This window comes from Macrosteles quadrilineatus, unplaced genomic scaffold (genome assembly GCF_028750875.1).
Source record: "Macrosteles quadrilineatus isolate MER2022 unplaced genomic scaffold, UCM_ALF_1.0 Scaffold_7__1_contigs__length_78375512, whole genome shotgun sequence".
Lineage (NCBI taxonomy): Eukaryota > Metazoa > Arthropoda > Insecta > Hemiptera > Cicadellidae > Macrosteles > Macrosteles quadrilineatus.
Window position 1 is genome coordinate 75,413,991 of NW_026542600.1, and position 236,913 is coordinate 75,650,903.

Below are 236,913 nucleotides of genomic sequence, written 5' to 3' on the forward strand. Positions count from 1 at the left end.
GTTTATTTTAACAAATTCTTCAAAATGAGGGGTCACTCAATAAGGGTTGTTATTTGAAAAAAATATGTCACCCCCTACCCACTACCCTGTTAGGGGGGTTAAAAAATATTGTTGATGTAAAAAATTGTGGAACCTTTGATAACAATTATTGCCACAAACAGAATATTTCTATCTATTTCGGTTTTAAAAATACAGATTTGTTTCAATACTTAATCTACACACTGTATTTTAAAGTTTTGAGCTGCCCCCGAAGTGCCCCACTATGGGGACCCGTGCAAAATTGATATACAGACCGAAATAGTATATTTCATCAGTCTAAAGTGAGTCTTTTTTAACACTTTTTGCCCGTGTGATAAACTATATCTTTCGTCTTTGCACCATTATTTAAACAATATTATAAAACTGACAATAGTTTGCATTTAAAGATAGTCTCTAAAAACTACTTCTAACTTGTTTTCAATTTAATCTGCTAATGGAAACAAGCAGCTGTTACGTAGACCTACAGTAAGTGATTCGATCGTTTCGGATATTACGATTGTTTAGTGTACATACTAGCGATATGTCGAGCCATTTACAATAATTAAAGGCAACTAGGGAAAAACTTTCTACAATCGATTAAACAATCGATACATTTACTTTCAATACATGAAATTGTTTACAATCGATATTTACAACAGTGTTGACAACAGCTGATTTTTACTCCCTAGGGGCTAAAACGCCTTTTACTCCCTAGAGAGTAAAAATGCTACTTTAGACCCCGCAACGCATGCATTAAAAATGCTGCGGCTGTTTTTGCTGCAGTATGATGAAAAGTAGTTTTCAGTTTCTTGTTACGGTTATACTGAGTTTAGTATTCCTGGTACATACCAACTCTGTTTACGGTATACAGGGTGATCAACTCAAGGAGGCCACCTATGGGATATCGGAAACGGTAAGAATTAGAGAAAACTTTAAATGGGGGACATTCCTTTATTTTTTGTGGCAATTAAAAATATCATTTTTTTCTAAATTCAGCCGCCATGGCCAATTTTGAATTTTTTTATGGAACACCCTATATTTTATCATGTTTTCGGATGGAACATGCAATTTAAAAACTCTTTTATTCTAGACATTTTTTCGATAAACCCACTCGTTTAGGAGTTACAGCCTATGGAAAAATGACTTCCGGTGTACATTTTACATCATGTAGCTCATAAACAAGTAGGTTTATAGCGACTTGTTTAGTTTTAGTGACTTTTTCCCTGTACATTTATGTATTATTATGGCAATAAAACATTCTGATTCTGATTCTGAAAATGCGAAGAGTAAATAAGTCAAATAAGTCTTAATATTGCATCCACATTCCATAAAGACCATAAAATACACAGTTTTCAACTTTTCAAGCTGGCCACCATTTTGGAAAATGACCGCCTTTTTTAAATAGGCTAATAGAATTAATATTTTTAACGAATTTTATGGTCTTTATAGAATGTGGATGCAATATTAAGACTTATTTTACTTATTTACTCTTCGGATTTTCGCTATAAACCTACTTGAAAAGACAGTAATACCCAAAAATAAATAATACCCAATACTTACATATACATACAATAATACTTACAAGATGGTAAATATATAAAAAAAGTTTAAGTGGTGATCGAATTCCTAATTAAACATTAAACAGTAGTTTTATTTTATGATGAGTCCAGAGTTACATCCAAACTTCGGCAAATAATTCTATGGATTTAAAAAAAAAGCGAAAAAAATCAAGAATTAATTTCTTAACACCATTTGTTATATCCTCCATTTTGTATTTGTTAATGAACATTTTTATCTTTGAATAAAAAAAACCGTAGAAAAGACCTGCGTTAGAGAAACTATGAACTTTGACTCATTTGAAATTTTGTAATTGCGGCCATTTTAATTTTTATAACGTAAATTTCTAAAAATGGCCGATTTATCTAAAAATGGAATTTATTACGTATATGAGATATATCATATATTTATAGTGTTTGTTTCCGTTTATATACGTACATTACTTTCAAGAAAAACATTTATGTTCATATATACAGTAATGAAACAAATGGAATTATGTAAAACTAAGTAAATTGTTTATGTAAATTGTTTATGTTTGGTTGTGTATTGTTTATGTTGTAAAGTGTTTGTTTAGCTATACAATGCTTTTAATTATAGAAAATATATAAAACTCAATGACTATAGTTAACAATAGATTTCGTTGCAGGAAGGAGCTTTTTAGCGAATTTCCCATATAGGGAATATTAGCGAATTTCCCATATAGGGAATATTAGCGAATTTCCCATATAGGAAATATTAGTGAATTTCCCATAGAGGGAATAAGCTATTACCGTAGGTCTCATGGTAAGACCTAGACCTGGGACCGATTTACTTTTTCGTTTTGAGGTCCCCAGAGGCCAAAAACACCATCCGTTCAAATTCATATGTATATATATATGTGTGTCCGTTAGCGCGATAACTCTAGTAAAATTGATCCGATTTTGATGAAATTTGGTACAAACGTGTAAACCTACATTTATTCGAACGAGTTCCCGAACCAGCATAATCGGACCATGGGATCAGGGGTTTATCGGGGGTTTTATGGGGTAAAAATGGGTTTTTCTCATTTTTGACCCTAAAAACTTTAAATTTCTAAATTTCTCTCTAGACCATTTTGAAGAGCTTAAAAAAAAAATAATTTAGTATATTGAAGTGTTTTTGAATGTTCATTGACTACGGAGAAAATTTAAAAAATTTTAAATTTAAAATTCCAATGTTATTCTTATGGAGAATAAAATAAAGTGTTCTAGTTTGCTTGTTTATGGATATATTTTAACTAATCAAATTTGGCAATTTGGTTTATTTCATACTAAGCTATCAATATTTCAATTGAAAAAACACACCTCAACATCTTCCCCGTAGCAGCAAACCTAACTACTCACTAAAATTAATGTTATTTAAATAGGAAATAAATCTGAAAATTTATAGGGAATATTTTAGTAGAAATCAAGCCGGGTAAATGGAAATTCCCTTAGTATGCAGGTTTGCTGCGACGGGGGTATTTTATATTATCTGCCTTATACATCTTGCGAAGCAAACCGATCATAATTAGTTTTAACAGATAATCTATCTGAAATTTTGAAAAACATTATTTTCCTTCTCTTAACGCGATAATAATTGTAGGAAAGAATACACCCTTTTTAGCAAGTAGCATCTTGTTTACACTCTTTGAAGACTTCCTTACGATATCCAGGCTGTTATCCTCCGAGCGACCATGTTCCACGGCAGGTGCAAGTTCAGCCCGCATCTAGGAGTCAGTCACCCCTGGAGCACAGAATATAACAGGGAGCTGCCCCCTTGGCAATCAGTTGAGTCCAGGCTTTCCTCCAGGTAAGCTTAGCCCTTCAGAGTCTGTTTCTCAGCTGTTTAATTATTTTTTATTTATTTTTAAGAGGTTTGTGGCTTCTTCTAAAGTTATAGAAACTTTTTATGCTGATTAAACTGTTTTTCGTTTTGCTAAAAGTATGTACACATGGTCGAATAGTTATTGTTGTACTGTAACTGCAAAGAGATTATTATTATATCATGCATTTTTTATTAATTACATCATATGACAGTTTAACTAGGGTCTTTTTAATTTTCAATAGTTGAGGAGTGAAACAAATAATCAAAGCTCATCCTGTAACTAATAAATTAAATAAATAATTAATATGATAAAATTGTTGATTAATTTGATGATTAAATAAATATGAATATGGTATATAATTAAAAAGTTTTAAAATAACATTCATATACATTCACTATTTAATTTTTAAACAAAAAATGTATTTAATCTAAGTTAATGTATTAAACATAAAATAATATCAAAAGTGTAGGTATTTTAATTATTCTGTAGTTGCAAATATGCATTTTGTATGATATAGTTTCATATCATAAGAAAACTTAAACATTAATTTTGATGAAAGTGGATTCAAATCTGGATTTTATATTCATGAAGTATAAACTTTCCCTCTCCAAATGTGTTATGTTATTTATTTCATAAACCACCAGGTTTTATAAAAAAAACTAAAATTTGAATTTACAACTCGTAATTTTAAATGTGTTTTTGAAAAAAGCCACTTCATGTCTTGTAAAATTTGAAACCCCCAAAAATAATATGTGCCTTGATAACAAGGAATATTTTCCTAGTAAATTGCTAAACTTTCTTTGTTTAAAGTTAATTTTTACTATGGTATACTATGATGCTTATTTTATAACTGTTTAGATCTGAGTGTCTGCCCTGATTTGATGAGACGTAGGAGATTTAGAAGTTCAGCATACATAGTGTACAATTTCTTTTAGGGACAAAAGTTACTAATTTTCAGACCAAGTTATAGGATTTTCATGCCACTATCAAAGACTACTTATTGATCCTTTTGAATACAGATAGATACAAAATATGTTGGGATGTCAAAGGATTAAATAAAAGGGGGTTCCAACCTGATAAAGCTTTTTGGTACTTTCCAATGCAAACTATGTACTTTGTTTCCATTAAATACAATTTAATACATTTCAAATTAAGATATTGTAAAGTGACGAGATTTGTATTCAAACGTTTAAAACAAATTACTTACTGTATTGTTTGTAACTTATTTGGGAGGAAAACAGCTTTTAATATTTTTCTCATGAGCCTATTTCCAATATTCTATTGTTTTTTATCAAATAAAATGATTAAAAATAAAAATAATCAATTTTGTAATCATTTATTATTTCAAGATGAACCAAGAAAATATTCGACCACATTTGTTTATTCATTTTTTATTAGCAAAAATAGATATAAAACTGGGTTCTTGGTTTAATCTTGTCTATCAATTCCCAGCTGTATAAAGTATCTACTTAAGTTTCACAGCTTCTAAGTTCTCTTTCATAATTTTACTGAACAGTCAGCCTATTCTAAATGCTACCAAACTGATATTTTGATCATCAGTTTGAGATATTGTACATTCTTTCCACCACCACAATTTTATCTTAAGAGATTAGTCTCTTGCAGCAAGGAATAATTTTAAATGACTTCTTATTAACATAATATGTGCCATTAATTTCACGGAAAGTATATAAATAGGTCTAATAACTCTTGAAGCATATATTTATACTTATACTGGTTTAATAACATGGTAAATATATATATCAAAATGGTAGATGGATTCACCTATTGGGTCTGAGGATGATCGGAGTATCCAATAAAAATCTATCGCCACTACCATCTAATATGTATATTTACCGTCTTATTAAAACGGTATAATAAGTGTATATGTTTCAAATGTTATTAGATGTACTTTTATTTACTTTCTGAGAGCATATTATGAGTAACAGAAAGCTTTCAAATCTTAAGTGGAGTTTAAAAAAGGGAAAAAGGTTTTCTTTTCTCCTCAAACATATAATATGTTGTATATTTTAGCAAACATAGATTGAAAATTGTCTTATAATAAATTGATTGCCAAGTAATCGCCGTTACCTTGTAGTAGCTCATTTAACTATGTTAATTTATTATATAATTTGAATTAACTTTTCTGTTGACTTGAACTGCCTGATATAACTATATAAACAAAAGAAAACACGAAATAAAGACTTTGTTTATTTTAATGTTAAAAATTAAATTGTAACTACTTATTTGTTTGAAATCTTTGAATAAAATGCATGTTTATGTTAGTATTTATTGTTGAAAATTAATACGTTAATTTTAACATAAAATTAATCATCATTCAGTTTTCAGTGAACAAAAAATGAGTTAGAAGTTAATAAAACTTGGTTAAACGAAAATAGATAGGGGTGTAACACTTGTATATTGTTGACAGAAAACTAAAAAACGCTGAGGTCCATGGCTTACCACACCCTATTGATAGGTAAGTTGATAAATTTAGTACTTTTATAACATTTAATTCACATACAGAATTATGTGATTATACAATTATATTATAATATATATATATTGCGGCACAGATTGGCAAAAACCAAACATTCACATAAATTAAATTGTATAAAGTCTTTTATTAAGCTGCCAAAAGAAGCAAAATTTGTTTCTTAAAGTATTTTTTTAAATAAACTGTATGACTGGATGGTTAAAAATCCTTTATACAAAATTGATGATAATATAAGTTGTAACATAAATATTAGATTTTGAAGAGAAAGCTAAAATAATGCTTTCGTCTTCATGTAAGTAGTTATTTAAATTTGAGATATATTGTACTGTAAACACAGATTCATCTTGTAACTATACGTATAACAAATGACGTGTCCTATTTCTTTTATAAAGATCAATGGAAATAAATATTTCTTATTCTTATTCATGTGGTTTTCCTAAAGAATAATAATGATATTTTTTATTTTACCCTTCAAGTTAGTACGGCTAAATTTAACAAGCCTTTAAGTGTTGACCTTTTGGAAATACACTAAAACTAGTTAATAAATTTTGAAAATAATTTTGTTCTAGAATGTGTGGTGGTGAGCAGCCTACTGACTCTCAGTGGCTCCAGTCCGTCATCTCAGTTTGACGACCAGTTCGATCCCTTTGATGACAGTTTTTATGAGCCTGGACCCCCTTACCTCGGTGACATAGTCAAGAATGTCCCCCGAGTTGGACGTAGAAATGACTTCTTTCTCAAGGCAGCCAAATCTGTTCCGAGGATTGGCCGCAGGGACGCTACTGAAGAGGGAAACCCGCCTCAGATTACCAAGAACTTACCAAGAATCGGGAGAAGGAACGATTTCTTTTTGAAGGCTGCCAAATCCGTTCCCAGGATTGGAAGGAGGAACGATTTCTTCCTCAAAGCTGCTAAGTCTGTACCACGAATTGGCCGAAGGGAAGATAGATTGGACAAACGAGGAGCTCTCACAAACGCTGTAAGTTAACTTCATCAAAAATGAAACTTATACCGTATCTACAGTAAAACTCCAATCAGGATCGCCAACTATTGTTCACCTCAAGGAGAAACAAAGTAATTTTGCAAAAAAATAGGTTCATTGCAGTTTGTGGTAATCCCTTACATATTGCAATGAGTGCTAATTGTGTCTATTATGCGGCAAGTCTATTGAAGAGTAGTATTAAGTCATCTGCCTGGTGCTTGTCTAGTATACTTTTTTCTTGAAAAATCAAACCATTCGGATTATTGGTTATCTAGATGGGGTCCGGCCCCAATCGATCCTGATGGCTGGAGTCCTATCATATGTCTAGCCTTACAGTATTTGCAATAGTTGTTCCTGAGGGGGGAAATGAATTAAATAAGGAGATAGGTAAAATTAAACCCCTTATCATGCAAGTTGCAAAGTTACTTAACATTGTAAGAGCACATTGCAACCTATTATAAAGGTTTGATAAAAATATTGAAGGTATGTGAATCCATCAAGCTTTATTATATTACTCCCTTACTAACTTGGTCTTGTAACTGTATATCTTAAGGTCAAAACCTAAAAATTAGCTTGCAATCTTTTACCATCCCAAAACCCAAACGTAAATTGGCTACTTAAAATATCTCATATTATTTTTGTACCAGAAGTTCAGTTTTTTTTTGTGAAACAGTCTATTGTATCTTTCTCAACCAATGTTTATAGATGGAGGGAGGAGAGATGTCGGCATGGCCTTGGTTCCGAAACCCTGAACTAATGCCACGAGCATTCAAGAGGAGTGAAGCTTTCCATGGTAACAAGTAACATTTTATATTGAATGAAGCTTGAGTATTAGCAAAACATAAAGTTTGCTAATGGCTAGAGGTGTGAAAAAAATAAATTATATGATTAGTTAAAAATTTATTTATGTTTAGAAAAACAATGGCAAAGTGTATTTAAAATATGCGATTGTAACCAGTATATCCTTTGGTTCCATGGTTTAAATTTAAATCCCCTCCCAAGTATCAACTCTTATTCACCCTAACTTTTTCCTACAAAATTGATTTTTTTAGGTATCACTTCATAACACTTAATTGCCTCAAACAAAAGTACTTCAAAATTACATCACCGATCTCTTATGGTAATAATTAATTGCTGTTAATCGAAATGTGATTGGGATGGTGTGATTATGATTTCAGGGCCAGAGCAAGAGAGGGACCATGGTTTAGTGTTTTACAAAATCGATTTGCACAGAGAAGTAGAAGAACCAAGATTCCAAGCAGAGGTGTGATACATATCTTCAGTAGTAAACCACATTATTTATTGCAACTGTCCGTTATATATTTGTTATTTTTGTCACTTAATGAGGCCATTAGTTAAGTAAAATATCTAAAACAATCAAAAAATATGTTGTCAAATTATTATTTTCCTCAACTGTTCGAGATCCAGGGTTAATTCGTTGATTTAATTATGTTTTTTATTACATTTTTCTCATCTGATGAACCAAAAAAATCCACATTCTCATAAAAAAGTTTTTTGTTGTCATATACAGTACATGTAAGGATAGGTAAAAAGTAGCAAAAAGGCTGATTTGAGGTGCAACTCATAAAGAATATATCCATCTGGATTGAGACATGATTCGAACCCACCCCCTATAGTGATGTAATAGATAATAGATAACTCCTGACCAGGGAGTCTATGCTTAACCTACTCGACATTTGATTAAACAGTTAGAGGTAAGCACTTTGCTCAAGCATATTTCTTTTGCACCACCTACCAACACATCCTGGGACATATATCCTGGAACAGTTTCTTATACATTACTTCAGGCCAGACCAAGAGGGTTGCGGCATCATCACCTCGATAAAATCTATTGGTAAATGACAGGATTTTAACCCAGGACCTAGGGGAGTAAAGTCCCACATTCTACCATTACACCAGCTCGCTCCCAGGCTAAGGCATAGTAGTTAATTCTAGGCACTCACAAGTTACAGAAATTGTCAAGTACAATTTTAAGCTGTTTTTGTTACATTATCACAAAGTTATTAGTATATAAAGTTTATTTCTTTTTCTTTGATCATAACCCAGTTAGGTCAAGCTATTTTATGTTAACTCTTAAGGAAATTTAGAGGTACATAAAATAAATTCTAAAATCATGATATAATAATGCGTGATGCTATGAGGATGACGAAGTAAAGCTCCAGTTGGTTTTAACAAGAATTTAACTTTATTTTCTATGCTAAGTTTAACAACATAAATAACCAACAATGCAGCCATACAAAACCTTTCCCATTTAGTTCCTTCCCACTACATAGAAGTTTTAAACTACTTCAAATTATGAAAGGTAGTCATAACCTGGATTAATACCCATAAACAATACTGGAAGGAATTACATTCAAACCACAATTAACTTTCCTACTTGTACACACACGTTTTTTTACAATAAACATTCTAAAAAAATAAAGCAGTCTTTTACAATGTTAAATAGTAGTCTTACGCTAAATTTTGATTAAGAGTTTCTACAAAACTAAACTTGTAAGATCAGTCCTGGAGGGATGTACTGAATTATATCTTTGAATACCTATAGTGAATCAAGTCATGGTTAGCTAAATCTCTAAAATTAATTAGATTTTAAATCATAAGTATTTTTGATAACTTAAACATAATATTAAAATACAAACACAACTAACATTTTGACAAAAACTGTTTCTGAAAACTTACACAAAATCGCAACCAATTTTTCCATATATGAAAATCCAGCCATATATCAACTTAAAAATGTATTAAAAAATAAAATAATAGAAAAGTTAAATTTTCACAAATTAATGAAACTAGCTTAATGTAAGCTCCATATAAAAAGCTTAAAAGGTAACATAGCACAATCAATATATTATAATAACTAATTTTTTAACACCAAGTGGTAATCTATGGTTACCAAACCCGATATGCTCGCAAGAAATAATACCTTGAATTAAATTCAAAAGGGTAACTGGAAAGCCCTTACATATTTTATACAACTAAAATACTTTTCATTTGTGAGGATAAAAAAACAACAAACACTAAATGCATAATGTCTACTTTTGCATTTAAAAAGGCAGAAAATGTTTTCGACTAAATTGCTTACATATGCAGTTTTTTAACCTGGCTAGAAATTGTGTAGTAATAACTATAATGTTTTTAAAGAGTTCTTAAAATACAGGTGCGTTTGATATCTAGGAACCGTAGACTGGAATGATTTCCAAGAAAGGGGCAAGAAATATTAGTAAAAAAAAGTTATTACGATTAAGAAATGACATTTACATCTTTAGGAAAGGTAATACAATAACTTTGTTAATCTTCAAAACAGTTGTCTAAGCAAATTGCAGAAACTTTTTATTTTTTAGATGTTGAAGAGTAATTTTTGACTTATTTCAAATATAGAATGAAATAGCTTAGAAGTCTCAATTTTGGAAAATTACTAAACTTTTTAAGCCGTATAGAGTACAAAATGGCAGATTGTTTCTTAGAATATTGACAAATCACATTTTACTTTCCAAAACTAATCATTTAGAACTGACTATTTCACTTATTAGAAAATACAATTTGATTATTTCCAGCCCTATATTTGACACCCTTGTTGCAGTAGTGGTATAGTCTCCAGCGAGTGTTGGACAGTTTAAAAGGAGATGACAGTAAACAGTTTTGTAATTTTCCATAACTAATACTTCCAAGCTATTACTGAACTTTATATTTGTTGACATTACGAAATATTCACTTAACTCTACAAATATAAAAGTATTATAACAAACTAAAGTAGAGCAGAATAAATATATTTGGAACACATTTTGTGATTTTATACAACTCATACTTTTAAGAGAAATATTGTTTTTGGCATTTGTCACAGACTTGCACTTCTTTGATTAAATGAACATGGTTCACAACTGTTTAGTTTTATTAATAGTGATTATTTATTGATGTCCCTTTAAAAATTTAGAAAAGTCCATTCTTGGGTTAAGGGAGTAATCTATGGATAAAATAAAGCTGCCGGATATTGTCAAGACTAATTTTTTCTTTTTTAATGAATTTGATTGCTTGAAGAGAGTTTTATTTAGTTGATATGTTTAAACCTATATAAAAACATAGCTGACATCTTAATATACTTTAATAAAGTTTAGTGGGATTTATACTGCTTTAAATAAGTCTCAGATAGCTTAGTTTTGAACAAAAGATTATTTTTGTCAAAAACTTGAATAAATAAATACCTGAGTAAGAACTCAAAAACATACAGCCTTTAGAGCTGACATATTATGTAATAGTTCTTGTAACTCAAAACATTATGAAACAACAAATAAATGATTGAAAAAACTAATGGTACAATGACAAGAGGTTGACAACTTCAAAATGTAAACTATTTTTTAACTAAATTATGGTGGTTTGATTATTTCACTAATACTTGGTTGGTAGTTCATGTCATTAACCCTCGGTAAGAATTGTACTTCTTCAATAAAGAATCTATTTCTTTATCGGCATTCTTCTCCTGTAAAAAATAAAATCATCAGTAAACTACTCATACATTACATAAAATAACAGTAATTAATAAACAAAATTATTTTAATATCGCAAAAATAAATGTTGCAAGTCGACAAGGTGATAAATAATGCTAATGCCATAAATATGCATAAATAAACAAATAAAAACAAGCCTAATAAGCACACTAGTGATGGGCGGATCTAAGAAAATGTCATTTACGGATGCGGATCTAGATACATACTGCTAGATACATAAGGATGGGGTTTAAAAAAAAAACCTAATTGATATTTACAGAAGTCCAATTTAAATCATACTGTTTAGACTTTATCGTCGTCTTTCGTGATCGTGGTATAATAATGGTAATTTCCCGATCGCGAAATCGTAGAAGAGTTGGGAATCGGTATCGGAATAGTGGTATTATATTTCAGATCACACGATCATCGCAGAAGAGTTGGGAATCGGTATCGGAATAGCATAATAGTTATAATTTTATATTGGCAAGTTCAGAGACAAGAAAAAGATGATAGCCCATGAAGTCAACACGTCCTTCCCCAAAGACAGTATTTACGTGAATGAGTACCTATCTCCTGACAATAAGGCATTCTTAAAAATTTTTTGAAAAAATGTTAAGAAATAGGTTATGAATATGCGTGATGTAGGGACCGCATGTTTTTTGCATGAAAGTGTCAGGATGCGAAATGCAAGAAGATTGACACTTATGATGAACTATTCAAGCTCCAATAAACCTTGTTAATTACTTCAAAAAATATCCATGGTATAATATACAGCAGATAAATTTTTTTTGGTTCATTTTGTAGTTCAGCAGGATTTCCTTAACTCATAATGTCAAGTGGTGTAAATTTAGATATGAGTAGATATATATTCCTCGGCTTTGAAAACGCGATATATGGGGACTTTTTTTTCCCCTAAGGACGCTAGGCACGAGCCTGGGATTGTTTCTCACATTACTTCAGGCTAGACCTAGGGGTTGCGGCATTATCACTTAGATAAAATCCATTGGTGACTTGGCGGGGATCGAGCCCGGGACCTCAGGGACTGAAGTCCCGCGCTCTAACCATTACGCCAGCTCGCTCCCCGATATATGGGGACTAGTACATATCGCTGTTGAGAGGTGTTTGGGCGCTGCCCAAATCAACCATGTCTGGGTCGATTGAGTTGTTACCACCGACATGCAGACCATGGAGAGGTGTAAGAGGAAGAAGATTGTTATTAAGAACTGTATCACACAAGGTTGTTCAGATAGTGAGTTATAGCAGTGAACATGATTTGAAAAGGGAAATAGTCAGGCTTACAAAAAACGTTCGCAAAAAATATCGGAAATTACAGCGTAACGCGGAAAACGTTGAGAGGTATTTGGAAGCTTCTACCAAACCATTAGTCAGACCATTGCAAAAAACTGTATTGGAGGGTATAAAACGATCTATGCTGCCGCCGCTATGGGTGGAAATCAAACAAGAAATATATACTTCCGTGAACGCGATAACTTGAGTAACTTTGTCAGATTTTTATGAAATTTGGTTTAAAGGTGTAAGGTGGCATAAAGCTATTATGCTGCGGCAGGGGGGCATGATGCTTAACTAAAAATATGTTATAATTTATTGTTATTTATTTGTTTTAACTGGCCGCACTACTTGAAAAGCAGCCAGTCAATTTCCAAACACTGTCAATGTGTGTAATAAGTTTGTACTCAATGGAAATAAATTCATTTATTCAATAAGAATCATGATTTAATTGATAAGTGTTGTTATTATTATTATAGAGAGATAACTGATGTCTGACACCCTGTATCTTTAACTAGCAGAATTAAAACTAGCGTTATCAATTTGTTACCAACAGTTGTAAAGTAAAAGGCTCTTGCTTAACACAGCACTTTGCCGGATTACATTTACTGCACACAGCAGGGAATACTCGCCATATGTTAGTAGCTACCAAAAAGGATTATTCAGGAGTTTAAGAATCAGTTATAATAAAGTATGATTACAAAAAGTTACCTCGGCGCTTGCAGCAGGGATTTCCTTGGCTTTATCAAGCCATTCCAGTGCTTCTTGATAATTCTTCTCTCCAACGTAGCATTTAGCTAGAAGGAGCCGATTTTCCTTCCAGGCCGTAGAGTTGAGTTTCTCCGCTTCTAACAAAGAGTCAATCGCTTGTTTATAAGTTCCTGGAGGAACTTCTCCAAACAGCGTGTTGGCCACTTTCTTCTCTAGCCAGGATAGACCAGCAACCTGCAAGATGTTTACTTAGACAAATTTCACAGTTACAATTTAATATGTTTCTCTATAGGGGATACCAGATTTAATACCACCATGGTCAGATCTAAATTATGAGTACTTTCACATAAAATTACCCAAAAAATTGAGGTGCAAAAAAGCCCATCATTAGTGAAATCATCTATTAGACCATAAGATCTAAAATAACCTTGAACTAGGCATTTCAGATCACAGGGCACTTTTTATTGCAATTTCAAGAAATATTACACTTTGCAAAAAAGTAGGGTAGGTACAAAAAAATATTATTTTCAAATCAAAATAAAGCGCTTGATTATCAACAGATATCAGGAGTTAATTGGAACCTATTGCCTCAAAAAAATGCTCAAACAAATTTTCACCATTTTTTAAATTGATTGTTGGTAAATTTTGACCCAATAACCCAAAAACAAATATAGGAAATGCTGGGTGACTAAAGGTATTAAAATATCAAGTCAAGAAAAAGAGAGCTAAGCACTATTGCCCATCTGCCAAAACAGTTCAAAATGTTAATTTTCAAAAGTATTACAAAAACGATAGAGAATAGTTAGCCTATTTGTGTAACTAGTGGGAGAAGTGGCACTTTGTTGCACACGAGAGAAATGTTTACGCACAAGCCGTAGGCAAGTGTGGAAAGTTTCTCCTGCCCAGCAAAGGTAGTTTGCACTTGCGTTACACATCATATATTTTTCCTACAGTTACTAAAAAGCATATAAATAATTAGTCTTTCAAATACTGTACAACATGTTTTTAGGTTAGGTTAAATCCAAACATGGAACGAAATGGGAAAGACTGCACCAGCTGATCGTAGTCGTAATATCTTTAAATGTTGCCAACTTATTTTCAAGCGTACACATATTACGTGCATGATAAAAAAGCACACTGTTTTGTGTTGTTTGGTTGGAATACTGGTGTGCGGCAAAAGTAAGGAAATGCAGTAATTAGCAACTTTCTGTACTATAATCAGTACAGCCCACTTTGAAAGGTGACTGTAGGAAAATGTAAAGTGTATGCCTTGCTGACAGTGTGTCTCAATTAGTCAATGTTTGGATGAAGGAATTTGTCCCTATCAATTAAACAATGATGAGCTAAAAGCACCTTTGAAAAAAGGCTCAGAAATGGATCCCGATAACTATCGTCCTATTTCAATACTCCAATCTTTGTCTAAAATCTTTGAAAAAATTGCTTACAAACAAATTTAATGAATGAAATGAAATATTACTTTATTATCACAAAACATTTCACAGATCCAGCGTTAGCTGGTGAAACAGGTGATATTGCCAGAGATCTTTATTAATATTTAGATATTGAGATCTTTATTATATATTTTTGTCTTTATTGATATTTAGAAAATAATAATTTATTTACCAATAAACAATTTGGTTTTAGATCTGGGAAAAACACTAAATCTGCTGTCTCAGATTTCATAAATCAGGTGTCTGATGGTTTGGATGGGTGATCCAAAGCAGAGCACAGCAGCGGTGTTCTGTGATCTATCCACGGCATTTGATTGTGTAAATTATGATATATTAATATGCAAACTTAAATATTAAAATTTTATGATATGGCACTCTCTTGGATGCATTCATATTTAACTAACAGACAACAAAGAACAATAATCGTAAAAAATGTATTTCACAAAGGCTTAAATGCGGGGTTCCGCAAGGGTCAATATTAGGCCCCTTGCTATTTTTAATATTCATTAATGATTTACCTCTAAACGTATCGTCAAACCTTATCTTATATGCTGATGACACAAAGGCAATAGTTAAATCAAATAATTTGAAAAATCTTAAACAAGAACTCAGTCTTTCTATTCTTAATTTATTTATCTAATTGGTTTACAGCTAACGGGTTAAAACTTCCAAGATATCGTCTATGTTTATATGAAAAATCTCCTTATTACATGAGTTTAAGGCTTTACAACAGTCTACCCACTAATTTCAAAGATATTAACAGTGTTTCCAAATTTAAAAATTATTTTAAGCAATACCTTTAAAAGAAAAATTATTATTCACTCTCCGAACGTTTAAATGATAAGTAAATGTATTTTAGTTTAAGTTAAGTCGTTTTTTTAATTTTATTTTGTAGTGTTTAAGATCTGAGAATGTCACCTGTTTCACCAGCTACGCTGGATTTGTGAAATGTTTTGTGATAATAAAGTAATATTTAATTTAATTTCATCTCATGAGTCTGAAACTTTAGTACCAAAAATAAAATATTTGAATTGATAGTATTAATGGGTTAAGCATTGTTTTTGTAAATTTGTAGATACTGTATTGTTCATATTATTTGTGTTATGCAGTTGTTGACAAATTTAATTTTTGACAAACTAGACATATGTAAAATATATTAAATATTAATAATATATAATTATGATGTGTCGATACAAAATGTATAAACTATCAATACCGATACCATTTTTTTATAGTTTTGCCAAATGTTCCGAATGGATTGGTTGAACTAAAACACCACCTGTCTTTATGTCCTTCCAAAAAGTATTTTAAGGTAATGGTGTGTTTTTCAAGTAAAGAAAAAATTAGCAGCAATGAAAAATTCTAACTATCTAATTTAAGTTTAAACCCTACTAAACACACATTAAATAGCTACCATACCAAAGGTAAAAGAAGATCTAACAACAACAAATAAAAATATTGTCGATCAAAGAGTAACAGTATGGCTTAAGTAAGAAATTGTACTAATCTGTTGTGGACACCCTGTATAAGCATGTACCTCGTAGTTGAATCGGCCACATAGATGATGTAGTGTCGCATCCTGAGGATTGATCTTGATGGCCTTGTCTACATGTTCCTTGAACACATGTCCGTCACGTAACTTTTCCTTTACACTCTGGAGCTGGCCCCTGGCTCCCACGCAGATGGCAAACCACTTATGTGCTTTCCAGTTCTCAGCGTCAATCTCTATGGCTTTTTGTCCGTAATCCACACCTACCATATATTTTAGTTAGTAAGTGCTTGCTACTAAATATATAAACCAAACAAGAGCTATGAAATAATTTAAAAAGTATTTTCCCATGAATTTTCAAAGTATGTCTTAATCAAACATTTTTGGACCTTTGTTCATTTCTATCTGTAAATATTAATTTTCCCTCCTTTTATTTAGACTAGGTAACACATTAAAAATAATAACTTTTAGAACTTTAGCATTCAAAAATATATTTTATTGTACTAAATATTGGTTCAATTAAATAGGTACCTTTGTAAACAAACTCTTTCATTTTGTCCTTATCTCCTTCAGCTCCGTTCAAGGATCCCATCATGTGACAAGCCTTGGTCATCCTCCAAAGGATCTCAGGGTTTTCTAGGTCCTGAAGAAAAATATTCTAAAATTAGCAACATAATACCTAAATACTTTTTAAATTTATTTCCACAATCTTGGAAAATAATATGACTTTAAAATCCAAGCTTTCACTTAAATTTAAAAAAAACAATAAACATAATCATCAATCTGATACATACTATCTACCATTAGCTTGTCAACAACTCTTATCAACAACCTTAAGCGGTAGGAGTAAATCTATGATATTCTATGGGAAAATCATGTAAGTTGCAATTACATTTGAACCATAATTTTACAGCAATGGGGTTTTTATCATTTTGTTGCAAGTTAGAAGGGCTAAAACATACAAAACTATAATCAAAATTGTTCAAGACGTTTTTTAAATCCATATTTTCTGTCATTTTACAAGGCTTTAGGAACAGGTTTGATTTTCTTTCATGTTGCATACATTAATTTTACTTTCAAACATTTTGATTAAATTAGGTACTTTTAGAAATATTTTGAACATTCTACTATAAACTGTTTATTTCAATTTAGAATATAAATTAAGTTCTATTTCTTATCCGGATTGTGATAATTTGTTCAGACTAAGGTAAAGTCAGTTATTAAAGACCGGTTTTAGTGATTGTGGTTAGTTGGTCAAAACTGTGGTGCGGCAACGTGGTCGGTTGTGGTGTGCCGGTGTAAACAAGTACATCTCTTGTCGGTGAACTATATTTGACTTTTTGGCTTTTGTAAACATTTTCCGTGAAGTGCGTTTTGATGGTTTTGATTCATAAATAGGTGATTTTTTTACTCCGAGTGGCTCAAGAAATAAACGTTCACGTGTCATCATCTCATCTGATAGCCCAGACAACATTGAGGTTAGCTACGTGGGAGATGCAAAAGTAGGCGACATGACCCTAGCCCAGCTTATAGTAGGTTTAAGCAGCTTACTTGAGAGTAAATTAGACGAAAAGCTGTCAAAAGTAGCAACCAAGGACGATTTAATAACCATAAACACCAAAGTAGAGGAATTAACTGCTCAACATTGCTCTTAAAGAAGAAATTATTTTGTTAAAAAGACAAGAAAGGTTTACCCATGAAAAGCTCATTGATCTGGAATCGAGATCCAGGAGTAATAACCTAGTATTTAAAGGTTTGCACTGGACCGGGAAGCGACCGGACTTCAGAAAAATAGTGAGGACTTTTTGTCGAGAGGTTTTAGGATGTCAAGAACGAGTGTGGATAAACAGAGCTCACCCTATAGGTCGAGATGGCAAGTCCATCATAGCTCATTTACCTGATGACACTGATATAGAATACATACTCAGTCATATGTAGTCGTGGTCTCTGAAACTGGATTCAGTTACGACATTTCAAGAAACATCATTAGACAACTGCAAACAATTTCTAGATGATTGTAAGAAAAAAATATATACTATTTTTTCCCCAGAGTGATAAGGGAAGGGGTTGAATTTATCCCCATTAGGTTGATATTGGATTCCAGAGTAGGACAAACATACGGTTTAGTTCTACGTGTGGGGTTGGAGGACACCTCCCAGTTTTACTCCCATAAGAGCCCATATTGGCTACGGCAGTAGGACGAACATATATATACTACTAGTGAAAGTGGTGGTGGGTCTTCATCACCTCCCAATTTTTACTCTCATAAGAGTCTATATTGGATCCCGGATTAGGAATAACATATATACTCTACTTTGAGTGGGGGGGGGGGAGTAACGTAATTCTATTCCAAGCGTAATTCTATCTGCCACCCATCGGTCTTCGGCACACCTATGATCCCCATATCACGTGCCATGTTTCTTGCACGCCTCGTCTAAGGGGTTCACTACCACAAGCCAGTCGAGCTTGAAAATGGGCAAATCTCTAGTCTGTTGGGGGCCGGTCCAGGACCGGCTTTTCCCTACTACTTCCATAAACAGTACAAATTCGTCAATATATTCCCATATGATTCCTGCTTTTTACGATTTCCCGTTTGCCGGACACTCTGTATATTTGTCAGCATAGTGCTTTTATTCCGGACTAGTTTATTCTATTTTATTCTTTTAATTCTTAATACATAATTTTATTTAAACCAATTTATGCACATTTATGAAGATATGTAAAATCACACAGCAGAATTTTTCTTATTCATCCAACCAACAAAATGTTTTTTTTTAATAGAGGGCCAGGCTTACAAGTAACCATGGGATTGCAGCACAGCTGGAACAGCTTATTGTGCATCCTCATTCACAGGTCCTCATTCTCCGTCAAATCCCAGGTCCTTTGTGAACCATGAGATCCTTTCTTTCCTTTGATCTCCAGTCGATAGGCCAAGGGATCTCATGCGCAGACCTTGTAGGGCTGGGCACATAAATATCACGTGGAATGCTGTCTCCTCCTCCTCTCCAAATTTCCAACATAAAAGGCTTTTAACATAATTCCCATCTTGTGTAGATGTCCACGGAATACCCAATGGCCGCTAATAAAGCCAACCACCTTCCGCAGGTCTTCCTACTCAGCCTAAGGGCATCTGCCGCTATTGCACAAGTAGGTTGTTCTTTCCCAAGGCTTTCATGGCCTGATGACAGCCCCATATAGCCTTGGAGGTAAAGTCAAAACTGTCAAGTGCCATTAGTGCTGCTTTGCTGTCCGAGTTCATGTTTGCTTTAATCTTTCTATTTACCAAAACGTTATATAAATTTAATAACAAACACAAGCCTACACAACCAAATAACTTGCATGCTGATTTGTTACACACAACATTTACAAGTTTTTTTAGCAATTGCAATGAAAAATCTACAACAATGTTTACCTTATCAAGAAGTTCTAGCAGCAGACCGTAACCCTTTGTTTTGTCTTCTCGTGAACTCCCTTCCAGGAGAGTGTCGATCTCATCAAATGTGGAGTCTTTGTTTTCTTCTGCCATGCTAAAAGCAATAAAAAATTAATATAATCCAATAAAAATATTTCATCTCACTGTAAAAGGTCCATAGAAAGTGGAAAACAAAAAGTCTCCTTTCTATTGAAATGCAGTTTCATTGCAATGAAAATCTCATCATAAATAAAACATAAACATAAATACATAACATACATAAATAATAAAAATAGGCCTACATGCTGCTGCAGACAAAGTGAATTTCAATTTTCCTGATTGGTTTTTTGTTAAAATATTTCCCTAAACTTAAAACTGCAGGTTTATTCTATATTTAAATAAAACTAGGTTCAACGATTACTTAGGTTTGGTGGTACAGCAAAGGTACCGAGATGTGCTTTTGGTAAAATGTTAATAGCTTAACATGAAATTAAATAAATTTGCCATATTTCATTAAATATAAACAAGCAAACTACAACAGTTGACTTATACTCTATAAAAAAATATAAAAAATTGACCTTTTTGAAAATTTTAAATTTACTATTTTCAGGGTGTCTACTACATTCTGGATAAAAAATTCATGGACAATTCCCGTACATTTAAGGACCTTTGTCGGTGTGATTACAGAATAATATTCCTGATTTGTCAAACTGTATTAATCTTGTTCTTCATTGTAGTTGTTCCAGAGAAAAGTAAATAATAATAGACAAGAATTAAATTTCAAAATAGAAACTTATTGAAAGTAAACAAACATTATACTTTAGGTACAGCTTTTATAGTGTAACAGAAAAACGCAATCATTGTCTCCTGCAATAGCGACAAAATCCTAAATATCTCCATCGCACACGGAAACATCATAACATAGCTTATCCGATCCAGGCAGATTAATTTGGCATTATTCGCCCTGGCACAACGTTAGGTTCTCGACTACTTTTGAAAAAAAATCTTTAATGCATAATGAATATATTGTAACTCGGTTCTAGGTACAAATCGTTATGGTAAGCGGCTACCAGTAAGCACAGAGTAAGATTCTTTTCATCTGCAAAGTTAATATCAACACATAGCAATCATTAGTTTGGTGGGGCACACGGGAGGGACTAAGGCTAACATATAGTGTCAGCGTCGCCGCTAGAACTGCTAAGTTGAAAAAATTTAAATTATTTTTTTTTAATTTTTAGTTATAAAATTAATTTTTTAACTATAAAATATTGTTTTAAAATTATAAAACTAATTTTTATAATTAAACTGTCATAACATAACCTAACCAACCAGACTTGCTGATAATATATAAAAACTATATAAGATAAAAATCTAATTAATGATAACTTAATTAATTATAAAACTAATTTTAAAATTTAGTATTATAAAATTAAACTGTCATAACCTAACCTAACCAACCAAACTTGCTGATATGAAAAATTTGTTGACAAAAAAATAGAGCTGCCAGCGGGTTACGAACCCGGGACCTCCTGAACATCAATCCGCAACGCTACCAACTATGCCACGAACGCCGCTGAAATCACACCGTTTCGTTACGGTAATCGTGTTGCCTCAAGAGAAGAATTAGCCACTAGAGATATGACGTCACTACACCTTTAGCCTTAGTCCCTCCCGTGTGCCCATTCCATCATTAGTTTAACTTAGGCTCAATTACATTTTCTTAGTATATTTTACAGCACTTTCAAAGAATCAAAATACCCAGGCCTAGGCCTAATTATTTAGGAGGGCCTATATAAACTGAGTAACAAACAATGAGGTTATAATATCAGCAAAGTCACTACAATATCATCATTCTAGTTCATAAGATTTAGATTGCTTAAAGCATACAACGCAATAAATATGGGAAATAAAAAAAAATTGAAATCTGACCGCCAACAATGTACAAAGATACAGAAAATGCAATGACATAATTTGAAACCAATTAGGCCTACGTAGTGATAAAAAATTGTATGCAAACAACAATGCTTTTGGTATTGTCAATTGAAAGATAAACTACAGTATCCATAAAAAAAGGGTTTAACTTAGTTATGTTTATGATTAGTTACATGTTTTATATGAAACCATAAACAGTTTTATGGCACTAGGCAATGGCCAGCGGCAAATTGAAGTACAAGTAAGAAGTGAAATTTAACAGCCATTATAAAACTATTATTTCCGTGATAAAATATGTTTGGGATCTAATAATGATTACCCTAGTAATAAATAAATAGTTGTAAAGGAATAAAAGTGATACAACTTTTATGAGCTAAACTACTACTGAGTCAACAGTTCTTGGAAGTACTTGACTTGACACTTGATTGTCGTGATAAAATATTAATGGGTTTGAGACTGCTAATGGGGTTTTTATTGCATAATTACTCTAGTAATAAACTATGAAAATGTAAACAGACATCTGATAAACCTTTTATGTGCTCCTAACCAACTAGCGATCGATAAAATTATGGCCCATTAAAAATTTAAGGACATAGTCTGGCATTTAAGGACAATTCCCGTACATTTCATGGCCAATAAAAAATTAAGTTACAATTCCCGGTTTTCCCAGATTTCCCGGTTGGTAGACACCCTGTATTTTAGTTGAAATTTTTTCATAACTAATAATTGTACAACAACACCTCAACATAGTAAATTACTTATTTTTAAGCTCTACAAAACGTTTTAGACATTTTATTTTGAGGGTAAAAAATGGGAAGACACAATTTTTACAAAACCCCCCATAAAACCCCATTCCCCAAGTCTGATGATGGTGGTTCCCAAACTTGTCGCCGTCTGAACCAACCAAATTAGTAAGAACAAAAAAGATCGGAATAAAAGAAGTCTACTTCATAGTTTGTTTGGAAGACACTTACCACTTTGAAATGTTAAGGGTTTATTTTATGAATCATTACTATACTGTTCATAAGTTTATATCCAGTTTAGGGAGCAAGTGAATCCTAAATAATTATGATTAAAGGATTTTTCTACATAGATCAGTCAGTTATGTGACAGACTATAAAACAAACGCCATGGTGTAATTTTACTAGTTTAAGTCATCATTGGTATAGTTCATTCTTTAACTATATCGACTAACCGCTTTCTTTGTTTGTTACGTTCCATGGACAGGTTTTTGAGGACAGGCAAATGCAAGGTTAAAAGAGGCAACCAACCTATTTCTTTGAGTGAAAAATACATAGATTAGGGAACATAATTTAAATGTCAATGAGTTAAATTGAATTTTGTGTTATAAAAATTGTTTTGAAGCAGTATTTAGTTAGTTTGCAAAAAAGTATTCTGGTCATTCATAATACGAATGAAATATTAGCTGTACCGGTATGTTATATTAAGTAAGTTAATTTATGATTTTTCTTAATAATAGAATTTGTATTCTTTAAACCAAAACAAATTAGATTCCTGCATTGAGCTTTTACTTTCCTAACTTAGGTTAATATTTTTTTAAGAATCTAAATTTCAAAATAACTAATCACAAAATGTATTTTAACATATTTTTACTGCCTTGAGAGTAGGCTACAAACCTTGGTGTTTTAAAATTATACAATAAGAAATATTCAGTACAAAAATGCTACCAACACATTCACCGAGACTTACTGTAGATGGTTAAAAAGAGCACACGTTTCAACAATTATGTATACATTAAGTCATTAAACACTTGTTTTAGAGTGGAAAATGTTTAAATTGAAAATGGTTACTCTTGGAAAAACTGATGTATACCAGAACACTGAGTGTGCAATGCTATTTCTCTGACAATCCACACTTGACTATAGATAAGATAAAACATGAAACATGATCATTTTAGATTAAATTAAATAAATATATTAGTTTGAGTTTTGAAAAATGAAAGAAAGTAAAATTACATTGATTTTGGGAAATATAATGGACAGAAGTTTATCGAATTATTCACATAAAAAAAAACATGTTTTACATCCAGGCTGTATTTATAAAAAAACATTGGTCTTTTTGCCAACAGGATGTCCTAAGTTATATAAGCCACATGTAATATATATATTTTTGTTCATATATGATACACTTGTCTACCGTATATGAACATTTACCAGACAATATTTAAGAAATCATCATTTATTTGATTTGTACATAAGCAATACAATTTTATATAGTCAAGAACACATAAATAAGTACAAACATTGGCTACAAGATCAATTTTAAAATTATAGACAATGTGTTTCCCTACATCAACAAGACAAAAGTAATCCTAACAAAGAATATCCCCGCTGCAGCAAACCTGTAGACTGAGAAAATTTCCATTTGCCTGATTGGATTTTCAATTAAATCTATTTAAATAAAGTCCTAATAAGGTTTATCATAGGTACATAGGTTTACTGCTACAGGAGGGTATTTAAGTGTGTGTTTTTTAAAATATAAATAGCTTAGTATAAAATAAATAAATTTGCCAATTTTGATCAAAATATAATATATATCCATAAACAGGAAAACTACAATACATATCATGCATGAGAATAGACTAAAAACTACTTTTACAATTCTACGCTTATCAAGTCCACGGCATCAATGCGTACTATATAAAATATGAATAGTCACTATGAGCAACGCTTGCACTTCAAGGTAAAAACACATCGTCGCTGGCAGCGACGCTGTAGCACTAAAAGGGTTAAGAAAACCCAAACTTTTGGATATGTAATCCTATTTAAAAAAACTCTTTTTTGACATTTCTTTTTCCCTTTTTATACGCTTGGAACGCTCTATTGTTTATTTTTAACTTGCCTAATAATTCAGCCACGCGATTTAGAAACTTTGGTTAAGGGGAATGTACTTTTATTCAATTACTTACTTTTCGTTATCTGAGGAAAAATCAAAAAACTCGTCATCAACTTCGTCTCCACCAACAACAGAGAACATCTCAGTTTCAGCCTCAGTCGTGATGCTGGCAGCTCCCAACAGTCTTTTGGAGTTGCGGCTCTTCCTCTGAATTTGCAGAACTCTGAAAATAAACATGGAGGCCTATGAAAAATACAGGAATTTGCAGGACTTTCCATAAAACACACCAACTGCTCAAATGCTAGAGTCAAATCTTTACAAAAACACAATAAAGATGATTATTATAAGTTTTGTGAAAACTAACTTTTTTCTTTCTTTCTTTCTTTTTGCATTTGCCCGTCCACATAGACTAAGCGCCCGTGCGTGGATCGTTTACAGCAAAGCAAGGAGTGAGCCGGTACAGTACAAAGGTGAACTGTACTGATAAAATGTTATCGGCAGTGACCAGGATCCGAACCCACGACATCGCTGCCTTGGGCCCGAAGTCCGCGACGCTACCGACTGAGCCACCGACTCACTACCAAACTATTCATGGTTTTGGTATTTATTTCAATGGTGTGAGTACAGTAGGCGTACTTACTAAAATCAGTGACATTTACGGGATTAGTTAGTGATTTTACCACAATCACAAAAAATTGCATAGCCTAACTAAGCTTAGGATAAAATACCAACTTTGAAATTTTTGCTGTATGTTGCCAACAAACAATAAACCTAGTGAATTTTAGGGAGAGGGCATACGTAATAATATAGTTATTTTCATCACTTACCTTAAAGTGTCAAGCTCTCTACGAATTTCTGCAACAGTTTCACCCAGCTGAGAAATATCCTCTTGGAGCAAAAGACGTCTGCGTTCACCAAATAACTGTTGATATAGGAAGACACTGGCAGCACCTATCATAACACCAGCACCAACTGCCACAGCAACCAGCCCACGGTAACGTATGAAGTCTCCATTCATTTTCAATCTGCAATGAAATAACAGAAATTACAGAAGGCCTAAAAATAAAACAGGCATGCTAGCTAACAATGAATGGTTTTCTTGTTAGAACATTAACAGTAATGATAAAATCGCAGATAAAATAATGTAGTGAGGTTAAAAAACTTAGCTAATATCAGGGAGTGAAACAGAGGAATAAATGATTTAGGAAGGTGTGACTGAGAGCCATACCTGTGTAATACTTTTCTAAATGGTCATAATCAAATCAATGAGCTTCAAAAGGCAGCCTGTCAAAGAACTTCACAGTTTTTACACCAACGTGTTCAAAAGAATTTAGCACTTTTCTTAGTCTAGCGTATGGTTTATCTTATTTTTCTCTGATGAATTAAATTAGATTTTTACAAGTGCATTTGATTAAAGACGGATGGATGAACAGCGAGTGTTGATGAATGAGATGACAGCTTTGTTACTGACTGATCTGCTGGGTTCAGTTTTGAACCATTTAAAAGATTTTGACCTTAAGAGCGCGCTTTACCCTTGACGCGCAACCGAATGCAAGAGTTTGCAAGATTTCTGTTTTCACCTGCTACATTGAAGGTAGAATCAAAGTTAAGGTCTCATATTAAAGAAGAAGAAATGTTCTATAGTTCTTTTTTTCTATATTTCAATTATTAAACACACCTTATACACTTGAGTTGTAGTACAAGAAAAAAGGGTCTTTTCAACTAGTCTAAACTTATAAAAAAAAGTTTTTTGAACATTTGAAAAACACCTAACTATAGATTGGTCTTTGTACTACTATAAGCCTTTTAGAGTGCATAGCTATCATTATTTGTTAATTCTAAAACAGTAATCTTGGAAACGTCTGCAAGCGGTTCACGCAGCGCTTTCCAATGGTGAAACATAACTACTGAAGCCCGAGCTGAGATTTCCGAGCTGAGGTAAAGCGCACCATTAATCAGGACCGAACGGGCAAGCTTCGTAACACTAGGTAAGCATAATATCCACTCAGCTAACGTACCCAGCTATATTAACTAAAGAAAGATTTTTTGTAAAACCTTACAAACAAAATAATTGTGAATTTTAATAGCCCTGGAATTGACTAATGCATTTTTTAAATATCACACTGCTGAACTTTTGATTACCAGACACTCAGCTAACCAGCTACACATATGAAATCAACCTAACTTGCAAAAAAAACAATTCTCCGGCATTTCAGCCTCAATGTAAAGGAGCATCCTAAGGGCGACTTGACTTCCGGACAGATGACGAATCAAATAACATTTTTTAAATAGTGTATTGTTGATTTTGACACAGTCACCCCCAGAAGACCATGATTCTACAATAAGTGGCCACAAAAGTCAGTCCAGGAAAATTACAAAGTTAGGTAGGCCTACTTAGACATTTAGCCTAGGGAGCTTAACTTAGGTACTTACCCTACCTAAGTTCCCTAGGTTAGATGTCTAAGTAGCAGCACAGAAAACATACTACTATAACCCAGAATGCCAACCGCATGGTAAAAATCATTAAGTGTTTTGAGAGAGCTTTGACTGTCAATTTGTAGGCAGCGCCACCAGCGATACCATGCACTCAGCATAGACACGCTGGTGGCGCTGCCTACGAATTGACAGGCAAAGCTCTCTCAAAACACTTAATGCTTTTTACCATGCGGTTGGCATTCTGGGTTGTAGTAGTATGTACATAGGTAGCAGTAGGGATGATAGATGTGTGTTCCAGTGGGGTAAGTGGAACCGAGCAGTAAAAGTATCAAGTTGATTGATAACCAGACTTCTACTACCTAACTAAAACCCAAACTTTGTATAAGCTATCGATGGAATCGGATATCAAAGTTTTGCTGTAAGGGCATACGTCTGAAAGCAATCAACAATTTACAAAGAAGTTGCCTATCTTAAATTAGACACTGAAAACTTCCAAGGGTTCTTATGACAGTGGCTGCAAAAGCCTGTGTACATAAGTTAGGCCTATAACTTACAATAGAAATTTTTAGCAAAAGTACATTAGCTAGGCCTACCTACCCTACGAAAGTTATAAGAATTTTTCTCTAGGCTATAAGCTAACTTAGACTGTAGGTAAAAAACAATAGCCCAACAATCAGGGGAATAGGCCTTTGCACTAGTTAGGCGAACCACATTTAGAGTGTATACAACTAAAAGTAACACAAGCTAACTTAATACACCTCTATCAGTTATGCCTATGACCTTCAGTGTGATCCCTACCTAGGCCTAAGTTACTGCTTTACTAGATTCTACTGATGTTGAAGATTAAGATAAGTAGTGCTACTCACCAAGGCAACATAAATGTTCCATCTCAACTGCAAACTGGAGGACTTTTAGAAATAACTAATTTATAGCTAGGCCAATTTGTACATAGGAAGACTTAGGCTTAGTTATACGCTAAAAGTATAAGGGGAAAAATATTTAAATACAATGTCAAAAACGAAAAGTGTGTCTAAGTGACAAGGCAATATATTTTGCTACAAAATTTACCACAACATATATTTCTTATTCTCGCACCACGACAATAAAAACCAACTACTTAGGCCTCCGGCCTATTTTCTTAAAAGAAAAGTAAATTTTGAAATGCGAAATAGTCTAGTCACCTGTCACCTCAAGTCACAACACGAACACACGAACGAACAGAACAGACACAAACGACCACACCACAACCACAACGCACAACACACAAACAGAACAGACACAAAGACCACAACGACACGACACCGGACTTCGGACGGTATTTACTCAGGGGAGGTATAGAAGAGGCTACGATGACAGCTGTGGGCTTCTTATTAGCTGAGGGAACGCCATTACCGTAACAAAACGGACAATAGCCATCGGCCTCGGTGGTCTAATGGTTAGCGTGCTGGGCTGATATACTGTAGGTCCCGGGTTCGAATACCGCTGGTAGCATTAACTTTTTGTCCAAGATGTTTTTATTATCAGCAAGTTTGGTTGGTTTGGTTCGGTTATTACAGTTTAATTTTATTATTAAGTCATTATAAAATTGTAATTGAGCAATTTCTAGTTTTATTTAATAAACAGAATTATTTTTCCGATTACTAAACTTTTGTTTATTTCTTTATCAGCAAGTTTGGTTAGTTCGGTTAGGTTATGATAGTTTAATTTTATAATTAAAAAATAATAAAATTGAATTTGAGGCATTTATAATTTTATTTTATGAACAGAACTATTTTTGCGATTAGTAAACCTTCATTGCCAAAGTGCTCTCTACTACAGCGCTGTTCACGGAGGAATTTAGAACTAAATGCCTCATTCGTACCTCCCCTAAGTCAGACCCACTTCGGACACAACCACAACCACTAGTGACTAGTAGCATTGAGTATAAACATAACATAAGTTATGTTTATACTCAATGCTAGTGCTCCGGTGATGCGCGATTGCGAGATGCAGATGTTACAATCGAACGTTTTGTTTGAACCTCTCGAGACGTTTCGATTGTATTTTTGCTTAGCGAGAGATTCTTACCGAGAGGCGCGCGCTATTTCGAATTAAAATTGCCGCTAAAACTAAAACACCTGTGTTATTCACCGATGGCATTCTTAAAGTAAATAAAATTTCCTATCGAATGGTGTCAATAATTTCTATAAAAACGATTATTTATTATTGAAGTTCAAAGTTGAAATAATTGTCCCGGACTTTGAACATATGATTACTTTAATTACGTTTTTGAAAGAAACATGTACCAACAACCACCAATATAAAACCTTACAAAGCACAAGATGAACGTACGTATATTCGTTTTAGGATGTGGTAAGTGTCTGTATGTTAGCTGTGTCTTTTGTTAATCTGGGCGTTTGATGAATGATTTGTGTTTTGTGATATTTATCTATACAAATTATCAATTTATTCGTGTTCCTTAAGAGTTTCTCGAAATTAAAAATATAAATTTACCGCCTTTATTTAAAAGTAGTATTTAGAAAAATAATTACAATACAATTCTTTTTAATTTTTCCAGTTTATAAAACAATCTTATTAAATATAGGTAAAAATGAAAAATTTAATTTGGGTGGTGAAATACATTTTAAATGTGCATTTTTCTTCGTTTTCTCGATTTATAAATAACATTTTAATACTAGTTTTAAGGCATTTATGGGCTAGGCAGGTGATTTTAAATAGTCAAAGTTAAGAAAAAATTCAAATCCGCGATCACTTTTTTTACACTAACAGCGTTGTTACAATTTAATTACTAACATAAAAAGTAAAACAATTTCTTGGCAAACAAATTAATGATTTTTGAGCTATATTGATATCATGTTGAGCTATACATTTTGATCTGTTTGCCCAAAGAAACTTTGAGTAAAAAGTGTACACGTTCAGTAATCATCGCGTCTTCTGACGCCAAAATGCGTTTACCATTCTTTTAAAGGATTAAAACTTGTTTTATTTCTCTTTAAGACAAAATTTTCAAATACACTTACAGTACTGATCATGATTTAAATTTAAATTTATGGATATAGTATTAAAAATAATATAAAACATAAGTATCCAATCCAAGTACGGCACCCGACTTCAATGAAACTACAGCGTGTCCTCTCAATAATGTTTAATCCTCCTAGGGGTTGACCCACAATAAGAGGTCTTTTTTTGTGTATTCATTGGTCTTACTTACTTCAAAACAGAGGAAGGTTTATGGATATTATTTACTTTATCTACGAAATAGTGACTTATACCACTCAATAAAAGACTATTCGACTATTGACGAGACAATATGTTTTACTAGCAAAATGTTTGAATTTAAATCGAAATGTTTATTATAACGAGACTAAAAGTTCTCGTAAATATTATTTTAACAGTATTATTTACCATTACTTTAAAATAATTTTCTATTTCTTTTGGCATGACGTAAATGTTTATTCATATGTCAGCAGTTTGTACATAATAGTCTATTATTCTATAAGAATTAATGATCTAGAAAATTACATCTTAGAAAATTACTACCGCGGCCTGGTAGAATTGGCAACGTCACAAGTGGTGTTGTTTAGTGACAGACGTCCCATAAGATAACATGGCAGACAGGTGACATCAGCTCATTAATTAAATAAAACATTCAGAATTGAAAACCAAAACAATATGAATTAAAAATCTATATCTGTACATTTTAAGCGGAGTCAATATTGTCATAGTCCATTAACCAGCAATCTTTCGTAAATTAAATACACAAATATACCATTAGCTGCTTCCAAACAAGATTCCTGTAAGTAAAATACATAGCTTTGTGGGTGATCTCTTTAACATAGACTGGTATGTTCTACTTCAAGGTGGTAATGCTAACCAAAAATTTAACCAGTTTTTAAATACTTTTCTAATGTTGGTTAACGAGTGGTTTCCCAAAAAACCCCTCCGGCCCCGTAAGAATCTAAAAAACTCCATCCAGCCCTATACAGACAATCCCACTTTACTAACCTTAAGAAAGTGGAAACTTTTAACCTATGATATGTACAAGGTATCCAAAACTCCTGAAGCTAAAGCAAGATATCTGCGAGTCAAAAATGAATACCAAGAAAGCCTTAAGCTTGCCAGATTTGAAAGTAATGTCAAATTCATTGAATCTGCACAAAATCCTTGTTCTGCAGCTTGGACGGTTATAAAGAGAGAAGTGGTTCCAACAAAACCTTTACAGCTGACCAACCTAACACCCAGTGAGTTCAACGAATTTTTTGTGAACTCGGTCCAACAGACCCGTGACGCTATTGGAATCCCCCCTACCTCTGGCCTAGAACTACTGGGAAAACATCCTCCACCTACTAGTACCTTTCACATGTCCCCAGTTTCATGTGATAAAGTCATATCTGTAGTGCAAGGGTTAAAGAATTCTTCTAGCAGAGACATATATGATATCTCTACTAGTTTTGTGAAACAGATAATTTTCTCTATAGTTAGCCCATTAACTTACTGTATCAATTGTTGTATTTTAGAAGGTATTTTCCCTGATGTTTTAAAAATTGCCAGGGTTGTGCCTATTCACAAGAAAGGCAATCCCAACCTGCCAGAGAATTTTAGACCAATTTCTATTCTGCCATCTTTCTCTAAGATCCTTGAGTTTATTATTAAAGAACAGCTCTCTCTGTATTTTGAAGCAAATAATCTGTTCTCAGCTGCCCAGTTTGGTTTCAGGCCTCACCGCAGCACTACTGATGCGGTTGACAAGTTAATAAAGGCAGCTTTTCAGTCTTTTGAGGATGGGGGCTTTGCTGGGGCCACTCTTTGTGACCTCAGCAAGGCCTTTGACATGGTGGATCATGACACCCTCCTGGGAAAGTTAAATTTCTATGGGGTTAAGGGGAAACTTTTTGAACTGTTTGAGTCATACCTGACTGGACGTGGGCAGCTGGTTTGTATAAATGGCAGACAATCCAGTGTACAGCAATTGACCCATGGTGTACCTCAGGGCTCAATTCTTGGTCCCTTACTCTTCAATGTCATGCTTAATGATCTCGCTTTGTGTTTGGGGCAAGGTGTCATCTGTTACGCAGATGATACTACACTCTTTGAAACTAGTAATGAACTGGGAGATCTTGAGGAAGCCATGAAACGATCTCTTGAGGGGGCATCGGCCTGGTTCCGAGCAAATCACTTTTTTCTAAATGAGACAAAGACTAAGTCAATAATCTTTAGCCTAAGAAACTTAGAACATAGTGTGAAATCTGTCAAACTTCTAGGCTTACATCTCGATAATAAAGTAGACTGGAATGACCAGATTAGCCATGTTTGTGCTAGACTTTCCAGAGCTCTGTGTCTACTCAGAAGACTGAGATATTTTGTACCAAAGGACTGGCTGAAAACTGCTTATATTGCTTTCTTTCAGAGTATTTTATTGTATGGCCTAAGGCTCTGGGGTGCCGCCTCTGGGGTCAAGAGAGTTCTGCGCTATCAAAAGAAAGCAGTTAGAGTAGTAGCTGGTGCTGATTACTTGGACCATTGCAAACCCATATTTGTAGCTGAGAACTTAATGACAGTTTGTAACCTCTATATTTTTCAGTCCTTGATCAAAATCAAGAAGGAATGGGATTCTCTTGAGCTGAGAGGCGACATCCATCCCTATAATACACGTAGGAAAAATGATATCAATTTACCACATGTTAGATTAAGTAAAGTTCAGATGTCGAATGAGATTCTAAGTTATAAGTTTTTTAATAAACTTCCTTTTGCAGCTCGGAACCTGCCGGACCCAAAATTTAGAAAAGGTGTTGAGGGGCTCCTTTTGGCAAACCCTTTGTACAAAAACAGAGAATTTTTTGATTTGAAAGAAGAACTTGTAAGTAGTTTTTTTTAGTTTTTCAACCGAGTGCTGTGTGCTGTTTTTTTTTTTTCTTCTCTTTGCATGGAGAGTTTCAGGAATGTAATTCTTTATATTGGTAAGAAACCTTGTACCATTGTCTTATTTTAGTTTCTATTCTTTTTTAGCTATAGTTGACTGACGTTTTCCAGCAATGTAACCACATTTTATGGAAATAAAAATTCTTGATTCTTGATTCTTGATTCTTGATTCTTGATTCTTGATTCAAACAAAACAGCTGTTACACCACTTGCGACGTTGCCACTTCGAAGGCCGCGGCCTGGATGGAGTTAAAGGTGGCCGTCAGTACGTCGAGTATTAACTGGTAAGTTAGTTCAGATCAGACGGAAACATAAGTGTAAGCATAGATAAAACATACTCCCTTAGTAGATTTCTCATCCTAATCGAACAGCTGAAGCACGGCCGCCTTAACTCTTAAACTTAAACTCCGTAGTTAAAGGCGGCCGTGGCTGAAGACAACTTTATTGTTAGTTCTGTATGGTTTATGTAGAGGTCATGTTTTGTTTACAATTTGTTTCCCGTTAATGCAGTCATTTAAAACCTCGTTTTACCAAATAATACAATCTAATCATAAACAATAAATTGTCCCCTAGTTATTTAACCAAACAGTAATGCACAAATCAAGAAATTTACCCTAAAATAATAGAAACAACATTTCGTCAACACTAACTTAGCGCCCAGTGTGGCGTACATGAACTAGACATGAAAAACGAGCTTCCAAATTTACAATGGGATGAGAGAGAAGTGTACTTGTGTTGTTTAATCTATGGTATAAGTCAAAACAACCAAAACAAAACTCAATGGAACGTGAGCTGAGCTTGAGCAATGAGTCAAAATCAATAATCATTCAATCATTGATTGGTCATTGATCAGTGGTGAAATATTGATTTGTGTTGAGGTATGTATTGAAATAATATTATGAAATATGAATTGAATTGAAATAATATTTTACCCTGCATGGTAAATTATTTTATTGAAGGCTAGGTCTATTTTCAGTAAAAGATTCATATCCTCTGAAATTGGTTGGATTTAAAAATAATTGTAGACAGGTTACAATACCGATCGGTAGGCCTACATAGGCACAGAAGACATAGGTTACTATACAATACCGGTACAACCCGTCAATCCTAGGCTAGGCTAGTTGCTAGTTGGACCTAGGGATGAGTATCGATAGGTCAACCATCGATGGTTGACGTCGGACTAAAAAATCGATGTTTTTTCATCTGCTTTTTGTACTCTCCCGTAACTTAGTGGAAAACATAATTATCTTTGGCCAAAAACATCAATGTTTAACAAAAACTTCGATGTAACAAAAAGAACCTACCATCGATTTCAAAAGCATAGAACATGTATAGAAAAAATCATTGTTTCGAAAACATCGACTATCGATGCTCATCCCTAGTTAGACCTAGTCTCGAGCGACTAGCGTAGAAACAACAGTTTAATTTTTAAACCTCTTCCTTCTTACAGTCTTTTGTAATACACTATCGTCAATACACAAAACTTAAACATTTAAATCAAGAACACGGATAAGTTTTACATTGTTTTTTACTTGAACAAATGTGCGGCCACACAACGGAGTAACTAACCCTAGTCCTGGTTATATTTAGGCTAGGCCTACTTGTTACTCATGCTACTATTGATATAGCGGCCCTCATCGATAACCGCGAAACTTGGATAGATTTTAAAAATCTTTTTTTATTTAAAAGAGTAAGTTAGGCTACAGTTCCACAGAGAACCTGCGATATATTATTGGATGAATAACAATAAATAAGCCTATCGTTATCCATCCGATTCAATGTTAATATCACAATAACATCTCAACGATTGATTATTGATTATTGATTACAATGAATTTAATTTTACCATATGATACAGGCCTAAATGAAAACAAAATATCAAAAACATTAACAAAGTTTTTTATTTATTTTATTAGGCCTATTAGTTTTTCTTTGCTATTTAAGAATGGAAATGAAAGAAACCATGAATCAGTGGGCCCGCGTTGCGGGGGGGCCTGCGAGCTAGGGGGGCCCTTTAGCCTTGACTGGGATTTTTGGGAAATTTTACCGGGACACGGACCCGCCATTGTGCGATAGGCTCAGCCCTATCATAACAATATTTACCTAACATTTTATGAAGACAATTTGTTAAAACCTGAAAGACCACTAGAACAAGTACCGTAGTTTACAACAGCTAAACTGACACTATTACTTGCCTGATCACTATAAATTCTCTACCAACCTAAGTAAGAATTGTCATCAGTCATGCAGGTTGCATCAACTGTCCTCGTGGACTGTGTGAAGGCGCTATAATAGTGCCGTATTTAAAACCAATGTGGCTCCAGGCCTAGGAGGATAAAACATTACTGTTAATCCTCTTAGCCCCCGGCGGGTCACACCAGAGAGGGCCCTCAATGCTGATTCAACTAAATGAACTTGACATTTTTTTTACAATCATATCGGCGAATTAACCTAGGTGTTAAGTAGGACACTAGCTAATAAATATTTTTTTTCTTTCATTGATGCTAGCCTGAGAGATCAAGCACAAAGTCAGAAAATCAATCTCAAGCTGATTTTCACAGTACTCAATACAATAATGCCCAATTAAAAGTAAAAGCTTTTATGTCCGCGAGAATCATGCTCACGAAATTGAAAGATAAGGCCTAGACGCTTTTGCCGCTATTGCAAATATCTACGACAACATTTCTCCGCGGGTGACAGTGACGATGTCTCAGCGACCGCAGGAGATGTTCAATATTTTGCCATGATTGCGGAAGACGATAAGGACGTTTCTTTTTCCGCGAGATATATCTCTCGTAGGTATTTTGCCGCGGTTGAGCAAAAAATGATTTCCCCGTCACCACGGATCACGGGAGATATTAGGGATTGGGCCGTGTACGCAGAGACAATGATGTGGTTATCTGATGATGTCATAGGTTTGGTTGCAATCGTGGTCGACTATGATAGGCTAATCTTCATGCGTAGGCTTTCGCGGCCGGTGTCATTGGAATCCATGGTGATGGTTTTCGACGTGAGTCTCAGCCTAGCCAATAAGGATGCCACTTCATAGTAAGTGCAAACTGTATAAATGCACAAAAAAGTGTTATTCAGCTTTTTGAATTATTATGGTTGTCATGAACAACTAAAGAATTTCAATTTTTGTAATCAAATTGGGTTTTTGTTTTATTGTAAAGAGTTTTCAAAGTAGCATAGTAGTTTGGCTGCATATTTTTTGGGACTTCATGATGATTGTGATAACAGGCTAGAGATATAAGGAGGACACAAACACTTACTGATGGAAGTGATAAGAGTTTGGACTTGATTTCCCTTTAGTTTAATGAGCTGCAGACAAGCCATATGTCAGGCTTTTGCAGCATGGTGTATAATGATATGTAAAAAATGTGTGTTCAATTTGTTTCAAATAAATAAATAAAGAGCGAAATGTCTGGCAGTGAAATACAATTGACGACGCGGTTGACGCCGAAAAACCATCACCATGGATTTCTATGATAGGCTAATGTTTCTTCCATGACTACGGGAAGTATTCACGATTTTGCCGTGATCATGGAAGATGACGATGACGCCTCGGTGCCTCGGGAGATGCCGTGCCAAGCTAAGGTGCAAGTTAAGGCGGTAATACATGTGATGTTTTTAAAGATTATTGGGAGAGGGGGGCCCGGCAAACAAACTTGCGGGGGGGCCTGCGGGCTCTTATCACGGCCACTGCCATGAATTTGTGATTTCTATGTGGTTACCGTATGAACAGTATCAATATTACAGGCCTACCCTGGTTTGTAGGGTTTTTTTAGTTTATATTTCCTTGTTCCTTTTACATTCAGTTATTTAAGTTCTTGTTTTGTTTATTATTTGTTTTCATAATGTTCATAACATTAAGTTTACGGTATTTTGTTTTTGTCTAAATATTGGTATATTTAGAGGGTCCATTCAATAAGTATCGGAACTGTTTCACTATAGCCTCAAAAGAGCAGTGGAGGGGGGTCCAATCAGTTGGGTTTGATAGAGGGGTCCTTCACCATTCAGGAGCACTTTAGTGAACGCCTACGGACTTTTGTTGAAACAGAAGGTCGATATTTGCTCCAAGTGTTTTTTTCATTAGGTCGTCACGCCAACGTGGAGCGTACTGTCGAGTAACGCTGTAAAGTTTAGCTATAAGCTCAGAAAATCTGTGTCGGAGTACCCTTGCCCTCAACATGGACATTTTGTTCACAATACTGGGACACCCAGGTAATAAGGTTGTCCAGAAAATTTGGATCTTGCTGGACGCAGTCCAAAATTTCTTGCGAAATCTCCACCCTTGACATTTTTTGTTCCTCACTCAGGACTTTCGTCACCAGCTTCTCATCGCCAAATTCTTCGTTATGATAGTGGGGACAGTTCCCACTGAAGGGCCGGTCTTCTCACTGGTGTGGGCAATGGTTAGACACCTGTCAGAATCCAAAACTTCTTTCACTTTGATCTCGTGAGCCTTAGTTCGAGCTGTTGTTGGGCGTCCGGCCTTCCATAATTATTTGAATAAATGAATTAATTTCCCATATCACAAAACATTTAACAATCAAAATAATTGTTGAGAAATTAAAACTGGTCACTTTTTCAAGTAGTGTGACCATGGTTACAAAGTTAAACATATATAATAATTAATAAATTGTTTAGCCTAGCATCAGATGACAAATATTTCATCCGCCTGCTGTAACATCTGGGAAAACTTAGACTAAGAAAGTATTTAAAAAATACACATAAAATAAGTTAACATAATCTTATACTAAAGAGTTGGCGAGATGACCTACATCCTGTTGAAAACTAAGCCAACTAAGCTTCTTTTACAAAAATATTTAAAATTTCTTATATTTTCAATATTGTTGAAAGTTGAAATTTTGGACCCAAGTATTGAAATGAATAACTAAAAAAAGTTTTGTTTACTTTGGGCAATTTGATAGATTTATTTGTAAAACTTCTTGTACTGTGAGGATGATTTGGAATTATATTTTCTCTATTTCCACTCCGGATGCAAGAAAAGATTTTGAGTTGTTCTTACCTTCTCTAACTTATTACTGTTTTGTAAGTACCTCTCCAGCAAGGCAAGGCATATTGTAATCTTGAATTTATCAATGCGAAATAAAGCGTTCGTAAAAGTGAGGTGTTACACAAATTTCATAGAAAATAGAAATTTATAATTTGTGATCTTAATTTTGAGTGTAGTTCTAAAATATTGGGTTCAAAAGTAAGTTTCTCATCAAGCAAAACTCCCAAGTATGTAATCGATTTAACTTTTTCTAAAGGTTGGCAGGTACATAAGTGGATATTGCAGGTAGGGGAATGAAAAATTAAAAAAGAATGGGTGTCAAAACAAAAGAAGCCAAAATTAACATATTTTGTCTTACTATAGTTCGGCCGCTTAGAAAACGACCTGCACGCTAATGCTAAACCAATGCTGGAGGAGGTCGCTTTCTAAGCGGCCGAACTATAACATTTACTTGCATTTTGTTTATGGAGCACCGTTTTCTGAGTAATAAAAGATCATAGTTGATTGAATCTGCAAGGAGAACAGTATCCTTTTTAGTGTATTTGGGCCTCTCAACAACTCTTGTGTGGCTTAAAGCATCATCAAAAAATAACATAACGATAAAAACGTAAGTGAAAGAGTACCTGAATCTTACCTAGCCAAGAGTAAAAACCAAAACAGCACACTCAGCAAACCATGTGTTAAAAGACATATCTACACATTTTCTTATAAGTTTACAAAATTCATCCACACTATCTGTCCACACTGACAGCGATGGAATAAATAAATGAGTCATATAGGCCTATGTTAATACCATAATTATCTCTTGTTGAAGCATGTCTGTCATTGTGAGTAAATCGTTCACTGATTAGTTTCAATCCACGTCTTATGTCAATTCCTGATTTCAATAATTCTAGGGTCTACAGATCCTTTTGTTGCTTAGTGCATCATTATAACAGTTTTTACTTAGGACTTCATGCAATATGGCCTTGTCAAATTGGATGAATCTGTCAGAGATGGTTAATGTGGATGTAAAAATTGAATTTTGTAGTTTAAATATCTAGTCCTTTTAAACATAATCACCTAACCTAGCCCTACTGCTGTAACAAGCTGTTAAAGAGGTGGCCTTATTCTAACAGAAAAGAAGCGTCCAGCAATACCCAGCCTTTAATCAGATCATGTTAATGAAACCAGAAAAAAATACTAATACATAAAAAATAATAAGTATTGACAAATTTAACTAGTTTTAATTACTGGTGAAAGTAAGACAAATGAAAGAATTGAAACATGCATACAGTTGAACTTTAGAGGGTCTCAATAAGTGCCTTATTTGAATTCCAGGAAGTGTAGGTTAGCTGGGTCGCCTATTCCAACGTGTGTATTAGCTTGATAAATAGACTATCGTATCTGTAACTTAGGTTTTCTCTCTGTTATTGTTCTGTATATTTGCAACTATTTTAAATAAAAGTAGTACAATAGGAGTCTAGGCAGGACTGAAATGTTTACACGCAATGTGCAAACGTCAAATTGACACTCACTGTACAGTATACAGTAGGTTTATCAGGCCAGTCTTATTTTCAGCAAGCACCCGAAACTTAAGTGCAACTTAATTTTTAATTTAGTTAAGATAATTAAATTAAAATATAAAGGTTTATTATAATTTTTTTATCAGTAAATAATTTTGCTGGGAGTAAGGTATAAAGGGTATTAATTATTATTTGTTCTATTTACAGGATTTGATCTACATACAGGATGGCAACAAAAGAAGACCTTGAACATGAATTTGAACTCTTTTGGGCTAATTCAGATAGAAGGAGGAAACATGCCCCCAACAACCAAAAAATTAGTAAGATGCACGAGTGGGGTAAAACCAATAAGTTACCCGAGAAATCGCCCACTCTTAACGCCCTTATAAATGTATGTAGATGTAGTGTGTAGATGTGTTAGATGTAAGTAGACTTTTCAGAATGTTTTAGATTTCAGTTGGTTTGCACAGAGTAGGCAGATAATTTTTCAGCAAATTTCTCCCAAAGGGAAGTTAAATTAAGAAAGCTTTTACCGTAGATGGCACAATAAGACCCAGACTTGGAACTCTTTTCTTTTAGCGAATTTCCCATATAGGGAATAAGCTATTACCGTAGTACTCATGGTAAGACCTGGACCCGGGACCGATTTACTTTTTTGTTTTGAGGTCCCTAGAGGCCAAAAACACCATCGGTAACGGGGGTTTACGGGGGGTTTTATGGGGTAAAAATAGGTTTTTCCCATTTTTGACCCAAAAAACATAAAATTTAGCAATTTCTTTCCAAACCATTTTGTAGAGCTTAAAAAAAAAATAATTTAGTATATTGAAGCGCTATTATGCTCCTAATGGTTACGGAGAAAATTCAAAAAAATTGTAAATTTAAAATTTCCATGTTATTCTTATGGAGAATAAGTAAACTGTTGTAGTTTGCTTGTTTATGAACATATTTTGATCAAATTTGGAAAATGTTTTTATTTCTTACTAACTATTAACATTTTACAAAAAAAAAAAAACAGTTTTACCCTCCCTGATGCAGCAAACCTAAGTACTTGTTAAAACTAATTCTATTTAAATCGGGAATAAATGTTATATTTTTAAGTAGGCCTAGACATTTCAGTGTAAATCCAATCAGTCAAATGGAAATTCGCTTAGTCTGCAGGTTTGCTGCGGCGGGGGTATTTTTATTTTAACTTTGTTTCAGAGCAACGATGTAAAACATGAAAACATTCTGCCTGAAGAATGCAACATAAACACATTTGAGAAAATATTGGATGAACTGAGTGTTGCATACAAAACAGTAGAAGTACCTATTGATCCCAAGTTTAAAGGCCTGAATACCAATACTAGTAAGAGATATTTTAAAGATATTTTTACACGTTCATTGCACATATAGGATTTTGAAGTCGAATTTGTACCATTTACATCTATTTAAAATTATAGTTTTCTCTATACATTGCATAGAATCTTGAAGATTTCTGGGTATTTTTATGTTTTGTGCTCTAAGAAAGCTAAAACGAATCCAATATCAATTTCTGTCTGTCTGTCTATTTGTTTGTTTGTTTGTCAGTAATGCCAGAGATGCCAATTTACACTCTTTACTTCCGGAAAACTGCAGAGCTGCATCTAAAATGCACAAATTTAGATTAATTGTTCTCGTAGTTATCTCTTAATTATTCACTTTATTCTGTATATACTGAACTGGTGAGAATGTCTTTGACTGTCTAAACCTGGCCTAAATTATTTGTAAACCAAATAATGAATGACAAAAGCCAGTTTATAGCAATATTTATTTTTTGTAACTTTAACCACATACCTCATGTATCTAATGCTAATTGATTTAAAGAAATATTCTTCCTGCAAACCATCACCATTGACTAATTGATACTCAAGTAGACAGCCCATGTATATAGACCAGCTGTAAGCAATTTTTTATTAAAGAAAACTTAGTTGTGAGCCAGTAACAAAATGAGCGCTAGTGTCTAAAGTTATATTTTCTACCTTATTTTTTATTGCTGACATAGTTGATCGGTCATAACTGTTGCTATAGCTCACAATAAGTTGTTCCAGTTTGTCTTGGTAAAAAAGTTTGTGTATTCAACATAAAATAGTATTTTAGATCAGCACAATATGTCGGTGGCTCATATCAACTACGACAATTTTGATAAAAAACTGACGACAGCTTTAACATGGGGATGGAATGTCTAGTTGTATCAATATTCAAAGCCGTCACTGTATTGCTTAAATTAGAAGTTGTTTCCTTTCCATGTTGATCTTTAAAACTTGTATTAAACTTATTTTATGGTCACATTACCGTTTTATCAAAATTACCTTTTAGAACTTCATTATACATACTATACAGTCTTTTCAACAATATTTTGGATAACTTTAATGAATAAGTGAACATAATGTTATTTCCAACGGAATAATTGCTACACAATGTACAGACATAGAAACATAAAGGCAAATAGATAGAATTAGGTTAAGCCCCCTAATTTGGCTTGTTTTCAATATTATTTACATTAAATTATTATCAGTCAAAAAATCCACAAACCAGTTTTGGTAAGTATAGTGTAATGTCAAAAAATGTTGCTTGCTTGAAATGGGAATAGTAATTGTCTATCATTTAATAATCATTTTAAAATTCCTGTTCATCCAAAACCAAGCAACATTTTGACAGCAGCAAAAGTCACAGCTCATGTAATAGTAAGATAAGCTGGTTTGTTAATTAATATAATAGGATTCCATTCGCCTAGTACATATTCCTGTTACATCTAAAACTACTTAACTATTTTAAACAAAAACTTTGTTTGCCTTTATTACATGGGTTTTACATGAATTTCAAATGCCTAACAAAAAAGTTGTTTGTGTAACTATCACACTTAGTTCTATGATATGTTTGACATGACAGTTCTCAGTTCTCAGTGTGGGGCTTTTGTACATAACATTTACTCTCAAGCTAAAATCACTTTATCAAATTTGTTGAAGTAGAGTTTATTTTGATGTCATTAGTTTGAGTGTGTTACAAAATCCCGTTTATTTATAGGGACGTTCTAAATGATTTTAAGATAAAGTTAATTTAATGCCTTAGCTTAAATTAACCGGGAACCATTTTTAGTTGTCTAGAGGCAGAAAATTTCTAAAGTTAGTTTATTGTAGACAATTTTACTGTCAACCATAAAGCTGAAGAGATTAGCCTTAGTACTAAGATTTTATTACACCACTATTCAAGATTTTTGTGCTTGTATTATTTATCATAGATACCAAAGTTTTTTTTATTATTTTAAGACGCAAGACGCTACAGTTTTCAGTGTTTATTTTTTATTTTAACTGTAATGATTTTATGTAAGTTTGTGTATTTTTTGTTCTAGAAAACGTAATGATAGACATTAGCACCATACCGCCTTTCACATTTGACGGATCAGGATCAAATAAAGTCCAAGCCTTACACTTAGCTGCTAGGAAAGGTATCAAATTCTTGATAGCCATAAGCAGTGATATTGTGATACTGTGAACCATTCCTACATATTTGAACTTAACACTTGTTGGACAGAATGTATGATCACACCAGGTTTCATTGTGAAATGTCAATATTGTCAAGTTTTACAACTGAGCTTTCCAAGTGCTGTAGGTTTTGAATACTACCTTGATCGTAGTGAATTTTGAAAACAGTATTGTTAGTTAACGTGTTATATCCGAATTTTTGTTTGTTTGAACTTGACACGTGTTGGACAGAATGTTTGCTCACACCAGGTTTCATTATGAAATGTTAATATTGCCAAGTTGTATAGCTATATTTTCTAACTGCTGTAGGTAGTGAATAATACCTTGAATAATAATTAATTTTGAAAACATTATTGTAAGTAAATTTTCCAATAGTCACCTGACAGTGGCCTTCCTTGCTCTGATTATAGCACAGAAAGTTGCTATTTGCTGCATTTAATTACTTTTGCCGCACACTGTTTTTTTTTTTTTTTTTTGCCGCACACCAGTATTCCAACCAAACAACACAACACAGCGGACTTTTACTAGGCACGTAATATGTGTACGCTTGAAAATAAGTTGGCAACACTTTTTACGACTACGATCAGCTGGTGCAGCACTTCCCATTTCGTTCAATGTTTAGATTTAACCTAACCTAAAAACGTGTTGTACAGTGTTTGAAAGACTAATTATTTATATGTTAAAGGCGGGTTACACACCGGTATCTCCGACATGATGTCGCAGATATTTTTCGTGCCTGCGACATGCCCCTCGAAAACCAACCTATGTTAACTTATAAAGCTATACACACCAGTGTCGCAGACACGTTGCCTGCGACTCGTGTCGCAGACACGTGTCTCGAGCGAACCAACCGGTCGGTGTATGGACAGACATGTCTCGTGTCTCTTGGTCCCGCGCATGCGCAGAACACATTTCTAGTAGTTTTGGCGCTTTTTTACTTACTTAGTTGCCTTATGGTGTGAAATGTAGTATTGTGATATTATAATACTTCAATTGACACCATAAGGAAATTACGTAAGTACTGTAATACAATTAATTAGAATGTATTTTGGAAAAATTACCATGAAGTTATCTTAAATGTTTTTGTAGAAAGAACAACAGCAACAACACATCATCTTTTTCTGACGATGACATAATTTAAACTGATGAATGTTGTGATTCCTTCACTTTCATGTCGCCAGCACGTGCCTCTTCCCATGGTTGTATTTTATTATATGTCGCAGACATCATGCCCGCGATATCAGAAATATCTGCGACATTATGTCTGCGATACCGGTGTGTAACCCGCCTTATAGTAACTGTAGGAACAATATAATGTGTAACGCGAGTGCAAACTGCCTTTGCTGCACTTCGAGTGTGGAAAGTTTCTCGAGTGCAGCAAAGGCAATTCGCACTCGTTACACATTATATTTTTTCTACAGCTATTATAAAGCATAGAAATAATTAGTCTTTCAAACACTAAACAACATGTAATAGGTTAGGTTAAATTCAAGCATTGAACGAAATTGGAAACACTGCAACAGCTGATTGTAGTTGTAGTATCTTTAAGTGTTGCCAAACTATTTACAAGCATACACAGATTACGTGCATAATAAAAGCACGCTGTTTTGTGTTGTTAACTTCAGTAAAAATCAATTTTAAACAAACAATCAAAAGAATGTGCAATTAGAAGTGTTATACTTCGCAAATCTGCAGAATATATTCCCTTGTTGTATTAAATAGTCAGCTGGCCAGTTGTCAACAAAAGGAGGTGCTTTAAGGAGTCTGGTAACCCAAAAACCTAAAATATTAAATAGTTTTTTTCTTAAATCCCGAGACTTTGCATTGCTTGTAGTGAGAATCATATAAACAAAAAGGTGCACAATCACAGCCTCGCTTCTTTGAAAACAAAATAAAGAACCATCAAAAAACCAATTTTGTTAGATTTTTGACAAATTTTCTCCCAATGTTTACTTTTACATTTGATGAAATAACGATCAGCTGTTTGGATTATTTCTCACTTCTAGCTGTCACTGATTTGTTAACATTAAATATAGTTTACAAATACCGCAACCATTTCCGATCAAGTTTTGTAAGCACATCCAAACCAAGTGAGATTAAAAACTTTGTGCCTTACTTATCCGGTTTAATTAATCGCAAGTGCAACGATTGTTCTTGAGTTTTGATAATCGGGGAAAAGACCGTGAATCAGTGTTGTATAGTGCTGGGAAACTTACATTTTTTTAATCATCATCACCAATAGCTTACAAAAAAGGTTTCCACTAATTGATGGCGCTTCAAGGACAGTTGTGTAAAGTGCAAAGTAAAAAATCACAACTGCAGTGGGTGATAGTAAATGTTGCTGCGATCTTGGAAGATCTTTCTGATTTCGCTGTGATCGTAACAGAGGTTTAACTTACAGATGTAGCTAAACTTGCTTTTCCAATTTGTCACTTTTGGTTTCTACTTGCCTCTTTGTGCTGCAATCGCTGGACCATACCGCAAATCTTGGCCCTTAGCCTATCTCTTGGGTAGACCCTACGTAGGCCTAATTATTCACAACCACATTTCGACAACGATATCGGTACTTTTCCCTAGAATACATAGCCTTCGTACTTAGAAATTAAAACTACAAACGTCCAAAACCACAGATCTGTGCGATTGTTTTAACATTTCCTCTGAATGTTTGCTAGATATACTGATAATCGTTTAGAGATTACATAATCTTTTAAATAAGAAACCTTTGTTTGGAAAAAGGTGGTTTCTTCAAACTGTCATTAATATGTCAACATTAAAAGTTGCTTATAAATAATGCTTTAATTGGAAATAACTTTGATTTTCAAAAACCCAAAACCAAGGGAGATTAATATTAATAACTTTGGTACTGATACCACATCAACTGAAAGATTTTTTGAGCAAACCATCATGAATGTTTAAAGCATTGCAGTACAACAGCTGTGGGAGCTATTAAAACTATGTCATCCGCATACATTAAAATATTTATTTTCTGACCTCCAAATAAACATCCGCCCTCAAAAAATTCTGGCAAATCATTTATAAATATTGAGAATAAAGTAGGGCTAAGATTACAACCCTGTTTTAAACCCATCTTGGACTCAAAACTACTTGTAATGCCGTTTTTACACCATACAGAAACATTGGTTCTATCGTAAAGATTTTCGAGAAGCTTGGCAAATTTGGTTGAAACTCCTATACTAAATAATTTATAAATTAAGGCCTTTCTGTCTATAGTGTCAAAGGCAAAAAAATAAAATCCACACATGTTCCTTGTGTAATTTAAACGAGAATGAATCTGCTTTACACTTTGTGGCTAGTTGCCCTGTGTTCAATGACTTGCGACTCTTGTATTTTGGTAAACAAAAAATACAATATGAGGAGTTTGTGGATTATTTTAATGGGAAGGATTGGCGGGGCCTTGGGAGTTTTTTAAAAATTGCATGGAAACGTAGATGGGAGCTAGTTAGGGAATTTAATTTTTAAAATTTTGTATTACAATATGTTTAGAGTATAAATATATGTGTATATATGCATACATGTGTATGTGTATATATCTATGTATATGTGTGCATAAAGAAGTGTTATTTTATTTTGTTTTAGTGCTCAGTATGTTGATTTATGTGGGACAATTTTATTTCATTAATATTGAATGGACATTAATGCCAACCCAGCAGACGGTCGTATGACCATTGTTGTATGTGCATGTATAAATTATCGCACCCATTTCATGTAGCCTACTGTACATAGTATGTATTCAATAAAGCACTTTTCTATTCTATTCTATTCTATTCTATTTTAAAGCATTGCGTTGTTAACGTATCAATGTTTTGTGGCCTGTGTATTTATTTATTTATATATTTGCCAACCAGGGTGTCCACATTCTGGAAAGTCAGGGATAGTCATGGAAAGTCATGGAAAAAATTCTGGTCATTGAAAGTCATGGAAATAGGCAAAAGGTCATGGAAAGTCATGGAAATTCCCCATGATGGATGATTTGAGGGAACTATTCAATGCTCTAGTCCGCCGTAACTCCGAGTACTGCAGCATTTTTCAGGATTTTTCACAAATTTTCGACAATTCAATTTATTACAGTTGTATTATTTTATGATTTTTGAGTTTGTATTAGTTCATTGTTGTACCATTGTACTCCATTGTTGTCTGTTAATACATATTTCAGTAGTTTCTGCAAAATCTAGGCAGTTTTATTTGTGTGTGTATGTTATATTATAATTTGAGTAAAGTTCGTGAGTCATGGAAATCGATGGTAAATGGTCATGGATAGTCATGGAAAGTCATGGAAATTAATGACAAATTTTCTGTGGACACCCTGCCAACAGATTAACAGCTATAATAGAGTTTGATTACAAGGACAGTTTGAATTGGTCGTAAGTACTATAGTTATTTTTTTAACTGTAAACGTTGGTTTTTGGTACTGGTACTTTTCCTTAGACCCGATGGTTGCAGTAAGAATCATTTTTACGTACAAATACATCACTATTTACAACTTACTGATCATTAGTGCTGCGCCTTATTCCTTATTAAATTTAATTGATGTCTTACTGTATAATTTTTGCGTTTTCTGTCTGGACTTCAAACTGTTGGTTTATGCCATGAAAATGATAAAACATTAATGAAAGATTTTTTTTAGCAAACCATCATGAATTTTTAAAGCTTTTTGTTGTTAACGTATTAATGTTTTGTGGACTGTGTATTTATTTACTTATTTATATATTTGCCAACAGATTTACACCAATTTTACAGTTTGATTAAGCCTAAATACGATTATCATAAAATTTGATGACACTATCAAAACTTTCAAATAATTATTTTGTTTGTAATTTGCTTTGGTTAAAGCGTAGCAAATCCCCTAATTCAATTCTGTATTTGTGTATGTATGTCTGTTGGTAACACATTAAGGACCTTATTTCTTAGTGTTTTGTGGTCAAGAAGTGAGCACCTTTGTTAATGAAAATATCAACCCGAATAAAGTGTGCAGTAGTGAGGTTGAGGTAGTATTTTAACTACTTTTAACCAGTGTGGAAAGTAACTTTCAATTACAGGCCTACCTTAGGGCAATGCCTCATAGATCTATAAAGCAATTCCTTTTATCATTAGATATAAAATATGGACAAACACGGGGTGACATTTAATTCAAAAGCATTCGTTTAGGCTTGAAACTGTCAGATATTGTATTTGCAAAGGTTTATATTTATTCCTATACTGTAGTTTTGCCAGCATATCTGGAAAAATGCACACTAAATTAATGTGCAAACCAACTCCTTTTCTGAATATAAGAAGGTTTCAACTTACTACAAGATTCCCATATGTAGAACGGGCACACAGCTAGTTGTTACATAATATTATCTTTTCATTTAACTGTGTCTAGTTCATTTTTAATACCCTACTGAATTGATGAAAACAAGAGTAATCGGCTTAACCGAATTGAACTATACACATAACTTTGCCCAAGTAGCAAAAATCGTTGGCAAATCGTTGGCCCAACGTTTCGGTCGATCGTTGGCCAACGGTATGTTTTGGCACTCAGTCTTACGGTTGGCCAACCAACCAATTTTTGCGGAAGGGCCAACTATCCCATTGGGCATAAACATAAAAAACACAAAATAATAAAGATTTTGTTTGCAAAGCATAATTATGAGTTGAGTAAATTGATTAAATAGTTCATAAAAACTTATTTTGAAAATAAAACAAAATAAAAATTGTTTGGCCGGGACGGGTCTCGAACCCGGTACCTTCGACATGTGAGCCTCACGCCTTACCTCTGAGCTAACTGTGCTTGTTGGTTAGGAGTGTTTTCAAGTGGTGAAAGAGTAGCCGACAGGTGCAATGGTCACAATTAATATTTTAAATATTTTTGATGCTACAGTATAATATGATTCTGTTAATCTGTTTAGGCCTCAAGTAGTTGAATTGTTTTTCTGGTAGTTGGAGAGGATACTAGTATTTGAATATAGATTATTTAATACCATTAGATTAGTAGGCTACACTGTTATAATTGATTGTTATATAATTAATTAATCTTTTCTCTATAACTATTAAAAACTTGTTTAAATAAGTTAAAGAATATAAAAAAAAAATTAATTATAATAATTATTATATGTTAAGCAGGTGTTCCCCACTGTGTCTATTATCACAACATCATCTGACTACATTAATTATTGATCCAAATTTTTACAATATTTGTCTTATATTCTGCTGCCATAACATTCATGTACTTTTAAATAAATCAATTTGTTAAAACTCGTTTTAGAATGTTTTATACTTAAACCCAACGAAGGCCCAACGATTCTTTCCTTTGTATGGCCAACGAATACCAGTTTCCGTTGAGCCAACGTTGGCAAATCGTTAAAATTTCTGCCAACCATTTTCCAACCATGCCGACCATTTCCCAACGTTGGGCCAACGATGTGTGCTACTTGGGTGGTGATCGTACTTTTTATATAATCTTTTGAATTCAAACAGAGTTCACAATAGATCTTTTCATCAGTAGATTTCAATCTTCATTTTTTGCTATATTCTAACTTTTACAGAATTCACAATTCATATTAATATCATGTTACCAGTTCCAAACGTTTCAGTGAATAACGACAATTAATTGGTTCGAATGTTTCACTGAGATGCCCTGTCATTTTTAAAAAAAGAATTTGATTGCTATCACGAACGATTGAAACGAAAGATTATCGATACGAATTTTGTACATGAGTGGAATTTCAGACCAACAATAGTTTGTTGGTTCACATTTGACCCCTGGAAATTTGAACCCAGCACTGATGAACTATCTTTGGTGATAAGATAATGCAATCGACACACACGCGGAAATTCCCTCACAAATTAGCACATCTTGCCTTTATTTTTATTTATTTATTTATATACGGCAAACACCATTTTACATAGCAATTTTTTTACAGATGGCCAAAGGTACCTAATAAAAGATGACGTAATAATACATTGCGTGTGACCATTACAGCTATCTACTACATACACTTAGAATTAACGAAACAAAGTTGAGAAAAATATGATTCGTATTTTTGTCTTGCGAATCAATGTAATGAGTTTACCGTTGGAAATAAATAAATAAATTATAGGTAAGGTACCGTGGGGAATATTGAATCCCCATCTCAAGCGAATACGAATATGAATATATGACTGTGCTAGCTAAATTTGCATATGGACACGGCCGCCTTGAATGGATCGCATCAGCCGTCCAGGGGCCCATTTCATAATAAAGTACAAACTAATATTATTAGTAAATCAGCTGATGAGCCAATGCAAATCTAATGGAAATTACAAGTTACAAGTTGTAACTTTTAAACTTGTAGTTTATTATGAAATGGGCTCCAGGAGGGGTTTGTGGAAAACAAAAGTAGGAGTGTAGTATAAGAGCTTCGCTCGCTCCGCTCAACTAGAGTATACTAAAATACTGTACTAACAATAGCACGAAGACGAGGTTTTGATAATAGGATTTACCCAGTCTCTAACTGAACTCTAATAAAATCACGTTGCTACTTTAACGACGTGATTCGAAAAAAGGCGGTGAACGTCAGAGTTTGTTTTTATTCTAGAATCTATAATCTAGACTGGATAAAATAGCAAGTGCACGATAGCACGGCTCGTGGCATAATCTCTGTGGTTTTGTTTGGTAGGCGAAGAACGTAGGAGAAGAAGAACATAACACAGAATGAAAATAAAAGAATGGTGATTGCTGATTGGGTAGAGGTAGAGCGGTAGAGGTAGAGTAGAGAGAGAGAGAGAGAAGAATAGCTTAGCTAAGTCGAGTGTAGTGATGGGCGATACGGACGCGTATCGCGATACGATACGTATCGGAAAAAAATATCGTATCGCCGTATCGAATCGGGCGTCTGTATCGCGATACGCGAATCGTATCGTCAAAAATATCGAAAAACGATACGTATCGTATCGTTTTCCCCCTCCCCTACCTAACCTAGAAGCGGCAAATTTATATAAGTATCTGGGGACCAAGCTTTGCTCGGGGAAAATCATTACTTTACTCTGAAAACAGTCTTAGTATTGCAGATACATTCATTAATCCATTTCCACACTCGACACTGCTTACTGCTCGCCTTTACTACTTCCTTCACAACTCCCTACGTCTTGGACCTGTTTCCCTATCCTTCCCATAGAATTTTAGGATTGCAGATACATTAATGTAATTGCCACAGACAGTTCCCACCACCGCCGCCTACACTCTGCACTGCTAGTGCTAGATAGCACGCTAGTGGAAAGGAAATGGACTGGACTGGGATGGGACTGGTACATTATCAAGTAAAAACCAAAACTACAGACGTCAAAAACTCCTATTTCAAACCACTTTCAAACTACACATCCACAGAGTACAGTAGTACAGATTTTGCAGTTTGCTCGGCCTGCGCAAAAAAAGCTTAAAAATATCGTTTTGACATGAATCGTATCGCTCTATGTGCCGATATAAATACAAATATCGTTTTAGGCGATACGATACGTATCGTTTTTCAAATATCGTATCGAAATATCGTATCGTCCCTCGCGTATCGCGATATTCCGATACGATACGATACGTATCGCACATCACTAGTCGAGTGTCGAGTGCTGCAAACGCAAAGTGCAAATCATAATTAATTTTACTTTTGGTTGAGATTTTTTAAGTGCCAATCCATTATTCCTATTGGAACAGTGTTAATTTTGCGTACGTTTTAAGAACACTGACATCTGAAGAACCCTCCAAAATGCGGCTGTCAATTATCTCGGTTGTGATTCTTTATAACGCTTTGCTTGGTAAGTTGTTTGTATTAGGCCCTAGCTTATAAGTTGAGGGGCGTAACCTCACACGATTCAGCAGTGAATTTATTTTGGATCCTTGGTATATAACTTAACCAAGGATATTATAAACCATCGCCTAACTTTTTAAATATCGAAATAGAAAAATGTAGGCCTAGCCTACTCTAAATTTGCCTCAGTGTGTCTAACTAGATTTACCATTATAGGCCTATTTAGTATGCCTAAATGTTGTCAGGTCAGTTTTCTATGGTACAAACCAAACTTGAGCATATGATACTATGCCTTTATATAATCCATGTTTAAGATAGGTATCTTATTTTTGAATAAGTTTCTATTTAAAGTATACTACATACCTAAGTTCAAGGTAGGCCTAGTTAATTATTTTGCTGAACTTGGTAAAGATGAAGGCAGTAATTAGCATACATAGGTCTAAGTTAACTTACTTGAAGTACAGTAAATTATGCAGGATATGGTGACCAAGAAATTCATAGTAATTTATATATCATTAGAAACTAGATTTTTACCTGAAAACAATGGTGCAACAATTTTTCTCCTTTCACAAAAACTTAAGAATCTACGATTGTTTGAATTTTATTACTGTAATGCCTCGTCTGCTTGGCTCTGTCGGTTTGAAAGGATCGTCTAGAGACGAAGAAGAAACCTAAGATGACAAACTTTAAGTTTCTACAAAGAGGTCTAGATGCATTGATAAACTCAACTGAATGTTGATTATGAACTAGGTACTTAAGTTATACTTAGGGCCTAATCAGTTCTTATTTAGACATACTGGTACACTAGTACCATGATATGGCATTTATTGTATATGTTATTTATTTACACTTGAATCATTATGTACATTCTTATTTCTAAATGTAGGCTATGTATTTTCACAATTTTCGCTAAGGCCAGAGCAATGCTATATTATTGTTATAAATGTTTTTTTCCATCTTGTTTTGTTGCATGAATGTAAAAATGGAGTTGTCCGTTGATATGTAAAATAAATAAACATGTGAGGTAGGTAGGTTGGGTGTTATGTGGATTCGTCACTGTATTACCTAGAAGTGTTTTGAAGTTAAGTTAGATAAGGAAGTTAAAGTTTAGGTTACAGTAGACCCCCTCTTAACACGTTGGGTGCTGATGACGGGAATTCCCGCAATTGCTTAACATTGAAATAAATGCAACTTTTATGTTCAAACATGTCGACAGCACGAATAGTGTTAACCGACCCTAATGGGACCGGACCTAGGTTGGATAACTCAAAAGGTCGGATAAAACAAGCAATCCCTAAAATCATAACATAATGAAGTGCTATTCATTTGGAATTATATAATCATTATTTAGAAGTCATACTTGCATTATTTATAAAATAAACTACTCTTATCTCCTGTTTCATATTGATAGAAAAGTCACAAATAAACACAAAACACAGTTAAGTCAAATAGGCCTACTTTCAGTGGAATATATTATTATAATACTAGGCAAGAGTCAATAAAATTCCTATTTTAATAACTTTAATATTGTAATGTATTAATTAATGCTTTCCAAATACATCGTAATACAGTACAGAACCTTTTGTCGACATTAAAGATACAAGCGACCATTTTGTTACAAAACAGGACGTTTATTTATAGCCTCTCACTGGAGGCTCTAGGCACAAAAACTATCTTGACCTTGGAGTTGTTAACCCCCTTTCCCTGCCTTCCTTACAAGTTGCGTTGTTTGTTTACTCCGGCGATAAGATAATCAGTTCTCAAAATCGTAACGCACTTTATGATGTTATAAATTTGCCGCACAGATAACAAATCAGATCAGATGTGCTCGAGCTACGAACGATGATGACAAACTGACAATAAGCTATGCTATATTTTTTGTGCTCAACACAAAATAGCTTATTGTTAGTCATATCCTGTGGAGATAAGCGTATGGTTCAGTTCTCATCGCCCAGCGTGGGAGCGGAAATGCCGAGATTCCTAGAAAGCGGCGGTTAAACCGAGCTCTCAAATCAAGGTCGGTTAAAACAAACTGTATTATTTTACGATCGAAGGCGGATAATCCGATTATCGGTTAATACGAGGTTGGTTAAGAGGGGGTCTACTGTATAATGAATGGAGTTGTTCAAATTCAAATAGTTTATTCAGCCACTAAACCATGGCCCCCACAAGGGTGCAACTCTGGTCCCCCTTTTTTGTTTATTGAAGAATATTTTACAGCGGATCATATATTTAAAATTCAAATAGCCTAGTTATTACAAAATCAAGGTGAAAAATTAATATTAGCCTACTTTAGATTTTAGGTTCAGTTATGAATTGGCGAAATTCACTCGACTTGTCAGATGTTATTAAATATTTTAGTGAAAACAATGTTAAGAAAGCTATGATTAGACCATAGACCATCATACATCAAAGTAAGGTTTTTTTTAATCTATGGTAGTACCATGAAGGCTACATTATCAATGACGAAGGTAAACATGGACAACCTAATGCGGCTGTGAGTAGGAAATATCAGTAGAAAACGCTAAAAACAAGATCAGCTTTTGGAAAAGGAATAGTATTTACAAGAAATGTTGATTATATCGAACTATTATGTACATTGTGAGTATTACCATTAGTTTCATAATTTTTTGAGTTGGCTCTTTAAAAAAACTCTTTGGAAATTATGACTGTTAGGCCATTTTGTTATTAAATAACTCATGTAGGCCTAATACTTTACAATTACACGATTTTGAGTAACATAAAATACAATAGTCAGAGTATTAAACGTGCCAAAAACATTTAAATTGTTTAGCTCCTTAGTTAGTCATAGTCTTACTATTTTTATAACTTGAATTTTATTCCTAGTCAGTACGAGAAATCAAACACAAAATTGAAATTTACTTTCAGAAGCTTAAAATAAAAGTGGATGATTTACTTAAATTTACGCTACTTGCAATAATTTAGCAAATACATTTTTTTATTATTGATTTGATGGCCTTAAATACAGTAATTATTCCTTACTTACATTGCAAAAATTTGTAAATGGTTGAAATATTTCCATGTACTATAGCATACTATGCGAACATAGTGGAAGGGGCCCCGAGCTCGATTCTGGTTATAGGGCCCTCAATCGAATGTGGGGGCCATGCATGAAACATTACAGTGATAGGCTATGTCTAATATATGTACATAATTCAATTAAATAAAAATACAATCATCAGAGATTGGTTAACAATAAAATCAAACCATGCTTCAAAGTTTAAAGACAACCAGCAAACAAAATTAAAGTTAAAAGTTAAATATACAAATCAAAACCATGCACATTTGGAGAAAGAAATCAATAATGCAGTAAAAAAAACAACAAATAAACACACACCATGCGTTACCTAGGCTAAATATAGGTGGATTTCTGTCTTAAAGAACTCACTAGAGTCATAGAAAGGTGTTTCTAAGAGCCAATTAAAGAGAACATTCATAATTATTTTACTAACAATAATTTATTTTCGATATATCGATTTTTTTCAATCCGATATACCGATATTAACGAATTGAAACATCAGCTGCCAACTAAGATAAGTAGACCTAATTATTGTTCAGTATCAACAAACAATTAAAAAAATATATATATTGAAATAAAAACTGTTCTAAACCTAACCTAACTAACCAAACTTGCTGTAATATTTCAAAATACCGTTTGATAAGTTATTTCCCATATGCCTTTTCTGTTAAAAAACTGAATTTCGAAAGTTTGGTTTGTTATATTATGTTAGTTTAGGCCAGTTTTATTTCTTAATCCATTACGGTACCTACCTATTGTGAGTTATACATTATTTTTGCCTTAACAAGATTAGTTCTCAATTTGTAATTTAAATGCCAAAATGCGTTTGAAGATCCAAGTTAATAAAACAGAAGGACTATTGATTGTAAGGGAAAACAAGAATATCGATATATCGAAAATAAATCATCAATAATAATGAATGTTCCCTTTAAGAGGAAAGTACCCCAATTAGGCCTACTTATAAAAGCTATGAATTTTTGTAAAGGCATTTGCCTCACTTCAAGAGGCAAATGATTGAAATACTTGCAACCTGTAGTAACAGGAAAACAATTAATTGATTTACTCCTGTCGGTGCCTTACAGTGAAAATATAAAACCTATTTCTAGTGTTATGGCTATGTACATGCTGATTCCTTAGTAGGTATATTTAATTAGACTTAATTTCTAGGAGACATTGAAAAATATATACATTATATACAGTGATGACTTTATTTTGAAGAAACAGTGGTTTGGAGTGCGCGAGATGCTGGGTTCCACTAGGGACTCTCATCACTTTCTTTTGCAGAACCAGAAACTTGTCGACTTTAGGCGAGTGGCCCCAGTCTCAGTCCGTAAAGACAATAATAGAGTGGAAAGTATACAACACAAATGAAATATTTTGGCAGATAAAAACTCGGCCTTCTCAATACAAACATAACCCTGTTAAGCCAGCACAGGGATTTTTTGCTTGTGTTTTTGAAAGTATTATTTATTGTTTTTATAACACTATTTACAAAGTGCAAAAACAGTCTGGAGATAAGATAAATCAACAACTCCATTAATTATAACCTTAACTTTAACTTCCCTAGTCTAACCTACCTTCAAAGGACTTAATACAGTCACGAACCCGTATAACAACCAACCTACCTACCTCACATGTCTTTTCAACTAATAAAACAAATTTTAGGTTGTTCGAGAAGTTTGGTTGGGTTATGTTAGGTTAGAATAATGCCAATCAATCAATCAACCAAAATAACTTTATTCATAGTGCACATTTTGTACAGAATGGAGTCAGCCAATTTGTTGTTTATTCATTTTATTAAAACTGCCACTACCGGTACACTATTATCATTATGGGACATAACGGTTACATGGTCAAAACCTAAGCTAAGCCACTCGGTGAAGTGAAGAGAAGAACAAAATGAATTCCTTCTTAATTTTTCATACTCCAAACCAGTCCAAATTAAATATGTCTGACTCTGACCTAGTGGTGTATAATAATCTTAATTACATTTTAATCAAATATTTCATTTAGCCTACTTAAATTAACATATTTACTGTCTAATTGTGGGTTGTAAGGGTAATATTTACTGTAGAATGACATATAATCAATCAATAAAATGTAACTTAGGATATTAACTTTGATTTTACAGTGTAAACATTGATGTGCAGATCAACGTGCCTAATACAACATTTAAATAAAATTAAAACGATCGTAGTATATTAAGTTTTTGTGACGGCAGACATTTTTCTGCACCATTGTTTTCTGGTAAAAATATAGTTTCAAATGATACGGTAGGCCTATATAAATTACAATGGTTCTCTTAGTCACCGTCTCCTGCATAATTATCGCAACATTTGTGAAAGTTTTAAGGCCTAACATGTCAACACTGTTTATTCACCTAGCCTATTTTATGATTTTTAACAGTTTTCATGGTGTCCACAGTTTGTAACTTACAGTGTTAATAACAGTGTATTGAATAGGCTTCAATTAGGCAGAGGGTTTGGAAGATTCAACAGATTAGGACTGCAACTTATTGTTTTAAACCCAAAATCGGCTGCAAAGGTTCTCCACTCTGAGCTTGTAAACTGCGAGCCAGAATCAGATTTGACAATTTCAGGGATCCCATAGGCCTATCGAGCAAAACCGGCTTTCATCTTTTTTATCAGCTCATCTTCAGTCATCGTGAGCACAGTTATCATTTCTAAGTATCGTGAATAATAGTCTAGAACAGCCAAGTATTTACCATTCAAAAAGTCCAAGTAATTGACAGTTATCATTAGCAATGGATAACCAGGAGTGAGTGAACAACGGGGACTGGCGTCATAGCTTGATGCATTCACTAGCCCTAAATATGCCACTCTAGTTTCAGGGTCTCCCGGTTCTTCTAAATGTCTAATTTCGTTGACATTACTAACTTGTGTTGCTTGCAATTTTGATTTCTGATAGTCTACTTCTGGGCCATTCTGAAATTAAGTGGAATTTTTTGTCCCTCAATGTTTTCTTGTTTTCTACCCAAAAAAACTAATCTATATAAACATGATATTTTTTATGAAGCAAGAGTGTATTCAAGAGATCCCAATGTTATTTTATTAAAACAATTTTATGTTTAAGAGATAAAATCTGGAAAGTACACCCGGAATGTAACCACCATGGAATGTCCTCCCCCCCACCCATGTTATTCACTACACTGACAAGTGATTTATGAAAAAAATCATTGAATTATGTAACAAAATTCTCAATATCAGTAATAAAAGATATAACCTAGACTTAACACGATATTATAAATTTTACAAAAATATCTAATTAGCTTAATTTAAAGACAAAAGTTGCCCACGGGTTTGGATGTAACCTCCATGGAACATAAAACCTCTACAAATTCTCACTGGAGAGCAGCACTGTCCATTGGTGGAGTTTTGAGAAAGAAGGGGCAGCAATGTTTAGGTTTCTGTTGATTGTTTTCTGCTCATTTTTCTTACTTGCTGTTAATAAACAGGATTTTATTTCTGGCAAGGCGAGTACCTTTTGTACTTGTAACCTCCATGTGTGCAACAAATAATGCATGTCATATGCTAAAATCTTCACTTTAACTTTTTATTTGGGAGACACCTGTTAGGCCCCGGGTACGATACGAGCAGCACATTTATAACGCTCGCTCATCAAATTTCCCTGGTTGTGGGAGTCGGTTTAGTCGAAAATGGCAAACTGTACTTACCCGCAAGACGTAATGCAACTATTGTTGCTATCTGAAAATTGTTCGCTCTTAAAGAAAAACTTGGGTTTTAGAAAAAAAACTTTAGCCCTTACTTAGTCCTATACTTTTCTGGTGTCTGAAGTGTTTTTAAAACTTCCAAGATATTTATTATATATGGCTGGCCATTCCACAAACATTCCCTGGACTGCACCTCACGTATCAACAAGTATGGCACGTTTGATGCTATTTCTCTGTCATTTTAGGCTGAACTGAAGCATGACTCACCTGAGTGGTGAGCTGTGTTTTCGCGGAAATTGGTTTTGACTTGGAACCATAAGCGGCGCTGAGCCACCCGCCGTTCATACATATCGTGGTCACCCTCAACAAATTTACACGCAATTAAGTGAGACCCGATGTCAGAGCAGTGCCGCTCACCGCTCGTATCGTACCCGAGGCCTATTCTTGTAGAAAACATAAGCTCTGGATATATGAATCTATAGGTTAGGATTTATAAGTGACTAAACAGAAAAATGTAACCTCCATGGAGGTAACTTCCATGGATAATTACTATACATAATACAGCATATTATATTATTTTCATTTTTGACCTCTAAAAAGGGTGAATATGTACTTAATTTGTTATTAGACTTTAAAAAACATATTAAATAGGCCTATTAATATTCTTTCATACAAAACCTAAAACAAATCTTGGGCAAAAATTTCACTTAATTTCAGAATGGCCCTTTTGCAACATTTATACCTTATACCTTATACCACATCCATCGCTGACCAGTAATGACTGGATAGATTTCGTCAAAAAAGTTTAAATAGCCTAATGCCAAGGACAGGATAGCAGTCTTTTTGCTTGCTCAACCTGCAGAAAGGAATGTTTAAAATTTCTCCTCCTCTTGTAATTATGAAGTTTTTTTCTGCAGTACCAGACAGTTGTAAATAAATTTACTGTAAACAGTCACGACTCCCAAGTCACGGAACAGTGGTTTGCAATGTTCATGCCTTGCACTGGACGTTATGGCTCTTATAGCAGCCTTTTGAGTTTTTAGAATGGTTCTTGTCTCCGAAGCTTGCCCCCAGACAATGACACCGTAGCTCATTAGGCTGTGGAAGAGGCCATAATAGGCTAGTTTTAAGTAGGTATCAGTGACCAAGTTTTTTAGATTCCTTAGAAGGATAACTGTTCTGGAAAGTCTGGTATCTAACTCACCTATGTGTTTATCCCAAGTCAACTTGCCATCCAGCCAAAAACCAAGTAGTTTCACAGGTTGTTGTTGTGGATTCTGATGTTTTAGACTGCCTATCAGTTCCTGGGTTTAGCAAAGTGTAGGCTACAGTTTTGTCATAGTAATTACTTGTTGAATCTTTTAGCGGGGCATGGTTTGCGAGGGTGCTTTGGACTTCCACAGTCCCAGCATGATTCTTTCTGAGCTGTCTTGAAGTCAGATGCATTATTGTAAAATCTTGTGTTTTGTTTCTGGTCTGAATTAATATTGTAAATTGCTGCATACCTTTGTTGACTAATCATCTCCATATCCGCTGCTTGTTTGCTGATGAATTCCTTTTGCTTGCATTTTTGAATTGCCTTTTCAAGTGTTAGATTAGAATCTTCTTCTAATTGAGCTGATAAACTTTAGTCAATTATACTCACTACAACTCTGTCACGTATTAGTTCATTTTTAGGTTCTTGAATGAACAGTGTTCTGCCATTGAACTTATATCAGCTAGAAAAGTATCGAATAGTTCATCTGGTTGTTGGGATCTTGAATTCAATTTTGCTCTGTTGTAAATAACGTTTCTTTTCCCAATGAATGTTTTCTTAAAAGCTTTTGTTACAGTTTCGTATGAGGCTTCATCATCTTCTGAAAGGTGCGCTGTTAAGATATCTTCTAGAATCAGGTCCCATGCAATATATCAAGCAACTTACCTGCTTTTCTTCAAGTTCATTGTCTAGTCCTGATGCAATTCTGTACCTTTCATACCGCTAGTACCACGTTTCCCACTGCTCAGGATGTTTGAAATCAAAAGGTTGTAGAGGCTGAAACATGACTGCTGAAGTCCTATTTTGTTGAATTCTTGGTTCTAGATTAAGTGATAAATCTGACATATTGGAGAAAATATTTAATTAAAAATTTAATCAGGCAAATGGAAATTCCCTTAGTCTGCTGTTTCGCTGCGATGGAGGTACGGTATTTAAATATACCTGTGTGAAACAAAATTAAAAAGTATATAAACTATTTAAAAATGGTTTATTATTACCTCAACTTCTATAGCTTAAAAATATAATCAAAGTCAATAGTTTCCCTAGCATTTTATGATAGGTTTGGATATATCCACGATTTCTCGATTTCTCATTAAAATTGGGAGTCGGCTGTATCTTCTCTTACTGTAGAGAATTTTGTTGTAGCATAAAATATGATTAATTAGTTTATTTAAATATGTAACATGTTTTAGGTTCAGCTCAACGTACTCCAACTATTTCTTATATCTCACAAGAACAGATCAAGGACATTGGAGGAACCGTAGAGTTGGAATGTTCGGTTCAGTATGCTCAAGAGTATCCGGTGTTATGGATGAAGATTGACCGTAACCGTATCACCCAACCTCTACCCATCTCTACAGGCAGCTCTCTCATTATTCCTGACGGACGTTTCTCACTCAGATATGATACTGCCAGCTCCACTTACACCCTCCAGGTAGGCCCAGGCCAGATAACCTAAAAGGTTGAAAGAATAGTAATGTTAATACTGTAGAAATAAATGTATTGTATAACCTTACCTTACCCCACCTCCTTGGCCATTAAAACCTAAGAAGGTTTTAGCCTCGCCTACGATGCCTCTCCACTCTTAAGTCTTGGCTGCCTCCTAGGTGTAGGGTGTAGTGCCCAGCGCAGCTATATCCTTCAGTACCTGGCTTCTTAATCATAGTCTCGTCCTGCAAAGTGCTATCCTACCTTTTGGGTTACAGTAGACTCCCTCTTATCCGGACACCTTTTAACCGGACATCGGTTTAACCGGACTTCACTGGGCGGAAATGACATCTCTTTAACCGGAAAATTTTTATCAGCACATTGGTTTAACCGGACTAGATCGGCAGGAAGTGGGCAGTCCTGAAACGACTGTTCTCGTGGGAAAGATTTGAGACCAGTGATCACGTGTCTAAATACAATGCTCTCATAAATTTAAGTCGAATATCACAGTAAACAGTCCGTTTTAACGAGTTTTTGGGGACGTCGGTTTAACCGGAAAACCCGTTAACCGGACTGGCCTCGGTCCCGAGGAGTCCGGATAAGAGGGAGTCTACTGTATTCTAGTCCATAGCTTTTATTATCAATAAATTTTCTTTCCTCCACATATGTCCTGCCCTTCTCAGTCTCCTGCTTTTTATCTTTGCTATAACCTCTCTGCTCTATAACATCTGGATGGTGATACATATCTCTCAGATCTCTACTTTTGCTAATTCTCCACCCTTCTTCATCTTGAATTGGTCCATATATTTTTCTCAGAATCTTATTGAAAAAAATCATAAGTTTATTTTTACACTCTTTTGTTAGCGCCCATATTTCCGATCAATATAGTGATAGGCACTGGAAGAATTATTGAGTGGCAGATTTTTATGGTTTTTATTAAATATCTCAGAAGCTATGTATTATAACACAAAACACGTCCATACAAAAATAATTTACATTAAATTTTAAACTAGAATGGTGTTTTTCTTAATAATGTTTTTCAGTTAACGTTACAGAGTTACAAAGGCTTAAAAGTAGCTATAAACCAAATAAAATACTGAGCAACTAACAATTTTTAACTATTAATCATATATTATTACAGATTAAAGACATCCAGGAAACTGATGCGGGCTATTACCAATGTGCAGTAATAATCGCGCTCAACAACAAAATTCAAGCAGAAGTAGATCTGCAGGTTCGTAGACCTCCTGTGATATCAGACAACTCTACTCGATCAGCTATTGTCAGTGAAGGACAGCAGGTGACTTTGGAGTGCTACGCAAGTGGTTACCCTCCTCCGAGAATATCTTGGAGAAGAGAAAACAATGCCATTCTCCCCACTGGTGGATCAATTTACAGGTAATTCATGAGTCAATGGAATAGTAAAGGTGTAATGGTACAGTAAAACCCCTTTTGACCAAACCCCATTACAGTTTTAACAAAGGCTTAGTTTGTTGACTGTGATGGTTATTTTGTAGGCCTAGCGCCTGTACCGGTATTGTGGGTTTAGGTTAAAAGTGCTTTTAGACCACCCAACTCTAGATATAAGCCTATTAAATAATATGTTTTATTTTGCAAATCTGTTGTTTTTGATCAGTTTTAAAATACTTCCAAACTTGGGACAACAAGAAACACAAAATTGTTGTTGTTGCTGCACAAAGTTGTTTCTTGGGATTAACAAGAATTTATGAAAAATTAGTATATAAAACCAACAACTTAAGGTAGGCCTACTTCTACATTCTTGTAATAAACTAAGTTTAATCCAACTTTCACTTATTATTTACACACAAAAAAAGGTTAATTATTCACATCAACATATAAATTTGATTTAAGAAATCAAGGCAAAAACAAAGGTCCATTCTTCAATTTCGAAGAAACTAGACGGACAACGCTAAACTACATTTTAAACTTTCTCATCTCGTTGGAGAAAGAGAAAGACAAAAACAAAATTAAGTACGAACCACCGAACATACAAACAATAACAAATAAAAGCCCTTTTTGGTTTACTGAATGAATTCTTAGCTGTTAGTCAGGTAGCCATGTAGTCTCATCCATAAAAAAATACATAGGCCTACCCGTTAACTTGAAAATTGAAATAGTAGTCTTGCGCAATGTGCAGTGTTGCCATTTGTCACGGTGGTTACAGATCAAATGCAATATGATTCGTCGAAATCATGAGTAACTTACCCCAACATTTAACCATTGGTAATAACAAATATTAATAAATTCATTCAGCCACTTTCTGGACTGGACTGAGTCAAACAGTTAGAGTGAACTTGACTGAGTTTGAGGTTTAAGACGTATATTCAGCGGTGTGCTAGCTGATCTGCTGTTTATGTTGCTTCTGTATTTCCATAGTTCATACAAAACAAAGTCAAATGAAGAACTCTATGAATTAAAAAAATAATCTTGTAACTATTATCCTATTATTAATGTTACTAATAATCCAACATCAGATAAGGAAAGGATGGTTTTAAGGTACGGTACTGTAATAATTTTGTTAAGTCCATCATTTATTTGATCCAGTCTTTATTAAACTTGCCTTCTGTCTTCTGCTTAAAGAATGTGGATTGGTGGAGCAATTGGTGTCGATGATTGCACCTCTCTATCAGCTGACAATAGTGACGACAACTTAACCAACAAATACTGAAATAGTCATCCCATAGCCTACTATTGATAATATTTTATGATAAATATGCCCTTTCAAATAGCCTTCGGTGAAATAATCATCATGGTTGACATTTTGAATTTCGTAAATGAGTAAATAAAAATATAACCTATTAACTTGGTACCGAAGGTATCGGTACATACATTTCACCATTCTTTGTCTCGGTTCCTTTCCCAAGAAGCGGTGGAGCCGACATTTGGCGTTAAGTACGGACCCATCACTACTTTTAAATTATATAGGCATTATCAAAAATTGAAATTGTTTCGTCTTAAACCTTCCAAACATTTGTCGAAACAACCTTGGTAAGTTTGGCTAAAAATATGTTCAGCCGTTATTGAGAGATAGTGTTAGAAAGTTTGCATTGAAGCCAATCCCAAAAAGCTTTGTTTCGCTCCGTTCCAAAAAATAATTAAGAACAGGCAACAACAAAAAAACACATGTTCCTTCTTCTAATAGACGCTAGCGACTGCGTCTCCATCTGCTTCAGGAGCAGTGGTTTGTGAAAGACGCTAGCAGCTAAGTTACAGACGCTGGCGGTTGTAGCGATAGACGCTTCGTACAAAATAGACTAACCTGAAACAATGCAAAGCAGTGGGCGGCGATTGACGCGGAGTTGCACTGGATCGAGCGATTGAGCGTTAGACGTAACAGCCCCTTCTGGCAAAACAGGCCTTAACCTCTTAAAGTCCACTGTCGCGTATATGTGACGTAGACCTAGTCCTGCCGCCGGGCAACAATCGCGTATACACAACCATGACCCGTTCAAAAATAAAAATAAAATAAATAAATAAAAATAAAATCAATTATAAAATACTATAACTAAAATTTTATATATAATATGTTTTTATAATAAACATATAATAATGCTAAAATCTAAAAAAAAACACGGCCCAGGCATTTATATGGCTCAGACTTTGAGAGGTTAAATACCCTACTTTTGGGAGGTAAGGAGACTCCTCACATTTTCAAGTGACCTCCTAAATACATTTATTTATCTTCCTAACCTAACTGGTGTAAAAAAACACCTAGGTTAGATAGGCTAGTTAGGTAAATTTAGATATAAGGTCATTTGAAAACTGTAGAAGTTTTCTTGCCTCCTGGTACGTAGTGTATTTAAATCACTTAACAATAGAAAAAGTGTATCCATTTGTTCTTAAAGATTAAAAACATAGTCCTTCAGTGGTTCCCAGATCCATAGCCAGGCTATACTGTATATAATCCATTGCGTTACAGAGGACACGTTCTGAAGATAAGTGCCATCCGCAAGGAAGACCGAGGTACATACTATTGTGTGGCAGAGAATGGAGTCGGCAAGGGCGCCAGACGTAACATTGCAGTTGAGGTGGAGTTCTCTCCTGTGATCACCGTGCCCCGACCACGCCTAGGTCAGGCACTACAGTATGACATGGACTTAGTCTGCCACGTCGAGGCGTACCCCCCTCCAGCACTCTCATGGATTAAAGATGATGTTCAGCTTTCCAACAACCAACATTACTCGTGAGTAAACAAAAATTACTGGAGGTGTGCTGCAGACGTAAACTGGTGTATGGGGTTTATAACCATTATTTTTCTAGAGACCGTTCTATTTAACCACAAAAGGCTCTGTTGCTAGTGGTTAATAAGGTAATTTTGATCTAACCTAATTTTGTCTAATATCACTTCTTTGAAATTACTCTAAATTTGATATATTTTACTGAAATTTATAGTTATCATCTCATACCTATAGTGTTGCTATTATTTTGTTGTGACCACAGATAAGTCAATTTGCCAAATGGTATCAAAATATTTCTATACAAGAAAACCACAATATTTAATTTATTCTCTATAAGAATAACGTACTAAATTTAATTTAATTTTTTTTTTAATTTTCTCCTTAACCATTAATTGTAAAACCTCACTTAAATATAATAAATTAGGCCAATTTGTTTTTCTTTATTTTTTTCGCTCTACAAAACAATTTGTGAAGGAATAGCAAAATTTTATGTTTCGAGGGGAAAAAATGGAAAATATTATTACTTCACCTTAGGCTATACTTTATTCGAACAAAATCACAAACCAGCATGATTACAGTATATGGGAAAGGTGTTTAATTTTAATATTCTTGTAGTTCTTGTGAGTCAACAGTAACCTAATGTTAGACATATCTCTACTTACCAGTCATGTATTTTATTTGGCAGGATTTCTCACTTCGCTACTGCCGATGAGTTTACTGACACAACTCTCCGTGTGATTACTATTGAGAAGAGACAATATGGCAACTATTCCTGCAAAGCAGCCAATAAACTAGGCACTGCTCAGGCTTGGGTTCACTTGTTTGGTAAGTTACTATGTATATGTGTGTTTTATATTTTTATTTTAGTGTTTATACTGTATTTATATATCTTTTTAAACAAATATTTATTTTATACTTGTCAAATAGTGTTTCTTCTAAAGGACCTAGAACTTTTTATACTGAACTAGATGTTTTAGACTCCATTTTTATGCTGTATTTGTGGGAAAAGATTTCAGTGAAGTTGCTAACCGCTCATCAGTGATGTTTGAGTTCAAGCAAGGGCCATAAAATTGCTCTTCATAGAACTACTTTAAAACAAAACAAAAAATAGCCCTTGGAAAAACTTTCTTTGTACTAATCTCTGAAGCGTGTGTTGTTAAAAATGAGTGTTTCTGATATGTAAAAAATCTTACGCCTTGGACAATGTATGCTTCAAAGCATACATACTTGTTTTTCAAAGAAATTAAAAATGCTTTCTAACACATTCAATTACCCTTTTTTGACCGAACTTGAAAATGTAGATTTACTTTTTTAATTTAATTAACACACTCCAATGGTTTACAATGTATGATATTTTCCCAATTATTGATCATTATATAATCATAAATTGTATTTTTGAAAGTGCACACAAACGTTTTCCTAGAAGTATGAGTATGGCTTTGCTTTAATTTTAAATCAGCATTGATACACCAATGACCTACTTTTTGTGGACACAATGTAGGTTTTGCCGTGGGGAAAACAAGTCAATAAATAGTATTATGTAGTTATTATATCCTTCAAATAACATATTATGTTTTGTATCTAGACTCCCATTAAGTGTTAAATACAAATTGCATGTTTATTGTCATTGCTCTGAATGCTTGCATCGTACACTTTTTCATTTGCTAGAATTTGAGTAGTGATAAAAAATCCTTTATAATCTAGTGAATTTTGTTTATCTTCAGTTAATTGCATAGCATTATGATTCCCTGTTTCGCTTTGTAATTCAATTTTGAGAGAAGTCTAAACCATCATTTTTGTTTTGAAGCTGATCATAAGTATGGATAACTTATTTTCCAGTTAAGCTACTAGCTGTAACCAAAGAAAATACAGTTTATTTAGATAATCTTTCTTCCATTTTTGCCCATCCAATAAATTTAGACAAGTAAATTTGTATGTTGACACCTGTAATTTATTTTACAAAATGCCATCAAGGTGTTGATGAAATCTTACCATTTAGTCCACAGTAATAAGTCTCCAATCAGTAATTTATTGATAATAGGTTATGAATCAACATCAGTTTCAATTAATTAGTAAAGGAAATCGGGAATGTTAAAGGAATGGTGTACAGTGCTCTCTTTAAGGAATCCCTTAAAACCCCTTTTTTCATTTAGTAATAGTCATTAATTGTTTGTTGTGATTTTTCTGTAGATTGTTGATTTTTATAAATATTTTCAGCAAAGTAGTCAATAATTACTTATCTATATCTAGTCATAGTTTGATAATTTGATAAATCAACTGCATACTGCATTTAAATAGACAGGTGTTGATACCTGTACCTGACAAATTGATTCTCTATTCTCAATACCGACAACATTGATCCTTAGGAGTAGTGTCACAATTAGCTCTCGTTCCACATTTTTTAAATACATTAGTTAAATGCATTATGTGACTAAAATAGTAATTTAAAAAAAATCTTCTAATTTTAAATTTTTTATATATAAAATGGCGTGATAAAGCTTAAAAGTTCGGTTCCAATAGTAAGTAGTTTTTAAAATTCAGGAATTTGTTTTGAATTCTCAAGGAAAACTCTTGAATTTTTCAAACCAGATTTAGTAGAAACCCTGCTACAAATTTAACTTTGGCTTGGCGTATGATATTTTAAATTAATATACAGTTAAACCTTACTAACTCGACAATTCGTGGTCCCAGAGGTTGTCGAGTTTGGGGGTTGATAAGTTATCCAGAACATTGAAATTTTTAGTGTGTTTTAATAATTGAATACATAAAAGACCAGTTATTACATAAATTTTTATAACAATAAGTTTTTCATAAATTGACAATCTTCGAAGAAATGTTGAATAATCAACAATTAAAACTTGAAAAGTCAAACAGAATATAAAGACAAAGCCAGCTAGACGTGCACCATCTGTTGAGTGTCGAGTCTCCGGGTGTCAAGTTATTTAGGTTTACTGTACTTTTTAGCAACAAAAAGATAGTACAAAATAAAACACGGATAATTTTTTTTCTTTTTTTTTCGATGATGTGTACAGCTGCTGGATACATGTTGACAAAATTAATGGCTACAAAATTCAATTTTTACAAGTTTTCCTGTCCACTGCGAGGTGAACTGGTATTGGCATCACATTTTTAACAATATATTCTTTATACTGATAACAATGTCCAAGAATTGGTAGGATCGAGAAACGGTTCGAGAATTGACACATGCCTAATTTTAAGGAATGGTCTGTATTAAGTATGTAAGCATGTAGTGATAGTGTAGTGATTGTGCTTGCTTACAGAGACCGTTATCCCCGTTTGCCCTCCTGCCTGTGGACAAGCTCGCTACTCAGCTGCTGTGCCTATTGCGCCTTCCACCGTATTGGTCTTCTTATCTATTTTCTACATATTTTTCAAGTGGTTTGTATTTTTGTTTTGTTTTTAGTTTTAAATTTGAATCACCTTGTTTATTAATTTGTGTTTTATTGTAGTTGAAATATAAGGCATGTTCAAAGTTTATTTCCAAGTAATTATTAGTCAGTGTGTTTAATATGTGAATAGACATTTTTTTGTGTCCGCACCTTGAATAATTTTGTATAATTTTTTACTTATTTCAAATTATTTTTACTGGTAAGTAGACTCTCGCTTATCCGGATCAGCCTTGTCCAGACTCCCGCTAGTACGGATCAGCAATCGGGATTTTTTAGCGGCACAGTACAGTAGAAGTCTGATTATCTGAGCTAAACAGGACCGAGACTACCTCGGATAACAAAAAAATTCAATATAACACAGCGGTAAAAATTATTACCAGTAGAACTGCATTTGCCCAGCTATCAATACTGTGGACCTGGAACAAAATGAAAAAACCGGCTAAATACAGTACTGTATTTGCTCGACTCTTGATAGTCCGGATTTTTCGTAATCCGGACCGGACGTCTGCCACATTAGTCCGGATGAGGGAGAGTCTACTGTACACTAACTGTGATAAAAGAAAATCCTTCAAAAATATTCCTAACCCACACAACTAACTACAGAAGCAAAAACAATGGTGTAAATATATGTGTGTATATACAGTTTACAATTTTTAGTCTATGCAAGTGAAATGTTGGCAAGCCTGACAGACATTTAAAACGGTGCTTGTTAGAGTCGGACTTCATTTAATTTCAAAAATCCCAGAGACATTTTAATTTTTCCTTTTTATTTTCGTCCAAACATACCACAATCCATACATTCAAATTTTCCGTCTGTCCCTATAAAAAAGAAGAAGAAACTATAGCTCAAGATAGCCATCTACTAAGAAGTCCCCAAACAGTATGTGAGATTGTGAGGTACCTTAATTCTACTCATTTACATATTTTGCTACCTTACAACTGCTATTTCCTAGATTACATCCACTGTCAACAGTGCTAGAACTGTAACTGCCAGAAATATCAGTCAAATTGTGTTCCTTTTTTGTGTTCTCCTAACTTCCTTGGGTCTTTTCCTTTAGATTAGTTCAGGAGTTAGTTGTGTATCCTTCCTTTCTCCTTAACAACATTTTTGAAAAGAGGGTGGAGTTCAGCTAGCTTTCCTGAAACAATTGGGAGTCAGGGTCTAATGGACAAACAATTTAGAAAAATATATATATATAGCCTATACTAGTGCTAGTTGAACTCTATCCCTTTGTAAAATTCTAGTTAATGTATAGTAGCCTACTTTTTGTTTGTTTCAACACCATTGTGGTTATTATACTTTTTTTTAGAATAAGGCACAAATCCTGTTTGGTAACTATCTGCCTCTAACTATTATTTATTTCATTCTTTCACAATTCCATGGTAATACTCTTTAAAAAGTACAGTGGAACTCCAGCTACCCGAATTACCGACTATCCGAATAGCTTACAGAAAGAATTTTTTTAAGACTTAAATCCACAGTAATGAGTATTGTTATTAAAGAAGGCAGCGTGATCTCGGTGAAATCCAAAACTTCTCCCACAGTTGTGTAGACATAACCCCCTCATCATCATCCCCTGGTCACGAAAACATCACCATCATTTTGGGTAATAGCCACAAAATGGTAAATATATCTCACGGTCGTGTGGACATCATCATCGTCTCCTGTGGTCACAGAAATATCATTACCGTTTTCCGTGATCGGGGCCTAATCTTGAATATCCGCGGTTGTGTAGACATGATTATCTTCTCCTGCGATCATGGAAACCTCATTATTGTTTTCCGCAATCGCGGCAAAATCATGGACATCTTCCCTGACCATGTAAGACATTATCTTCGTCTCCTGCGGTCATGGGAAATCATAATCGTTCTCCACCATCGCCAAGTTTGATTAGTGGTTTCCCCATGCATACACAGCAACTGTATGATATTATTGTCGAGCCCAGGTACAGACGGACCAATGAGAACATAATACTTAACAATGATACTGAAACCAAACCAACCAACAGTGTGTAGACAATAAAAATAACAAAAAATTCCTTCTGTAAATTGTTAACAGAACTGCTGTAACCATTGGTATTCTTGATAGCACTTTGCAAATTTAGTTGTTTTATTATTATTTATCATTATTTCACTTAGCCTTCTCTGATCTGGGTCTTCTCTTCATTTCTCTCCAGCTTCTTAAAGTCCAGTTGTACCCAATCCCTCCATTGAAGAATGACAGATAGAAACTATGACTACATCCCATATAAATTCAACATAATTAATGAAAATTCATAATCAGAATCTCGTTTTCATAATTCCAAACAGTTCATTAACATTTCATAAAAAATTTGTTTCTGTTCAAGTTTTCTTTAGAGTTTATATATACACATTAGGTAATGGTTGAGATTGATCATTGCATTAAATTTATTTGTTGGCGTGCTTGTTTATTCAAGTGCACTAATAACTAACTATTTTATTATATTAAGTCATGATAAATTGATAAGATTTATCCAGCCACTGTTTTTGTATCAATAAATGATTTCCTTTGATACCCATGAAACAAGAAAAAGTAATAATCATGCAGTTCACAAAATGTTTGAATAAACAAAAAAAACATGTTATTTTGTTTAGTGAATAGTATATTTTATATTGTATACCATAACTATAAGGTTGTAGGTGTAATTTGTATCTTCTTTTCTCAAATAGAAATTCATAAAGAGCGCTAAGTTTTCCAAGGTAAAACCTAGAACACAATTACGTTACTAGGGAGTCGCTGTTAGCGCTGATTGGAAGAGACGGAAAGATCCTGGTACAATAAACTCAAAAACTTCACAATATACTTTTGTGAATTGTGTAAAGAATAGACCCTCCCCATTTAGGATTTCTGCTATCCCAACAAAGGCCTTAAAAAGTAAGTTTTACTTATTAACTACTTGATTTATTATTGCATTTGTTTTTTGCAGAAATCCCATTGCCGAACATCAACTATCCTGGTCTACTCACTGCGGATAACCACATTTCTAGAATCACTTCTTCTCCCTTGATCCTTGCTGTAAGTGCTTTCCTTCTAGCAGCTCTATTTTAAGCAAACTCTGTACAAATTGATTATCAACATTCATTTCTGTTCGGTGTATACAGGTTTTTATTTTATTTAGCAATAAGACTTAGATCTGAGTTTTGTTTACTTTTTTATATACTATGTTATTTTATATTACTTATATTTTAATCATTCCATTTAGCACCTGACGTACTTTTAAAGATTACTTACTTTTAAGTAGGCTAGCCAATTTTGAGTTCCAAAATTATAGATCTGTACCAACATTTTCAGAGTTGGTAGTGTTTTAGTCAAAAGATTTTCATTATTTCCGTCTAACTGTTGCTTGTCTTTTGAGCAGTTTGTTTCTGTATTTGTCATCTTTTTGACAAGTGTGTTTTGTATTCAGTATTATTATTGACAAATTGTATTGGAAAAGAATAAATAAGTGTTTTTATATTGATATTACCTTGATTAGATTATTATACAACTTAAGACATTGCATCTTATTCCACAATGAATTTACATTCCACTAGTATCAATGAATTTATATTCGCGCAATTGTTTTTTGATACATTTGATATTTTTTCAACCCGAGTGTAATGTCACATTTATATATTCAGTACAATACAAAGTTATTAGGGTTAAACACTTTTTTTAAGTATTTTTGTATGCACATTCCAGGTATTTACAACGTCACACATTTTACCTGCAATGTTACTGTAGTATTCCAGAAAGTTACTATTTTTATAAAACCTACTAACAGTGTTTTGGAAAATATTTACAAATCTTTATACAATGTCATACAAATAATTTGCAAGTAGGGAATTACCAATGGCAGCATGTCCACATTTATATGAGATAATAATAAAAGACAGCAGGTTATATAAATTGAATAATGTTGTAATATTTGTACATTCATAATATCTTTTATTTATTTTTTCCTTTTTTGTAATATGCCAATGAAAATTCAAACAGTTATCGTAAAGATAATCCATTTAATCGAGACTGATTTTTTTATTGGAACAAAACTTATGTTTAACCCTTACCAAGTGTAATGCATAGTCTTTGCGTTTTGAGTATTACCAAAACTAATCAGTCACACACTGCAAAAAAAAACTCTCTGAATCAAATCTGTCACAAAACTATTATAATAAGTAAATTTAGTACAAAATTGACTTTGTATACATTACTAATCCGTCCCTATGATTAAAAAAACAGTATTTATTTATTTAAGACTCGTTTTAACTTTTTATTTGATCATTCAATGTGATATTTTTACATCACTTTGTAGAACAAAGCAAAATAATGATCAACTTTTTATATATTCTTATTATATACATTTTATATATTTTATGTTCTGTTTAATACTCGCTGAAAGTCCTAACAGCATATTCAACTCTTACAAACACTTTTGCACTTATTTTGTGACGAATCAGCAAAACATAAACACAGTAATTAATTGGTGGGGTATTAAAGAGCGAAAATGATTTCCAGCACTCTTTAGTTACCATCTTATCACTTAAGTTGTACCGAGTATGACATGATATCATTCTTAGAACCACAACAATATTAGTGTATAAGCCACACTTATTTGAACAAAATTTATAAAGTAAGTGAATCTTGTAATAGTTTGTTAAAGATCGAGAGTAGTAAACTATTTCATACTTATCCACAGTGATTTGTATTTTAGTGAAAAGTCATATTATTAGGCTTGTCACTTTTATAAATAAATACAGTCAAATATTGTACATATCAATGGAGCACATTTTAATGGACAAATGGTTGGCATTCATATCAAAGAATTCTTAATAGTAAAACATGGTAGAAATTTACCTTACTCATCAATATTGAAAGTTTGACCATATTTTGATACCTGATTACCCGGATTAACCACAAAAATGTGTGTTATCTTTACCCCTAAATGGTTTAATATTTAATTTCCCTCAATGATGTCTCTGCAATAGTAGTGTTATTACTAAATGTGAAAACTGTCTTAACAAGTCTTACCTAAAATACCGAAGTTCAATTTAAACAATCCCCAAACAAATCTTCCTTTTGCAAATCAACACTTTTGCTACTGTATTTCTAATGGGTATCAATATCAGTTGATTGTTGTAGCCATATGGGAAAAGGTCTGTAACAGTGCCTATACATTTGCAGAAGGTGCTTTTCAGTGCCTAGCAATATTATCTGCCAAACCATTGCCACAGTGAGTTTCTGAAACAAAACAATTTACGTACTTTGAGTATTGGAAACCTACCCAGTTTTCTTAATGCCTGTAAAATACTTTTTCACTGATAATAAAAAACTTGTAAAACCACATAAATAGTTATGCAATCATATTTTAATCTAATGTATAATTTTAAAATATAACTTATAAATTTGTTATTTTAGTTTAATATCGAGCATGATATTGATTTATTTACACAATAAATAACTTACCCTGGGAAAAATGCACAATCTTGCTCTTTGCTGCCAATACATGTCACATTGTTAATTTTTGCAGCTTGGACCCAAGTCAAACCACCAAAGTGCAGTTTAATGTTTTAATGTAGCTTTATCTACAGTAGAGAGTCAAAAATCCAAGCCAATTGGGACCGTAGGTAGTTCAGATTACCGATTTGTTTGGATTTTCAAACATAGCCTAGAAATGCCTAATAGACACAAAATTAGGCCTACAGTATTAAAAATACAGATTCAGTATTATTATTGACGAATTGTATTGGAAAAGAACAAATAAGTGTTTTTATATTGATGTTAACTTGATTAGATTATTATACAACTTAAGACATTGCATCTTATTCCACAATGAATTTACATTCCACTAGTATCAAGTACTTTTCATTATTTAATGAAATAAAAATAATGGTTTTTGTACTTAGGTATTTTCGTTATATTACTGTAATTCGTTTCTTGAAAAAAATATGAAGAGCTTATACATTGGAAACGAACAAAACACAGACTGGATCTGTTGTCTCTGTGCTAATTCAATATTTCAAAACCCTCAGGAGCGGTTAGGATTTTTGACGTTTCGGATTTTCGACTCCCTACTGTAAATGGATTCTGAAAAGAACTACATTTTTTTATTATTGATTTAACTTTTTGTGAATGATTTGAACATTTGTGTAAAATTTTCTTTTCCATTGTTATGTTGTCTCACTAATTTAGTCAACAGATTTATTTATAAGACAGTGTATTTATATTGTAAATGTGTTTTAATGTATTCAGATAAGCTTTTTGGTATTGTAAATATATCTTAAAAACAAATAAGGATTTATATGTGTCTAAAACCGTATACTTAATGTTCTGAGTTAAGTACTTTGAAGCCAATGAGAATACTCAGCCTATTTACTTAAAAAATTAGCATTTACCCTAGTTAAAAATATACAACATAAAACAAGCACTTGTTATATGTGCCACGATTAAACTCATTCAATTATATTTTTTGTCCTGACTTCTGTAAGTATAACACTTACAAATAAATAGTTTAATACCATTTATTAAATTGGGTCCATTCCATTTTGACCAATGTTTAATCTTGTCAATCTTCAAAGTGAATCAGCTGTGTATTCATGGTTTGTAATTCAGTATTGAAATTTGTGTCGATCTGTAAAACAAAATGGGTTTTATTGTATTGATTTTATTCTCAAATAAATTTTTCACGAAAAATATGTTTTAATAAATATTTGTTAAATCCTTGAACCTTTTTTTTGGGGTTTAGCATTCTTTAATCATCATTTTAATGTTGTTGATGTTATTTTACTTTTTATTCTACACTGCACACTTGTACAATATCTAAAATTTTATACGTAGGGGGCACCACTGTGTTGGAACTAGTTGCTGAGTGCAATGTATGACGAAATTTCGGGTTGAGAGACAAAATTAGATTTTAAAGTACGTAATTGTCGTCTCACCTGAAATTCTGTCACACCTTAAATTTGTCCAGATAGCTTAGCCTACAATGAGATAGTCCAGGGCTCTAACGTGTTTGTTAATTAATTATCGTTTCGAGTTTATTGGCTCAGAATATTAATTACAACAATAATGCTTACAATGTTAAGCTTACCTTCAACAAGTGCTCATCATAGCCACTCGAAAAATATGTAAAGTTAAATTTAGAATTTTGAATAACCTATTGAAATGCGAATAAGCCTAATTAATTAGAAACTGAACTAAAACGTGATTCGGTCGTTATACTTGGTAATCACCAAAGTAAACTTGTCGGGAAAATTAGACTCGGTCGATCACCAGAGTCGATACGGGGTTTTTAAACCAAATTTACGTAGGACGGTCCGGGGTAAGTCGTACATAAACCGTTCCGGCAACTTAACTGATTTCCGAAGCTGGTTTAAGACAAAAGGTAGTGTGCTCGTACGTGAAAAAGCGTGCGGGGTGCGCGCGACTGTGGCACAGTAAAATAAAAATAATAAAACTTCTCTAAAAACGAGATTAAACAAAATAAATTCGGTAGCACACTAACCTGATGACTTATGATTCTACCAGGAACGGGGGAAATCTTTAATTGACCAGAATTTAGGAGGTTATAGACTGTTGGATTGTCTCCAAACAGCAAGCGTACTGACGGTTCGGTAGCGGGTGGACGACTGAAGTCGAGGTCGGCTCCTCTGGCCCTTCTTCCCCATCGCTCCTGGCGGCAGGGTAGCTAACTAATTTCCTCCCCACTATGATGACGTAGGCCTGCTCCTTCGATGCCGTTGTCAACGCGGGCGCGGTTTACCCCGAACAAAAACTAATACTTCTAAATAAAACTTAAAAACGGCTTTTAACCCCTTGACGGCTTTTGGGTCGTTACAAATGTATGTCAGGAAGCCACAAAAGCCTTAGCAGAAGTACAAAAACCTTCAGGAATAAAATCTGTAAATAACATAAATAAGTAGCAAGGAGTACACCACCCCAGTTAGTTCTGTCACATCTGAATATTGAGAAGCCAGGAAGACCAAGCTCAGCTCAGAGTCACTTATATCAGGAGTAAGGTTGGTTTCAGTGAGAGCTAGAATGTCATAAACAATAACCAAGGCATGTGTAGAGAGACCAACCAACTTACTCTTCAACCCATTGTCAAAACATCGCAGTTGGATGGTGAAATCCTTGTCATTGTTTGTTACTGAAAGTACATTCACATACACGGACAGGACAAAGACATTACGAAAACTAATAAAAAGTTTTAATAGGCCTATTACAATAAATAAACGGGCTGGACACATACCGCGGTGAAGGTCAGGATGCAGACTGGACTAAACTTAAAGGCGGGTCCACACGCAAGGATTTCGCGAACGCGAACGTTTTACCTGTGCAGAAATTGATACAAGAAAGCAAAGAAATAAGTCTGAGCGACGACGGCACTCACTATGGTCAAGACGTTGGTTACTAAAAAGACAACCAATTTCATAAGGGGTAGCGGATTTCTACCCCCGGATATTTACCCCCATGAAAAAACGCCTACGTCATTTTGACGTCACGAGGGGCGGGGCCTATTAACGGTCGAGAAACTGCCCGCGACTGGAAATCTACCCCCGGACATCTACCCCCGGACATCTACCCCCAGACATCTACCCCCGGACATCTACCCCCGGTCATCTACCCCCGGAAATCTACCCCCGGACATCTACCCCCGGACATCTACCCCCAGACATCTACCCCCGGACATCTACCCCCGGACATCTACCCCCCGTGGTCAGCTCTGTCACGTATCGGCCAATATCCATTGTTGTAATTGATTTTATTGACTGTTTTATGTAAATCAACGGCTCTTCGGTTAGTAATTGCCATCTAATATCTAGTATTACGCATGTGACATGTCATTGTCTTGTTTAACATTATCTATCTTCCTAATGAAATAGGCTGTAACAGCCCTTTTTCACCCGAACTACTTGACCGACTTTATGATCGAGGTGTAATTTTAAATCTTAAGATCTAGCGCAACGCAAAATGGTAATTAAAACAATATTTTGATAAAGGGCTTCAAAAATTTGACCCTTAAGCATTTGATTTATTCCAGACAATGATTTAAATGTTTGGCCAACTTTCACACACAGTAACACCTAACGGCGCATGCACGAGCGCAGATCGTGAAATTTAATACATATCATTGAAGGAGGTTATTTACTGATTACTAGAGGTAAAAATACAGTGCAGTTAAATGTTGATAAAAACCCTGCCCCTGGTTGACCAATAAATTAATTAATTACTAGGTGAAACCCGTCAAAATCGACGGTTGCTTTAAAGGCTTACGATAATTCTTTTAACTGTGACAGAGTGAAATTATAAAAAACGTGAGTATTTAGCATTGTTTAATGAGTAATAAATAAGTGTAGAAACAATAATGACTATTGCGTTAGTTACAAAATATGGTTTATCATTCAATGAATAACATATTTCTTACACCGTCCGTCATAGGTATTATTGAGTTTGGATGTGTTGGATGTATGTGTCTTGGTAGACAGGATAAAAGCACAATGAACTTCTTCTGTAGATAAATAATTCGTTGGCTAAGAAAAATATAAGCCGGATTAATAAATGTCTCAATCCAAGCGCATTAAAATAGCCCTGGTCTGAACCTTTTTTGTAGTATGTAGTTAGTTTAATAACATTCAAAGGCTCTATTGTGTTTTCACTAAGCTGAATGAATACATCAAAGTAACATCTCTAACAAGTCTGCAATAAATTGCAATTTGGCAGATTAATGACTTAATCGTACACATATTTCTTCATAAAAATTATTACAAATTTAATCCATTTGCTGTAAACCACTATTAATTTAAAAATATATACACGGCTCATATGGGCAACGTGCCCTTCTGCACTTGAATTATTTTGTATTGTATTACACAATCGAAATCTTTTCCAATAATTGAAAACATGTATGAAAATAATCTTACGAACCTATGATGATCTGTCTTAGATATGACAAAATATTAGCAAAAGTGGTCAAAAATGCAGACACCAAGCCGTACAATAGATGTAAGATAATTCAATAAGTAATAATTTTAATAGTTACTGTATGTAATATTTTCCAATGATTTCGTAATGGAACGTTATACTGTATTGCAGAACATGAGATGATGCAGAACAAAATACATTTTTAAATCAGAAAACTACATTGTAAATACTTCTTTTTGACAAACTCAGTAACTCTCTATGTGTTGTTTAAAATACAATTTTAATATTAACAGCTGTTTCATTAAAAGTAGTGAAAAATTATCCATATGACGATAATGTAAACAAATCTGGGAAAGGAACTTTTAAAGGTTTGCTTATGGGTCAAACTTTTGAAGCCCTTTATCAAAATATTGTTTTAATTACCATTTTGCGTTGCGCTAGATCTTAAGATTTAAAATTACACCTCGATCATAAAAATCGGTGAAGTAGTTCGGGTGAAAAAGGGCTGTTACAGCCTATTTCATTAGGAAGATAGATAATGTTAAACAAGACAATGACATATCACATGCGTAATACTAGATATTAGAGGGCAATTACTAACCGAAGAGCCGTTGATTTACACAAAACAGTCAATAAAATCAATTACAACAATGAATATTGGCCGATACGTGACAGAGCTGACCACGGGGGGTAGATGTCCGGGGGTAGATTTCCGGGGGTAGATGTCCGGGGGTAGATGTCTGGGGGTAGATGTCCGGGGGTAGATGTCCGGGGGTAGATTTCCAGTCGCGGGCTGTTTCTCGACCGTGTATAGGCCCCGCCCCTCGTGACGTCAAAATGACGTAGGCGTTTTTTCATGGGGGTAAATATCCGGGGGTAGAAATCCGGCGACCCTTTCATAATATTTTCTCTGTTCACGTTCGAATCTACTGCTTTGTATTTTTCAAAAGTCTCTAAGTCTTTTTATAATCACAGTCACTATGTTCCTTACTCTTGACCCTCCATAAATAAGGAAAACTTCTGTACAGTTCGATGAATTCAACAATAAAATCAACAGAAAATTAATTAAAGTAACAATTATTGACAACAGACAGAAACATAATAATATGTTGGTAAGTTAGTCATCTAAGAAACGTTATCAATAGTTGCATGATGTATAATATTATGTTTGTTATTAGATCATGACCAATTTCTCTTGTACAACATTTAGCAATGAATGCTGTTGTATTCATTGCCTATAGTTTATAACAGTTTATTTTGGTTTTAGCGAATTTCCCATATAGGGAATAAGCTATTACCGTAGGTCTCATGGTAAGACCTAGACCCGGGACCGATTTACTTTTTCGTTTTGAGGTCCCCAGAGGCCAAAAACACCATCCGTTCAAATTCATATACATATCAGGCCTCCAAGTCGTCCTACTTTTCCTACTTTTTAGTAGGAAAGTAGGAAAAGTCCTACTTTTTACACATTTGTCCTACTTTCCTACTTTTTTATAAAAATTATGTCGATTTTGCGATATTTTATTACACTTATTAATGTTTACTTATCAATATTTCCCAATGAGAAGTTTTTTCCTAAAAAATATGACTGACTGAGATAATTTTTTTATAAAACAATTTGTTAAATGATTTTAAATTTTAAATTTATCTACAATTTATTTTAAATGTTCCAGTACCGTAGTATCTGTATGGTTAATCTTATCAACATTGTTATTGGGTGAAAACATCTTTATTTTCAAAGACATGGCAATACTATTGTGATAGAAAATAAAAATTGTGATTATTATCAGTGCTTACTATTCTGACATGTCTTTTATAGTTCGGCCGCTTAGAAAACGACCTGCGTGCTAATGCTAAACCAATGCTGGAGGAGGTCGCTTTCTAAGCGGCCGAACTATAGATTCCCCAATGAAGTGAACTGAGGGGAAATCAATGCTCCTGGGGAGCCCTGGGATACTAGTTCAAAAGTAGTTTACTTTAGCACTTATCGGTCCAGTGTTTCCCTGATTAGCCTAAACATGATTTTTTGACATAACTGTATTCAAAATAAATTAAGGCTTAAGTTTAAGTTTAAATGTCCAAGTTTCACTGGCTCAAATAGTTTTCACTCATTACAATTCAAACATTCCTACTACTTTTAAGATTGCTCTAATCTAACTAATTCAAAATACTTATGGAACATATTTTTAGAATTTTATATTATATCTAGTTCCGTACTTTATAGGCCTACTTAAATAACTATTCATGCTTCTGTTTTCCACCCAAAAAAATTCATTTTACTTTTATATTAATTTTAGTTCTGAAATATTAAATAATATAAAAAAAGAACAAATTTCTTATTTATAACACCATTTTAAACACAAATTAGGGCTGGTTAACGTTAGGGAAACATATTTATTTCTATCCTTTATTTAATGCTGCTTGTCCTAAATATTTTTTTGTGATGACTGTAGATAATGACTCCTTAACATTTTAATTTCTCTTGTGCGTTACTTCTGAATATTTGGTGTACAATCTCAGCTAAAACTATATCCGGCCTTTTAGTTGAAGATTTTTTAAATAAAAATAATTAATTATTGATTTTAATTTTAAAATTTATATATAGAATTATTTTAGTTATGTTTCCAAATTGTCTGGACATATTTTGTGGACTTCTTTCTTGGGCTAAAGCCGGGTTTTCCTAGGCGCGGAAGCGGAGAGCGGACTCCACTTGTCTTAGGTAATTTAATGTTTCTGTTTTCCTAGAAGCGGAGCGGAACACCATGTTAATTTCTTTTCCGCTCTCCGCGTTCCTCTCTCCGCTTCCGCGTCTAGGACCCAGCTTAAGACAAACATAAAATTCCATATAAGTATGGGTCTAAAATGCCTAGATTTTAATTTGTCGGTCTGTTTGTGATTTTTAAGAATTATTTTATATCTTGGGCATTTTTCAAGATAGAACTTTTAAAATGGATATAAATGTGTATTTTAGAAGGTGATAAGAGCTTGCAAAATTTTGATCCAATATCTCAAGCCGTTTCAATATGGCAGCCATTTAAAATATTTAATGCCAAATTTAATTTGAAACCGTAAATATTTAGAATATAGTTTCCTGGATCAAAAAGATAGAGAATTCAAATACAAATCAAATGAGACCTTGTTTTTTTTAAATCTGATGACAAACAACCAAATCAGTTTTTTTATAAATTTGTTTACGCAACTTAATAGGACTACCCATACTGCTCTGAAAAATAACAAATAAAAATACAGTATGGTAGTGCTATTAAATTGCGTAACCGAATGTTGAAAAAAAATTTATGGTTGTTTGTCATCCGATTTTACAAACAAGGTCTCATTTGATTTGGATTTGAATTCTCTATCTTTTTGATCCTGGAAACCATTTTCTAAATATTTACGGTTTTCATGAAATTTGGCATTAAAGATTTTAAATGACTGCCATATTGAAACGGCTTGAGATATTGGATCGAAACTTTGCAAGCTCTTTTCACCTTCTAAAATACACATTTATAACCATTTTAAAAGTTCTATCTTGAAAAATGCCCAAGATATAAAATAATTTTTAAATGTCACAAACAGACCGACCAACAAAAATTTAGGCATTTTAGACCCATGCATACTTATATAGAATTTTATGTTTGTCTTAGCCCCAGAAACAAGTCCACAAAATATGTCCAGACAATTTGGAAACACCCTGTATATTTATATACACTATTATATTTGATAAACTATTGTGTATGCTAGTATTATTTGGTTTTTAATATATATTGTATCAGCAAAAAAGTTCGATTTGTATGTAAAATTAAGTCCTACTTTTCAGTAAAAAGTCCTACTTTTTGCTGAAAAAGTCCTACTTTTCCTACTTTTTTGAGGTCAAAAACCACTTGGGGGCCTGACATATATATATTTATATATGTGTCCGTTAGCGCGATAACTCGAGCAAAATTGATCCGATTTTGATGAAATTAGGTACAAACGTGTAAACCTACATTTATTCTTTCGCGAACCAGCATAATCGGACCATGGGATCAGGGGTTTATGGGGGGTTTTATGGGGTAAAAATGGGTTTTTCTCATTTTTGACCCTAAAAACTTAAAATTTCTCTCTAGACCATTTTGAAGAGCTTAAAAAAACAAATAATTTAGTATATTGAACTGTTTTTTAATCTTCATTGACTACGGAGAAAATTTTAAAAATTGTAAATTTAAAATTCCCATGTTATTCTTATGGAGAATAAATAAACTGTTCTAGTTTGCTTGTTTATGGATATATTTTAATCAAATTTGGCAATTTGGTTTATTTCATACTAAGCTATCAATATTTCAACTGAAAAAACACATCTCAACATCTTCCCCGTAGCAGCAAACCTAACTACTCACTAAAATTAATGTTATTTAAATTCGAAATAAATCTGAAAATTTATAGGGAATATTTTAGTAGAAATCAAGCCGGGTAAATGGAAATTCGCTTAGTATGCAGGTTTGCTGCGATGGGGGTATTTTAAGTATTTAAGAACTTGAAACCAAATCAAATTTTATCACCAATAAAATAATTTGACACAAAAGGTGCTATTTAACTACCTATATTAAACTGGTAGTCTACAATGTTCAAAATAAATTAACTTACGTAAAATTGATACACGTGTACAATTTTAATGCTTGAATAATTCATAAAAGTAAATGACAAAGCAATGCTTCTAAGATAATCTGCATGTTTATGTATATATAAACTAGAAGTAAGTGGTTGATCGTACAGAACCAAACAGAAAAAGTATATGAATAACAAAACTACTAATTGATGTAAGCTCATAATGTGCCATCGAAGACAATAAAAAATAATATTTTTGTTTCAAATTACTGTACAAGAATAGGCGGATTTTTGTCTGCCGTGCATTTTAGGATTTTACAGGAGAAAATACTTGTATATTACTAGTACAGCATATCACAAGACGTAATTTTATAATATATCCCTCGCACTCAACAGCAAAATTTGAAAAATCTCCTGATTATATGACTCGTAGGGTAATTAATAAATTCTTATTATTAGAAAAAGACACAGACTTTAACAACTGTTTTTTGAAGAAGGTCAGGCAATACTTGTATGACAATGCATTTTATACTTTGAATGACTTTTTTAACAGTAGTGCTAAGTTAGTCTAAGCTTTGAGATGACATTGAACTTTCTCATCATTAATTTATGACTATTCTCTATGTACATATTTGTATATTTATGGAGAAATAAAACTCTTTCTTTCTTTCTTTCTTTCATATTTTTTTCTCTAGTCTTGGAGCCGGGGGGGGGGGGCAAATGCCCCCCCAAATGACGCCCCAGTAGACCGGCCTTAAAATGCTGTTGAAAATGTGGTCGTATTTAAAAGTTTTTCATTCAGAATTATGCTCTCATCATTTTTGTTCTCATTAACCTGTGCCTTATAATTTTCAAATTCTTCGATAGTGTTAAGTTTGCTTCCCCTTTTGCAAACATGTAGAATTTCAAGGCCTTTACTAATATCGTTCATGTCATGGTTATTAACGACCAAATGCTTAGCAAACGATGATTTTTGTTTTGTATAACGAGGATCTGGTTTATGCTCCTTGTTTCTTAGTCGTGAAATCTCTACCTGTCTGTCCTGATTATTCGTTTTCTTCGACCGTGTAGGCCTTATGTGTACTTACTTTTAGTAACAAACAATGACAAGGATTTCACCATGCAACTGTGATGTTTTGACAATGGCCGATACAAGCCGAAACATGTAAATGACCATCTATAAAATTGAGCTGTATGTGATTTATAAGGTATGTGAACCTATTTATCATAAGGAAATCAAAACTTAGCCGTTCAAAGTTTTTTAATAAAAACTCTTGAAATTTAAGAATAACAAATCAAAGAAACAGTAAGTTTTCATACATCATTTTAAAGGTTATTAATTTAAGTTTTTAGTAACATTTTACACACTATATATAGTCAAGTTTATAGCAGAAAAACTTATGAAAAAGTTTTGAATTTTTCTCATAAGTGACAAATTTAAACTTCCATTGCAAAATAAGGGCTTATACAGATGGTTTATCTCAATAACTCTGTACTATTATTATTGAACATTTAACAAGGCTTATGAAAATGACAATAAGATCGAAATAAAAACAATGTTTAGTGTTCTTATGGCCATTTTATGTAAGCAAATACAAATATTAAAAAAATCTTAGTTTGTCTGTTATTCCCTACCTGTGAAGATATGGCAACTTAAATTGGTGCCATTTTGTCACCAATACTTAGTAGTTTAGCACATACAATTTGTTAACACTAACTTCGTTCCACCCTGTATATCCATAATCTACGCTCGATATACATTTCACCACAAGTGTGGAAAGTTTATCACATCACTTAAAGCACAAACACTTTTTTTACTATTTACATTTATTTATTATTGGTTTGCGGACGATTTACGGCACGGTCGCAGGAATCCGAGCGCAAGCGCTGGTCGGAGGCACTACATGTATAACATCTGACTGACTGGATATTGTCCCTTACTTGCTCGTCTGCGTCTGCCGACCGATAATGTAAATAAATGCAAATAGTAAAATAGTGTTTGCATTTTAAGTGATTTGATAATCTTTCCTCCTGAAGATTCCACACTTGTGGAAAATGTACATCAAGCATAGAAATGTCTACAATCTTCAAGGACCTGGAAACCATAAGGTAAACCAATTTAATTAATCATTAGTTATTGAAACTGGGAATAACACACAAATGATGGTAAACCCTGTTTTTTTGAAATTGTGACAGCAAAAACATCGCAACCACCAAGAACACTGCACCAACAGATTTATAAGAATCGAAATAATGTGTGTGAAGTTTAGGAATGTAAATCGAAGCTTTTGATTTTTAATCACTCTGGTTGGCTCTCGAAGACAATAAATTATCAAAATAGGTAGAGCAGTGATGGCAGTGACATAAGATTGGTATGCGCGGCTGCGGCTTGATGTCCAAAGTCCACTTTTATGCTCGTCGTTGGTCCATTTCCTATCCTGTGACTGTTACGACCCTAGCCGCGCGTCTAGAGCCGTACGGCTGGAGTCACTTGTCTCAATTCCTATGCCGCGACTCCCACAACTATAGTGACTAGTGAAATTGAAATTGCACTACTGACCGTCATGGAAAAAGCACTGTTGACAGCGAATATATTACTTGGAGAAAAGGAGGAAAATGAATTATTAATGTGCATGGTAAAAAACAATGAACAACCTAATCCATTGTTCATGGTACGGTGAAAATAGGGGTTTCAGAGGTTCAGAGGCTGCTCAAAACGCAGCAATTACCCACTGCATAAGTTTTGAGAGTGAGAACATGCATACAAAAAGCAATCTGGCACAAGTCCCTCAGCATTTCTGCAGATCCCTCATCAAATCCAGCTCAAGACTAAACCCACAAGAAACTTATCACAAGTCCTCTTTTGCCTTCCAAACAACATTAATAGTAGAAAATACACCAAACATTTATCCAATGCCATACCCAACAGTCAACAGAATCCCATCTGGGTGCTTTCGACCTCCGAAAATTGAGCTAGATCTTCCAGTATTCACGTCACCAAAGATCCTCAGAAACACAAAGAGTTGCGGCCATAGAAATCATAAACACAAACCACAAACATTAAAAGATGGGTCTTTGGACTCCACCAAACCAAAATATGGAGCCAGCTATTTCGCAGAACACTCTAAACGCCTTCTTTTTTGTTCCAGAAAATTCATGCTCAAGCACCGAAAACGAGCTTCTTGCCATCAACGCATCAGCAATTACCCACTGCATAAGTTTGGAGAGTGAGAACATATGCATCCTCAGTGATTCAAAAAGCGCACTACAGCTTCTAAAACAATATAAGTCTTCAAATTATTATCATAGAATACAAGAAATATTCCATCTCCTGAATTCAGCTTCAGGCAAAAATATTTCATTACCTAAAAATATATACCACCTAAGCAACCAACTCTCTCCAGTTGCATAGCAACAGTTCATAACACTCTGAGACACAGGTGGGTAAAGAGATGGAATAATGAACCTACTGGCCGCCACCTTTATTGTATCCTGAATGAACCCAACAACATCGAAATTTACAAAACCTTTCCAGATCAGTAGCATCGTTTGCCTAAAGAGCAAGAACAGGACATATAATTACACAATCCTAGTTTACCTTGTGGTTGCCAGATTCTTGAAATGTGTAGATATCTTGCTCGATGTACATTTCGCTACATGTGTAGCATCGTCAGGAGCACAGTTTGTCACATTAGTCTATTTAACACAAACACTATTTACAAATATTTACATTTTCGGTCGGATGACGATTTACGGTAAAGTCATAGGAATCCAGCGCGCGAACGCGTGCGCGGACCACGGCGCGGACCGGAGCCACTACATGTGTCACTATTTGACTGACAACTGGCTTGAGGAGGTATGTTTGGGGAGGTTCGGTCAGGGGATGGGGGTGAGTTTACGATGTTAGAGCTTTCTCTAACTGTACATCGAAATGTACATCGAGCAAGATATCTACACATTTCAACAATCTGGCAACCACAAGGTAAACTAGTTTATTAATAATTCGTTCTTGAAGCTGGAATAATACACAACTTACACAATCCTATCTCTTTCGATTTAACCTCACAGAGTCACCCCTGTGTCTCGTTTGTCAATCGGAATAAGAGACTCTAGAAGAACATATTGTCCACACATTGTCCCAGCAAGTCAGATGGGAGAGATGAACTGAAGAGAAAACTCCAACCTGACTGTTCTCTCAAAATAATTCTGACTGAGCCTAACTGTTGGAGATTGGCAAGCCATGTACTGTATGTGAGAGACACCGTCCGGTCGGCATCACTTGAAGCTAGAAGCACGCATCAAAGAAGTAAGAAGTAAGTTCAATCTACAGTATTACAATGATTTACAAACATTATGCGATTTCATTACTGTTGATGACAGAACGCGACGCGGGGTAAGTTGGCAGCGCTATGCTTGCCGCTCAATGGAAAACGCCGTTGCATTAAGGGGATCCATTTGATATATATATATGAATTTGAACGGATGGTGTTTTTGGCCTCTAGGGACCTCAAAACAAAAAAAATCGGTCCCGGATCCAGGTCTTACCATGAGTACTACGGTAATAGCTTATTCCCTATATGGGAAATTCGCTAAAACAATTCTGGGCTCGTGACTAGCGTCCTAGGACAAAAAAAAAAACTATCGATTATATAAATAATAATCGACGAAGTAGATAAAAGATAAATATTTTCCAAATGTATTGAGAAAGTATACGATCACATATTACATTAAAATTGATATACTGCACTGACCAAATTGAGTACAGCCACGTACAGCCACATAGCCTACTACTACTGTTACTGTTATCGTTATCCTGTTCTCTGGTTCTGGTTCCCGTTCTGATGATTTTCAATTTCTCCAACTCCACCTAGTCCAGTCTAGTCCAGTCCTAAGCCTTAATTCGAACTCGAACTCGATCCCTATTCGGCTGTCGGCCTCGCTGGTTGCCCTGGTTGGTTCGTTTTTATTGGTCAGTTCAGTTCCAGTTGTTGGCTAGTTTGTTGTTTGTACCTTTTTAAGAACACTCACTAAACACCGAACCGAATGCCTATTATCCTAGAAAGAACAACTAGCCTACTATAGCTAACTAACCAACCATATCGGGTTTTGATTGTGGAGCAGGTAAATGCATTTTTTACTTCGAATAACTCATATATTTTAATCATTAGTTGACAAATGTTATTTTTGTTATTAGAGCAGGAAACACAAGTGAAAGATATCTTGAGAATTCCCTGTCTTCTTAACATTTGGTCGAGGCTGTTTTTGGTTATGTTGTCGATTCAGCACCCTAGTTTATATTTGAAATTTATTCCCATTGGCGAAAGTTACGTGCCTGTGTAAGCATTGGGATATTGATATTGTTTTTAGATTTACGAATCCATAAACTTTCTAACTACCCAACTTCTTAGTGTACGCGATATCTATTAATAGGGGGGCATCTGAACAATTATAGGCCTAGGCCTAAGCCCATCTAAAGTTTAGCTTAACATTTCTAATAGGCTAAGGTTTATATCTTACATTAGTCTTAGCCTAACTAAGACTAAGTAAAGGCAAGATTGACTTCTGTCCCACAATTGGTGATAGGTATTATATATCTAATTATTAATTTAGAATCCTAAGTTTAGATTGTTCAAACTTTTAATAGGCCCTAGGCCTAACTTAACTTAATTTGTGTTCAACTGAGAAATAGGCCTACGGTAGGTTCATTTTAACATAGCCTGAGTTAATGCTGATAGGTCTTGCTTCCGAAGTCGAATAGATAACTTAACTTGGGTACAGATTCTTAACTGGGTTACGCTAATATTGATTGAAATTATCGAATTGAAAATATCGATCAATAGGCCTAATCATTATTTTAGAAAATATCTATTAGCCTATAAAATTAAACTATCATAACCTAATTTAACCTAACCAACCAAACTTGCTGATGGTGAAAAAGTCGCATGAAGGTTTACTAATCGAATTGATAGTTTCAATCAATATTAGCGTAGCCCAGTTAAGAAACTGTAGGCCTACCCCTTAACTTAATAAAATATTTGGTACTTTGGTATTATCCGGCTCGAGGCCACCCTTATACAGTGTGCTGCGGCGGTTATGTTAGGTTGCGTTATCGTAAATATGTTTGTAGGACTTTCCTCATTTCGTTATCAATTGAACGATACCAGATGAGTCATACTTTTGCACGAAAAATCCTCCGAGTAGGCCAAGGTCAGGTCGTTGTCTTGAGCGTGCAAATTACCTGTCACCACATGTATCTGGGGTATTTGGCGGGCGGAAGTATGATTCATCTGATATCGTTCGATTCATAGCAAAACGAGGAAAGTCCGACAAACATATATATAATAACCAAACCTAACAATACCTACTTGGCGGAGTAAATGCGGCAGCTAGCGGCGGCGACACATTCAACTCAATCCTCGCAGACATTGCTGCCTTCTGGGAGTAAAAACGGCTAATCACAGTCATGTCAAATTTGGACAGTAAGTCAAATAATGCATGTTATATCCAATTGATGTACCTAGTCATTTTGGTCTCCGGTAAAAAAATGTCTCTTAACACGTTCGCTACTGCAATAAGTTAGTACAAAATTTTTCATTCACATGGACCAGCGACGCACATATGCGATGGCCGTTTTCTACCCATAGACTTCCGTCGCATATATGTCTTCAGTAGACATTCCCTCATTTTTAATTTACCTACCTAACACACTTTTTTATGCATATCATACTGGCTCTGTTCAGCTAAGCTCAGTTCCGGCAGTTTTCCCTCACACTATGTCAGTTGGGTCCGCTCAGTTCAGTCGTTTTTGAGCACCAAAAGCCAGTGGACGACAGAAACTGTTATTGTTCGCAATTAAATGATTTAAGTTGGGGTTTCCGTTAGTGTGATATGAGTTCCAGCAGTAGAAGTGACGAAGAAATTGCTATTACCATTGGCACTAGCTGCAGAAGAGGATTATAAAGTTTTAAGGAATAAGAGAAGATTTTGGGTTCACAGTATCAATGCCGCATGGGATAGTGATGTAGAGTATCATATGCTTTTTCCAAGCACTCGACAAGCACAGTTGACAAACAATAGGCCTATATGGAATCCTGCAATTTTGATTTTAACATTTTTCCACCCTATATTCCAACTTTTTTTTTAGTTTTCTCGTATTCCTACTTTGGAACCTCCAAATTCTTTTTGCCCCCTAGGCCCACAATGTGATATTTAACTTCTAAGCCTATTAAGTTATCTCTGTCATATGCTTTTATTACTAATGCTAATCTTTGAGATACTTAACTTGAGAAGACTTTTCTCAAAATGGAGTGCATTTTTACATAATTCTTGTACTGTTTTTTATACTTCACATGGAGGTTTGATATATAATTTATCCATTAGTTGAAATTTTTTACTTATATATCAAAAGTATTTTGGGACTTCAGAAAAGTAGCCCTAAGCCTAGTATTTGTGGTTGCAGTGCAGCAAAATACCTACCATACATTAAGGTCAACCCAGTGTTTAAGAGTGGTTTTCGCTATTTTATGTATTTCATATTATGAATGGACATTAAAACCAAAGTTTAAAAGAAGCTTAGAACGTGACTTCAATTTTGACTAGTAGCCTATTTAAAATCCAGAAACATAAACAAATTAATAGTTGGACCTAGTATAGATGTTTTCCTTGAAAAACTTTTATTTATTCCACTTGTAACAGTTTATGAGCCTACTGTTATTACCGATCCCTATAAGTTAGCCTAATATAAAAGACTTATCAATTTAGAATCGTTGAACTGAGATCAATTGGGCAATTATGTAGGGCCTAAGGTCACATGTTCCTTCACTCTAATAAATGTTATTTCAGTTATAGCCTAAGACCAAAACTCACATTTTATTTGGTTTAATTACTTAAGGTTATTTCGAAACATATGTTGAAATAAGTTACTTAATTGTTAATTGAACTTATCTATATTTGATCATGTACCTAATAACTTATATCGGAGATATTGGCAATTAAAAATGAATTGTATAACTAAATTTAAATGTTCAAAAAGGCCAATATATATAATAATTTGTTTTATTCACAAGCGCTTTCGGAAACTAGGTTTCCATCGTCAGGCTGCATTTAAACTGGTACAAAAAGTAAATATTTACTTAATAATAAATCAATATTATAATATACTTTTTGTACCAGTTTAAATGCAGCCTGACGATGGAAACCTAGTTTCCGAAAGCGCTTGTGAATAAAACAAATTATTATATATATTGGCCTTTTTGAACATTTAAATTTAGTTATACAATTCATTTTTAATTGCCAATATCTCCGATATAAGTTTAAACACAGCCTGACGATGGAAAACATTTCATCATGTACCTACAGTATCTAATAATAATGAATTAATGAATGAAGTCTCTAAACTGCTTGTAAAAGAAGCTCATAAGGTATTGAAAATTAAGGAATTAAATGAAAGTGGGTCAAAATAGATATGACCTGTGTTTCTGAACAATTTGAATAGAACAATGATAAGGTTTATTGTTGATAGTGATGCGAGTGAGCATACTCTAAACAAATAGTGATTGTTGCCATAAGGAAATACATATTTTGTGTGTTTCTATCTATTATTTGTAAGAATATTATCAAATGCAAAACACAATCTCTAAATATATTTTTAGTAGGCAGCTAGTTTTAAAACCAACTTCTTTGTGACAAGTATTTATTCCTACCATTTATTATAGTATTATCATAGATAAATCATACTCCCTTAGTAGATTTGTCATCCTTATGGAACAGCTGAAGCTAATTTTATTGTTTGTTCTGTACGTCCAACTGTAGAGGTTATGTTTTGTTTACAATTTTTTTCTTGTTATTTCAGTCATTTAAAACATAATTTAACTAAATAAAACGATTTAATCTTAAACAATAACTGGTCTCCTAGTTATATAACCAAATAGTAAAGCACAAATCATGAAAATAACCCTAAAACAATAGAAACAAAATGTTGTCTACCCCAGCGATCAGTGTGGACGTACATGAACTAGACACAAAAACCAGCTTCAAAATTTACAATGGGATGAGGAGTCTACTTGTGTTGCTTAGTCTATGGTATTATAGTTCCTGAGAAAAAGGACAAACTGCTATTATATTAAAAACGTTATTTCTGGCGAAACAGACTTAAAAGTCAATATTACTAGCTTAATTAGGATATTGAGGGTAAACTGATACGTACATAGTTAAAACATCCCAGGGTTGTAGTCATTGTGCTTTCCAGCTTCATCTTGCCTAATTTTAGCTATTCTTTGGAATTTCCTTTCTCTTTTGTGATCCTCTTTTGCTCTCCTTTCTGTTTTGTTGTTTCTTTTCTTATCGTATATTTGTGGCATAGACTAACCAACACAAGTAGACTTCTCATCCCATTGTAAATTTTGAAGCTCGTTGTGTGTCTAGTTCATGTTTAGTCACACTGATTGCTAGTGTCGTCGAAATTTTGTTTATATTATTTTAGGGTTAATTTGATGATTGGTGCTTTGCTGTTTGGTTATATAACTAGGGGACGAGTTATTGTTTATGGTAAATTGTTTTATTTGGTTAAACAAGGTTTTAAATGACTGAAATAACAAGAAACAAATTGTAAACAAAACATGACCTCTACAGTGCACTGGGCAGAACTAACAATAAAATTGGCATCCATTTGTTTCTTCACGTGTCCAATACACTCTTCCTTTTCAATTATTACATCAGGGCCATATGGCTAAGCTTCACACACTCCTTCATAACCCTTTAAATCCCCATGCCCAAGCTCATCCCTCGACTGCTTAATGAGCGACAATAAAGCGTTTTTGCACCAGCCACCTCCATTCCACCATTGCTTCTATACCTCTATAGCCTAATATAAAAGACAATGTGATATTATGGTCGCATATATGTCACCAAATGTCCTGTGTGCATATATGTCCTAAAATTTCTTGTCCTAATTTCTGACTGTTATACTCCCTTTTATGTTTCCCATCTTTTCTCTATCTTTACCTGCAAATTTGCAGCCATGGCTGTTACTGTGACAACTCTATTTAGAAAGTAAAATCCCCTTTTTTGCCGACTGCAAAATACCCTTTTTTGCCGACTGCCGTCCACCACAACGGCTAGGTCAGTGCTCTCGGTTTTTGCTTCAACTTTTTGAACAGCTTCAGCTCAAAAAATCATACAGTTATTAGCAATATTTTTTATGACTGATTCTATTACCCTGTTGTACTTCATAAAATCAGTTGGAGGTCCAGGTATGTAGATCATACCTACATACCTACATAGAATTTTTCTGTCCTCGAGTCCTCTTCCGATCGATTTTAGCGCATAATCAAATCTAAGCTTTATGTCATACTTTATGTCCTTTTACAGTTTTTGAACTGCTCATGAAACTCTTTTTTGCCTCAGACTCATTGCAGTGGATTGTAATTTTTGCTGCACAGCCCATTCTACTTTCTGAGTCTTCCGATTAAACAATTTCACCAGAACCACATGCTTTGCAGACTACAAAGTTTTGAAATTTAACACATTCAAGTATAACCAAATAAGAATATTGCACAGGCTTAGCACTGTTTAGGAATTCATTAGGACTGAATAATTCTATTAATAAAACAGAATGTGAAGAAAAAGGTTCCATAGTTCCATCACTATTGTTTTTTTCGAGGTTAGGTTTGAATGTTGATGGGAAAGCTCTATCACAGATGTAGAAGTGTTTAATTGATATGCTTTATATATTTTTTTAAATGTGGCTATAAAAATTAGATCTTTGGATGTAAAATCCTATGATGTTTTTATAACAAATTTTCCAACAAATTCCTATTTTAAATCTGGAAAGAAGGTACAATAATTATTAGTTGTAATCGTCCTTTGTTATGCTTTAGTAAAGGCTCAGGTTTATTTTGCTGTAAAAAAATGTACCTAGATGCTTTGATGGTTTTCACTGTATGATGGTTTGTTAATATTCATTTGCAGGTGGTGCAGCCAAATGTAAATACCTGAAGAACTTCTCATTTAAGGATTTTCCTCTGGTAAGGTTTAAATATTCATTGACTTTTTATACTAACATTTTCTGGTAGTTTTTACCTTGATAACTTATTTAGTTATGACCTTTAAGCAATACAGTAGATTCCCAAAAACTCGGCACTCGATAACCCAGCAGTCTGGATAACTCGGTCTTCACCTGGTTCAGAAAATTAGTGATTTTTTGAGTCCGAGTAAAACATTGATTTAAACCAGCTCAAGTCAGATCATTTGTAACTCGTACCGTACCAAGGATTTGTTGTGTATATCTGACAACTTAATACTGACCTGTAATATAAATATAAAAAAAAAGACGGTTATAATGCTTAAAAATTTTATTGTTCTTATTTTTATCCCTAGTTTCTGATAACCTGGCATTTCACAAACTCGTCATCTTCCAGTCCACATTACGCCAAGTTTGAGGGACTCTACTGTACATGATTTTTAAATAATTAGGCTACTATTGTCTCTGACTTCTTAATTTTTTTTCTATTAGATGTAATAGAAGATAAGGCTGCTAATTGAACTCAACTAACAACATAAATCAAATAACTTGTAAGTTTTCCTGATTTGTTTATCTGGTTTTTTTGTTTGTGTAGATGATTTTCATTATAACTCAATAGTTGACTTAATTTCTTTGACTGTATTCTGTTTAACATGTTCGCTACTGCAATAGTACGAAATTTTTCATTCACATGGACTCACGGGGTTCTAATGTTATTAAAATGCATATATCTTTGTAACGGTCTATTTGAAGGCACTGAATTCCCTGCAGTGGTCTACAGAGATGTCTGACGAACAACTGCGTCGCTTGGTCTGTGGATATGATGATTGGTGACGTCATATGATAGTTGTAAAAAATGGTCTTTACTTTTCTGAATCAATGTATGTATGTATGCAGTATATATGCTGCATTATCCTATGTAGCTTTTATATTTGTTCAGTTATAAACTGTTCTTGAATAATCTATATTTTTTTTAGTTATTTTTACCTCAAAACACAAAAAAATGAACTGTCGCATATTGGTCTATTTCAAGAAAACTATGATAATTTTCACTAGCCTATTGTCTTCACTGTAGACCGGGCGTCGCAAATATGCGACATTACAAAAGGTTATAAAAAATACAGAAAAACAAGAATAAATTATTTACAAACACGATTTTAGCGTATTACAATGTAAATGATCGCTGTTTTACAGGTTTTCACCCGTGGTGTGTGTACTGTTATCCAAGTGACAGCCGGTCTATGTGTAAGGTTCAAATGTATACCTCGGTCTGTAGCAATGACCGCGGCATCTCATATATGCGACGCTCAGTAGCGAACGTGTTAATAGAATGTAATACGGTATATATTTGCCTGTTATAAATAATTTATATTTAAAAATAATTACTAAATGACGAAAGTTTTGTAAGAGTTGCAGCCTGAGTATAAACAGGTTAATTGCTACCAAGGATATGGTTGGTTTAATGTTACATAAAATAATCGTACATAATTTAAGAAATCTGTTTATTGTGTTAGTTTGGTTTGCACTCCATTGTTCATAAGTAAAAAAATCGGGATTTTAAGTTGTACTCAGAGGTTAGCCCTAATTTCTGAATTCTTCTCCACCAACTCTGACCCAGATGGAAACGGCAACCCCAAATTAAAGCACTAGGCCATTCTTCCTCGACTGCACTATGTATAGCAGACTCAAAATCTATGAACACTTCTTTAGGGGAGCAGGTAAAGTTAAGACAAGCATATTCACTAGCAACACATTTCAGTCCCAAAGAGTATTTTTTCTTTTTTTTGTCAGGCAGCAAGAAAAATCTAGAGGAACTGATATACATCTACATTCCTGTAGGTTTACCTGTTAATACTTGGGCAGCAACTCGTACGTTAGTCAGGCCGCAACTCACCTTTAGCCGATCTCAAGATTTGATAAGAAAAATGTTTATTTCTCAGTGAATTATACTTGAGTACCAGGGGATCAAGCATTGCTCGAGGTGTTTCTTTGTTCAAGAGGTTTAAAAATAAAATATAGGTCTGCAAATGTACAATTTCCATGATAGTATATATAAAACACAGTCTTAAGATACAAAATAAAATAAATTAAAAACATAATAACATTTTATCATGCTCAAGAGGTAATACTGTATAGGCTATAAAGCATTTTGTTAACAATCTTGTCGTTTCAAGTGGCTGAAAACCATTGTAAATAAAGATAATTTTGTGTAGGCCTACAGAAAATTAAATTCCACATTGATGGCCCCTGGATGGATTACTATTATGGTATAATTACCTCGTCAAGTAATCAAAATTTAGATTTTTTACTCTGAAAGTGCCATGTTAACGTTCACCGTCAGTTTTTTTCATTTTTTTCACTTTTTTTAGTTTTCTCATATTCCTACTTTGGAACCTCCATGTTCTTTACGCCCCCTAGGCCCACAATGTGGTATTTAACTTCTAGGCCTATAAGTTTTGATGAATCATATTGATGTCAGATGTTATTAAGTTATCTCTGTCATATGCTTTTATCACTAATGCTAATCTTTGAGATACTTAACTTGAGAAGTCTTTTCTCAAAATGGAGTGCATTTTTACCTAATTCTTGTAGGCCTACTGTGTTTTTTACTTCACATGGAGGTTTTATAGATAATTTATCAATTGGTTGGCATTTTCTACTTATCTACCAAAAGTATTTTGGGTTTCAATAGCATTCATAGAAATGTCCTTTTCTTTTGTACTGTAGTACAATATACTTTGCCAAGATACTAAATTCGGCCCTGATTATTTATCCCATTAGTTAATTAACGTCCACCTTGACTGAACCTTCTCTTTTTATTTACACACTGTACCACACATTAACTGCCTGATACCTAAATAATAATTTGCTTCTTCTCACATCTTAGTCTTAGTGCAAAATTGAAATTTATGACTGAGTTGACGTTTGTTATCTTTATTTTGTGAGTTATAACAATTGAAACTGAAGTAGTTTTGTGGAATCAATGGAATACTAAGTTATAACCTTAAAGAGCTTTAATACATTTAAAACTTTGAATTTTATCTTATTCTATGTTACCAAACCTCTCCGCTAATCTGATCTTGCTGTGGCTGGTCTAAGTCGGATAATCAAAACCCTAATGTACAACAACTATAAAAACATAGTTCTTTTAATTAGGAATGTCCTGTAAAATTTCATGGATTTAGCCTACAGGATTGTTGGTATTCATGCTAAACCCACTTTCCTTAATAATTATTGAACATAATTATAACATTTCAAGACAACTTAGATGGACTCACATAGTTTTAGGTTAACGATTTAACATAGATCACAGTGCTTAGATTTTGGGATAGTGGGCTTAGTTTTGACAACAATTGCACATTTTACTATGTTAGCTATGTTTTATGCAAATATATAAAAAATGCAAACCATTATTGTTTGGAAATATTTGGGTAAAAAATATAATACTAGGAATTTTTATTTTGTATGATTTCTTAATGGTACTATTGTTCAAATCATGTCAGGCTAATTTTTTTAACCTGGTGGTTTTAAAATTTACCTGTAATTTTTTTCCAAAAAGTAATCAAGTTAGATTTAAATACAGTTAAACCCCTGGACGCTTTTAAACCAAAACCATCATGAAAAATGTAAACAATTGAAAATGAGCTAAGGAACAGGTATTGTCTGCCATAGCACGAGCTCAGCCAACAGAATGCTATGTAGCAGACATGGATCTGATACTGTGAAATAGATAAAGTTTGGTCAACAACTGCTGATTATTTTAATAAATAGATTTGGTGTGTTAGATGGTGTATAGATTTTATGATGACAGCAATTAAAATAACTTTAAAAATTACTGTTGTATGTATAGCTCTTTCAATTGACATAGCCTTTAAATTCCTACTGTTAATTAACTGAAAAATAGTTTGTCCGAAGTGGCTTTGTCCCCTTTATTTCGGTTAGTCAGGGGTTTCACTGTAGTATAAACAATAGTACATAACAATAGTAGTATAAACATTATGTGTTTTGGTAAAATCACAAATCTTGAGACAAGTTTTCTCAACATTTCTTTGTTTCAATCCCTGTTATCAACATATTAATGTTTGACTGAAAAGGTGACAGTTTCATCTGTACAATATTTGCTATCTGATATGTTTCAGGAAAGCTGTAGCCATGGGGGGTCCATTTGCAGTAGCCTGTGTATTCTGTTTTTTCTGCTGTGCACATGTTAATTGCTTCTCACACAATGATAATCAGTAAGTATAACCTTCTTCTAAACAGCAATAAATATTATTTGCTATGTCCAAAATCTTTTTTGCCGCTAGCTTTTTACAACATTGGATAGTGGTTTATGTGGATTCAGTCATAAGAATTTTGTTATTTGGTCGAGTTTTTGGTACTTATGTCTGTTGGAATTTGTAGCTGAATGAACAGGGGTTTACAGTGTTCCTGTAGGGGTTCATAAGATAAAATTATTTCGTCCAGCAGTACAATAAAAAGAAGAGGGCTCAAGTTATCTCCTTGCCTAACTCCTTGCTTTGTGATAAAATTCAGTTGACTTTTGATAGCAATCTTCTAAGCTAAGTGAACCTTTGAATTGAAAACAGGACAAGAAACTTTAATCCTGATTTGGCTCACCTTTTTTAAGTGGCAATACAAAATCCTGATGATCAGGGGGATAGGGTTAATCCCCTTTCTTGCAATATACAGGGTTATTACAAATGATGTTCACGATTTCATACATACATAAAATATAGTTTTATTTGTTATACAAAGAAATAAAATGGTTACAACTGTTGAAAAACTCAAAAAGTTTCGACACAGATACACAGAACTGTAAATGCTCGATACGGGAACCCCTTGTGGTACGACAGATGTCAATAATGTAGTCAAGCTCTTGCTAGACTTTGAAAAGTGTGTCTAGGTCTATTTAGCATTGGTAATCCGTTGCTGGATCTCAAGTATCCTATCTGATAATGGTGGTGTGTACGCCTTATCTTTGATGTATCCCCACAAGAAAAAAATACAGGGGGTGATGTCCGGAGATCTTGTAGGCCAGTTCAGGGGTGTGTCATTATTCGGACCACCGAGCTCATTCCATATCTCAGGCATCACATTGTTAAGTTCAGCCCTACTACAAGTAACATTCAAATGCAGCCATTTCTCTTAAATTTCAAGTGTCACTTGCCAATATAGTGGTTACTAGGAGGATCATCGTTAAACCTGGTTCTAAAGTGTCGTTGCACACTAATAACAGATTGGTTAATGTAATATTCCAACTGGTAAAAAGCTTTCCTGCCTTTAAATTCAGCCATTACACAACACTTACAACAATTGACTTGACAAACAGCTGATATGCACCCAAACCAATGTAAATGAAACTCTATGAGTTTTTCTTTCCAATGGTACCAACTAAAATAGTCTTGAAACAAATTAACCCAGTAATATTTATAATCAAAATCAGGAACATCATTTGTAATAACCCTGTATATATGTATTTAAAAATTTAAACATCAGGACCATATTTTTGATATGTTAAATGTTGAAGTAAGCTAAGTTCTTGTAGAGGAGAAGTGTCAAAAAAAGTAGGCAGGGGTATAAATACAAGGGGTGTCAATGGCTGGTACACAATTACTCGCCCGTTGCTGCCAGAATCACTGCTTGACATCCCCTTCAAGTTTTGTTTAAATGATTGAACTAGACTGCACAACCTGATGATTTTACTTGCAATGGACAGGGTGAGGTTAAAATGCTTAACCTAACCCTATTTAATATAAACCCTAATCACTTTCAATATTGACTGATATCACTAATTTATAGGAACAATTGTGAACACTCTTGTAAGTTTTTATTTCTTTAAATCCGTCAATTAATGCCTCTTTGTAACAATGTGTTTATTTGCTTTCAGTAAAGAATAATTGTCTAAAATATGGCTACTTAAATCAAAAAGTATCAGCTTTTCTATTGGTGTCAGGTGTAAATGTATTTATTGCCTCTGGTGGATTTCTTTGGAATTATCAACAATGCTTTCAGACTTGGTGGTGCTAATAAGAAGCCTATTTGGACAGATAATAAAGCAGATTTTATTCATAAAGTATTTGAAAAATACGGAGATGGAGAGATTATTTCACTACAAGGCTTTGAGAAGTTGCTGAGAGAAATTAAACTAGAAAACCTAATCCTTCCTCAGAATCTTAGCCCTTCCAACAGCCATGTAAAAAACTCAAGTAAGTTTTGCCTTCTTTGGTTATGTTTTAAAAACTTCTGCTATAGATAAATTTAGAAATTTCTAAATTTGCTGTGTATTCTTGACATTGCAGTAGAGGTGTGTTATGTGTTATTACAAACTAAAATTCAAGTTTTATTTTATACTTTTGATGTACTTGACCGAAAGTCTTGGTCCAAAACTAAGAGTAGGGCCAACAATAATTAACAGCTTTCGAGGACATCAGCTGTTTTTTTATTTATTGTTTATATAATTGAGGTGCAGCTGCTAAAGAGTTACAGGTTTTATTCAATAAGTATCGGCCTGGGACTGGTTAGAAAAATCAAAATATATTTGATCCAAATTTATAGTTATCATTACAATTACCTAATACTCAAAATACATTCCTCCTGCTTCGATACATTTAGTTCGGCGTGTCTGCCCCTCGTCAAAAGCCCGCTGAAAGTCGGTCCGGAATGCTATTGAGAGCCGCAGTTGTCTCGGCTTGAACCGCCTCGATGGAGTCAAACCGCTGACCTTTCAGTTGCCTTTTTACTTGTGGAAATAAAAGTAGTCAGGTGGAGCCAGATCTGGGCTGTAAATTGGGGGGGGGGGGGGGGTGAGGTAATGTGGCAATGCTGAATTTTGCCAGTAGCTGGCACACAACAATCTCACTTTGGCACAGCGTGTTGTCATGGTGAAGTTGCCAATTCTTCACGATGGCTGGTTGTACACGAGTTATGCGATTTCGCATGCGTGTTGGTACCAGTTCCAGTAGGCACAAATTCCTTGTGAACTATGCCACATCAATGAAAAAAAATTTGGATGGTTTTGATTTTGGATTTGGACATCCAAGCTTTCTCCGGACTCGGAAACTCATCCATGTGCCATTCTGAACTTAAACGTTTTGTTTACGGGTCATACTGGAACACTCGGGTTTCATCGGTGTTAGGGATGTCCAGACAATTTTTATTTTCCTCCAGGCAGTCCAAGATTTCTTGTGAAATTTCCACCCTCGTCAGTTTTTGTCCCTCACTCAGGGCTTTTGGAACCAGTTTCACACAACCTTTTTCATCACCAAATCCTCCGTTACGATAGTGTGGACGGTCCTCTCTGAAATCCTGGTCTTTTCACTGATGTGAGTGATGGTTAAACGCCTGTCAGAGTTCTAAACGTCTTTCACTTTGGCCACCTGAGCCTTAGTTCAAGCGGTCGTCGGGTGTTCGACGGGGTGCTTGTCTTAACTAGTTTCCGGCCTTCCTTAAACTTGTTGTGCCATTCAAAAACTCTTGTGCAGCTTTAGGCATCAACCCCATAAGCCTGTTTAATGAGGGCAAGGGTCTCCAAAGCGGATTTTCCGAGTTTAAAGCAAAACTTCAAAGCGTAGTGTTGCTCAACGGTATGCTCCATATTGGCATGACGAGACAATGAAAAATTAAAACACCCGCCACAAAAATCTCTTGTATTTAACGAATGCCTGCAGGGGACTGAACCAAAGTGCTGGTGGGTAACCCCTCTCTACCAAGCCCGACAGATCAGACCCTCCTCCACCACTCTGTTGAGGCTACAGTGAGCCGGTCCCAATACTTATTGAATGGACCCAGTATATCAATATGTTGTTGCGGTGTTGTTTTGACTATTTAATTACTGCATTCAAATACTACATGAAAGATTAAGGTATTTCTTTTATATTTAAAAACTAGCCAAAACACAAAATCGTCTAAATTTTTATTTAGATTTACTTAAAAAGTTTGATACATCAATCTTAGACCTACCTATTACTTAGAGATTGCTGACTAGAACAAAATAAATAAATGTATACTTCTGTAACAGCTGATTGTTAAAAAAAAAACTATATGATGGGAGCCATGTTAGAAACAAACTTTTTAAGGTAAAAGGTTTAAATTTTAGTTATGTCAATATTCAGTATCACATGTCTAAAAATATATTTTGTCTACAGGCCATATGCTGTACAAAGTGGCATTTTGTTGACTTGAATTTGTTTACATAACTGCTGATTTCTCTACATTTTACTTTGCCCGCTACTCTCTGCTCACACATTTTCTTCATTACGGATTACAACTGAACCAAATTTCAATTTAATTATGATTTACAGGAAATGAACTGGTTATTCAACTTGATCAAAGTCAACAAATTTATTTATTTCATCCTATACTATTAACATTTCATCAAAAACTACTTTTTCCCTTCCCCGTATATGAAAAGCTAACTACTAGGTTAATATAATGTTTTTAAATATGGAATAAATATGACTTGTTTATGGAAATATTGTAGTAAAGATTCAATCAGACAAATTGTAATTCCTTTAGTCTGCAGTTTTGCTGCAGCAGGGGTATTTTATTTTTTTTTTAGATGAAACATTAGCTTTTTACTTCAAATTGTTGTGAGCTTTAAGTAAAAAATGCCTTTATTGGAGCCTTGATTGGTATTGTCAATCAACCAAGATAAGTTGTGCTAGTACTTTATACATAGAACATTAATAGCTTTATTAAAGTAATATATTTTCCACAGCTCACAACATAACCCAAAATGTACCACATATCCATGAAGATGCTAGATTACCTCAGGTAAGTACTTGGTTTAAAGTTAACTTTATTCTTAAATAGAAAAAAGTTGTTTCACCCTATAACTGTCCAAACAATACCACATTCATTGCTTATTAGTAATCAATGTGTCAGACCCATCTACAGAACACATCTTTTTGTAAACATATTCTATCATTCATACACTTTTTGAAAAAAAAAATTGGTTATTACTATTAAGAAGATTAAGAGTTTTGCAAATCATAAAAATATTAGAGCAATTTTAGTTAATTTTTAAAACTATCACTGAAAGCACTTATGAATGTTTGGAGTCATTGCACTGTATTTTGTACACTATACATTTTTAAAACAAAAAATACAGTTGATTTAATCTATTCCAAGTCTAGTAAATGTCCTTTTAGTTGTAGTTATTGTTATGTTGGCTGTAGCAATTTTTAGCAATAGTTATATGATAATACAGTTGTTTTTTTTTAATTTGACTGAACACCTGACAGTTTGACCAAGACCCCACTACACTACAGACTGGAGCTACCCCCTCCACTTTGGGCGCTACGTCACACAAGTCGCCGAACTGAGCCCGTCTTGCCATAAAACACAACGTTGTGTGTCACCATGTCCACGTGCTCTGTGTTGTTTGTTTTGTTGTATGATGAACCTTCTTTATTTATTCGTGTCTGTAGTCAATCATATCGTCATCGTGTTGTCTCATGATGCAAACACAATTATTCTCAGAAGGAATAATTGTGTCAGATTTATCTGACGTATTTATGTCTACGTTTTTTTATGTGGTTTTTTTTTAATTTTATAATAAGAATTTTAATTACCATTTTAAATAGCTAGCGATTATTATATTATTTTTCCACGCCTGAATGCCATTTTTGGTGAAAATCGCATTACCCATCCCCCTGTGAATTGGTATCAAAATATGACAAATTTAATACTCTCTAGCTCCATATCTCCCTTAATAATCAACATAAAAAATATTTCTTATATATTTGTATTTCTAATTTTTATTTGTAATGTAATTTTTATTGTATCTCTAATTAAACAATAACAAAAAATCCTAGATCAAATTTTCAACCAAACACTCTTAAGTTTATTATCTCTGAGAGATACGAAACAGAGTTTTTTAAATGCAGTAATAATAAGTTAGTCTTAAAACACCGAAGAAGGGCTTTTATATAAAAAAACAACATTTTTCTATGTTGTGGAAAAATTTTGCGAATCTCTTGGAATAATGTCTGTAATTTTTTTGTCGTATCTTACTAAACAGTTATTCTAAATCTTGTCATGAAAAATTCAAAGGGCATAAGACAAAAAAGGAAAGGACAATAAAAAATAATAAAAAACCATTGGAAAGGAAAAGGGATAAATTTAATCCTGTTTCCTGTTCACAATTGAATTAAAAAGGCATTTCGAAAGAGAAATATATATATTTAAGTAGACTTTTGGTAGTTATTTATTGATGTGTTATCATCTACTATTGGTATTGCTGTTTGGATTGAAATTTATGAGATCTAATAAAATCTGTTAATATAATAAAACATTGAGCTATACTTAATTTGTAGTTCCTTAAAGATAAATAAAAATTTTAAGATAAACTAAATAGTTAAATGTTATTCCCCTACAGTGATTGCCAATTAGGTAGTATGCTTTAACTTTGAAACAAACCCTATTAAGCTGGTAGTAGATGTGAGAGATAAATCAAATAAGTCAAAATAGGCTAAAATATATATAATTCTTCTAATCTCCAAAATTGATACAAAACTCTCTTTCATAAATAAAATATAATTAGTTCTTATTATTGCCATACTTTATATTAAAATAATAAAGTTGGACAGATCTTACTTTAATCTCAGCTACTGGCATAAGTGGTCTCTAACTTCCAAAAAGTACCAAAAGGTTACAGTGGTTGATTTCTGAAAACACCAAACAAATGCGATAAATACTATTCTCTACAAGTTCTAATAATGAAAAGTGGATTTAAGATCCTTACAACGCTTCGTGAAATGTGCTTCTCAAGAACAAAAATCTACAGGTTAGTCTGAACTTGGCAATTTTTCTACTCTTGTTAAAACACATAACAAATTATTTGAAAATTATACTTTACTTAACAATCCAAAAATGATTACTAAAAGTGCTACATACAATAAATTCTCTGAAATCTTACTATAAAGCAATATTAAATTTACTTACAATATCTACAGCAACCACTTGTTTCCAGACCACAATTTCCAGTAAACTTATCTGACAAAAACTTGAGCTGCTTATCATCAAGAACTACCAACCTACAAACCAAAATACTCTACTCTATTATTTGTTCTGTCTTACCAATGATTAAAAATATAATTTTGTTTTGGTCATTTCAAAAAGAAAATTGAATATTTATTTTACCTCGGTACAATGTTAACTATTCCAACATAAGCTATTTATCATACAAGATAAAAAACTATTTTATATCATAAAATAACATAGAGAATAGAGACATTAAAACTATGATACAATTTATTTTATCAATAAAATATGAAAAGCAAACAGTTATTGTACAAATATCATCCGTACAATGTTCTAAAGTATTTTACTGTCAGATTTTAAAATTTATGTTTATCATTGGAGATCCATAAGTGCAACCAATGCAATTTTAAGGTTATGCAGATTACAATGATATATAATACATATATATTACTAATTTATTTTGACGATCAGGGGCAGTTTTATTGAAGCGTGATACCAAACCCCGCGTTATCCCCGTGTATTGGTAGCGCTGAGGTTCGGCGACTTGTGTGACGTCACCGCGGCTTGACTCCGGCATGTAGTGTAGGACCTAGGGTCTTGGTTTGACACAATCCACACAATATTATTTGACACAATTAGCGAGCCGCCCGCCGAACTCAGACTAACCTTGCACTCATGTGGCACCGCAGGCAGCGATTGCAACTGCCAAATTATTGAAACTGTGTTGCAGTATAAATACCTGGGCATTATATTGGATTCTAAATTGAAATGGGAAAGTCATATACATTTTTTAAAACAAAACTTAGAAAAATGATTTATGTTTTTTACCAATTAGGTCAAATTTTACGACATGAAGAAATTAAAAGAATTTATTACGCCTACGTTCAATCTCATCTGCAGTATGGTTTAATAGCTTGGGGAGGGGCTTATTCATCAGTAATTGAACCTTTGTTCGTAATTCAAAAATCAATAATTAGAGCTGCGTTAAGAAAACCGAGACGTTATTCTACTGATCAATCTGTTCAAAGAATCCCAGTTTTTATCAATAAGGCAGCTATATGTTAAAGATTTATTAGCTTATTCATACATTCATTTAGACCTTATCGCCTCGCCAGTAGTTCATAACTATCATACCAGAAACTCAGTGATGATAGGATTACGGGTCCCAAGAGTTCTCAAATCAATCAATTTAACAAATTCCTTTTACATTGCTAATTGCTTGTTGCGTAATATTCCTCCAGAAATTAGGGACCTGTGAGTGTCACTGAGTGTATATAAGAGGGTTATCGCTAATTGGCTGATGGAGATAGGCCTTGACAATACAGAGTCGCTTATCAGCCCAGAATATCTCGTTTAGACCTAACCATCTGATAACTGGACTATCTATTGTACCTTCCACAGCACTTTTACTTGACGGAATCCACGCCTCAGTAAAAAATTTGGTTTGAAAGAAAAAAGTTATGCTTTAATCGGATGTATTGCAAACAATGTGCACCCCTTGTTATTGATTGCACGTTGCATATGGTTTTTTAGGTTATTTTATAACTGTTATAGTATTAATTGTATAGTGTTATTTTACCAAGTTATTGTTAGTTCTTTTTTTTATGTGTATTAAGTGAAGTGTGAAGAACTTTTATTTTGACAGCAGACAGCTAAGGACTCTATCACGCACAGGTCATTATAATACCCAAAAATACCCATGTGATATTTTTATTTTTTGTATTTATTGCTGCAAAACAGTGTGTAATAAATAAAGAATTTTCTCTCTCTCTCTCTCTCTCTCTCTCTCTCTCTCTCTCTCTCTCTCTCTCTCTCAATCAGTTGTCCAACGTTTTTACTAGGTTAGAAAGGTGAATGAGAAACTTTAAAAAAGGGGCGTATTCAACACCTGCGCTACGTTACCTAACTTAAATATTTATATACAATAAATATTTAAAAAAAAACTTAATTGATGAGTTTTATATTTAAAACTCATCAATTTTAAAAACTTTATACCTCCAACTCATACATAAATGGTCTTCAAATTACAATTTTAATTAGAACTATCTTACACTAAATCTTGGCTATATTTTCTCTAGTTCATTGCATAACACTTTTTTAAAACCATAGGTTTTGTTCGGTGTTGGGAAAAGGGTTTTTATGCACATGCGTATTCTGCTTGCCACTCTAATTTACACAATCTATACCTTGATTTTACTATAGAAATTGTAATTTTGCCGCAGTGCATCTCCAGCACTAGTCTTCTCAGTGGTTCTATCCACCTGACACCCTCCATGTACAGGGATGTTTGCCCTGTATTGTTGTCACAACTGATGCCAATCTCCCTCAACATGTCTCCCCAGGTGTGCCAACATCACTCAACCGGTGACCTTCCTGCCGACGACAGATCAACAGGTTAAAATATCTTCAGTATAGCCCCGTTCACACGGGGCGAGTTTACAAGCTACACGCCCGCTTTTTTACACGCAGCTAGTAAAATAGGCCAGTGTGAACGACGTACTCGCTCAAAAGCTGCTTGTAAAAAAGCTCTGGAAAAATTTGACGCTGCCGCTACTTTACACGCCAACTCGCCAGCTTTTGAGCGAGTAGGCGTGTAAAGTAGCCCAGTGTGAACACAGTTGCTTGTGCTTGTGCGCTTGTTACTCAAAGATGTTGGAGGATTTGGTTCAAGCCAGCGACTGAGCGAGTGGAAAAAGCATCGTGTGAACGAATACAAGCACACTCGCCAACTCGCCGGCTTCTTACACGCTGGCGAGTAGCTTGTAAACTCGCACCGTGTGAACGAGGCTTATAATCTAGTGGTAATTCGCTTAAAACTAAATTTAAATACCTGCTATTAGGCAATCTATACAAATGCAGATGCAACTAGTTTCAATTCCTACGTGGAGCCATCTTCAAAAACATTCCCTTTCAAGTTTAAGAAAGAAAGAAAGAAAAATGTGCTTTATTTTCCACAATTCATTTTTACAGCTCATATAGATGATAACAAAACGCACAAAACAATGTTTTTTCAAACAATCTGTTTCATTGGCAGTGGCTCCTTCCTGTGATAGAACATAAAAAAGGCTATACTGTAACATACAGTTCCTATTTAGTGAACACTTATTCAAGTTCAGCTCGTTTAAAAACCAACAAATAATTTAATAAAAACCATATTAATTGATATTTTAAAACAAATAGAACATTATATATGTATGTGTGTGAGCGTATTAACACAGTAATACACAAAGTAGTGTGGTAAGACACACTAATATGTATGTGGTAGTGTGGTAAGAGTGTGGTAGTGACACAGTAAAATGCAAACAAACAAATAAATGATAAATCGCTCAAGTGTTGTAGACTAGTGATTTAAACTGAGTATCTGACAAACACATTTTGTTTTTGGCTTCCTAAAAGTGGCTGGGTAAACCAAGGCCCAAAAAAGAAATAGTTCTTATTCAATTGTTGTTTTCTTTCAGGATTTTTTAACTAGTATGCAGTTATCGGTGTGGTTTTTTTCTTGTAATTTTCAACCTTAATTTTGTCAGCTTTATGCCAGTAGCATTTTTAAAGAAAGCTCAAAAACTTGTATGGCAAAGTTGTTAAAATCCAACAAAATGTTTGCGGATATGCCAGGAATAGAATCTATCCCCCTTGCACTTACCATTAGAATAGCAAGACACCCACCCCCAGACCTATGAGTTTTAACTTCATTGGAGATCTGACTGGGCTTGTGTACTAATCTAATTTTGGGGTTCCTCACCTAATCATGGGATCAGATTTCAGATCCCAAAATGTTGTGAAAATGTCTGCAATAATCAAATAACATAAGGTATTATGTTCCAGTTTGGTTGTACTCCACCCTAAGCATCATCATTATAAGTTTGTGTGGCCTGCTGGGTGTTGCTGTTATACCGGTGATGCAGCTCGTGTTTTATCATCAGCTGCTTCAGTTCCTAGTGGCTCTTGCGGTGGGAACTCTTTGCGGGGACGCACTGCTCCATCTCTTGCCCCATGTAAGTAGAATATCTAGACGGTTTGTTCTTGTTGGTTTATTTTCTTTGGTTAATAGCGTTTAAGTCTCTATAGGTCCATGAATACTTTACACAGTAATAATACATAATACATCATTTTAAAGCTAATCTGAAGAGAAAGTTTTTGATAATACTTGACTTTATTGGAACTCCAAAACAAAGAAAAAAATATTTGAATATTTATTAAGTTTTTTTCTTTGTTAAAAATGTTGAATTTTACAATGAAACTTACGTAGAATCTCATTCAATACCCCAATGTTTATGTATTATTCTTATTGTAAATTTTGTTGGAATTTAAAAAATGACCTTTATTTAACAATACATGCTTTTCTCACATAGTAATATAGGGGTTTTCATAATTACTACATTATTTTAAAAAATCTGATTTTATCTCTTATTCTCTTACTGTTTGATAACCTCAAATAGGCATCATTCAATCACCATTATGATATAGTTTGACAGATAATTTTATTTAACACTTATGACCGGACACCCTATATATATATATATGTGTTTTTGGCCTCTGAGGACCTCAAAACAAAGAAGTAAATCGGTCCTGGGTCTAGGTCTTACCATGGTACTTATGTTAACAGCTTATTCCCTATATGGGAAATTTGCTAAAAACAAATTATTTAGTATATCAAAGTGTTTTTGTATAGTTATTGGTTACAGTGAAAATTCAAATCTCCCATTCTATTGTTATGGAGAATATAAAAAAATGGTCTTATTTACTCGTCTATATATTTTTTTACTTAGTATTAAAAGCTTGGCTCAAACTTCTAGTTTTTTAAAAATTTCCGGAGCCTAGTCGAATAGTGGAAAGCTCAACCAAAAAGCTTGAAGGTTTGAGTACTCGCACACCCCTAATTGCAACCATGATTACAGGCTATGATGGCGACCCACAGCCATCATACCACTGTACACATGGGCCAGCTGGACGTAGAGTCCCATATGGATGACCATGACGCCAACATATGGCGTGGGTTGGTAGCCATGCTTGGTGTTGTCTTCTTCTATTTTACTGAGAAATGTCTTACTATGGTTGCTGAATGCAGAAAAAAGAAGCAAAGAAAAACTCAGGTGAGATATTTTCCAAGACGTGATGACTGATTTACAGTAAAACTGTTCTTTTTTAGGTACACTAAAACTTCTCACGAATTGTGTTGCTTTCTGTAACCTCCAGGTACCACAGTGACCTTAGTGCCAATCATAATGCACTGTGATTAAAAATAACATTTACTGTCAGCAGTGGCGGTGCTTCCATAAGGGCCAAGTGGGCCGGGCCCAGCCAAAATAAACAGCAAAGTATATTTTTAAATACTTTTTAAGGGTTATTTGGTTGATATTATTCAATAAATTGCATATAAATCAATTTTAAACTTTCAACGGGTCATAACTTTTGTTGAAATACAATACAATTATCACATTGGAGGGCCACGGATTTCTGGCTCTTCTAGCAACCCATAAGAACGTAATGGACAAGACAACGCCAGCCGGCGGCGCTTGACTATCAGGGAACAATGCATTGATATATGGTGCAGGATGGGCCGATTTGAGCTGGCTCACTGGAGTTGATTCTCAATATTCTCGCTGGGAGTGCTGAGCGCTAGTGTATATAGCTTTGTTTTTTTACATCTCTCAGTGTATGTTGTACACCACGAAAGCAAACGCCAAACGGGCTGTAGTTGTAATATTTTATGAAATACAATAATAAGTTAACACTTTTAGTGAGTTTTGTAATATTATTCGTACAGATTTAGTAGCCATATTACGGTTTTAGTGATCATAAATTTAAAGGCATGATGTTGATTATTGTGAAGCGTGTTTGTGTTCGTGGTATTCAAATGGAGTTATGCCTACTTCAACGGTACTGCAATATTCAGAATTGTAAGTTATTATTAAAAAATGCAGTTCTTGCCATGATTTAAATAGTAAAAAATAATTAATAGTGGAAAATAACATATTATTTTTTAACCAACGCAACTTCTAATCAAGTGTCTCAAATAATAAAAACCCATCTAATTAATTTCAAAATTTTCAAAAAATGTTCCCCCCTCCCGCTATAAAACCCCCCGGAATGATCCCACCCCGCAATATCCCACCCTACTGTAAAGGTAAAGCGCCGCCACTGTCAGATTTTGTTGTTGATTTCCTTCTTCTACTCTTGTTGGCATAATAGATTTCATCAGTTGGGGACTGATGATGACATAATGCTGATGACATAATAACTTAGTATACTGAGATTGGGTGATAAGTAACCATGAGTACTTGTTGAATTTGTGGATGAAGAGTAACCTAAAGCCGGGTTTACCTAGGCGCGGAGTCGGCGAGCGGAGAGAGGAACGCGGAGAGCGGACTCCACTTGTCTTAGGCAACTTAATGTTACTGTTTTCCTAGAAGCGGAGCGGAATGCCATGTTAATTTCAATTCCGCTCTCCGCGTTCCTCTCTCCGCTCTCCGCTTCCGCGCCTAGGAAAACCCAGCTCAAGAACAAAGAGAAGGAATAACATAATTTGTTTTCTTTATATTCTTTTTGCTCGTGTTTTTATTATCTTTAAGTATGATTTTACTTTTATTTATGACTTATATAATGTTTTTATTGTTTTAATAATAAATAAATAAATAAAAATGCCTTTATTGATCAAGCATTTCTCAGTACAACTGCTTTTCAGAAGAACTCTCGTCATATTATAAGTAACAATAACTTAACTAACAAACAAATAAATATAAGCAATAACAAAACAGAAACAAGAAAATCTAAATAACAACTAATCATATAATTAATAGTATAATTCCTTAATTTGGGCTCCAAAAGATGGCAGGGCATATTTTTTTAGACCAGAGGGGAGGTCGTTGTACAGTTTTCAAATATGGAAACACCTATGTTAGTTGATTATTATTATCGCCATTCTTCTGTTGTAATACAGAATGTATCGGTAGCCTATCAGCCTACAACGAGCAGTAGCTTGATACAATATTTAGTTCAGTCCCTTAAGATTTGTTATACATGAGGTTAGACTATATATTGATTGTGTGTAGTTGATGTCAAAGGTCATATGATAATATATTAATTGGGTTCAGTTGATGCCGAAGGTGAGAGTGATGAGGGACGTTGACTCCCCAACCGGTGGGACCAAGGTGGGAGAGAAACTGTGTAAACACAAGTACAGCTCCTACCCTTATTGCTATGGAGAGATAGCGGATAACCCAGGTAATCTAGTGTAGTAAAATACTTGAGAACTGAGCTACAATAATTTGTTTAGTAACAAGTTGACAGTTTAAATTGCATCAATCAACTCAATAGAAAATACAATTTTTCTTGGCTACTGAAGTCATGGAAGTTACTGTAAAGTCGCTGATTTTTATCAGAGCCACATAAATGAAATTAGGAAAAACATTTAATTTTACGAGGGCTATTCAGAAAGTAAGGACCCTTTAGGTCTGACGCCGCTAGGTGTGCTGATCTCGTACATTTTAATGCTTGCGCACTCGGCAACTCAGTTGGCATCCAGTCGTGACAACGGGAGCATCCTCGCCCTGCCCGTTTTTTCACAATTTCAACTTAAGATGTGCGCTTCGATTGAAAATCCCGCCAGTTGTGAGTTGCAGTCAGAAACGGTTTTTTCTGACAGAAAACTTAAAACCGATAGACATTTATCGCCAAGTGAGTGGATTTTAAGGAAACAAGGGAATGAATGAAAGACGTGTGCAAAAATGGTGCATTCAATTTAAAAATGGCCGAACTTACGCTTATGAGTCATGACGAAGTGAAGGGTGGTCGCCCGAGCATTGTGACTGATGGAACTGGTCGCTAACGACAAATATAAATTCAGTTAGTCTGCAGGTTTGCTTTGGTTGAGGTATTTTAATTCCTTTCACTACCAAACGTTGTGTTCCATTCCTACCAAAATTGTAAGGAATACAGTAGGTCTACATTTGTTAGGTGACTTAATTTAGGTATTGCCAAGTTTATCAACTGTTGTGTGTACCAATTTGTGTTACCAAGTTCACACAGTATTAGGACTGGGAGGGTGGCGATGTCCTGTAGCCCAGCTACTAGGAGGTCACGAATTGTAGATATTTATATGCATGCACTATAGATACGATATTCCTTGGTATGGATTAATGTCAATATATTAATAATTAATTAATATGGGCAATATATTTACGACACGGTCTTAAAAGCAATTCATAATCCATTAAAATAGAACATTGAGCAGTCTCACCGGTATAACATGCAAAAAAAAATACCGTCATACCCACTCACCATAGATTAGCATTTTATGAAAAAAAACCTTCATTGGAGCAAAATACTTACATAGACTTCCTATTTTGTTAAAAACTGAAAATAACATCAATTTAATTGAAAAGTATTAAAGTTTATTCCATTTTTGTTTTAGATAATCACCAAAAAGTGAGAAACAATGACCAAACAGAAACTAATGCTGTGTGTAAGAGTATGGTGTCAAACCAAAATGGAGATGATTCATTGTTTGAGAAAAAATGTCTGGTAAGTAATAATAATGTTTTTTTAGTTATCTAACTATCGTGCTGTGTAAGTTAATGGGTTTTAAAAATGTAACAGGTACATGTAAGTCTGGGTAATTCGAACTAATTGGGACCGAATGCTGTTCAGATCACCCGATTGTTCGGATTAGCTGAAATACAGTAGAACCTCCATTATCCAGGTTAATTGGGGGGAGGGAGACCACAGTTTACTGATGTATCAGACATTGTACAGCAATAAATCATTATAGAACCAAATAGCTCCTGTAAGTTCCTTCTAGTGATAGACTAGTGGAACTATTTGCTATTTCAGAACAGAGGCATGTCGATAGTAATAATACTCAACTAGCATTGATTTTATTGTGATTGGAAACGTATCATATATTAGATAACTCATAAACACTCTAAACTCATACTTAATGATAAAATCGACACTTGTAAAAGAAGATAGAGATGTAATAGACATAAAACCATGTTATTTTTTCTCTTTATTCTTCTTTTCTTTGGTTGGTTTCTCGTCCTCGACACATTCAACAAGTTACCATGGCTCTTTATTTATCACCCAATCAAAGGCTACAAAAGTCGCCATGGTTACTGGATTTAAAACTCTACTGCCAGAATGTGCCAAAATGCAACTCATGCAGTCCTTGGTCCTCCCAGCCTTTATATATTGCTTTTCTGCATATGGAAACAGCATCTAGGAGGATATGGCAAGAGTTCAAAGAATTTAAAATCCTGCCTTAAGGTTAATTTTTGGCCTTAATTGCTTTGACCTTTTGAGATGCTGCAAAGCTCAACCCAATGGATGACATATGCAGGAAGCTGACCTGCTGCCTGGTCCACAAAGTGCTCAAGCTGTGAGTGCCTTAGTACCTCAGTGAGAGCACAGAAAACATATTACTATTACCCCAGATTGCTCACCGCATGTTAAACAGTGTTAAGTACTCAGAGAGAGCTTTGCCTGTCAATTCGTAGGCAGTGCCACCAGCATAGCAATGGCAGTGCTATGCTGGCAGCAATGGCAGCAGTGTTAAACACTGTTTAACACGCGGTGAGCATTCTGGGTGATAGTAGTATGTTTTCTGTGGCAAGAGGCTCAACTTCAGGGAGGAGATCTGTCTGCATAGTACTTGTTCCGACCGCAGGCTTCACTTTCCTAAACTGAGGCTTGAGATTGGAAGAAAGTCATTTTCTTATTTCGGCCTGAATTTTGTATAACAAATTTTGTATAATGAATTTGTAAATTTGTAAATTTCCTCATTACATAAAGAACTCCAAATCCTATGGTTCATTCAGGGCCACAATAAAGCAAAACAAATGTAAATGTACATGTTTTTCATAGTAATTTTTGTATATTAAAGGTGTAAATATTAGGCTAGGTTGGATTTAGTTTTTGACTTTAGGAGTAAGTTGGAAAATCATGTATACATGAAACTTGCTTGTAAATAAAGGTCATTTAATTAATTGATTTATTTATTTACTGATCATTTAATCACAGGCAACTAAGCATTATGTCGTCATCAGTCCCTGGCTAATGAAATCTATTGTGACATAGCACACTGCAGACAGATGTGTAGATGAAGACTGTGGTCAGGGCAAGCGTTGTCTCATCTTCATTGATTGATATATATTCGTTCTGTTTGCATTTGATTTTCATTTAATCATCTGTGATGTGTCAAATAAAGTATTAAGGAGCTAACTGCATATGAATAATAGGCTAAAACAGTTGAATATACTATGCATTTTATTTAACACACTAGGATTAAGAAATACAATTTTTTAAATATCAGTTTTAATTTTGTAATATCTATTTTTAGATTAGCGTAAATCATTTACAAATAAATTTATGGAACTTGTTCAGACAAAGCGGACGTTCGGATTACCCGTGTTTGGACTAGCGGGACTCAAAAATATTTTCATTTTAGTATACAGTATCTGGTATCCAACATTTATCACACATTATTAGAGTTTATTTAAAATAAAAATCAAGTTTTTTTTACCAATAATTTTTATGAGCTGAAAAAATCTACAAATGTTAGTAATATTGTTACTAGTACATAGTAAATAATACTTTTCTAAATTCCCAACCTTTGGGATTGGTATTTGTTTAGTTGTATTAGTAAGTATTTATTTTATTTGCAGAATATTAACGCTCCCGATCTGACCAAAGAAAATGAGCTTCTGAGCACACAAAAAGCTTTACTTGATGGAAATGATGAGAACCAATCAGACGAACGATACACCGTTATCATAAGGTAAATTTGCGGTTATTAACTCTGCTAATAATCTATTAAATAGTTTTTGCTTGGAAGCCCAAGAAATGTTTCTAAACACAGCTGCTATACTACATCTGCTACTTGTGGCTTGTAGAAGCCGGATTAAGGAAATTAAAAATTATTCAAAAAATTTTAACTGTATGAATCTAATCATCAGGATTGGTTTGCAATTTTCAGTTGTCACTACAACAGAATTGGGAATCCCAAAGAGGCTTTTGTGTAAAAACATTCTGTGAGGAGTAGGAAACAGCGTTCCAGATATTTTTTCAATGCCCAACTCTGTTGTGCTTGCGCAAGAGTCTTGTGATAACTGGGAATGGTCAGGAGAAAACTGTAAGGAAAAACTCCGGGATTTTGGAATCTCTTTGGAAGACTCCAAAAAGATCTTGGATTTGACGAGGGATGATTTGTTGCGATGAGTGTGCATAATAAGTTGAATAGTTGTGTTACAATTCAACAGTAATGAAGCCTGGCCTTCAGTTAACACGTTCGCTGCTACGGACGTTCCAGAACGTCAGCTGGGCCACGGCGCCAGGAGCTAGGAACGTTCCGGAACGTCACCGTTCATTGTTGTTTAAAGTTTCCACGGATCAGCCAGCTCGTCACGAGCGTCCTATATTTCTTTGCAGCTCGTGGGGACGTACTTTTCTGACAATGAAAAATATAGTTTCCCAAAATCATCACCAGGGTCGTTAAGAACAGGGCTTTGTCCCACCTCTTTCCTACTAGATAGCGACATTACTTTACCGACTGCAACCTGGGTAGTGCTGCTGTCTATCAGAATCACTTAGTACTATGTCCAAAGCCAGTTTTTTTTGCAGAAAATTGCCATCCAGTATAACTACTGTTGTTTTTACTGTAATTCAGTGTATCGGCGCAATGTTACGTAGCGGCGAGCGTTAGTTCAGCTCCTGGCGCCGTCCCGGAATCTAGCGGTTGGCAGCAAACGTGTTAAACAAATTTAGATCATAGAAACTTTTTACAAAGTGTACTACAGTTGATAACAGGATTGGTGAGTTGGTAGCTCAGTTGGCAGAATGACAGACTACGCCATGGCAGTGATGTTGTGGGTTCGTGTCTTAGTGTACGCCACTAAATTTTATCACCGCAGATCACTTTTGTTCTGTACCTTCTCACCCCTTGCTTTGATATGATTCCCCCACAGGCCCTATGTCAATAAGCAAATTCAGAGTCAAAATAGGCCACCAACTATGATTTAAAATAAAATATAAATAATTTAAAAAAATAACAGGTTTTACTTGTACATTTTAGAGAACATGAGAATGTACATCATGGCCACTCCCATACCCACGGCCATGTTCACTCGGCCCCGCAGTCCATGTCCTCAGTGGCCTGGATGGTCATCATGGGTGATGGTCTCCACAACTTCACTGATGGAATGGCCATCGGAGCCGCGTTCTCTTCCAACGTCACTGGAGGTTTCAGCACTGCCCTCGCTGTATTCTGTCACGAGCTTCCACATGAACTAGGTAGTGTTTTCATTTGGTAAATACAGTAGAATCTGTATTTTTCAATGTAGTAACAAGCTTTAGACCTTTTTTGTTGTAATGTGAATCTGTTTGTCTGTCTATCATATCAATATGTGCTGTTTGGTTACATTGCATTTTTTTACCTTGTTGCAGGAACAAACAAATTATGTATGTATACAATTTACTCACAGTCTTAATGAGCTTAGTGAGTCGGTGGCTCAGTTGGTAGCGTCACGGACTTCGGGCCCAAGGCAGTGATGTCGTGGGTTTGGATCCTGGTCACTGCCAAAAACATTTTATCAGTACAGATCACCTTTGTACTGTACCGGCTCACTCCTTGCTTTGCTGTATACGATCCACGCATGGGGCGGTTAGTCTATGTGGACGGGCAAATGCAAGGTTAAATGAGGCCGCCGACCTCTTAAAAAAAATACATTTCCCATACATTCATATATTCATGTCGTCTATAGAAATAAAGCATTTAATTTAATTTTTTTAGCCCACTGGGTAGAGTAACCCCTTATTAATCTGGACCCATTAACCGAATTTTGCTCATTCCCTTGATAAGATTACCTCAGTTTGCACAAAGAGTTTTTTATCGGCAATTTCATTCCAGAACACAGAAAATTCAGTTTCAAGCAAGACAAATTTTAAAATTATACGAATTATTTTTTGTTTTCCTACAATTTTTTACCTCCCATTTAAATTAACTTTTTCCTTTGTTATAGAAGGTATTTTTTTTTTTTTACACTTTTGTTCACTTTATTTCTACAGTATATAATTTTTGTTTCGTTATCTAGATAGTAATGTTTGCTGTATTATTTTTAAGTAAAAAAAAACAATGTTCTTATGTATATAATTAATCGGAAATAAAATATTATTTCATTTAATTTCATTTCAAGATAATGTCAGAGAGCTAAAGTATCATAAAAGTTCTTTAGTTGTCTTGATTGAGGATCAGGTTACTCCTGCCGCAGCAGATGGTCATTGTTACCATTGTTGTAGCATTACTGAGAAATATCAATGTTTATTTGGTTGATAAAGGTAATTTTTCATTTAATATGCTCACCTTCACATCCTAAGGCCTAGACTCTAGTCTGAAATTATTTTACACATTTAGGCCTAGAGAGTAGCAGCATTATCACTTAACTTAGATAAAATTCATGGTGGGATTTAAATCCTGGACCTCTGTCCCGTGCTACTCCACTAGACCAGTTCGCTCCTCAGTAGCATCATCAGGTGACACAATACAAAATTATAAAATAATATGTTGTATACATAAAAGTTCCTCTAAAATAGTAACCCTTCCAACCGTTTGCTCAAATGTGCCAGTACCAGAGAATGCTTCGGTCGGGTTGATGAGGATGCAATCTTCAATATCTTTATCACTAAGAAGGTGTAAAATATATGCTAGTGACTTTGCTAATGTAAAACTTAAAAGTATTATAACTGAAATATTAACTTTTGTTGCAGGTGATTTTGCTGTGCTTCTGAAAGCGGGTATGAGTGCCAAACAGGCAGTGTTTTACAACATGTTGTCCTCCATTCTATGCTTTGTGGGAATGTGTTTTGGTATCTTCCTCGGACACGATGAACACATGACACAGTGGGTGTTTGCGGCCGCTGCGGGCATGTTCCTATACATCGCTCTTGTTGATATGGTAATTGATTATGAAATATTAACACAGTTTGATATTATCGAGGAAAACCTTTTTGACAAATATCTCAATGAGGGACTTCAGGGGTTTGCTTGGTACCATTTTGTCCATAGCCCAAATTTTATTCACAGATGGTAAAAGTAGAACTTAAATAAGTCACCCAATACACTAATAAACTCTAGTGAGATGGTCCTGAACTTCATCTATTTCCTTGGCTTCAAACTTTCATATCACATGGGAAGTCTATTCTGTGTACAGGCAATGCTAAAAGGCAAAAATTGATTGTAAAATACCATTAAAAAAAGAAAACATTATTTGTATTAACCTTCCAAAAAAAATTTTCCATGGAATAAAAGGCCTTCTCCATTAGCCACGCTTTTAAATTTGGTTAAAGATCCTATTTGTTTCATGTTTGGTTGCAGTTTATCATAAATTGTAGGCCCCATGTAATGTACAGCTGTAACAAGCTGTGCAGGGTTATTTTTATCAGATTGGTTGTTTTTGCCGCAGATCCCGGAGCTAACAACCAGTCACTCCAATGAGGGAGGTTCACTGTGTCAGTGTGTGCTTCACTTCGCTGGACTCATGACTGGCATCGCCATCATGTTACTGATAGCTGTATACGAGCATGATCTCAAGACTGTCTTTGATAAGTGATATGGTGAGTAGTGGGGTTTATCTTGTTTAGAAAGTCCTTGAAATGAGGTTGTAAGCAGTTTACAGTCTGATACGTTTACATGAACCAAACCTAAATTGAACCGAAATTTGAATTTTTGGATTGATAAATAGGGTGTTGCGTAAGAAAATTATACTTTTCATTACTATTAGATTATTTAAAAAATTCCTTTTATTGTGAGTCTGTTTGGATGGAAATTCAATTAAGCGGCTGAAAATAGTTGTTATAAATGTATGTTATTGAATGTATTGTACCTCGCTTCTCGTTACAAAATCGGTACAGTACACTGCTAGCTGTTTTCTTTTCAGGATTGTATTTAAACCATTATTTTTAATTTTAATACATTGACAATACAATGAAAATGCATTGTGTCAAACATTCATGGTTTTCTAACAACAATTACAGTACTACTTATTATCCAAACCTTTTACTCCTAACAGTATTTTGTCGAGAAAGAAACACAGAGGGCATTTGATTATATTGTATCAGTCAGTGGCCTAAAAATAACTCAAAGTGGGGTGGCCCAAAGTGGTTTGGGGTGGCCCAAAAAATAAGTTTGCAGGGGGGCCCCGAAAAAATCTGTCACACCACTGTACCACAGACCCCTAAAAGTAACAGTTTCTGACAAATTGGGAGAAATGTGAATAGATCCTGATCTTAGCTATGAAAGCATTGTACTCAAGAGTCAATAACTTAATCTTAATAAATTTCCTTGTTTCAGGTTGTCAAGAGGTCCAAGGAATCTGGACATTTGGACTTCGTTTTCAATTGTCGATGTTTGTCAAGCATTTAAAGTTTTTTCAAGATTTGGAGATACCAAGAAGTTTAACATAGTTTTCTGTACAGTATGTTGTTAGTTAGGTATCTACTGTGGACTAACTCGTGTGATTAAAAAAAAATATTTTCTTAATATCATGTAAAATTAGGTATTCATGTTACTATTGTTTGTCAGTCCGTTTTTGGTGCTAAAAATAACCAAACGTGAGATTGTGAAGTTTGTGATGGACATCCAGTTATTGAAATGCTAACCCTTTGAGAAGTACAGTGCGCAGCTACTTTCGATGTATAAATTAATGTGCCATTAGTTATCACTAGTAGCTTTTTAACTGTACTTTGCAACAGAAGTAACAAAGTATTTTTAAAAATGGTTATATAATCAAAATCAATGGTATATCAAGATGATAGATACACATAGTTGTATAACATTCTTAGTTTTTCGAATTAGCTGCTTAAAAGTTAAAAACTGATACCATTTGTGAAACTTAAAAAGACCAAATGTAAATATTTACGTTTAGTAACTACACATTACTGCTAATAGGTACACAATTACCATGAAGGGCTTCTATTATTGTAAATGTTAATTCATGATTGTTTCACTAAGCATTAGTTGGGCTACTAGTAAACTTTTCCACCTTTAAAATAAATCATTTGAGTTAGACTTAGACATATATGATACAAGTTTTATCTAAGATTTCCATATTTTTTTAAGAATTTAATGTAAATTTCTTTTCCTTTACGCCACACTACACAGTAAGTAGCACCAAGTAAGTATTATTTATTGGTTTCTGTACTCTTTTCAGACCAAAGAGTCTTCAAGAAAGGGTTTAGTAAAATCAGATGGAGTACAGTAAATTTACGACACTTTCAAATAGGCGTAATATGAGTTTTAAGTAGGCTCTAAACCTAACAAAGCTATACGATAAATATTAGAAATGTGTGGACAGGCAAATTGCACTTTCATAATAAATATTAAAAGAGTTTTTGAAAATAGTTTTTTTTTATTAAATATTAATTTGAAATTTGTTTGTTTGGTTTAGTTTTTAGTTTGAAAATGCTGTTAAAAAGTGTATCTCAAACAATGTTGTAATTGTATGTATGTGTTTACAAGCCCCGCTTATTGGTAGTAGTGTGGCAAAACATATTGCATGTGGTTCGTACATCCAATACCCAGTCTTGCCCGCGATGGTGTAATATACTATTCCTAACTGCAAATACATTTTTAGCTGCCCACCTAACTAAGGAGTAGGTTCCAGTTCTAGTTGTGTATATTTTAATGAAACTGAGAATAAGTTTCACATGGCACTTAGGAGGATGTGTCTAAAAGTAGCACTTCTTGAAGGGTTAGCAAAACAGTGAGATGTAAACATGTAATTGAGACAGATACTTAATTGTGTGTTATTTTTTGTTTCGCTATTTTAGTTATCTCTAAAGTTCCTTGTTTGTTTAAGAGATTCACTCAAACCATCAACATTGATGAGTCGTAAAAGAAGTTATTTGGCGATCAAAAGTGAATCTTACAACCAGTGTTTCTTTTATTGTTGTGTATGTTTAGTTATTTGAGTTCAAACATTTTGTCTTACTTAGATATAATTTGTACGTTATATTTACCACATTGTATGAGTTACATGTTTCTTTTAATACACTAAGGCATCTCCTAAACATTTCAATATAGTCACTCAGATTTGTTCGTCATGCTTACGATTTCTCATCATAATAACTTTACTGATATTATTTATTGATACTTAATACTTAATGTTTTGGAAAGTCAGCCTTTTTCTGGCTAGCTTATATTGATTTTTCTGTTAATGTATTAAGGACGTAAGTAAATGCTATTTAAAATACTGAAATATTTTTTTAAGTTTGTTAGAACTTTTTATCTGGCATTTGTCAGATAAATAAAGTTGAAATGTTTTATAAAGTTTTTGTTTGATCTTTTATCCCCACGTCTTGCACCTATCTTTTTAATCTTTACCTTCCAAACTGTATTGTATAAAAATTTTAGCAGGCTTATGCCATTGTTAAGCATAGTTAGACTCGTCAAGGGGGGGGCTGGGTACCCCCCAGGAGGTAGATGGAGGATCCTCGTCCAGAAAAATTTTGAAAAATTTATTTCTCTAAACACAATTTTTAAGCATTTGTAAAGTGAAATCTGGTATTCATAATAAGCAATCAAATTGTATTTTTTCAAGCCTTTTGTTTCAGTTGTTGGTGGACTAGTCTTTTTATTACATTTATATACAAACTAAATACGAGGGCTATCCAGAAAGTAGATTACGTTTTGGAATTAAGGATAAACAAAGTCTTTGAAAAATATATTATTATATACAAATGAAAGCCACACTTAAATACTACTTTTCAAAGGTTTGGCAATACCTTAGAGAGTTTATTGTAGTGCCTCTTTCCAGGAAGTCCAAAAGAATTACACCTTTCCTATCCCAAAAAACAATCACCATGTCACCTTCCTTGCTGACATCGTTTGCATGCATTTCATGGGTTGGGGGCAATCTGTGTGCCCCCACTGCATTGACTGCAATTTCGTCTCGCAGTTCATATGTTTGAAATGAAAAATCATTTATTTACACAGGCAAAGTTAGGGCCACATGGCCCTTTCTTACACATAACCTGTACTTTAAAACATAATATCAATATTTTAACATAATCAGCTTATACAATAAAACAAAACAGAAATCATAGATACAGAAACTTTTATCAAACATACAAGTCAGCGACCGCCATGCGCACAGGCCCCTACGACAAACCTACCATGGCCATACGTTCAAAATAGAGATTTTTTAGTGCTGCCACAAACCGGGAACGACTATCGAGGGATTTAATAGCTAAAGGGAGATCGTTCCAAAGACGGCAAGCAGTTACAACATTTTTAACCCATGTTTCGTCACCAGAAACTATGCATACTAGTAATGAGTCACCATCTTTATCGTAAGCATCTAGAAATGTTAGTGCTGCAGCTATTCGCTGATGTGACTCTCTGTCAAGGTTTTTCGGTATCCATCTTGCACAAAACTTTTCGTAACCAAGCTTTTCGGTTTTGATCTCGTGCAAGAAACTTTGCGAAATTTGTGGAAAACCCATTGAGAGTTCCTTTATTGTGAAATTTCGAGTTTTATAGACTTCAGCCTTTACTTTTTCGACAAGTTCAGCAGTCACAATGCTGAGTGTTCCACTACGCTCTTCGTCGTGAAAGTTAGTTCAGCCATTAAATTTTATGACCCACTGACTCCACCACCCAATCACCTTCCACCAGGAAGGTGACTTTGCCACCTTCAGTGATAATTTTTTCCCCATAAACTTCACAAAGATGGCGATAGATTTCTATCGGTTTACAGTTTTTTGCAGTCAAAAACTTAATAACTGCACCCACTCCACAGTTCACGGCATTTTCAATTAACACAGACATTTTAAACTGTCACAGTAACTCAATGGAGTACAGCAGAAACCTCTTACTTAGCACGGCTAGATGCCAACAGCTGCATAACGAACTGACACCAAGATGGCCACGCTAGCCCCGCCTCTTGCGGATACAGTCAAAAACGTTATCTACTTTCTGGATAGCCCTCGTAAATGTAGACTTTTTTGTTATATGATAAAAATTAACTTCTTATTTTTCAATCTTTAACTTATATTTTTAAAATTTGTTTTTAAAGACAAATAATTAAATTAATTGTATTCATAACTGCTGTGATCGAGATGATAGAAACTGTCACAACAAGAACAAAACTCCCCTGGTAATTAGCAAAAGTGAAAGTTAGGGGTTGATGGCAATGAGGGGTGGGTACGACCTTAATCCCTGAAACGTAGGGTTTCTCTATGATCAACAAGCGTCGCTCATATAATAACGTTGGTGTTTCGCTCCTTCTAGTGTTATATATTCAATGCTTCTAGCTTCTAGTCTTCTCCTTTAATAGTGAACATTGGAGAGCGCCTAGGCGCACCCTTTCATCTGCTTTGATGACTGTTAACGTCAGCAGCAATCGTACAAGTTACATGTATAACGTGTGGTAACTTCAATACTGTTCACTGTTCTAACTATTCAACATCACTGTCATCTCACAATTAGTCTCACTGATGATTTTTATTACAGTGCTATTCTGCTATACACTAAGGCATTCTTGTTACCTTATAATCTTGAATAGAAAATATAAATACACCGGTAATTTGCAGTGTAATTTGACACAGGACATTTCACAACTATAGAGAAAACAAGGCTTGGGAGTATTAAAAAAAATCCATACGGTTTTGGAAACATAATTTATTTAATTTTTTAATAAACCAACATAATAAAACCATTATAATTTATCAACCTTAATAGTATCAGGGTTAACAGTTTGAAATCCTTGTAAAACAAAGGCACATTAGGTATAGCTCCACTTCGGTCAACGTATTTTCATGTGGTACTATTTACAATCTTTCTTCAGTCTTATCAAAAGTGAAAATGATACGACGGCGCTGAAGGGCCATAGAGAAAGAAATATTTTTACGCAACTTCGTGTTTAAACACAAAATTTTGACTTTTAAACTCCAAATTTTGACTTATAAATACGATATTTAGACTTTTTTTAACTCAAAATTTTGATATTTCAACACAAAATCTGCAGGGGAAAGGGAAACGCGGGTCTTCCTCAGTTCCTCATTGGCATTGGGAGTTGGACTGGAGTTATGTTCGTTGTAGCATAGATTAACATTAACGAGTATGTTTAATCTATGGTTGTATGATATATCCAGCTTGAATGCATTTAAATGCATCCATTTATAGTCATGGAGCCGTCCAGATGCAGATCCCCTCACTTCGTTTTGAATAAAGGAAGAAACTGCTTGAAGATCTGAATAGTTTCGTCTTCCATTTAGTCAAGTCCCAACCCTGACAGTTTCCGTTTCAACTGTGTCTCACTTATTTAAATATTATTTTTTGAGAGTAAAATAGCTAAAATCTCTGCATTATGAAGCCCTAATCTAAAATAATCTTGGATAAGGTGTTCTTTGTGTCCTTCATCCATTATACGGCAATGCGTAAGCTTCTCCAACTCCAACCCCTAGCACCTCGTGATATGAATAGTACAGCTGTCATCAATCCCCTCCACCAATGACATAAATTTTGTGTTTAAAAGTTGAAATTTCGTGTTTAAAAGTCAAAATTTCAAGTTTAAAATTCAAAATGTTGTGTATAAAACACAAATTTGCTTAAAAATATGGCCCTTTAGCGCCGTTGTAAAATGATAATGTGATTGTGTAAGATTATTTATCGTACAGTTTCATAATAATACTTTAATATGAAATTGTCAGTTTGAAATAAAAATGTCCGACAGGTTAGCTGACACAACACAAAGCACTGTTGGTGGTTACTGTATGTTTTTCTTTTCCTAAATTAGGCCTACCAGCCTCCAAGTTAAATTATCAAGTACTGTAGATGATAATATTAAAATTTTATTGATTCCCCAAAAAGAAAGCAAAGCGTACCAAGCATATAACTTTTTTTAAAGTGCATTTTATCACATCATCGTCCATGTTTTAAATATATTCCTTTAAGTTAATAAGGATACATATTTACATGAATGTTAGTAAGATCAGCACCCTGAAATATATTTGATGTATATTGATTACATTTCCTAGACTCGTTAATTAGTAGTAGAAAATGTATTAAACTCATCAGGATTTAGGCTGTTATGTAAAATATTGATTGAAAACTAAACAATTTTTGTGATTTAATAGTTCTATAAACATTTTATTATATGACAGCACTATTGAGTCTTCCTCCATAATACAGTAAAATAAAACCTTCAATCTCAAACTGCTGGCCATAAATGTACAACGAACTACGTACACGAGTAAAACAGCTGTTATAGTATTCCCAAAACATAACATTTAGAACCATTACATTAGATTGGTATAGTTGCAGTAAACGTAACTAATAGTTATTTGTGCAACTAGTGAGCAAAGTGACCAATTGACTCACTCGAGAGAAATACCTCGAGAGAAATGGTTTCTCGAGTGAGGCAATAGCACTTTGCACTCAAATTGCACATTACATTTTTCCTACAGTTACCACAAAACAAATAAATTGGTAAAGAAACATAACATATTTTTACACCGAAGTGAACTTTTAATATGACATTTCATGATACAACAATAAAACAGCTGACCAGCTGATTTACAGCCAGTGCTGCCAACGTATTTCGCGCGCATACGACCTTGTCTGCATGTTACACGCTCACTATTTCGTGCCTTCACATTGCAAATCTGGAGTGAGACAAAGTAATTAAAGTGAGACAATGTCAACATTGTCTCACTGGTGAGCGAATTGGATACTTTGCTTTCTCAAATCAGTGAGAGAACATGTGTATTGTTAGGTAACTGTAGGAAAACAATTTAATGTCCTGGTTTACAACTGTCACAAAGAATGAACTGACGGTGGTTTCGGAGGGAGAGCTTTGGACGTATTCTCTGGACAGTAGTTAGTGAAGGAGGGGGATTTTGAGACCATTTCCTGTTCTCTTGTCAGTTGAGCTTCGCGCTTCAGCTCCCGATCCAAGGCCTCTTTCTGCTTTATTTGTTGAATTTTCAAACTCCTTGCCTGAATACATCAGTAAAGCTTACAATAAATAATACAAAGAGACAATCTAATAATTATTAAACAATTTACTTTTTTACAAGGCTTGTCTAGGTTAAAAATGGTGCATTTACTGTAATAATTTTACCTATAAAATTATGAGTAGCTAAAATCAAAATATTTAAAACACTACTTTAATTACAAGAGAGAATAGCGACCTCACACATTGGTAGCTCAATGGTAGCGTGTTAGGCTCGCCACCTGCACTATACTATTACAGCAGTCACCATTGAGCTGTCCATGTAACTTGCACTGTTAAGTCTGGTTTTCCTAGCTACTGCGTTTGGCTGCCGAATACGGCTGCAATTTTTTCCCTAACCCAATACACAAGGGCAAGAAACAAACGTTTTTCTAACCACCAAATTCAGCAGCGACTGTATTCCATAGCAAGCAGTGAGACAGACGACTGCTTCTTAACAATTTTTTTCAGTTCAACAACAATTGCAAAAAAAAACCAGCACAGTAAAATTTAGCACATAGAAAGAAAATGGAAAATAAGCAGTGAAGTTACAAAAGTAAAAGACCCTAAATAATACTGACTAATATGCTTAGAATTTTGTTTTGTCATCTAACAATTGTTTGGTAATTACAAGTTTAAAAACAACTTCTTTTTTACACATGGAGAATATACAGTATTGGTTATTTTTTCTGTATATGGAACTTATGGTTAATAATGCATCAGTTTCACCATCTAAGTCATGTAGGAATGACAACACAGCGCACATTATTTTAATTTTAAATTTACTTGTCGTAGGCATTACAACTGGTAGTACGAAAAGACACTTGACAACTAAAACTACTTTGCAATTGAATATCGCAGTTCTAGGAAAAGGCCAAAACACAGACACTAGAAAATCTGAACATTATTTACAATCACGTTGCCGTATTCGGCAGCTAGGAAAACAGCAATTCACTGTCTTTCACCACAAAAATCAGAATTTTATAGTAACAAACAGTTGGGGTTTAAAAATATATTTAAAATAATTTTCAAGGATTATTTTTAATTTTGTTTTTTTTATATTATTATTTATTCCATTTATTATTATCATTGTATTACCACACATTCTTTTTAATTTTTTTTCTATCTGTTAGTACAATAATACAAATAAAGATTCAGAATTAATGTCAAGATCACCTAACATGAACCCATTTGGTAAAAGTATAACTTTTCAAACTGGCCAAAACAGATGGTTACCATGGCAACCACATGGTGTAACGTGTCTACTATTTTGTTTCAAAACTTTAAAAAATACTATTTTCAATTGGTACTTATTGTACAAAAATTGATTGGAAAATTGTTTAGAAGTTTAGGGTCGTGTACTTTTAAATACTAACCTTTAGTTTGGAGGTTTTTATGCTAGCTTTTCGCATTCGTTCCTTGATGTTTTGTAAGCGATGTTTGCAAGTCCTAATTATTGACATCTGGAAACATAAGAGGTTTCATTAAATCCAAATTTAAATCAAGCAACATAAAAGTGATCACAAAATCTCAAAACCTATACTACAAGGCGTGCTTTAGCAAATTACCCTACAGGGAAGTAGCTATTACCGTACGGTAAGACCTAGACCCAGGACCGATTTACTTTTTCATTTTGATATCTCCATAGGACAAAAACACCATTCGTTCAAATTTATAGAGGTAGTTTTCGATGGAAAACTCTAAATCATCCTTGTACGGCCCTGATCTGGCACCCAGTGACTACCATCTATTCCTGCACTCGAAGAAACATCTGGGCGGTCAGCGTCTTTAAGAACGAAGACAAAACAGTTGTGATGCGGTTGTTGACAAGTCAGACAGCAGACTATGGGGAGGCTATTCAAAAACTGGCACAACATCATGACGAGTGCCCCAATATTGATGGAAATTATGTAGATAAATAGATTAAGGTAAGGCTTTAATTTCATTAAGTCCAAAAGTACTGTCTCCGCCAGAAGGCGGTGGTTGCCACAGTCAGATTGCAGGCACCGTCAGCCGGCGCTCAACTACTGATTATACATACATTTTAATCATTCAAGACCACTTAGCTAATGTAAGACTCAACTATTCATTTGTATCTTTTTAATAGCTTTAATTCAAGCATTCATCGTAGTTTCTGACTTGTTCCGTCCCTGAAATAAAAATCCATTACAAAAATCACAACATAATTTTTTTTAATCAATAAAAGGTTATAGAACGTACAAATATGCTTTATGAGTATATGTTAAATAACTTCTTGATCAGCATCGTACCTGTTATTAAATTTACGGAAAGTAAATAAAGAAACGTCTTATAACACTTAAAATATATATTTACGCTTATACTGTTACTCACAAGACGGTAAATATACAAAAAAGGTGGTAAGTAGTGATCGATTTCGATTGGACACTCCAATCATCATCAGACCCAGCATTCAAAATCGATCACTACTTACCACCTTTTTTGTATATTTACCGTCTCAAAAGTAACAGTATAAGCGTAAATATATATTTTAAGTGTTATAAGACGTTTCTTTATTTACTTTCCGAGTATATGTTCTAAAAGCCGTCAACATTTCATGATGATTAGATCAGTAGTTTCTTTGTTATAAAATGTTTAAGTCGCCCATTGTTAGAAAAGTGCAGAAAAACCAATATTTTTTCATTCAACCAGCTGAAAGGCAAATATTACCAAAACCGGGAAATAAGCCTAGCACTTTTGATACCTAGGCTTAAAATATAGCTTAGAGTTGTTTTAAAGGGAACTAAATAATTAAAGGGCCAAGTTAAAAAATCACCTTTAACAAGCTAGACGTCAGTCTGTATAATAACTTTAGGACTTACTGACCCTAAAATATCAAAGCACGGCGCAGAAATACTAAAGCGATAATGAGTGTGTGGGCATCGTTGACCCCCTGTGGTGAGGTGACATTCTGAGCTTTATAAGATAGCAAAATATCCAGATCAAAATTATTGTTGTACAGACCGTGGAACTTCCAGGCTTGACATAAGCAAATCTGACTACTTATTTGTATGTCGGTAAGGAAGAGTGTGGTACAGAATAGCTAACAGTCAATAGGCACAACACCGGTGCACTGCACCACCTTTACAGCTCAGCAAAAATTATGAATAAAAGTTATGTTTAGAATATGGCTGATGAAACCAACACAGGCAGAACATCCTATGTTGAAAAGTAACAGTATGGATGGTTACAGTAATGTATGAAATTTTACTAATCTCTTGTGGACACCCTGTATATCTTAGTAAAATATAAAATCACATCTCCTTATACTCGAGCTAATGTATAAGCTTATACTTGACTTAGAAAAACATCACTTTAAAGATTAATCTATACTTACCATATCATCTAATTGTAGATTGTCCAAAGCACTAAACTTTCCCAGTTCGGAATCAATAGTACTCAACAGCTGGTTTTGTTTAGCTCTAAAAAAATGTATACAATTATTAAAAGATAAATTAAAATTGAACTAGGATGGTCTACAAATCTTTTTAAACAATTTTTAACATTTGTTTTCACCTCATACCATCCTTATTCTAAAAATTTAGCATTTAATTCAATGGTCCATTGGGTGTTAACAGTGACATTAAATTATGATCATGAATATAAAATCATATATCATATAGCAGTCAATGGTTATAAAAGCAGTTAAGTAGAAGAGTGGTCGTCTGAACAACGTGTGTTTGTCATCAAGTCCTTTTTCAAAAGTAATGATTCAGTCATTGCAACTCAGCGCAGTTCCATGCATTCTTCCAATTAGGTCTGGAAAATATCGCATTTGATTTTTTTAAATGTTTCTCTTCATACATAACGAATGGAGAGATTCCGTCACGTAGCACAATCGTGGGGTGGGTTACTTGCTTTAGAAAAACGTCTTCTCGTTGAAAAAGAAGCTGACAGACTGTCCAAAGATCAGACGCCAGACAAATAAACATTCGATAGAGTTAGGCTCCTGTGGAAAACAGTCCCCGAAGACCCGCGTGAAAACAAAACAAACGGCCGCTTTGAACATGTCTGACCGTTCAGATACATGAATTTTGATGTGATCTTAATAATTTTCATCAATACAGATAAATTTGATTCATCAGTTTTAATTTTTTTACTATCCATACGGATAATTGCGACGGAACCTCTCATGTCGACCTAATTGGAAGAATGCATGAAACTGCCTCTGAGTTGCAATCACTGAATCATTACTTCTTAAAAACGACTGAATAACAAACGTAGCCTAGATGATGTTCAGACAACCACTGTTCTATGACTACAGATAATGACAGTGTGTAGGCTTTCCAACGAGCCTACCCCCATTACCCTCAGACGACCTGTCGCTGAACAGTGCGCTGCAGAAAATAGATCGGTTATTTTGCTGCACCCTGTATACTGTACCTTCATTTTATTAGCTATTATTTTATATCCATCCTGTAAGAACAATATTTGTATAGTGAGTAACAGTGACAGTAATTGTATTGACATGTCACATTTTCATTGCTATTCCATTCTTCTGTTTAAAAAAGGAGTTGCAAACATGGTTTTGAACAGTTATAGTCAAGTAACATTTTCCATCACAAAAGTAATGCGATAGGTATTAGGTACAATCATAAAAATGTTTAATTATCTCTTGATGTGTTGAATCTAGAACCCTTATCTGACTTCTAGATAGCTAAGAATATTCTATAATCCACCACAAGGGGTCATTTCAAATCCACCCTTAAAATATTCCCACTGCTGTAATTGATTGAAATATTAATTAGTAGTAAGAAATGTAATTCTGTCAAAACTTAACTATTATAGGGACTTCCCTTGAATGTAAGATATCAATGCACCTCTTCTTTAAGTGCCAAACAACGCAACACCATTCTTATTTCAGTGTTTCCATACATTAAAGAAATATACTGTGTTATAATAACTAAGCTTTCCATAATAATAAACCCAAACTTACAAAAACTCGTTCAAGCAGGCTACCTGCCGTCTGCAATCTGGTTCATATTGACTTAGGATCCCAGCCGAACATTTTTCAACAAACCCACTGAAAACAACAAGTTTTATGAGTACCTAAGACAAAAGCTAACATAGATTGAAATCTAACAATTATAAAAATGTTAAACAAACTAGAGGTAATGAAATACGCCGTATTTACAAATGATAACCTGATGATTAGTTGTGATTAATACCTAGCATAGAAATAATTATGAAAATCTGTTTAAAATTACAACTAATTTGAACTTCAAAAAATAAGTCTAATTCATTCATTTTTTCTCCTCAAAATTATTACGGTTATTAGCATTAAAAAATGTAATGATCTGCAATCCAGTGACTGATATTGACCTGTTCAGTATGTGCCTATAAGATGTCAATCATAGCATACAAATCTTCGGACTCGCATAAATTTAAAAAATATAAATTAACTGGGCCATTAGCATAGGTACAAAAAACAAAATCTAATCAAAATCATAACAAAAAAGAATGCTTGGTCAAGGCTTGTGTTTGGCTATTTATTCTGACCCTAGACAGACTTTAAATCTCCCCCTCCCCCTACGAGACTCAGGATGAAGGATCAATCAGAAATAATCCTAATGATGATTCCTAACAATGTTGCCCTCACTGTTTACACATTATTTTTACAATATAAAACAAATAAATCCTAAAAAGAATATATCCCCGCCGCAGAAAACCTGCCGACTAAGCAAATTTCTATTCGCCTATTACAATCTAAATTAGATTATTTCCTTAAAAATATAAAATGTATTCCCTGTTTAAATAACGTTAGGTTTAATGATTTACTTAAGTTTGCTGCTACAGGGAACCAAATAAAGATTATTTTTAGTAAAATATTAATAGCTTAGTTTGAAAAAAATAAGTATTGCCAAATTTGATCGAAATATAACCAAACACTCCCTGCCGCAGCAAACCTACCGGCTAAGCGAATTTCCATTTGTTTGAATTGATTTTCAATTAGATCTATTTAAAAAACATTAGGTTTAACGAGTACCTAGGTTATTAAGGTTATTACACACAAAAAAATACCTAATTGTGTTTAGAACATTTTACATTTTTCTATAGGGAAATAAATAAGAAAAATTTGTCTATTATGGATTTCACGTACAAAATCACCTGTCACCTTTTAAACTTTACTAGAAGAATTTTTCTTCTTCCTTAGTTTTTCTACTTTATTTTGAAAATAACTTTTCTTAATATTTATAGTTTTACAATTTTCAAATTCTTCTTCATATTACGCACAAATCAAGTATATGGTTCAATAACTTAGGGTTGCTCTATTGATCTAATTTATATTCAAAAATATGTCTGCAAAGTAGCAGAAATTGCCTTGCCATTATTGAGTTTACTATGCACCGGTTAACTATAATTATTAATAGGCTAGACCTTAATTGCTTATAGCCTACATACTTCACATTAGGTCCATAATCTTCCATCTTCTGCAGGTTGCCCATCGACACACAATTCAACTGATAAGATAGATTAGGTTTCAGAGACCAACCAGCTTCACTGAAAACATTAGTTTCAGTTAGTGGTTTTGTTATAAGAAACATCTGTTGATTTATAAGAAAAATGAAAAAATACTTTGATAATTTAGGACTGGGGGACAACTGAGGCCAAAGAGATGGATCATCCTGGACAGTTGGGGGATAGGATACTATTGATGATTGGTTAGATTTAAATCGTCAACCAACAGTATGAATTTAATGAAATGAAACATCCGTTACATCACTGTAGCCAATAAACAAATCTAAAAACATTATAAATTAATATGCATGTAGCCTATTACATTTCCCCCTCCTTAACTTTTGACAATAAAGTAATACAGTAGAGTCCCGCAATCTCGGCGTAATGTGGACTGGAAGGGTGCAGAGTTTGTGAAATGCCGGGTTATCGGGAACTAGGGTTAAAAATAAGAACAATACAGTTGGTAAGCTAATTAACTACCTCTTTTATTTATATTTATATTACAAGTCACTATTAAGTAATCAGATATAGTACAACAAATGATTTGTACAAGCTGAGAATGATATGACTTTGAGCTGACTTGAGTCCATGTTTAACTCGGACTAAAAAAATCACTAATTTTCTGGGCCAGATGGGGTACAGTTTCTTAACTGGGCCTATGCTAATATTGATTGAAAATATTGATTCGATAAGTAAACCTTCATGCGATTTTTTCACTATCAGCAAGTTTGGTTGGTTAGGTTAGGTTATGATAGTTTAATTTAATAATAGATATATTTAAAAATATCAATTATTAATCAATATTTTCAATTCGATAGTTTCAATTGATATTAGCATAGCCCAAAAGGTTTAGAAACTGTACCCACCAGATGATGGCCGAGTTATCCAGACTGCCGGGTTATCGAGTGCCGAGTTTGCGGGACTCTACTGTAATTCTAAAAGTTTATATCATAAACATCTACAGTGTATTAAATACACATTATATCAATTGGACATGACATAAGAAATTAACAGTACGGTAATCAAATCAATAGTACACAAAACAAATACAATACAAACACGTAAAATGTGGAAAAATATTTGTAAACATAACAAAACACAGTAGATAATAATTAATTGATAAAGATTGTAACAAGCCGATAACTTTTAGTAAATGCTTTCTTACACCAAAACCTTTAACTTAGTAGATTATTCATGGTTAAATAAAACACAAGTATGATATGAAACAACAAGCACATTTAAACAAACAACCCAAAGGAGTCTCCTCTAGCCTAGATCCCGAAAGCCATTTCCTAAATTAAAACATGGAGTTGGAGTTGCTCTTTCTGTTATAAGGTAAGAAATTTACAAATTTAACACTTGTCTGCTTGCTTCAAAAAATAGGGTTGGCCATCTATGATCTTTACCTTAATATATTGTCATGGTACCTATCTAATACTTGGATGGAGTTGGTTTAGGACTAGGCCCAGATTTAAATTCCATGTTTTGAGCTGAACCTTTTTATTCAAGAAGCACAATTTGTAAAAGATTAATACACAATTATGTCTAGGGTCTAGGTAATTTTAACTTACTAATCAGTATGTGCGACGCGTCTAGTAAACAAATACGTAGATTAGTATTGTTTACAATGTTTGGTTGACGTTGACGTTGAGGTTAATTTAATACGGGAATGAGTGACTGACTGAGTTAGTGAGTTGCAGCTGAGGCTGAGACAGTGAGACAGCTGACTGCTGAGAGGTGTGTCGCTGTCGCTGCAGCTGGAACCTGGAATTACATCTACATTTATCCACCGTTCCGAGAGTGCAACTCGTTCTACCGTTCCAAGCGGAACCACAATCCAGTTCCAGTTCCACTGGAACTACTTTTTCAGCTGCAGCTCAAAACTGAGTGGAACGATTTGAATGTAGTTCCGTACAAACAGCTGCAGCTTTTTTGTACATTATGAACGATAAGTTCCGTAACAAGAACAAGAGCTCCAGCAACCCAATAAAGGAAATAGCCTATGGAACACCATAAACAAAGAAACAAACTCAAAAACAGATTATATTGATAGGCCACTCACTCTGAATGTTGATCAAAACCTCACTAACGACCCCGAATAGACTATTGATCCATGATAGGGGGTTAACAAGTTAAGAGTTAACAATATCATCAGTCTATGGGTATTGTAAAATTGTTCTAATCACTGCACTTTCTTTTTTGAGCACAAAAATTAAATAAATCTAAGCTCTAAACTAAATAACTGTATTTTCGATAACAAAAATTTGAATTCTAAAATGAGGTGAATTACTTTTTAACATTAAACAAATGTTAGTTTTCATGTTCGTATACGTGTGTGTGTTCAATGTATTTATTTATTATGAATTTACGACCTTCGAATGAAGCGAAAAGGCATCTGTACTGGCCCAACGATGACATGTGGGTCGAAACCGGTAGCAATTTAGCAACACATTTGATCGCATAAATTCAGGCATTTACACCAATTCTTTAGTATTTTGCAATCAGGAGGCTTCAATTCAATTCAATATAATAATAATTTTAAGCTAGATGTTCAATAGTTTGTGTTCCTGCTTTCGGCTGGAATCAGCTCTCACACTTTTGGCTGTTAGCACGGCCACCTTTAACTCCAGTCCGCGGCCTGGTAGAATTGGCAACGTTGCAAGTAGTGTTGTCAACACTCGCACTAGACGTCCCATAAGGTAACATGGCAGGCAGGTGACACCAGCTCAATAATTCGCGTATTTTAATTTAAATTTAAATTTATGAACATGAATGTATTAAAAGGTTTAAAATAAAACATATTGAATTGAAAACCAAAACAATATTCAAATTGAAAATCTCTTTTTGTACATATAAAGTGTAGTCAATATTTTCATATCGCATTAACCAAGCTTCCGTATTCTTAAAATACACAAATACCTCCTGCTTTACCTCTAGGCCGCGGCCTTCGATGTGGCAACATCGCAAGTAGGGTCGTTACAGCTGTTTTGTTTGGAGGTAGCTGGCAGCTAATGGTATTTGTGTATTTTTTAAGATCACAAAAGCTTGGTTATGAAGCTTGGCTATGAAAATATTGACGTCACTGTAAATGGAAAAAAATAGATTTCCAATTTAAATATTTATTTTGGCTTTAAATTATATATGTTTTATTTTCAATCTTTTAGTAAATTTATGTTCATAAATTTAAATCTAAATGAATAATACACTAACTAATGAGCTGGATTTGTGAAAAATTCGGAAAAATGCTACAATAGTCGCGGTTACGGCCGACTAGAGCATTGAAAGGTCCCCTGAAATCCATCCATCATTGGGGATTTCCATGACATTCCATGACTTTTTGCCTATTTCCATGACTTTCAATGACCATAATTTTTTCCCATGACTATCCCTGACTTTCCAGAATGTGGACACCCTGCTACAGTGTTCTGTATTAAATAAGGGAAACTATAGCGATGAAATCTGTATGTGCAAAGAAGTATAGACAGGTAGTGTTTTGTGCTTTATCCATAGCTTTGTTTACAAAGCTATTCAATGTGAGGTGAAGTACCAAACATACCTGAGCGATAGGGAGTATTCTGAAATGTTGGATTGAAAGGATAGGCACACTGAAATTGAAAAAAATTTATTAAATTAAATTATTTTGACACGGCAAGTATAACCAACAGTACAAAAAATGTAAATATATCATATGTAAGTACAAATAAAATACCAACTGTCAACTAAACAATGGTGCAATTTATACATAAATATTAGCTTAAGAACTATATTTTATTGAGAAACTTTTAAGTATTCAGTTATAAAATTATGTTAATAACACAATAACAAAAGGCACTCTTTAAATAAGGTTAAATTATTCTGTAAAACATTTTGAATTTTTCAAATAATATTTAAATACAAAATTACTTAATGTTCCAATGGTGTGACTACTAGTGCAAAGTTGTTTGTTAACTATCAACTTGTGCTAGTAGTTATTAATTACTTTTTAGTAGATTATTGCATTTAACAGGTTAGTCTACAATGACATTGATTTGATTTACGCTTAACTTAAATACTATTGCACTCGTGTGAAGGTAGCCGTTTTTTAGTCGTTCTACGACCACTATAAAGTGTCTCCTCCAAGATTCTAAAAAGTTATTGAAAATTTTAACCAGTCTGAACTTTAAAAAGAATGATGCAAAACTCAAACCATTTAGAAGTTTCATTCTGTTTGACCACTACAGAATAATGCCCAAGGGAAATATACAGAAAGAGTGGCTAAAGGGAGAATAGCTAAAAGTAAAACAGCCTTAAAAGGCTCTACTGTAATTCCACAATCAGATCACTAAACAGACATTAAATTTAACCTTAAACGATATGGTCAAGAGGTTAAAACTATGATGTGACTATAAGTTTAGGGTTGAGATCATAAATCTTAATCATGAATGAACAATATATTTTTTGTTCTAACAGTAATCTGCTGAACTTAAATCAGATCCTCCACAAAATACATTTAATTTATAACCAGTAAAGTGAAAATGCACGACTTTGAGTTTAATGCCCTGCTAATTACTTTGAGTGCATGCACAATAAGCTATGATTAACATGCTTCAACCTGAAATCCGCCCCTTATTCAATAATGATCGATAAGTCATCAGAATATAATGGCTTTGCCGTTACAAATTTTAAAACTTGGGTTACTACTATGCTTGAAAACAGATACCTCCACATCGAAATTGCCTAATAATAAATGTACAGGTGACAGACATTCTACATCTAGGGCAATCTTAAAATTATTTATATTTAAAATAATGTTTCTATATAAATTTGAATGTTAGTTTTATATAACACTTACATGTGTAGATTGTGATTTGTTTGTATTAGTTTCTAAAACATTACAAAATAACAACACTTAATGACGACGAACTAACTACGAGTACCATACATTTTCCGAGACCTTCTGCACAGTCATAACACTATAAGGAACATAAGTTTACAGAGAACTATAAACACAACAGACATGGGAAGAACTGAGATTGAAGGGGAAAATGTGTTCAGATAAAGCTTGGCTGTGCTACTCCAAGTCCAATGAGGGCTCAGTTGTACAAATAAGCTCACTAGCATACTTTCGTTTCTCTGAAGGATACACTCTTCTGGTTTCCCGATAAACAAATTTAAAATTAAAAGAATTAATAGGATGAGGAAATTACATAAGGAGGAAAATTATGAAGCATGTTTTGATGTATTATAATGTATAAGTGTTCTCTTATGACAGAATTAAATGAGAGCACTTGCAATGCAATCCTAGACCCCCTGACACAGGCCATTAAAAAAAATGTATAAAGCGTTGATATGTATAACTTATTGATAAATAGCTTGCCCAAAACTTTTTTTAAATGTTTATTGCATTTTCACAGTCATTAATATTGTTAAAAAAAGTCTATAATACAACAGTTCTCTGGGTTAAAACAAAATTGTGTTTGAAATGAATCAATAAGAAAGGGATTGCTAATGGTATTATATGAGTTTTGGACATTTCATGATGCCATTTAATCAAACCTTGAAGGTATACAAGCTTTGTTAAAAAAGTGTTTTGATATAGTACCTCGTCAATGAGAAATAAATGTGTAGTTTTCCTTTTTTTTTATTAAAAATAACGGCTTCACAAAAGTCTCCAACTTGATGCAGTAAGCTTAATTGGCCAAGTAGCTACCCTCATTGTTTAACAATTATTTGTTCATTTCCATGAAAAAAATCATTTCAGATAACATTTCTATGAACTAAGAAAGTTAGTTTTACATTTATTCACATAACTAAAAAAAATGCATTTTAAATACGAATATCAAGACTTTTCAAAAACTATATGTGGTTTTATGCAAGTCTAAAACAAAAATATAAATATATTTTCAGAGCAATACACAGTTACATTTTAGTTTTCATTTTGAAAGGTTACTTTAGCCATAAGATAAATAATACTTGATAAGATTTCGTTAACACTATTAGGTAATAAATAATTTAATGGGGGTTTTAAATTTGCCTAGTTCCTGTTTAACACTGTATTTGCAATATATTTGTGGATCAGAAATTATTTTAGCGTAGATCCTTTTGTTTGTTAAGTTTGTTTATTCACCATTTAAATATTATCATTACCTTCAATGTGTAAGTATTAATAAATCTGCTGGGTTTTATAGAAAAGTTCTTCACACAAATTTGTATAAAAAAGCTTAAGATAATTGTTAATAATATATTCCTGTATTAGGCTAAGGAGATTTTCGGCCCAAGCTTAGAGATAAAGACCATGGGAAAGTTGTGCATGACATTTACCAAATATTTGAAAAGAGTAGTATTAAGAAAACAAAAACGTGTCATATAAAATATAAAGGGCGATGCAAAAATAATGACCCAATTTTAACTTAAAATATTATGGATCTTAGTGCACAACCGCCAATGAAACTGCATTACTGACAACTGGAGAGGTCTAGAGTTTTGAAAAATCGCCGCTAGATGTCAACAAGAGCGCTGACCTTGAGCGTCTAGGAAGTCTGAAACAATATGGCGTCCACTCAACAGAAGGCTTTTTGCATTCTTCAGTTTAGCAAAACTCAATTGTAACTGTTCAACGAGCGCATCGGATTCGTTTTGGTGCTGAATCACCTCTACCAAAGAACATTCGTCAGTGGTACAAACAGTTTGTTAATACTGGTTGTTTATGCAAGGGGAAAAGTGCCGGTCCACCACGCACATCTGAAGAGGCAGTTCAACAGATTCGGGAGAAGTTCTAATTGAACCAGCGTACGTTGACACAGCGCCGAGAACTTGGAGTTGCTCAGACTTCTGTGTGGCGTGTGTTAAGGTGGTGTTTGGCCTTACGACCATACTGATTGCAACCCGTACAAGCGCTCCGTGCTGGTGACAAAAGGAGACATGTTGACTTTTGTAATGGGAGGAGGATACCTTTTTGCCACGGTTGATATTCAGTGATGAGGCCACATTTCATGTGAGCTGTAAAGTGAATCGACATAATGTTTGTATATGGGGAACCGAAAACCCCCATTAAACAGTGGAGCATGAACGAGATTCGCCTAAAGTGAACGTTTTTTGTGTGGTTTCACAAACGAAGGTGTGTCTTAATGGTGCATCTTACCTAGCAATGCTACGAAATTGGTTATTACCTCAACTAATTCTTGACTCGGACAACTTCATCTTTCAACTAGTTGAAGCACCACCACACTGACACAAGGATGTACGCCATTTCCTCAACACCAACTTGCCTCAACGTTGGATAGGACGCACAGGACCACAAGACTTGGCTATGCATTCCTGGCTTCCACGGTCCCCTGACATAACGATAACACCGTGTGATTTTTTCGTGTGGGGATACGTTAAAGATCGTGTTTTTGTTCCTCCCTTAGCACGTGATATTGAGGAGCTGAAGATCAGGATAACTGATGCAGTAGCTACTATCTGAGAAGACATCTTGCGAACAGTCTGGGATGAATTTGCCTACCATCTAGACGTCGTCCAAGCCTCAAATGGAGGGCACATAGAACACTTATAATACATCATCATAAACTAGATGCTTTTGTGAGTAATTTGATGTAAAATTTGTTTGTGTGTACCGTTTTTTGAAATAAATATAACTGTTTGAAATTGGGTCATTCTTTTTTAATCACCCTCTATAATGAATATCTATCCCTAACAACTGGATGAGTCCAGAAAAAAAATACAAATTATATCAATATAACTTTTTTTTAAATCATTAAAATATCTATACAACTAACAATATATTTTTAAACTCTATAGTTTTTTTTTTATCTAGCCCTAAAACAACATTAAAATACAACCATGGCAGCAAACCTACATAATATGAGATGAATATTAGATATCTCAGATAAAAACAGTATTATTCAAACCTTTTTGAAACTATTTGGTTAAGGAAATTTAAAATGGATTTTCTTAGGAAATATTGTTAAAAATTAAAAAAAGATAAAGGTAAGGTCTAAATTTTTCAGCTTGGAATAAATTTAGAACATATTCAAAATAAACTTGTAAGGGTAAAAGTAAACATCTTCTTTGTATAGTAAAGCCTTCTAAGTAAATGTGTTATAAAATATGGCTTGGGCTTGCAGCCTTTAGATAGTTTGGCTAAGAAATACATTCGGCAAGCAAAAGGTTCTCTAATAGAGTTTTTAACAATATAGAGTTAAATAACTTTACAATAACTATTCTTCTACTTTTATAATATAAACCTTGTGTGCAAGCAGTGTTCAAAAATGTTAACTCTGTCATTACTAAACATTATTAAAAATAAAAACAATGGCTTAACATTATTATAAAAAATATTTCTATATCTTTAAACACAGAACTTTACAAAGCTTTATAATGACAATACTGATAAAAAAAATTTAAACCAATAAATAAACACAACTTTAACAGCAATAATTGGTAAAGCTAAAAATAAACTAACCAGTTTAGCTATCAATTAGTAATAATGTATAGAAGGCCTGAGAGTAGCGAGAGGTCTGGACTATTTAATCGGGGGGCAAAAAGCTAAAGAGACGATACTTGTCCCTGATGTGTGGCCGGACATCTTCATTCTGAAAATGAACAAATTAACTTCAGTGAACAACTCTTTCAGAACAAAAATATTACATTTAGTCTTGATTATCAGACCTAAACCACCAGCGACATGGTAGGATAAGCTGAAAGGTTGTATAGCATGAACAGTGGAAAAAATACATCCAACAATAAAACATGTTCAAAATCATCAAATAAATCAAGCTTCTCTGTCATCAAAGTTATTAAAGGTGTTAAATTTTCCCCCATTCAAACCCCAGAACCTTTTTCTGTTCTTAAGCCATTGTCACAAATACCATGAAAACATCTGACAACGAAAAGAAAATACCGCAGTTGCAAAATATGAAATTTTTAGTCATTATTTCTATTAATGTACACGCTAATAGGTTTGATTGTAGTCATACAATATTTGTGTATTAAGAGCGCAAATTACGTCATTGTCGCTCGAGAACTGTAGATGACCACGCGAAGCTTAAGCTGTATGTGGCCATACATTCGAGAGGGACAATGACTGTTTGTGCTCGTAATATATACAATATTTTTCCTACCACTATAATTAACTTATAATAACACACAGATTAACTATTTAGTTGTATATAGTGTCATTTATATTATATTTGGTATTTTAGGTAGGGATGGTCAAATCTCGAAATTTCGGGAAATTTTAAATCTCGTTACACGAGACGAGATTTCTTTTTGGCCGAGATTTTTATCGAGACGAGAATTTAAAAAAAAAAATTAAAAAAAAACTCCTGCAGAAAGTCAATGCAGTACCCGCAATACAGGAGCGTGTTGTAGTTGCGTTTCCTTTGCGAAGGCGTTCTTATTTAATTAATTCTTCAAATGTAAATATTACTTTAATTATTTTAATAGCATTTGAGAAGTTTTGTTATTTACTTTAATTATTTTAATAACATTTGAGAAGTTTTGTTAAGTGTTAGCAGTGTGAGGAATGTTTTATTACTATAAAAAAAGTCAAAACAAGTTACTATTTTATAAAAATTAATATTTTATTTTATGATTTATTTTATTTTAGGATACGTTGAACTCTATCCTAAATGATATCACTATGTTTCCTAATCGTAGGCATTTTTAATAAGTTAGGCGTGATTAATAAAAAAATGTTATGCTGATGTTTTTTTAATAAAAGATTGTAAATATTCTTGCCTATTATCATTATTTTTGTATTTAAACAGTCATTAAACAATGTTACAAAATCAGGTGAAAATTCCGAAAGTGCATTTCCCGTTGTGTATGAGAAGGGAAATCCCGTCTCGATCTCGTCTCGAAATTTTATGAGAAATAAAAAATCTTGTCTCGTCTCGTCTCGAACTAAAAATCCAATCTCGTCCATCCCTAATTTTAGGTTATGTTATTTACTTATCGGATGTTAGTGTTTTATAGAAACGTCAACAGTGAAATCAGCTGATTTAGCGAGCAGGAATATTCCCACTTGCAAACACAAGCAAGGATGAATAAAGCGGAAATGAGCTATTTTATGTACTGTTTACAGGTATGGAAATGTGATCATTTCCATGCAGTGGTAGGAAAAAAATACTTAAAAGTCTAAACTAGTTGTTGGAACACTTACCAAATAAACCAGATCCTCTAAAAAAGGCAACAGTTTCATGAGTTCTGAATCACTCTGGTCCACAAACCAACTCACAATTGGTATGCCGTTTTCCAACTAGAAAAAATAAGAGTTGTTACAATAATTTACTATGAAAAAGTGTTTTTTAACGAGTTTCCTGATTTTCACTCAAAACTAAAATAGAAATCTAAATAGGGACAGGAGTTTTCATCCAGCAACCAAACAGTAATGAATTGGCAAGCAATAGGGCTACTAATGATAATAATGCCACAGTGGTACTTTAGCCCTGTATCTCAAAGACCTCTTGTACGTAGAGATCAACCTTAACGAAGCAAGTACATAAATCTTTAGAAATTTATCTTAACAAGGTTTCAAGGCCTAACTACCCTAATTTTAAGATTGCAAGTAGTGATGTGACGAGTTGAGTTGGCGAGTCGAGTTGACTCGAGTCAAGACCCGAGTCGAGTCAACTCAATTCCAACTCGAGTTCTTTTACGAACTCGTACGGAGATTGCCGAAGCCACACGAACTCGTAACGTTACGAGTCCGACTCGCAAAAGCCGAGTCAAGAAACCGAACTCATACGGAGAAAGCCGAACCTTAACGAACTCGGGACGTAACGAGTTGACTCGAGTTTACTCGCACTCGCTTTCGGCCAATAGCGTCACAGCTTTACGAGTCAACTCGCATAGATTCAACGCTATTGGCCGGTACCGAGTCAACCGACTCGCAAAACTAACGAACTCGTACGGAGAATTATTATTATTATTATTATTATTATTATTATTATTTGTTGTCATGAGAGCCGAAGCCCCCTGACTGCTTACCCGGTACCTATCCTACAGGACATACCCGGGCCCCATGATGTAGGCCGAAGCTTACGCATCAACCTTTAGCACATCATGGGCGGATGACTTAAGGTCATCAGGCTCGCCGGCTGCCGAAGCAGACCCTTCGGAAAGAGGGTTGCCCCTCAATCCTAACCAGGGATTCCGGCTGCTTGTTTAAGCGTCACTCCACCTGGGTTCCACTAGGTCGGAACCTAGAGGTCCATAGTAGAGCGCCCCGACGCATTTAGTGCAAGCAACACTCGGGACCTATCTCATCCCTGACAGGCAGAACCCGCCATCAATAGCCAGGAGGAAGGGGACCATCAGCACGCTGACGGGGGGAACCCCAACCTCCCATTTACACCGCTGCCCGATCGAGGCCTGACCCATTGCTGGGAACCAGAGATATCCAGAGCGATAGATCCCCAGATACCCCTGGCGGGCTCGGACCCAGCACCCGATCTACTTCGTTTGCCCGTCAGACCCAACATCACTGCCAGGCCATCAGGGTTTCCCAAAAGGAGGCAGGTATAGAAGTGGGACCCACCCGGATGAACCTATCCACCAGAGGTGGCGACACCCTTGACTCAATTGAGGTTCCGGGAAGAACCCCCCACACTCAAGATAACCATACCGTCCGTGCTCAGAGACAGGGATAGGTTTGCATAAGTACCTACAAACCGTTGCCCTCACACTGCGGAAAGTTACGTTGCCCTTGAGTGTCCCCGTGAGCTGCGGGTACTTGCCCGTTTTCACCTCCAGGAAAGGTTACTTCCAAAGTCGAGGATTTGCCCACTGAATGCTGGTCGCACACCACAAGCAGGCCGAAGCCCAAAGTACCACAGACACAGGTAGGTTAGAGATTATGATGTACTTCCATCTCTCCTAGAGCTAAACACCCCTCCATCCTGGATAAAGGAATGTCACTGGGACCCGATGCCCAGTCGACCATGTCTGTGGCCAACTTGAAATGCCGATACCAACACGGAGCATTTACCTCCCCTCTGGGGGCTAGGTATTTCACCTCCCAGGACGAGGCTACTTCCAAAGTCGAGGATATGCCTCACAAAATGTCAGTCGAACACAACAGGTAGGACTCAGTCACAACCACAGTTACAGGTAGTTGAGGAGAGGCGGAATTAACGGCGTCACTGAGAGCTAAACACCCCCCCACCCTGAATGGAGGGAATGTCACTGGAGGCTCCCCCTAAGGGGCTGGCGCTTACCAGTCGTCCATAACTGTGGTCTACCTGAAGTGCCGGGTCTGACACCGGGCAGTTACCTCCCCTCTGGGAGAGCTAGGGTCCGCGTGGTCGCCCAGGCCACGAACCCACGCAAGCGTGAGCCCCCTGCGGTACACGGCATGCTCGTACGGAGAATGCCGAACTCACACGAACTCGGAACGTCTCGAGTCGAGTCGAGTCGACTCGTAAAGCTGACACGCTATTGGCCGGTACCGAGTCGGCCGACTCGCAAAACTAATGAACTCGTACGGAGAATGCCGAACTCACACGAACTCGGAACGTCTCGAGTCGACTCGTAAAGCTGACACGCTATTGGCCGGTACCGAGTCGGCCGACTCGCAAAACTAACGAACTCGTACGGAGAATGCCGAACTCACACGAACTCGGAACGTCTCGAGTTGAGTCTGACTCGACTCGTAACTCGAGTTCACGGCAGTTGGCGAGTCGAGTCACTCGAGTCAGGAAAGTACCCGACTCGTCACATCACTAATTGCAAGGACTGATTCAATAGTTGATTGATCCAACAATCAGAGAGATATTTATTAAACAACCGAAATGCATGATAATATAATAAATGAGCATTTATTGTGCTAGAATATCAGGTCAAAACTTATTTCCAGAAAAGGTTAGAAACCTTTACAACTATTTATAGGAATGTATTGATTGGAGCTCACCTGATATCCAAAAGCTTGTGGAGAATTATCCACAATGATTGTCTTTGAGAGGTCTCGACCCAGGATGGATAAATCCTTGATGTAGTTCCCATTGACACAGACACAATGTTCACGAAACAGCCGATATCTGTAACAATGCACAATAATATTACTGTGTCTGTAATTAACGGATTTCCTTGGTAACACTCAACCCAGGATTGATATATCCTTGATTTAGTTACCATTGACACAGACACAATGTTCACGAAACAGCCGATATCTGTAACAATGCACAATAATATTACTGTGTCTGTAATTAACGGTTTTCCTTGATAACACTCAACCCAGGATTGATATATCCTTGATTTAGTTACCATTGACACAGACACAATGCTCACAAACAACCAATATCTTCATTATATTGAATTTTAGCCTCCTGATCACATTTAAATACAATAATGGTGTAAATATCTGCATTTATGTGATCAATGTGTTGCTAAATTGCAACCGGTTTTTACTCACAAAGGAGTCATCGTCAGGCCAGTACAGATGTCTTCTTGCTTCATTCGAAGGTCGTCAATTCATAATAAATAAATACATTTAACACGCACACGTACACAGAAACGAACATTTAGGGTTAAAAAATGTTTAGGGTTTATCTGTAAATATTTAACGGCTTTGCCTAGTGATAATTTACGAATTTAGCTTATTACACATTTTAAATTAATTATAAAAGGATATGTTTGACATGATTTTAAAATCTTATGAATTTTATGGAACAAAAAACTTGTACAGATTCAAAGTGAGACCTTATTGAGTGGAGCACAGCAAAGCTATTTGGATATTCAACAAAACAACAAACAAACACCAATTCAATGCTTGTTTCATGTGGAAACATTTGAGTGTGCCAATATCGACTTAATATAAAACCTCACGATACGCAACTATTTAACCTTGACAACCTCAATACACACGTAAACAATGGTTTAGGTTGGTGTTTAAAAATAAAATAAAAAATAAATAAAAAACATTATCTTAAGCTTGGTGGCCAAATTTTAAATCACCAATTAAAATTTAAACTTAATTTGTAAACTCTTTCTCTACACTTGACAAAAACCCTCAGGGGACGAAATATTGTGTGCACAGTGTATTTTCTACATGTTCTGTGGCCTACCTACACTTTCAAGGTAAGCTAGCTGCTATCCTACTTTTTCTACATATTGTTAGATTGATATTTATGTAAATTGGCTACTATCAACAAAACACACTATTCCCCACTGAGTTTAAACAACAAGTCCTAGACTTCCCAACCTATTGCAACATTTGAAATCTTTTAGTGAATTTCCCATATAGGGAATAAGCTATTACCGTAGTACTCATGGTAAGACCTGGACCCGGGACCGATTTACTTTTTGGTTTTGAGGTCCATAGAGGCCAAAAACACGATCCGTTCAAATTCATATATTTATATATGTGCCCGTTATAACTCGAGCAAAAATCATCCGATTTTGGTGAAATTTGATACAAACATGTAAACCTACGTTTGTTCGAACGAGTTCGCGAAGCAGCTTGATCGTACTATGGAAACAGGTGTTTATGGGGGGTTTTTTGGGGTAAAAATAAGTTTTTCCCATTTTTCACCCTAAAACATAAAATTTTGGAATTTCTTTCCCAACCATTTTGTAGAGCTTAAAAAAAGAAATAATTTAGTATATTGAAGCATTGTTGTATGCCTAATGGTTGCGGAGAAAATTCAAAAAAGCGTAAATTTAAAATTGGTAGATACTTTTATTCTGCCAAATCTACTAAAGTTTTATCTTTTAATTAACAATATTGTTAACGAAACGCCAACGCTCACTACGATCACCCGACGATGTGTATTGTCAGTGTGGTTGTGTAGCTTCATGCTAGCGCTAGGAGCTGTGTGCCGGGCCTGCCTGCCGGCCTGCCGCCGCGCCGTGGCGACACACACTCGGAGCCAGCCCCTCGGCCCTCCCCCCCTCCACCACTAACCGCTCACGTGTACTCAGCTGACCGTAGATCACCTGATTTTGGAGATCCATTCTATGCGGATTGCGAGTGACTCGTCAGTAGTGCATGTCGCGAGAGTTTCTCAATCAGGTGGCATGTCATTAAATTGGGCTAATTTAGTGAAGCACTAACATTTACAGTTGGGACCACGAAAGTTAGCAGTTGGCGGCAGCCAATCACAAGACTAGTGCGACGTTGCCATATCGCCCTTTGACGACACTAATAAAAATACTAAACAACATTTTTTAAACAGCTGGTATTATTCGATTTGGCAACACCGCACTGCCCTCATTGGCTCATTTGAAGTCAAATGGTAAATATGCTACTCCCTCAACTGCAAACTTTCGTGGTCCCGAGTCCCGACTCAAATTAGTTGGAAGCTTGGTTGAGTTTAGTAATGAATGTGAATGGTGGAGTAATGGAGTAGCCCATATATATTAATCACGGACATAACTCCCAAGTTTATTATCACTGTGACAGTGACAAAATATAAAATATGTTTCAAGGACGACTCTGGTCGTGTGGTTGAAGAATAGGTAAATACTTGATATTGCTAGAGACCATCCTCTGCCAGTCTGATCGTGTAGGCCGTATGCCTGCCGTCACCTACGTCATGTGATAGTTGTGGTGTGGTGATGGTTGTGGTATATAGTGCTGTGGTGGGGAATGGGAGGGGTAGTAGGGGGCCCACAGACATATTTGCGGGGGGGCCCGGGGAAATACTGTTACGCCACTGGCTGCGGCGGGGGTATTTGATGATAGCATCGTGATGGAAACGACTTGGGGTATATAATTGCCCAAGTAAGTAAACCTAAAATAGTTGTTTATGTTTTAGTTTTACGAGAAAAGACCTAATTCGCATAAGAGTGTCATATTTAGGACAATTTCAGAATGCATCTAAAAAACTGCCTGATATTTGTAGAAAATTAAAACGAGCAATAAATGCCCCAAACGCACCAACTACTTTTTGTAATGTTTTGAGTTATTTGAATGTAGAACACTATATTGAAAACAAAGCTTTTCATGTGTTAAATGTACAAAATTTAAGAAAACAGATCTTAAGGCATGGTAAAAACTATTTGTGCTGTTCTCTCAAAGTTACAAAAAAAATAACATCTGTTGATCATATGGATCCACACAGGATTATTTCTGCCCGAATTGCCAAATCTGGTCAAGATTGAGAAAGTGTCGATTGGTCGGGTTCAACCAGAACAGTGAGTTCACCAGATGATATTAGCAAGCAAATATATAAAAAGAACTGTACAAAGGATATGTACGTAATGTTCACATCTTTACTTATGAAACTTGTTATAAGCCTAGATGTTGATAGTTCTGAGACAAACTTATAGATTAAATTGATGTAAAAGTTGTATTATATCTATAAACATTGTTTTAATTGATTGCTTTATCTAAACACCATGAAATGTGAGCGCTTTGCTCAACTGGCTTTCACTGCTATGAAAGCAATCATAGTTAATTTAACTGTCACAAAACTTAGAAACAAATTTTTATCACAACTGTTTAGATCTGTAGGAAGGGAACAATATAAAGAAAAATGGTAATCAGTTTAGTGAGCAAGTTGTATGTGTATGTTTAGTAAAAAGTCGAATGGCATAGTGTTTTATTTATAAGTATTGGCTCGTTAGGCGGCGTCCTAGCTGAGTGGCAAAAATTCGTTCGGCGGTGCGTGCGGCATCGCTCGCAACGCCGACCGACCGAAAGTGTGTCCACACGGAACTTGCGTTGGTCGTCGCGGGGGTGTGGTGCGGCAGGGACTAGGGCCCTGTCTCAGTAGCTTTTAAAACAATTCAACAGTGAGTGGAAGTGTGTGGTCATGCTATCCCAGGGGAAAAGGCGTAAGCTTATTTTGCTTGATAGTTCGTGACTGACATACCGGTATACTTACCTGAAGAGGAAAACTTGAGAATTCTCTGGCAACTAGAGCACCTACTAATGCAATTTTTAAGGAAAGGCATCAGTTTGGTGAATTCCATTATTCCTCGTGTAAACTAATTCTGAATTATTCACAAACTATACAAGGATGTAAATTGTAACCTTTGATCATGTAGTCAGTGAATTGAAAAGAGATTTCTCGTTAAAGACTAAAAATCTTATGAGGCCTCTCTGTTGATTACTCTATCTCGTAATTGCCGCACTGTCAACCAAATTCGCACTGACGACCAAAGACAAACCAGTTTGTGTTTCGCCGCAGGTAGCTGCGTTGATGCACCACCAACCATCGCATCGTTCGGTCAGCTAGGACACTCTCATATGTTAACGTGCGTTTGAAAATTTTGCAGCCGGTCGATTCGTACGCACGCAACGCCGACCGAATTTTTACCGCTCAGCTAGGACAGGCCTTATAGGTGAGCTCATGAGCCGAGTACTGAGGAAATACAGGGTTAGTAAAAAGTGTGGAGACCCCCTGTTATTTTTTAACGGCCCATATTAGAAAAACTAAACTCGGCACACCATTATGGCATGTTATGAAGTACTTTTTGGGCATAACCGCCACTTGTCGTTCATCCCCAAAATGGGGGATTTTGGGGGAAACTCAAAAATTTCAAATACAAAGACCCATCGAAAGACCCCTCATTTTAAAGGTCCTGGTAAAAGAAAACCAGCAACGCAAATTAAAGGTCTCTATCTTAGTTCAGTAAAAAATGGCAGCCAATTGAAATTCTCATAAGTTCCCAATCCCAAAATGGGGGATTTTGGGGGAAACTCTAAAAGTTTAAATGATAAGCCCCATCGAGACCCCTCATTTTGAAGGTCTTAATAAAAGAAAACAACGCAAACTATAGGTCTATATCTTAACACAGTAAAATATGGCAGTCAATTTAATATAAAATTGCAAGTTATTACCGATTTCTACAGATATCAATCAGCTTCCATTTTTTACTGGATTGAGATAGAAACCTCTAGTTTGCGTTGTTAGTTTTCTTTTACCAGGACCTTCAAAATGAGGGGTCACTTGATGGGGCTTATTATTTAAAACTTTTGAGTTTCCCCCAAATCCCCCATTTTGGGTTTGGTAAGCAAGTGGCTATTAGGCGTAAAAAGTACTTCATAACATGCCAAAAAGGTGTGTAGAGTTTAGTTTTCCTAGTGTGAGCCGCTACAAAATTTACAGGGGGTCTTCAGACTTGGAAAGCTGTAAGTTAAATTTAACTTCTGAGAATTTCAATTGGCTGCCATTTTTTACTGGATTGAGATAAAGACCTCTAGTTTGCGTTGTTGGTCTTCTTTTACCAGGACCTTCAAAATGAGGGGTCACTCGATGGGTCTTTGTATTTGAACTTTTTAAGTTTCCCCCAAAATCTCCCATTTTGGGGATGAACACCAAGTGGCGGTTATGCCCAAAAAGTACTTCATAACATGCCATAATGGTGTGCCGAGTTTAGTTTTTCTAGTATGGGCCGTTAAAAAAATAACAGGGGGTCTCCACACTTTTTACTAACCCTGTATATGATTTTACTGTGGATATATTCTTGGTATAGTCACAGTTTGAGTGAAATTAACTTAATATTTAACAACATTGCATTTATTTAATTCATAATTTAGAATAGCCATGCTTTAAGTAGGTATCCAGGTTCCTAATGTTCCCAGTTCATTAGTATACACACATGACTGATAAACATTATGGTGCAAAAATCTCATTTTACCATAACGGACAGTACAATGGTTGTTGGATTTGAAACAAAGAGCGATCTCATCCTCTATAAAGGTCACAAGCCTACTCCTCCATAGATAAACATACCTTGGCCAAGGGCACTTTACAAAAAACCACTAATAAAACGATCAAGTGGTATTTTGATAATTATACTTACTTTATCCATCTACGAGATGGATCCAAGAGATTCAGAAGTTTATCGGCATAAACTCGTTTTGAAGCTGTGAACAAGATGACCTCAAACAGGGCTGAAACTCTTTCAAGAAACTCTCGGAAGAAAGGTCGTGTCCGGACGAAGACAGTGTAGCTGCACTCTTGGAACAAAACTGGGAATGAAAAAGAGGCATCTTGAAGCTCTTGGAGACTGCAATGGACCAATGTTTCATCCTGAAAAATATTAAAGTAATAAACCAATGTGATATTGTGATGTTTTGAATCTTTACTTTTGACTATCTTTTGACACAGGGTGGAGTCATATTCTTGATGTGCCTTTCAACAATATGAAATAGTTGGCCAAATTTACACTCAGATACTATACATTGAACCAAACTGTTGAATTTCTAAGGCCTACAATAGAACAATGAAGTTTACCAGGTTTTATAAAAGTAGAATGATAACATGGGGGCAACGTACTGTGTTTAGCACCTTTGGTATCTAGGTAAGCAAAAAGCGTAGCTTAAAATCTAAAATAAAATATTTTTCTTGTTTCAACTGATTTAAATGCATTAACATAGTGATAAAAAAGTTACAAATCTGATACATACATTGCATAATGTTTATACTTTGCACAAATTTGTATTATTTTTGGAAATATCTTTATTAGGCTTAAATATTTGTTAATAGACTTGTTTGTTGAATTTACAAGCTTAATTCTTTAAGAAAAAATCTCTAAATAACGTGATCCAATATCAAAATCCAGGGTATTTTGAAAACCTAATTACTTAGGTAATTAAAAAATGACAGCAGATAGCCTTAGTCTATTATGGGCACTTACCAAGTCCAATACAAGAGAGAACTCAGGGCTGCTGCGGGTTTTGAGTGGAAGAGCTGGACATCTAGCTCTCATCTCTGAGGTGAGGGGAGGTAGGTGCTTGATAAACAGGTACGGATCAAATGTTTCCCACTCATCATCAGTAGAGCACTGGGACACCATGCTAGTCTGCGGCAAAAGTAATCATCATGGGAGACAAGTTTAAAACCCAATATTGAGTTATAGTAAAGCCCCAACTAACTAAAATGTTGATGTCTTTTCAGATAACCTGTTATTTTTTTTGTAAGTTTTCAGTTGGAATTGTAATACTATTTTGGTTCAAAGATATCAACAGCCGATTTATATATTATTTTAATTAATGTCATCTAAAAATCTAAAACTATCTACACAAAGCCTCTCTTGGTTGGGATGCAATTTATTCATTCAGCCTATAACCTAAGAACAATTGATAAAACACAAAAGCTTAGGTTATCCTACACTCAATTTCTGTTTTATTAGTTAAAAATCTGACAGCACACATTGCAACTATCAGCTAATTACTGTCTACTTTACCTGATTAGATGAGTTATTTTCTTCATCTTCTGGATAGAAAACATAGCAGTCTTCTTCATTGGTGGGCTTCAGTTTCATATCAGAGTCTTCGTAAGCACAATCTAGGCTTTCGAGCTCAACTGTAAATCATGAAAGATTTTAAGTTATTTTTTTATAGCGAGTAAATGTTTCATTAAACATAGAGCCCAAAGGAAGATATTCCTGGTTAAAAAACTTTCCTCCTATAATCTCTTTCATTTTAAAAGTTTGTAAAATTTATTTCTACTACAATATATGAAAGATATTAGTTTTGAGTTAGGCTAATAGCAAATTTGGATTCTTTCAGATTTTGTTGTTTTAAAACATGTAATAAATATAATTAAGAACTGAACATAAATTAAGTTTAGAACCATTTGCTTACAATTAAGATTGGTCTGGTTAAAACATATTTTCCACTGACCATACATGACATAAGATAAAAATGAGTCTTTTAAAGTTGTAATATTAAGATTACTCTACTTGAAAGGCAGTTTAGGTAGTTGAAAATAAAACATAAATTACCATCTTCATCTCTTTTCAGATGCAAAAGGTGGGCTAATTCTGGCACCAGACTCAAGGACAAGTTCTGGTTGTTGTTGTTGCTTGCTGCATACAAGTTTCCAGAATTGCTATTGTGCAAACAGCCTTGCCAATTCTCTTTTGTCTCTTCATTTTCCTAAAACAAACCATAAAATTACGCAAGGAGAAAAAATGAATAGGGTTTATGAAGTAATATTATAACACAATGAGAGCATATTCAACACGTAATAATTGATTTTAAGACATTTGAATGCAAGGGGGAGTGTTAGAATTGCATGATTATCTTGAATGTATGATTACTGTATTTTAAAAAACTATTAAGTAACAATGCCCATTACAAAATGCTATGTTTAATGGCTGCAGTAAATCTTATTGAAAAGTTAACATTTTCTACAATACTGTTTATTGTCCCAGAAGCACACGCACCGATACACGCACTCCGAAACTCTCGATCTTCTTCGTCCCGTGGCCCGTGGTGATCTCCTCGATTTTTTCCTTCAGGTCCTCCAGCTCCAAGACTCCTCACCCCTCCATCTTCTTCATTAGCCCTTCTCATTGGCTGATTACCGATAGGGTGTGTGGCTTATAGGTTAGCGATGTTTCTTGGAAGTCAGCCCTACCGGTCATCGCCTAGCTCACGTCAGCTGGGAAACGAATTTGTAAATCGATGCTCATGCTACTGTTCAACTCTGTTCACACCAACTGGTCGACTAAGTGTAATGTGAACAGAGTGTCTGCTTAGATGAGCACCGTGGGTACGGGGTTAATCCCCTTTCTTACAATACATATATAGGCTATTTATACATCTTAGTATGATTAACCAGTTGGCTTACTAATTTCTACCTTAATAATAAGAAATAAAGAACAGCATAGTTATATAATTTTATGTTTAAATTAACAAAAAAAATATATAAAATTTAGGACTGGCTACGTCACTGGTTATTGTACTGTAGTTTTTATGTTCTGAAGCTATACTTTAATTTTGAACTTTGGTTTGTGTTTGTACCAAGCAAAGGTTAGACTTACGTTTATTCTAAATTACAATCGCTGCTTTAAATGCAAAACGTGTATTCACAGTAAATTGTTTATTCCTTCTACAGTTTACTCTTGATGATTTAAGAGTGGAACTCATTACCTGAATATCTTTCTCAGAAATCTTTGAGCATAGTTTATCTTCAAGTAGAATCTTCTTTGAACGTGAAAACCCTTTCTTGAGACTGTGGTAGGGTGAAACATTTTCTTTGCATGTCTGTAATGTAAATAGTTATTGGTTATATTGGTACGAAAAACAAACAAGTGATGTCACTAAACTCCAGGAAGTGGGTCAAAATATACAATTTAATTGATGAAACTTGTCAGTTAATATAATCATTTAAGCAGGCCTGGACTGGCCAGGTCCGCAATTGCGGAGGGGCCCTTACTCACTTACAAAATATGTTGCTGCGTTGTTAGAAGATATCGAGTGTTCTTGCTAATATTTTATTTAAACTTTTCAAAGTAGAAAAACGTGTTCAACAACTGTTTATATCTTGCTGATTATATGAAAACTTAATACAAGCTACTGTGTTATGAGTTGAGTTACGTTGTTGTGGTGTAATGCATCGTCTGCACAGTGATGTGTGTTTAGCAGACAATTACAATCGATGCTCTATCAAATCAGCTGATTACTCAATAGGGTGGGCAAAAAAGATGGGAAAAGATTAAAAAGAAACAGCTTCTTTATGTGTCGATTCTTGATTCCATAGATTTTTGAACATTGGTATCGGAATCGAGAAACAATCGTCAAGTCGTCCAAATACCGACACCCGGCTCTTTTTATTTATTGTCAAAATTTTACAATTGAATTTTGATTTTTCTGCAAAACATTTCTGTATCTAAAAACAGTAAAATAAATGTCAGTAACATATTTGCTTGCTGTAACATACAAAACATCACTAGCAGGCAAATAGGTGTTCTTTGTCAAAGATAGTCCACCACACCACTTCTAGTTAAAATATGCAACTGTACATAAATGTATTAATACTCTTCTTTAGTGTGAACAAAATGCTGTACTTCAAGGTGTTTTAGGATTGTAAACGTAAAAATAAAATTACCACCATTGTTATACCTAACTAGTTTTTATTAACCAATTTTTACAATCAAAGAGTCATTGGATTTGAATTTGAAAGGGATTTAAATGTGATGAAATGTAAATTAATGACTGAGTCTCTTGTTTTCATGGAATTCGACTTTGAATATTTAAAAGGCTGCAATTAAAAATGTTATATTGGATAAAATTAATTTTTCAATAAATCTATCTCTTTTATTTATTTTAACTAAATGCCGATTTCCAAGAAATAGGTTAAAAAAACAAAGATGAGATTCTTTGTGTAAAAAATAAACAAAATGACGGATATATGGGGAAAAAACGTTTTTGTACACATAAAACACCTTAACAGAGTAAAGCACTTTACTTAACTTGACACGCTGTATAGATCATGTCTACTTCAGTGTCCAAAAGTCAATGGTTTAATGTAAGGCCAACTATTAAGCTAACACACTATGTAACACTGTCTGAATGAGAAACCTCTTTGAGAAGACTGCCACTCCTTCTACGCCACTTTGTAACTCTGCCGCAACGGCTGACACGAGAGCTGTGTGTGGATACACGGGCGGAAGTGTGGTCGATGGCTGCTACCTTCTGTACCCCTCCACCCCGGCCACACCATCTCAGCCTTGGCCGACATCTCTTTTCACTACGTAGCCACATCATCTTTGCAACTCTTTCGGACCTGCAACAAGCCATATTCAAGGTCTAAAGGGGAGCGAGCTTGTCTAGTGGTTGAGGGGGCCTTCCATCTCCAAGGTTGCGGGTTCAAATCTCACAAATCAGCAAAGAAAAGGGGGTCCAGGGGTCCTCTCCCGGAAAAATGTTTCAAAATAAAAGCCTAATATAATATATACAAGGTGGTAATAAAGTCTGAAGACAGTTAAATATTTTAAAAAATAATGTAGATAGAGCTACAGTACTTGGTACAAAGTTACAGAGCATAAAACTTTATTTTAACACATATTCAGTGATCCAATAACTCTTCAGGGGGACGACCCACAAGGAGTCGGAATAAATTCTTAAATGGAAGCATAGGTCAATATGCACATCAAATGGAAGGTCTTTTTTAGTAGAATACAATGCCGCAAACCACACTTCAAAAGACTGATCCTGCACAAAATGGCAGCCATTCAAAGATTTCTTGAATCTGCCATTTTGAATCTTTGAACGACTGCCATTTTTTACTCAGGCGTTCTTTTGAGATTGAATTTACGGCATTGTAATCTATTAGTGAAGACCTTGATTTCATGTGCATATCGACCTATGCTTACGTTAACAATTTTCTTCCGATTCCTAGGGCTGTGCCCCCTGAGGAGTAAGCGTATAATAGCAATGCAAATTAAATGAATCTTTGAACAACTGTAATTCTTGGCTCGGTTGTCCGTTTTAGTTCAAATTTGCGACATTATATTCTGCTAGTAAAGACCTTTATTTTGATGTACATGTCAACCTATGCTTCTATTTAAGATTTCCTTCTGACTCCTTGCTATAGGACGTCCCTATGATATGACAGGAAATTTATATTTCCTAAAAAAGTAGATTTTTAGGTGTGGTGTTGATGTACCAAATCTTATTAATTTATCTGTTGTCGTTTAGAAAATATTGAACTGTCTTCGGACTTTATTACCACCCTGTATATATATATATTATTGAATCAAAAACCTAAAAAACAATAATATAACTCATATTTTTATAAAGTAATTTGTATTTTTTTTAAGGAATGTGAAAACAGTTCCAGGTAGAGCCTAGCTAGTTACATCTTAGGATATAAAGGTGAAACTGGAACAAAAGGGGTTTAAAGAGCGTAAGTATAAGATGCAGAAATTTTCCATCTTTATTAGTTGAAGAAATCCGAATGGGAAAAACTAAGTTTTCACTAAGTCTTTGTTAGAATCTGGAATCCAATCACGCCCCTAGATGAAAAAAGTATTTAAACGTAACAATATTAGTACATAAACCAGAACAAAACTAAAAAATTATAAACAAAAACACAATGAGCAACTTAGAGGTGGTTTACGAGTCACAGATAATCCTAAGTCCGAGCGCAAAATCCAGTTATAACGGTTAGAAATCAGGTTCACGAGTACGAGGTTATCCGCGCTCGGGCGCAGACAGATAAACTTCATCCAATTTATGAGAGGGATAAACCTGAGCGCAAAAAGTCGGCTTCACGAGTCCAATTAGAAAACACCCCGGGCCAAAAAATCAACTTGTCGGGTTCTTGAGTCATGGTCTAGCGCAAATAGGATTATCTCAGGCGAAAATAACAATGGTTTTGGACTTGAACTTAAACCTGCTGAGGGGCCCATGTGGCTGTTGCCAACCTTCCAAAGAAAATTTCCTGTAAATCCCTGCTGTTGAGCGACGGCCAACGTTGGTCTTGGCTAACGCTCTATGTCGTGAACCCATTTTTTGGCCGTCGGTTAAAATTTGCCGAGATCAACGATAACCGCGGGCCACGCAACCAAGAACTCGTGAACCTCCTCTTTGAGTATGGAAGTCAAAAGAAGGAAAAAATATTGTGATGGATGAAAACAATTAATACAAATAGAGGGTAGATTAACACAATTGATGACATGTCTATAAAGATGTGATAAGATGTCACATAAGGGCAAAGGAGGAATTCTGCAAATTGTTTTGAAAATCTTATATTTCTTTGATTTACAACACTGACTCATAAAAAAATGCAAAAGTCAAAATTTAACATCTTTATTTATTTATTTTTTTACTAAGTAATTCCTGTTAGATATTTGCTAATCTATGGAGTCTCTAACATTACAATGAATATATTCTGTTTTACATGCATTGGGAAAAGACTAAATTAATAGGATTCATTTCTTATAATTGCAGTTTTATATAAATAAACAACAAAAAACGAAATAGTGATGTCAAAGGGAAAGATAATGAACTTTATTTATAACTCGGATTTTGGTTCTGGGTAGAAAACGTTTTGTTTGTTGGAAAGGCAGTTATAGAACTTTTTTTGTTTTTTTTTTTTTTGTTCTAATTTCTTACTATTATCAACTTGCTTGTTTAGTTTGGGATGTTTAGTCTATTTGCTATTTAATTAATAAGTCATAAAGTTGATAAAAAATACACACCTCAATATATTATAACTGAGCAGGAATTAAATTTGGCTGAATCATCTTTTTGTTTCAATTTTTGTACCTGTACAGTAACCTAATTTTGGAAAAAGTTAACAACTGTTTTGAAATGCTCAGAGCAAAGGAAGAAAATCAGTAGGCCTACAGTTTCCATTTTATATTTCATTAGGTTTACATTATGTTACATTGCACATAACTAATAAAAAACATTAAGTCATAGAGTAAAAAATTTTAATTGTTGGGCACAATTATATTAAAACCAGGCATGTTAATTATTTTATATAACAAAGGAAATTCACTAAACAAACTTACCTCTTTAATAGCAACAGGAGGACGTTTACGTATCTACTCTACGTATTGCACACATTGCCTGTGAAAAGAAAAGTTATGTTACACCAAGAGCAAAATGTGATGTATATTTTATGATAGATGTAGAAGTTTACTTGAGTGTTATGTGAACATAAAAATGCATTACAAAGTCAAACTATATTCAGAGTTGCAAACAATTGAAACAAACTTAATGAGGACACTTTCCAATTGCAAACAAAGCACTAGTACAAAATATGTTTCTTGTAAAATCAACAATTTTACCATCTCAAAATTATTACTTGCACTTCCTTTCAACCAATGTTACCTGGTTTACCAACAGTGTGAACTTCAAAGTATTTACAATGAGTTTATTACAACAGTAAAATGACTAAAAAATAAAATGGTGTGACAAAGTAAATTTTTTATCAGGTTAGAAAATTATTTAATAAATAAATACCCACGCCGCAGCAAACCTGTCGGCTAAGCGAATTTCCATTTGTCTGAATTGATTTTCAATTAAATATATTTTAATAACATTAGGATTGGCGAGTACCTAGGTTTGCTGCTACAAGGAAACTAATAAAGTGTGTTTTTTAGTAAAATGTTGATAGCGTAGTACAAAATAAATAAATTTGCCAAGTTTGATCAAAATATTTCCATAAACAAGCAAACTACAACATTTGACAGTATTCTCCATAAGAATAACATGGGAATTTTAAATTTACAATTTTTTTAATTTTCTCCGTTACTAACAATCGAACAAAAATACTTTTATATACTAAATTATTTGTTTTTTTAAGCTCTTTAAAAAGGTCTAAAGAGAAATCGGGAAATTTTGTGTTTTGAGGGTCAAAAGTGAGAAAAACCAATTTTTACCCCATAAAACCCCCCGTAAAGCCCCGTTCCCATGGTCCGATCGTGCTGGTTCGCGAACTCATTCAAGTTTATCCCGCTTTACACCTTTAAACCAAATTTCATCAAAATCGGACAAAAATTACTCAAGTTATCGCGTTCACGGACGTATATATATATATATATATATATAAGTCTATATATATATATATACATATATAAAAATTTGAACGAATGGTGTTTTTGGCCTCTGGGGACATCAAAATGAAAAAGTAAATCGGTCCCGGGTCTAGGTCTTACCGTGCCACCTACGGTAATAGCTACTTCCCTATAGGGAAATTCGCTAAAATTTGAACGAATGGTGTTTTTGGCCTCTGGGGACATCAAAATGAAAAAGTAAATTGGTCCCGGGTCTAGGTCTTACCGTGCCACCTACGGTAATAGCTACTTCCCTATAGGGAAATTCGCTAAAAGTGTTTTAAAATTAATTCCCATTCTATCTCCTGAGTTTTTATATTCTATATTATAAATAGGTTTACATACCTTATAAATCCGACAAACAGCTCAAATTTTACAGAATATTGTTAACATGTTTCGGCTTGTATCTGCCAATGTCAAAAAATTGCAGTTGGATGAAGAAATCCTTGTCATTGTTTACTAATATACATAAACACACACACACACAGACGAACGGGACGACGACATTACGAAAGAATAAAACTTGATAGGCTTATTACTAAAATGCACGTACAGGACGCGCAACGCGGTGAAGGTCATGATGCAGAAGGCCTATTAAGTTTTATTCGTTTCGTAAATGTCGTCGTCCCGTTCGTTTGTGTGTGTGTGTTTATGTTTGTTAGTAAACAGACAAGTATTTCTTCATCCCACTACAATGTTTTGACAATGGCAGATACAAGCCGAAACATATAATCAATTTTCTGTACAATTTGAGCTGTTTGTCGGATTTATAAAGTATGTAAACCTATTTGTCATATAAAAAGTTCGTGTAATTCAACCAACCCCAAAAAAATTTTATTTAAGTAAAATTAATTTAAAAAAGTACAAAAAATCCAAGACGGCACAAACGGACAAGATGCGGTGTAAAACGGCTGATTTGTACTGTCCGTGCCGTCAAATAACATCCGACTTGCTGACGCGCACAAACTAACACGCCGGGCCGCGGCACAAAACGGCTTTGTCTTTTTCTGTTACGTCAAATAACATCTATCCTTGCCGCCACGCACAAAAGGACAGGTCGCAGCACAAGATGTTTTTTATTGTACCGTTCCGTCAAATAACATTTATACTTGCTTTGGTTTTATCCTTTCCCATTAAACAAATTCGTCTTTACCGGTGTGTGCGCACAGCGGACGACGCGATGCTATTCAAACTACTTTTATAATACAAAAACTATACTCCATACGAATACAGCTATAAATGTATAAGGTAATAACCGGCAATTTACCCAGTGCAAACGCCAGTACGCCCAACTCCCGCCCAATGTATTGCCAAATCTTTGCAGTAAAGAAGTAGCTATTACCGTAGGTGGCACGGTAAGACCTAGGCCCGGGGAATATATAACTTAGTCTACTTTTTCATTTTGTTGTCCCCAGAAACCAAAAACACCATTCATTCAAATATATATATTTACCGTGTATAGATAATATATGGGTATAAGTGGTAGATATATATTATAAATTATAGGTTTCGCCGAACCTATGTGTGTGTGCCTATGTGTGAACCTATGTGATGTATATATGTGTGTGGCCGTGAACGCGATAAATTGAGTATTTTTAGTCCGATTTTGATGCAATTTGGTTTAAAGGTGTAAGGCAGGATACACTTGAATGAGTTCGCGAACCAGCATGATCGGACCATGGGAACAGGGTTTTACGGGGGGTTTTACCGGGTAAAAATTGGGTTTTCTAATTTAAGACCCTCAAAACACAAAATTTCCCAATTTCTCTCTAGGCCTCTTTAAAGAGCTTAAAACACAAATAATTTATAATTGTAAATTTACTAAGCTAATATTTGAGTAAAAACACACTTTATTAGTTTCCTTGTAGCAGAAAACCTAGGTACTCGTTAAACCTAATGTTATTGAAATATATTTAATTGGAAATCAATTCAGAAATGTAAATTCGCTCAGTCGGCAGGTTTGCTGCGGCGGGGGTATTGTAGTGTTTGTTTGTATAGGCATTGTAGATCACCAAATCAGCCAAACTCTATCAACTAATCATACCCAATACTTGAATTTTCTTTGCCAATTTTATCACTCCTAATCCGACTCGGCGCAAGCGCAGAACACTACGTCACAGAGTTTGCCAAAAGATGAAATTAGGCAAGACAACGTTACACACAGCATAACAAACATCAAAAGACATGTTTTATCACTGCTCTTGCTATATGTCTATCATACTGTCGCCGAGATCTAACTTAATGCTGTATGCCTATACTGACATCTAGGTCTGACGTGATACTGTTTCTGTCTTGTCTCAGTATAGCTTTCATGTCATTAGTAATCATAACTGCAGCTAACAAAATTCTTTTTACCGTAAAAGCCAATTATTTTAAAAACAAATTTATGACAATCTTACAAAAGAACTATGGTCATCACTTTATCGTGGGATTTTAAATTGAATATTATATGTAATTCTATTTTGTACAAAATACCAATGCAATCATAGACCCGAATAACATACACATGCTGTATTTCTAATAAACACAGAAAATTAGTATTTATTTTATTTCAATTTTGCGAGTTAAATAAACAATTATTAACGTGTAAAACTATGCGGTCCCGGGATTATAAACACGTACAACCGCCAAAGAGACAATCATTGCAGCGGCAATTCAAGATTTACAAGATCATACTGGGGATGACAAGCCGCCAAGCTACAAATCAATTTTGCCGCTCAAAACATTCGAACATTCGAACCCGGCAAACACCAACAGACACTAGTTTACAGCTATAAGGGAAAGCAGGCATAAATATTGATCGTCTTACTGGCTGTGTAGAAATAACCACTGTCGGCGACGGGAATATAAAAAATAAATGTCATCTTAACACACGAGATAGCACCGTGCTGATAGATTGACCTGAAACGCCGAACTCGGGCGGGAATTGTCGAAGGTTGCCGAGCGGGAGCAAGCGCTGGTACTGGGTGATCAATAGTCAGAATAGTCTCTCCGACTCCCAACCAACTTACACTGAGACAGATGACGTAATCCGTCACGTGACTGACTTCAGTCGCTTACCGCCACCGCCACCGCTAGAGTTGGTGTATACTGTACTGCACATTCATCTCCACCTACACCTGACAACTAAGCCAACTCCCATTTGCCCGATTACATTTTTTAATTAAATATTTCCCCAATTTCAGTAACATCAGGTTTAACAACTAACAAACAAGAAGACCTACTGTACATAGGTTTGCTGCTACAGGGAAGAAAAACGTGTTTTAATAAAATGTAGATAGTTAAGATAAATAATCAGGCAAAATTCAATAAAACTGTAAATTACAACAGTTTACTATTGTCTATAAGGGTTTTAAATGTTCAGAGATTTTTTAGAATTAGTTGAAACATTCTTTATCATACAAAAAACTACAAAACATAAAATTTATTTGTCTTTTAAGCTCTACACTCGATGGCTACAAAAAAATGGAAATTGATATTTCATGTTTAAATAATTTATTTTTGAAAATTATAAAACCCTATAACTGTTAACATGACCTAATATTGCTGCTTCACGACACCACAGAAAATGGGTTATCCATTGTCTGTGGCAATACTCATTCAAGTTTATCAAGCCCTTCAAATTCAGTTTGCGAACTTCCTGCAAAGAATTATTTCGTATTCAAATATTTTAACTTCTCCATGTATATACTCTCTTTTCAAAAAAAAAAAAAAAACATTACTATGTTTACAAGTTCCAGATTATGCCCATATTCTTTGCGAAACAGTCTTAATCCACAGATACCAAAGCATTCAACCACCCTTTTAATTTTTTTATTTATTATAACGGTATAGTGTTTTTCAATGCATTGCCAAATTACCTAAAAATTGAGCCAACCCCTGTTATTAAAAAAAATACTTCCAAAATTACCAGTGTCTAAATGCTACTAGGTTACCGTGTACGTGAGTTTTTTCCTGTTGTAGTCCCGGGTACATAGTGTGCTTTGTTTAAGAATTGTTAAATATTGTTTAGTTTAAAAGTTGTGCTAGTTTATAAAACAAACTGTATATTTTTGACTTAGCCAATGCACTAATGTAAATGGTCAAATAAATGACATATGACCATGACCCTACACATTCATGCCAAATTTGATCAGAATAAAATTAATAAAATAAAATTAATAGTTAATAAAATTAATTTGAGGACCATAATTGCTCAAGTTATCATGTACACAGACACCATATACAAATTGAAACCAATTGGTAAGGTTTGAGGACATCGAAATGCAAAAAAATCAGTCCCGGGTCTAAGTTTTACCATGAAAAAAATACATAAATTACTCTCTGGATTAGACAATGTAATGTGTTAAGCATTGTTTAATTCAGGCCTATGGTAAGTGGTTGACAATGGGTGTATAATAAAGATGTAAATATTAATTAATTTAATTTTTATGTTTAATTGAACGTAAAAAAATATTTAATATAATATTTGATTAAAACAGTTTAAATACTTTAGTACAAACACCACTCCAAATCCTCTCTTATTATGGTGTGATCCTTGCCACGACCACCATGTTGCACAATCTTGCTGAATCTCGAAAAATAAAAAAGTTACGAGGCATAAAATGTGGGTATGCTAAGTTAACAATTATAGAATTTCCAACAGGCACCGTTTTCTCATTAAAAATGCTTATATCTATATAACAATTGTTAGTTCTTCGTTAGTTCTCGTAAGTTCCCCAATATTTTTGTTAGCTCTCAAAAATTAAAAAAGTTACAAGACATTCAACGTAGGTATGCTAACATTTCTCCTATGGAATTTCCAGCGGGCACCGTTTTCTGACGAAAAATTATTAGCCTATATCTGTTTACCATCCGTTAGTTCTCCAATATTGTTGCTAGTTCTACAAAAATAAAAAAGTTACGAGGCATAACAAGTGGGTATGCTATCTTCACAATTATAGACTTTACCGCGGGCCCCATTTTCTGAAGAAAAATCTGTATAAAAAATTAGTTCCTCATTTTTTTATAGTTCTTCCATATTGATGTTAGTTCTCCAAAAATAAAATAAAAGATATAAGGTGGAAAAAATGAACATACACAAATTCTAGTGTGCACCTTTATCTGACGAAAAATAATTATATCTATAATATACGTATTGTTACTGCTTCGTTTATTCTCAATAGTTTTAACGGATCTTCGTCAGTTCTAAAAATTTAAAACAATGTTATGGCCGGTAATAAATGGTTTCATTAATCTGACAATTACCACATTCGTATGAAGAACAACTTTATACCAAGCTTTGTTTTATTTTTTTAGAACTAATGAAAATCTCGAAGAAGTGTCAAGAGAATCAAAGAAGTAACCGTTGGTATGCTGTAGAGATCTAAGCATTCTTCGTCAGTAAATGGTGTCCGCTGGAAATTCTATAAATGTGTTAGCATAACCACTTTTCATGCCTTGTAACTTTTTTATTTATAGAGAACTAAAAACAATATTGGAGAACTAAAAAGGAACTAATTATTGATATATAGATATCAGGATTTTTCGTTAGAAATTGGTGCCCGCTGGAAATTCTATAGGTGTGAAGTTAGCGTACCCATGTTAAAGATTGAATTTTTTTATTTTTTTGAGAACAAACTAAAATATTGGGGAACTAACGATTGATATATAGATATATAAGCATTTTTCATCAGAAAACAGTGCACACTAGAAACTGGAAGTGTGAAGTTAGCAATTATAGAATTTCCAACAGGCACCGTTTTCTCATGAAAAATGCTTATATCTATATAACAATTGTTAGTACGGGTTGTACCGTACCCACTTATTATCGGCTATAACTTTTTTATTTTTAGAGAACTAACAAAATATTGGGGAACTATCGAGAACTAACGAATAACTAACAATTGGTATGAACAAAAGTGGATACGCTAATATGGGTACGCTAACTTCACGGACCTCTAGTTTGCTTGTTTATGGATATATTTTGTTTAAATTTGGCAAAATTTCTTATTTCATGATATGCTATTGTTTTAAATAAAACCCATACTTTAATACCTGCCTCGTAGCCAGCAAACGAAGGTACTCGTTAAACTTAATGTTATTTAAATAGGGAATAAATCTTACAATTTTAAGGGAATATTTTATTGAAAATCCAATCTGGAAAATGGAAATTAACTTAGTCTGTAGGTTTGCTGTGGGATGCAGGGGGGGGGGGGGTACTATCCTTATACAGTACTATTTTTTGGTTTATATAACTGAGCAGTAAGATTTGCATTTGCATGGTTGTTCCCCAGTGGTCAAAGGATACAGAGCTGTGAAACTTACATTATTTGTTTGGAGTGAACAACAGTAACATTTACACGAGTGTGGTTGCTTGTGTCCTCTTTAGTGTGTATTTCATTCATTCAAGAACGGCTGATCAAAATCTATGCACTGCTCATAAGAAAAACAGTGATAAAAGTCCCATGTGGTACTATGTTTGAATTTAGATGGACAGCAAAAAGTGTGCATTACAAAATGCTTAAGATTATTTTAAAACTTTTGTGGGCTTGAATTTTATAAATATAGGATAAATAGGCCTAAACTTTATAAATATACCCACTTGAAATTTATAAAATGTGAAAATTCTAAAATCAAATGATCCCAGGATAAATTTAGACAAATCCCCAAATCCCAGGATGGGATTCAAGCCTAAAATTTAAACCCGAAAAGAATATATGGAAGGTAAGTAAAAATATGTCTACACTAAACTGCTGACTAATAAGGACGGTAAAAACATAAAAAATGGTTTGTTGTGATCAATTTCGATTAGACACTCCAATCATCGTCATCATGTAATATACCCCCGCCGCAGCAAACCTGCAGACTAAGGGAATTTCCATTTGCCTGATTGGATTTACACTAAAAAGTCTCCTTGAAAATATTAAATTCATTCCTTATTTAAATATAATTACTATAACGAGTACTTAGGTTTCCTGCAACAAGAAGGGTAAAAGTGTGTTTTTTTGTAAAACGCATTTTCCAAATTTATTTTATCAAAATATGTCCATAAACAAGCAAACTACAACAGTTTACTTATTCTCCATAAGAATAACATGGGAATTTTAAATTTAGTTTTTTTTTATTTTCTCCACAAAAGAAAACTAGGCCTATGTTTGTGAGTGACTAATGTTAGTCTGAACAAGAAATTTTAAAGCTGTTCAATAGTGACAAAAAAAAAAATTAAATCCGTTTGTTGGTATTTAAAAATGTCAGCCCAAATTGGTCATGCGTATATAGGGGTCTCAATCCCGATATACACTAGCTCACAGTCAACATTAGCAGGGAAAGCTGAAGCCTGGTTAAATTTGTTTTTAAGATTGAATGATTAGTCTATGAGCTAGTTTACTTTAAAATACAATTTCAGCTCTCAAGCTAATTTTGAATACTAGTATTTACCAATACTAAGGCCTGTGCAGGTATATTCCACAAGAACTTTGGACTGCGGCCATTTTGTAACGGATGAACCTTTTGAGATGCGGTTTCTGGCAATGAACTCTACTTGACTAACCCTCTAAAATGATGTGCATATCAACCTATGCTTACATTAAAGATTATGTACCTACTCCTCAATGGTTGTCCCCTGGTGAAGGTAAAAATTGTAATGCTTAGCAAAAGTAGTTTCCATACATATATGTTGTTTGATTTGTATAATGGTTATGTATATATATATATATATAGAGCTACATCTATATAAATATATATAGCCTATATACAGTACCTATATAGGTATATAATGTATATATGAATTTGAACGGATAGTGTTTTTGGTGTCTAGGGACATCAAAATGAAAAAGAAAATCGGCCCCGGGTCAAAGTCTTACCCTTCAAAGTCTTATACCTTGAAACCTACGATAATAGCTTATTCCCTATATGGGAAATTAGCTAAAATGACTATCATAGTTGAAAATCATAATTAGAACTGTAACTGTAAACCCACTGCTAGTCAAATCACTAGTTTGAGGGGTTTATGGGGTAGAAGATAAGTAGGATTTGAGGTCAGTGTCCCAACAATGAGTTAGCGACTCAAGGTTGCATGATACAAAAATAGATCAGAGCAACAAAATAGCAAGTGTGTACCTGCAAAGGCGCACCCCTTACGATAACATAAACATGGTAAGAGATGGGACCTTTTACACATCAAAATTAATTACTAGGTAGTGTTTATTAACAGCATTTATGGAAACACATTTGCTTTGTGAAGAAAAAGGCTTTATCAGCAGCACGTGCACTCCCATCAGACAAGAACGAATTATCACACAAAGACCAAACAGCCTGCTGCTGTACAAATGAAAATTCTTTCTTAATTGAAATAGACTATAAAAAGCATCTCTGATCAAATTATAAATTTTACATGTTTTTTACAATTTTTTATTACATGTTATTGTATTTTAAGTAGATACTCTTTATTTTTACAAATACTAATTTAATAGGGTGTATATCATAATCCGTGTAACAACGGGACTCACCCAAGAAACCTTTACCAAAGCTTGAAAGGAGTCAAAACTTAAAAATTTCACATGACATAGGCCAAGTGATTGTCTATCATTCATTTCCAGTACTGTAGCTTATGACCGTACATAGATACTAGTTCATCGCAAACTAAGACACTGACATTTTTGGAACATTTTTTGTTTATTAAAATTTTGTATATTCAATCTTAGTGCTGAGTGAATTGTTATTTGGCCATTAACAATAGAAGCAGCACAACCAGTTGGTGCTAATACGAGAACACTGCCGTCCCCGTAGGTTGATTCCGTTGTATTTACATTTACGGTAACAAAATGCTCATTTATAACTAAATGCTGTCTTTTCTTGTCTACAGTCATAACATTCTATAGTTGGCAAGATAAAAGTAATGGAACACTTATACATATACACATAATAATTAGCTTGTTCTGTGGGTAATATATATTTAAACATGTTCAAACTGAAACCAAGAATTAATTACGCACGTAACAAGATGATACACAAATATATAACAGAAACTGTATTGATCATATACAAATGACGCAACTAGCCTGAAAACAAAACGTTTGTATTGTTATTTAAGTAAAACTGTCAAATAGCGTCCAAACCATAATATGTCAATATGCTGTAAAAAAAACTGTAAATTTAAAATTCCCATGTTTTTCTTATGGAGAATAAGTAAACTGTTGTAGATTGCTTGTTTATATATTTTGATAAAATAAATTTGGAAAATGCATTTTACAAAAAAAAAACACTTTTACCCTTCCTGTTGCAGCAAACCTAAGTAGGGTAGAGTGGGGGAATTGGGACCCATGTTCTTTTTTTTCAATTATATGTTTATTGTCAGAAAAAAATCCAAATATGAGCATGCACAAGGTTTCCAACTGTAATTTGTCTTCTTATCACATGTTTATCCGGACTACACTCGGCGGAAAAGACATCTCATTAACCGGACAATTTTTATCAGCACATTGGTTTAACCGGACTAGATCGGCAGGAAGTTGGCAGTACTGAAACGTCTGTTCTCAAGGGAAAGATTTGTGACCAGTGATCACGTGTTATAATACAAGCTCTCCTAAATTTTATTCCAATATCACAGTAAACAGTCCGTTTTAACGAGTTTTTGGGGACGTCGGTTTAACCGGAAAATCCGTTATCCGGACTGGCCTCGGTCCCGAGGAGTCCGGATAAGAGGGAGTCTACTGTATGTATTTTAGTTGGGGGTTTTCCAAAAGTTCTTAAGTTTTCAAAAACCTGTTTGTACCTGTTTATAAGAAAGGTAGGCCTAAACCTAGTTTGGCAGCGAGCTATCGTCCAATATCCTGTATATTCCTATTCTTGCCAAAATCTTAGAGAAAATTATCAAGCATAAACTATGTAGTTATTTTGAGTAAAGTAAGCTGTTTGATGATAATTTGAGTTCAGGGAGGGGTGATCAACAGTTATGGCAATTGATAGGTTAGTCAATCAATTGATATCAGCCATGGAGGGTGGCTGTCAGGCTCTGGTCACATTGTGCGGCCTGAGTAAGGCGTTTGATTGTGTTTCACGCCCAGTTTTGCTAAAAAAGTTGGAATTCTATGGTATCAAAGACTTTGAGCTTAAGTTTTTTGAATCTTATCTTAAAAATAGAACACAGTTAGTAGAGGTCAATGGTGACCGTTCAAGGGTTGTAGATATTAGACAAGGAGTCCCACAGGGTTCAATTGCAGGGGTTTAGTGAGTCGGTGGCTCAGTCGGTAGCGTCGCGGACTTCGGGCCCAAGGCAGCGATGTCGTGGGTTCGGATCCTGGTCACTGCCGATAACATTTTATCAGAACAGTTCACCTTTGTACTGTACCGGCTCACTCCTTGCTTTGCTGCAAACGATCCACGCACGGGCGCTTAGTCTATGTGGACGGGCAAATGCAAGGTTAAAAGAGGCCGCCAACCTCTTTAAAAAAAAAAAAAAATTCTTGGACCATTATTATTTTTAATTATATGTGATGTTAGCCAATATAAATTGTTTTTCTTGGGTTTATGCGGATGACACTTCCTTGGTTTCAGATAATAGTAACTCAGATAATGTTATTCATGATGCTAAGACTAATTTTCAAAAGGTTGTTCATTGGTCCACAGTTAATGGTTTCTTTATTATTGAGGATTAAACAAAGAGAATGTATATGTGTCCTGTTATGTTCTCAAAATTTGTATTGGTTCTTGTTTTGTCCTTAAATTATTTATGATTCATATTTAATAGTCTCTAACCCACTATCGTATGTAGGCCTACCTGACTTTCCATATAATTTATTATTTTATGTAGGCCCCTACGGTACCGTATGTCCTTATTATAAAATTGACAAGACCTATTATATTTTGTATTTACTTAAGGGTCAATAAAATGTCTTATTGTCCTAGCCTACCTATTTAGTGTTTACTGACAAAATGTTGGGTACTTACGTAATATACGGAGGCCACCCATATACAGTGCGCTGTAGCGGTTAGGGTAGGTTGGGTTATCATAATTATTTATGACTCATCTGGTATCATTCGATTCATAACAAAATGAGGAAAGTCATACAAACATTTAAATCCATGGTGATGGTTTTCGGCTTCAACTCTCAGCCTAGCCACTGAGGATGCCACTTCATAGTTAGGGCGAAACGTCTGGCAGTGAAATACAACTGACGACGCAGTTGACGCCGAAAACCATCACCATGGATTTCAATGGCAACGGCCGCTTGCATGAAGGTAGGCGCAAAGCCTACGCATGAAGATAAGTCATATAAACATATTTATGATACTGTAACCAACCTAACCTAAGCGCAGCAGTGCGCTGTAAAATAAGTGGCCTCTGTATAATACAAAATTATCAAATGTACTCAGGACAGGCTAGCAGACATAATTCTTTAAGCTGGGTAGCCTACTGGATCCTAAATAAGTTGTAGGCCTAGCCAACAAATTATGTACTACCGTAGTATTGACTATTGGATCTAGCTAAGTTAAATACATTGTTTAGCTACACATACACGAGCCATTAGCCATTTCCACATTGTTCGTTCAAATGAGTTTCAAGGATGATTATTTTAAGTTAAGCCATCAATATTTTGTAGATCGGTTTTAGCTCCTTAGTGCAACTTGGTAGCCTAAGTTATTTAAACTTTAATCAAAAATTGATCGAAGCATATCTAGTGCTAAATTAACCCCAGTGACAGTTAATTGGTGTTGTATTGATGAAATATCATTTTAAATATTATCAACAACATAAAGAGTGTGAACTGAAACATTCAAGTTCAGTTAGTGAAAGGTATACAATACAAAACAAACAACATTCGACCGCGAAAAATTAGCGTCAAACATTGGACTCAACGGCAGTGCAAATCCGCCATACAAGTGATATTCAATGAGAATTAAATACAAATTGCAATTTCTGAAGGGTTTAAATAATGAAAATTACTTACGGTTTGTAAAAATATCATCAATCTTCAAATATAAAACATATCCGTTTTCTCACTGCAGCGCACTTCTTAAAATTCTAGCTTTGGTGAAAGGGAGCTTGACAACTACAACTAGGTAGGTATACAATAAAATAAACAAAAGAGAAGTAGAAGTAGGTGTTGGGTTGGTTGTTGACGGTGTTGGTTGGTGTATCTTCTGACTTCTCTACTTAAGCATAGAGGCAGGAAAAGCTTAGCATTAACCAAAGAGGAACAGCATTAGAAAGCAAATAGTATCAAATTTATTTATTTATTATTGATTATAATTTTATGACTTTGAATAGCGCTAGTAGATTCCCCATCCCGTTGCTAAATCTGAAGAAATCTGTTTTGATAAGTGGTTTACGTTGGTGAAACATTTGAGTACACTAATGTTGATTAAATGGTTTAAATGATTTTAGGTGGGAGGTGGGAGTCTACGATTTATCATAGATAAAACATAGTCCCTTAGTAGATTTCCCATCCTTATGGAACAGCTGAAGCCAAGTTTGTTGTTAGTTCTATCCGGTATTATTATTATTCACTTTATTCAAGTCCAATCGTCATTGGTGAGAAATCTGCTTCATTATACTCACTTAGGCTATAAAAAGGGTTTTCTAGAAGCCATTTTTTATAATGATTTTGGCAAATTTTTGACTTGGCAGCCGTGTTACCTGAATTGGTATACTATTATAAAATCTGATACCTGCAACAGGAAAATATTTTAGTACTTTGTCAAGCCTGTATCTAGATACACGCAAATTGCCACAATTTATAATGGAATAGTTGTGTAAGAAGTGCTGCACTGTGCAGCACTTCTGAGTTTAGATTATAATTATAAACGTGCTCATTTGATTCAATCGCTACAAGACACTGAAATATACAGTCAGCCTTGTATACAGTCAGAATCAAAAAAGCCTTAAATAGCCTTTAAATATGTAGCCTGAAGGACAATAAACGTATTCTTATTCTTAGAGGCCTGCAGTGTGCAAGATTATGAGATCCACACAGCACCCTCAGCACTCTCTTTTGCAACAGAATAATTTTATACACCCTTGGTGAGTGACCCCACAGCGTAGTGCCGTAGAGTATGTGGGACTGGAAAAAGGCAAAAAAAATGCTAGCCTGACAAAGTCAGAAGGAGTGGTTCACTGGTTCATCGTTAGTTCTCGATAGTTCCCAATTTTTTTCGTTTGTTCTCAAAAAATAAAAAAAGTTATAGCCGATAATATGTGGGTACGCTAACTTCACACTTCCGGGTTCTAGCGCGTGCCGTTTTCTGGTGAGAAATGTTTACATCTAAATATCAATCGTTAGTTCTTCGTTAGTCCTCAATAGTTCCCAAATATTTTCGTTAGTTCTCAAAAAATAAAAAAGTAACGAGGCATACAAAGTGGGTACGCTAACTTCACAATTATAGAATTTCCAGCGGGCACAGTTTTCTGGCTATAAATGCTTATATCTATATACCAATCGTTAGTTCTTCGTTAGTTCTCGATAGTTCTCAAATATTTACGTTGGTTCTCAAAAAATAAAAAAAAGTTACGAGGCATAGGGTACAAAGTGGGTACGCTAACTTCACAATTATACAATTTCCAGCGGGCACCGTTTTCTGACTATAAATGCTTATATCTATATACCAATCGTTAGTTCCTTGTTAGTTCTCTATAGTTCCCAAATTTTTTCGTTAGTTCTAAAAAATAAAAAAGTTACGAGGCATACAAAGTGGGTACGCTAACTTCACAACTATACAATTTCCAGCGGGCACCGTTTTCTGACTATAAATGCTTATATCTATTCACCAATCGTTAGTTCTTCGTTAGTTTTCGATAGTTCTCCAATATTTACGTTAGTTCTCAAAAAATAAAAAAGTTACGAGGTATACAAAGTGGGTACGCCAACTTCACAATTATAGAATTTCAATCGGGCACAGTTTTCTGAATAAAAATGCTTATACAGTATCCATATACCAATCGTTAGTTCTTAGTTAGTTCTCGATAGTTCTCTAATATTGATTTTAGATCTCTAAAAACAAAAAGTTTATAAGGAATACAAAGTGGGCACTCTAACTTCACAACTATAGAATTTCCAGTGAATACCGTTTTCTGCCTATAAATGCCTATAACTAAATACCAAGCGTTAGTTCTCGATAGTTCTAAAAAACGTACACTCAACTATTCTTTCAAACATTCACAGCGTCGTTATTAAACAGTTTAGAAATACGTTCAAAATTAAATGAGTTAGATTATTAATATACACCGAGAATACATATTTTTAACTTATGATAAATAAGTTATCTTACTAATATTATAAATGTGAAAGTTTGTATGTTTGTTTGTTTGTTTGTGCTAGTAATAAATAATTAATTAAAATTTAGTTTAATGATTTGCATAAAGGGGGTTTTATTCAAGATGCCTATAGCCGGCTTCAGACTGTACCTACGCCAAGTACAGAACAGCGACTCGCCGAATCGCGAGTAGTATGACAGCAAATGCTCGTGCTCGTGTTTTCCGTTCATTGCCAGTATTTTTGCACACATCAAAGTGAACGATTTTTTTGCCATTCCCGAAACGAACAGTTGCTGGGAAAACAACACATGTGTGCAGACGTTTTACTCGTTAATCAGCGAATAAGAAGACAACTAGATCGCCGAACGGCAAATATGTCGTGCTTTGGGAGTGGCGCATGTCTGGAGACAGCTTATTTTGTTGACGGAAGAACTTGAAATAGCGTTTGACACGGCTTAGGAAAACTTGAAAATCGCTCTAATGTAGTAATATGGAATTTCAATATATAAATTCATAACAAACTCTCCATATAGTAAACATAACAATAACAGCATAGCAAATAAAAAAATAATAATAAAAAGAACTTTTCGTTAGATGCAGTTGCACGCTAGAATTTCTGTAGGTGTGAAATTAGTGTCCTCATTCTGATTCAACTCATCAGCTGCAACTTTTAAATGTTTTTAGAACTAACAAAATAAAACTTACGATTAATATTAAGATATAGGCACATTTAGTCATACAAAGGTGAACGCTAGAAATGCTTTGGGTGTGAAGTTGGCATAACAACGCTTAAGACCTTATTGCCTTTTTATTTTTCAATAACTAGCAATAATATTGTGGAACCAACAAGAAATAACGAAGAACTAACGATTAGTATATAGATATAAGCGTTTTTAGTCAGAAAACGGTGCCCGCTGGAAATGTTATAATATTTGTGAAGTCAGCACTTTGTATGCCTCGTAACTTTTTTATTTTTTGAGAACTAACTTAAATATCGGAGAACTATCGAGAACTAACGATTGGTATAGAGATATAAGCATTTATTCAAAAAAACTGTGCCCGCTGGAAATGGTATAATTGTGAAGTTAGCCCACTTTGTATGCCTCGTAACTTTTTTTATTTTTTGAGAAATGACGTAAATATTGGGAACTATCGAGAACTAACGATGAACTAACGATTGGTATGATCAAAAGTGGATACGCTAATATGGGTACGCCAACTTCACGGACCTCAGTTCGGATGTTCCGTGTTCCGTTTCGATACCAATAATTCTGCTGTCCCGGGCGCCGTGGTGGGGGGTTGTGGTCCTTCATGAACGGTCTTGTAGCTGCTTTGCTTCTTCTTCTTTGCTTGACAAAATACGAAACGAATGCTTTGCGTTTGCTTGCTTATTGCTTGCTAATGGATGATGTTATTATGATGTAGATGTTGCTTTTTATCGTTTAGCTGAGCCGGCATTATGTTTAAATTGTGCTTGGTTTAGCCGGCAAAAGTTTATGTTTAATTGCTGCTTGTTCGGCTATTGTTATAAATAAGACACTACTAGGCTTTTTGGTAGGTAAGTAATGTATTGATAGGCTATTTGTTTTTGGTTAGGCTATTTTTTACGTACAAGCTTTTAGAGAATGGGCATTGGCAATTAATGTTAGCCAAGCCTAATAGCCTAACTGCTAGGCTAGTAGGCCGAACTTACATTTGTCAATTGTAGCTACCATAATGCTTTTTACATCACACTACTGTTAGGCTAATACTGTTCAATGAAATGGCGACTATACATAGTAGGTATTTTAAGCCAAGTGAATGGAGATGAGTGTAGGATGAGTGGCGCGATCTTGTAGTCTTGTTAGTGACTAAGGCCGACATTCCTTAGACACAGCTGTTAATTAGGCTTAATAGCCCATACAGCTAATGGCAACTAAGGGACCTACAGTTTATAGTGGAATCCGAACCACATTTTTCCTTGGTATGTACGAATTGGTCTAATTATCAGGATAGTACTGCGGATTGTCGTAGTACTCACTCGTGCGGACGTTAATCCACACCAGGGAGTATCGCATCCACAGTGCATGCCTACAAATATCCACAATTCGTGACCTCCTAGTCGCTGGATTACAGGACGACGCCGCCAACCCAGTCTACACAGAAACGGGTACATTTCCATCCATATAATTAGTCTGGAAAGTTTCCCTTTACCGTGCCTAAACACGGAAAAGTTACGTTAAGTTATGTACTTTTTATCACAGTTTAAAATTTGTTTTATAAGTTGAAAAAGACATGAGGTAAGTAGGTTGGTTGTTCTATGGATTTGTGACTGTATTAAGTCCTTTGAAGGTAGGTTAGATTAGGGAAGTTAAAGTTTAGGTTATAATGGAGTTGTTGATTTATGTCATTTCCAGACTGTTTTTGCACTTTGTAAAAAAGTGATAAATAGGCTACACGATAAGTTAAACAATAATTTCATAAATGCGCATCATAACATAATCAAACTCCAGACTGTTTTTGCACTTTGTAAAATGTGCTGAAAATATGATAACTTAAATAACAATTTCCATAATGCTGCGTATTTTTAAAATTATTGTTTATTGTGTTTTTTGCACATTTTACAGAGTGCCAAAACAGTCTGGAGATAACATAAATTAACAACTCAATTCATTATAGGCTAACCTAAACTTTACCTTCCTAATCTAACCTAACTTCAAAACACTCAATACAGTCACGAATCCGCTTAACACCTACCTACCTCACCTGTCTAAATAATTAGGCTACTGAAGTAGCCTAGTTCATAATCAACACTCAGTTGAATTTACAAATGCCTCTACCTCTTTGTCCTCTTTGTATAAACTTGATGTTTGTAATCTTAGGTTTCTTCTTCTTCCCTAGACGATCCTTTCAATCGTTTCATGTTTGTATTAGTCAATTCACAGTAATGGGGACAGAGACCAGCAGACAAGAGGCATTACAGTAATAAAATTAAAACTATTGTAGTTTATTTAGGATTTTGTGACAGCAGAAAAATCTTTGCACCATTGTTTTCAGGTAAAAATCTAGTTTCTAACGATTTATAAATTACTACGGTACTCTTGCTCACCCTAGTCGCAAGATAATTTCAATTGCTTTCACTACACAAACAATACTTTGCCTGACATCAACAAAGTTACAACTGAAGTTACCAATTACGAAATATCAAATAATTTTTTAAGTTTGATGAAGTAGTTTTTTTCATCGTAATGAAAAGTATAATTCAATAGGCCTACTTGTCACGAAAGTCACATTTCGGGGCTCCATAGTGTTTCCCATGCTCACCTTCAACTTGAACGTAAAACACTATCTCCCCCGAAATGGGTCACTTTCTTTACTAGTAATGACATATAGGCTACTATTAACTTACCGTGCAGTCCGTGGAAGACCCTAAATCGAATCAGGGTCGAGGTACCAAAATGTAAGACAAACATTCAGAAATGGGGTCTCTTACCAGACGAAGAAAACATCTTGTGCGCGTGTGGTGCTGTTCAGGATCCTGGCCATCTGCTGATCTGTCCACGCCTAGACCAGTCTTGCACATTAGATGATCTTTTACAAGCAAATGACAAAGCCATATCGGTAGCTAATTTTTCGAAAAGCGAAGTCTGATTTCCGGACACGGAAAGTAAGTAAATAGGCCTACCGTGCAGTGCACGGTAAAACTTCCACTTAGTCAGTTGATGAAATAAACAGCTAACTGCAACAGCCTATTTTATTTTCTGTAGACCTAATATAAAAATATTATAATTTATATTATGTCCTAATTAAATTGTGTTATGCGTTTAAAATGTACTAATTATTTTGTAAATTATCGTATGTTACTCGCCCGGTAAGCTTAAACGTACTCGCACTTAGCTACGCCTAGCGTGGGTAGGCCCTACTGTCGTGCTCGCACGGTAAAACACCACTTACCGGGCTAGTAATGTAATATACTATTCCAATGTTTGTGGTGATGAATTACTTACCAAAACCAAACTGATGTTCTGCTATGTAACTTATTCAAACAATTTTATACATTATTAATTGGTAGCACGAGTTATGCTGGGCACACTGACTACTAAGATATTTAAATAGGTATGGAAAAATTTACCCGAGTGCTGAAAGTAGGCCTACTGTACTTGATTGATATTTTTAAAGATTATATATTAGGAATGTAAAAAATTACTATCAAAATTGGTTTCCATAGCGAACACGTGTTTTTAAGACGTCATAATACAGTACTTTGTGGGAAAGCACAGCTCAGCATTGGGCAAGGGGTAACGAAAATAGTTGCACTATGACTTCGGTAAACACTTACCTTTTGTCATAGAATGTTGGAATGTCCTAGCATGATATTAGTGGGGTGGTGGCACTCAGCAGCCCCAAAACAGTGACGTCACATTGTGCGGGAATTCCCGTGCTCCACCAGAAGTTTTGGCGATAAGTCACTTTGTGTTTTCATTGGTTTAGTTTGATTTATAAAGCAATAACATTAGGGTTTTCACTAAATTGGTAGAAAAAGACATAGATGAATACCTATTTACAATATGTACATCCCGTCCCACTCTACCAGGTACTATCTAGACTTTACTGCAAGTCTACGGTTACTTGTCAAAACAAGCCAATGCGCACAATAAAGGCTCCCCTTCACACTGGGCACGCATAAACACGGTTTCCTTGTATCGTCCTTCTCTTAGGCACTGACGACATCTTTTTCCTAGGAGGCGTCCTTTTTTGTTCAGTTTCGTCATCTTGGACAGAACTTGGAGAGAGCTACGATGAAGGCCAGATGGGCGGCGATGCGCCCTCGCAGGGGCAATAGCACTTCGATAACACTGAGATGAAAGTCGTACAGCTGCAAAGTGTTGTCTTAATTTGCAATATTGTAAAGTTTTGCACGTTGACCATTACCATTTGAATTAGGTGGATAACAATTTTCTTGTACCATCGCAAAGACTTAAGATCACTGGGGTAGTAGGAAAGCATTTGATCACTCCTATCTACCCCCTTTCATATCTGCATTGTAGCCTATTGTACTATAGCTTATATAAATAGCATTAAACATGACATTTATTTAACATTTGTTTATTATAACATCAGTTAAGGATAAGAGGTCAACATATTAAAAAGGATATTTTGATAAAGGGCTTCAAAAGTTTGACCCCTAAGCATTTGATTTATTTCCAGACAGTGATTTAAATGGTTGACCAACTTTCACATACAGTAACAGCTAACGGGGTGCATGCACGAGCGCAGATCGTGGAATTTTGAAACATATCATTCAAGGAGGTTATTATCTAATTACTAGAGAGATTTGACGAGAGAACCATATTGTTGTCTCATGGGTTTTATATTGGTTTTATACGGGCAATTGGAGTTTTTGGTTAATTACTAGAAAACTACTAAAGATAGGCGGTGGGTTTAACTTTAAAAGTTGTTTGTTTTTGCAAGACCTTCAAAATGATACACCATTTGATATGTTGCTATTTAAACATTTTATTTACAAGGCTACCAACATAAAAAAAATAAAATTATGGAAAAAATATTTAGTTTTTTAAAATGCTGACATGTAGGCCTAGTATATAAAATTAAGCTGAAATCACGAGGATTGAGAATTTTCAAACAGAACGAAAATAAGTTTAGTGGTTTCCAAAGAGTATTCTGTAAATATCAATATTTTCCATAAAAATGACTGCCATTTTGAAACAGATAAAGATAAAAGAGTTTTGTTTTCACTAAATTGTTTGTCTAGTCTAGAGCTTTAAAATTATGCAAAACTTGACATATACAATGTACCTTGGAAAACACTGAGATTCGAAACCATGACCCCCAGTTTCTTGAACACCCTGTATTTAAAAAATGGTAAACATATTTTTATGTTGTTCCTTGGATATGAATTAGTGGAGAAAAGTTTTGTTTCACCTCTGAATGTCAAGCTGTTCGTCTGTAATCTGTTGAGGACAGCTTAGAAGACTCACCCTGTATATTTTTTTTTATAAATACAATTTCATAGGCAAATTTTATTTTTTTATCTCCATATTAAGACTTAATCTAGAATAGTACGCGGTCATACAGGCTATTTGGTGTTTGCGCAAAGTATGAATACCCAAATCCCGACGTGGGCAATCACTTTAGTCCACACCACGTTGTTGGTATTTTGTTTTGCTAAATCTCCAAAGAACTTTGGATCTTTGGCACAGGGCCGTATTTCCCTAATGGCGGTTGCCGCAAATCTTTTTTTCTTGATAGATTTATTTCACCGATAATCTATTTCGCTGCGATCCATTTGAGGGAATTTGCGCGGCCGAAAAAGATCTACACTATTTCGCCATTAACGTAGAAGTTAGTTGTCAATACTCATCCACAATCGGAGAAGATGTCCAGGATTTCATTGCGACCATGGGAGTCGAAGATCTTGTCGCCGTAGACTTTGAAGATCTTCACAATTTTGTCATGGTTGAAGGAAACGAAGATGATGTGTCTGCGCTTGCTCAATAACTTATGTTAACCATTTCTCCGCGGCCATAGCAGGCGTTCATGATTTCGCCGGGTTCGCAGAAGACGAAGATGTTGTCTCCATGATCGCGAGACTTGTTTACTATTCCTCCAAGGCCATAAGAGACGTTTATGATTTCACCCTGATCGGAGGAGACAATGATTATGTCTCCTCGATCGCGCATATTTACTATTTTTCTGTGATGTTTACGATCCCTCCACGACCGCTGTAGATGTCCACGATTATACTATGGCTGCAGAAGAGGCTTATATTTGGCCGCGATCACAGATTTTATATAAAACAATTTAAGTATATCATTTTGTAAAATTGCATTTTTTTTTCACCCGTTCTTGATTTGTTAAATATATAGATTTATATTTAGATTAAGAAATCTCATTTTATTTTTATTGATTTATATTTTAAGTTTGTCAGGTTAAGTGAAAGAGAGGGCCACGTGGCCCTAACTTTGCCTGGTAAAATAAAGAATTTTTCATTTCATTTCGTTCAATTACCGGCATTTTAAATAAAATATTTCCAAAACTAGCCAAAGTTGATCCAATGCCTGAAGTTCAACACTTTTTACTCAAACTGAAAGAAGTGAAAAATGTCTGCCCCCAACCTAAGACCCCTAAATATTATTATTTAAAAAAATAATAAACTTATTTCTTAGCTAGTCTCCAAGGACCTTTTACCGATCAGATTGTTGAAAACAAAAGATCAATTCATCGAGTTGAAGCAATACCACGTGTATTTCTAAACCGTTAAGTTCCAACCTACAAAGAATCAGAATACTGTATAGAGGGGCTTCTCTGGTGAGAGCCGCCAGGGGCCTCATAGATTCTAAATACAGCCCTGCTTCGGCATTTGAGTAAATCAGTTTGTAACCAACAATGTGTTCTGGGCGTTTCACTTGGTCAATGTCCGAATAAAATGCCCACTTCGCGAAATGAGTATTTAACAATGTCCACATTGCGAAGTGGGAAAAAATGTTGGACATTATCCAAATTCGGAGTTTAGGCGTAACACAGTGGCCTGTTTATTGGCACTTTTGTAATGACTTTGTCTATATGTTCCAGACCTATGCAAAATGGCAACAAGTAGTAGTCCTGTATCTACTCCAGAATTAGCTGGTAAGTAAACTTTCTTTTCTAGACAATCTAACATCTAAACCCGAAAGTACAGTATATTAAGGGAATATGTCACTCAGGGGTAATTGAGGGGACATATACCACGGATAACTTTAACCACGGTGTATCCAAAATGGTAAAAATATAGTAAAAGCATTGCCTTAGTAAAGTGTATAATTTGCATTTTTCATAAAAAAATTCAAAACTCTGAACGCTTAAACTCACAGCTTACTCAAACTTAAAAAAAAAAATTGCCAAGACTTTTTAGCAATAAATCTTGTAAGGAATAAATTAGCAGAACGTCTTGTAAGCTACTGCTAGTGATAGGCTACCAGTAAATACTGTTTCAAAACCGAGGAATGTCGATAGGAGCATTTCACAGAGTCTGATTTCAGTAGCTCCAAAACTAGCCTATTTATTTCATTTCATTAGCTCTGAAAGTTTTATTTTACAGGGTCCTTAGGTAGGGGGACTGAATCCTCATACTAAAAGGAAGAAAAAGATGTATGTTCGAAAATGCATATCTACCCAGTTATCCACCATTTTGTTTTTTTTTTACAAAAATATTTTTATCTGTGAAGTTTTTCATGCGATGATTATGAAATTTGGTAACCATGTTAACATACACAAGACCTATAATAGAAAAAATAATAAAGTTGTTCCGACTGTAAATTTCAAAATGGCGGCCATTTAAATAGTAAATAAATAAATAAGGTCTTTATTTGCAAGCGTTCAGAGTTTGTACTTTTGATGACCGCTTGCAAATAAAGACCTTATTTATTTATTTATTATTTAAATGGCCGCCATTTTGAAATTTACAGTCGGAACAACTTTATTACTTTTTCTATTATAGGTCTTGTGTATGTTAACATGGTCAGAGGTCGTGCAGAACGAGGTGAAGCCTGAGATTTTAGGCAGGAACGGTCTAAAGCGGGGAAATCCATGGTGGGGGTAAGAGACGAGCCGATCGTCGCCTCGCATTGCGACACTTCCCCTGCCACACCACTATTCCCCTCCAAGCTTCACCTCGTTCCGTACGACCTCTACCAAATTTCATAATCATCGCATGAAAAACTTCACAGATAAAAATATTAAAAATATTGGGGTGAACGGTGAAAAACAGAGTTTGTACTTTTGATGTTTTTCATGACAACTTTTGTCAAATTAAGAAAATAAAACAATTCAATAATCTATTCATAAAATCAAAAATAAAAGTATCTATACAGTAACATTTAGGTAAACATTTCTTCTACACATTTCTTAAACCTATACTCTAAACCTATACTATATATAAACTGTACTCTTTTAAGGTGGGTGGCAAAGCATTGTACTTTTTTGGGGAGTGTTGCACGACGTCCAAGTGCCACGACGTCCAAAACATAATTTTTGAGTTGTTGCACGACGTCCAAGTGCCACGACGTCCAAAAGTACAGTTACTGCCAAAAATATAGCCTTTCTACAAGCTTTGGACGTCGTGGCACTTGGACGTCGTGAAACAGCGCACTGTAGAATTAGAAAGAAGTATCATTTGCACCACGTCCAAAGCCTCTGCCAGTTGCACGACGTCCAAGTGCCACAACGTCCAAAGTGCCTGCACACTGTGAACACTGTTTGCCGACCTCAGTGCATACAGTTTGCAATGCAATTATTGAAGGCAACTAGGCCTAGTCAACTGTTTGAAAGTTGTCAACCGCTTCGTCTTCGATTAATGTTTAAATTATTCAATATTCAATGGGTCTAGTTGAACTAATTATTGCATTAGCTTAAATTTTTTATATGTAAAATAAATACTATGTCACCGTAAAATGTAATGATGCAGTATTTCTGTTGTTATGATTGCATAATTGATTTCTACTAAATAGAGCTATGTCATAAAAACGAAATAAATAAATGACTACACTATTCACTATATTGTATGATTAATACAATAAATTAATCACTAGTCCTAAAGTAAATATGGTAGGTTTAGGCCCGGTTTCCCCAAAATGGTGTAAACTACATTTATAATAAACTAGTTTATTTTTAAACTCCGTTTAAAATGTGTGTTCGGTTTCTCCAACATTTTACTGGCTTCGTTTAAGATAAACGGCAATTCGAGCGGTTGGCAATCCTGAATGTGTATTTGTAAGGAATCTTCGGTGGGCTTTGGGCACAGAAAACGTACATAGTAGTACAATTTCTGTGCTTTGGGCTAGTGTTTCCTACAACTACCACAACGCTACGCTACAAACAAAAACAACTCAGTAGAGCAGACAGCAGTGCGAATGCAGCTAGAATAACATCGCTGTTTAAGGTTATGTTATCAAGTTATTATAAGTTGTTGTCAAATTCAGATTCATTCCATTTATTGAAATGGTCAATTCTGTCCCTTATTTTGGTAGGCCCTCTTGTTCTAGGTACTAAAGTGTTTAATGTTAATCTTCTACTTCTTCGAAAATGTCTATTAACTCATCCGTTGGAGTTAAGGGGCAAATACTGCAATTAATAGTGGCCTAACTTGAAATAAAATAAAATGTACAAAAAAATAACTTAATAAAAGCAATAAATTAAAATATAAATAAAACTTTACTTAAGCTAGCCCTAAACCAAGCCTATTTTCGTCCAAATGAATTTGTAGTTGCTTCAATTATTATTGTTTTAAACCCTACTTTTTGTTTTGATTTGGGGTTATGTTATTGTTGTAATTTACTAATTTGAACTCAGTTTAGTTTATCCCCAGTAATTAAACCAAGTCGAGAGGTGGTTTAGTTTGAATGAATGAATGAATGAATGATATGAATGAATGAATGAATGAATGAATGATATTTATTGGCACAAAACATACAGAATATTACAAGATGTATGTACAGGTGCTTCGTCATAAATAAAATTGTCCTTATAGAAGTCGACTCTTTCCTTCTAGGTTAAATACATTTGAAAATCGTTAACAAAAAATATACTATGTTTATAAATACTAATAAAATTCAACAGTTTAATATACCAAAGGGAAAATTCAACAGTAACTATAACAGAGGATAAAACTAGGCTTACAACTATTTAACATGGTCTTAATTTAAATAATCAATATAAAACATTTGAGTATCAACAAGGTTTTAAAGAAAGTTTTGAACTTAGATTAATACCTAGTTTAAATTTGGGGGAACACAAATCAAAGTTAAACTAAGTTTAAATCGCTGTTTAACTTAAAACTAAGTTTAAATGAGTTGGGGAAACCGGGCCTTAATGTGAGTAGTGGTAGAATTCTAAGTACTGCAGAAGAATAGAATTGTCATACTATATCAATTGGTAGCAAATTTACTCGTAAGATAAAATGTATGCACAGTTTTATAACAGCTGTAAGACTTCCCATTTAAGTACCGGTATCATTGAAATTGTATAACTTCCATTGAACAGAAATGAGATAAGTAGATATTGATACACAGATATATGAATTTTCATACACTTATAATATGACGAATTCAAAAAAGGTTTATCCGTCAAATGTGCTAAATATTATGTTAACTATCACTTGTCAACTTTTTAAGCTATAATGATGTTACTTTACTACAATGGTTAAAAATGATTCCTGTGAAACATGTATTTTTTAAACTAAAAGAAGGTTTTCTTTTAGTACAAACCTTGCTCTATTAGTGCATACGAAAAATAATTTCACTATATAACGAGATCAATGTTTGACAGCAAATGGTTGAAGCAGATATTCGGAGAGTGTCTCCAGCTGATGCAGTAATAAAAACGTATTTTAGCCATAGCACAGACAATATATAATACTTAATCTATCTATCTATCATTACTATTATAAAGAAGAGGTGGTGTCTGTGTGTGTGTGTGTGTGTGTATGTGTCTGTATTCACCGAATAGTGGCATCCTTCACAGGCACACGCCCGTACTGTGGCACCTTCAAAAATTGTGGCACCTTTTTCAGGGTGCCACAGCTAATTCAATCATTTTTGAGGTTTTCCAGCATTATTACGTCGTTTAAACATCACATGCCACAATTGAGTATTTTTGAACTCGTTGATGTGAGTTTAAGTAGCGCAGGTACACGCCGAATTGTGGAACACGAAACCATACAGGTAGCTAGCGCGCCTCGCGCCGTCCGCCGGAACTATAACTTCTTTAATGCTACGTTGCCAATTCTCGCGCCAGTCTACACTCTTAATAGTGGCACCATGCCACAATTCAGTATATATCAACAGTGTGTGGACAGGATGCCACTTAATGAGTTGTAGCGCTTGAGCAGTGTGTAGAACAGTGCAACAAGCAACTAATAAACTAATAATACTGTACTGCCACGTACTATAAAACACTCAGGAAAAGCAAATATGAGTATTAAAGCAGGTATGCCCTAAGTCATAGCATTTGTAGGTTAAGTATAATAATAACAAACATGCTTATCGTAGGTTTGTAGGCGTACTTGTTCAAGAATATGCCGTGGTAGGTTTTGTTCATAAATTTTATTTTTTAATTCTTGTCTAATGATGATATTGATTTGTATTTGGGCGAAAATTTTAATTTATTTGTCAAGGGCATGAGCGGCCCTCTAGTCTATGTATGTTACATGAAGCACAACATGAAAAAGAATAAATTAAAGGAAGGTAAAAACGGATGAGTTGCTGAAGGTCTAAATCTCGGAAGGTCTAATCAGACCTTCGACACACATTTTGCAGTTTGTACTTGATGCTGAGGATCCCATGAATCCTGTACAAAATAAAAAAAAATGTTTCATTCAAACTACAAGTTTATTACTTTTCCGAGAACCAGCTTTTATCAGGACCTCCGCTCCCACGCTAGTTGGCAACATCAACTGTGCTATATGAAAACAATAAATCTTGAGCAAATATACTGTAATGCTGAATTTTGAGGTTGTGGTGTTCCTTCGTAAACACATTCAATTATAATCTAGGAATATGTCAATTTATTGTTATACGTTAACTTTATTGATATTCGATTCCCTACAGTACTATTAAACCTATAACATTTTCAATTCATGTGCGTTGTATTTTAGAGTTGGGGAAATAAAAGAACCCTGTGTACAACTTATTTATATGATATTCTCATTGGTTGCAATTTAATAAGTGGTGTAGCAAAACACAAGCACAAAATTTATTGAAATAAAATTAAGTCAAATGTTAAGTGAATACTATTAGTAAACATATTTGCGACATAAGAACATTTAATTGAAGCCTAAAAAACAGTTCGAAAAAGGCATTCTATTCTTTATACTAGTAAAAATTAAAATGAGGGTATAAAAATTTGTTTTCCATGTAAACCTTATAGTTTTCTAACTGTTGCCTTGTTTATTTTTTCTTTTTATGTTTTTTTTTTTACTTGATGATGTTTTAATTAATGGTTCAAATATTCATAGGATATATATTTCTGAACAAGAACATATACCCATGTATATATAACTAATAAACGTTCCATAAGCATTTATACGAGAGAACACTGTTTGGCAAGTAGCCGGTCATCGTAACCGGTCATCATGAAGGAGCTTGGACGTCGTGCAACAGCGCTGAGCTATATTGGACGACTTTGGATGTCCAATTTTGACTGCTGATTTTAAGACTTATTTGACTTATTTACTCTTCGCATTTTTGCTATAAACCTACTTGGTTAGGAGCTACATGATGTAAAATGTACACCGGAAGTCATTTTTCCATAGGCTGTAACTCCTAAACGAGTGAGTTTATCAAAAAAATGTCAAGAATAAAAAAGTCTTTAAATTGCATGTTCTATTTGAAACCATGATAAAATATAGGGTGTTCCATAAGAAATTTCAAAGTTGGCCGCCATTTTGGAAAATGGCGGCTGAATTTTGAAGAAATAAAATCATATTTTTAACTGCTACAAAAAATAAAGGAATGTCCCCCATTTAAAGTTGTCTCTAATTCTTACCGTTTCCGATATCCCAATGGTGGCCCCCTTGAGTTGATCACCCTGTATATTACATATGCATATATTTATTACAAATGCATAGAGATATTGCACTTGCATATATATATATATATACTGTATATACACACATTTTATTCATGTGTGACAGATTATAGCAAATTTAATACAATAGACATAAAAATGAAAAAAAAATTGGCTTTTGTAAGTTACTTTTTCTTCTATCGCCAACCAATCTACATCCAAACAGACGCTTATATTTGTTTACCAAAATATGTAATATTAAACCACATGACTAAATACTTATATTTCTAATGAGTTTAGATATTACTACAAGATGGATGATTCCCCAGGAATAAATATTCAATAAAGTGGCATGCAAAATCCATCAAAAACTTTGGCCACAATACTAAAATAAACGGTATCAGCATTCTGACACATACTTTCTTCCATAAGCTTGTCAACAACCTTTATCATGGGTAAGCGGTGAGAGTAAATATGATATTTTATAGTTAAAAATCACCAAAGCTGCAATAACTTTTGAACCGTAATTGTTACAGCAATGGGAATTGAACCATTTTGTTCAGAATTTAAAGTACTATAGCATACTAATTTTTTATTATTGTTCCCGCCATTTTCAAGAAAATCAGATTTTTCCCTTATTTTATAGGGTTTTATGGAAAAATCCCCATTAAAAATAAAAATTTCCAAAAAATGAAAAAAACTTTAAGGACCATAACATAGGCCTACTAAGTTAATTCAAAACCGGCTTTTTGTCTAAAATCCTATTATTTTATGGGGTTTTTATGGGAAAATAACATAATTTATAATAACTTTTGAACCGTAATTTTTATAGAAATGGGAGTCGTACAATTTTGTTCAGATTTTAAAGGGCTACAACATACAAAATTTTTATCAAAATCGTTCAGGCCATTTTCTAGAAAATCCAATTTTTCCTTAATTTTATGGGGTTTTATGGGGAAAATAAACATTAAAAATCTAAATTTAAAAAATGAAAAAAATTCTGGAGATACCATGGATTAGAAGCTACACTCCGAATTTCATTGAAATCGGACCACACGTGTAGTCCCTAGCTCTGTACCTACACATCCAGACATATAGACACACACCACACACACAGACATCACTTTGAAAACCACTTTTTTGGTTCCAGGTGGACCCAAATCGGATATTTCCACTCAAAACTCAAACTCAAAAATGTTGACAAAAACAATACTTTCTCCATGATATTTATCTCCATATTCTCTGTGTATATAGGGCGAGAAAGAAAAAAGGAAGCATAATAAAATTTATGGTGATGGTTGAAAGTAAAATATGACACATGAAACACCTATTATGCATCACCTCACTTGCCCAATACTAGTGTTTTGGCAAAAAAAAACTAGTTTTTTACAATTACACACCTTTTACCTCTGACTTGGAAACACAAAATATTGATTTTTCTTCTGTATATTACTGATATAAATATTTACTGATCTACGTAAACACTCCTTTGTTATCAATGACTATTTTATATTTGTCTGTTTTTTTTTTAGAGCCCATGTCAATGAGTGCCAGAAGAAGAGTTGCGGCACTCAAAAGCCTCCGGCACAAAGAAACACAAGGTGAGTATACAAATCAAGTTATTTATTGATCAAACCATATCACTCTAATTAATTTTGTGCCGCAGAACTCCAAAAATAAATTCTAATTTAATCTTGGAGTTGATCCTTAGTATAATGAGATTACAGTTAGTTATTACAATTTGCTCAATGTTATGTTGTGGAATTGAATCATACGAATAATAACATTTTAACCCTTTGTTATATACAAGTAGACTCCAGTGAGTTCCATTTCTACTTTCAAAGTTAGTTGAATTATTTACAGGAATTATTATTGCATTCTTTTCTCTCAAGTTCAAAGGTTCTAGGAGATGGTCAGTCGGAATGATAGGTCCATATCACTCTGATTTTGTACCGCAGAATTCCAAAAATAAATTCTAATTTTCAATTCAATTCAATTCAAACATTCTTTAGTTCATAATTGTACATGTAATTAGTACATAGAATTGCGTCAAAAATATTTTTATAAGACTAGGCTACATTAAAAACTAAGCATACTAAAATTCTTCCAATAAATAGGCTCTAGTAGTCTTGAAATAAAATAATTTTTTCGCAATTTTTTAAACTTAATAATACTAACTTCGTTTTTAATATTATCGGGTAAATTATAAAAAATTTTCCTCCAGCGTAGGTTGTTTTCTTTTTGTAAAACTCTAATTTGCGAATAGGCATTTTTTTTTTTTTGTTTTGCCTATTTCTAGTTTTGTAAGAATGACTTTCCCTTAGTAAACCTAATTCATCAAAGTGAAACTTACAATACATGATCACTTCATAAATGTACAAACTATACCGGTAAATACACAGCAGTCATGATGCCAAAACTTTTGAAATGCTCTTTTAAAGTACCCCTCCATTTTAGATCACGCATTATTCTAAAAGCTCTTTTTTGTAAAATCAAAATACGATCTAAATTACTTTTAGTCGTTGCTCCTTACACGCAGATTCCGAAATTGATGTTTGTATGTATATATGCATAGTAAACCATTTTTAATGTTCTAGATTGCATACTTTTGATAGCTTGTACAGAGCAAATAATCCAGATATAACCTCTTTAGCCACTTGTTCAATGTGGAGATCCCAACTAAAATAACTAAAAATTGTTAAACCAAGAAACTTAGTATTTTAAATTTTGTTAATTTTATAGTTATTTAGACCAACTGATACTGATTCAAAGTCATTCATTTTATTTTATGTTGTTTTGTACTAAACTGAATATGACTGATTTTGGTAGTGTTGAGCAATAATTGATGATAGCAAAAGTAATTATTAAGATTGATTAAGTTTTCCTGAATAGAATTTTCTAGTTCCTTGACCGATCCACCACAAATTTTCAAGTTTGCATCATCTGCATACAGACAGAGCTTGTTTTGTTTGTTCCCAGACATTAATTTTGGCAAACCATTTATATAAAAGTTACATAAAGTTACATAAAAGTTATATAAAATTAAAATATAAACTAGCAATAAAAGTTATATAAAATATAAACTTGCAATAAAAGTTACAATAAAAGGCTATATGTTTTTAGGAATTGTCGACAATATTCAGTTAAAAAATTCCAAAATGCTGAAAGTTATAGAACCTATCTTAAATACTGTAGTCTAAAAACATTTGAAGCGTGTACTATAATTTATAGTAGTGGTACTGGACTCATAAAGATCATTAAGGCCCAATATAATCAGTTTATTGCTGCGTGCGACATTTTGAGTTGAATAATAATAAACTTAAATGAAATAGGTACTGAGCCAAACCAAACCACATCCATACCACAGACATTTTGATGATCTAATATTTCTAATGCATCTGATTAAATATTATAAGGCAAAGAACAAGTAAAACTTCCACTCGTACCTTAAGGGTACAAGTGTGATCAAAAGTAAAATTTACATAGGTACTAAGCTGAAATAGTAAATAGTTCCCTAACGCCTTAATCCCCCCCTTCTTGAAAAAATTTGGAAGATATTTAAAAATTACATACTCTAATGACAACTTATCAATTCGGTGACAATGTCCAGCGTCAAACTGGCACAGGTAGACTCCAGAGCACAACTACTCTCTCTCCGCGCTTCCTACCCCCTCCCTAAGTTCTCTAGCAATCAGCTGATTTACCATCTGATGCGTCGCCGCTGTGACGCAAGCGTGACACATTTTTTAAAGCCCTTAAAATGCATAGGCAAAGTGATTCTAAATTTTTAAAAATGATGTGACCCCTCTCCCTTCAAGATAATTTCCTCGAGTCATAATTGTTTTCTTTTTTTTTTATGGAGGGTCTCTGGGAACCCTATCCATGTCGTGTGGGTGTGACATCGATGTCTTATGTTTTGTAACCCTGACGATGCAGCATTTACGGCGAAGAATGTAGATTGTTAACCTCAATCAACATTTGGATTACTTGACGAGTTACTGTACCATAATATCATAGTCATATAAAGTAATCCAGGGGCCATCAACATGGAGTTTAATAAATAAAAATAGATAAACAAATAAAAGATGTGATTAAGTAAATAAAACTTAAATGGAATTAACCCTCCGGGTGTTATGTGTCATTAAATCGACACATAACACACTTTGTTTAGTGTTTTGTGTCGATTTTTCGACTCACAAACACTGTTTACGGCGAAGGCTCTATGACTGACAAAATCGGATTGAACAGGATCGAGTTAGGTATCGTTTTATTTGGCAGATTCTAAGCTTTCTCCCGAGGTCTGTCTCTAAGCGCTTTTTTTTCTCGAGCCGATCATAATTGTAGCAGACAGCTGACGTGCGCATTTGTAAACAGCTTGGTTAACCTCGCACCGATGACTGATGTGTTTTATTACGTTTATCATTGTTTTAGTGTTAAAAATCAAAAGTAGTGATATACGTGGTGCATTATAAGAAGATTTAAGTGATTTTGAAGGGCTGGTTGATGATCCTGAAGAAGTAGGTAGTGATATTGATGTAAATTATCAGCCAGATTCCTAGCTATGGTTAGGCTATGCATTCTTAGCTAAACGCTATGTACCGAAATCAGTTTTTTGCCCATAACTTATTTATTTGCAAATCTACTTCCTTATATTATTATATTTTTGGAATCCTCATAAAATTCTGAACAAAGTGGCTATTTTAAAATATTTGTAGACCTTGTACGCGGTCATACAGGCTATTTGGCGTTTGCGCAAAGTATAAATACAGTACCCAAATCCTGACGTGGGCAATCATTTTAGTCCACACCACGTTGTGGGTATTTTGTTTTGCTAAATCTCCAAAGAACTTTGGAACTTTGGCACAGGGCCGTATATTTCTAACGGCGGGCCTCAAATCTTTTTTTCTTGATAGATTTATATCACCGATAATCTATTTCGCTGCGATCCATTTGAGGAAATTTGCGAAGCCGAAAAAGATCCACGCTATTTCGCCATTAACGTACAGATTTTATATAAACCGATTACAGTATATCAATTACCGATGTTGATCCAATGCCTGAAGGTCAAAATTTTTTACTCAACCCGAAACAAAGAAGCGTGTACATATATATATATATATATATAAATTTGAACAAATTGTTTTTTTGGCCTTTAGGGACATCAAAATTAAAAAGTATTTCGATCCTGGCTACTGGTCTTACTGTGCCACCTATAGCTGCTTCCCTATAGGGAAATTTGCTAAAAAGGAAGCATAATAAAATTTATGGTGATGGTTGAAAGTAAAATATGACACATGAAACGCCTATTATGCATCACCTCACTTGCCCAATACTAGTGTTTTGGCAAAAAAAAAACAAGTTTTTTACAATTACACAGCAGGAGTATTTACCTCTGACTTGGAAACACAATATATTGATTTTTCTTCTGTATATTACTGATATAAATATTTACTGATCTACGTAAACACTCCTTTGTTATCAATGACTATTTTATATTTGTCTGTTTTTCTTTTTAGAGCCCATGTCAATGAGTGCCAGAAGAAGAGTTGCGGCACTCAAAAGCCTCCGGCACAAAGAAACACAAGGTGAGTATACAAATCAAGTTATTTATTGATCAAACCATATCACTCTAATTAATTTTGTGCCGCAGAACTCCAAAAATAAATTCTAATTTAATCTTGGAGTTGATCCTTAGTATAATGAGATTACAGTTAGTTATTACAATTTGCTCAATGTTATGTTGTGGAATTGAATCATACGAATAATAACATTTTAACCCTTTGTTATATACAAGTAGACTCCAGTGAGTTCCATTTCTACTTTCAAAGTTAGTTGAATTATTTACAGGAATTATTATTGCATTCTTTTCTCTCAAGTTCAAAGGTTCTAGGAGATGGTCGGTATTTATCAATGACTAAATAAATAAATATTATTTTATTGTCACATACACAAGAACACATTCCAAGTTTCTAGCGCAGCTAGAGGAACAAGTGACATTGTCAAATATGCATACCTAATATAAAACAAAGAAAACATTCTTTAAATTAAAATAGTATTAAAGTAAAATTAACTATAAACTGAGTTATTGCCCAAAGTGTGCACGTGTGGGGTAGTGATGAACAAACTGCTTATTTACATATTAGTGAAAATTCCTTTTTAAATTTACTAGGGTTTTGAAAATAAACAGTGAAGGCATTTTCAAGACTTCATATTTTTTAAATAGTAGCTTACATGATGTTCTTTTAGATTTAAAAGATAGAATTTTTTGAAAAAACGTTTTTGGATTTTAAATATTTTAATTGCGTGGGAAGTGGAACCCCACAGCTCAATACCATATTGAAAATGAGAGAAAAACATGGCATGATATGCCATAATTTTAGTTTTGGCATCTATTATATTTCGCAACACATAAATTTAGAAACAAGCAGTGATTAATTTTTTTGTAAGCATATCAATGTGCGGTTTCCATGCAAGTTTTCATCAATATATAAGCCAAGAAATTTTGTACTTTTTACAAAGGATAAAATATCCCCATTAAAAATCAAATCAAATGTATTTAAATATTTTTATTTTGAGCGGGCTGAAATTTTAAAATTTGTATTTTTGAACTATTAAGTTTCAATCCATTCACATTAAACCAGTTGGATAGCTCTAGAAGTGAACGATCTAGCTCTACTTTCAAATTATTAGAATTGTTAGCCTTAACTATTGCTGTAGTGTCATTGAATGAGGTTAGAAGAAACGTTTTTGGGCAAATCATTTACAAATATTAAAAATAATAAAGGTCCTAGAATTGACCTCTGAGGGACACCATATTTAATTTTACCCCATGTCGAGGAACATTTTTTACCATTTTACTTTATAATTGCTCATTGATACCTATCGCTCAAGTAAGATTGTATCCAAGACAATGACTTAGCAGAAAATTTGTAGTACTTAAGTTTTGTCAACAGAATATCGTAATCTACAGAATCAAAGGCCTTGGAAAGGTCACAGAATACAGCCGCTGTACTCTGTGACCCATCCAAACCCTCCGACACCTGATTTATGAAATCAGAGAAAACAGATATTGTGCTCATTCCAGATCTAAAACCAAACTGCTGGTCAGCAAATAGTTTGCTAGCATCAAAAAAAGAATAAATTTGATTGTATGCAATTTTTTGGGTCGCCGGATGACTGCCCCCCGGAAAACTACCCCCCCCAAGCAGGTTCCTACGTCATATTGACGTCAGTGACCGGGGGGGGGGGGGCAGTTTTCCAGTCACGGACACTCAAATTTAGTTGTCAAACAGTTCTAATCTAACCTAACCTAACCTAACCAACCAAACTTGCTGTAACATTTCGAAAATCTATTTTATATTCACCACATGCCTTTTCTATTATCCAACGGCATTACTCGAATTAAAATTAAAATTACATAACATGATTTGACTAGGGGGGGTAGTATTCCAGTCGCGGACACGGCTTCCATATTGGGTAGTTAGCAGATTTTGTGACGTCACGTTTCACCTGGGGGGGTAGTTTTCCGGGGGATAGTATTCCGCATCCCCAATTTTTTCAAAGATTTTAGAGATGTTAGGTAGTATTGATATTGGGCGGTTGGTAGTTATCGGGGTTTTCCACTAATCCCTTTTTGAAAAGAGGCTTCAATTCAGTATATTTCATCTGATTAGGAAATATGCCTTCATAAAACCACTTATTTATAATTATTTAAATAGGACGTGCAATGAAAGTAGCTACCCTTTTGATAATAACCATGGGAATTCCATCCCATCCAACTGATTTTTTATTTTTTTGGTTTTTGATCGTTTCCTTTACTTTTGAAATGCTTACAGAGTGGAAATTAAAGTAATTTTTTTGATTATTTTTAAAATTATTGACAAATTCTTCTGCAGTATCGACATATGGCCCGCATCTATTGTCTCCCAAAACATTTAAATATTTGTTATTGAAAAAATCTGAAATAGTCTGATCATCATTTAGGCGCTTCTTTCCAACTTGAATGTCAGGAAAATCTAAGGATTTATTACCAGAAGATCCGAGCTCAGACTTAACATTCCACACAGCTTGACTTTTATTATCATCAGTTGATATTACTTCACAATTATACATATTCCTAGCTTTATCACATACAGTCTTAAACATTTTCCTGTAATTCTTATAGTGAGCTAGAAAATGCTTATCTTTACTGGTTTTTGCAAGTTTGCTCAGTTGCCTTTTATTTCTGCTTGATACCCTTATACCTTCCGTCACCCAGGTTTTATTATTATTGTTTTTACGTTGCTTGTTTGAAAAAAAATTAAGTAACATTATACTTTTTATAATCATAATTTTAGTTTAAGGTTTCAGTTTTTCACCTCAGTAGTATACTAAAAAATAACTTAGTTGTTTAATTAACTAATCAATAGTACCAGGGGTGGGGGAGGCCTTGCTCAGTTGTGGTTAATTGGGTTCAATCGTTAAAACAATATAAGTCGGGTTTGACCATACATTTATGAACTGTGGATGTGAAGATATGTACCTTAAATATTAGTCTAATCAACAGTTCAGGGCTACACGATGAATTTTAAAACAATATCGTTAACATGACATTTTATAATAAAAAAAAAAAAACATTTTTATTACAAACCATAGACATTTGACCGCTGAAATAATAACTCTGTAATGTAAAAGTTTCAAAATACAATTCACTTTGAAGTGCTACTAACACAGGATTTTTCTTCCTTCAAGTCATTGAAACCTGTTGTTCGACTTTTACGCTCACCAATGAAAGCAGATCAAAATATGATATAAACAAAATCATATACAATTCAAAATGGCTTCTAAAACAAAATGGCGATTTTTTGCTTTTATACCACTAGTTCTAAAGAAACTGAGATTCTGTCTACTTTTTTAAATTGGGATTTAGTATACGGTAATAGTTTTATGCCAATTAAAACCTCCAGATGTAATTAGTTTACTTGGAATGCATCAGCACTTCAGGGATTCAGTCTTGGTGGGAAAGGGCTATGTAAAATAATCAGTATTTTATCGGAACTATTTTCTCCTATCGAGGAATTTTTGTACTTTCAGTGTAATCTTTGCTCAATTGCAACTGATTTTTTCCCCTTTGTACTGATTTAAGCAAATTTCCCTATAGGGAAGTAGCTTACCGTAAGTAGCATGGTAATATCTGGAGCCGGGACCTATAAACTTCTTTCATTTTGATGTCCTTAGAGTTGAAAAACACTATTCTTAAAAATTGTTATATCTGTATATATGTACCAGCTCGAGATAGTTTATAAAACTGTTTTGTTCAGCCCATCCACGGTTTGAGATGCAATATGACGCTGGTGAAGAGGATAAACCAGAGCGGGTCATGGTGAGTGTGAGAGCTGCAGACTACCCGGAAAAAGCAGCTTGTCATATGTGTCATGTCAAGTTTGAGTCTTCCTACAACGAGGAGAAGGACGAGTGGAATCTCCGCAATGCAGCTGACCACGAGGGCAATTTGGTGCATCCCATCTGTCTGGAGGACCAGAAGGTAAAATGTCCATATACATAGTATATGTAAAGAATTGTTTAATTAATAGTTTTGAGTTTGAGTGAAAATATTCGTTTTGGGGCCCACTGAACTCAACAAGTTGTTTTCATATGTGTATAAATTTACAGACTACACCCTAACTATACCCTGGTCCTATGGTTTCTCAAGACGCTTATTTTTAATGGGGATTTTCCTATAAAATCCTGATAAATAACAGAAAAAAACAGGTTCTAACAATTTGGAAAAACATTTAGTATGCCCTTTTAACTCCTTAACAACAAAGGTGTGTGTGTGTGTTTTTTTTAGTTCTTTAATTTGAAACAAAATGGCACAACCCCCAATGCTGTAACAGAGTTAGGGTTAAAAGATTATTGCAATATTAGTAATTTTCCAAATAAAAACACATCTAACCCTGCGGTTTACCCAATTTAAACAGGTTGCTCATAAAATTTGTATGATATTTAATTATTTACACCAAGAGAATAGGAGAAAGTAGGTGTCAGTTTTCTGTTACCATTTATTTATTTTATAATCTACCAAGATGTATAATTTTAGGATTGGAATGATTTTGATTATCAATACCTTATAATGATAAAGGATCATAAATTATTGATAGCTACTTAAGTTTTGATAATGATTCCAAAATCTTCACAATTAATTGTGACAAAATCTTCACCATCTACTCAATTTGCCATTTCATCATGATTTCTCCCATCCAATAGTAGGGATATTGTGAGTTTTGCAACTTTGCAACCTTTGCAGATGTTTTTTTTTTTTTAATATTGCAGTATCCTATCTCAAAGATATGTCAACATTATTCAAATCCCACTAGAAAAAAGGAAGTGTTCATATCTACTTTTACAAATTCTACTTAATTTAGAATTAAAAGATAACCTTGTCTACTTACTTGAAAACTAATCTTTTCTGAATAATTAATTAGTTAATGTTTAGTTCATTTTAAACCATTGTTTTTGCTCATTTTGTATCTTTATTTAATCTGGAATTGAACAGTTTTGGATTTGGTCCATCAATAGTTGATTTATTTAAAACTTAAAATAACTTTTGTCCATCACAGACATGGTTAATCTCACATTTTCTTAAGAAATTATTTACTTATTGCTGTTATTGATAGTTGTAATAGTCTTAAATACTCAAGGAATTACTTTCTTTAACCAAACATTTATATCATGACCATACATTATTATTCATGAGGCAATAAAATGAATCCTGTTTACACTTCTAATAAGTATTTTTCCTAAATTTTGTATTTGCAAAATAAAAGTTGTTTATTCGATTTATCTGAGGTTGTCTGTGTGGTTTGACTACTCAAACAGAATTTTGTTCCTCAGGCTGCTGCTGAGAAGCTAATAGTGGTAGAAAAGATTGACATCACTGAAGACGAGCCAAAGGAAGAAGTGACTAAGAAAGAAGAAGAATCTGTGGAAAAGAAAGAAAAGCAAGCTACAGACATTGAATATATCAAGCTTGTATTGCCTGTGGAGGATTTGACAGTTTCTGATATTGAAGAAGAAAAAGAAACAAAAGACACAACTGTAATCGAAGACAAAGAACTGAAAAAAGATGAAGTAAAACCATTAGAAGAAGTAACATCAACAACAACAGAGACAAAGATAATACCCCAGGAATCGAAAGATGATATTCAAAGTATGTTTTTAAGCTTTGCCTTTTTTAGCTACGTATTCTTATGATCTTAAGTTAGTTAATAAGATTGAATCATGTTTGATCCTGAAAATCAACTTCTTCCCCTTAGATGATCTTTATAATATATACGTCCGTGAATGCGAGAACTTGAGTAATTTTTGTCAGATTTTGATGCAATTTTGTTTCAAAGTGTAAGGGGGGAAAACTTGAATAATTTACCGGACCAGCATGATCGGACCATGGGAACAGGGTTTTACAGAGGGTTTCATAGTGGCAAAAATAGGTTTTTCTAATTTTTGACTCTCAACACACAAAATTTCCCAATTTCTGTCTAGACAATTGTAAAGAGCTAAGAAATACTAATAATTTAGTATACTAAAGTGTTTTTGCACGGTTATTGGTCACAGAAAAAAAATCCAAAAATTGCTAATTTAAAATTCCTTTGTTATTCTTATGGTCATGGAGAATATTGTAAAATGTTGTAGTTTGCATGTTTATGAAAATATTTTGATCAAACTTGGCAAATTTATTTTACACTAAGCTACTAATATTTTACTAAAAAATACTTTATTAGCCTCCCTGCAGCAGCAAACCTAGGTACAGGGTGTCTAGTAGTCGGGAAAAACAGGAAAGTCGGGAATAAGTACTGAATTTCAAAATGGTCTTAAAAAGTCGGGATTTAGTCTTAATTTTGATATCTAAGTCAGAAATTTTAATGATTTTGCCTCAATGATGGACGACGACAATGCCGATTCCGTGGCTGAGGTAGTCGATGACGATGTCTTCTTGACCATGGAAAATGTTGATAATTTTGCCGTGATTGCGGACGACGACGATGACTTTTTTGAGACCGCGGGAACAACAATGACGTCCCCGACGATGTTCACGATTTTCAATATGGCTTGTGACTACTATTTTTTGCTTTTATACCACTAGTTCTAAAGAAACTGAGATTCTGTCTGCTTTTTTTCATTGGGATTTAGTATACGGTAATAGTTTTATGCCAATTAAAACCCTTAGATGTAATTAGTTTAGTTTACTCGGAATGCATCAGTACTTCGGGGATTCAGTCTAGGTGGTAAAGGGCTATGTAAAATAATCAGTATATGATCGGTACTATTTTCTCCTATCGAGGAATCTTTGTATTTTCAGTGTAATCTTTGCTCAGTAGTTACAACTGATTTTCCCCCTTTTAGAGGCCAAAAACACTATTCTAAAAAAAAATTATACAGGGTGATTAATATAAGTTTGCCAGCCGTTTTATTCTAAAACTATGATATCAAGAAAAGTTAAATGGTAAGTGCCTTGGATTTTTTATTTTAAAAATGTTAGTCAAGTCAAAAAAATGATTTTAGCCTTAATTTTTCTAATATGGCCGCCAACTTTGATTTTTCTTACGGAACACTCTGTATTTTATGATGTATTCCGGTAGAAAATGTAATTTTAAGACGATTTTATTCTTGTGATTTTTTTCATAAACCTAATCGTTTCAAAGATATTAATGGTTAAAGTTTTAAAAATTTGGTATAAGAAAGAGTTTCGATAAAGGCCTAAGCTGTTTTATTCAAAAACTATTCAAAATTTCACAACTAACAGCTGGTTTAATGAAAAAATATCAAGAACACTTTTATTTAGCATTTTTTATTCCCTATCAAACGGTACGATGTTCAAGAAGATATAATAAGAAATAGCTGAAATATTAAGATTTTTAGTTGAAAAATGGAGCAAACCGGAACCATCTTAGCCTAATTCTACCCCATTTTTCAACTAAATATCTTAATATTTCAGCTATTTCTTATTCAATTTTTTTAAATTTGGTACCGATTGATAGGGAATTGAAAATTGGAAATAAAAGCATTTTTACATTTTTCCACAAAATCAGCCGTTTTTGTGTAATTTAAGGTAAAAAAATTAAATGGCCGCCATGTTTAAGTTTTAAGTTGAATAAAGATGATTTTTTTTCTAACATGTAGCTCTTCTACCTTAACCTACATACCTAGTTTTATAAAGATTGGTTGAAAAAATCCAAAATAAAAATATTTATGTAAAAAATACAAAATGGCGGATATCTGGTTAACGAAGCAATTTTGGAAAAAATGTTATTCTTAATTTTCTCTTTATTTTGTTTTGACCCATAGAACCATTTCCCGAAGTTTACTTAAGGGGCACCCTGTATGTATATACATATATACCAGCTCGAGATATAAAATAAAACTGTATTGTTCAGCCCATCCATGCTTTGAGATGCAATATGACGCTGGTGAAGAGGATAAACCAGAGCGGGTCATGGTGAGTGTGAGAGCTGCAGACTACCCGGAAAAAGCAGCTTGTCATATGTGTCATGTCAAGTTTGAGTCTTCCTACAACGAGGAGAAGGACAAGTGGAATCTCCGCAATGCAGCTGACCACGAGGGCAATTTGGTGCATCCCATCTGTCTGGAGGACCAGAAGGTAAAATGTCCATATACATAGTATATGTAAAGAATTGTTTAATTTAATAGTTTTGAGTTTGAGTGAAAATATTCGTTTTGGGGCCCACTGAACTCAACAAGTTGTTTTCATATGTGTATAAATTTACAGACTACACCCTGGTCCTATGGTTTCTCAAGACGCTTTTTTTTAATGGGGATTTTCCTATAAAATCCTGATAAATAACAGAAAAAAACAGGTTCTAACAATTTGGAACAACATTAGTATGCCCTTTTAACTCCTTAACAACAAAGGTGTGTGTGTGTTTTTTTTAGTCCTTTTAACTTTAAACAAAATGGCACAATTCCCAATGCTGTAACAGAGTTAGGGTTAAAAGATTATTGCTTGCAATATTATTAATTTTCCAAATAAAAACACATCTAACCCTGCGGTTCACCCAATTTAAAAGGGTTGCTCATAAAATTTGTATGATATTTAATTATTTACACCAAGGGAATAGGAGAAAGTAGGTGTCAGTTTTCTGTTACCATTTATTTATTTTATAATCTACCAAGATGTATAATTTTAGGATTGGAATGATTTTGATTATCAATACCTTATAATGATAAAGGATCATAAATTCTTGATAGCTACTTAGGTTTTGATAATGATTCCAAAATCTTCACAATTAATTGTGACAAAATCTTCACCATCTACTCAATTTGCCATTTCATCATGATTTCTCCCATCCAATAGTAGGGATATTGTGAGTTTTGCAACTTTGCAACCTTTGCAGATGTTTTTTTTTTAATATTGCAGTATCCCATCTCAAAGATATGTCAACATTATTCAAATCCCACTAGAAAAAAGGAAGTGTTCATATCTACTTTTACAAATTCTACTTAATTTAGAATTAAAAGATAACCTTGTCTACTTACTTGAAAACTAATCTTTTCTGAATAATTAATTAGTTAATGTTTAGTTCATTTTAAACCATTGTTTTTGCTCATTTTGTATCTTTATTTAATCTGGAATTGAACAGTTTTGGATTTGGTCCATCAATAGTTGATTTATTTAAAACTTAAAATAACTTTTGTCCACCACAGACATGGTTAATCTCACATTTTCTTAAGAAATTATTTACTTATTGCTGTTATTGATAGTTGTAATAGTCTTAAATACTCAAGGAATTACTTTCTTTAACCAAACATTTATATCATGACCATACATTATTATTCATGAGGCAATAAAATGAATCCTGTTTACACTTCTAATAAGTATTTTTCCTAAATTTTGTATTTGCAAAATAAAAGTTGTTCATTCTATTTATCTAAGGTTGTCTGTGTGGTTTGACTACTCAAACAGAATTTTGTTCCTCAGGCTGCTGCTGAGAAGCTAATAGTGGTAGAAGAGATTGACATCACTGAAGACGAGCCAAAGGAAGAAGTGACTAAGAAAGAAGAAGAATCTGTGGAAAAGAAAGAAAAGCAAGCTACAGACATTGAATATATCAAGCTTGTATTGCCTGTGGAGGATTTGACAGTTTCTGATAATGAAGAAGAAAAAGAAACAAAAGACACAACTGTAATCGAAGACAAAGAACTGAAAAAAGATGAAGTAAAAAGAATCAAAGATGAGATTCAAGGCAAGTTTTTAAGCTTTGCATTTTTTAGCTACATATTTTTATGATATTAAGTTAGTTAATAAGATTAGAATCATGTTTGATCTTGAAAATCAACTTCTTCCCCTTAGATGATCTTAATAATATATACGTCCGTGAATGCGAGTAATTTTTGTCCGATTTTGATGCAATTTTGTTTGAAAGTGTAAGGGGGGAAAAACTTGAATAATTTACTGTACCAGCATGATCGGACCATGGGAACAGGGTTTTACAGAGGGTTTCATAGTGGTAAAAATAGGATTTTCTCATTTTTGACTCTCAACACACAAAATTTCCCATTTTCTGTCTAGACAATTGTAAAGAGCTAAGAAAAACAAATAATTTAGTATACATAGTATACTAAATCGATCGAACATATCCATGTGTGTAACAAATAATGCATGTCATTTGCTAAAATTTTAAATTTGACTTTTTATTTGGGTGTCACCTGTTATCTTCCAGAAAACATAAGCTCTGGATATATGAATCTATAGGTTAAGATTTACGAGGGACTGAACAAAAAAATGTCACCTCCATGGAAGCAACTCCATGGATAATTGCTAAATATAATCTATTATATAAATTATTCACCTCTAAAAAGGGTGTATATGTATTCAGTTTGATCTTAGTCTTTAAAAAATATATAAGAAATAAATATTCTTTCATAAAAAAATGTTAGGTGGAAATTCCCCTAAATTTCAGAATGTTTTGTTTTGCACTATCATCATGATATTTTCAAGCCATTGATCTTGGTTCAGTAGTAAAAACTGTAAAGTTTAAAAGCACAGCTTATTCAAATTTATAAAATTCCAAAGTCCAAAATTACAGTCATTGTCAGAAGTAAACATTTACATTGTGATGTTAACTTTTAAAGAGATTGTCTTTTGGACTTGGGACCCTGTGCAGTTATAAATTATTATATCCACACATCCAACAAGTTTACGTGGTAACCTCATCACCCAATCACAGACTACTAACCATTAGCTAATGAAATCTGTTGTGACATACCGCACAGCAGAGGAGCAGGTAGATGTGTAATGAACAGACTATTGTCACCTTGGAGCACTAAATCATTATTTCTTTGTTCTGCCTCAGTTTTATTTTCATCAAATGAACTGTGATGTTTAAAAATCAACAATGTGTTAATTTATTGGATGTCAATAATAATCAGGAAAGAAATAGTTTAATATACAATCGAGAATGTAGAATAATAAAGATAACCTGAAGATTAGGGATCGATATATGCTTATGCACAATTTTGTTTACTTTAACAATTAATCATCTCATCAAGTCTAAGAAAACACATCAGTATAGCCTTCAAGTTACTAGAAGAAGAAATGTTTATTGATTACAGAACCTGATATAGACATGAAATGGCTGTTTAAGTTTAATGTTGATTGGGATGTCACCGAAGAACAATTTTGGTTCTTGGATGAACCAATCCACAATACATTAAGCCTTGTAAACAGTTTGACTGAAGGACTTACACTATTTCACAGGTACTTGAACATATTATTTACTAGATTATTTATAAGTTATTTGTTTAGTTGAGGACTTCACAATCTAAAGTGTAAGGCGAGTAGTTTTATTGAGCGGAGGGAAGCGAAGCTCTTTGGGATCAAATTCAATGCAAACTTTCTAACAGATAAACTCAATAACAGCTAAACATATTTCATCCAAACTTACCAAGGTTGTTTTGTCATATGTTTAGAATTTTAATTTTTTATATTGCCTATATAATGTAAAAGTAATTCAAAGTTTTTAAATTTTAACATTGGCCTTATGGGTTGCCAAGATGGCTACAAAATAACGACGTAAATTTAAACAAACAGAAAATGATAGCAGATGTTAAAATCAAGCCACGACATACACTGGACAAAGGGGGGAAAAATTGGATCATGGTCACTCATCAAATTATACAGAGAAAGGTTAAGCTTATATTTAAGTCGCAATTTGGAAACAACCACTGATCGAATAGATAGAGTCATAGATAAAAGGTACTCCCTTAGGTACAGTATTTTACAGATTTGATTTACGTAGCTAAATAAGGTTATAAAATTAACTTTTATCTTAAACAATCTGTCAGTGAATCACATTCATGGATCTATCTCATAAATGGCAAACTTAACCTTGTCCACGACGTAGGAAGTGGTGAAAGAAGTAGTAAAGGTGAGCTGTGTGTAGTGTGGGAACCGTCTGTGGCAGTTAGATTGATGTCTGCAATCCTAAAATGCTATAGGAAGGGAGGGAAACAGGTCCATGACGTAGGAAGTAGTAAAGGCTAAAGGTGCAGAGTGTTGGAACCCTTTGTGGCATCGATTCTCGGTTGCAAAAAACCGATTTCTTTTGCAAAGAACCGGCAGAACCGATTTTTGACGTGAAGTACCGACCCATCACTAATAAAAATTAATACAATGCAATTCTTCTTTATTCAATACATGTTCACTTATTATTACTACATGAGGGGCTGCTCAGTTCAAATAAACACTATATATATATAGATTTGAAGAGAAAGGGCTTATTGCCTGAAAATAGGGGAGAAGAACCTACATTTCAGAAGAACCACAGAAACCTCATCATAACCCATATTAAACGAGTTCTTTAGACTATTAATAATTATATCTATTTCATTCTCATTAACAAAGCTGAATCGAAACCTTTTATTAAACTGAAATATTTCATTGTCTACCTGATTCTCAGACATTGGTTCAAAGTTAGACATTATACTAGTTACATTTGAAAAATATTCAATAAAACTGTACCAAATAAATACAGGGTCAGAATTCAACTTATTACCTACTCTTAAATTAATGTTTTGTACATTCTTAGATCCTATTCCCACTTCTGAATTTATAATAGACCAAGAGGTTCTATTTACATTGTTTGAATTTTGACCTGAATGTTTTATTTAATTTCCTAACTTTTTTATATAAAGTTTTACATTTTAACTCTCGGGCTGTTTGGCTAAGATTAATTTTTTTTGTTTTTCTTCTTTTAACTCATTGCTAATCAAGTTAGGCTGTGTGTGCTGCCTTTACAGAGATTTAGGAAAACATATAGTGATGAAATTGTATTTTATTAATCTCTTCATTCTTTCTGTTTCAGCCTTTTGAACAAAATCATCATTTTTAAAGTGCTGTATGATAAGGATCCGATAAAGGCATATTCTGTAATAAAAACCAGCGATGACTGTGAAAATCAAAATGTTCTGGTTAAAACTGAACTTGAGCTGGTTGATACCGCAAGGAAAATGTGTCATTCACTTAAAAGAATGATGGGCATTGACGACACCAATACCTTATTAGTGAGTTAATTTTATCTGATCATGTTATAGTGCAAGATAGGACATAGAATGGTGAGGTTTCAAGATCCAGTGTTTGGTGTTGGAAAACTATTTAAATTAGTGAGTGTCTGTTTTGCACTCCCTTGCTAGGGGACATAAAAAGTATTGAAACATTTACTCTGTAACGTTTAAGATGTTAGTGAAACATGGCCACTCATATATTGGAGTGTTACCTGGTAGGCAATGTGTTAAAATGTGTTGCAGAGGATTTATTCAGGATTAGATTATAGTGAGAGTATTGTATGGCAATGACATTGCATGCTATCATAAAGAAACAGATGACTCCCTTATTCACTTTCAAACACTTAGCAAACAGACCACTCTAAAACATAAATCAACTAAACATAAATTAAACTACCGTTTAGTTGGGTTTTAGAAACTTTATGCGCTTTAATTTTTTACTGTTGCACTACAAAGTTTACAATTTTATTGTTTTAAATAGCAGTATTAGTAAAGTAGTAGAAATTGTTTTTAAATTGATCAGCCTTATATTTTTTACTATAAAAAAGATTCTACAGTGTGCGGCAAAAAACAGATCTATTTTCTGCAGAGCAATGTTCAGCGACAGGTGGTCTGAGAGTGGTGGGAGTAGGCTCGTTGGAAAGCACACAAAATAACATTTTTTGTAGTCATAGAGCAGTGGTCGCCTGAGCTAGTGCGGTTGTTATGAAGTCGTTTTTATAAAGTAGTGTATTCATTCATTGCGACTCATCGGCAGTTTCATGCATTCTTTCAATTAAGGCGACACGGAGAAGTTCCGTTGCGTAGCACAATAATGAATAATGCGGTGGGTTACTTACTTTAGAACAACGGCTTCTGCGTTTAAAAGGAAGCTGACAGGCATTCCAAAGTCAGATCGGACGCCAGACAATATACATTCGATAAGAGTTCGTGCTGCTGTGGAAACCAGTTCTCGTAGGCCAGCCCGAAAACAAGCGGCTGCCTTGAACATGTCTGACCGCTCAGTTACAAAAATTTTGAGGTTAATTTTCATCCCTACATATTAGAATAATAATCTGTTTAATGGATGGTCTTCAAATGGTCCAAAATCGTTTGGTCCAACGTTTTTATTGTCGTTCGTTTGGTCCAACAGTTAAAAACACGTTCGTTTGGTCCAAAATCGTTTTATCCAAAAGTACAGGCCCAACTAGAAGTACAATTTTGCATTGTGGAGTAAACTTATGAAATATACTGTACGTTTATATTCCCGTTCATTTGGTCCAAAATCGTTTGGTCCAACAGTTGTTTAAAACAGTTCGTTTGGTCCAACAGTAAAAAACTCGTTAGTTTGGTCCAAAATCGTTTTATCCAACACATTAATACGAGTTTGTTTGGTCCAACGGTATAAACTATTGCGTCCCTCACATTGAAGGCGTTCAAACATCCACCGACGTATACAATAATAATATTAATACAATTTTGGCTTTAAACATGCCGACTATCTATGTTTTAAATGTTAAATACACCATGTTTTGTAGTATTCAAATCACTAAAGCGTACATAAGCAAACTTAAAGCTCAATATTGTATCATACGGTTGGAAATCTTATAAATTAACAGTTTTTATCACATTTGGCAACCTTCTAATATACAGAGTGTGAGTGTATAGAAATTCAGTGGACCAACGTGTTTTAAATGTTTATCATGCACCTTAATTTTTATTGTTGTATCTATTTACAATGGAGTGTTTACTATTGATCCTCCATCGTTGTCCATAATTCTTGATCAAAAGTTTAAAATAGAACATGAAAATTACATTAATTAGCCTACTCATATTTTCTGGACGTCCACAATTTCCTGGTAAAAATTCTGTCTTACAGAATTATATTATATATAAGGATCTTATTTTCTTATTTTAAAATTGATCTTCTTCTGTATAATGTCATGTTTAGCAATATAACGTTCCATTACAAATTATTGTATAGTCTTAATATTACAGTAACTCTTTCAATGATATTTTATTGCATTATGTTATATCTATTGTACTGGTTGGTGTCTGCTTTTTGACTACTTTTGCCGATATTTTGTCATATTATTCAAGACAGATCATCATATGTTTACGAAATTATGGTTATAAATGTGTATTTAATCATTGGAAAATTTCCCATTATGTAACCGAATACAGAATAATACAAGTGCAGAAGGCGTTTACAGTCTATGAAAATGAATGTTAAATAGGCTACTTTTATATATCATTGACACATCATTAAGGTAAATAAATTATGTGGCATACTTTGTGCCACATTTTGGTGATCTGATCATGCGATCCAAGATCCTGACCAAATCGTTCTTGTTGGAAACGTAAACTGAACACATTATTTAACACAGAGGAGACAATTTACCGCAATTCACAGGCCCCAAGAGCCAGCTTTGATGAAAGATTGATTAATTAAAGCATTATAACACTGAAATACGTGGATTGTTCAACATATTGAATATTTAGTATATAAGTCAACTGGACACAACATGAACTAAGATTTGAGTTAATAATCAATAATAAATGGCGAAATAAACGACGTAGTGAATTTGTTGAGTATTTTTAACCCGCCCTTATGACAGTGTGTATCTGGATCCGGATCCGGTACCGACATTTTCTTGGATCCGCCCATCACTAATTTTGGACCAAATGAAATACTCCCCAACTGGAGGATAAAACGATTTTGGACCAAACAAACAGTTTTGCAACTGTTGGACCAAACGAACTGTTTTACAACTGTTGGACCAAACGATTTTGGACCAAATGAAATACTCCCTGTTTAATTTGGTATTCATCCATGCAGATAATCACGACGGAACTTCCCTATGTCGACCTAATTGAATAAAAGCGCGGAACTGCCACTGAGTTGCAATGACTAAATCATTAGTTTTTAAAAACGACTTGATAACAACCGCACGTAGCTCATATGACCACTGCTCTGTGACTACAAAAAATGGCATTGTATAGGCTTTCCAATGAGCCTACTCTCACCACCCTCAGACTACCTGTCGCTGAACAGTGCGCTGCAGAAAATGAATAGGTTTTTTTGCCACACCCTGTGTTTACTTTTGCCTGAAGATGTCAAATGTAGTTATAGCTCATGTTTGAGCTATTTTTATTTAGAAAACTGAGTTTATTATAATAAACTTTGCCTATTAGACACAGTAACAATAACAACAATAAACTTAATTAAATGATGAGATAAACCTCAATTATAAGGGAAATGATAAAAAATTCTAGTTATCAAACTAACTAAGAAGGTTCAAATCATTGCGGTCCTATTGTAAAGTTTCCTCCCAAGAGAGAAAGATAGGTCCTGGACATGTGACACCATTTCTTGTATTTATGTGCAAGCAAAGAAGATAATTGATTGATTATAGCTATAGCATTCTACTGAGTTAAACCTCAAATGAGTAATGAACAACTCACAACAATCTAAATATTTTTTACCATTATATAACATACAATTATATAACTACAACTGTCAATTTTTTACTTTAACATCTTTTCTTATAGGGATATAGGGGACCAACTCCAGAATGGGCCGTAACTTATATCAAAGGTTCATTTTATGAACATTTCGGAGCAAAATGCTGCAAACGAGCCGCAATCCTCTTTGTCAAAGTTTTAGATGATGACCAGTCCCCAGAAAATCAGGAACTTTTGTTCTTGAAAGCCCGGATTCTGGGTAAGTAAATTACATAAAATCTTGTGGTAAATTAAATATTAAGATATTTTATATTTAAATTAGTCCTGATAAATGTTCCACTAAATACCCTGGATTTAAAAAATCTATATTTACATTGTACAGCTTCATACACAACTAAAAACAGAAACACAGATAAATTGTAAACAAATCAAATGTTTCCTATTGGCTATCAGAAGCACCGGCCAATACATTTTTATAAGTACAACTGGAGATCTAAGTAGGGACGCTATTCAAGATTCTTGTCATTCACCTATTGGGTCTTATGATGATTGGAGTGTCCAATCGAAATCGATCACCACTTACCATCTTTTATGTATACTTACCGTCTTGTGAGTAACAGTATAAGCGTAAATATATGGTTTTGTTAATGGTTAATTAAAGAGATTTCTCATCAGCAAGGCTATTTTTTCTTTTGAAGAGTTGAATAGTCTTTAAAGTCAAAAACAAATTCAATTTATGTATTTTTTGTTTAGACTTAAAAACAAAAATTAAGTTTGTAAAATTTTGTTTTTATTTTATTATGTTAGAAATGTATTTCATAACTATTAGGCCTAAGCAACTGTTGACACTATTCAATGTATTATGTACAGGAAATGAATAAAGTGGTTCTGAATTGAATTGAATTGAATTGAATTTTAAGTGTTATAAGACGTTTCTTTTATTTACTTTTCCGTAAATTTAAGAACACGTACAGTGCTGATCAAGAAGTTTATTATCTAATGTATTTATTTAAGATTCATCTATACATTTTTTTCTGTAGGTACTGTCCGTTACCTAGAGCAGTGGCCAGGTGCTAAGTGGATACAGGAGGAGAATCTTCTAAACAAGCTTTTGAGTCATCAAGCAGAGCCTGGATCTAGCCTGGAAATTCGGGTCAAAATGTATCTCGCCGAGTTTCTGCGGTTGAGGGGCTATAGAAATTTCCTAGAATCTGTACACCTTTCTGGGTTCTATTACAGAAAGGCCACATCACTACTGCTGTAATATTTTCCATACATTTTTGCAACCACTTCTTATATTCTATTATTTAGGAGTAATTTTGTTTGGTGTTCTCTTTCTATGGGTTCTGTATGTTTTACATGCTTCTTTACCAATATGCTTGTCTTTTGTAGGAACCTTGCACGTTTTCTCAACAATTTGTCAATTAATATTTACAAAACTGTAGTATCCTGTAAGTAGCCACAAGTCATATTCCTCATATCCTGTTATATACAGGTATATATAGGATGTTCCACGAAGAGGTTTTGAATTAATATATCAGAAACATTGAACAAACTTAAAACTCAACAGCTGCAACAAACACATGTATTAATAAAAACATCCCCAGGCCCCAATTGATTCCGACCAATCAAAACAAAATAGGGAAACAAAATAGTGGACTGCTTTTGAAGAAGTTATTTACCTGCAAAAACATTTTCAATTCATTCTTGATTTTTTTACACTGATAAATAAAATTGATTAGATTCAAAATCTTTCATTTTAACTGATGCCTATAAATTGTTATGCACTCTTTTGCTATACTCTGTTGACAAAATTTAGGCGGTTTTAGGGGAAGAAATGTATCCCTCCACGTCTTGATCCTACCATTTAAACATAGCTCAACAGCTGAGATTTGTCAAAACGTCAATCAGCTGCAACCTACATAGAGCAGAAAAGAGTGGTGGGGGAACTTTCCCTCAAACCGCCTACACTTTGTGAACGGACTACAGTTTTGTTATTTTGATGCTTCACCATTTTGTTCTTATTAATCAGAATCAAATGAAACTGTGGGTTTTTTACCTATATGTATTTACATTTTCTTATAACTGTATACCAGATGAGTTTTAAGTTGGTAGAATGTTTGATACCTCAAATTAATTAAATGAAAAACACAACCTTTTTGAGGCCTCCTATATATTAGTGAGAAGTTTAGTCATAGTCAAGAATATTTATAAAAAATACTTATTTCCTTATTTGTACATAAATAGTGGCAAATAAACTAAAACTAAAGCTTAAACTAAGATATAACCATTTTTAATTCATCCAAAGAATACATGGCCAGGTCTATTAAAAATTTTTTCAGACTTTTTAAGAAATGTTTAGTTTTTTGTAATAAAATAAACAGTTACCTTGTTCAATATCCTTTGGTGTTGTTAGATGACGACCGGTTTCGTGACGACAGTCACATCATCGGGCTAATCCTCGTAAAATGATTCTTTATAATAAATACATAAAGTTTTTACCGAACACAAAACAAAAACACATTATATTTACAGACAGAAACCATCGCGATGCGTGCACGCTTATGTCGAGCCGGCCGCGACTGGAGTTCCGTCGAAGGTCAGGGTGATGTCATGTAAAATCAGCTGATCGGTGGTTTCTGGTTTCCTTCTCTGTCTAATTTGATGATAGTGTCAAACAACTCGTTCGCCTGACTATTGATTTTGTCATTTAAAATATGTTTTGTTTCTAATTTAAAGGCCTTATATATTTCAAAATTTTTCGAGAGCTGTTGTTTTGGCTATATTGTTGCATTGTGTGAATTACTGTCATATTTTCTTTGATTTTTGAATAGTTGTGGTTGCTGTGTTCGGCGTAATTAGACTTTTGAGTCGGGGTGTTTTTTGGTAAATGTTTTGGTAAAAAAAATAGAAAATTGAGTGCAATAATATTTGTTGCAATAATTATTGAGGATCTCATTAATAAACACCACCTAAAAAAATACTTTAAACAATATTGTAAAACAATAATTGTACTTGTACAGTACAAGTACAATACTCTGAAAACATTATTGGGCACCCTTATCTCTCGGGACTGGGACCATGACGGTAAACCTAGTAGACGTATAAAAGAAATCCGGTTGTAAACCTGTACAGTACACAGTACAGTTGATACCTTGGTTGGTCAGTACCTTGGTTGCTTGGCCAGTTGGTTGTCCTTGTACAGTTGATGTAAAATGTTTTAAGAAGAAATTAAAGCCTGAATGAGTGAATAATACATATTTATATTTAATTACTTATTAGTGTAATACAGAACTGTTGTTTTGTATAATGTACTTGTTCAATGTTCGTACAGTAAAATAAAATCACATTTAAAAATAAAGTACTGTTGCGGGATGACAGTTAATCAAGGTTCTACTGACTGTATATTTCTTTCTCTCACTTTCTTGTCAGTTCTCCTTGATCTAAACTCTCATTGAACCTAATTTCTCAACTTTTTTCTTTCGTTATCTTCTCCTTAGGTTTTTATATTTATTGATACTATTTATTTTCTTTCTCAAATGTTTGTTATTGTTTGTCTCTGCATTAAACCGTTAGAGATTGAATTCTTTTAACTCAGTGATTTTAACCCCTTAACCGCCGTCTAAGTAGCCTAGTCAAAATCCGCCATTGCCACTTATTTTTGCCGTTTTTTGAAGATTTTTACTTGTGATTTAAAAAATTGTACCAGTTGTTTTTTTAAAGAAAATAGTTATCAATATTGTTTGTAGACATCTTCAAAAACATTAAGCTTTAACAATACTAAAATTTGAGATTGGGGGGGGGGGGGGTTCGGGGGTTTCTTGAGTTAGGCCTATAATAAAAATTAGGCCTACAATAAAGTCTACAATTCTAATAAATCGTCATCCTCAAGCATGTCACCAGCCATTACCACTAATATTTACTACTCATTCAACACTACCAAGTAAATAACCACCAAAAATCACAATTATAATGACACGCATAATGTACGTAAGCATTACGTAAGCTTCCGCAAGCACGAGTTTTACTGAAACTACGAACGGAACTGATCGGGACCATTACTGACCTATAATACCACTAAAATCCACCAGATTGCAGCACTAGTCAAGCAGCACTGTCAACAACTTGTTTACGTACGTATATCAGAGATAAGGCGGGAAGTGAGCTGTTAAAAATAAAACACAACAGCTGATTACGTCAACACGAGATAACTCGTACGTGGCGGTTGCTCTGAAAACTAGTATTGCCCGGCATATCTCGTGCGTGGCGGTTAAGGGGTTAATTGATATATGGTTTTGCTTTTAAATTTCCTCTTGTTATGTATATTAAATCTTACACTCTCATGTAACTATAACTAATCTATTATTGAGTTTATATATATATTTTTTCAAAAATGCATTATTTTCAAATTTTTAATTTTTATCACCTTCAGATTTGATGTTGTCCCATAATTTAAACACTGTTGAAATATGTTCACTATTAATTCGTGAAATATGAGGATGCAAAAGTTAAATGTAGCTTAACCTCAAAAGAGATATCTTTAATGTAAAACTGTAACATGCACACCACACCTAACTGTATCACAACAAAAACAGTCTATAAGAGACAACAGAAAATTGTAGTAGCTTGTACTTGTTACTTCTGACCTTAGTGATAATGATATCATATTCAGTAAGACATATTATATCCGGTATAAATGGGACCAGGGTCATAACGAATAAACGAATTACAGTAGAATCCCGCAAACTCGGCACTCGATAACCCGGCAGTCTGGATAACTCGGCCATCACCTGGCTCAGAAAATTAGAGATATTTTGAGTCCGAGTTAAACATGGACTCAAGCCAGCTCAAGTAAAATCATTCACAACTCGTACCAAGGATTTTTGTACTATATCTGATGACTTAATACTGACTTGTAATATAAAAAAGGGAGGTTAAAAGCTTAAAAATTGTATAGTCCTTATTTTTAACCCTAGTTCCCGATAACCTGGCATTTCACAAACTCGACACCCTTCCAGTCCACATTAAGCCGAGTTTGCGGGACTTTACTGTACCAGATAAACCGATTTTACTGAGATGTACACAGTTTAAAAACGCCTTCAGAAAGTCTCTGCAATACCCGCAATACATGAGAATGTTTATGTTGCGTTTCATTTGCAAAGGGGGTTTCTTAATTTTTTTTTAAATTTAATGATCTTGTCTCGAAAAGTCCTGTTGCAAAGTCATTCTTACTCAAACTAACGAGATTTTTTTAATCTCGCTAAATTCTCAAAGATTCGAGACCAGTCCATCCCTAGTTTACAGTCAATGATTTACGTCTGCCTAAAACGGAAATTTACAGTGTTAGAATTACTCTATGGATGTATACTCTCTACTGCCTGCCATCTGCACATGAAATCATATGTTACATTAATTGTTAATCATCTATTTACATTTGATCAGTTCTTTGAAAATCATGCTCATTAAACCATCTCTTAAATTTTATCTTTTTTATTGTATCACAATATTACTATCTATCATTAACATACAGCGATATAGCAAAATAACACTTCAAATACACTTTAAAGAGCTTGATTGGAAGTGTATATTATATTTATTTGGTTATTTTGTTCTAGGAGTCTGATAGAACCTTTGAAATTGTGGAGACCCGAGGCGTCGGCTTGGCTGGCAGAACAGCTGTTTATCATACCGAGTGATGGGGAATGGATGTGGATGGAGGAGGCTCAAGAAGTACTCAGAAAAATTTCCACTGTAAGTCAAAGCACTGCATATACCTTCAGGACAATGGCTCTATCCATGGAGTTGCAAATAAGGGTAAGTAAACACTTCAGCGTCAAATTGCTGACAACAACCTTTGTCATTCTTGTCTTAAGACCCTAAAAATTAGAAATTTTGCAATCCTTATGTTGGTCTTTTCAATTAATGTAGATTGCAGGCAAGTAAAATTAAATATACAGCCTGCTGTGAACTTCAGTCACTACATAATACAGGGGTGTATATAAAAGAATGCCAGGATTTTAATAAACTATTGCCTCAAAATTATAGACCAATATTTATCGTCTCAATCTTCTAAAAAATCATTGAATCGGTGGTTTATGAACAATTAAATGGGCACTTTGTAAACAATAATATATTGTCAGATTTGCAATTTGGATTCCGGGAAGGAAAGTCAACTGCTTCTGCAGTTCTAAGTTATTAATAAAACAATAAATACTCTTGAGGAGAAAGAAATTGTTTCTCTCACATTGGTTGACCTCTCAAAAGCTTTTGATTGTATTCCTCATAATATTTTGCTTAGTAAACTCAAATTTTATGGCATTGAGGATGCACAGTTAGGTTTTGTTCATTCGTACTTAAGTAATAGAAAGCAGTATGTTTCATTTGGTGGGATGCAATCTGGCTTAAGAGAGGTGGTCTCTGATGTTCCACAGGGCTCGGTCAGTGGACCATTTCTATTTCTAATATGTATTAATGATTTGCCCCAAGGGGATTGACGCAGTAATATATGCAACGATACTACCCTAATTGCCACCCATAAAGACATTCATACTCTATATACAATGACCAATAAAGCCATAAACCTAGCTTCCGTTTGTTTTTCAGCGAATAAGCTTAAATGTAATCAGGATAAAAAACAAAATATTTTAATTGGCCTCTCCAATGAAATAAAAAAAAAACTCAATCAAATTGCTGTGGTTTTATTTGGATTCTAAATTAAATTGGAAAGAACAAATAGAAACCATCTGTAAGAACAATTCCGTCACTGACAATTGATGCAAAAAACATCAAATATTGAAATATTGATAGCAAAACATCGTATCGAAACCATTGCTTGTTGATGCAAATTCATTTACGTCACGCCTGCGATCTAGTGGGTGGACTCATCGCTGGTGTTAACTGTGAACTGTAGTGTCACCGGGTTGGGAGGAATGCTAGTCATTATCTGTCAGCTAGATGTGTGGCTCGTGTGAACCCTGCTTTAGGTCTTATGTTTCAACTAGGTCACTTGGCTGTGACATTAGCTAAGTGGAGACCTTAATTTATGGACAACACTCGTCATTCCAGTTATCTGTTTTTAAAATTGAGAATGCACAAGGCTTAAATAATATTTTACGTGTATTCATGAAAAATTTGGTTTATTTATAGTTTTAGCTAAATTAAAGTAGGACCTCTACGATTTTTAAAATTAGATCTTGTAAAATATGCTGGCTGCCTATAGTTTTGCTTCAACAGCTGAGATTTTATCAGTGCAACTTTGAAAAATGATTGAGTTGTGATTAATATTTATAAATTTTTGTAGCAAGAGATGAAGGATGAGATGAGATGGGCACAACAAAGGAGGGAGAAGGTGCAAAAACCAAATATGGATCAAGAGGTAAAGTGTTATTCTTACTTTTCAATTCAGTCTCTTTAGCTCCTTTATTTTAGCACCTCTTATTTGTTATAACATTTTAGAAATATTTTCTAAATAAACAAGTTTTGAATAATATGACACTTAACAACATATTTGAATGCAAAATAGTTAATTTTTGTTGCATATGAAGATAAAACATTATATGTTTTGACAGACACAATGATAACTAAAAAAGGTACAACAGTTAATATAATAGTATAGTAATTTATTTATTTATTTATCAAAACTACCATTTCAACATAGTCACCAGAACATTTTTTAAAGTTTGAAAATGTATATAAGTAGGGATATGTCGATTCTGATTTCATCTATTCCTAATAAGTAAAAATGTCCTAATGAGTAAAATACCATAGAAGTAGCCTAATTAAATAACAAAAAAAATTTCAGATTTCCCCAATTCACCGTTTAAAAAGTATATTATTTATTTATGACTTTTTTACACTCTGACATAATTTAATTCTGATAACTGAGATTTTGCATTTTGTTATTAAAAATATATACAGGCTACAATTCAACAATCAAGCCTACAAAAACTTTAATTTATGTAATCAAAAATAAAAAGTTATATGATTGTGTTAACTTATTTATATCACCGTTTCCTTTTTCCCTTACCATAATAATGTATCATTCATGACCTTAATGGCTTTGGTATAGCAAGATTTTTAGTTGGCGGTTTTAAAATTTTCTGTTAAAATTCTGTATTCTGAAAAATTAAATAATTATATTAAATAATGATCTGTCATTTACTGTAGAACAGATTTCCCTGCCGTAAATCAAGAAATAAAGAAATACCAACCTCCATAGCCTAAAATGAAAATAATTTTTTTCATGTTGACGCGATTGAGGAGGTGAAGCAAGCCGTGATGAGAGCTGAGGATTTTATATTTTTAACCACTACTCTTGTAGGATTGCGCTGCTCGTAACACTCGATGTGCGAAATGCATTTAATTCCGTGAGGTGGTGTGATATATTGGACGCTCTGGAGAATGTTCCGGCATACCTCATGGGCATTATAAAAGCTTATCTCCAGTTCCACCTCCTCACGTATGACACTATGGATGGCCTGCGGATGATGAGTGTCACTTCTGGTGCTGCTCAAGGTTCTATACTCGACCCAGACCTCTGAAAAGCTTTGATAGCTGCACATAAAGTTGAGCTGGCTCAGCTAAAGCTAAACCGAGTTATGCACACCATAAACGCATGGATGGCAGACCATGGTCTCTTACTTGCTTTGAACAAAACCGAGACCGTGGTTTTGACAAAAAACGTATTGACATCATCCATCCGTGTTGAGGGTGGGGGCCGTCGAGGTCCAAATTATTCATTCTGCTAAGTACCTAGGGTCATGGTGGACAGCAAGCTTAGCTGACGGGATCAGATCTTCCATACAGTGGACAAGGACGCTAGGGTGGTTTCTTCTCTTAGCCGGTTGATGGCCAATGTCGGAGGGCCTCGGTCCAGTTTTAGAAGGCCATTAATGTCTTCGGTGCAGTCCGTACTCTTGTACGGTGCGGAGGTGTGGGCAGATGCTCTCAATAAGGAGGTATAGAGGACGTGGTTCGCCCAAGTGCAGCGTCAGGCAGCACTAAGGGTAGCTTCTGCCTACCGAACAGTGTCCGAGCCCGTCGTCCTGGTGGTTGCTGGAGTCATACCCGTCAAACCTTTGGTGGCGGAGAGAAAAGCAATTTTCCAGGGCCTTGGGGAGGACCAGGCACGATTTGAGGAATGCACCCGCACCTACCAGCTGTGTGTGGCAGGAGAGCTGGGAACAGGACACACGGGGACGCTGGACCAGGTGACAAATACAGCAAGTCCAACCATGGGTTAATCGGCAGTGCGGAGAGGTGAATTTCTACCTGTTCAGGATGGATAAAGCCGTGTCACCCGATTGTATATACTGCCCAGGCACTCTCGATGACGTGGAACATACTTCTTTTGACTGCCAGCATTGGGAAAGGCCCCGTCTGGAGGCTCAGCAGTCTGTAGGTCTGCTGTCGGTGGACACGGTCATACCGATGATGACGGACGGTGAGGGCAATTGGACCGCAATTGGACCTGTGTATCACATTACATCCAGCTTATTCCCCGCGCCAAGAAGCTTGACCTTGACCGGGATGCGGTGTAGGTCATAAGAATCTAAATGCTAGAAACGGTGCGAGCCCTGAGGGCTTAAGTCACATGTTGGCCTTACTTGAAGTAATGTGACAAACAATTGCAGGTCTGTGTCCAACAGAGCAGAGGGGGGTTTTCAGTGAGTAGTATGATAATTTCAGGAGTCTCACATTACAGGGTGGCTACCTGTGTGCGTAAAATCATTTTCCCTCCTCTCCTTTGAAAAAAGAAATTAATATGTCAATATTCACATCAAATTACATATCTTAATTACTGGAATACTATGCCAAAAATTTGAGCTCAAAAGAACAACTGAGTAAAAATTGAGAGCCGTCAAAGATTCAAAATGGAAGATATCTCTGAACGGCTGCCATTTTTGCCTCGGTTATGCGTTTGAGTTCAAATTTGCCGCATTGTATTCTACTAATTAAGACCTTTAAAATGAGGGGTCACAACAATGGTCTTTACATTTGAAAACGTTTAGTTGCCTCCTATCTACTCTTAAAGGGGAAGGGGGGGCCCTTTAAGAGTAGATAGGAGGCAACTAAACGGGGAAGGGGGGGGGGGCAAAATTTTGATTTCTTGCAAAAAGCTATCATATGTTGAAGTCGCAAAATTTTATCTTACGCTGTTTAATTTTTTTAATGTCACTGTATAATCATTATTATTTAGTCTAGTAGTCCTCATAAGTGAACTAATTTACAATAAAGAAATTTAAAGGCCTATATACAAAATATATATATGAATTCTAAATGGTATAAATCTTTGGTCTAAATCATTTTTTAAATGGTTAGGCCTATATGGTTTAAATGTTTTTGTCCTCTAGGCCCTCAAAACAAAAAGGTAAATCGGTCCTGGGTCTAAGTCTTACCACAAGACCTTCAGTAATAGCTTATTCCCTATTTTTTTTTTAAATTCGCTTAAATTGTTTTATATAGGCTTACCTCCGTCAGTAGTCCAAAATTGTGTCTTTTTCAACTAATGTTGTTCAAAGCTTACATGTTTCGTTGCACTGCAACATCGTCGGAGCTTTTTGTCAAAAACATCAAATAATTTACACATAGAACAAAACACGGAACACGAAACATTTAAACACGTAATAACACGATAGCGCTATCATGACACGGCACGGCAGCGGTTGTAGGTAGACTGGCACAAATTGTTTGTTTGTTTGTGTTGTTGTTAAATTGTTTTTTTAACTGTTTGAAGATGATCCAAAGGTTTATTTATTTTTTTATATCTACTCAAGTTCAACAAAAGCTTCTGCATCAGCTTTAAAACTACTACTGTTTTTTTTTTTTTTTTTTTTTTTTTTTTTTTAAAAAGAGGTTGGCGGCCTCTTTTAACCTTGCATTTGCCCATCCACATAGACTAAGCGCCCGTGCGTGGATCGTTTACAGCAAAGCAAGGAGTGAGCCGGTACAGTACAAAGGTGAACTGTACTGATAAAATGTTATCGGCAGTAACCAGGATCCGAACCCCTGACATCGCTGCCTTGGGCCCGAAGTCCGCGACGCTACCGACTGAGCCACCGACTCACTAATCGGTTTGATCAAGAATATCTAATTTACTCTGAAATGTTTTATAAAAAAATTTTTCCATTGCTCAAAAGAGTTTTAACTAAGCCATATGATATAGTTAGTATGCTATATTCGGCATGATACAACACTCTAACGTGTACACTGGAGTCCCACTATTCTGAACTCACTGAGACCAAATCCTTCTGGTAGGGATTTGGAGTAAGTGGATTTCTGTAATAATTATACTCGCAACCAGGAATGTTTTGTTGCATTTGAGGGATACAATGATGACATCTCTGACACAGCAGCTGATGTTTTGATTTTGCTGTAACTGCAAAACTGATGACAAATTTGTCCTGACTGTGGAAGATGTTGACAATTTTGCTGTAATGTCATGACTGCACTGAACTTTTTCCTTCGCCATTGCAGAAAAAGTCTGTGAAAATGAGTGATTAAAGATTTGCTGCAATCACAGGTGATGTTCACGGTTTTGCCGTGGTTGTGGTAGAAGATGATGATTTAGAAGACCCCAAAAAATGTCCATGATTTCACAGTGACCATGGAAGATGTTTTTCGTTTCCGCCGTGACTGCTAAGGATAATAATAATAATTTTCAAACTTAAGTGTGGAATAGACAGATTTTCAAAATATTTGGGTTTGGAACAGTTGGGACTCTGCTGGGAAAGATGCAAATTATCAAGGTTCATTAGTTAAATGTATCAGTATTGTTACATTATGAGGTGATTACATTTAAAAAAATTGTAACAGGATAAAAATTGTCATGTTTCAGGGTGTGGAAATGGTCATCAGTGTACTAGACCATGCCATCAAGTTGGGCTCTGCCAAAGCTAAGCTGGAGAAGGCAGGGTTTTTGTGCCGTGCAGGATTCGATGAATGCACCATACTAAAAGAATTTACGGATACACCAGATGCCCCTCTCCACAAGGCAGCTCATTTGATGTTGTGTCGCAATAAGCAGTCACAGGCCCAGGAACTGCTGAAACCTTACCTGACTCCCAACATGATCCACTACCCTGCTCTTATGGTATGTTCATAGTCATTTGTAGAGATGAATGGAATTGTAATTTAATTTCAAGACGGGATTTTTTTCCTTGGGCAAAAAGGGTTTGTTTTGAAACCTTGGGTAAATACTAAATATTCTTGCAGGTCTATAAATTATCTATAAATAAAAATTATATATTTTACCTACAACCGTTTTTTAAAGTAGCCATTTCAGTTCAGTTTTTAGAATTGAAAAGTTTCACTTAACAGCTGTTTACTTTCATAACAGCATAGTTTTTCTCATAACAACACAGGTAACGGACCAATGAGGTTCAAGGATTGAGAGAAAATAAGTAAAATAGTAATGTTTCAAACGTCAACTAATCAGCTGATCAGCTGATCAGTTGGCAATTTTAATTGTTGATCCGACTTGTTCCTGTTCTTAACCTAAGTTAGTGGAAGTTAAAGGAAGGTAGATTAAATAGATTTTAAATGTCAGTTAGTGAAAGCAAAGTTGACGAGATGGAAATGAGAGCACAAACGGTTTGTGCTAATCGTTTGTGACCAAAATCGAAACAAAGGTATGAAATTACATACCAGTAATTCATTAAATGGATGAAACAAAATAAGGTTAAACTGATAAATGATAATATTCTCTGGTTTATTTTGAAAACCTCTTAACCAATTTTTCACCTAACTCGTTGTGGACCACATATTCGATGATGAAATCTAACTGTAAATTAACTGTTTCACTATATTATTCAGTCGTCCAAAAAAAATATGCAATATTTCCCTAATTGTACCTGATATTTATGGTAAGAATGCTGCTAGCAGAACCTATTCCCTGAAAAAGGTAACATATTATTTAACAAAGTTTTACAAACACGTAATTACATGTAATCAGCTGATTAAACAATAAGTCGTTGCATCACTTTCAGTGGCAATGACATTAAACGAAAACATAACCTCTCTAAGAAGTTATGAGTAGTGATTGTTAGTAATTAAAAACCAGATTGTTAGTAATTAAAAAACGGTCGTAGGTAAAGTACTGTACGCAACTCGCGTTAATAGTCTTTACGACACTCGTAGAAGTTTTCAAGGCACTCGCCTTCGTGTCGTAAAGACTAACTTAACGCATGCGTAAACTACTATTCTGCATTTTACCTGTAAATAAATGTATTAAAAATAAGAAAAACCACCTCTAGCTAGCCACAAAGAGGCATTTAACCAAATATGACTGCATTTTTCAAACTATGTAGGGTTTGAAGGTCTGATATGATCACCAGTAGAAAACAAATGGTCAGCAATCTCACACATACTTTCTCCCATTAGCTTTTCAACAATGCCAAGCGGTGGCAGTAACTATGATATTTTTAGAGGAAAAGTCAAAAAAGTTGTAATAACTTAAGAACTGTAATTTTTACAACATTGGGAGTTGTGCCATTTTGGTAAGGATTTGAAAGGACTGTAACATACTACTAAATTTTTATCCTAATTGTTAAGTCTGTTTTTGTAAAAATCTGATTTTCCCGTTACTTTGTAGCAATTTATGGAAAAATCACATAAGTTACCATAAATTTTGAACTGGAATTTTGACACCAATGGGGGTTGTGCCATTTTGTAAAGAGTTAAAAGGACTATAACATACTAAATTTTCATGATAATCAATTACAGAGCCATCATTAACATGTGACAGGTTCACGGCACCATTTTTTTCATCTCCAGCAATCACGACACCATCGTAAACATCTTTTGTGAAATTTGGGCAATCTTTAACATATCTTGCAATCACAAAGCCCTTGTAAACATCTCTTGTGAACACGGCGCTATCATTAAATATGTCCTGTGTTTGTGATGTCATTGTGAATATTTTGCGACTAGAGACTACATCATCACCTCCTGGGTTGGCAGAACCATCGTGAATATCTCCTGCCATTACATAATCGTTGCCAATCGCCATTACAGGACATCTCTCGAATCACAGAGGCGTCATCATTGTCACTGTTAACACATCAAAGTTGCTGAGGGTCGGAACAATCCCCATCCCGTTAATAGCCTATCCCAAATTAAATTTAATCCCATCCCTAGTAATATTAGTTAATAGCTAGGTAGATTAAGTTAATAGTGATTGCCTAGTAATAAGAAGGACGACTGTTGATTAAAAGTCATTAGGTTTTTTTTGTTCCAAAACTGGACATAGTGGTGATCATGGCTGTATTATGATCATGATTATGGTGATTATGATCATTAATTCTGTATTATGTTTTGTGGACTATTGAGTATTCTAATTCTGTTTTATTATTATTTTAGTTATTTTATAAAATATGTTCATTTCTTTTTGTGCTAAATGTTGTTAAAGACTCATATTCATTTTAGAATAAGAAAATTGTGTCAACCAAACAGACGGTTGTTACCAACCATAGTTTCAATGTGTAATGTTTTTGGATGTACATTTTACCTTATCGTTTAAATAAAGCACTCATTCATTTCATTTTAATAGCACATTTTGATCTGGCACAAGCAGCTTGTTTTCCTAGACAATCTACACACTTTGAATTTGACGATCAAATTTCTACATAGGAAATAGCCGTATCATCAGCAAATGATGTTACTGCAATTGAGTGAAGGTGCTATAATATTGCCATATTTAGAACCAATGTGGCTCCCGGCCTAGGAGGATAAAACATTAATGTTAATCCTCCTAGCCCCCGGCAGGTACACCAGAGAGGGCCCTATATGCTGATTCAACAAAATGAACTTGATAATTTTTTTACGATCAAATTGGAGAATTAACCTAGGTGGCTAGTAGGACACTAGCTAATAAATAATTCCGTTCTTTCATTGATGCTAAAGAAGGATTTTAATTTAATGTAATTTCTTACTATTAACTTAGAAGGTTGCACTTTAGATTTGTTTACATCGAGCCATGTAAAAATTGTAACTCACACAATGGCCTCGGGCCAAATCAGATCGGTTCAAAATCAGGTTGCTTTGAAAACTGTAGATTTTTATATAATGTCGATTTTTGAGCCGAGCAGAACCTGGCCTATAAGCTTGAGAGATCAAGCACAAAAGTCAGAAAATCTAGCTCAAGTTGATTTTCTCCGTACTCAATACAATAATTTCCAATTAAAAGTAAAACCTTTTATGTCAGCGAGGATCATGCTCAAAAAATTTAAAGATTAGGCCTAGGCTTTTGCCCCGATCGCGGATATCTATGAGAACATTTCTCCGCGGGTGACGATGACGATATCTCAGCGACCGCAGGAGATGTTCAATATTTTGCCATGATTTCGGAAGACGATAATGACGTTTCTTTTTCCGCAAGAGATATATCTCTAGTATTTTGCCACGATCACCACGGGTCGTGTGAGATATTAGGAAATGGGCCTTGAACGCGGGAGACGATGATGTTGCTATCTGATGATGTCATAGGTTTGGTTGCAATCACGGTAGACTTTGATAGGCTAATCTTCATGCGTAGGCTTTCGCGGCCGGTGTCATTGAAATCCATGATGATGGTTTACGGCGTCAACCGCGTCGTCAGTTGTATTTCACGTTTCGCCCTTACTATAAAGTGACATCCTCAGTTACTAGGCTCAGCTGAGACTGAGTCTCAGTTAGCAGAGACTGCCATTCAATGCAAACTATACATTCTAAAAAGTTTATGTAGTCCAAGCTCTCGGTACTCATTACGACAAAAAAATATACTTTACTGTGAAAAACCGTTGGGTTTCATTTTCAAGTTTGAGTGGGGGCCCTTTGTGATGACAAACCTACACTTTCAGGCTGGATTTAAAATAAAAATTAAACTAAGAACTATGTTTCAGGCTTTTCACCCATTCTGCACGTTATTGATGGAGCCAGTAAACGTCAGGGATGTGGTGCAATGTCAACCCAGTGCACAACCTACTCAAAGGAGTTCAACTCAGTACCTGACTGTCAGGAAGGATATCCTTGCCGAGAGTATTCGCCTGAGAACAAATAAAAGTTGCCTGAATAAAAATAGAAGGCACAAAAAGAATAAGTAAGTTTGTAGATATTAGCCTAGACACCTATTTTTATCAGTATTTTTACCTTTTTGGTAGCCTAAGGTGTCCAAAATTCTTATCTCCTGTGAGACGCGTTTCCCATTAATTACAATGCATCTTCAGTCGCTGTCATTGTCAGGTCTTAACATTGTCCACAGAAGTGGTTGTCACAATTTACAAAACATATAACACAGTTCATGAAACATATATTTATATACAGTTTTACAACCATGGTCACACACGTACTGTACATCAAGCGAGCGGGAGAAGACACGCGATACCGCACAAGGTTGTAGGCCTACTGGTCATTCCTCCCTTATCTTGTCTTAATCAGCTGTTGTGTTATCCGTGGTAACCTCTTCCCCCTCTAGTCTACTGTACAGACGATAGGTTGTGTTATCCGTGGTAACCTCTTCCCCCTCTAGTCTACTGTACAGACGATAGGTAACTTTATCAGAAAAGTCTTCTTTAACATTTAATAAGCTATGTTTACCCATTGAAGTGACCTTTTTAAAAATAAAATACTCCTCCCATATTTTCGACATTTGAGCGTTATCACTTATCAAAACTTATATTATGGGAAGGATGTTCTTTCAGGTGTTGGGCAACTTTGGACGTGGGATTTTTTTGGTTTCGGGCGTTATGTTCCTTAAAACGTTGTTTGAAAGATCTATTAGTTTGTCCAATATATTCCTTATCACAATCATCTCCATCATTGCATTTAATAAGATAAACCCCCTTGTCAATACTATGTTTTTCTTTTTGTTTCATACCATAATTCCTGCTTATTTTATATCCCGGGATGTAAGAAAACTTCTTAAAAATATTACCCACGTGAAGCGAGTTTTTGTTTACATATTTGAAAGGGATGAACTTGTGTGGTTGACCAGTCCTCTCATTTGTTTGTGGCCTTGATAATTTAAACTTGGCTTTCCTTATCATGTTATCAATTAAATCTGTATTGTAGCCGTTGTTGTAGGCAATTTGTTTCATAATTGATTTTTCTTTTTGAAACTCTGTGGGCAACAAATTATAAGTTAAAAGCCTGTATGCCATGGATCTGAGGGCAGCCATTTCGTAGGACATGGGATGATCCGAGTCCATTGGAATAACTAAATCTGTTTGGGTTTCCTTCCTGTAAATACCAAACTCTAACGTGCCATCTGATTTTAAAATGTTTACGTCTAGAAAAGTAGGGATGGTCAAGTCTCGAAATTTCGGGAAATTTTCGGGAAATTTTAATTCTCGTTACACGAGATGAGATGTCTTTTTGGCAGAGATTTTTATCGAGACGAGAATAAAAAAAAAAAAAAAAAAAAAAAAAAATTAAAAACGCCTGCAGAAAGTCAATGCAATACCCGCAATACAGGAACGTGTTGTAGTTGCGTTTCCTTTTTCGAAGGCGTTCTTATTTAATTAATTCTATAAATGTAAATATTACTTTAATTATTTTAATAATATTACTTTAATAATATTTGAGAAGTTTTGATAAGTGTAAGCAGTGTGAGGAATGTTTTATTACTATAAAAAGTCAAAACAAGTAACTATTTTATAAAAATTAATATTGCTTTTATTTTATGATTTATTTTATTTTAGGATAAGTTGAACTCTATCCTAACCGATTATAATGATGGGATGTTTTAATAATAGTCCCAACTCAGTTACAGCCATTTTATTAAGTTCAATAAGTAACAAAGAGATCGAGAATTCAATTGGTCTTACTTATATAGACTCGCCACAGAGTATCAAACTCAACTTAAATAATAATGAAACTTAGAATAAGAACATACATATATGACATCTCCCTTCTTTGCAAATAAAATAATTACATTACCACTTTATTTTGAAACAATAATAAAACCAAAACAAATTTCTTCTAAATTATATAATTTTCTAAATATAGCTGCTGCACTGATTTATTTATTTATTTTATTTTATCTATTTATTTTTTTTTTTTTTACTAAGATAGGCCTACTTACAAGTCTAGAAGCTGCCTAGGTTTTACGACTCTACCTGACTTGGTCATATGCTGTCCATCATGTTCTTTGATAAGCCTAGAATTTTGAGGGGACAGTTTTGCTTGAGATAAAGAACCTGAATTTGATTTTAAGGGACTTTTCGATGAAGGTGACTTGCTAGGCGAGCGCACATCATGAGGTTGTCGTGGAGAAGCGTTCGGGCTTGGTCCTTGCTGTCCTTCGCAGGATCGAGGCGTCTGGTTATCATCTATGGAGTAGTCCTCATCGTCGAGCTCTGCATCTTTTTCACTCTTGACTGGTCTCAAAAGAATTCTGTTCCTATGGTAAAATTTACCATTTTCTGACTGGACTGTATATGACCTAAGTCTTACATCAACATTTACTACTTTTGCTTTTACCCAATTACTACCAACTTTTACCATAACACTTTCACCCTTATACAACTTTCTCAGAGGTCTGGCTTTTTTATCATAATAGAACTTCTGTATATTTTGCCTCTGTTTAAGATTCTTACACACATTGCTAGGGATTTTAGGTTTAAGATGCACATTCTGATAAGGTAGAATACCTCGCAGTCTGCGGTTATACAAGATCTCTGCAGGTGAAGGCAGTCCATTACCAAGAGGAGTATTTCTATACTCAAGCATTACTAGATAAGGATCAGTTTTTTCAACCATTGTTTTCTTTAAAGTCCTTTTTATAGTTTGTATAGCCCTTTCAACCATACCATTAGATTGATGATGATAAGGGCTGGACAAACTAACTACAAAACCCCATTCTTTAGAAAAGTCTTTAAATTCCTCTGAAGTAAATTGGCTACCAGAATCAGCAAATATTTCTTTTGGAATGCCTTGCCTGCTAAAGATTTGCTTCAAATGGTTTACAATGTTTGATGTTGTTATGTTGGACAAGTAGGCTAGTTCTGGATACTTAGAATAATAGTCAACTGCTAGTAAATAGTTTTTACCATTCAACTGAAATATGTCCAAACCTACTTTATACCATGGAAGTTTAGGTACATCATGTGGAACTAAAGGTTCCTTCCTATAGTTATTAGCAAAAGTTATACAAGGTTCACACTGAGATATCATATCCCTTATTTGATTTTCCATGTTAGGCCAATATACAACATTTTTTGCACGAAGTACAGTTTTAGTTACACCGCAATGAGTGAAATGTAAACGCTGTAACATTTCACGCCTGAGATCATGAGGAATCACTAATGCATTACCTTTGAAAACTAAATTTTCACCCAAAGTCAACTCGTCTTTGACTTTCCAAAACGGTTTCACATTGTCGGGAACATTTTTCTTATGACTAGGCCAATTAGTTACAATGTAAGATTTAAGGATTTTCATGGTTTCATCCTCATTTGTCAACTTTTTTAACTTAGTTAACTGATCATTGGAAACATTTATACTATTTACAACTGTACATACATGGGCTTCAATACTCTGCGTTTGATTATCTACATCAACTGGCTGAGACACATCATAATTAGCTCTTGACAACAAATCTGCAATGACAAGATCTTTACCTTTCTTATAGACTAGATCAAAACTATAACCTTGCAATTTTATCAACATTCGCTGCAAGCGAGGAGGACAAGAATCTATATTTTTCTTAAAAATAGAAATTAAGGGTTTGTGATCACTCTCAACTGTGAAATGAGTACCATATACATATTGCCTAAATCTCTCACAACCAAACAATATAGCTAATGTTTCTTTCTCTATCTGAGAATACTGCTGTTGTACATCATTCAAAGCCTTGGATGCATAAGCAACCGGAAGATTATTTTGAAGGAGAGAAGCTCCTAAAGCATAGCTAGAACTGTCAACCGTAATGGTCACAGGCTTTTTCATGTCAAAAAACTGTAAGACTGGTTTAGACACAAGCAACTTTTTAAGCAAATCAAATTTTACCTGTTGTTCATTTGACCACACAAATGCAACGTTTTTCTTCAAAAGAGCACGCAAAGGTGCTGTATGCTCTGACAACTTAGGAATGAATTTACTGACATATGTGATTAAGCCTAAAAACTGTTGGAGACTCTTTTTGTCCTTAGGCTCAGCCATATTCGTTATGGCCTCAATTTTTGATTCATCCATGTGAATCCCTTCGCTGTTTATTCTATGACCTAGATAATTAAGTTCGGTAATAGCAATCTTACATTTACCATAATTTAACTTAATGTTTTCAGACCTTAGCTTATCTAAGACTAGTTTTAATCTTTCATCATGTTGTTTCTTAGTAGCTCCCCATATAATAATGTCATCTACATACACTTCTACGCCATCCATATCATCAACAATTTGCATCATCTTTTGTTGAAAAATCTCACTAGCGCAACATAACCCGTAGGGTAACCTCAAAAACCTATACCTCCCAAATGGAGTATTAAACGTACACAATTGAGAACTTTCTTTTGTGAGTTTTATATGCCAAAACCCGTTTTTTGTATCTAGTGTACTAAAAAACCTAGCACCTGACAATTTACAGGAAATATCATCAAAGGTTGGCATCTGAAAATGTGGTCTCAAAATGACATTATTGAGATCTTTAGGGTCAATACATAACCGCAACTCACCATTAGGTTTTACTACAATAACCAGAGAATTTACCCATTCTGTCGGTTCACTTACTTTATCTACTATTTTAAGCCTAACAAGTTCATCAAGTTTTGACTTAAGTCTAGATTTTAAAGCTAAAGGTACCTTTCTTGGTGCATGTACTACTGGATTGCAGTCAGATTTTAGTTTTATGCTGCATTCTCCTTTAAAACAACCTACACCTTCAAAAAGGTCACTGTACTGATTTAGTATCGACTCACTATTAGTGTTACCGCTTTTACTCTTGTGACTGTGGGCTAGGCCTATTTCACTAGGCTTAGTTGTCATATAGTCTAGCCTTGATATTAACTTTAACTTTACACAAGCTGAAAGACCTAGTATACATGGTGCATTGTAGTTAACGACATAGAAAGGTAATTTATGAGTTTCACCTTTATGCACTACATCAAGGTAACATAAGCCTAATACAGACAATTTCTGACCCGTGTATGATGACAGTTTGATATTGGTAGGCAACAAATTGTGCTTATCTATTTCAAGTAAATCAAGATAGTCTTGAGTTAAAACACTGACCTGAGCACCGCTATCTAGCTTATAAGGAATGTAAATAAGATCATTTGTTAATAGCTTTACAGACCATTCATTGTTAGAACCGATTTCATTTATGCAACCTAGATAAAGTTCATCTTCACTAGGCTCATCCTCTGATTTAACTTCTATTGAACTTACATTTTTATTTTTACACTGGCTAGAAAAATGGTTCAATCTAGAGCACTTAATGCATCGTTTACCATAGGCTGGGCACTTAAACATCGGATGATTATAACCACACTTGCCACATACCTTTCCCATAGGCCTTGTAGATTTTCTCGTAGCGCCTGTGCTACTGGTAGGTTTATATTGGTTTCCCTTACCTTTGTCCGACCACTGCTTCGTAGGTTTGGTAGCCTTGATTTTATGTAGGCTTAAACCTGCATCGGTCGATGTACCGGTACAGATTTCACTCAACTGATGCTTTGAAATTTCTGACGCCCTACATATGTCTAGAGCTTTATTAAGATCTAAGTCTTTAGTCCTTAAAAGTCTGTCTTTCACTGCCCTATCTTTAATGCCTAACACAATCCTGTCTTTAATAAGGCTATCTGTTAATGAACCAAAATCACAGGTTGAACTTAAATCCCTGAGGTCAGTCACATACTCATCTATAGGCTCATTGTCCTTTTGTTCTCTTAAAAAGAAATTGTGTCTTTCAAAAGTTACGTTAACTTCAGGCAAAAAGTAGTTATCAAACTTGCTAAGAACATGTTTTAAGTCTTTAGCCGATTCTGTACCAGTGTAAGTGAAGTTATTGAATACTTTCAAAGCCCTATCACCTATTATGCTTAAAAGCAAAGATACTTGATATTCTGAGTCTTCATTTTGAGATTTTGATGCAACAAGATATATTTCGAATTTCTGTCGGAAAAATTTCCAATTTTCTCCTAAGTTACCTGACCATTGAAGTTCTGATGGCGGTCGAATGTGAGGTGCACTACTTGAACCTTTTACACTGTGCCCTTTAACATCTATCTCCTCTTGCTCATTATTACTTTTAGGCATTTTTATTCCTTTTTATGTATAGTGGCTGTAACATTACTTTTAATTTTGACTGCGCCATATAATGATGGGATGTTTTAATAATAGTCCCAACTCAGTTACAGCCATTTTATTAAGTTCAATAAGTAACAAAGAGATCGAGAATTCAATTGGTCTTACTTATATAGACTCGCCACAGAGTATCAAACTCAACTTAAATAATAATGAAACTTAGAATAAGAACATACATATATGACACTGATATCACTATGTTTCCTAATCGTAGGCATTTTTAATAAGTTAGGCGTGATTAATAAAAAAATGTTATGCTGATGTTTTTTAATAAAAGATTGTAAATATTCTTGCATATTATCATTATTTTTGTATTTAAACAGTCATCTAACAATGTTACAAAATCAGGTAAAAATTTTGAACGTGCATTTCCCGTTGTGTATGAGAAGGAAAATCCCGTCTCGATCTCGTCTCGAAATTTTATGAGAAATAAAAAATCTCGTCTCGTCTCGTCTCGAACTAAAAATTCAATCTCGTCCATCCCTACTAGAAAGTGAATGGAGTTGTTCTGTTCTACTTCCATTTTGAATTTAATAGAAGGATGAATGTTGTTAAAATAGTTGAGCATTACACCAGCTTGCCTGTGTGTACCTTTTATGATAATAAAACAATCATCTACATATCTTCGGTAAAATGTAATTTTCTTATTGTGGGGGTTTGCTTCATTGATAATATAGTTTGATTCAAACTGTTGGAAGTAAACTTCTGCAAGTAAGGCAGATAGTGGACCTCCCATAGGTAGGCCGTTTGGGTCTTGATAAATGGTTTTATTCCATTCAAAATAGTTTTGCTCCACGATCTCCTTTACCATACTGACAATATCATCAATTTCATCAGTAGAGAATTTATTACATTCTATTAGTTTTAGTTTTAAGGCGTTGATTGCTTCAGATCTGGGAATGTTACCGTATATATTATCTATGTCCACAGTTATTAGGGTGTGATTATTATCTATATTTACATGTTTTACTTTGTCAATAAAATCCCTAGAGTTTATACATGTAAGGTCAGATTTAATGTCTATTCTAGATTTTATTAACCTGCAGAGATACTTTCCCAACTTGTATGACGGAGCATTTATAGAGTTAATAACAGGTCTGATAGGATTTCCAGGCTTATGTGTTTTTACCAGAGGTTTGAATGTTGGAGCTTTAGAGTGTGGATTGTACAGGGTTTTGCACGTTATGGGACCTATCACACAACTGTTGTTCAACAAAGACTTAATATTTTGGTTGTATTGTCTAGTTTTGTCACCTATTTCTGAAATATCATTTTTTACGATATAATCTTTAACCTAAATCGCATATAATTATATATATCTCTAACTAAATCGCTAAATGTGCTAAAAGCCTGTGATAACGCTCAAATGTCGAAAATATGGGAGGAGTATTTTATTTTTAAAAAGGTCACTTCAATGGGTAAACATAGCTTATTAAATGTTAAAGAAGACTTTTCTGATAAAGTTACATATCGTCTGTACAGTAGACTAGAGGGGGAAGAGGTTACCACGGATAACACAACCTATCGTCTGTACAGTAGACTAGAGGGGGAAGAGGTTACCACGGATAACACAACAGCTGATTAAGACAAGATAAGGGAGGAATGACCAATAGGCCTACAACCTTGTGCGGTATCGCGTGTCTTCTCCCGCTCGCTTGATGTACAGTACGTGTGTGACCATGGTTGTAAAACTGTATATAAATATATGTTTCGTGAACTGTGTTATATGTTTTGTAAATTGTGACAACCACTTCTGTGGGCAATGTTGAGACCTGACAATGACAGCGACTGAAGATGCATTGTAATTAATGCGAAACGCGTCTCGCAGGAGATAAGAATTTCGGACACCTTAGGTTACCAAAAAGGTAAAAATACTGAAAAAAAGTAAGTGTTTGGAGACACCAAAGTGCCTGTATGCACACTATCTTCATTTGTTGGCTGTGAAAGGTTAATGCTATGGACCATTTTTTTAATGATCGAAACAACCAATAGCAATAAAGATGTTATTAATCTGTTCCTTTTTTGCATAAACAGTATTATTACAATAAAAACCAAAACTCCCAATGGATCTAACCCCTGTGTGATCAATCTACATGTCCCATCAAACTACAGAGCTAACCATTAACTTGAGAAATCCATATGGTTATCATTTATCTCTATGATATTGTGTTTTGTTGTTCCTGATATGTTTTTGATACATCTTGTAGAGTAGTTTTGTCATTAGTTTACATTTGATGTGATTTATTTTACCATTGATTTGATTTGTGTATTTTATTAGGTAAGTCAATTTGTAACAATTTTTATGTAGTTTTAGCAATGAGAGTTTAAGAATGGTTCAAGAAATGTCTTTAGTTGTTGATAGATTATTTCATTATGTTTAGTTATTTGTTCCTGATATGTCGTTTATACATCACGGTTATTAAGTCATTTTTAGACATAATTTATCCTATAGCAATATGGTGTTTGCATTAAAAACAGCTAAAAATGGTAACTAAATAAGTTCATTTTTCTAGTTTTTAAATACATAAAATGCAAGCTGCACATTACACATCAAAGTTAAAAGTGCTTAAATATCTAATAAGTTAATAAGTTAAATGCTTAATATCTATATCAGCACACTGACTTTCCAAGAAAACTTTATTTATACGTATTATTTAGTTTAAGTGTAATGTAATGTAATGTGATGATGATCCAGGCAACCAATGGTGGTTTTAAGATGTTCCTTTTTTACACAAGTTGAATACTTGGTATTAGTACAAAACCAATTAAATAAGGTAACCCTCCAAAGACTCTAAACAACAAAAAAGTTTAGTAATTTAAATAATCATGTTTTGTTTAATGTCTGTTCTGATATGTTTTAATACATCTCTGTTAAGTAGTTGTTTTTCCCACCTATAAATGAACTTGTAACTCAACAATCGTTAGTCCTAGCTAGTAGAGGTGACCATGAACATAAAGCCATTACGAATAGGCAAGTAGATTTTTATATTTTTCATGATTTAGAACCATTGGATTAATACTTGTGAAATATTTTTTGTTTTATGTTAAAGATATAAAGTTGGTATTATTACAATAAAAACCAACACTCCAATGTAAAACCTCAGTGTGATCTGAACTACAACAGAGCTAACCATTAACTTTAGAAATCCAAATGGTTACCATTTAGATTATTCTATGATATTGTGTTTTGATATGTTTTTGATACATCTTGTAGAGTAGTTTTGTTGTTATTTTACCATTGATTTTATTTGTGTATTCTAACAACAAGTCAAATTGTAACAACTATTTTTATGTAGTTCTAGTTATGAGAGTTAAGTATGATTTCAAGAAATATCTTTGGTTGTTAGATTATTCTATTGTGCTTTGTTAGTATTTCCTGATATGTCTTTTATACATCATGATCATCAAGTCATTTTTTGACTTAATTTATCCTATAGCAGTATGGTGTTTGTATTAGAAAACAGTTAAAAATAACCTAGTAAGTCAACCTGTTACCTCTTAGGCTTTTTTTCTAGTTTTTCAAATACATAAAATACAGGTTGTACATTACACTTAAAAATTAAAAGTATAAGTGATTAATATCTCACATCAAATTCCAGTGATATGCTGGAAGACACCTTTATCCCCAAGTCGTATTATTTGAATATGCTCATTCTAACTTACAAATTGTTTCAGGCAATTTGTGTGTTATGTTACAATTACATTTATTTCCAAAAAGAAATGTTTTGTGCGATGGTGCTTTTGTTTTTTGCTCAATGTATAGTATATTTAAGTGTTCACATGTTAAACGTTTTTTATACTTGTATTTTATAAAATAAAGTTAAAAGTTGTTATCTTATAAAGAAAGTATAATTTTTTATATACCTTTCAATCAACAAAATATGTGCAGACTGGCAATTTAATTATCTTTTTTTAATTAGTTCTTTTTAAGTTCTACAATAGTTAATTGTGTAACTAGTGAGCAA

General features: G+C 34.4%; 8 protein-coding genes across 10 annotated transcripts; 5 read left to right on the forward strand and 3 right to left on the reverse strand.

Annotated features, from left to right (window-relative positions):
* The first annotated feature begins 5,825 nt into the window (after window positions 1-5,825).
* LOC128997745 (uncharacterized) lies at window positions 5,826-8,247 on the forward strand. Its single transcript, XM_054423402.1, has 4 exons — window positions 5,826-5,876; window positions 6,464-6,873; window positions 7,582-7,669; window positions 8,055-8,247. The coding sequence occupies exons 1-4, from the start codon at window positions 5,852-5,854 to the stop codon at window positions 8,144-8,146; spliced, it is 615 nt and encodes a 204-aa protein (XP_054279377.1). The 5' UTR covers window positions 5,826-5,851; the 3' UTR covers window positions 8,147-8,247.
* An 819-nt stretch (window positions 8,248-9,066) lies between these two features.
* On the reverse strand, window positions 9,067-28,173 carry LOC128998623 (regulator of microtubule dynamics protein 1-like). Its single transcript, XM_054424838.1, has 8 exons — window positions 27,819-28,173; window positions 25,344-25,541; window positions 24,590-24,739; window positions 19,729-19,843; window positions 16,848-16,959; window positions 16,365-16,579; window positions 13,377-13,610; window positions 9,067-11,371 (listed from the first exon to the last, which is right to left on the reverse strand). Exons 2-8 carry the CDS (start codon window positions 25,532-25,534, stop codon window positions 11,300-11,302), a joined length of 1,089 nt encoding a protein of 362 aa, XP_054280813.1. The 5' UTR covers window positions 25,535-25,541; window positions 27,819-28,173; the 3' UTR covers window positions 9,067-11,299.
* A 5,480-nt stretch (window positions 28,174-33,653) lies between these two features.
* Window positions 33,654-43,244, forward strand: LOC128998529 (uncharacterized). The gene is made up of 4 exons (XM_054424702.1): window positions 33,654-33,749; window positions 39,604-39,787; window positions 40,597-40,741; window positions 42,764-43,244. The coding sequence occupies exons 2-4, from the start codon at window positions 39,623-39,625 to the stop codon at window positions 42,904-42,906; spliced, it is 453 nt and encodes a 150-aa protein (XP_054280677.1). The 5' UTR covers window positions 33,654-33,749; window positions 39,604-39,622; the 3' UTR covers window positions 42,907-43,244.
* Window positions 43,245-51,490: 8,246 nt separating this feature from the next.
* Window positions 51,491-75,390, forward strand: LOC128998279 (lachesin-like). The gene is made up of 7 exons (XM_054424339.1): window positions 51,491-51,683; window positions 60,856-61,097; window positions 62,232-62,488; window positions 65,031-65,294; window positions 65,975-66,114; window positions 68,571-68,688; window positions 71,648-75,390. Coding segments are annotated over exons 1-7 (1,071 nt in total). The 5' UTR covers window positions 51,491-51,634; the 3' UTR covers window positions 71,649-75,390.
* A 12,856-nt stretch (window positions 75,391-88,246) lies between these two features.
* Window positions 88,247-122,525, forward strand: LOC128998510 (zinc transporter foi-like). The gene is made up of 15 exons (XM_054424680.1): window positions 88,247-88,326; window positions 94,174-94,229; window positions 98,365-98,460; window positions 100,238-100,431; window positions 102,942-102,997; window positions 107,431-107,602; window positions 109,034-109,203; window positions 110,107-110,301; window positions 112,303-112,432; window positions 113,622-113,731; window positions 115,870-115,982; window positions 117,276-117,493; window positions 118,967-119,154; window positions 119,662-119,812; window positions 120,549-122,525. The coding sequence occupies exons 3-14, from the start codon at window positions 98,378-98,380 to the stop codon at window positions 119,806-119,808; spliced, it is 1,776 nt and encodes a 591-aa protein (XP_054280655.1). The 5' UTR covers window positions 88,247-88,326; window positions 94,174-94,229; window positions 98,365-98,377; the 3' UTR covers window positions 119,809-119,812; window positions 120,549-122,525.
* A 2,359-nt stretch (window positions 122,526-124,884) lies between these two features.
* On the reverse strand, window positions 124,885-135,340 carry LOC128998217 (uncharacterized). Its single transcript, XM_054424248.1, has 6 exons — window positions 135,240-135,340; window positions 133,612-133,710; window positions 132,146-132,232; window positions 130,547-130,631; window positions 128,568-128,654; window positions 124,885-127,196 (listed from the first exon to the last, which is right to left on the reverse strand). The coding sequence occupies exons 2-6, from the start codon at window positions 133,653-133,655 to the stop codon at window positions 127,014-127,016; spliced, it is 486 nt and encodes a 161-aa protein (XP_054280223.1). The 5' UTR covers window positions 133,656-133,710; window positions 135,240-135,340; the 3' UTR covers window positions 124,885-127,013.
* A 1,934-nt stretch (window positions 135,341-137,274) lies between these two features.
* LOC128998152 (CTD small phosphatase-like protein 2) lies at window positions 137,275-172,980 on the reverse strand. Of its 3 annotated transcripts, none has more exons than XM_054424159.1 (11): window positions 172,827-172,980; window positions 159,850-159,907; window positions 156,911-157,115; window positions 155,480-155,593; window positions 154,327-154,480; window positions 153,787-153,905; window positions 153,238-153,402; window positions 152,401-152,630; window positions 146,561-146,687; window positions 143,813-143,908; window positions 137,275-142,241 (listed from the first exon to the last, which is right to left on the reverse strand). In XM_054424159.1, the coding sequence occupies exons 3-11, from the start codon at window positions 157,094-157,096 to the stop codon at window positions 142,176-142,178; spliced, it is 1,257 nt and encodes a 418-aa protein (XP_054280134.1). In that variant the 5' UTR covers window positions 157,097-157,115; window positions 159,850-159,907; window positions 172,827-172,980; the 3' UTR covers window positions 137,275-142,175. The 3 variants fall into 3 exon arrangements, with proteins under 3 accessions (XP_054280134.1, XP_054280135.1, XP_054280136.1); XM_054424160.1 differs by lacking the exon at window positions 172,827-172,980 and adding an exon at window positions 163,706-163,996; XM_054424161.1 differs by lacking the exon at window positions 159,850-159,907.
* Window positions 172,981-176,614: 3,634 nt separating this feature from the next.
* Window positions 176,615-226,749, forward strand: LOC128999087 (uncharacterized). The gene is made up of 16 exons (XM_054425442.1): window positions 176,615-176,683; window positions 182,702-182,755; window positions 190,201-190,269; window positions 194,185-194,253; window positions 197,968-198,191; window positions 199,541-199,856; window positions 202,081-202,304; window positions 203,643-203,907; window positions 205,277-205,421; window positions 207,028-207,226; window positions 210,758-210,929; window positions 211,711-211,930; window positions 216,286-216,484; window positions 217,971-218,045; window positions 222,507-222,761; window positions 226,549-226,749. The coding sequence occupies exons 2-16, from the start codon at window positions 182,713-182,715 to the stop codon at window positions 226,747-226,749; spliced, it is 2,676 nt and encodes an 891-aa protein (XP_054281417.1). The 5' UTR covers window positions 176,615-176,683; window positions 182,702-182,712.
* Window positions 226,750-236,913: the final 10,164 nt, after the last annotated feature.

Coding starts and splice junctions, on each gene's coding strand:
- LOC128997745 (XM_054423402.1), top strand. CDS start 5,852: ATGGCTTACCACACCCTATTGATAG. Junction 6,874..7,581: donor GAGGAGCTCTCACAAACGCT/GTAAGTTAACTT, acceptor CAATGTTTATAG/ATGGAGGGAGGAGAGATGTC. Junction 7,670..8,054: donor GAGGAGTGAAGCTTTCCATG/GTAACAAGTAAC, acceptor TTATGATTTCAG/GGCCAGAGCAAGAGAGGGAC.
- LOC128998623 (XM_054424838.1), bottom strand. CDS start 25,534: ATGAATGGAGACTTCATACGTTACCGTGGGCTGGTTGCTGTGGCAGTT. Junction 16,960..19,728: donor TGCTAGAACTTCTTGATAAG/GTAAACATTGTT, acceptor ATTTTTCTTCAG/GACCTAGAAAACCCTGAGAT. Junction 16,580..16,847: donor GAAAGAGTTTGTTTACAAAG/GTACCTATTTAA, acceptor AATATATGGTAG/GTGTGGATTACGGACAAAAA.
- LOC128998529 (XM_054424702.1), top strand. CDS start 39,623: ATGGCAACAAAAGAAGACCTTGAACATGAATTTGAACTCTTTTGGGCT. Junction 39,788..40,596: donor CTCTTAACGCCCTTATAAAT/GTATGTAGATGT, acceptor ACTTTGTTTCAG/AGCAACGATGTAAAACATGA. Junction 40,742..42,763: donor AGGCCTGAATACCAATACTA/GTAAGAGATATT, acceptor TTTTTGTTCTAG/AAAACGTAATGATAGACATT.
- LOC128998279 (XM_054424339.1), top strand. CDS start 51,635: ATGCGGCTGTCAATTATCTCGGTTGTGATTCTTTATAACGCTTTGCTT. Junction 62,489..65,030: donor ACTGGTGGATCAATTTACAG/GTAATTCATGAG, acceptor ATTGCGTTACAG/AGGACACGTTCTGAAGATAA. Junction 65,295..65,974: donor TCCAACAACCAACATTACTC/GTGAGTAAACAA, acceptor TTTATTTGGCAG/GATTTCTCACTTCGCTACTG.
- LOC128998510 (XM_054424680.1), top strand. CDS start 98,378: ATGGGGGGTCCATTTGCAGTAGCCTGTGTATTCTGTTTTTTCTGCTGT. Junction 100,432..102,941: donor CAGCCATGTAAAAAACTCAA/GTAAGTTTTGCC, acceptor TATTTTCCACAG/CTCACAACATAACCCAAAAT. Junction 107,603..109,033: donor TGCCGACGACAGATCAACAG/GTTAAAATATCT, acceptor ATTATGTTCCAG/TTTGGTTGTACTCCACCCTA.
- LOC128998217 (XM_054424248.1), bottom strand. CDS start 133,655: ATGGGCAACCTGCAGAAGATGGAAGATTATGGACCTAATGTGAA. Junction 130,632..132,145: donor GCCTGCTTGAACGAGTTTTT/GTAAGTTTGGGT, acceptor ACATTTTTTTAG/AGCTAAACAAAACCAGCTGT. Junction 127,197..128,567: donor TAAAAACCTCCAAACTAAAG/GTTAGTATTTAA, acceptor TGATGTATTCAG/GCAAGGAGTTTGAAAATTCA.
- LOC128998152 (XM_054424161.1), bottom strand. CDS start 157,096: ATGATGTGGCTACGTAGTGAAAAGAGATGTCGGCCAAGGCTGAGATGG. Junction 153,906..154,326: donor TCTGAAAAGAGATGAAGATG/GTAATTTATGTT, acceptor CATGATTTACAG/TTGAGCTCGAAAGCCTAGAT. Junction 153,403..153,786: donor AAAATAACTCATCTAATCAG/GTAAAGTAGACA, acceptor CTTTTGCCGCAG/ACTAGCATGGTGTCCCAGTG.
- LOC128999087 (XM_054425442.1), top strand. CDS start 182,713: ATGGCAACAAGTAGTAGTCCTGTATCTACTCCAGAATTAGCTG. Junction 194,254..197,967: donor CCGGCACAAAGAAACACAAG/GTGAGTATACAA, acceptor TGTTTTGTTCAG/CCCATCCACGGTTTGAGATG. Junction 218,046..222,506: donor AACCAAATATGGATCAAGAG/GTAAAGTGTTAT, acceptor GTCATGTTTCAG/GGTGTGGAAATGGTCATCAG.